Genomic DNA, 220,301 nt, shown 5'->3' with positions numbered 1-220,301 from the left:
ATCAGCTGCATGTCCCCTTGTACTTGTATTTGACACATCCATGTTCCCTGAAACATGCACTCAGATTTTTGGAGGGTAACTCTAAAGATACTACTGCGAACACTTCTGAAATTTTGTCACCAGAAACACTAACAGGTATGGGTCTGTGTGCCAGCTGCAGCCCCCTTACCAGAGCATTACAGATTACACCTAAACTGCTTCCTTGTGTGTTCACCACCTTTGTTAACAATTCCATTACTTCTAACACCTAACAGTGCCAGATGATAGGTAGAAAAAATTTCCCAGGTCAGGTAGGTTTGAGCTGAATGTACCAATCCATTGATAAAAGTATATAGTGTTGATATTTACAAAGAGATTTTGTGTGGATTTGATGAAGAAGCATAAATTTGTAAAGATATTTTAATGGAAGACTTGAGCAAGATGCCAAGGGTAGAGCAGAGGATGGACCAGGAAGCAAGGGACAGGATGGCTGTAAAAGGAATGGTTTCTTTTTACTCAATTTTAAATGGTGCCCTGAAAATTAATGCATGTTTTTGATATTTTTTTCTGGGCTTCGCCAAGGCTGAAAGCTGTAAGCAGTAGTATTCACTGACATTGATAGTGGCTTCTACAAATAGTTACTGATTCAAACTGATTTTAATAGAATCTGAAAAACATGGCTAAGAATCTGGCCTGTACTTGACCTTTTCCTTTTAGAATGATGTTGTGCCCCCTGGCTGATGTCTTCCTCAGCAGTCGTTATCTCGTCTGTTTGACTTTGGTTTTTAGCAACACGAAGAGCTCGAGAGTTGGCCGCGTTGCTCCAGCTTCTGCTTCCTCCGAGCCTGAGCGGCTGCTCGCTGCCAAATGGAGGCCCGGCAGCGCTGTGTGCGACAGGCCGCAAGATGGCGCCTGCTGCTTTGCCCGAGGTAGTGCTGAATTGGGAAGGATACACACAATACGCGATATTTTTAATAATTTCTACCCCATTATTATTATTTTTTTTATCCTGGTTTTGATATCCCATCAATAGAAAGAGAAAACCTGATTCTTGTTACCTGAAGTGGAATGGGAAGGTGATTTATACAGCAATCTTCTTACAAGTTGTGGTTAGCTGTTCCAAGCACAGTATAAAACCTCTTACAAATTTTTCAGGAGCTTAACTTTTCTGGCTAAGTTGAACTATTTGTTTCAGTGCTTAACCAGGATGACTGGTGAAATTTATTTGTGCATTAGTTATTACATTTATATAGCAACTGGTGTATCTGTATTAACTTTGTTTAGTGTTAAGCCTGAATAAATAAATGCAATGCAGACAACTAAATTATTTAGCTTAAAGTAAAACGTACAAAATGAGCTCAACTAAGAAATGCACAGGGCTTGTGGTATAAACTGATTTTAATTCAAAGGTCTACATAAGCAAGGTTTTCACTCGCTGCTGTGAGCGAGGTTTTCTTAGATTTTCAATCTATGTTAATAATTTGATTTGTATTGACTTTTGGTATTTTGGTCTTTCTCTAGAATTGTCTTTCTCTAAATTTCTCATTTCCTCTAAGGATTGTTGTATATGTGTAAATGTTTTGCGGTGTGGTGTTACAGAAATGAGGCTTTAAGTGTGAATAAGAAATATCCAACAGTAACTTAGTATTTTGGGAGGGATTTTTTTTGTATTTATTTTTTCTCCTTCAAAACTCATCTCTTTTTAGGCTAGGTTTTCGTTGTTTCAGATCTTTCCTTTTTTATCAAGTGGTATAGTTAATCAACTATAACCTCAGCATTCTTACTGCATCATGAGGCAGAACTGTGGGTTCTTAGGAGGCTAAAACAATTTATTTGAAGTGCAACTGAGGCTTCACTTGTGCTACTTGAAGGAGACGTGACTTAAAATATTTTAATACTATTAATGAGTCACGTATCTAATGTATAAACTTTTTTTTTTTTAACTAGAGACAGGGTTAAGTATATCATGCATTGAATGTAGACAAATAATTTTCCTTCTTTACCCTGTTTTTCTCCTCTCTAACTTCATTGTTAGTTCATACATTGTACGTTCATACATAAACTTACTTTGCGAACTACCAGATGCTTTGGTGTTTGATTTACTCTGTAAATCCATACCACAGTTGTGCTGTTTCACTAATTGACTGTCGTTACAAAAATCTGTGTGTGTCTCATGGAAATCCACAGAAGTCTCTGGCATACCTTCAGCATGAAACGTGACCTGGATCAGCACAGATTTCCTTTTTTCTTTTGTTCTTTTTTTTTTTTTCTCAGTGTAGCTTAAATGTTACTTAGCAAATACATGATACTTTTATCAAGTCCCCAGAGTGGAAATCACATCATTAGAATGAGAACATACTAAAACACATATGAAATATTTAAAACTGAAGATGTGTATTTTTAAATAATGTTTTCATTTTACTCATTTCTTGTGTGGTCAGAAATAGTGTAGATTGTTAAAACAGAAGACTAGTCTTTTTTTTTTCTGTCATTCTTCATACCATCTATTTGTGTTTTCCTTTCTGTTTCTTGTTAATTAGTTTGTTGTGGTGCTTGGATTCTTCACATAGGATCTTACCAAATTATTTCCTTTGTATGAGATTCTGCTTTTTGGGTGCAGTTTGTTTATTTTACCATCTCCTTTTTTAATGAACCATTTCTTTAAAGGAATCAACATGCAATTCTTATGATGTGAACTGAGAGGAGCTCGTGTATTTATCTGCAGTTAGACCACCACTAACAACAAAAAAACCATACCTCTGGTGCCATAGAAGCACCTTACTGAATTGTTTGTACATTTAAAAGGACAATACCTACTATCTTCCATTCTTATAAATGAGAGTTAAGCATTTAACTAGCTGCTGCGTTGCTCTACGTCATCACAAAATCGGCATGAGAAGCAAGCACAAGCTTTGGTACTCTTATACTAAGTCATTTTTCTTTGAAGTAGAGACTTAATTGCTTTTTCTGTGTGAAACATATATCATTAGCACACTAATCAGAATACAAACAGCTCACAAAGGGGATAATGAGGGAGAACTTCTATGTAATACTTGTTTTACATCCACGTGACTCTGTAGAAAAATGTTTTGTTTTGCTGAGCTGTCCTTAATTTGAGGTTTCTTGCTTAATGAGACTTCAAACAAATTCTGCATTGTAGGTTTCAGGTTTTTGTCCCAGAGAGAGAGGCTTGGGATTTAGGGGGGAGGGGGGAAGCAAAGTGCCTTGGAAAACCTGAACAAACATTAAGTGAGCATGCCTCTTGAGGAAAGACAGATAAGGCAGCCTTCCTAAATGTGATAGTGTAAAACTTTCAGCTCAAATATACCACAGACTAAAACATGCATCACAATTTGTGTTTCTTAAGCCCTTTTGAGTGGAAGTTTAATGGAAAATGTTTTTGTAATTGTCTGATAGCTTTTCTGATATTTTCTACAAGTTGAAATATTTCTGACTCAGATTTTTTTTTTTCAAGGGCTGCAAAGTATGACCTTTTAGAGGCTGCAGACACGCATGTCCTACTATGCACTGCTGCTTGGGAGTAAGTAAAATGCTAAAGGTTTAAATCAAATTGCCCTGAGGACTGGTTACTGACCTTTTGAATGCAAAGCTGTCAAAACCTTCAACTAGACATCAGCTAGAGAAGAACACTTAAGGCAGATCAATGCAAATAGAAAACAATGTGGTTCTGACTTTTGGTAATTCCTAGTTAGTAAGCAACAGCTACTGTGCTATAAGAGCTGTTGGAAACAAACCCGCGTTGCCTAGGAGTTGCTGGGAGTAACAAGTAACAGGGTTGTTTGTTTGTTTTCAGGGAAAGACTTCTATAATCTACTTAAGAAATTAAAAGTTTTCATTAATTGCCAAATCCTGATATAGTTATCTGAGCAGGATGCTGCACTGACTTCAAAGGGATTTTTGTCTACTTAAGGAATGCAGGGTCAGGCCCTTAACTAGTGATAACTTTCTTCATTGGGTTGTCAGATATGACAAACTATGCCACTTTAATAGAGGTTACCCTCTCCATGCCATGCCATCCCTTTGTCCTGAAAGCCTGCTTTTTTCCCTTGCTCAGGTAACTGAGTTCCTGGGTGGTTGCTATATAGAAAAGCTTGAAACTGACTCTCTGCCTGAAGCTGCAGTTTCTGTGTATGTATTTTCTTCATGTTGAATAGCTATAGCACATTATTTTCTGGTTGTGATGTACAATAAACTCAGTTGCGGAAAGTGACAGATTTATGACTCTTCAACCCCATTCTATGAATTGCTGCCCAACAATTAGTCATCCATCCTTAATAATTTAATTCCTAATTATTTTTCATGTACTATTGCTTGCTAAAATGCAAATTTTTAAATAAATGCCTTACTTTCTCTGTCAGCTTACAGAAATGGACCAAAAAAGAGGGGATGAGGAAACTGCTCATTCATATGTAGAATCTCAGTCCAATAATTGTGGGCATCCTCCTGTGTGGACAGTATTAAGCAATCATATATATCCTATGCTGAAGATTCACAGACTAATTATTTTACAGGTTAGTAAAAAATAATTCACCATGCTTAATCAGAATCTTAAAACTGCTTTTCTGTTAGTGTAATTCAGAATTAGCTATTAAAAAATAAGAGGTGCTGCTTCATCCAAGACAAAAATAATATAGTTGAGCTCAGTTAACATGGAGCTAAAAATTATGCCTTTTTTCCCAAAGTAATTAATTTTTACTGTTCTCCACAGTGAGAATTCAAAGTTTGTCAAGACTGTGAACACTTCTAAAATCTAATTCTCACTTGAAAAAATTGTAGACATTTATATAAGTGAAATAAGATGAAATTACTTAAGTACATGAAAAATTTCAGAATTAGGAAAGCAAATATCTCAGTTACATTTTTTTTTAACATTGAAAAAAGTCTAGTTATGTAATTTGATTCTTAAGGTGCAAACAGGCTGGCTCAGCTGGTCTCTCACTGTATGAAGAAATTAATCCTTGTCATGTTCTATCTAACATGATGACTGAATAGCTAAATCTGTTGATTGGGGGCTGCAGACTGGGCTGCAGCTGCAGCAGGGGCAGGATGAGGTGGGGACGAGGAGCTGAGCCACAGGGTGTGACTCAGGGCATCCCGCACTGGTGGTGCTAACAGGGATGGGGCTGTAGCTTGCTCAGGGCATCTCAGAAAGAGCATTTGTCCATTTCTGTCTCTCCTGAAATTGGCAGGAATTTCAGTACTCAGGAGAATTTGGACGGCTGTCTGCTTGGTGAGGGTTTTCTCATCTAGTTAGTCTACAGCATGATGGTTTAGTTGCTGCAACAGCATGCTGATGTTGAGTGGGATGCTAAGTTTTCCAGTCAATGACTTGCACTGGCCTGCTCCTCAGCTGAGCACATTAGGCCAGTTTCACTCACTCACCTGGCAGAAAACTATTCCACACACACTTTTCCTGGTTACCTAGGTAGGGTGAACATTTTGATGTGCATAAGGTGTGTATTTTGTATGTGCATTATTTGCCTGATGCAACAAGTTCTGCCATGTGCTAACATTTGGCCACTGTGATCTTCCAGAGATATCAGAACATGAATAACAGCAAAATGTTATTTACTATTTAGGAAACATAATCCTAGGGTAATTACTAGACACTGGATAGCAGCATGGCTGAAACTACCAGCAGCCTTAACGGCTGGCTGTTCTCCTGGTCTCCATGCTATGCAGGCGCATATGTGTGTGCCACATGCTAAACTGAACCAGGGACTTAATTTCAGCAAAAAATGCTTGTAGTTTCCCCCCCAGTGTTATTTCCATCAGGTTCGGTTGTCTGATCTGATTCCTCGCTTGGCCACGCAAGCCCTTGTGCCACCCCAGTACAGGCACAGCATGTTGCAAAGCGCTGAATTGCATCAGATGAACTAAGGTTGCCTGTGGCTGTGCTTGCAGGAGAGCCTCCCTGCACGGCAGTGCTCCTGCCTCTGATCTCCTCCTCCTGCCCTGCAGGGCACCTCGATCCAGCCATGCCTCCTGCCTTCGGCTCACCTCCCGTGCTGGGCAGATAGCTCTTCCAGAGTCTCCAGACAATGAGAAGTCGCCATGGGATCCCAAGTGATTCCAGTAGCCTAGCTGAGATAAAATCCCAGTGACTGTGGGTGATGGAGGTGGTAATTTCAGCATCAAAGAACAACCCCCTGTGCTGCCCAGCTTTTGGCTCCCCTCAGCTCACCCCCCTCCCCTTGGCTCACTCCTTGCACCTGGGTGTTGCCTTTAGCGGCTCGGCCTGAATTCTTGGTAAAGGCGTGCTGCTGTAAGTCACAGCTTCATGTGGCCCTTCAAACATCTTAGTATCCATCCCCAGAGCCACATTGTGCATGGGGGCATTTGCAGGATGAGTCTGTATGTGTGTGAGCGGGAGGAGGTGCTGGGAACATGCCTTGAAGGCTTCAAATCTGTTTATCTTCACACTCCTGAGAGGCGATCGCTCTCCCGTGACAGGGCAGCGCACTGGAGGGAGCTGTGCTGGCAGCAAGGAGATAAACCTACAGGGCACAGGCTGCTCTGGCCAAGTGGCCTCTCCCTGACCAGCAATTCCTTATGTCTCTGTGAGATGAAATGGGACAGGAGCAGCAGGAAGCCTCCTCCAATCCTTCTTTTTAATAGTTCCTCAGGATAAATAGTAGATAAGAGGAAAGGCAGCATTGTTAATAAGCTGAGAATGTTAAGACAAAGAAAAGAGCTGTGGTCTTTCACAGCAAAAATAAATAGGTATCTGTAGTGGGGTATATTCAGCATATTGTCCAACTGCTAGTTGGCCTCTGACTTGCTTTGTTTTTCATTTATTTTATTTCCAGTAATTGTTTCCTGATTGCAAACATATAGAGGAAAAAAGAAATGATTTGCATGTTTCCTGTTGTAACAGCAGAATGAAGGTAACTTACACAGGGATGAAAAGAGACCATATTTCATGCCTGTTGCTAAACAAATAGCTGCAGAACAGTGGGTTGTCATGATAAACAAGAAAGACACTGACAAAAAGGTGCCTCTCTCTAGAAGGTTTGAGAGATTCCTTTGTAGATTCAAACATAGGAAGTGGTAACCTAGGAGATAATTTCTTTCTGTTCATTTATTCTCAGTCTGAGACTTATTTTATCAACCTGGTGTATTAACGTTTTGATTTATAGAGGATTATATCAGAGTACAGTTCTGCAGCATTTTCAGGATTTTTACTTTATTTATAGGGAATAGGGTTGAGAGAGAGGCCTGTACTGTGCTATTTTTTTAGAAATATTACAAATGCAGCATATGGGGTAGCTTTCTTCCACCTGCCGGCTGTTCCTCTTCCTCCTTGCAATTCCCACATACACATAAAACCTTAATGAAGTTATTCCATGTGTTTTGGTGCACAGACACCATAGCTGCTGTTCTGTGCTATTGCTGTACCTTCGCCTGTATGGTGCAACCTTTGGTGGTTTTCCATTCATTTTATACTACAACAAGCCAGGTCAGGGAGATAAACCAGGAGGAAAGAAGTCCTACCGGGGGGGGAAAAAAAAAAGGAAGAGTTTTCTGGAAGGTTAGGTGTTTGGAGGAGCTTACTGCAGGCAGTGGAGCACTGGTTCTGGCACAAGTGCTGGGAAGAGAGAGCATGGGGCTGCGGTGCACCCAAACCCCACGCTGTTAGAGCTCTGCTGTGCGTAAGAGAAGAGTGCATCTGGGATCAGGTATGCTCTCAGGTGTGTGCTTTTTCTTTATGCAGCTGTGGCTGTGTGGTTTGTTAAAAGCACCAAGAGGAGGTCCTCTTTCTCCTGGCAAAGCTCATAGCAGACCCTATCTTCACGCTGGTGTGACAAGGACAGGGGTGAACTTCTGGAGGCTGCCTCCAGGGCACAGTGAAACAACGTGGCAGAGGCACACCCACTGATTCAGGCCAGAAGATTGGGATCACGGAGCGTGTCTGGAAGGAGAAAAAAAAAAAAAAAACACAAAACCACGCTAGTGTGGCAAATAATTGTATTTCTTCCACTTTGGTGTTTGTTGGTTTATAACCGTATGAGATCTGTGTTAAAATCTCTTTGTCGAGGAGGTGTGCTTTTCCTGTACAGGAAGGCTCCCTGGAGAGAAAGTTCATTAGCATCCCAAGGGCTCAGCCTAAGGTGTGTTTGCCCATCTGCTCGGGGAAGGAGTAAATCTCCTTTGAGAAGGCAACCAAGACGGTAACTATACACGGGTTCAAAATGAAGCAAGAAACCACTAAGTGACCAAATGTGCTGAAAATAAACATTTGTATAGTGGATCTTAATGGAGTTAGCTTAACATATTGTAAATCTGTGAATACAGTTGTAATTGGATCAGGAGTTTGGCATGAGCAGCAAGGAAGTGGCTAAGCATGCCTCTAATGACACCAGATCAAAAACACTCGGAACAAGAACTGTAAAGAAGAAAGGGGCTTCCCTGAGCAGAAGGGTTAATGATGCTGCACCAGGAGTGCCGCAGACGTGGCTGCCGTTAGCTGGATTTTCAGGACTCCACCGGCTAAAGGCAGAGCTGAACCAGTGCAAATTGCCGTAATTCCCCTGCAGTTAATAAGGCTCTGCCAATTACCACTGCTCTCAGCCTGTCCTGAAAAATGATTTCAGCTCCAATACAGCAGCAGCTGTGCTAAGGCGCTTGTGGTGGCTGTACCCTGTCCCCTGCCCTGGGTGCCTGTAGCTACACTTTCCCTTGTACCAGACAGACCCACAGCAGCTCCCGTGGGGATCTGCTGGCAGAGCCAGAGCCTGAGCTAGGACCTGGCATTGGGGAAGGGTTGGCTGAACGGGTCTGGGAGCAATGGGGATACCAAGAGTGCAGTTTGGATGATTATATGCTGGTTCGGAAATAGATTTGGGCCACAGGGCTGCAGCACTGACTCTTACAGATACTGTTCTCCACCCAGAGGTGCTCTTCCCTGTCTTTTTCTGTCCTGTGACGTTAAGGTGCTGGAGCAGTGCTGTGTGAAGCCAGAGCAGGGGACTGGCTCCCATGGAGCAAATCTACTTCCCCAGGTGTCTCAGAGCTTGTTAGGTTAGGCAGATGTGGTACTGCAGGTACACAGCTCAGGCGGTTTGTGTCCAGGCCAACCATGCCCTGTCGTGGCCTTTCCCAGACCACCAGGATGAGACAGCCAACACGATGCTATTCCTTCTTCTCTGGTTTCTGAGAAGGAAAAGGAAAACTGAGCTGAAATGCCTAGTGCAAAACTGTCCACAGAAGAACTGAACCATTTCTGGTTCAAAATAAAAGAAATGTAAATGGTTTTAAATATATATATTAAACTGGAAGAAAACCACATTCTCCATCCGTGGCCTGGACCTGGGGCCTGTTGTGGCTACAGAGATCTTGTAAATATGGAGTCCACCAAGGGGAAATGCAGTTGCAGGTGAATTTTCAATTTTTCCTTTTCCTGAGGCTGCCATTTGCCATCACACTGAAGAGTCCTGCCTATTATCTTCTGTTCCAGACCTGTTGCTAGCACTTCAGACAAAGTGTATAAACATCATGGTCATGAGACTTCATTCACCTTTGGAAAGTCCCTCTTTCATCTTGCTGGATCATGATGTGACCAAAACTTTGGATTTTAGCAACCACACACAGAGAAGAGCAGTGGAACAAAGACCTGAGCTAGTTTGGTTCATGTCAATCTGATTTTTTAAATTGTTGTTTTCAGGAAACATAAGCTGTGCTTGTTAGGGCTCGGGCTGAGAGAGAAATGCAGCATGAGGTCAATCAGGTAATTCACAGACAGCAACCTGGACAGCGTGTTGGTTTTCCAGCTGCTGGTAGCACTTTAAAGAGAGGTATTACTCGGGTCTTAAGGCATTGAAGTGGTGACTGCTGAAGTATTACAAGTTATGCATGTATATTTCAAAGAAATAATCTCCTTTGCAGACCCAAAAATGCAAGAGAAAGCATAGAAAAGGGTTTACACGGTCTGAAAAGAATCACAAAACTAGGGAAGTTTACATAGTTTCCCACATATGCCAAAAATACAGATTGAGTCAAGTGAAAAAGCCTGTGTTGGTGGGAGGAGAAAAACTGCTGCCCTGGAGCAAAGTAGGCATAGATTTGTTTGTATTGGCTGGTAATATCTTGGACTCATCCTGAACTGTCATGGTTTTCTCATGATAATGCTTCTGTGAGACTGTTAGCCAAGTAGATAATTGTATTTATTGGCTCCGTGTTTACTAACACGGTGTATTTGACAGAGCTCTAGCTGGCAGTGCCTTTAAACTGTGGCTCAATGGCTTTATCAGCTAGTGGTGAAGTATGAATTTACATATGTTATCACAAGTCTGCCCTATCTCTGATCCCATTAATTACTGGAATACGTGTTAAAATAATGATATCTGACAAATTAAGGAGGGAGAGTTTATGCGGATCTAGTTACAGCATGGCTTTATTCTAAGGAATTTATTTGTTTTGCTCAACAGAAATATGAAAATGGAAATACTGGTGTTGTAGCTGCCCAGACGCAGGCACAAGGAGTGCTCCAAAGGGACGCACTTTTCTTTACTAAGCCATTTAAGACAAACATCGTATTTGATCTCAGGAGTCAAAACCTCCTGCTGGCACAGCGTAGTCCAGGGAGATGGTAAAGCAGTTTCACTGCCACAGCTGAGTACAGCAGCCAGCACAGACACAGTTAATGGAAACCAGCCCACATGTGGGACTATGGCTTGGTCTCAGCTCCCCTTCTGAAGGCACGTTTGCTGCGTTGCCCACTAGGACCTATGCCTGCCTCAAAAAGGGCCAGTGAATGGGGATTGGGGTGAATGGGGAGTGGGACGGTGTCCTGTGCTGGGCAGTGCTGCAGCCCACCCGCAGGAAGCAGCACCCTGCCTGAGGCTGTGCAGAGCAAGGGGCTGGGGGGAAGTAACTACATCTAACAAGGGACAGTTTCACCCTACCCAGCAACTAACCAAAACACATGATATAGAAATGTTACCGGGTAACACAGAGCTGTGTTAATTTTGCTGTGTTAGTGATGCATGTTAGGTAAGTTAAAGGGGAAAATGTCGGTGCGAAGTGAGCAAAAATATCCCTTTCTAGTGTCAGAAAAAATATTATTTTGCCACAGACTATGATGCTAAACACCCATGGCACTCACTTTCTGTGTATTTCCTTCAAATCAGCATCCACTGGGGAGTTCCTGTATCCTGTCTGGAAAAGAAGCCTGTGGAAAGATCTCTCCAACGTGCACAGTGCTGGAGCAGCGCATTTGCCACAGAGTTCTAGGTGGTTTCAGGAGTCACTTGTGAAGTACTGTTCTGGGCAAGCAGAAACTCTGAGTTTTTTAAATAGGATTGCACTGGAGGACTTCAGTGGGTACTTACCCTGCCAAGGTAATCACAGTGTGGGCCTACAAAAAGCACCTCCAGGGTTCTGAAATAAAAGTACTGTCAGGAGTGGTCTCCCTTCTCTGCCTCGCTGCTGTTTGGCGACAGGGGCTACTGCTAGAAACCAGCCCCACGACTGTCTGGGAGGTCGCACACAGCCCACGTGTGAGCAGTGTCACAGGGACGCCCCAGACACAGGCAAGAAGTCTTCCAAGGGGCCCTGACTCCCACTGCATGGGGGGGCTTTGCTCTGTCACTAGTGAAGGATGTGGAGGGGAAACCCCTGGAAGCAATACATCAAATCAGAACACATCAGAAACGTATCTCAGATTACATCTGCAGTAATGGGAAATCCATATGGAAAATCAAGCTAACTGATAAATATTTGTTAGATACTCATTGAAAATGACTGCACTTTTTTTGTCACAACATAAAAATGTGGGTTTCTTGGATTTATTTGATGGCTAGGAATTGCAGTGCTGAGTGAAGGTACATATTTGTCTATTTGATCAGATTTGCCTTGGTAAGATGCTGTGGTGAAATGTTTGGCATCTCTCCAAAGAGCTTTAACAAGTGGACATGTTTTGTCCGGGCCTTGGAATGCATTTTGAATTGTTGTTTGTTTTGGAAATGTCAATGTATGAACGTCTCAAAAACATTGATTTTTATCTATTTGTTTACATTTATGCAACTTTAAATGCCTTAAATATAATATAGCCTTAGTATCGACTTTTCAAATTAAGTAAGGAGAATTGCAGAAATATTAAATACAATTTTCACATTTTATTAGCATTATTTGGAAGCGTTCTGTTTAACACACAAGTAGTTTCACACAATTCCTTGGTATGCCTGTTCTGTGAGATCCAATGCATTCCAGGAGCATCATGCTGTGTGTAACGGTCATTAACCTCTGAGGAAAAAACCCAAATCTTTAGATGTATCCCACACAGTTCAAAGATAATGCCTAATTTAGGACATAGCTAGAAGGGGAAATTGCAAATAGAAATGTATTGATTTTTTGTTGTTGGCACTGTCTCCCTGCAGCCATTGGGAGGGTGACCCTGGGACTTTATACCAGATACTTCAGATGTATTCCCCATTGGTGTGTTTGTCTTCTAGATGTGCTGAGCTCATCTAGCAAATCTTGAATTCTGGTCACTCTGATCAGTCAGAGTTTAGTAGGAGAGAATACAGTACTGGGATGAGCTGCAGATGGAAGGTGTGAATTTGCCACAGGCAAGAATGAGCTTTATTCATAAGCAATTTTTTTTAGATTATTTTTGAGTTCTAATAAATGATACTTTTTTCGTAGTTCACACTCTTATCTTTAGTGACTGGATAAAGTAAAACAGTGAGGAAATTTCAAAAATACTGTGCTAAGTGGATCCTGTTGCTGTATGTACCCCTATTTGGACACCAAAATGGTGGATGTTCAGTTCTGCTGTGCAAAGTGACTATGAAACTGTGTGGATATCTCTTGGGTAACTGTGATTTGCATGCACAGCTAATCTTTCCTAATTACCTTCCCTGAAAACTTATGCTAAGATCATAGCAATCTGAAATCTTTTGCTCATGTATTTCTGACAAGTGAGAAAGGTGATGGAGGTCAAACTATGGCTTACATTGCGTTTTTATGGCTCTGATTTTCTCCTGAACGCTTTTAGAGGAGTCGGTAACTGAGGCTGTAGCCAGTCCTGGTGATGATGCAGCAGAAGGGACGGAGTTTAGCTGCTGGCTCCTGGTTCTGTGAACTTTGCAGTGCTGGCAGGAACAAAAAGCAGTAAAAACTTGCCTGTCACTGAAGTCAGCAGCTATCACAATGAATGCAAACAGGGGGCAAATCTGCTGAGTAAGAAGATGCCTTCTCTACATCGTAACTTTAGAACTCTGAACAGACAAAAAAGAGCTTAGAAACCACATTTCCAAACTGGCTGCCAGCGTGGTGTAAAATCAGGGGTGAAGCTGAAAGCTTAAATTATAACAGCAGCTTTTGATTTGATGACATCTCTGACATCTCCCAAACAAATCATGTATGGGATGTTGATACCCTGATTCTCAAGCCATATGTTTGCAGTTTAGGTTCCATTTTGGCAAGCTACACTCTGGACTTGGGGCAGATGTAAACTCATGGCTGCCTTCCAGTGAAGCATGGCTCATCCTCGGCAGCAGCATGCTGCCCTGTGCAGCCATCTGGAAATGGTTTTATCGGTGCTGTGAAAAGGGGGCTGTGAGGACCGCTGACACAATGGCACTCCAGTCGTGCTCTGCTCCCATCCTTGCCTTCGGCGGTCGGACTCTGAGCACGGGAAGGCCATTTCCATGGGCTCACAGGGATGCTCTGCAGCACCTGGACGTCGGTGCACCTGTGTCGGGCACCGCAGGCCTGGGCCAGAGCTGCACGCGTGCCCCAGGCCCCATTTCCAACTACTCCACTCCTCACCAACCCTCTCTCGTTGCTAACAGGAGTAGAGTAGCTCAGTAGTCTCGCCCCGCTCCCCCGACGGCGGGCCCGGCCGGCAGCTCCCTCCCCGGCCCCAGGGGCTGAGGCGGCGCCCGCGGGGCACAGAACCGGCCGGGGGGCGGCCGCCCTCGGGTCCCGGCGGGGCAGCACCGGGGGTCGGCCCGGATGGCGCCGGCCGCCCCTCGCGTGCGGGGTCGGCTCCTGTCCCCGCCGCGGGCCGATCCTCCGCCCGCCCTGGGGGCATTGTCCGCCGCGGCCCGCCCCGTCCAGCGGCGTCCCTCCCCCGGCCGGCCCTGCCCCTCGCCCCCTCGCCTCCCCGAAGGCCAATGGAGACGGGATGCGGAGGGTAGGGCCGGGACGGGCGCGCCGGGGCCGCTCCGTCCGCCCCCTGTCTCCTCCCCTAGCCCGCTGACCGGGCTCTCTGGCGGCGGCCGGCGGGGCATGCCAGCCGCGTCCCGCTAAATGGCGCCGCTCCGCCGCCGGTCGCTGCTGCGGGCGCTGCTCCGGGCGCTGCTGCTCCCGCTGCCAGGTGAGTCCGCCCCATTGTCCGGGCCGCGCCGCGCCGCCGCACGTGGCTTCATTTAGCCGGCATCAGCTCCCGTGCGGCACCGGCCGGAGCGGGAGCGGCCGCACGGCCCCGCGCTTTGTTCGCGCCGCGACGGGGCGGGCGGCTGAGGGGGGACAGCGGGGGGCTGGCGGCCGCCCCGCCGGCAGGGGGCGGGAGCGGACCGCTGGGCACCGGTAACCGGCCGCTGGGCGCTGTTAGCGGACCGCGCGCCCCCGAGGGCTGGGGGCTCTGAGGGGCGCTGTGAGGGGTGCCCGGGCAGCGGGGACAGGGCGGGAGGAGGGGGGATAGAGGGTAGGCTCCGGTGGGCGGAGTAAGTGGTTTCGGTACTGATTTCTTGTAAAATTAGCCTTTTACGACGCCCCAGCTCCTTTGACAGGCTTGTAAAATTAGCGAGCGGCTCGGGCGCCTGGCGGGTGCTGGCGAAGCTCCCCCGGCGGACAGAAGTTGGCACCTGCGTCGGGGGCGGCCAGAGCCCCGCCGCCTGTGGGGGCGCGGCGGTGACCCCCAGGCACTGCTGCGTCCAGCACTCCGGCAGCTGAGCCAGGGTTGTGCTGAAGGCACCCGTTCCCCCGCTCATCCCACACTGGGATGCGTTTGAAAGCTAGGAGGCAAGAGGCTGAGCAGCCTAGAGTCTGACGACTTTACTCGGCTTGAAGTCAATAGTACAGCTTTCCCTGAGCGATCCGGGGTGCAGCTGGAAGGGCTCGGAGGTCTTGGAGCCTTTAATAACAATAATGGGTTTACCTCGTGCTGTGCAGGATTGCTCACAAGTGCTCCTGGTAACGAGCATGTCTGTACTTACAGTCAAAATCTTTTTCTCTCCCTTAGGAGTGTGGTGCTTTAGTGAACTGTTTTTTGTGAAGGAGCCTCAAGATGTTATTGTCTCAAGGAAGGATCCAGTGGTTTTAGACTGCCAGGCCCGTGGTGAAACTCCTATAACTATTACATGGCTGAAAAACGGAGGCAAAGTATCTGAAAATGAAAGGATCTACACTTTATCCAATGGCTCTTTATACATCAGTGAGGTGGAAGGAAAGAAAGGAGAGCTGTCAGATGAAGGATTTTACCAGTGCTTAGCTCTGAACAAGCATGGAGCCATTCTCAGTCAAAAAAGTCACCTTACTCTAGCAAGTAAGTTCCAGCTCTTGTTTGTTAACTTGCTGCCAAGTTTGTGGCAACAGCTCCTGAACAGCACAAAACAACCTATTGTTCTGATGTTTGTGTGCATGAAAAGACAAATTACAAAAGCAAATAGCGAGACAATTCAGCAGAACACTTGTTTCTTTGTATATGTGTAAATATTATGAGCAAAACTTGTCATGCCTCCGTTCAAGTCTGTGACATGGCCAGAGTGGCAGAGCCACCTGTGAGCCCTCGTGGACGGTGGTGCCTTATGTGGTTCGCTCACCAGAGCAAGCAGTGATGCAGAGCCATGCTGGTATAGTGGTTGCAGATGATGCAGAGCCATGCTGCTACCAACGGTCTGGGTCTTATTTCTCAAGTCCTGTTCTTGAGACTTTACAAGGGTTATCTACAAATCTATTCTTTTTTTTTGTTCAATAGCCTGATGTTGTGATGAGTAGTGTTGGGGATATCTTGGGGCAGAGTAGAATAATAATAGAGATGGCTGTCTTTGGGAGAGGAGAGAGGAAAGGTTTTTAGGGCCATCAAGAAGATTAAATCATAGAACCATTTAGGTTGGAAGAGACCTCTAAGATCATCTGGTTCAACCTTTAGCCTAGTACTGCCAGGCCCACCATTAAACCATGTCCCTAAATTACCGAGTCCTTGCTGTTCTGATGTCTACGTTCAGCCAGGCGGATGGGTACTGTCCCTTCTGGAACTGCTTCAGGGTTCTGGAACCTGCCATAAGGACCTGTACACGGTGCCACTGGGGGAGTCACGCTTGTAGGGCACTCCAGGCCCTGATGCTGCCTGAGTGGTGAGGGAAATTCTTGCATGTAAGTGCCTTTATAGCTTTAACGGTCTGACCCTGAGTGTGTGTTCCCCTTGGTTTTCCTAGCATCTTTAAACGTATTGAGCAAGAGATGTGTGTTGGGAGCTGAATGCCGTGCCTTCTTCCAGGACAGTGCAGAGTTTTGCCAGTAGGCTGGAGTCATTTCAAAGGAAGTGTAACACAGAGAGTACACAGTTTGTGTAGTCCTCTCATGTTCCCTCTCTAATAGGACTTAACTGATGAACTTAATCTAATAGGAGAAGGCTCCCTTTGACCTCTTCAACCCTGTTCTTTGTGGCAAGTTGCAGTAAACTGTGGCACTGATACCTCTGTGGAAACTAGGCTTTGGCTGTGAATTGCAAGTTTTATCAAATTCAATCTGAAATTAGTTAATACAGTTAGTACATTAACTGGCATTAAAAAAGTCTGAATGTTAATACTTTTTTTTTTTTCCCCATATGCTTCTGAACTGAATATAAAAACTATCCATAAGGTATCATAGGAAGGTGTGAAATACCTTGTTCAGTGATCTGGAGCTTCGGGCAGTTGAAGACCAGCCTGGAAGCAGGTGGCTTCAAGAAAGTTACGAGTTTTCACATGCTGCAAGAGGCTGTGAACTCTCAGTTTCTGAAAACTGGCTATTTATTCCTTTGTATCATGGCATCTTACTCACTTTAAGGATTAGAGGCTTGGTAGTTCTTAGATACTTTTGACTAAATGATGAAAAATGAAGTATTAATATTGTTTACATTTACATTCACAACGTTAGGTTTCAGAGTGTCAGCAGCATTAATAAACAAATTGAAGACAGTCTCTTAAGAGGATAGGAATCTCATTTTTTATAAATATAAAGCAAAACAGTAGATGATGGATTCTTTGTGTAGGACTGAGGAAAAATTAGGGTGATATTAAATATGAGATGTTGCAGGATGAGCTCTGTGTTCTCCATATGAGAGAACTTCTGGAATGGTACGGAGAACTGTAGTAGTGGAGCACAGTAATACATTTGTATGATCTTTTTTTTTTTTTTTTTTTTTTCTTCAGACAGGATTGACCTTCTGTAAATGTTTGTTTCTCACATACACATCATTTCACCAGAAAGATGGTTTTGCTTTGGTTTGTTTTTAAATAATGAAATTTTACCACCAGGGAAGATACACAAGCAAATAGATTGTGTGTTGTGAAGTGATACTCTTGTTTTGCAGCCTTTTTTTCTTCCCGTAAGACTATGACAAAAGGTTTCTTTTTCTTCTTTGAATACTTAAAAAGGTTTCTTACGGCTGGTGGAGAAAACTTGAAGAGATAGCGGATCTGTAATGGTCACAGTAGGTGATGTTGACTTAGTGATTAAGTGGTTAACTAGTGACCAAATGTGAAATTAACCCATGCAGCAGTTTATTCCTTTTTGTCATATGAAATGAAATTTGAAGTTGTGGGTTTTTTTTTTTTTTAGGCTTATAAGTTTTGTTTAGAATCAATTGTGGTTGCTGCAAAAGCAAATTACCTTGTGGTCGGGCTACAGAAAGAACTATACATATTAAACAGGTGGAGAATAGGCATTAAATGGGCATTCTTTCTTGGGAGGAAAAAAGCAAATGCTCTCTTAGGTCTCTGGTAGCAGCAGGGTGCAAGGATGTTCTTTTACTCTGCCTGATCAGAGATTTTGCTGGTAAGCTTATCTTTTGCTTCAGAATTGTAATGTTTAGTGTTGCATTTGGAAACCAAAAACTTTAATCTGTCCAAGAGTTTAAGATTTGAACACACAAGGAGATCAGGTCTTGGTTTCTAAAGTTAGGAACTGGAAGCTGAAGGTTGCACTCTTGGCAAGAATTCCATTATTCATGTGCAAATTAAGAATTCACAGGGTTAAAAGGTTAGAAACTGGCCAGGATGAGGTTTACCCTTGTGATAAAGAGCAGATGACCCTCATTCATTGGCCAAAGCTTTCATGTAGCTCCTCTGCAAAGTTAGTGATTGCCATGAATTGTTCTTGTGGAATGCAGAAATTCAAATGTGAGCAGGCCTTTCCTTAAGTGTCACTATGGAGCCTTATCTCCCGAGCACATCAGAGTAGGTCTGCAGGGACAGGGTTCCTCCCCAGAGGCCCCAAGGCTTTGCTTTCCTGTTGTTCATCCATGCACAAAAGAATTTGACTAATTTAGGTCTTTTTTTTCTTTTTTTTTTTTTTTTTAAGATCCCCCCACTTTTTTAAAGGAAGCTGTGGAGCTGAGGTATTGCTTAGGTAAAAATAAATATTCTTATCAGTACATGCTTATAGTTGCGTCCAAAGCTGGCTAGTTGATGTAGGGGGGAGAGAGGGAGGTCCCTGTGCTGGTCTTTGTGAGGTACCATGTGGGGGTAAAATGCTAATAGTGAAGAGTAAACGACTTACTCAAAATTCCCCTTATTGCTGCCACTGCTACTAGCAGAGATCTCTCTAAACAGAATATAAAAGTCATGTAGAACATGGAGGAAATCCAAGCACTTTTGGTACAGTTAGAGTCAGCTAAAAATAAATAAATGAGATTTTTGTATTTTTGCAATTTAAATTGTGAATGGAAGTTTAACCACAGTTGACTAAGATTCTGTCCATAAATACAGCTAGACTTGCAGTAAGGTAATGTTAAGAAAAAATGGAGAAAGGGTAATCGTGTTTTGAAGTTAGTAACACAGGCTTTGAGTAGTGATTGGATAGGATGCTCATTGTTTATTTCATTTTCACAAAAAGTGGAAATTGAAGTCTTAAATGGATGGAAGGGATGTATACAGCTGGTTGGAGTATCCCTAGAGAACCCTTTCTCCTGTTGTAACTTGGCTGAATGTCTTATGTGCGAATTACAAGAAACATTAAGCCCATTCTTCATGAACAGGTTTCTGCATTACACCAGAATGAAAGGTTATCCAAGCAGAGGATTTCTTGGAACATGCTCCTTGAGGAAGCTGTTCGCTTGCTGCGTTACAGTTTGTGAACTGCTGGGCCTAGTCGATGTGGCAGAGTACTTTGTGGAGAGTTTGTGCTTTTGCTTACCTGCTGCGGCAGTGATGTGACTTGTGGTCCCACTGCCATGTCAGTAACTGGTAATGTTTATGTTTTTATATCCTACATCTTTTGCTCTGCTTTTAAATATTTGATTACTTAAGAGTGCATCCAGCTGTGCATTATCCTCTATAGTGGCAATCACGCTTTCTTAGCAGTAAACCATGCTTGTTCCAGCTGCTTGTTCCCACTTTTGAGCTGTGCCCTTCTTCCTGTGGGCACAGCTACACGTGTGGCTAACTGATCAGGGTTAAAATAATAGAATTAAAACAAAAGATGTTTTTAACCCAAGTGAGTTGCCTGATGTGTTTTGTTATGGAGCCCATTGTACTGGTGTAACTGAGAGGAGTGATGTGAAGGCGAAAGTCTTGGTGGAGGAATGCTACTGAAGCTTAGATTGCCACAAAAATAAATGTTCTTTAAGCCTTTTTGGAACATGTACATATGCAGAAATGTTGCCCTTCTGCTATTACTTTTTTAAAAATTAATTTTAGTGTCTTGCCTTAAATGAGGAGGTCAATAGTTGTGGTCTCACACTATCATTTTCATTCAACGTGGAATCTGTCATCTCAGGTATCCTCCAAGTGTTTACAGATCTCAAAGATATGTTTAATTATGTTAAATAGTGATGGAGAGAGAAACAAATTCTGAGATGGGGGTGGGGAGTAGAAGGGCCGAAGTGTTTTCTGACTGAGATGGAATGTAGTGGCAAATGGCTGTTGTAGACAATAGTCTTGTATTAAAACAGATAGCAAGGTCTTAATGCTGTAGGACTAGTGTGGTTACAGACAATTTGAGGAAGCTCTTGTTTTAGGTTTTTACAAGTGCTGCCTTATTGCTATTGCTTTGATTAGTTGATTTGAGTGCCCTGGGAAGAGAACTGCTTCCTAAGCTGAGTGAACGTGGCTGAGTTTTTCAAGAGTTCTTCAAGAACTCCCCCAGACATTTTTTGACCTGGGCTTCTGCAACATATTTACAGAAGAAATTGTCAAGACATTACAAATTGTTACCTTTTTCCTTTTTTTTTTTTTTTTTCTTTTGCACTAGGGCATTCCCTGTTCTTTCAGCAGTGACTGGTCTGCACTTGTAACAGGTCTTCCACAGGCTAAGGAGGGGGCTTTTACATCCTTTCCGGGACAAAAAGTATATGAAACTCTACTTAGCGCATATGAACAGTGTTTCCGTTACTATGTCAGTAGAGAAGAGAGCTTTTCACAGGTTTCCTGAACGTCTCAGTTTCACATTTGTCAAGCATAATGCCAAACTGAGGCATTTTATGTGCTTGCTGTTCTTCCAAACTAGTGAGGCCAAAGCTATTATGGTTTTTACTGTTTTTTTATCACCTTATCTTTATAATGTATAAAGTTTTTACCAGCTTCTTTTTTAAAGGGAAGCTCAGTCTGACTGGCGGTGGGTTCTGTAGCTAATAAAACCCTCACCTATGTGAGAAGTGTCAAAGGGAAACGTGGTACCATGCTACAAGTTGTTCAGAGCCACGACTAGAGGTGTTCTTACCTGATGCAAATTCTCCATGTGAAGCATGTACTAAACTGTTGAGATTTCTTTTCTCCTTGCAGAGCAATGCACTGCAGCAAAGGATACTGTTCTGTTCTTGCAGTGTGGTGCTTCCCCCCACCCCTGCCTTTCTTCTCCCTCCCTCTCTCTGCATTTCTTGGTGTAGAAATTGTTGAAAGGGCATTCAGTAAGGCCCCCTTTTGTCAGCCAGCTCTGATTATCCTAAAGAAAAGGATCTCACTCTGAGCAGTTGTTTGCCTAGAGACTTGTTGTCACGTCTTCACAATTTAACAGCTGTGGCTATTGATGGTGTGCAGGACAACTTAAGACATGACAAAAGAGAATCTTGGAGGAAGAATTTATGTTACTAAGCATTTTCCTACAGATTTGTCCATCGATTGTGGAAACACAAATTTGTGTTTCATTTTTGTGTGTTGTGCTCAACATTTTGTATTTTTCCACATCTCATATCCAAAACTGTGGACATAATCTTATGTTTAGTTTTGCTTTTTTTTCTTTTTTTTGTCCCATCAATAGGCCCAGCTGTTAAATTGGGATTGATTACTTCCAGTCTTTATAACTAGTAATCACCACCTAAGTGAAAAAGTAATCAACAAAGTCAAACCTCCCCATTTTGTTGAGCAAGTGTGTGTTGTATGGTCAACATTAGTTACCGGGGTCAACCTCTACGTTGCTTTTAAGCAGCAGCATTTTAAGCAGCATCTGCATTTTTAAGTTGATTGTCTCGGCAATTGAGTTAGAGGAGAAAAAATCAAACTAGATGGTCTGTGCTGGGCACTAAGAAATCCATTGGGTAGCATTCAAAGACCTGCATCTATATTGAAAACATTTTTTGTTTGTATGGATAAAATTGCTACTGGATGGAGATAAGCATCAGACATAGGAAGGAGATGGGTATGAAACCAACAGAGTGTGGAGGATTTAACTGTGACTTAAGAGATGAAATTGTAACCTTCTCTTCTGTGTTGTTTTTTCTGTATGTAAAGATTTGGAGGGAGATGGCCTTCCTTATATTTTAGAGGAAAATGTAAATAAGTAGTACTAGACAGATTTTCTTTACTGCCTTTTTTTTTTTTATCTTGATGCTTCCTAAATCTTAACAGTAATTCTGTTTTTGTTTTTTTTTGTTTTGTTTTGTTTTTTTAAATGAAATAGGATTTTATCTTCTTGAGGGAGGAGAAGTTTTGTTCTGTTTTTAACAACGTGAACATTCGTGAAGGCAAAAAAAAAAACACCTAAGTGGCATCTGGATAATACAATTATCATCTCAAGGCCCTGCTTCTCAATTGCCTGTCTCTGTTGGGCTTCTGGAAGGAGGTTTCTGACACATCAGTGCATCTGTAACACAGGGGAATAGCATCTAGATATCAGTCCCCCCTACTCCCAGGTGCACGTACGTCTGCCATATGCTTGTGAAGTTCACTTAGGTTGTTCTCCTTATCAAACCCCCCGAAATGACAATGTACAATCTTTGTGTTTTAGAGGGTAGAAATTTCAGGGTGTCCAAGTCTTTCTGTGCCACTGTTATACTAAACAGCTCTTAACATTTCTGCTATAGTCAGGGGATTGCCCAAGTTTGGCTGATAAGAAAAATCAGTACATTTTTCAGTAGTTGTTGAGGAAGTTATGTTCACTTCTAGTTTGGACATTTCACTGTAGCAACTGTGATAGCATTTAGTGAGGACCTTCTTGTTTACTACGTGTCAGAGCAGTAGAATGCAACATGAGAGATGAAATACTGAAAAGAAACATGTTATAAAAGATAGAGGGATGCTGACGAGTTTTATATCTAAAGCTGTTGCTAGAATTTAATCATTACTTTGAGGCAAAAGTTGCAAAGTACCAGGATACTACTTCACCATCTCTGGAAGGGCTGCTAGAAATGAGTGCCTTAAGTACTGGGGAGGGAGAAAGTTGGCAAGGAGCGGAGTTTAGTCTTCTGTAGCCTTGGTTCTTGGGTTTACACTTATATAAACTAATTTCTTCTGACTAATGTACCCATATGCATATATTCCCATAAGTTATTTGAAAATGATCTTAAGACGTTGTTTCTGCACATAGACAATGCTTTGAGGAAAGAAAAGACTTCTGGAATATGAAACAAATGGAATGAGTGATGCACTGATAGAGATGTTCTAGCAACATTGAAAACGGACAAGAATGTTCATTATGGAAATAGAAAATGAGTAGGAACCTCATTAAGTGGAGTTTCCTGCAGTCATGGGCATGGAGGCTGATGAGGCTCACAGAACATGTGATGCACTCAGTTCCAGCCTCGCTCCTTTTGGAAACCTGTCCTTGACTATCTGAAAACTAATGAGCTTGTACAGAAAACAACCAGGTCATGTAATTTGACCTTGTATAACATAAATGAAGGAATTGCTTCTATACACAATGAAAAAGAAAACAAACAAACAAAAACCCCACACACAAAGCCAAACCAACCAAACAGAACATTGGAAAATTGAAAATCCGAAGAGCAGGTGGTAAAGATGAGGGTACTCTTTTTATGAAAAAAAGTGCAAAAAATGATTAGTCATCTGCAAGTGTGGAAACCCTGTGTTTAGATACCTCAGGATACACTAAGGTATGGTCATTTTTAAGGGATGTTGCTGCAGAAGAAAATACAGGTGAGCCATCTGCTCAGTCAAGTCATTAGTAAAAAAAAACAAAAACAAAAAAACTCAGCAGTCACTTCCATAGAAAGCATAGAAAGTAATGATAATCACTTTGCCTCTCAAGACCTTACAGTTCCACTTTGACTTCTATTTTATCATTTTTTTTCAGTAGTAGAATACTACTGAGCAAATTATGTCTCCAGCCTTTGACAAGTGGTGACTACCATTAAAGCCCCTGTGAAATTCTCCTGGACGGCAAGAAATAAGATTTCTGTTGTTTGTGAATTATGAATAAAATCTGTTGTGAAAAGCACAAATCTAACTGGAGGAGAGGGTCTTGATATGCCTTCTCATCTGTAAAATCTTCAGAAGAAAACTTTCTACCTACAGTCAATATAATGGGCCTGGTGGTAGGATGGGTTTTGTCTCAAAACACTGCAGTTCATCAAATCTGTATTCAGATGGGGAATGTCTTTGCCAAGCCTGTGCTTAAGTAGATGTTACCTAGTCCACTCGTCTTAGAACATGCTAAAATTGTGATTTTGAATTTGAAAATAGCAATGTTTTCCTTTATCTTAGAAGTATGTGTAATGGAAATTATTGTAGTTCCATTCTGAAGTTATTTGAATATGAAAGTCAGTTTTGAAAGAAATTATCACCAAATTTACCAGTGGTAAGGGGCTCTCAAAAGTTATTACAGGTATTAAACATGTCTTCTGGTGTTCTTTTAATACATAGCTAGGGGGCAGTTAAACTAAGTCTTTGCAGCTTGTGATTTGTATCTTGGATCCACTGATGTCTGCATGTTAGAAACTGGAGGAGATTTTGTGAACAGCAGCAACTCTAACTTCAGATTGCTTTTTTTGTTGTTGTTGTTTGTTTAAGCATCTTTAGATATGATTCCTGTTAATATTGATTGATTACATTGTCTGTTCTCATTTCATTAGGTCAGAATTTCTTTTGTGCAAAACCCACCTGTCTTTATGGTATCATAAATTAATAGAATTATAGAAAAAAAAACACTGGATTCTTAATTGATCAGTGCAATTTTACCACATATATAACAGTTAATCTGTAGATATCCTGATAGATACCTATGGCTTACTTCTGAAGTCTTACATTACACCAAAGATCTTTCTGAATTTTCTAGGTGAGGGTTTTGAGTTACTTATATAGATATATGTATAACTCCCATTTGAGCCATGTCAGGTTAAAGAGAAAAAAACACACAAGAGAATAGGATTGGAAAAAGAATCTGTTCTTCTGTATCTCCTCAACCTTTGCAGTATTAATTTCTCGCGCGAAGTAGTGATGATCAGTTGCCTTTTCTTACACCAACATCACTAAGGCCATCTATCAGCCTGTTACAGACTGGCCTGTCAGGTTTTTTTAAGCTGTATTGTGATGCACTCACTTCTGTACACCTTAACATAACTTGGACAGGAGAAGTATCAAATACAAAAGCTTTTCATTTGTTTGTTGATTGTTCTAATATTCAGATTTTTCTCTGCATTTGTGTCCTCTCCAGTGTTCCCACCCTTTTCTAATTCTCATGTCTCGTAGGCAGTTTTTGCCACATGTATCTTTTTTTTATATGCTATGTTTTTGCTTTGGACTTGCGAAACTGCTTCTGCTAATCCCCTCCTCCTCCTTATTCCTGTCTGGTGACTGGAAGGAGGTACTGTTTTCCAGTGGAGTTTATTTTCACAGCTGTGGCAGAGGAGGGAAGTGTCATAAGATACTTAAAGGTCAATTTTGACCCCAAATTTAGATGAGGTAAAAATGATTGGACAGAAGCGTAGTATCTTGTCTCACATGGTCTGGCTGTCATTTCAAAATCAGATAATAATTATGATTAAGAAAAAGCTGTTTTGATAGCCTTTACAATAGACAATAAAAAGGGCTCAGTGTTACCTGGTATTGGGTTGTGTTCCACGTTTTGTTACAACTGGAAGTTATCAAATAAGCCGTAATGTTTTCAAGGAAACTTTAAAATGAAACTCAAGGTCTTTGAACGTGCAGAAGAGTTCTAAATAATTTCTTGCTTTCTCTTGCTAGTACAATCTTGAACATATTAATAATTGTTTGGGTAATTTATCAGCAGATTAACTAGTGTAAATTGTTAAATTACCATGTCATTGTCTACACCGAGATTCTAGTAAACCTCTAATAACTCTAACATGTGCCTCAGGCAGAGCTGTGCATTATGTATGCTTTTTGTAACGAGAATTCATTGACTTTATGAAGCCATTGACAGACATTTATCATTTTGTTCATTAAACTTGTCTGTGACATCCGGCAAATTGATGTTAACTGGAAATATTCTCCAGGAGTTCTGGCATGACTCTGTCATTTTGCCTGAGGAGAGAGAAACTTTGTATGTGGTGTATCCCAAATTACAAGGGTGAAACTTCCTTCCCCTTCACCATCCCCCAAAAGCATAAATGAGCATATGACAATCTTTTTTTTTTTTTCCTTGTCTTCCTTTTAGTGCTCCTTTATGCAAACAGCCCTGTGGCCCACAGTTTGCAAGCAGATTTATCATTGATCTTCTGTAGAGGTTGAAACTGGATACTGCTTTTATTAGTTCAGCCAGTCCGTGCCATGAGGGCAGCTCAGTTTTATCACAACTGAACTGTATACAGCGTATGTGACGTAATACAAATCCTCAGTGCTCCGTGCACAGTGGCTCATGTAACCGGTACGTCTAAGCCTGTAGTCTGGTGCATCACTCTATATATTCTCAAAATTAATGTTTCGTTTATTTAAGAAGTGGAGATGGTATAAGGATTTTTTTTCTGTTTTTCATTTTTGAAACATAATTTTTGTTGTTCCTTCCAGTTAGTAAACTTTTTTCTCTTTCTTTTAAGGCCGTGAACCTTATTTCTAGCAATAATTATGTTTTCTAGTATTTGGGATTCTTGACTATGCTAAATACCAGAAGAGGTAAGCATTGATACAGTCTGCAGTGTATGGAATTTTTGGTAATATTGATTGGAGTTTGTGACATTCCCAGCACATGGCATTTAGTACTTGTTTTTAATGGTCATCATCTTCACGTGATATTGCTTATTGCTGATTCACATAAAACATGGTAGATGACCAAATGCTTTGTTGAAAAGCTTCATAATATGTGTTGTAGGGCAGTGATTCTTTTGGTCTTTTCGAAATTTCAGTGTTCAGAATGATATCTCATTCATTCTGCTCTTGAGCACCTGGTGTGAAAAATATGTGCTTTTAACACCTGCCTGTGTTTGATTCCTGTGGATAGCTATCTCCAGCAACGGTACAGGTTGTTAATAGGATATCTGCCCACCTGCTAGTGTTCCTGTTGTGCTACCTGGATCCAGTTGTATCAGGGATCTTTCAGAGCAGGAATGAATGTGCTAACAGTTTGTGACATATCAGACTAAAATGTTTATTAATGGGTTAAAGACAAGGTTCAGATTGTAAAACCTTCCAAAAATTGAACGTCCCAAAATCTGTTAGGTAAAATGCTCATTTTGTGAGAGAAAGAGTAGAGCAGTTGGCTCTTTAAAATATATTGTGTCCCACTACATAATAGTTCAGTGGATTAAATGAATTTATTGATTTCTGCTTCTTTACTGACACACATTTATGAGCAGTTTCTTTGGCACCATAGCCACATGTCAAAGGTCACAACTTTCCTTCACTGTGGAAGAATAAAAGCTTTCAAATGGTGAATCCCTGAAATCCACACGGTGCTTTATATGTTCACCCATAGCACCCGCATAGAATGATTGTGATTTCATGACTTTATGTAAAATAAATAATAAAAATATACACACTAAAAAACCCTATCCTTATGTATCATAAATTAACTGCAGGAAACTGTTTCTCTGCACAAAAGGCAAGATATCTAGTTTGCTAATAGGTATAATTAATAAGATACATGGTAGTATACTAGGCTTTTTTTAAGGTCATAGGTTATATTGAGAATAGTTCATTTTAAGAATATGATAAGCATTTCTCATGAAGAATTTCATTGCACTTTGGTTTAGAAACAGTGCTTCTTTACTTTTAGAGCTGAGTCAAAGACATATTACACTTTCTGCACCAGAGGTGATATTGGAGGTAGATCCTACTGATAGAATTAAACGCATTCAAAATCTATGTTCTGTGTTAAAAAAAAGCATTTGTAATGTTGACGTTTACTTTAATGCCCTTCATTAGTGGTAGCCTGTGGGATTTTTGGTGTGTACTGGATATGAAATTCCACTGACGACATAATCATGAAGCTACTAAAAAAGAAACTGCAATGGAATATAAAGAAGTTTAATCTGTCCAAAAGAGAAAAATCAATCATGCTTTAAACATAAGGTGGCTGATACTAGTTCTGAAGTTTTGGAAATGTAGGGATTAGGATGCAGTAAATGCCATGTCTCTTGTTCAGTCTGTGGTGCTCGTCTGATTGGTAACGTGGCAGAAAAAAACACCTTTTTTGGGCTAGATAAGTTATTGAACTAATGTAGTTAGCTGTGATGATTTGAACTGGTGTCCTCTGGGATCCAACGAGTACTAGACCTGGCTTGGATATAAGCAAGCAGGAGTAGCTGGGATTTGGGACCATCTGGGAAGGGTTGTCTTAACTTTTTTGGAGCTATCAACTGGTAGAATAGCTCAGACCATCTCAAGAAACAACTGACTAAGTCTGAGCTGCAGACAGTTTCTTGTAACTTTGTTCTGATTTAGAGTCATCAAGATGTCTGTGCTAGGTAAGGTGGAAGTTTTGAAATGTCAGCAGGGGTTGGCCCTGTAACTTTTTTTTTTCCCCTTTGGCTTTAGTCCCAATAGCAGGACTATTTCTGAAGGAATAGCAGAGCCTGGAGTTATGTCAGTGGGAAAAACATCATTTTCTGAGAAGACAAAAATATCCTTCCCATCAAGTATCCCAAGACACAGAATTGGCTGCCAAGCTTTATTTTTACATAGTACAGATGAAACCTGTTGTTGCTTTTCAGTCAGGAATGTTGCTAAAAATACCAGCAGTCACCTTTCCTGGGCTGTTGATTTGACCAAATGATGGTCTTATTCTAAGCAGACTGGTGACACTGTCTGCTGTTAAACTTACCAAACAGTAATATTACAGTAACAATAGTAATAATAATATATAGTGATATTGCAGGACTGTGGTTACTAAGTTTCTGACATGTTAACCTTTTGAATAGAAATTTGTCATGTCAATATCCATCTCTTTGTTATTAAATATCTATGTCTTTTTAATAATTATTACTACTATTTCTTTTTATACAGTAGACTTCTGCTTATCCCATTCACTGGCAAATCTAAAGTAAAACTGCTTTTTCTGTATTTTTTTTTTCGCTAGGAAAGCATGGGAATGTCTACTTAGGGAGCAGAGACATGGGATTTGTTGGGGGAGCGGTTTGGGAGTAGCTTTTTCAGTTGCTATTAAGATGTTTCCAAAGTTGGTTGTCCAGTAAATTTTGAGGAAAAATCCTGAGTTTGCACGCATTCAGCACGGTCTTACTCACCTAGAGACACAGAGGGTGCTGTTTGTGCTGAGCATGTTGTTTGGGAAGGCCAAGCTGGGCCTTCCTTCGAAGCAGTCGCAGGCAGCTGTTGACTTGCCTTTTTCTCCTGCTCTGAATTACTGAGGAGCTGAAGTGTGATCTAACAGTGCCTGGAGAAACCAGCTGGCATTGAAAGCTGAAGTCAGTGAAAACAATGGTCTAATTACCTGGGGAGGAAGTTTGGGAGAGCAAGTGGGCGAGGCGGAGGTGTGAGTGGCCTCATGTGTCTAGAGGTCAGGAAAGGGAAGAGAAACGCGTTGGTGGGAAGCGACCAGAACTGGGGAAAAGCCTGCAGAGGGAGGCCTGGGGTTGGCTCTGTGTGGAGATCACCATGGGTACAGGGTGGGACTGGGAGAGCACTAAGGGGCTACCAAAGACTGGCTCCAGAGAAATGGCAGAAAGGAGTGTGACCGTCGGAGCAACTTGCAGTGAGGACCCAGGAGTCCTGGGCTTTTCGCAGGCACTTCAGGAAGGCAAAGAATAACCTCACGGTTAGGGGAGCCCCGAAGGGTTTAAATTGCATCACAGCTTCAGCCAGGAGCTTCTGTGTTATGTGACACAACCAGGTTGGCCCTACCGTTCACAGAAAGCCTGTCATTTTGTGCTGCTTTTTTCCTCCGTGCCTGATGTGAGGCTCTGAGTTTTGGTCTCCTGGAGGTGCAACAAGCTGGGGGGAGCTGTGGTTGCAGCACATGGGGTGCTGTGAAGGATCACTGTCATATGTTGGACTCCTAAAGTTAGTGAATGTTTTGGGCCACCATCCGACTGTTTGTACCCAACAGTAAAATGAAAATAATAATAGAACCTCATCTTGAGGTGTTGTGAAAGTAAACACATTTCCATTTGTGAAGAACTGTAGTTCAGAGCCCTGCAGAAAAGGCCATAGGGAAGTTAATAACTCTGTCTTCACGGCAGGGCTTAGTAGAGCGCAATAAATAAGGAATGAGGCCACACACTGCACAGAGAAGGGAAAACAAAATATTGAATAGTTGCTCATTACACGAGCACTATTCATTTGTTGCCATGAATAGTGGGGGAAGTGTGATTGTGCAAAGTTGGATTGTTTGCTAAAGCACATATATAAACAGAGCAAACGGACTTACATGAGCAACTTCTTCAGTTTCCCAAATTCTGAGCACTTGAGTTTGCAAATTTTCATTGTGTGTGTATACACACGTATAAGAGGCAGATAAACTGAATGCTACGTTAGTTGGAAAGCTTAGTGGTTAGCTTCATTTATCTAATGTGTATGTAATGCAGCAACAAATGAAATAAATATACTTGAAAATACAATAGTTTTACATAGGCAGGGTGTCAGGAAAAGCCTTGTGATGGCAGAGTACCTGCCTCCTGTTACAGTTCTGAGACAAGTTAAGTAAGTTCATCAGAACTGTCTGATCCAACCAAAACATGGACTGGTGTGTAAGTGTGTATTTAACAATAGCTTTAATTTTATTTTAAAATATTTTGGTGAACAGTGGGTTGTTATTGGCCTGCTTTACTGACCAGTGAAAATCTGGTAGAAGTCTGTAACAAGACTTGTAAACCTGCTGGTAGTATTGTTTATCACAAAGTAAGCTGACTTAGGAAGCCATTATAACACAGAACTAACAAACCCCACATTTGATTTATACTTTTGACTACAGTTTAAGCTTGTGTGTAGACAGGACTTGTATGAGCACTGAGCTGTATAATTCTCTAGTGTTTGTCAGGGCAACTTTTATTCTCTCTGTGATCTGATTCTGAGGGGAAATAGTGTTTTTTTGTGTGTTTGCTTTGCTTGGTTGGTTTTCCTCCCCTGGTGTATGGGAGACGAGCTTTTTTTGTGGTGAGTGGTTTTAGGTCGGTGCCAGAAAGGACTGTGAACTGCAGTGCTGCGAAGAAATTAGCACCTGTGGGTTGCACCTCCTCCTCTATCTGGTCTGTCTATTACTTTCTAATTTTTTCTCCCTCAAATATTTATGTGATGCTCTGGCTTATAGCCTAGAGCACCATGTACTTGCTAGGCTGTAGATCTTATCTGGAGCCATAGGGTGCCTTTCTGAAAATGTAGCTCACAGTGTTCATGACTTTCATGACTAGAGAACAACCCACCCTTTTATTTCCCCCCCCCCTCTTCCCAACACATTTATGCAAAGAATCTCAAAAGCAGTGAAGTAATCAGCACTTTGCACTTTTGGTGCACCTGGATCCTGTTGGGAATCTGGCTCTTTGTGTGCCTCACCTTCTTTCTCTAAGGATGTTTTTCACAGGCATGTTCAGTAGCTGGAATTATGAGGAAATGTTAAGCATTGTTTTGGCTTACTTTAATTGTTCCTTACCCTATTATTTAGTTGTTGCCGTGTTTGCCATTTTCTTGCTTTTACCTAGATAATAGTTGCCTGGCCTTTCACAAACTTGTGAAGAGGAAAGATGGTGACCACCTGAAACAATAATATCTGTGGCAGAATAGCCTGAGAACTTTAAATAACCAAAGGGGACCGTTTCCAAGGCAGCTAAGTGACCTTTGGATCCCAGAAGCGGGCTATTCATAGAGGCAAAGCCTTTGTCCTGCTTTGACCAGTGGTCAGTGAACTCTGGCAGGCCCCTCGGCTCACCATCTTGGCCCTAGACTAGCAGCTGGTGATTGATTCATTTAACTGTCCAGATTCACATTCTTCTGTCAAGGACTTGTCAAGGAAGAAAAAGGTTCTGTGGAGGGCTATTCATTTTGCTAAAAGGAAAGGGATGCATTATATGATTGAGTGGATTACTTTTGGGTCAGAAGAGTTCCTGCTTTGCTCCGTTTTAATTCGGTCTTCAATCAAAGAGAGATTTAGTTTATCAGCACAGTGTGATGCTCATGAAGAGGGACAGATCATTTCAATTCCATCAGTGTGATAGGGCTTTTTTTTCCTCTTCCTTCCTGTGATTTGTTCCTTCCCACTCAGATTTTTTGCCAACAAGTAAATAGATTTTTGTGATCAGCTGATGTAACAGGGTTGAGAACATAAATTTTTATCAACCTTGCACCTAGTTTTAATGTGTAAAATATATGAATATTGTATTTCTAACCCTTCTAATACCTCTCATATAGATGGTGTTAAGCAATCCAGAAAAGACTAAAGCAAGTAAAAGAAGATTAGTGAGTTACCTCCGTTTTAGATACGGAGAAAACTGAGAAGAGGACAAGTTGTACGGGATACAACTAATAGATTACTTACCTACAGACACCTCAGGCAGCTGTAAAGATAGTAGAAGATACTATCTTCTATCTAGTTCACATTTTCACCTGAAAAACAAAAGTTTGTTGTACAAACCCAGCATTCTCCAAATGGACCAGAGGGCCACCTCTCAATTTGTCTGATGCTGTTTTTAGAATCCCCTTTGGTAAACAGAGGAAGGTGTTTCGTGCTTTATGAAATTTGAATCATGTTTTCAGTTTTGTAGTTAATGCACCCAGAAACTAACTTTTGATTTGCACTATGAAAGTGTTTTGCCAGGCCCTTCTGTCCATCTTCCCTTTAGCTGGGCCAGGTTTCCTTAGCGTTAAGATTTTTCTTTTCTTTTCCTGCTGATCCTCTACATAACGTACTGAGGAAAGTGTTGTTGCTTAGCTCCTACCACTGGAAATAACAGGCATTTAAGAGCAGATCCCACCAGTTAACCTTCTGCATCTGTTTGAATGAGCACGATGAGCTGCAGCAGATGAAATATGACCTTCAAGTTTCTTTCCCCACTCGTATAAACTATGTATTGTTTTGATTTGGCTTACTGAACGCATTACGAGGGATTTCTGATTGGCTTCAGGCCAAGGTGTTAAACTTCTGCTGATGGAAGTACAAATGCATAATGCACAAGAAAATACAGTGGGACTTCTCCTGTTTACTCTTTTCTCTTCCTCTTTTTGAGGGAAATGGGAGAATTTTGTATTTGTTGAGATAAATGAGTGGCTTAAACTGTCTTAAGAGCACAAGAGATGAACGAACTCTGAGCTAATCTAACCGTGCTTAGCTATTCTCTGTTACACTGCTCTATAGATGTGGCAGAAATCTGGGCTAAGTACAACATCTGTTGAGTAGGCCTCCTTTGCCACTTGCAGATATTATTTCATGGGGGCTTGGTGATAGTCTTTTCATGTCTGCACTTGCATTTCCCCGGGATCAGTCCCCTTTCTCAGAGCTTGGTTGTTTCAGTCTGGAGCATGATGTTTGGGATGGGGGTACCGGCTTCTCTGTGCTCCAGGTAACACAACCATGGTGCCTTGGGTAGCTTTGACTCATGGCCCTGAGCTGAAGGTAAATAATGAGCCTTTGAAAATCATGGGAATGGAAAATGGCTTGTCAGTGTGTATTAGAGCATATAAGTAATCTAATAAGCAGAGGTATTACCTACTTAGTAGAACATCGCTGTTGGCTTGTGCTGGGACCGGGCAAACTGGAAATCCAGCTCTTGCCTCCCACCCCAGCAGTTGACAGCCACAGCAAGCAGCGTAAAATAAGGGGTCGCCTTATGAGGTGACTTCATCTAAAGACATTTTTTTTTGTTTATTCTGTTTGCTTTTGATATGAGGGCTTTTATGGTAAATCCAGAATAAATTTGCAGGTTATCTTCCAGACAGATAAGAGAGTGAAATAAATATACTTAGGGAAAAATACAGGCATTTCCATGGCATTGAAGGCAACGTGATTTTCATCTGGAAGCCGTACCTCTGATTTGTTATAAGGTCCTGCCCTTCCCCACCTCCAGAAATACTGCAGATAAGCGTTTAACTAGAGGAATTAAATAGTTTTCAGTAAACATGCAGTACTGAAAATGCTTTTCGTTACTTTTTTGTTGATGTGTGAAGTTTATTTCTGTTTTTCCCTCTGCTGCTCTCAAAGACATTCTGAATTTTGCTGTTAGTTACTGTGCTTCACAGAAAGGCTGTTACTGGGGAGGTCTCTGGGCTGTGTAATGCAGTAGGGGGGCATTTGGTGACAGGAATGAGCTGAAGGCGTTTGGCCCTTGAGAGCGTAGGCATCTCTCCTTTCCCCATGGGAATGCAGCAATGTTGACATTTGGAGAGGGGGCTGAAGGGCTTGAATTCTCAACATCTCTCCCCAGCGTTTTGCAGTGAAATTTTGTGTTTTATTCCAGAACGCTGCTTCTGAAACACTATAAGCAAGAAATGCAGAGTGCTTGTACTTCTCAGGGGTAGCGTTTCTGACAGTCTGAAGACTTGCAGCACCGCCATATCAGCTTACACTCATTCATATGTGGATGGTGTCCGTTTGCCACTGTAAGAAATGGAACCTCTTCCTCTGCCTCCCCCCAGATGTGAGGGAAGGCGCAGTGGTGGGCGGCAGCAGAGGAATGTGTGGGGCCCCGCTCCTGTCCTGGGATGCGCTCTGCAGTGCTGCCCATGATTGATGAGCGGGGCAGGGTGAGGGGAAGAGTGGGTATTGCTTTCTACTTAGAGTTTTGTTTTATTTTAGCCAGGAATAGCATTTATTTATTTTTAAAGGTGTGTGACTGATAAATAGGGGTCTTACCCTCCTGGTGGCATCTGCAGTGGCATTCATTGATCAGAACAGGGCAGCTTTAGAGCTTGCAGTGTCAGAGGCTTTTGTTGCATAGTGCTGAAATTGGCTTCTCTGTGTTTCACTGAGTAATTATCACATTTTCGTTGATCTTTTTGGGGTCTGTTCTTTGAGGAACCTTTGAATCATAGCAGTCAATCTCTAATTTTCTACTTCTATTATTCTATCTGTTTTCTTTTTTCTTTTTTGCTGCCAAATGAGGATGGTTGTGAAGGGGCATGTCTTTTGTTGCACAATCCTGCTTGTATTCTGATCCTTCATGTTGTAAAGTGCAAAACTGTGCTGGATGTTCTCCGTGCAACAGTTGGATTATTAAGTAGAACTAATTCTTCACAGAATGGCAACAACTCCAAAGAAAGGCATCTGTAGGATTAAGCACAGATACTGGAAGGCAATCACTTGGCAAACTGCTGAAGGAAAGCAGTCCTTGCAAGGGAGAAAGTGGTATGTTCTTTCTCCTGAATGTATGCAACCACACAAGTTGAACGGCTTTGAAGCTGGTTAATGTGGCTTACTGTGTGCCTTTTCTGTACTATTTCCTGCATTTCTTGTCTGAAGAAAAGCAGAGGGGAATTCCTTGATAAGTGCGTTAGCATTTATTGTGCACTTCTGTGGCCACACACTATTGCCTGGATGATAGATAAAGCTGAGAAGGGAAAACCCCAGCTGGGAAGCCTTCGGAAGTTAAAAGATCAAGTCTCATGCTTGTTTACATGATTCAGTAGGGTGTATTAGTTGTACTATCAATAAACTATTGAATATACAGAACTACCTATTTCTAAACCTCAGTCTTTTATTTCTTTGAAAACAATGCTAGTGCTATAACTCCTGTGGTGATTTGCATGCCTGGCTTCATTTGGAAGGGCAGTAGTGCATATGTATCTTCTGCCATTTATTAAGTGATTGAGGTGGGGTAATGCACTATGTGTAGCCATGTGAATAGCTTATATATAGTTGCGAGAGCTGGAAAGTGCTGTTGTTGCAACATCATTAACTGCTTTGACAAGGTAAAATAGAAAGACTTGTGCGAATTGTTCCTAGACTTCCTTCCTTCAGGTTGGGAGTCTTGATGTTTGTTGTTGTATTGCAGTTCTCCTGGACCACCATCTCAGTCTGGCTCTAAGAGCACCTGATGGGCAGAATAATGAACTGGAATCTAAGGTGCTCGTGAGTTAGTAGGGTGTCAGTTAGGATCCACCTGTTGTTTTCTGTAGCACATTGGTGCTGCCTAGGATCCCGTTTATTGTCACAGTTATGTTAATATGTCATGAATAAAAAGCTCTCTCTGTTCAAATGGTCTATAGAAGGAGGAAATAGTACAGTCTAATAGTCATCCTGTCAGATTGTACTTTTCTGTTCCTGCCTGCATGTTTCTGCCTTTTAAAGAGAGCTTTTTGAAGGATGATTATCCATTTCTGAGGAGCCAAATTTCTTCAGCAGGTTTGATGTTCTTCTTAATATACAACAGACATTAATTATGAGCTCCTGCTGTTGCTAAGGCTTTCCAAAATTTATGGTGAATATATGCCACCTATGCAGCAAAAGGAAATAGTACATTTCAAAAAATCGCATATATCCTGAATTCAAATGATTGCTTCTATTCTTGGGAAAATGAATTATCTTAGAGATTCCTGGTCCATTGTGATGCTTATTATAATAATTGTGAATCCACAGGTTTTCTGTTTGTTGTTAAAAGGAGAACTTAAACAGCCAGCCACATGTTTCAATGTTGAAAGCCTGGTGTTCCATTTGATGATCTGTTCTGTGCCCAGGAAACAAATATTTACAGGACTGAATGCTTCTGAGAATAAATGGCAACATTAGGGTTTGCTTCTGCCTTCAGACATCCATGTAAGAGCAGGTTGCATTTTCAAAACTTCCTCACCGAAGGGAGGCTGTTCCAGAACCAAATGCATCTTTTTTTTTTTTTTTCCTGTTGCTTTTTCTCTGGAGCAGCCAAAGATGATGCTGTCTTTGAGGCCATCTCCAGACCTTCACTTCTATAGAGCTCTTACAGAGGGGTAGAAAGTTTTGGTTTGTTTTTAATGAGGGGAAAAAAGCAAACAAACAAACTTGAAACATCAGGAAATAGAAGGAAAAGGTGATTCTGACTTCTTTGTAGGGGGTTAAAAAAATTTCTTTTCCTTATCTGGTCAAGTTTTTTTTCTCCTTTCCTGTCAACTGTCTTCTGCATGCATCTGTTTGGGTCCTCCTCTTCTCTTGACTTTCTGCAGTGGGATGTATCTGCAGACTTGCCCTTAACACAGTTTCCATTCTGTATGTGGAGAAGTCAGCATACTTTCCTATTTTCTGAGGGTACTGTAGGAAAGAAAGAATAAACCATGAATGTATTTCCCTAAAAACCTGGTCCAGAATAGTCCACTTGACTTCTAAGTTGTCAGGAAGAGATGATATTACATGTGAAAATTCACGTAATTTGCTTCATTTTGAGAAGCTGATGGTTAAAACTGTGTTGCTGTGTGTGTGGCCAGAAACAGCTTTACAGAATCAGCCCCAGTCCGAGCGGTTGGAGAGCTTAGTTACGTTCAGTGGACATATTCAGAGTTGGTTATTCCTGTACAGAGATTTTTAAAGTGATCATTTGTCAGCCACTGAGTTAGGAGCTTTAAAGAAAGGAGCAGGGAGACATGAAAGTGTTAGGGGAAACAAATGAGATCGCAGCTGACATCTCCAAGGGAACTTTTGTTCAAGAGTGCTTAGGCTGTTGACCTCTTTGCTTCTCCATTTCATTCCTTTTAGATTATAGTATTCCTCAGTACCAGAGAAATAGTGTCTAGTTTGTGACTCTGCAAATGTTACCTTTTTTTTGGGTGGAGGGCGACAGGGTTTCCATGGGCATTGCTGTGCAAAGGTTTTAATGCACAGAGAAACCAGTTTGCATCGTGTTTTAAAACGTGTTCTTTATATATGAAGTCAATCATTTATTTCTTTATTTTTTCCCCTCTTATCAGAGGTTGGGGAGTAATCCCTACTGATCTACATCTTAGTTTGGAAATCAGTGTATAAAATTACACTACTTAAGTACCTGCTAGCAAGTTAGCAAGAGTAAGAGGGAGGAAAGGAAAAACTAAAGCATAACATTGTTTCTATCCTTTTCTGTTCCTTTCTCTATTGCACCTCCCTCTCTTTGTTTAGTTTTGGTGGTAGAACTAAGTGTATTGTGGCCTAGAAATAAATATTTTTGCAATAAGGTGACCATAAGTTTTAGCGGAGCAGACTGTTTCCTAGATGTAATTGACTGGTGGTTTGTTGGAGGTGAAACTGCAGTAAGCTCTGCAGTGGAGCTCACCCATTAGCTTAGGAATAAGGGCTTCAAGAAGATTTGACCAGAGCATGAATTGATGATAGCAGAAAAGCAGATGGCCCAAATTCTCACTCATTACCTCATCAGGGGTCTCCTTGGTATTTATTAGTGAAAGCTGTCTCTAATTATCCCTATATGTAGGACAGATTTTGGTCTCTTCAAAACTCAGAATGTGATTTTGAAAGGATCTCATAGACTAATTCATCTGAAAGATTTGCTTCTTGCCTACAACCTGCCAATATTACTCTAGGAGCTGAAACGTGAGGAGTAAGTGGTGTGAAGGATCAGTTTTGTCTATAGAAAACGTCAAATTTCATGACCAAACCTGGCTCATTCATTCTCTGTGCTTGCATGTCTTTCACACTGTAGAAATGGTGTTTCTAATCTTGTTTTTCCAATATCTGGCTTTTTTTTTTTTTTAATTGCCTATGCTTGTATTTTCTGTTGAAGATTTGGAATACTTAACGTTCATTTAAAGAAAAACAAGTTAAAAAGATTACTAAAAACGGAACAACTCCCTTTGCTCTCCCTCTGATCCTAATGGAGCAATATGTTCCAGGGGTCTGGAATAATACATACATCACCTAGAGAATTGATTAGAGGTACAGTATTTCCACAATAAAAGGTCTCTTACCTCTAAGACAAGGCCGTGACTCAAAGCCCATTGAAGTGGTGTCAGTATGGGGAGGAATATTTGTCAGCAGTCTTAAACATTCACTCTTTCTGGATTTGTCAACATATCTTGCATGGATGCTAATACACTATGCCAGTAGCTCCAAAATTTGTCATCCCATTTTGATGAGATCCATTCTTTGACTTACCAAAAAAAAAAAAAAAAGTGGTAGGAAGGGAAGAGGAACTCAAGTTGTAGCACTAAGCTAGTGGCTCCAAAGAACCCAAATGCAACTCTGGAGACTTTTGCAAAGCCTCAGAATAATTGTGATCACTGTAGAATATGGTTGTATTTTGTACAAGCTGTAATTCCAATTCACCTCCTTTAAAATGCCTGCTAGGAGATTCAAAATGTCAAATTTCAAAGAAAAAACTTTGGGATAAGCAGATTAATAGGTGTTCCATACAATTACTGATAGTGTCAAATCAATGCAGCAGTTTGTATCATTTAACCTCCCTATTACTTAATCGAATGCTCTAAGGTAATTGCTTGAGACTGGACTCCTTTTCCAATACATTTCTGAACTGTCTCCTTCAAAACTGCTGCTATGGTGTTCATACTATTGCAATCGTAAGAATTTTTTAATATCAGTAAAGTCAAAGGGGACCATTTTCTTTTCTTCTGTTTTAATTTTAGGAAGAGAAAATTGGTGTATTATCTTTACCCTGGAAATATGTTTAACTTGAGAAATATCTGCGAAAATACACAGTGTAATCTGTTTAACAAATAGTGTAGTGATAGGCTAAATGTTATCCTGCTTGCTGATATTTCCAGCATACACAGCAGCCTGTAGAGTTTTTGTTCTGCATGTTCCTCAACAATGAAGACAGAACTTATTAAAAAAGGGAACATTATTTGCACTTCTGTGACTACTTTTCATTTCAATTTGGAGTAGAGGAAACATGACTTGTTATCCGTAATTCCAGTTTTGTCTCGAGTTCATATTTTTCATGCTAAAGTGTTTATCTTAGTTCTCGAACTTGTCTTCTTCTTAAGAGTGAGTTCTTAGTGACTGGCTTGATAGAATAAAGGAGAGAGAAATTAGAGGTGAAGTATGAAAGTGGAAAACAAAACAAAGGTAAAAGGAAGTCTTTACAGGGTACTCTTTACAGGGACGAGCGCATTTCCAGGCAATTCAAGAGAATACTGCTTTAAAGTCATGTCTAACAGTTTGCTGTTAGTACGTCATTAAAATCCAGGGATTAATAGCAGCAGTCTCTTTGTTTCACATTAAAAAGGAATTAGTTTAATTTGGGATTAAAGGGTGCAAAGAGCTGTTCTAGCAAAACTATTCCCAAGGTATCAGTAAGGTAAAGTGGGATGGTTTGAAGACTGTGGCTTCTCTGACTGTCCCAGTTATACTATATATCTGTATGGATATTAAAGTTGTTATAAACTGATTCAATAATCCTTTATAATATATGTTATCTTTGGAAGTGAAATGATGTGGAAAAGCTTGTTTGAAATGCTTGGAAAGGCAATTAGATTTATAAGGCAATTGGATTTATAAGGCCATACTGCCTTTCTCGGACTGGAACTGTGGTATGACTTACGTTAGGCAAAGTATATTCAAATCTGTGGATACTGTTCTGAGGGACTGAACCTTTAAACAAGACTTTCTTGTGTTTCAGATCAGGATAATGTACGATCTTCTGCTCTTCCCTCCTGCAAGTATGCAGGGGTGTGCAGCATGTGCAAACAGATGGAACAGGGTTGGCCATTATTCCTCCTCCCTTTTGTACTCCAGGTGTTGCTAAATATGTAATCGAGGAAAAACAAACATCTTGAGAGCTCTATTGTATGAGTACATTCTGGTGATTAATTAATGTATTTGAGGAGAGGCACACGATGAGTTTATGGACACTACGTGTGTTTTCGACTGAACAACTTCAAATCTTGAATTCTTACTTATTTAAAATGTAAATAAGTAGGTTGATGTTTGTTTCTAAAAGTCAGTAAGGCTATTCTCCTCTTTCCCATGTAATTGAGCAGCTGTTGAGGCATCAAAGAGGCTACCTTCTGTAGCTATTGATTATCTTGTCACATTTTTCTCTGAAATACTTGTACTCGCTTGGCTTGAAAAGAACGTAGATGTGGACGGATGCTAACAAAGCTGCTCCAATACATTAGCTGTTGAATAGCAAGAATGTACAAAACGTTGTCCAACTGTAGGCAACCCAAGTTATGCTGAACCTGTGGCACACCTCAGCTGTCTCTTACACCTTAGGGAACCTCTGGCTGACGCTTGGGTTCTGCAGAAGGGTTCTTCAGACACTGACTCTTTCTTACATACCCTTTTGTTTATGTACTAGCTTCATTATCTTATCTCCACAGGTTTTATGGCCTATTGATGTAAAATGTACTACACTGATAAAGCTCTGAAGAGCAAAGAAAAGTGAAAGAGAAGGTGGGAGGAGGTAGAAGGATGGAAAACTTCAAGAGCCTCTTCATACTAGTCTGCTCTGAATAGTCTTTTTGCCTGGGGAAAACATACTATTAGATTCCAGAGTTTTCTGGAAAAAAAAAAAAAGTGCTTTGGGAAAGGATCTTTACTGTGGCATTTAGTGTGAGGTTACAGTAAGAGCAGTGCCACTGTCCCCTGGGTGGGCGGGTAGCAGCCCACTTTTGGTAATTGTTGTATTGCCTCCCTTGCCTGCCTGCTCCTCATGAATATTTTTCCCTTTATCAAAACTTCCCTTTATCAAACTCATCTGAACTTCCTCCACTACAGCTAAAGTCTATTTCTTCTTTTTCTGTTTTTAATGATTAATGAGAGTCATTATTCCCTGTCCTCTTTAATATCTCCTTTATATATTTGTAAGACAGCCGTTTCTCTCTTCGGTTTCCTTTCCCAGGACTAATGAGGTCCAAGCTCTTTTAATCATTCCTCATGGGTCAGGTTCTGTTTTCTCCTGAAATCTTACATTTTTATGCATTATAGTTGTAGGTCAAACAAGACTTGATCAAACTTTTAAGGGTGAATGTAAGAAATCACCGTGTTTGTGGTAGCACATACAGAATGCTTTTCACATATAGTTATAAATAACTTTACCCACAATGCTCCATTTGTGTGAAATTCACCTCTGAACTGTTCCTACTTAACAGTTTATATGCACACACACACACTTAACTGTATATACCTAACTACTTCATTTAATTTTCACTGACATCTCCTGGATAATTTGGCAAAGACCTACCCATTAGATCACTTTGTGATAGCTCCAGCTTTGTGTACTCAAACTGCTGCATCAGAAATGGGGAGGACATCTGCGTGTGTATAGGTTTGCCACATCTGGGTCTGTCAGTGTTCATGTAAGTGTTATTCCTGATCCAGACTAGAGTGGCCACCTGAATGGCAAATCATTTGGAAATATGTGTCTATATAGCCAGCCAACAGGAATGGCAAAACTCCTTTCATAATCAGTTTTAAACCTCACTCCTGCAAGGATGGAGGAATCACACTACACTCAAGGCAAATATGTGCAAGTTGGCTACAGTACTAAAATCTAATACACTATATATTTGTTGCATTTTTTACCAACTGTTTCAGGGAGAGAGCATCACAAAAATTAGATCAAGAGGAGAAAAACACATTATATTTATCACATGCTGTCCTGAAATCCATTGCTCAGGAAACAGACATAGCTTTTTCTTAACATACAAGCTTATTTTTCTCAAGTGAAACCTCTTCACCTGAGAATTAGGAAAAAAAAAAAAGTTTCATTTGCAGGTTAGGGCTATTGTTTAATTCTCAATACTATTAATACATAAGTTCTAGAAATTGCATGATGGCATTAGGCACTTTTGTTTCCACCTGAGTAGCTCATCTGTCTGAGTGGCCATTACCTGTTGAGAAACACGCAAGTGTTTGGTTTGGAGGGTTTCACAATATTTGCTGCAGTCTGGTTAGGTGAAACCCAATTCTCTGCTGCTGTTTCAGTTCAGGGGCTTCGTCTTCCATTCTTTCAATTCCTCTATTATACAATTACATTTCAGTCTTGGGCTAGTGTCAGCTGGTATGTGTGAAAAAATCAGCAAGATTTAAAAGTAATAAATACGTAGGTTGTTGGAATTTCTTTTGCCTTTCAAGAAGGCTCATTCAGAAAATCACTTAGGGACATAAAGATCATGAGGTAGCCTTGACCTGCCACAGCATCTGGTTTTAGTACCCAGGTCGAAAGTGCAGGATGTAAGGGAACATCCAAAGTCATCTGGACTTGTGTTTGCATGAGCAATCTGCCTTCATTTAATTCCATAATTTCCTTCACTTAGGAGTGAAGGAAATGACTATTATTGTTAAAAATAATAAAGGACTGCTGTATTTTAACAACAACAACAACAACAAGATAAGAGGGGTGAGCACCTCATTAAGAGTTTGACTTTATTGTAACGTAACTGTTAAATCCATGTAAACCTGAATTTAAGTACAGTTTTCTTCCGTGCATGCAGGATAGTTTTCAATACATGTATGTCACGGTAGACAGAAGCAGTGTTTCTCTAATATTTAATCATTGTATGTTGACAAGTAATCATTTGTCCTTTGAGCCTGAGGATATTTGCCTCAGTGGTAAATGAGGGAACTCATACCTGAATTGAACTCTGATTTCCTTTTGTATGGATAACTTTATTGGGCAGAACTGGGTGGTTTATGCCATCACAAATATTTGTACTCAAAAGTAACTATACAAACATCTGTTCCCTTTACATAAATTGCAATAATTTTAAAAATGAAATAAAATTTATAATAATTGTTTTCTCCCTCTATGTGCAGCATTTGGTATCCTGCAAGTTAAAAAAAGGTGGGAGCACCAGCTTCTTGGAGTAACATTATTTGTTTTGTGTTTTTTTTTTGGCTATAAACCTGGGAACAAAATGATTAAATAGACTGGAGAAGAGGGGGAAACCTCAAATAAAAAGGCACTTACATTTATTGTGTTCTGCTGGGTTGTTTTCAGGAACAACCCAAGTCTCTTGAGACTTTGTTTCTTATCCATTTTATAGAGCTCTGGCCTCTTAACAGCACTGCTTTAATGACTTGTTCTTGGGGTTCTGAGTTGGTATCAGCGTTTGCCATGAAAACAAGTCTGTTACAAAGAGGTCAGGTTTCATGAGACAGCAATAGACTTGTAAAAACAGATTTTACTGGCACAAATAAAGTCAGAGTTAAGAAGAAACCACAGATTTGCGTAAGGAAACAAGATACAGAAGGAGCAAGTATTGAGCTAAACTGATAAACAATTTATAAATTGAGAATGATTGGGAGATGAACAAAAGTTTTTTTTTGTTTGTTTCTTAAATGACGTTTAGTGATGTTAATGAGTTTTTCTGAAGATTTTGTGCAGTTCTCTGCAATTCTGACTTTTGCTGTCATTAAAGATTAAATTTCGGAGGCAATACCTCTGTCCTGCTCAGGTGGAAAAATGTTCTTTAGATATTAGCCTAAAATTTTTTAATGTATTTTCTAAATAACAGAGTTGAGTCTGTTCTTACTTGCTATTGTGACATTGTTTTGTTCCTGTATTATTAATTTTCTTGAATTTCATGGAATCCTTGAGAAGCTCTCTTCTGTCTTTAATCTTTAGCTGTAATGTACAGGGTGCATTAGAATAAAACATTATATATGTTTATGTGTATATAATATATATTATATTATAGTATTTATTATATAGGGCACACACACACACACACACATACATATATATATATATATATATATAAATAAAAGCCATATACTAGATTTGTATTCTCACACTGTTCTTTTAAATAATCTCAGTGATATAAGGAAATTTTTGGTGTGACTTTATAGTTCCTCTAGAGACAAAACTTTTAGAAGTCTGGAAGAGCTTTGCTTTGCTGAGACCTTTCTGCCTTGTCAGAACGGTCCTTTCTTACATCACGGGCTGTGTGGTGCATCTGCACTGCACACTGGCTCTGAGACTTCTGTTATGTTGATTTGTGGTGTTCTTATTATACCTTTATTACATTCCAAGAGATTTTATTTTGAAAGTTAAGCAGACTTGCTCAGCTTGCTTCATCATGCTTTCAATAAATAGGTAATGAATGCAAAGAACTATACTTTGTGTTAGAAAATCTGTTCAGAACAGCACAAGGGAAGTACTCTGACTCTCCAGATGATATGTGTTGTCTGTGCAGGCAGGGATTAGAATGGATGAGGAAGGGAGGAAGTAAGACGAGTGTGGATGCTTTTGTTTTGCTCTTCTGTGGTGGAAAGCTACAGTAGAGTTGGACAGCATCAAATTCAGCAGAAAGCAAATCCCACAAGTTAAGAGTCGTGGGAGCAATCTGGTATACATGCAGTTTGCCTTGCAGTCAATCTGAGCTCTGTGAAATTGAACTTTGGTCTGTAGAAAAGAACTATTATGTTTCTTTTTCCTTCTGATGATTTCCTAGCAACCAAAAGAAGATATCTGCTTAGGGAGAAAACTGCTTGAATGTTACCTCTCCCTGTCCCATCTCCACCCCATCCACCTGTAAGGCTTCTGTTGTAACTTTTTATGTATGATGTGGCTTTTTTTGTTTGTTTTTTAATTAAGTGGTTAATTAGGACTTAACCATGAGGTTTATGAATCTCTTACTGCTCAAAAGTGAAAGGAATAACTGAATGCACAATGTAGGGAACCGGGTTAAATTCTGCAGGTGAGTGAGTCTGGTTCTCTCTGCGGTGAGGGTGGGTAAGCAACTGCCTGTAGGCTGTGCTGGGGCTGGGGAGACCTGCTGCTAAAAGCCACAGCCAAGCACAGAGCTGATCTTAAGCACAGATACCAGAGCATCTCTGCATGTGTCCTGGCAGTCTGAATCACATTTGAGGTGCCAGACCTGGATTCCAATGGCCATGGTGTTTGCATCACGTGGTGGCAAGTGCTTTCGGGTGATTTTGCAGGAAAGGGTGGTTTGGTAGTCTTGTTAGCCAGCTTTTTTGGGAGGTATCATTAGGACTGTTCATTCCCATAGTGCTGATGGAACTACCAAAATGCAGTGCAAAAAAAAAAAAAAAAAGAGATTTATTCTGACCTGTGGTATGAAATAGCTATACTAGTAATAGGAATCTTTAACTTACATAGTTAAGTCTATGCTAGGAGTTAGTTTGTGCATGGAGGGGAAAGCAATCAAGTGATGGCATGTTTTCTTCACACTCCAAAATCTAATTTATTGATGCTGTGTAGGAGTATTAAATTGTGGGGTAGTGGTGGTGGGCTGGAGCATTCATTAAGATGCTTGGTGTGCATCAGTGCTGGACATGCACCCTATACAGCAGGGCATTATTGAGAACACCTTACAGCTAATACTATGTAAACCAAATTAAATTAATATATAAAATAGAGGAATTCTTTCAACACAAAGCTTGAAAGTTAAGAGATGGGTAACTTACTAATATTGTCAACTACATTGTGTTTTTTTAGAATTTACACAAGAGTAGAAGTTTACTCTAAATCTGATTTTAAAAACAAATCAATATCATGGAGTTTTTGCAGAGATTGTTCCCTGTGCAATTACAGGGAATGTGAATGCATGTGGAATTATTCATGTTGTGAGTTATCCAAAACGAGTTGCCACTGAATAGATGCTCTTTGTGTTAATTATGTAGTGAGCAGCAGTAAATAGAGCAATTAATTAGAGGCTTTTGTATTCCTTTCCCTTCAGCTTTTATTTTCTGATCAATTTCTTAGGTGTCTATTAGATGGAAGGTATTTATTGATCTGCCATTTCAGCTGGCTCAATTTTGCGAACTCCTGAAGTTGTAAGTGCTTGAAATTTTATAGGGAAGCAATGTGTGGTCACTTGGACTTTTGGGATGAAAGTGTTGGTTAAAATTTTGAGATCGTTGTAGGGTTTTTTGGTTTGTTTTCTTTTTTTTTCAATCAAACCAACTTGTCCAACTCTGCAAATGCTTTTACTGACGTGAGTGTTATTAAACGACTGAAGTATGACTGTTGGGATTCAAGTGTTGTTCCAGAAATTTTCTATTGCAGTCAGATTTTTTTTGATGAAGTGTAGTGGGGCCCAAGGTTCTTGCATCGATGTGAATTGCAGTAGTTTAATAACCGGTATGCTTTCTAGTTGCATGCCAGTCAATTTGTTCACCTCATTCTATTTGAGAGATTCATGTTAATTTTGGTTGATATATGTATATTTTTAAACCAAATTAAGTTAAAATAAAATTATTTTTAATATACCTGCAACCAATGAAAGCAGGCGTTGAGAAAAGTTTATAAGGTAATTAGACCAGTCTTTCTTTACCTGTACAAAAGAGGACAAATTGAAGTATTTTGGAGTATTTTTTCAAGTTGACCTGTGATCTGGAGTTTAGTTTAGCCAACGTTTTTTCCTCACTTGACTCCTTCAACTTACATGTTCTCTTATTTTTAGCCATTTCTGCATTTGAAGTCCAGCCACTTTCAGCTGAGGTTCAGGAAGGTGGAGTAGCTCGATTTGTCTGTAAAATAACAGCAAACCCTCCTGCCGTTGTGACATGGGAAGTGAATCGAACAACTTTACCTGTAGCCATGGACAGGTAAGTAAACTTGCATGTTTTAGAATGTCATTTATTCTCTGTGATAATTTTGGGCCTACTACAAGAATAAAATCTGAATACTTGCAATGACTACATTAAAAAGGTTCCATCTGTGTAGTATGTCCACGACTAATGAGACAGTAATAGTTGTGTGGTTAGAGTCATGAGCACAGGCCAGTCAGTTGCTATTGTGTATGCAATAAACATAGAATGAGATAATGTCCATTGACCTGTGAATTGTTGGGGGAATTGCTGTGGGATACAGAATAGGAGGACTTCTGCTGTGGGGACAGTTTGAACTAGTGGGATTGTTTTCACAGGTGCAACGTAGAAGAATTGATGCTGAACCTGTGGGTGTTTTTTTTCTTTCCTTTTTCTTTTTAAGGGCCTATGAAGAACTATATATGTAGAAAACTGAGTTAAAACACTTCATGCTAGGGAAATTCTGCTCAGGGAGACTTGTATTTTGAGTTCATTAACTTGAAGCATATAGCCTGTTCTGTGCTGGGTATTCTCCATGGCCAGATTGCGATCACTGAACCTACTCCCATCCTTCTCAGCATGTAACTTTTGTTGAACATGTCTAAGACACCTAGCATGCAAAGGAAGGTAAAAAGAGAAACATAAAAGTTGAAAGCATAGGTGGGTTTATTGGAATTTGTTTATTATGCTACGGTAGCAGAAATTACTGCCAAATAAACCCACCAACTTGAATAATATGGACTTGGTAGCTGGCTAAAGAAGGCTGGGATGATTGCTTTTGAGGATGAGAAAAATCTGCTGGTTAAAACAGATTCTTCTGCTCTCATGCTGATGTTAATCAGGGAATCCCGCCTGTAGTTGAGGAATGGAGAGAGGTGAGTCATGTATAGAGAGTGTTTTTTGAGTCTCCAGCCTGCTGTTCGCAGGTCAGTGTAGTAATGGCTATTTATAAACCAAATACTTCTTTCACTGGTGGAACATTTATCTGCATTTCTTTTTTGTTTCTTTGACAGAATAACTGCTCTACCTACAGGAGTTCTTCAGATCTATGGCGTTGAACAGAAGGATGCTGGGAACTATCGATGTGTTGCCACGACAATAGCCAATAGACGTAAGAGCACTGAGGCAACACTGAGTGTTATTCCAGGTACTCAACATGTGAGATTTTTCCACAATACTTTAGTTGTCTTAGTACTGTAGCAAAAACACTTACTTGCAGTGAAGGGCTGTAACTGCCCTCTAAACCACTCACCAAAGTAATAATTTTACTTATATCTCGTGGCTAAAATATTGTTCAAGATATATTTATTTTTTTACAATTACTGAAATACGGATTTGATGTATATTTAACTTTGAGCATCCTTTAAAAATATATATAATTAAGCTTTTGTTTAATTGCCCTCACTTTCTTTGTTCTTTTTTTTTTAATTATTATTTTTATTTTTCTTCAAAGCTTCAGATTTGAAGCCTTTTCACAAGCCAGCTATTATAGCTGGTCCTCAAAACATTACGGCATCTCTTCATCAAACTGTCATACTGGAGTGCGTAGCCACAGGGAATCCAAAGCCAATCATCTCATGGAGCCGGTTAGGTAGGTCTTAAAATTACAGCGTACAACATTAAGCCTGTGGAGAGGAAGTGAAACTGGAAAGAAAGGATTTCAGCAATTAGGTTACTGTTCTGAGGCTTCATGTAGTAGGCAATGATTTGTAGGTTAGGGTAGGATAAGTGGAACTCTTTGTCACATACTTCCATACTGCTGTAGAGAACCCCTGAGGTTTCGTGAGGTTTGCCTGCTTCTGTTATCAGTCCTGAACTGCCCCCAGTACATTATGGACAGGGTGCCAGGTGGGGCAGTGACCTCCAGGAACCTGTGAATCAGAACAGAATCACTGGTAAGTTAGGGCAGATTGGAGTGACTGCATCCTACAAAACAATCCTGTAAATGTTTCTTCCCCTATTCTTCTTAGAAGCAGCATGTGAATGGGATTTGGACGTTGTATTAATGGGCTGTTCAGACCCTGGATTGCCTTAGAGCGCAAGTAATCTGACTGGAAGGGGAAAAAGAACAGAGGGAATGCAATAGGAGTAAGAATGTTCATCAGTGGAACCCCTTTTTGCTATGCAAATTGCCTCTGTTTTCACGTCTTGTTATACATACCTAAATGTGAAAGTCAAGACTATACCTGTAGAAGCAAATTGTCAAAAGTTTTCCTACCTTTTATTTCTAGAAGTGGGAGAAATAACTGTGTTTCCTGGTTGATTCAGTAGTTCTTGTGGACAAACAAGTTTTATTTTTTAAAAAAATTGTGTGACAGTTAGCTTAAGGGTTTTTTCCTTAGAAAAATAAAATATATGGTAATCAAATATGTTTGTTTTATCCCCAGCATAATTCAGATGGAGGTGGATGATCCCTGTTGGTAGTGATGAACTGAATCTTAGTGCAAGACAAATGGGGAGGGTAACTGGGAAAATGGCATTAGTTTTTAGCTGTGATGGAGAGTATCAGATACATCGACTTACTAAGTGGAGTAACCTAACTGTCTGAATGGTCAGATAACTAAGAGTTAAGCTCAAAGCAAATACAAAATGGCAATCTCTGAAAACTCATCTGAGATTTTTCTTTGCATTTTTTGATCTTTAAACTCAAATCCATGCCATTACTATTTAGGCAACCTTATTCAGATTGGTTATTGGAATACACTGAGCAACTTCCTAACCATACTTCTCCCACTGTCTCAAATAGACCATAAGTCCATTGATGTCTTCAATACTCGTGTCCTTGGAAATGGGAACCTCATGATCTCTGACGTGAAGATGCAGCATGCAGGCGTGTATGTCTGTCGAGCCACTATTCCTGGCACACGAAACTTCACAGTAGCAATGGCAACTCTCACTGTGCTGGGTGAGCCTGCTTTGACTTCGGCTTTGTTTCAACGTCCTGCTTCTCTCTTGAGCTGTGCTTTGTAGGGGGTTGGATTTAGGGAGGTTGCCAAGGTGAAACGGATCACAGATCTGTGGCTGCATTCTTTTGTCACTTGACTCACATGAGATGCGCCAGGCATTCGACATTTGAGTTACAAACTAATAGTTCATTTGCACTTAGAGATAGACAGGTGCAGTGTTTCATCTGGGAAGGTTGACTTCCAAAACAAAATCTAGTGACAAAGTAAAAATATGTAATACACCTGTGTGAGTCATTAGAAGTTTGTTGTAGACTGGAGTTTGATTCATTGTTTGTATTTATAAATGCAAAATCAAAAATGTGTAGCAATGTTGCTTTTTGTGGAGGGAGTATGTGTTTTTAAACATGCTTTGTTCACATGAAATGTGCTTTCTGCATGGGTATGTTTATGCTTGAGTGGCCTGAGGAGAGGGGCTTGTGTGTGGGAAAGTTCTTTCTTAGTCTGACTGTCCTGGCATTTATGTGGGCTTGATTTTTTTTTGCTTGTTACTTACCTGTAGCTCCACCTTCATTTGTGGAATGGCCAGAAAGTTTAACAAGGCCTAGAGCTGGTACTGCTCGTTTTGCCTGTCAGGCAGAAGGAATTCCTGCCCCCAAAATTTCATGGCTGAAAAATGGAAGGAGGATACATTCCAATGGTAGAATAAAAATGTACAACAGGTAAGATGTCCATTGCTGTATGAGAGGTGTGCCTGTGAAGAATACAGTTCTTATGAAAGGATGAGATTCCAGTAACTAAATATAGCCAAACAAGATATAACTCAAGTAAACAAAATTAAGTGTAACATTATGGACACTTCACAGGCAGAAGGAATGCAAGTTAGCCGATACCTAAAATCCTCAATGAAGATTTTGTGTTCTCTGCATTACCAGGGAGGAAACTCAAGTGGTTTCACAATGGAGTTACTCTAGATTTACAGTAGTGTAGTACAGACCAGAATGTTGCAAGTTGTTTGAGGCCTGTTTCACTCCTGTGTAGCGAACAGCTCATACTAAAGAGTTGGTTAAGAAATGACAATCCTAAGGTTGTGCTATTTGCAAGGAGCAATAGATTTACAGGCTTATTTTCATTGTGCCTGGCTTTGCAGGCCTAAACACGAATACTGACATGGCAGGTTTTGAGTAACACTACAGGTTGCTAAATTTCACAACAGCACATTAATTTCTAATTGAAAAGTTTGTGAAGTACAAATCATTTAAACTCATGAAATAGAGGAAATGTAACTGTTGTTGTATTCAATAGAGCTACGTTTATTCAAGATGTAAGCTTTTCTTTTTTCCTTTTTTTCTTCCTTTTGAATTCAGTAAATTGGTGATTAACCAGATCATTCCTGAAGATGATGCCATTTATCAGTGCATGGCTGAGAACAGTCAAGGATCTGTGCTCTCCAGGGCCAGGCTTACTGTAGTTATGTCAGAAGACAGACCCAGTGCACCTTATAATGTCCATGCTGAAACAATGTCAAGCTCAGCAATCCTGCTAGCGTGGGAGAGGCCGCTGTATAATTCAGACAAAGTGATTGCATACTCTGTGCATTACATGAAAGCGGAAGGTAAGCAGTTTAATTTAATTTGTTTCCATATACTATTATATATACTTATATGTAGTAAGAACTTGAATGTCTGTCCAAGAGGTGCCGAATTTGAATGGCTGATGACCAGGGCTTCATCAGAGCATAAGAGCATAAAAATCCATATTGTAACCAACAGACATGCGTGGGCAAAAATGCTTTTGCGAACTCATCTCGTTTGTGGGACTGATTGCTCTTCCAACTCACCTTTGTCTTATCATTCCAGTGAACAGATTTTGAAGTCAGCAATGGGCTTTAAAAGTTGGGACCTCCCTACTAATGTCTGGGTTTCCCTCAATTTGTCCTCAGGGGGAAATTCTGCCTAGCTCTCTTCCATATGTTTGCTTGGTTAGGAAGGACAGAGCATATACCAGAGTCCTGGAGGCTTACAGAGTTGACATTTTCACTAGATTCAGCTCTTCTGTCTATATCCCCCAGTTCTTGTGACTTTACAGATTTCCATGTGTTCTGGAGTAGAATAATTGACATGTTATTGGCTTTAGCTATTATCTCTTAGAATATTGACTTAGTGAGAAAATTTGCACTCCTTTCACCCCTTGCTCTCCTATAATGAGAAAAATATATATTCGAACTTTCCAAATATGTGGAAATAGCCATGAACTGTTTGCTGTAGCCTCTTAAATATTATATGAATTCCTATGTAACAGGGAATGGATAATTAAAAGAAAAATGAATAACTAGACATTTATAATCACTTAGTGTTATGCGATTCCTTTAAGTTAAGGAAATCTTTAGGGTGATAGAAAACAGGGATTGTTCATAAGTAAGAGAAGTGACTGCCGAAGGACCTGAAATTTTGTTTGGTGTGTGGCTTAAACTAAGCTGTAATGCAGCTCTGTTTTCTAGGAGGACTGATTTTTTTTCATTTCTATTCAGTAACTAGTTTATTCAACGACAGGACTGCAGATGCTCAGCTCTGTGTGGAATACCAGTCTGCCATCTGCTAAGCAGAGGACAGGAAGGACAGCTTAATTACTCTAATACTGATGCAGGAATAGCTGCCTTTGCTTTTGCAAGTGGAATCTTTCAGGACACAAGAGAATTTTGTCTGAAGGAAGGAAGGAAAGAGTTTTAAAAGATAATGAGGACAAGAGGTGCGGGAAATTACCCCCTACACTTTCAGTCACTGAGGTATTGTGCTGACAACCCCCACTCAAAGCTAATATGAATAAAGTCACACTAGATAAGCTATCTGGGTAATTGTATGTCCGGTGCCAGTGTAGAGAGCAGAGACTGGGTAACTTCAAAGAAAACTGGGAAATTGTCCTTAGGGAAGCTTGTATTTGTGCAGGAAATACTCTTTCACAGTGAAAAATCTTCTAAAATTTGTATTCTGCAAAATTGTTTTGCAGTCGTTGTATCCTTTGCTTGCTTATACAAATGTTGTGTCTTGTGAAATAAAAACAAAACAAAACCCACCAAACCCCGTATTATTTGAGCTTGCTTTCTCAAATACTCATTTTGTTAATCTTTCCAGACAGCCTTGTGACATTTATTTCACGTAAGGCTGTTGTGTATCCTTTCACATTAAAAACTCCCCGGTGGGGAGTGGGAGGGGCTACGTTATGTGGAGTAATTTCAGTGCTGGGAATCAAAATGTGGGTGATTTGTGTGCATTTTTAACTGGTACCAGAAGTTCTGCATCAGGGCATAAAAACATTTTTGGCTTGTTTTGTATTGTAGAAAATGTTTGGGTTCAAAGGCTAGTGGACAGCACTCCTGTAAAAATAGCTACTTTCTAAGAGGTAGTCGGTGAACCTTTCAGAGGATGTTGCCCACATCAGAGGCATTATTAAAAATCTAGAAAGCATGCCTTTGCGAGGAAGTATCACATCAGTTGGTTCTGTAATTTCAGTTTTAGGGCAACTGTATTTGAAGAAATGCAAATTAAAGGATAATCTTTTGATTCAGTGAGATGACATTCACACCATACCTGGGCTCAGAGTTGCTAAAATTCACTGACATTGACATGCCTTGCTTACTTTGTAAGAATTCTGGATAATTATGTGTTTGTGTAAGTAGTTTGGATCAAGGTATTGCTGTCATCATTTTCTTCAGCGTGTCTTTCCTCAGTCCACCCTCACAATTTGTTTCAGACGCTAATTAATATTAAAAAGAACCTCAGATGTCTCCCACTTAACTAGAGCATATCTAACTTGCTTAAAGATTCTGATGTGTGTAACTTTTTTCTTTATGTATTGCTTGGTGGTTTATTTAGGAACCTTATTTGTCAGTGTGAGTGAGTAAGGTTTTATTACAAAAAATAACAAAATGCTTGCTAAGTCTCCTACTGATGCTTATGATTCCATAAGTCTGAAACATAAAGGAAACCTGGACAATACACTAATCATATGCAGTTCCCGAGAATTTTCCGTAGAGTTCACAGTGTGGTAGGTGCTTTGAATACAAAAGATACCATCGCTCATCGTTTAATTTCACAACTTGAGCATTCTGCTGCTTCCCTATAAAAAGACGTTCAGGTCCTCTTCCTTATTTAAATTCAAGAAAAAAAAAGGTTTTAATGAAGTTAGTTGAATAAACTAACAGGTGGTGTGGTGTCTTTTGTCGTGTTTTTTGCCTTTTTTTTTGTTGTTTCTTTTAAGCGGAATATTTTGCATTCAAATCGGGGTCATAGTAGCAAGAAGAATAAGGGTCTGATGAGCGTGCATGTTGGAGTGTGTTAATTCCTTGTTAGTGATTCAGAAAAGGCACAAAGGGAACACTGATTGTGGTGGAAGGCAAGCCTTGTTCTCTATTATGGCTGTTTCATTAGGGCCTCTGCATGAGGCCTAGCAATCCATTCAATGAGAGAACAAGTCCTTTTAATTTGAGCTCAAGGATCTTGTTTAGCAGGTCAGAAATCGTGCCTTGCAATTCGTAATTAACAAGCCATTAACTAGTCTGTTGTGAGATGCTCGTAATCTTGTCTAATTAAAATGCTATCAAGTTAATTCATAAATGTGGGAAAACTTAATGGTGGAATTTGCCTTTCGTTTTGTTTATAAATTCAGTTGTGAAGAGGAGGAGCTGGCTCTTACAGCGTTTTGATTAAGTTGACATGCATTCGGTGTGAATTGTTCGTTAGCACAGCAGCTTTCACCACACGTATTCCACTTTATAGCCTTCCTCTATAGGAATAAAGCCCCGCAAAGACAAGACTGCTGCTTGCATTGCTATGCATATTTTAATGTGAATTGCTGAGATTTTTTTTCCTGTCTCTTATTTTCTCTCCTTTTTTTTAACGACTCATTAAGGAGCAAAACACTTTTGAAGTTCTTTCTAGGCTATTCCTATTGGCCTTTTTCCAAATAAAAGAAAAAAAATGTCAATCAAATGTACTAGAATTTGAAGGGCTAAAATAAGATCCTTTCACTGAATAATTTCTTTCTGTTTGTTTGGTTTTGTTTAGGGGGGGGCGGGTTTTTTTGTTTGTTTTTTTTTGTTTGTTTTGTTTTGATGGAGTGAAGGCTTTGCATTCCTCCCAGTCTGCTATATTAAAAGCTCTGTAAATAGGTTTGAAAAAACCTCCCTGACTCTAAACAAATAGATTTAGAAGTTTGCTATGAACGATAAGGCAATTAGAGCTCATGTGTTGTGTTACTGTACATTGGGCACAGTTTGTTGTGACTGATTCTAAAAAGGGGTTTAGAGTTGCATTCAGTGTCCCTTATTCGTGAAAATCCTGAAACACCATAACATACACCACAGCAAGGCACAGTTACTCCTGTGCATAAAAGAACTCTACTTAGTAGGTTGAAAAAATAGACGTAGGCTGGGGAAGATCATGAAATAACTTGGTAAGATCTCAAATCCAAGCACCGTGATGTTTACAGATAGTGAGAAATTTTTGTTTCTTTTACCCTTGTTTTATGGCAGGTTTAAACAATGAAGAGTACCAAGTGGTCATTGGAAATGATACAACCCATTACATTATTGATGATTTGGATCCAGCAAGCAACTATACCTTCTATATTGTGGCTTATATGCCTCTGGGAGCCAGTCAGATGTCAGATCATGTGACTCAGCACACCCTCGAAGATGGTAAGACAAATACCACTCATTTTAAGTGAGCATTTTTATTTGCACTGAGTAGAAATGTGCAATCAAGTGCTAACATCTCTCGAGGATCCAGTGACATCAGTGAGACTTCTGGATACATGCAGTCTAAGACTGAGCTAGCTAATGGAAGGAATGAGAATAAGGTAACATTCTGACAGGACAACATTATATATTACTTGGTGTCTTTTTTTACATTGAAAGATGTTTCATTAAATCAGGTAATTGTTCCAGATCTTTAAGAACTTCCTCAGTGCTGAGAATGTGTTGGAAGCCTAGGATTTTGAACTGCACACCCAGTGCATCTTCTGGAAATTATGAAGGAAAATTTGGAATAACAATTTGACATACCAAAAAAATTAAGGTGGTAGTTTTTGATGTGCGTGTGGGGGTGGTGTCTGTGCTTGTTAGTGGAATCCGAATTTCATGAAAAAAACATACTGACTTATTTCTGCACAGTGGTCTAACTATCCAGAACATCATGTCAACAACAAATTGTTTAGTACATCCCACTGGAACTGATTAACAAATTCTAACAGTGTTAAGCTTCGGCAGTGTGGAACGTTGCCCATTCCAGTTATCCACCTGTCTCTTTGCCAGGAGTTACTACCCTTACAACACAGTTGGTGGAACAGAATATGCACAGAGTCTTCAGCACTGCAGGGGGGTGTCTAGACTCCTAGTTTAAGCTTCTTCATCTAACCTTGACAGTCAGTTTGGCAAAGCAGTAAAGTGCCGATTGCCATCAATTCCTGTTGGCAGCAATAAGAGATTAAAATGTTGAGGGCTTTACAGAAAGGACTATACTGTATGAAGTCTACACTGTATACTAAGTCTATACTGTATGTAGGTGAGAAGTATGAGCAGTGTCAAGCTATTCTTAAAATAAACAAGACCATACAAAACTTTTTAGATTATTTACTCTCTTATTACAAGTACCTCATCATAGGTTAAGGTGTTGGATGAGAATTTTACATCTTTTTCCTGAGCTCAATAGCTTTTGTCCTTTTCTTTTATAGTTCCCTTGAGAGCTCCTGAAATTAGTTTGACGAGCCGGAGTCCTACAGATATTCTCATCTCTTGGTTGCCAATTCCTGCAAAATACAGGAGAGGTCAGGTGGTCCTGTACCGTCTGTCTTTCCGCCTCAGCACAGAGAGCAAGATCCAAGTCTTGGAGCTTCCAGGGTCTACGGATGAATATCTCCTAGAAGGCCTGAGACCTGACAGTGTCTACTTGGTTCGTATCACTGCTGCAACAAGGATTGGCTGGGGAGAGGCATCTTTGTGGACTTCCCACCGGACTCCGAAAGCTACAAGTGTGAAAGGTAATTGTTATGTTACTGGCACCTTGGAGATGGGGTCAGTTGCAGGCTTCGTCTGAGGGCTACACATTTTTCTGACACGTAGCACAAGGATGTGAAATAGGTTTTCCCATTACATGTTCTTATTCTAGTGATCTAGAAAATAGTTCTCTATGTATGATTTTGTGGATAATCTGCACAAACTTCTGATTCCTAGAATAATAAATTAAACGCAGTTAATAGTTTTAGGATCAAATGTTGATGAGGAGCTAATCTGTTTTGTGCTTTACATGGGACAGTAGGAAGACAAGCTGTTACTATTTTTGTGCTGATCTTTGATTGTTGTCGCATGATGGTATTAACATATTTGACACAGTGGCAGGAAACTTTAAATCAAATGTTTTAGCCTGTAGCCTTGTTTCCAGTGATAACACAGTTTTCTTCTGTTCTACATGATTTTAATCAAAAAACAAACAAATTCAAAAAGCATAGTTCTTCACTGTCAAACCCTTTTCTTCATTTTGGAAATTACGCAGTGGAGAGGCTGAATTCAAAAATGTTTTTTTCCTGATTTATCATAAATTATGCTTTTAGATTAGCTATAGGGAATCAAACATATTAATAAAGAAGAATGAACTAGAATGAAGAGTGAACTTAGGAGTGAAGGATGACCAGATTTTTGCATGGATTTTTTTTTCTCAAATATCATAATAATAATAATTATATTTCTCTAAAACCAGCACCAAAGTCTCCTGAGCTGCGCTTGGAGCCAATGAACTGTACAACCATTACAGTACAGTGGCAGCAGGACTCTGAGGACACTGCAGCTATTCAAGGGTACAAGCTGTATTATAAGGAGGAGGGCCAACAGGAAAATGGACCAATTCTCTTGGATGCCAGTGATCTGCAGTATACTGTCAGTGGTTTAGGTGAGTGTATAAAATACTTCTTAACTGTTCTGGAAGACAATAAGATCAAAGGACGTCCTAGGGATCTTAAATCTTCAGACACGTAAGGCAACAATGTTAGGTATGGCCATGTATTTTCCCAGCAGTAAGTTTTGCAAGTTTGAGTTATGCTGCTGGTGGAATAATCCTATCCCTAAATATATGCTGCACAATGGTTGGATAACCAGGTCTTGTTAATCTTGTATAAGTTGGAAGAAAAAATACCAAAGATTTTTCTCTGGTGTTTCTAGCCTATGTCTGTGTTATTTGTAGCCTTTTTCACACCTACGCTGCTCTACAAGCACTGTTTGTTCACTGCAGAATTGCTGTAGGACACACTACTGTAAATCCTTGAAAATTTTACTGGGATGCTGAGTAAAAATGAACTACAATTATCTTAAAATATTAATGGGATAGTAACATGCATGGTGTGGTAGCTAGTAGTCCCTCTGCATGTTATTTCTTTTATATTTTAAGTAGTACTAGTAAATATTTGCAGGACTGAACACGAAGATTAGAGCACAGAGCTTTCTGAGTCCCATTGGAGTCTTTCCATCGATCATCAGGCTCTGTTTCCTTCTGCAGCTCTTGCCAAGTATATCAGTACAGATGTCTTGATATCACCCTTAGTTAGAAGGTGCTTCTGTATGTATATAAAAAAAACTGAGACTTTGTTCATAAAGAGATAGGATCTATAATATAATCAGCAAATGTAATATAGGACTTGACACTTAGTATTTGAAATGTGTCGAGATAGTTTATTAGGGGTAGTGTGGAGAATTAATCTTTACTAAATTAACAAAATTGACCTGTAGTCTTAACTAGGTCAAATGGCCTCTTGACCATGCTCAGATAATTCTCATCTGCTGCATACAGTCGAGATACTATTTTAGGGGAGAGCATTCTGGTCTGTTAACTGGACAACTGACCATCTGTGACCATTCCTAGCCAGAGCATCTGGCAGCAGCTGACTGTTTAACTGAGCTGTGAGACAAAAGAGCTGTGGGTTGGAAGGATGTGGTATCTGTGTCCTAGGACATAAATGCATTTTTTTTGTCTTCTCGTTATGCAGTTACTAAACAATAATTTCACACAGGCAAACTCATTAACTGTGTGGCACCCCTCCCCCCCCCCCCCCCCCCCCCCCCCCAAAAAAAAAAATAAATTACGTGAATTTTCTCAGTATACTAATTTTCCTCAGATTAGGATATAGTTTTACAGAATTCTGTATGTTTTTATTGGGTTTCCTTTCCAGTAAGCACATAGAGGAGAAAACAAAAGCAAAGTGAGTTTGGGAAACTGACTTTCACATTGGTGATTGATAGCATTGATGATGTAACTACTGTAAATGACTTTCAAATGGTTACAGGACTCCTGATGGAAAGATAAGGATGATAAATCAGAATCAGCAATGGCAGTATAAAATAGGTTTCAGTGACTGAACATTAAATATGTCAATATGAATATTATGCCACATTTTAATCTCTTGTTGGTTCCTACCTTATGTTATTGAAAACAGATCACTCTTACGCCAGTGTTATGTCTCCCCAGTTACTTCTGTGTATTTTGAAACTGGGTTATTTAGCATGATAGTCACCACGTAAATAGAATTAAATGATCTGATCAATGTCAGGGCTGCCTTTCTCAAAATAAGTATTCACAGTTTCACATATACATCTGTTTGTGTTAAAGGTCTTGGCATTTATTTTCAATAGCAGGCCATTTCCCAGACAAGTGTAAAATTCCATTATCACTTGAATTTGCCACAGGAGCAGACTACTGAGTGCATACCATGCATTTTTGCCTCTATTTTTAATTCTTCCTTTGCTTCTTCCTGCTCTATAAAGTTCTGACTCTTTACTTAGCAGAAAGTCTTTCATTATGACTTGATGAATCTGTTGTTACAGGTTCTGTTTCGGTAATGTTTCAGAATGTGTGTTCAGAAGTTGAAGCAAGTTCGGTTGGTGGAAGGGTTTGTTTGGGAACCTTCTTTCCATGGCTTTAAAAGTCAAAGGGAGTGTCCGGAGAAGGTCATTTCCCACTTTTCAATGTCTTCAGATCAGTTTTTCTTAAAGAATTTTAAGCATGTGCATATATATCCCTGCCTCAGTATCACCAGTAATCACTATTGCACTAGGTATTTATTTGCTTGCCACAGCTCACTGCGCAGCCAAATATATGATCGTTAGGAGGGTAGAGCCTATACAAGAGGAGCAGTGGCTCTGAAGAACCCATTTTAGGCTTATTTGGTTTATTGAAGCCAGGAACTCTTCATAACTATGTGGCACTACTGATGGGAACCTCATTCTGCAGCCTGCATCTATAGAGTTTAAAATCATGCAGCTTCTTGCTTATCAGACTCGAAAAAACATGATCCATGATGATGCTGCAACACAAGAACACAGTTCTTAAAGCTGCCTGGAATTAATTTTAATTAAAGAAAAATAATAGTTCTTATGCTAGTAACAGCAATATTTTTTTACTAATTAAATGGATGCTTCTGGTGATGGGGGAATGCAACGTGTTCTTGTGCCATTAGTGCCTTTTACACTTGGAGTGAGGGAGGAAAGGAAGAATTCACTCTGCAAGTTCATTCTTCTTTAGTTGCTCTCTGAGAGCCCTACCACCTTGTGTGATGGTAGTTACAGTGAGGATTTCAGAAAGTTGCTCTTAGGTGACAAAGCTAACGCAGAGTCTCACCAAATGCACACAAACCTGAAGGCAAGCAGGTTGTGGCAGAAATGTGTACACCTGAGGTGCTCTCTTGTTTCTGTTGTATACAAGATGATATCATGCAAAATAACCGTTTTCAGACAGAAACACCTTAGGGGATGGAAAAACTGGTCTGTTAGCTTTGGTGAAAACGCCTTGAGCATGGGAGCACACATACCTGGGCCTTGCCCTGGCGCAGGGCCCTTCCCAGGAGAACCTGTGGAGCGGAGCGTCCGCGCTAGGGACCGCAGCCCCCAGGAGCACCGCTGGCTCCCAGGGCTGGGGGCACTTGCAGGCTGCAGGGGCTGGCCAGGACCTGCCAGGTGACTGGAGGACCATGAAACGGAGCCCATCTGCTTTATATATGTGTGTGGGTATGTTTTTTATATATATATATATATATATATATATATATATACACACACGTATGTGTATACGCATGTATATGCGTATGTATAAATATAATAATAATAATTGTTTGGTGGTTCCTGTGAGGCTTGGAGAGCCTGCAAGTCTTCTGTCTGGGAAAGCTGCTTCTATGCTGACTGGGGTTACCTAAAGGTGTGTGACATGAGGGATGTCACAATCCCTTGCTACTTCTCCTGGTACTCCAGTTTTACATTACCTAGTGACGTCCTCCTACTCAGTCCAGTTCCTCTGGAAAAATACTTATGTAGTGACAGACTCATTTACGCAATATACTCTGTGTTATCAAAAAGTTCAGTAGTAATCAGCAGAACTTCCTTGCTTCCCTGAAATTGTTCTTTGTCCTACCCTTTTCTAGTTACAGAGAGGAGAAATGAGGAAAAGTGTATTTCACCCCTCACTTGGACAAAATATCTAAGTGCTTTTGTGAAGAATTTGTCAAAATCTATGTGATGCAAAGACATGTTTTGTGACCCTGCATGACACTCTGATCTAAAGAGGGGGTTTGTGCAGAAGAATTAACAAGCTCCCTACTACATTTAGCATTCCCCTGGAGATTTGGCCTTCAGTTGTTTAATTTCCCCTGGATCTATTTATATTGCTTTATAACTATGATTATAGCTAATTTTAATCAAGAGCAGCAAAGACAAGGTCAATCTACAACCTATAGAAATGGAATAAAGATATAAAAGAAGAGTCAGCGCAAAGAATTTCTCCAACTGAACTGTCAGATGCATGTCACCCAAGTGCCTTTTTAAGTAATTTCATAGAAGTGCTTATGAAGTTTCATAAAGCAGTTGATATAATGGTCTGATATGACATAGTGGTTTGATTCCCTCCCCCCCCCCCCCCCCAACATATTGCAGATGCATGCGTGAGAAAGTGTACATCTTAAAAACTTCAGCTTTAATGCCATCTTTCTCATTAAGAGCTGCAAATGTTGTAATATCGAGAAGGAATACTCTAAGAGCATTGTCTATTTTTTAATTTCAGATCATGACTATTGGTGTGTCAAGGTAGTTATTTCTGATAGCTAGGGCTGTAATTTCAGTTTGATCCCAGGTTTTGTTTGTGTCAAAATGTAGTCTTGCTTATTTGTATCTGAAAACTTTGGGATATCCAAAATTGCATACGTGGGAATTGATATTACTGTATGGTTATAAGTTACCGTGAAAATTTAGCTTGGGATTCACATACAAATTTCAAGGAACCAAGCATTTGAATGGTTTAGTGAAATAATGTGAAAAACCCTACAACTTCAACTTCAGCATGCTTTTTTTTTAAAATTCATTTAATTGTTCTCAAATTTAATTCGATGAAGTATTTTCTAGTATTGCAGGCCTTTATTTTTGCTTGAGATACTCTACGTCAAGTCAGACATTCATATTTTTATTTGAGCAGATTGCAGCAGTCTTTTAAAATAAATACAGAAAAATCAGAAATGACATCAGTTCTTAATAAAGAACAACTAAAAGCTCATTTTTTGTTTTGTTTTGCTTATAATAGCAGATGATAGTCCTGTGTGCTGTGTATGCTGTAGCCATTATACCTAACATGGTTGCATAGTGAAAAGTGTCTAATAGCTCAGTAGGTGACCAGGACAAATATTATCATTTATTACCACTGTTTACAGCTGGGTCAGTCCAGTGTTTACTCACACTGATTACATCCTTAAACTAAACCTCTTATCTGTCAATTCTTCTGATTGTGTGTAACAGGCTTGCTACTACAACTTATCAGCTAAAACATGAGGGATTTGCTGAGCGAGGGGAGGAGGAATTGGTTGAATTGCATAGTAATAAACCCCAAAGAAGTAGGTTGGGTGTGCTTAAAGCAGCCTTTTCCTCAGCTGTGACCTTTTACTCTTTCGCAGATGTGGCAGTTTATGTATATTTGTATTTAACAGTCCCAAACTCTTGGGCTAGTCCTGGTACGATATGCTTCTACTACACGTCAGTAAGCAAGAGGCACATTCCTTGCTTCATAGTCATGAAAGGCGGACCTGTCACCACTTTAAATGAGCCTGTCTTCCAAAGGCAGACACGGCATATCTGCATATCATTTTTTCCTTGTTCCTGTTTTCTGGGTTTAGAAGGGGTGGGGGAGAAACCCTTATGATTAAGAGACGCAAGGGAGGGGGCTTTGCTACACTGGAAGTCTTTTCTACCTGTAAAATATCAGAGCCAGTGCTGCTTTGATAAGCTTTTGTCCCTTTTATGTACAGAGCTATATTGCATTTACAGGCTGTAAGTGTAAATAGTGATCTCATATATATACATACATATATATATGTATATATATTTTTTTCCTGTTCCATGGTTGGTATTTACAAACTGGTGCATTAAATTTTGTTTCAAATGTAAGTCAGTGCTAGTAGTTTCTCTAGATAGATTTGTAGCAGGGAGTTCCTTTTGATTCAGGTTTATTCTTGGATGTGTAAAAACTAGGCTGGGTGCCAGGGGCAGGGAAGGAGTGAAACCTTTGTCTTGTGCAACATTTTTGACTAAGTAATTGTTGGTCTGTGTGCAGCGTGATGTGTGCCAGGACAGGGCAGTGGGGAGCAGCAGGAAGTTGGTTAGAACAAATTCACTGAGATGAGGTGACCAGACAAATGGATTCGCAGACTGACCCACTTCCTTAAATTTGTGCCTCTCTCATGGAAGAAAAATAAACTGCTCTGTTCAGATGAAAAATCGACTCACGCAGGTTATAAATTGAATTTTTACCAAGCAAAACTGAAGCTCGCTTTTACTGTATGTCCCTTTGTTGGAGCTTATTGGCATGGCATCCATTACAACAACTGTGTGTCTGGCTCCACTTTATTTAAGCACTCCTAGAGATGACGGAGTGGGAATCCTGGATAAATATCAGCTTGTTTTTGAGCAGATTTGCTCAAGAGAGGCCAGTTAACTATCAGCTGCTAATGCTGCATAGTTATTGTGCAGTTCAAGTGCCACATCTGTAAAAATGGAGTGCCTTCCTTCCTGTGCAGTTCTGTGGTTATATTCCTCTTGCACTGTGCTCTATCACGTTTGTCTCATAATTACATATTTTCAGCTTAATTTTTGTTCTCAGAAAAAGAGATTACTTTGATTATCACATTCTTTCTGACACTACAACCTTTATTAAATAAACTTGATTTATTGGTTCTTTTTGGTTTTTAGATGCCTGCGTTGTTTTTGAAAATAAATGTTATTTTCACACAGTTGATTTGTAATGGAAAGCTTTCATTAATGTTTAGTGTATTTGCCAATATTAAATTACACCACCAAGTCTCTCAATAGTTTACTGATTTAGCCAGCAATCAAACCTAATGGGTGCTGAAGTACTGAAATCTGTAAAATCTACATTAGCAGCATAACTGTTTAGATGTCGATTAAAATGTTACATATGACAAAACAGGGCAAACGCTCATTAAGAGAAATCTCTGGGCTTCTATGAGTTAAATGCAGAGTCATGAAATAGTTTTAAAACTGATAGAGAATTATTTGTCTGCATGGTAAGATTGATTTGGGGTCAGAAAGATGTACTCTTGCTCTCTTAGATGGTTAAGATCTTTCAGAAATGGGTAGATTCCGTGTCAGAAGGATTGCCTAGCATTTTTTTAATGTAACCTTCTCAAACGTGCTCCCTGAACTACTCTGTTTGAATCCATTTATCTGGGAAAATAGTCCTGACGTCCTCATTTGAACATGCCTTGACTTTTGCAGTGATTCATTTTAACTTCCTAAGTTAGTTGCACTTTAAAGGGGAGGGACAGGGTGAGGGAAGAAATAGCCAAGTGAAGATTGAAGACTGAATGTACTGTACTTCAAAAAACAAAAGAAAGTGTTAAGACCAGTTAAGCCTAGCTCTCTAAAGAGATAGTGGGAGCTGTCAGGATGAAGGAAGTTTCATTATTGCATGGGATGATGCCTTGCAACAATTTTATAGATTAAAAACACAAAAGCTTTATTAAGGCAACAGTAGAGATTATCTTCCATGGGCCTGCTCCAGTAGCTTGGAGGGTTATTGCCTGTATTTTGGGAAGACTTTCCCTTTATCAGCTGTCCCTGACACTGAGTTGGGTGCAGTTGTTTTCACTCAGAACATCAGACTAGTTATTTTGCACATCAGGCTAATTGTGTTGCAACTCTAAGAACTGGAATCAAGGGGGCTGGGCAAAGCACTGAAAATTGGAGGGGATGTGATTTGCAATTGGGCAAAAGAACTCGCCAGCCTCTAGTACAGCAACTGTATGTCTTCAAAGTATTTCAAAGGAAAGTTTTCTGTGGTGGTGAAGGAAAATGCTTGCAGGAAATGCTCTCTGCTGCTCTGTGTTCTTGGGCTAGAAATTCCACCATTTAAACCTAACCCTGTGTGGGAATTCAGTTGGGAAATTGTGTCATGTTGATTGAGTAACAGTTAGGATGTATGCAAATAGTGTTTCATTGTTCATTTGCTGGAGCTGAAGATTAAAATTTGCTTCACGGAAAGGACACGTTGATCACTATTTGAAGTAATTTACAATTTTCTTGATGTAAAGAAAAACTCTCAAAGTTGCTTTTGAAATGTTTCAACTATTACAACCAATATGTAATAACATATTTTTTAATAGATATATTTTTAAATGTTACCAGTAAATAAAGACTAATTTATTGGAATTGGAAAATGCAGTTTTAAAGGAAAAGAGCAAGCAGGTAAAATGGCAGGCGTGATCTGATAATTGCTTATGTTTCTTTCTTAAAAGAAACAAACAAACCACCACCAACAAAAAACCCACAAAACTATGTACATTATGTTATACAACCTATTTTTTTTAGATCTAAACGGAACTTTAAATACGGTAGTTTTTCTTTTTCTTAAGTGGGAGGATTTGTCTCTGGGAGACAGCATTATTTAATTTGCTATTTATTGGACTTCATTAGTAAAATACTTAAGTCGTGGATTGCAAAGAAACTGCTCCTTGGAGAAGGCTTAGAAAAAACTCCTGTTATAGGAAATTAAATCAACATTGTCCATTAATCATACTGCACGTCAACCCCCAGACCTTTCTTGATTGTTCTTGGTGAATGTGAGGAACCATTAGATGTGTGAGGTCCTTAAAGGTCTGAGTAAGTCAAAGGGGAAGAGTTTAAAAAAATGCCACCATTAGCACATGAAAGAGACTTCAGAGTGGACAGAAGAAAACATTTGCTGTACAAGACTAGTTACATTTCTTAATTTTTTTCCTGTGTTTTTTTTAATTATTATTTTCTTCCTTTGTTTAACAAAAATACAGATGTTGTGCTTGAAATGTTAACTTTATTTTCTCCTGATTTTTTTTCTTTAACTTTTTTTTTGGATTATGTCACTGCTTTTGATAAAGTTGTATGGGAAAGTTAACAGTGGGGTTTCTTTATGAAATCTGTGTTAGTGATAAATAAGTGCACTTCTAAAGCTGAGCTAATGTGCTTTCCGGTAACTTTCTTGCCCAGAGTAACACCTTGGTTAGAGTGTATTTGCCATGGCATTATTGCTAATCGAAGTGTTTTTCTATTTTGGGAAATGATGCAATTGTGGAAAAGCCAATGTTTTTTCAGGCTGTCTGGAGTCACGCTTTTGCGGCAAGTGAAGAGCGGGTATGTGGGAAGTGGGGAAAAAAGCAATCTTGTGTTGGAAGACGAAGCTTTTGCTCTGAAGCTTTCCTTCCAAACCTCTGATTTATTTTTTTTTCATCTAGGAAAAATGTTTAGTAGAAATAAGTTTCGCATTAAAAAGCGTATTTCAGCATTTATACCCACTTCCACAGTATTTTGCCGTTCTTATAGCTGAATATTGTACCTTGACTCAAACTGGTTATAATTACAAAATCAAGACATTTGCTACTGCACATTTTTGTAGAAGCTGTGACAAGGAAATATTTTTTCATCTAGTTTGGTAGATCAATTGAAGACTAGGATTTTCTGTCTGTTGCATGCAACCACTTACGCATGCAGTGGGTCTTTGTGCAACTGCCATATTATATATTCAGACAAGGGAGCAGACATAAAATATTGTTTAGAAATACATCTCGAAAATGTGGTCTGCACTTCAGATCCCAGAGCTTTCTAGGAAGGCGGTGGAATTGGAAATGTTGAGGAGCAGCAGGGCCGATGGTAGGAGGATGTGTACGGGGCAAGAGAGGCAGATAGGTGAGTGTTGCGCTGCTTTGCCTTGCGTCTGTTTGCCCATCAGTTCCCACCTTATCCTTCCCATGTTTAAGATGCAGGAAGAAGTGTGCTCGCACCCTGTTGCCTGACTCTGTATCTGTGTGTCTATATTTGCATGTTTATGTACAAGATGTTAGGGGAAAAATGGGATATCTCTTGGCTTCCTGACCTGGCTCCGTGTCTTAGTCTAGCCCAGCACTTGTTCATCAAAAATATACGTCCTACTGTATCAGTCTTTTTGTATTACTTTTCATTTTCGTGGTACTTGCTAATGTTGGCCTAACCTAGGCTTTGTCTTCCTTCGTGTCTTCTAGTCTTCGCCTTGCTGCTCATGTCCTGCCTTTATCTAACTTCTTTCTCCCATCGGCCATAGCACCTTAGTAGCAACAACCACATGCCTTGGAAAACCCATAGCTGTAGCATTCCCCCTCAGTTATTTGTGCTGAAACACAAGGAAGAGAAGGGCTGTTTTGGTGGAGTTGGAGCAGGTACTGATGCTTTAAACTGAATGTGGCACAATATTCGTCAAATCAGTGCCAGAACTGACCCGTACATTTCCAGATTTCTGGCTTTGCATTCAGTCTATTGTATAACAGCTCCCCCTTGAGGGAAATGTCTTTTACTGATAAATTCATGAAATGGCTGTTCTATCCATGGGAGTTTTGTGTGGACAGGTTTGGGGTTCACATTTTCTCCGAACTGCATAAGATGAAGGAGATTCCTGGTGACCACGCTGCATCCCACCTAGCTGGCCCCAGCTGGCAGTACCAAGGGGGTTCTGCCTGCTCTGCCTCCTGGGAAGTCACTTCGTTCTCTGAGCTCATCAGAATGCAGTTTGGAGCCTGACAAAGTAGCAAAAACTCTTTCGGAAGAAAATACCCCCATGTTCCTCGTGTACCTGTCTGTGCGGCCGCCCTCTGCTTGTGCTAACATTTGCGTGGTTGCACAAGGACGGGGGGGAAGTTGCCCCATGTGAAAACTCAGCAAGGGGATGTTGTGGCAGGAGTGAGTGCCCGAAGGGTGAGGGGAAGCAGGCTGGCTCCTTTCAGCAGCAGCGTTGGCTAATGTTGCTTTAAAATGCTCATCAAACTGCAGGCTCAATTTAGCCTTTATAAAACTGAATTAATGATGGGAAAACCTTTTAATTGTACAAAGGAGGATAGCTAGCTAAGAGTTAAGTAGCTTTGTGTTTATTTTACTGAAGTAATCAATCAGCCAGACTGCTTTCTATTTTCCAAGTATTGTATAAACTTCATATGCAGAGGAATTACATCAAGATCGTTTCGTTCTCCCTTTTTCAATCAAGATAGTAATAAAGCTTGGATTTAAATTGTGAACGGGTTAAGAAAAATAACAAAAACAACCCTGTTTATGAGCAGTCTCCCAGTCTTTCATTTACTACCTTTCAGCTTGTTAGTGCAGTGTTTGACATGTATTTAATACTTGTTCCTCACAAAACTAACTAATTAAAAAATATAGCAGGTATGGTGAAAGATTTAAATTACAGCTGGTCTCTGCTCAAACATTTTGACAATTACTTTGCTTCCAATGAGAAGTGATTTTGTTTGGAAAAAAAATCAAGAAAGAAAAACATTTTTAAAGCCAAATTCCTGTATATATAATTATGGAAAACACTTAAAATGTATAAAAGCATCCTTGGAAAAAGGGACACAGTCTGTGGAAATTCTGTTCCAGGTTCTGCGAGGATGCAATTTACTTTTCCATGTTGTTATTGCTATTCTGAGCATCCTTTAAAGCACAGTAATATTTACCTGTAGTAAGTAGTATTTACATTCAAACATTTTATAATCCATTTCCAAGTGGGAAAAATACATGTACTTTTTTTTTCCTTCACAAAACATCACAAAGTATAAAGAAATAGTAGGGCTATGTTTTCAGCCAGAAGAGCAAAAAAAAAATTTCAGAAGTTTCAGGAAGCCTGAAATTTTTCAGGCTACTCTTCTTGTTCAGACATTTCTTTGCACAGACAGCAAACAACATTTTGTAGGAGGGTATTAGTACTCAGAACACAGTTCAGAAAATTACTCTTTACTAAAGCATTTCAGCTTTTGAGAATATTAAGATGAAATTCACAATGTGCACGAGCATCTTGACCCTTTCTTTCTACACCACCTGCAAGGTATAGAAAGAAAGACTGGTCCAGAGGTTTGGTCTTAATTAAGTAGTCTTCAAATAAACCGCTAACATCTATTTACCTAAAAGCAGCATTAACTTGCACAACTGCTGCCACTAATATAGACTTAGTAATCCTGCTGGTGAATTATTTTAGAAGTACAGAGTTCTGGCCTGGGAAGACGTGAAAACAAGATGAGGAATTGTACCAAATTTATGCTCACTGAAATCATTCGGGAAGCAATAGAAGTGTGTAGCGTATCGGGCTTCATTGCCTGGAGATGAGCTGTCACTTACAGTATTCTTTTAATAAACTTTTCTGTGCAAATTCCCACCACAAAAGTGCTGATGAATAGCTCATGCCGTTGTGCCAATGAATATAACAGCAGTGCATGTTAGAGCCAAGGACATCGTAGGGTCTTGGATACTTTTCTGATCATTACAAATGGAAATTTTCTTTAGGGCATGTTTTAGAAGTCCAGGATGTTGCTGTATGAAAATGTGAAAGCTAAAAATAACCCTGCTGTGCCAAACCACTAGGGAGGTTGTTCAGCATAATCTAAATGTAATTAAAATGAATACCCTTGTTAAATGTCAAAGGCATGCAACCAGTGAGACGAAAAAATGAGGCAGCTAAGAAGATAGTGGGGGGAAAGTAACAGACACGTTCATACGTGGAGAGAGATACCGCAATGCATCTCGTGGCTGAGGAAACAGGGACCTGTGTCCTCGTTACTTAAGGTGAAATTACCTGCTGAGCTAAGGCACGTAAGGAGAACTCCTTACAAGCGTTATTAGCTGTCTTCCTTGCTTCCTGGTTTTATTAACATGTGTTATGGGAAAATGCAATGAATAATTTGCATTAAAAGTAGTGCATGAAGGCGGCCTGATGCCAGCCTTTTTTTTTCTTTAGCCATTCTCAATACATCTGGATATAACTTCAGCAAAGTAAATAAGAGAGCTGCCATATTAGAACCAATAAATGTGTATCAGACTGTTAGACTAGGACAAATGCATCCGTTTAGCAAATTAGCTCTAAAACTTGTTAGTCTTCAAGGTTAACTTGCCCCTCCACTCTGTATTTAGCAAATGTTCAGTTCTCACACAGCTGTGCATGCCACAGAGCCTGTGTACAAGAAGTGTAGATAAGCTCCGTCTTCATACTGCATCGCCGTATTGGTGTGTGACAAATACAAGGGAGTGCTCTGAGAGCGGGAGCATGCGTGGCCCTCAACGCCTGCAAAAACACAACTTCCCACTGAAGTTTGGACTCCAATTATATATATGTACAGCTGGTAGGGGCTATGTAGCTAATATTTGCCATAATAAAAATATAATGGTTTCACTTTTACATACTTCATGCTTAACCATTGCTTGTTTTTCTTTTAGGACTGACTTGCTTTCCATATAGCAATTTGCAAATGTTTTAGTGTAGTTCCTTGTTGCCCTTGCAAGGAAGAGCTCCAGGCTGATGGTTATTTGCCCTACCTACACAAAACCTTGCGTGTTGCAGTCATGCTTGTCACAGCACAACTCCTAAAGCTTGAGATCTGAGATGAGTCACCAGACCACAGATGTTTTCGCAATGAAACTGTGCACCTTCTAGAAAGTCGCTGTGGTGCAAGTAATGATAGATAGTGTTTTCATTTTGCTGCTCAGAAGGGTCAAAATGGCATGGGGAGTCCATGACAGATCAGTAGAAAATGTTGGTTCTGTAAGAAAATTTATTTCATAGCTTCAGGGGAAAGTGTGGGTGCTGTGAATAGATTTCCTTTGTCATTGTATAAAAATATGTCGTTTGTAAGGTGATGCTGGATGTCAGGCAGTCAGTGCGTATGTGTTATAGTGCTTGGTATCTAAACAGTTGTTAAGCCAAACTTGCCAGACTGCTCACTGTACTGTGCTTAGATGCATTTTCAGGAAGCATTCCTCTCAGTGCGAAGGTCAGACACGTTGTCCATGCTTCCTTTCCTTCTGCAACACAAAGGCCGGTCTTCACGGGGGAGATCATCTTTTTGGTCTCCTTCTTATGGAAAAGAACTATTTGTAGCACACCCCTTTCTTGAGGGTGCTTGTAGCAGGATTATAATTATTATTAAATCAGACTCTCTAACGTCTGTCTCCAATTAACTGTTCTGTCTCTCGTGTACAGGTCTTACATATAGCTGTATGTAAGGGTACCTGTTGTATGGGGTAGCACATCCTATTTGCAGCAGCGTGTGAATTCTCGGTGGACATATCTGGGTTAGTAACTGGGCATATTGGATGCTCTGCTGGCTCTTTCGGACACTCCTTCCCTCCCCCTCTCCCTCCCTTTCTTCTTCTAGCCTTCTTCTAGGGATGGCCTCTCTACATAATTCCATTAAAGTGATTGTGCTCCGAGGGGTGGACTGAGGGGCAGTGCTCTCATCTTTCAAAGCAGGACCAATGAGCTATGTGCTTTCCACTGGGCAGTAACAAAAGAAAAGGTCTCTTAGAAGAAAAGACGAGCACAAAAGATCAAAATTAGGTGTTTGTCCAGGCCTCTGGTATTGCTTTCAAGTTAGCTTTTGAGGGCTCACTTTGAAAATGGTGAGCCAGGCTAGTTAACATAAGGATGTCTGCTAGTTTTAGAGTGTGTTGTTAGAATAATATTGGAAGAGAGCGTTTTGCTTGTGTAATTTAACAGTTCCCTAAAGAGCGAGAGAAGCCCAGAGACTGATCAAAACTGGTGCAGGCACAGCAGTAATGTGACACGGCCCGTACAAAAATGGAGCCAATTTGAAGTCCTTAAGATTTGCTTAATTTCTTTTAAAAAGATTAGAGGCATTTAAATCATTCTGTCACTTTTGTGTTCTCTAAAAGGCCCAAATGCTGGATGTTGGGAATTCATCCTCTAGCCCTCCCCTCACGCTTCTTTGTATAAAGTTGCCATTGCTGATTGTGGGCAGTAGGAGAGGTGATGTTTTTACTGCAAGGGGGTGTGAGGTGTTATTTGTCCTGGGGCCCTCGAAGGGGATAGCGCAGAGCTACAAAAGGGATAGAGACCCTTTTCACATTTAGACAAATAAGCGAGATCCATCCAAAGCCGTGGAAAGCCAGACCATTTAGCTGAATCAATTCATATATGTCGTATGTTCTGGTTTCTACCAAAATAAACCTTCACAATGTTGTAAAAGGAACAAATTGCTTAGTTTCCTCTTCAGTTATTTGGTTTGCAAAGGAAAACATGAGTATCACAGACAGGCTTTGTTCTAACTGTTTAAAGTTACCTTTAAGTTGAAGAACAAGCCATATAGATGTAAAATGTTGGCAATTTGTAACTTCTCAGAAACTACTTCAATCTGATATTAAAAAGTTATTTAAAATATGTGATCAAACTAAATTGCAAGTCCTTTAAAGAAAAAAGTCATTAAATATCATTATCTGAAACTTGTAAGAATGCTTGGAAATTACATATCCAGAGCCTGGACAAGATTTTAAAAGCCATAATGTAACAGGATTGCTAAATTTGTTTATTTGCTTAATCATATGTACCTGAGCAATGTAAAAGGGCATTCTTTGAAGGGAAAAAAAAATTAAATCCAGTCCTGAAAATCTGAGAGGGAATACCTGTTTTTTTGAGGGGAAAAGACCTGAATTTGTGTCATCTTTCTACTTCCCAGCTTTATGTTACTGTTTGGCTTGATGTGCTTTTCTCTGGCCCTTTTGTCTAGTATATTTGAAATGTATTTGCTTATTTTCTTAATAAGTTTCTGCTGTATTTACATTACTTTACTTCAAAAGTACATTTTTAAGGATAGTATTTCTCAGTGTTCTTCCTTTCCCACCCTTCCCCCTTAATAATTCCCCTGGACCTCTGTTGCTTGGAGCAGACTTTGGCTAGCCCCAGATTCGATGTCAAAGGCCATGACCCGATGTCAGAGCAGCCCATGCTGCTGGCCTCTTCTTTGAATAATTATCTGGAGTTTATTGTGTTGAAGGGTTGGGCTTGGGGGCAGCGCAGTCACCCTGGAAAGCCAGACCAATGAGCTATCCAGCCGGACCACTACCCAACAATGGACCTGTGGGTTACACAAAAAATTCAGCAGCACAAAAGATTAAATTAAAAATGGACATTTGGCCACAGAAGTTTTGTCCTTAGGACAACCATTTTGTCAGCCTTCTTGGTACAGTACTGTTTTGATAATTTAAATTGAAAAGAAAGAGGTAGTATTTAAAATTTGTATGTATGCTGGACTAAGAGAAATACTTTGTTTATCCCCTTCCCCACCTGTCAGAACCACCAGGTTGAATGTGGCTGAAAAAGTTGTTTCTATCCACTGTGCTCAACTCAGGACATGAAGACACTCAACTCTTTTCCTAGAAATTTTGTGCAGTCCAAATACTTTTAGAAACAAGAACAAAGCCCCAAATACTTTTGTTTCTGTCAATATTTTGCTTTTAAAGTGCTGAGAGTGGGGATGTTCAAAACAAGTATGAAAGTATGCTCAGTATCCAGACTTAACGAGTCAACACTAAAGGGTAGTAAAATGTCCATTTTCTTTGGGCTTCCTTATCTTTTCCACTCCCCAGAAAGGACTTAAAAAGTCTGAAATCCAGGTTGAGGATTGCTGTCTCTTCTTATCAGGACAAATGAAAGGCTGCTAGAGGTGGACTCACTGTTCTGGAGGGTTGAAAAGGGGGTGGAGGTAGGGGGGGTTCTTTCATGGTCTGACCTCGGATTCTTTCTTAATTTTATCTAGCCCTGACCTGTTGGCTCTGCTCTGGCTCCTTTCAAGGCCTTTGGAGCTTCACAAACATGCAGCAGCTGAAGGAAACAATGACAGGGCTTTTAGGGGATGCAATATTACACTCTCTTGTAACCTTGACTAAGTAGCCTGTAAACAGATGCTTTCTATGAAGTGTTTACCAGAAAGCCAAAATTTTGGCTGCGTTTGTACACACCAGACACGTTTTGGGTAACTGTTCATTCAGCTGAAGCTTATATGGAATCCAAATTTATAGTTCTAAATCAAGGGTGTTACAGAGCTGTATTTGCTGATACAATATGGTGATGGAACCTGCTGTTACATGTTTTATGGCTATGTTTAATGCCGTAGATTTACTTGGAACAGAAGAATTGTGCGAAGACAAATGATCAAAATCTCAGTGGGATAAACATTGTTTGGTCTTCTGCAGAAAACTGATTTGAAGATAGTGTTAAAATGTAATCAGGACGTATGCACTTCTTTTTTATTATTTTTTTGAGGAGGGAGGATGGAATTATATATGGATTAAGATTTTTGATTGGTGTCCTTCTTCAAGCTGAGAGAGTTTTAATTATGTAACAGAACGTCTCGAGAATGGATTTTTTTGTTCCATCTTAACTATGGAAGTGACTTTGTTCTTAGTAACTTTTAGTAAAAGTTCAATCTGTGCAATCTTGATAATTTAAGAATGAGATAGTTGCATTAAAAAAGTACTTCACCAGCTGCTAAGCGATTAGAAGCACATTTTTTTTCTTTTAGATGTTTAATTGCTAATACAGGCATTTCATCTTTGATGCCTCTAGTTTTTCCAGCTGCATTCATTGGAAGTGCATGAGGACACCATCTGGCAGTAATGAGGTATAACTCTACCAGATGGAACCAAAACACATTGGTGGGAGAGAGATGTTCCTTCCTCTCTGCATGTCACCTTTGTCATTAGGGAAATGTCGTCCAAACAGAGAACCTTTTTTTTCCCCTTCCTCCAAATAATGATAGCTGCTATAGCAGTCATCCCAGAAAACCTAGATTTTCAGTGGATATATTTCAGAGGCCAGTAAGGGTCATCAGGAGCATCATTTATTCTGTTGTGGAACAATCCCAGCTTGTTTTATGTTTGTGTGTGTGTGTATTTGTCTCAGTTCTTTAGTTCTTCTAAAATATTAAGTTTGAGACACTGACTTAATGGAATTCCGTGGAATTAATACACCCACATACACTAAAACTAGATGTGGCACAGGAAGGTATAATTTCTGTTACTTGTAGTTGCTTTGCCTGCCACTGTCTATTTACTAGACCATTTATATTTTTCCAGGCTTTGGAAACTGGTCTCTGTACATTTAAAACCTGCCTAACTAAGAAATGTATATAACTGGAACTTATTACAGTTTTAAGTTTTGGAAATAAACTGAGAAAAAATGCATATGAGTACTTCTGAATGCTGCTTCTCCGCACAATAAAAGAAATGGGAGAATTACACAGAAGCAAGGCTGATGGCAGTAGTAACTGAGCTGATGCAATAAAATATAGCAGTTCCAAAGAACATCCGTTCTCTACATCTAATGTAGAGCAATAGAACTGGTAAGAAATTGTCAGTTCTTCATGATGTTTTTGCAGTTTCTGTCAGTATCTTGCATCCAGATAAATAAGCGGATCTGATTCTCCCTCCATCCTGAGAAATGAAATGATTTGTCATAAAAACAGGATTGGAACATCTGAGTTCGCTGTAGCTTTTCTTGCTGAATCTGTTTTTACAGCACTAACCTCAGTAACTGCTCTGAGCTTTCTATCTGCCAAGAAGTTAAACATAATCTCTAAAATTACACCTTAATGATGCACTAAGACAATGAAATAGAGAAGTGTTCTCATTTGAACTCTTACCAAGCTTCGGCCGCTGAAATGTTAAATGTGTTTTCCAAGTTACAATCTATGTTTTAAATGATAGTTCAATGTATTTTTAGCTCATACTTACAGTATTTAGCTTTGCCATAGTCCTACTGTGAAAAGTGTCTAAACCTATGGACTTGTAAAAGAAGGAGAAGGCTCCCCCAAGTGTCTTTCTGCTAAAAGACATATTGGGGTTGAACCTGCAGGGCTCACTGCAGATTTTTATGGGAGAGTGAATTACAGCATATGGGATGCTAGAGAAGTATCACTAGGGAGCTGTGACCTACCTACAAAAACTGTCATAAGAAAATGAGGCTGATCCTACTTTTTTTTTTTAAAGGCAAAACAGTGATGTTTGGAACAGTATCTATTCTGATCATTTTAAATTAACCATTATATTAATCATTATAAGGCATACTTAGCATCTTCCAGTGTGTATTTTATAGGATTATTATTACTAGAGGTGATATTTATGACCCTGGTTGAACTACTATTCATGTGTTTTAAATATTGCCAGGCTTTGGTTATATAAAATGGTTGTAAGAGGCAGATCCATTGCGCTGTGTGAAGCTGTGCCAGCTTATCACATCCAGTCTCTAACGTCTTCTAAAAGACAGTCTATATACTCCAGAGGCACTCCTGTAATAAAATCTATGTATTAGCTCTGTCATGTTTATATTGACATCAGTGCTGGCCTCTTGCTTTGTATGAACAGTGTAGTTTTGTGTCTTTTCCACCAGCTGATTTAAGTAATGACAATAAAAATGCCTGTAAAAAGGCTGTGGGTGCTGTGACACTTACTTAATTTTATAACAGTCTAACGTAGCCAGCAGCATTAAAACAAAATGGAACAAACAAGTGAGCAAAAACCAAACAAGCAAACAAACACATTCAACAGGAACAAAATAACTTTAACAAAATGAATCTGGTTGGTATATAGGCTAGAACATTGCTCCTGTTCACCCCTTGTCTGGGAACAAACCTTCAACCACTACACAAATGCTGACAATTGCAATCACAGCAGAATTAAATGAAATGATTCAGTGTTACCAGGCTGTTCATAAAGATTTTGAAAATGCAGAGGTGAAATCTTGATGTGAGGTGCTGTTTGTTTGTTTATTTGATTTAAATGATTTTTTTTAGTGTTTGAGTGAATCACCATGCCCATTTTGTTTCTGAATAGCAGCGATTGTCTGTGGAAAGATGTGTGTTACTTCTGGGTCTTTTATGGGCGTAAATGATGGCCTCAGTGCTCACTTCCCTGATTTCTGAGCCTCTCAGCCTCCTGTTAGTGTATAATGCGCATGGATGGCGTACACTAAATTTGAGACTGTCAGCCCCTAGGTGGCCATGCCATCCACAATCTTTTATCAGTGATTTATGTGTAAACTATTCAGGACACCTATGCGGGCTGAAGATGAGAAAGCTCCTGAAGTTCGTTTTCTAAGGATATGTCTGGCTTTGAATGTTTGATCCAGTTGATGAATTGCTAGATGAAAGTGTTTACGCCACATTTGTGTTGGGATTGCCATTTAGGAGTAAATCATACCATAAGCCTGTGGACAAAACCAACAGTTGTTCATAATGCACAGAAGAGAGGCTACTATAGACAAAAAATATTTTCCAATATTTTCCAAGCAAGTTTTATATCATTTTTTTTTTAGCTGCTTAATATACTGTCCTCTTAAAATTCTTTTGTATTCTCCTTTTTGGATTTCTGTAGTATTTAGGCTTTTCTAGGCCAGTACATAATGCAGCCCTGCTCAGTAACTGTTTCAGTTACAGATACCAGCAGATTCTGTTTCAGTCATAGAAGCAGTAAGGTATGACAGCTCAAAAATTGTGACACCCCTTTTGGATTAACCAGTCTTGCTGCTAACTGAACAGTGATGTCCTGTGTATGAAGTGGAAATAACCTTGGTTTTTAGACGGTAGAGACTAGTTGAAAGGCTTTATTTTTAAACAGGTTCTTCTATGTGAAGATAATTTTTTGAAACTTCCTGCAAGAATTTTTGAAACTTCTTACAAGAGTAAGATGAATGGTATTCAATGTTGTGCAGAATTAAGTAAAACACATTGGATCAAAAAAAGTGTTTGTCTTAGACATGTGAATTCTTTTTTTTCTGTGGGAGTTAGATTTGCCTCTTTCTTCCACATCACATTCTTTTTCTCCCCAATCAAGCATTAATGAGGAATTCAAGTTTAAAAAAAAAAAAAAAAAAAGGCAATGAGGATAAACAGACCTCACAGGCTCCTCATTCAGCTCAGCAGGGCACTAGACCTTAGCTATTCTTTATTTCACGGTGAAGGTGATCAGTTCTGGGTGACCACTTTCAAAGGGCATGGAGTTTTTGAAGGTGCTCAGCAGGGTGATAAATTGTCATGTTTGTCATCATGTGTCTTGCGGAAATGCAGCAGGGGCCTCTTCTGCAGGAACTTGTAAAGAAAAAGATGCAGACTGTGACGCTGGGCTGGTCGGATGCCACCTGTTTGTGTGGAATCATGTCAAAGGTCTGCTAAATAGTACTTGAATTCAAGTTTACTCTAAGAATGGATGAGAAAATCAAGTATAACAATCTCCAAAACATAATCCTAAAAAGATCTTGAAGATGTTTTGATGGCCTCAGTTTTTAATGTTGATTTTGTTTTCAAAGATTTCAGTTATGTGCTAAATACCTGTATTCCTACCACAGGTTAAGTAGGAAGTCTGGGGAGGTAGATACTTTTGGTTTTCTGAGACACGCATTGTAATTCACGTCAGAAAGTTACCATAACTTGATTTGGACGTGTGAAAGTCGCTTGGTACTTCTGAAGCGTAGTAGTTATCTTTTTGGTTGGGCACAGTGTTTTGAAATGCCCCTTCCCTTCAGATGAGTTTTTTTTTTTTTTTTTTTACACACTTCTAAGAGATTGTAATGATTTATATATATAATATCTTGCTATCCTTCTGAATTTTCCATGTTAAAGTTCCATATTTCCACTTACATTGTGCTTAACGTTATTCTTGGTGTTTGTGTCCATCTCCTTTTATCTGATTGCAGTTTTGTTGACTAGTAACAACTGACTTCATCTGTTGTTAAAGTGACATTGTAAAGTGAAAAAATGTTTAAAAACTCATTTTCCAACGTTTGGCTATTTATATTGTTTTCTCGTGACACTGAGGAAAACAGGAATGGGCTTTTCTAGCCTATTCTAACATTAATGCTAAATTGCTAAATATGTCAAAGAAATAACTGAAATCCAATTTTAAGAGCTCATTTTGCTCTACACCTATATTTAGATTTTGGTAAAATAATCTTAAAAATAAACCTAGATGTAAACTGTATCTAGTGGTATTAAACTAAGGCTGATGTTAGTAACTAAATCAGAAAAAGATTGTCTATTTCAAAATAAGCATGAAAACATTTTACAAAACGCATTTTTATGAAGCAACTGTGCCTCATCTATGGAAGAACAAAATCCAGCTTTAAGTTTGTATTGCTTATGCAGAGACTGCAGAGGGCGCTAACGATCTGACATAAGCCCAAGTCCAGTTTGTGGTTAGGAAATGGGTTCCTGTTTATTTCAGGAGAAAGGCCATGTCAAATCTTGGCTAAAATGAGAAAGGAGAGCTTATTTTGAAAAGAGATAACATTATGGTATTTAGTGCAAGGAAAAAGATAATCAAGTATAACACAGTCATATGACATCGGCCTAGACCTTCTTAAAACATTAATAGAAAGTAGTAGATTCATTAGCTGTCACAGTGGAAGAGGAAAATAATGTATACATCAGTGCTGCTATAAAGTTTAGCTGCGCCCGTAAGAGCTCATATGTGCGACCACTTTGCAAATCATCTATCGTATGGATGGGATTTGTTACAAATATCAAGAGAGCAGGCTGCAGAGAAGCTAGCTTTGGCAGTGCAGCCGTCCTGGTGGTTTGTACTCCATGTCATCTTCATTTGTGAAAAGCTTAAGGCCCCTCTTTTTTACTCATTTCCCTGTAGTAATTTTTTCACTTGGACCAAGGCCAGTGTATCACTAACAAAACTGAGGGAAGCAGCAAACTGCAATGTGAGAACCCACGGGCATGGCCAGAGGAGCAGCAAACTGTAATATGAGGACCCAAAGATATGGCCAGAGAAAGGGAAGCAGGGAGACCCTTCAAGCTAGGAGCAGTGACCCTCTGAGAATGCCAGAATCAGCTTTCAGGAAAACATATGGAAGCGGTAGTTTTAAGTCAAAGGTGTTATTAACCATGACTGTTGTTTCACAGTATTATATATCCTCTAGGAAGCTTGAACCAAAACATTTCCCATTTCTTTGCTGGATCCTGTCTTTCTGCATTTGCCTTACTTGCCCTGCTTCATTCCAGCCTGTTTATCCAGAAAAAAATGTTGATTTCTGTGGACCTCATGCTGTTTGTTTCAACAGATCTCTATTACAGACTGAAAGCACTTTTACTTATGCAGAATGAAACTATTAAAAAAATGTAGCTCTGTAGCTGTGAATGTGTGAGTTTGTTTCAAATAGAAATGTGATATTTATCTTATTCCTACTGATATCTGTTCCAAAAAAAGTTATTTCAGGCTACTGGAAGCAAGACTGGGAGATGTAACTGATTCCAGCGCAGCCTCGGCAAAGATTCACAGAAGTTCATAGGACTGGAGGAGAAAAGGCAGTCTTCCAAACATTTAACCCATTTATCGGTCTGCTGACAGTAGCAGACAAGTTTTGAATTGAATTTGCAGAACATTCAGGTTATCTCACTGCCTGTAGAAGTCTGAAAATCCTTATTTTTTGTCTTGATTCTAATTATTCCTTTTCTCTTTGTGCAGATCCTAGAAGAAAGTACCACGTAAGGCTGCTGGCATATAACAATATGGAAGAAGGTTACCAGGCAGACCAAACAGTCAGCACTCCAGGATGTGTCTGTAAGTGTTGTAGATGCATTAAGAGTTTAGTTTCAAGATTTCAGCAGCTCTTTTTAATCTATAAGTAACCACTTAATTCAATGTAAAATAGAGAACCAGAAAGGTTATGTGTGTGACAAATACTGTTCTAGTCAGAGACAGTCTCTTGTTTTAATAAGTTGCAGCTGAGGAAACAAGTTAGCTACCAAACGCATTTTCCTTCCCTGTTGGATTGTCTGTGTCATCTAACCGGTGACGCATCATATATCTTATCAGTTCAATGTCTTGAACCAGATTCCTGGGTCTGAATGCCAGGTAATACTGAGTGGGAGCAGATTTGAATCTAAATCTATGGGTTCAGACCTGTCTCTTAACCTTACCAGTATCTGTATATGCTTCATTAAATAATTTATGCTGCTGTTTTTTGTTTTTTAAAGCTGTCCGTGATCGCATGGTGCCACCACCCCCGCCCCCTCACCATCTCTATGCCAAAGCTAACACTTCATCTTCTATCTACCTTCACTGGGGAAAGCCTGCCTTCACATCTGCACAGGTCATTAATTACACAATCCGTTGCAACCCAGTGGGACTGCAGAATGCATCTCTGGTTCTTTACCTTCAAACGTAAGTGCAGTGCTCTTGCATCTTCATTTCCCATTTCTCGATCCAGTTTCCAGTTTTCCTGTCCTCTTTTAATCCTCTTTAAGAGGGATAAAAGTTGTTGCAGTCAAAAAGCTGTGTGTTTTATCCAGTGGCTGCTAGTTGTGTTTCTTTGGTTGTATAAGATGTGTTTGTAGAACACCTGAGTTCTCTTCCTGACATCCTGATGTTGGATCTCTGGACAAGCTCTTGAATTTTTAACAGGTTTATTAGCTAAGCTGAATTTCATGTTAAACTCTTCTTCAAACAAGCAAAAGAGTACATATTTTATAGTTAGCTTCTCTGGTCAAAAATGGGACTTGGTACAGTGTCTGATTTTAACACTGGAGGCAAAAATTATTGAGTTTTGAGGGGTTGAGTGTGTCCTTGTGGGAATGTCACGTTCCTAAGTGTGTGGCATCCTGCCAGGAGAAAGCTAAGTAGGACCTATAGCTTGCTATTCAGAGAAGCAACACATGAGCCACAGAACAGTAGGACAGGGAAGAAGTCCTGCCTGAGCTCAGCGTTCAACTCTGTGTCCTGGTCGTATGAGAGCAGAAGACTTTGCTCCGTTGTGACTGTGTACAGTGGGGGCCATGGTGCTGTTGACGGAATCCATATGTGTGTAGCTCTCTCAATATACGGGCTTACTCAAGTCTTCTAAAGAACAGAAATGCTGCGTTAGAAGATAGCTTCCATCTCTGACATTGATGGTTTTCTCTTCAAAGAGCACATCGCCTGCTGTAGGAGTTAACAAGTAAACCCAGTACAATCACCATGTACAATTCCTGGCATATAATATGGAGCATAGCAGTGAATACTGCTTTTTGTGATAGGATGAAAGTATTGCAAATATTGGTGACTGACTTTGCACTACGGAAAATGAAAACACGAAATGAGACTTAAGTAGGGAAGATTTTTATTCCACAGAGTTCCCCTAAACGTGGGGGTGATAGAGGCCATAAATGTAAGGGGGAGTTGCATGCATAGCCTATATATTGTGAACTGAGAACAGAACCAGGAATAACTGATGGAGCCAACAGTAAGTGCCTTTTCAGCAGCAGTTGTAGTTTGTGTTACTCCAGTTTAAAGCTGGAGTTTAAAGAGCTCCAGTTTAAAGTTGTCGTATGGATGAACGTGGGAAGAGCTGAGTTTGGGATACCTGCTGGCAGTCTGGGTCATGACGTTCTTGGACTTGCTTGTGCATCAGCTGTCCAACTAAGCTCTGTAAAAACCTGAGCTCAAATCAACTGAGCTACAGTTAGATAGCAAACAAAGTGTGGTCCAGAGAGCTCCAGGGTTAGTAGAATTACCTTTTTAGGTAGACAGTGCAGATGGCTCACGTGTCTGGACTTGAACTGGTTTGTCCTGTGTTGAACTGACAGCAGCAATCTACTCACCATGGCTAAGAGATATCATTTGAGTTCTGGATCTTCAAGTCAACACCTGCTGTTATATTTCTTCTTCATCTGTACAGGTCAGAGACTCACATGTTAGTTCAAGGTCTTGAACCAAAAACCATGTATGAATTTGCAGTTCGTTTGCATGTGGACCAGCTCTCTAGTCCCTGGAGTCCAGTTGTCTATCATACTACCCTTCCAGAAGGTAAGGGCACTAGGAGAAGACCACAAGGTTCTGAAAAAAATGTTCTGTAAGCCAAATAACCTAAGAAATTGCTTATTAATTTGGAGCTGTCTACAGGAGAGAGAAAGACTTTCCTCTAATATACAGATAATGCTCTTCTCAGTGGAAGATAGAAAAATGCTCTAAAGAAAATGCGTTTTTTGGAACTGTGAAATTCTTTTTTCAAAATCTACATAAAACGATCAACCATTTTTAAATAAAATGTGATATTAGCAACCACTGAAATAACTTAAAAATTGTTTATAGGAGAGGCACAGTTAATTCATAGGTATTATGAAAACATATTTTAAAATCCAAGAGTTTTAGAAACTGTAAGACAATTACATATGTACTTTCCTTTCTACTACACTAACTGCTGGTTTGTTTCTATGTCAGCTTGGTCAGTGAAAAATCAAACTTCAGTTTCACATTCTTAGCACAGCAATATTTGATGTTTGGGATGTACCTCTTCACAGGGAATTTTTATTTATTTATTTATTTATTTATTTATTTTGGCTTTGAAGGAAAAAATACAGAACTTGCTTTTACAAAATCTGAGCTATTAACCAGATCAGAGTCAACACGAGAATTTCTGTTGAAGAGCAGTGAATAATGTTTTTGTTTATGTTATCTGGGATGTAGCAATAGCCATTGGTTCTAGACAGCAGTTTGTTTTTGAGCAGTTTAATTACATGTAAATTAGGTTAGCCTAATAGTATTGTGTTACTGTTCTCACAGCACCATCTGGCCCTCCAGTAGGAGTGAAGGTGACTTTGATAGAGGATGATACAGCTTTGGTTTCCTGGAAGCCACCCGATGGTCCTGAAACAGTTGTTACACAATATACTATCCTCTATGCATCCAGGAAGTCTTGGATCGCTGGGGAATGGCAAGTGTTGCACAGAGAAGGTAAACTAAAATCATAAATGTATGAACTGGACAAACAGTGATGCTACTTATAAGATGCTTCATTATTTTCAGCTCCTTTGGAGTACAGTAAGAAAGAAATTCATATAAATGTTGACGTGAAAGTTATAATTAGTTTAGAATTACTCCCAGCTGATGAAAACATATTAAAAACCAATTAATACCTCAGAAGATGAGGGGAGAGGGGTTGTCTGTGTTGCTTTGGAGCTCAGTGTGCATGTGAACCAAAATGTTTCATAAATGCAATTACATCCATCATAGTTCTGGATAACAATGATTGTGATGGTTTTATTTTGTGAATGTGCTCTTTCAAATCTGAAGTCTCTGAGATGCCTTGCTCTTCAGAAATAAATTTACAAACGTGGCTGTGTGTTTCTATGTTTCTTTTGATCACTGCAAGTCCAGTTAGCTCAGTTTGACTTAAAGAACTTTACCCTACTCCCAGTAAATAGCTGTGCAAATTGATTTTAACTCTCTGGCTCTCTTTGACGGCTGAATCCCAGCTAGTTAATCTAACAGTCAGGTATGGTAATGCGAACTGCAGTCATATCTTTGTGGTTACATGTAGACATAGTCTACGTTTTCATAGGTGCTTTCCGGAATAATACTATGATTTGAAGAGCTGCATTAAGAATAGGTTTATATTATAGCCAGGAAAAAAAAGCAAAATACATTTATTCTTAGGTTGGTATTCAAAATACAGAGGCAGTTCAGAATAGATAATGTTCCAATAATGTATTATACTAAAGAAAGAACCTCAGTGTTACAGAGTAAAGTCATGTGCTGAGCAGCTTAATTAAGAAGATTGCCTAGGAAGACTTACATTTTGTTGTTCTGTTTTTGTTTCATGGCTGAAAGCTTATTTGCCAGCAGAGAGTGATGCCTTAAATCTTCTGTATAGGAAAATACACAATACATAATGGCTTTAGAAGTGCACTCAAAGAGGACAATTCTTTTTTTCCAGTCTCAGTGAGACAGAACTGTCTTAGTTAAAAATTGGTGGTTGTCCCTTGTGCTGCTCCTTCAGAGAGGATAAAGGACTGATAGCCACTTTGAAAGGTGGCAGTCTCACTTTGTCTTTGCTGAAGCAGAACAGTATTTTTTTTAAGGCTGACCTCTGACAGAAATTGTCAGCTGAAGAACACTGCAGAAGAACAGCAGTGAAATGACTCTTAATCTTAAGCAAAATTTATGAAAAATATCTAGTCTTTGAAATATCCGTGAGCTGTAACTATAGGGGACTGAGTCCTTTTTTTTTCTCCCCCTACTAAAAGTTTCAAAGAAACAGTAATATAAAGTTGTTACAAACTGTTCAAGGAAACAGAAAAGTTTTCATATTAAAGGACCAATCTAATATTAATTTTAATTTACTAAAATGCAGCAGATTTAATTTTAAATTTGCAGAGAGCTTATATTTGAAGAATAAATGTAATTTTAGTGATAATATACTATATTTGTTATGTGCAGCAAAGCAGCTGAGTTGCTGTTCCAGGTATATCCGTCAGCTCAGCCATGACTGTGCAACTGAACAGCATCTCAGAAAAAAAATTTTACCATAGCTAGTTGAAATGAGGGGATGGCAGTAACAATAAACACAGGCACATGTTCCTGTACCGAAAGTGTTGGATGGAATGAGCAAATGGAAAGCTATAAATCTCCGTGTTACTGTGTCCATCAATATTAGTCATGGATTTAGTAGTTGGATAGATATATTTGGGTTTGAGGTGTGGCATGGAATTCAGGACAATCTGTAATACTCCTACTTTAAAGTACATATGAGAAAACGAGTATGTAGAAGGAAGATGGGGCAAATACTGTGCCAGTCCCTTGCCAGTCCTTTCGTAGGTAATTTCAGGTAGGAGCAGGGTTTGACTTTTTTTTTTTTAATGCATTTATTCTGACAAGATCAGCTAACCCTGTACAATAGAGTATTGTTTTGTCTTGATACTAAACTTCTTCTGCAGAAGATTTATGAAATAAATCTATAAATTCCTAACATTGGCTTTAGTTTATGCATGGAAACATCTGCCAATCCACCAAGTTAAAAAACAAAAACCCAACGCTTTAATTTGACTGAGTTTGCGTTAGCCATGGCAGATGTAGGATGTAACTGCAGTTTGTTGCTGGTTTGTGGTGTGAGCTAGCTTCCAGCCACCTCCCCCCTCTTCCCTAGCTCCCTTCAAGTGGATCAGAAGCTCCAGCCCTTACACACTTGCGGTGCAGTAAATCAGTACAAAGTGCTTACTTGCTTTAGCTTTGCAACAGATTTGCAAGGGGCTGGTGGGAAAGAGCCTCTAATATTGAAACATGACCTTCCGCCCTTGCTGGTGCTAAATATTACAGCTCCTTTGGTTACAGATACCTCACATTTTACTTCAAATGCTTTCAGCTAATGGGTGTTTTTTATGGAAGAGTTGAAATAGCTTTTGAAGTAGCTTCTCTTTTGCCAGATGTATAATCTTTTCTGTCAACAAAACAACCTTATATTTTATACGCTCCCATGATGCTATAAATTCTGACTTCTGAAACTGATTTGAAAGGCTGAAATTTAGACTTAAGTCTGAGAAAGTGAATGGAATTTGTGACAGAGAGCAGGGGATAGATTTGGTCCTGTAACTGCCATTATTTTGGGAAAGGAAACCAATATATTTCTATGGTAGGAAGAAACAGAGGCATTTTAGAAAGCAATTTGAATTTTAAGCAGCAGTCTGCAGTTCCCATACAGGCAAAACTCATTGATTTTGATACGAGTTTTGCCTGTCTAAGGATGATGCAAGTGAATCCTATTTATGTTCTTAATGTATTTCTCCTGCCTTCAGGGATTTTAGGAAAAGAATCCTTAACATGTGAGAGATGCTTTATGTAATATTTTAGTAGCACAGCTTAGATGAACAGTAATCAAGGAAGCCTCCACATCTCTAAATAAGGTTTAATTTTATTTTAAAAGCATGGTATAATGTACTTTTCAAATCTGTCCTGTTCGTTTTACCAAATAGACCTGAAATGTGATAAGCCAAACCTGAATTATGTTGTTGTGACATTTTTAATTCGCATTCATGATACGGTGCCATTTCCACAGAGCGTCTAGGAGGCACCTAAATACTAGAGATGTCTCATGTTCTGCTTTCTGCGGCTGAAAGTCTGGGTAACAATTGGAGCATTGCTCATGGATAGAATCACAGCGTTAACACTGTCAGGCACCGAAATGAAGCTAGTGCTAGACTGAGGATTAGTGTGCTCTGTATTGTAGCCAATACTTGACTCTTGTTTTTGAATGGTATTGACACTTCACACTGTGCTGTGTTCAAGCAGTATGGAGCGAAAAGACAGAAGTGTTCTATACCCTGTACATGCAGGCTGGGCCATATAAAAGTGATCACAGTCCTCAGACCAGACTGGGAGGTGGCACTGGAAAGAAAGCATACGTCCTAGTGTCTAAATCTCAGTCTGTTTTCAGAGACTTTGTCTAACTGCAACTGTATATTCATCTTTTCCTAGGAGCAATGACTATGGCTTTGCTGGAAAACCTTGTAGCAGGGAATGTCTACTTGGTGAAAATAGCAGCCTCCAATGAAGTGGGAGAAGGACCCTTCTCAAATGTGGTGGAACTTGCTGTACTGCCAAAGGAGACAGAGTCTAATCAGAGGCCTAAACGTTTGGATTCAAGAGATTCCACAAGTCAGTAACAATGTTTTGATTAGTGCTGTCACAAGTACCAGAAAAAAAAGATCCCTGTTTGTTTTAACTGGTAACTGCTTTCTGGATAAACCATTCTGTTTCACATGAGGCAGTCCTAACAGTATAGCTTTTTTTTTTTTTTTTAGTGGAACCATTTTGGAATTTCTGTCTTAGTGCAACTCAGAACTGGTTTAATTCTTTTGCTCAGAAGTTGGAAGTTTGCTTTTCAACTGGGAATACATAACTATTTTGAATCGTACTATCTTGGCAGCCCCTCTGCTAAGGCATTTCCTATAAGTCCTTTATTTGGCTTGAGATACCAGTAGCACTGAGTCAGTTAGAACCAGACAGCCCAGCAGAGATGAGATGGCATCTTGAATAAATCTGTTGAAATTTGCTGGCTCCTAGAATTCCAGCAACCCAAATCAACCTGTTAGTCAGTGATATATCACCATATGTTTTCACCAAAGAATTCAGCCCCACCTGCAGCTCTTTAGGAAAAAATATGCTTTACCTTGGGGAAACCAAGGTGACTTCAGTGGTTTCTCCATCTAAGAATGGAAGAACAAATTCTGTCACAGAAAGGGATTTATCTTGGTGACTTCTCACAGATTTTAAAGTTGTTTGGGGAGACCAGATATGGTAATTATTCAGGTGTATGAACCTTTTAACCTTTCCTTGCTGCTGCACGCTTAATTGTGATTCATGCACGGATTTATCTTGTTCAGGTTTTCTCTGCTCCTGGACTCCAGCTGTATTTCAGACCAAATAACTGAAGTTGTGCTCTCAGGATTAGGTTAACAGACATTTGATGTCAATGACTAAAAACCCTCCTAGGTGACAGTGGCTGGAATTCTCCAAGCCTTTTCCCTTTGTTATTTAGCAGCACCCTGTAAGGAGTGGGTTGGAGCAGGCTCCTCTGCTCTGTGTTGTGTGTCACTGAAAAGGCTGTAGTGTGGGGCTGTCCCTTTTTCCCCTCCCACGCTATGGCTGCATACGGTCCTCTATTTGGGCTAGAAGTTTTACTTTCAAAAGTGTCAAAATATATGACGTAGAAGGTCTGGAAATCTCATTAAAAGGAAGCATTTGTATGTGTGATTGTGACTGTAACCCCATGCGGGTAACTCTTCTTATTTTCTGAGCCTTTTATTGTTCTTTTTTGCTATAGCTTATTCTGACTATTACCATCTGGACCAGAAATCAATGACTGGCATTGTTGTTGGGGTTTGCATAGCCTTGACCTGCATCCTTATCTGCGTCCTGATCTTAATTTATCGCAGTAAAGCCAGGTATGTTTTTGTTCACCAAGAGTGAGATCTTTCTCACCACTCTGTTTCTGTATGAGGACAAGTCACTTGGGACATGTTCTTTGAGAGTGCTAAGTTCTTTTAAGTGCTTTGTCTCTTCACCTGTTTCAGCCAGAAATGGAAGCAAAGTTCCTAGTTTTGTTGGCTCTTCCTACTCTATCTGAACCCCTTCTACAATGAAAAGAGGAAAGAACCTACAGAGGGGGTCAGCAGTGCTTTGACAACTAAGCATGAGGCATGTTTCCAAACAAAAAAAGCCTTTTGAGTCAGATAAACATGCTGCTTTACATCATCTGTTCCTCCTGCTTAGCCCTGCAGTCTGCCCAGACCTGGTTTGCAAGGCTTTAAACCTTTGATGTTGCTGGAAAAGAGGAACTCTGACATGAAGCAGTTCAAAGGAACTGTATCATAGCACTAGTGCAAGCCACCCTCTGTCTTCCTTGTCATCAGCTGCTAAGAGGCCAAACCTGGCCCTAGTGACTCTGCCCATAACTTTGGGATCTGAACAAATATAAGTTACTAAAAATTAATACATTTTTAAAGCTGTCTGAAAGTATATTTTAGTAACAGGCTTTTTAGCACACATGCGGGAGAAAATATGGATTGGGAGACAGTCTCTGTGTAGCATGGTAGAGAGGTCCTAATATCATTAGCAGTTACTTCCTTCAAGTAATATTAGTAATCATGAGAATTCCTGCCTGCACATACGCTTGTAGCCTACTGTGCATAATGAACTGGAAGCAGATGTTATTTTTATGACAAGCAATAACATACATTTCATGAGAATTATGTAATAAAATATAGATGCTAAGAATATACCAATATTACTTGATTAATAATAGCCTTGAAGTTTATACTTGATTCAATGTATTTTCTTCCTGTGGGTCAATTTTATTTCTGCTTAACATTGTGCAGAAAAACATCTGCCCCTAAACCTGTGCAGCAAAGTACTGACCAGCTGTCACATACCAGCATCTCATTAGCCAGCGCTAATGAGGCGGAGAAGAGTATTGAAGGAATCGCAGAGAATGCAGAATCCTTGTTGCCAATGATAGTGGGAAACAGCTTCATCGATGCCAAGGTACTGTGAGCTTTACTCACTCCCAAAACAGAAATCTTTCTTTAGAATTCGTTGTTATAACATCTGAGTCCCTATCAAAATTAAAATACGTACACTGCAAATTCACAGCAGTTTTGTTTAATGGACAAACACAAGTGTGGCAATCCAGGAACAAATTTTCAAGACTCATTTTAAAGTTCAGCTAGAGATTTGATTTAATACACTCTACTCTGTAGATTGCCAATTTTGGCAATTCTATTCTAAGAGCAGGAAATAGGCAAGAGAGTCCTTGTCAAGCACCTAGTTTAGTCAGTGCGATGCACAGTCTAGTCAAGTGTGGCACTAAAGCAAGTATTAAAGAAAATATCTTTCTTTATCTTCACTGGTAAGACACTTACATTTTATAAACTCGTATTTAATCAAATTATAAATTAATCTAGATGGCAGGATGTGTCAGTAGATGCGTAGAATCTTTTAGTATTACAAAAACACATCGGACATATTTTCAGATAGACATCCTGATTTAAGGCATGTTCTGTACATACTGCAAACTTGCATTGAACTATTCCTTCAGGACATATGGAAGAGCTGGAAAAATATGGAAATGGACCTCAGTGCAGGCACAGGCACTATGTCACATTCCAAAGGGTAGAACAGGAGCAGTGATTGAAACTGTTTGCTCTGTGTTGTGGTATTGCACCTGTTAGGTCTGGCCTGTGGGCTTGCCAGATTTTGTGGAAATGGTCTTGACTAGTCTCAAGCAGTAGATGAATACCTGACCATAAAAAACTAACTGAGCGCGAAACCTCATTTGTCTTCCTTCTCAGTATGGAGCCAATGGTTGGAATAGAAAAAAATATTTTTAAGTATCTTGGAAATCTAGTGTGTTAAAATCTCTTTCTCCCCCACTTTCTATTGTAGGGGGGGTCTGATCTAATTATTAACAGCTACGGGCCTGTCACAAAAGCTAACTGCAAGAAGAGGTGGCTGTTCTTCCAGGATACTAAGAAGGTGAAGGCTGAGGAGGTAATTGGCCTAATGGGCAGAGATGCACAATCTCTGCTGTAATACCCTGCGTTTGCAAAGGAAGATATTTAGTTTTCTATGTATGGGAAAATGTAATTAGTAGCTTAAGTTTTAATGGAATAATTTCAGTTTTGTTAGGGTTGATGGTATTCTACCTTGTAGCATAGTCACAGGAATTTTAATTCTCTGTCCCAAGTTGTCAAATAGTTTAACTCTTTACAATTAACTGATAACTTTCCTGCCTGTGCCCTTTATCTGTGAGCAAACAGATTTCTGTATACTGTCTGTGCATACCATCTACAGTGCATCTGCAGAGACTGTGTGCGCATATAAATATATATATAAATATAAATAAATATAAATATAAATAAATATAAATATATATATATATAAATATATATAAATATATAAATCAAATATAAACATCTAAGAATCCCTTGCTACCCTGACAGCTAATACCTTATGTTTGCTGAAGAGAAACCAAAAGAGGGAAATGAAATGATTTCTCCAAAGTATTGAAGAAACTTAGAATCTGAGCTAGGACTGTCATGCTTCTGAAATTGTTGCTCTGCCTGTAATTTCTATTTGGATTCAATCCAAAACTGAAATGTTAAACCGAATCCTGAACACTGTAGTACAAATTCACGTCTGTGGGGCATCTGACTAATGTTTATTGAATACTAACTTATATTGTGCTCTTGGTATGTTTAAGGAATAGGAAAGCTTGAGCAGCTGTTTATTTTTGATGCCTCTATGGGCAAAATACTTGCTACCACCCAAGGAGTAATGCTTAAAGAATATGCATGAAGGGATGGGGACAGCTCTACCAAGTATATTGTTAAAATACCATTAAGGTCTCTTTAGTGAAATCATTCTTGATTAGCCATGCTTGGCAAGAAGGGGTTGCTTTGTCTAGTATGGAAGAGAAAAGGATGCGCAAGGCTTGAGATTGATTCTTCTTAACCTGCTGTAGGAAAGCCCAGGCTGTTATTCTAAGCCAATGCTGTTGTAAGCACTCTGGCGGAATAGGAGATTGGAAATGCAGTAAAAATTCAAATTATGGCTCAGCTTTTCAGAGGCTGAACAACCTTTTCCTCTCTGCTTTTTATATAGCCTCAGAGAAGATTTGTCCAGGCAGTGTGTCTGTATCAGCCAAGTACCACTGTGCTGATCAGTGAGGATGACTCTCCCAGCTCTCCTGGCCAGCAGTCTAATTTCCAGGTGCCATTCAGTATTGCTGCCGATACAGAGCATTCGGCCAACAGTGAAGGAAGTCACGAGACTGGTGACTCTGGAAGATTTTCTCATGAGTCCAATGATGAGATACACCTCTCCTCTGTGGCAAGTGCCACCCCTCCTGCTACCAATCATTTTGTAAGCAATGACATCACGAACATGATGAGCCCTGCCATCAGCAACTGCAAAGAATCTCCTCTGCCGTTCACTACTGACCAGACTGCTACCTCACCTCTTCAGATACACTCTGCAGTGCAAAACTGACATCCCTAGGACCACACCAGACATTCTTGCAGTGTATGTCTGTTCGAAGGACAATGAACAGGAAGCCAAAGTTTTATTGTGGAAAGCCTGACTAACCCAGCAGGTGATCCCGAGTTTCTGTCGAATGTTTTATATTTGTTTATTTTAACTCACTCATTTTGAATGTTCAGTGGTCAACAAATGTGAAAGGACAGTGAAGATTTCTGACTAAAGTTAAGAATATGTCACTGGAGCAAAGGGAAGGCTTTAGGCCCTTTTGCTGACTATCTACCTCAGTTTGCCGAGAGGTGAACTCTGAATGACAACTGCTTTACCTCGTTTGTGTTCTAGTTGGTCTCAGCTATGGAACTGACGATACTTCCTAGTAGTGTTGTTTTATTTTTTATTTTTTTTATTTTTTTCAGTTGAGTGTAGAATGAGTGTGTGTGTGTGTGTGTGCGCACTCAGTGATCAGGGAGTTGTATAGGTAGATGAACAAGATTGTTTAGCTGAAGCTCTGTCTTTGAAAAGGAGGAAATCTTAGAGTATAAAATATAATGATTTAATGTGGTTGATCTAAAGGATGTTGAAAACTGCGAAAACTGGAGTTGGTGCTTCCACATGTACAGCCACATGAAATCCTTTGTACCTCTTGATTCTCATAGCCCCAGTAAGCCTAGGACAGTGCCTTTCCCCCAGAAACTTGTGCCAGCAACCACTGACCGGATGAATGCTATATCCTTAGGGCGCTGGGGCATGTTGGGCTCCCTACAGTGACAAATACTGCCCATTTATTGACAGTTGGTGCTGAAAAGCATGGCAAAATGAGGAAGCATTCAGTATTTCCAAACAGTTTGATTCTGCCTGAGAGATGTGGAATAGATAATAATGCTGAGTATTCTGGTGTTGCAGTACTTCTTAGCAATGGTGCCTTGCATTATGTATAATGAAATTACTGATTTGCCTTATGCCTTTTTAGTATTCATAAAATTGCTTTGGAGTACAGAAGGATGCCTTAAATGCTTCTTAGATGTTATAAAGGAAACTGTATCATGAGTTAATTTTTTACCCAGCTTAGAGTGCTGATAAGCAGTGCTAGCTTCACGGTATGTCTCAGAGCTGTTCTTGGATGCAGCCCTGCTCCTTGCCTTTGCCTAGTATGCTGTTAGCCAGGAATTTTAGCTCAGGGAGTGACTTTACCCACAAGCCAATCTAAAACTCTCATTAAGCTACCATGAGAAATAGAAAGTCAGAGCTTTAGTTGAAGAGTCTGTTGAAGGAGGTGAGTACTGCTACTGCCTTGAACCAATACAATTCCTGTTTTATACTACCTCCTTTAAGAGTTATTCTAGTGTGGGTTTTTTTGTTTGTTTGTTTGTTTTTCCTGTACTCAGGGAACAGTTTGTTACTTTTGAGCTGCCTCACGAAAACGTGGAGCAAACTGACAGGGTATCATGTTTTATTTCTTAATGGGGTAGGGGGTGAGGGAGAGAGAGAGGAGAGGTTGGATTCATCCAATGTTCTAAACTTGCCTATATATCCAGTCCTCTGCTCTGTTTTCCCCATTTTACTTAAAAAAAAAAAAAAAAAAAAAAAAAAAAAGGCATTTTTTTTACTTTAAAAAATGTTTAAAATGTAACGTGAGAAAGCAACCATAGAAACTCCTGGCTCTATTTAAGTCTGTCGGAACTCCCACTGAATTTAAGGTAGGCCAGGCTGGCTTTTGTATTGTTCCGTAGGTATCAAAAGGTGGTCAGAAGTCATCGACAAGCCCTACCCTTCTGTCTGTTTCATTTTGATGAATCGGCCTGTAGCTATGGTAGTTCTTTAGCTTGTAACCGTTTGCTAGTTCAGGACCAGACAGTACGTCTTCACTTTTTCATCACAGTGTTGATTTAAAGACTTTTAAAATAATCTTGTACCAAAGACTAATCTGTAGAAGAGAAGGAAGCTGCATATTTTCCAAAAATAATTGAACTAGTTAAAAGGTACAGGTCTGAACAGCTGAATACATTTTATTGTGTAAGTAGTCACTAACAAAACCAATAGGGCTTCTGTTGATTGTAGTAGTTGATTGCATAGATGAGTTGTATGCTTCTACAATTTTAACTACCTTGTTACAAGAGCCTTTAAATAAAGTTATAATTATATCAGCAGATATCTCCAAAGAATTCCAAGTGTAATTTTTTTTTCTTCAGCATGTAGCTGGATCAACAGTACAGTATTAAAAATATTTTTGAACATTTTTTTCTACTTGCTGAAGAAAAAGAAAACATTTTCACCAAAGATTTTTGATCTCATCAGGCAGAATGTTTAGTGTACAGCAGAGTACTGTTTCTAGTTAGTTAAAGCGTGAATTAACTGAACCTAGATTAAGAATGTGTAACAGTAGCATGAAGTTTCACACTTCATCTTTCAAAGTAGCCTCTCTTCTTAGTTTCATTCAGAAAGAGCTGATATGCAGGTGGTAACTATTTGCTTCTCCAAAGACTTGTTTGCTGTGAGTACTGATAATCTGATGTCATTTTATGACCTTCTTTACAAGTAAATACTTTAAATCCTAAACTTTTTCATCAAAAGACCCACTCTGTAGTTTAACCCATGGTGAATTTGAGAGAAAAGGCTTAATACAAAATTTGTCAGTCTAGTATAGAAGTTCTAACTTCAATAGCCAAAGAGATCAAAATATTCAATTTACTAGAGAACAGTGTATCCAGAATTCTATTAATCATTTAATGTTTTTTTAAATTAAGGTACTTTTTATCAGCAAATAAAGAAAACCAAAGATATTTAAGGTTACCTCAGCATATAGGCAAGCTTAGTTAGACATTAATTATTCTGTCTTTTCCTTTATTTTTATGTTAACCAAATATAATATGTTTCTCCAGAACCCAGCCTACATTCATATGCTTCCCTTTATTGTGTCACATAGTTAATTCTAGTTCTATTTACACGTTTACTGCAGAACAAACACTGCAATCTCCTCAGAAATTCATGTTTTATTATTAATATATCACCGTATTTTTGTGAGGGAATAGTTGTTTGATGATTAAAACTCCACCAATGTAGGCAGAGGAATCTCTAGAAAAAATCTGTAAAAATTGATGCCTTCTCTACTGAACTGAATAGCAGAATTCTTTGTGATTTTAACAGTGCAAAGTCAGGCTCAACGTTTAAGTGCTTCATATCCTTGAAGCCAAAGCTTCAAATTATAGATGCGGTATTAGAGACATCAACTTTCTTAAAAGTTCATACTTCTTACGATATAAGGAAATCAATTTCTCATAAATGAACTTTATTTATTCCATTTGCCTAGAAAAAAGCTGGGAGACAGAACAGGTTACAGGTTTTCCAGTATTTATTCTTGGTTTTGTCTGTAAAACTGGGTCCTGGAGAAAACACTATCAATTTTTTAATTATGAATTAAGTATGTTCTGGAAGATGAACGTAAATGTGGAATTTAGTGTTACACTATGTGAATTGATTTTGTTTAAGTGTATTAAGAAGTAAAGAGCCATGGCTGGTGTAATGAAATGTATATGCAACCTTTGTACTTTAAAAACAAAACAAAAATGTTATAGGTTGATGTGACTTGAAGAGCATCACAAATTTGCAGACAAAATCTTGACCCTGGTTTACCAGGCTGTTTCCAAGCGAGGACTGTGATTGCCCTTCTGTTGGAAGAGCAGTGCCTGCTCTGTGAGCCCTGGATCCAAACCCAAGTGCTCAATCTGCCCACAGTTATGCTTGTGTACTTTCTTCATGTTTTACAAATAACTCCTGGAAGATGAGAATACTTTCTATCTCAGAAAATTGGGAATGTGTATGCTGTGCAGAACTGTGCCTGTCAGTAGATTTCTTTTATAGCTCTGCTTTTTTAAGAAAGACTTGAAAAATCCATATATCAATATTTTCCTATATTAGCAGTTCATTTTTGGTGTAATTTATTGGATTTTAACAGAAAGGAGTTTTAAGACATTTCTCTACCTGTTTTTAATTATATTTAATAGTTCATTCCCTCTTTGGTTTTATTACCTTGCTTTAGACTATGAGCTGAATCTTGTTTGCTTTATCCACACCAGAGTCCTTACCCTGTTTCTTTTTAAGTCAATGGGAGAATTAATTTTAATTTCAGTTTGCATGGTCTTGACAGACAAATGAGCTGCTGCATTTTATTTTATTTATTTATTTTAGATCTTCACAGTATTATTACTTTTAAAGGACAGGATTCTTAGTTGGTTAAAACTCCCATTGGCAATTTGTTTTTTTTGGTAGGACAAAAAGTTGCCATATACCAGAGGTTCACTGTAACTCTCCATGCATGTAGTCTTCGCCTGTAGTGAATACTGAGTATTTTAAGTCAATTTAACTCTTTTTCACTGTGATCTAAGTCAACTTGAATGACTTAAAGTTTGCTGCAACCTGAGCATACACAAGAATAGTTACCATAGACCACCGGGTCTTAGTAACATGTTACTCTGACGTGTAAGCTGTAAGACCAGGAGTTCTCACTCATTTTATCTGTTATAGAAGGAAGTGCAGGCAGGGAAAAGTCCATCCCCTAACATGGGAAATGTTGTTCAGTTCTGTAGGGCGCTCCATGTTTAGCCCAAAAGCTCATTCACACCTAGTGAAAAGACAGCTGCACAGGTGTAACTTTGGTGATATTCCAGAGAAATCACTTTACTGGAGTCATTCTGTTAAAATTGAAAGCAGAATTACACCTAATAATTATTAAAGAGGTACTTCTTAGTTTGAACAATTGTTACATGCTTCTTAGTTGCTGGAAATGCAGCTTTGCTAATATCAAGTAATTTCTAAAGCAGATGAATTTGTCTGCAGGAATATTGAGCACCTTTCTAACAAGTTAATAATAAATTATTTTTGTAACTGCATCTTTTGGAAGCTGTGTTTACAAAAAATATAAAATAAAAACACACAAAAAAAACCCAAACCTTTTCTTCAAAATGAGTCCAAGACCAAGTTGTTTGCTGTTAATAGAAGCCAATCTGAAAAGAACACATTCAATTTGGCTCAAAGTTCGCTCTCAATTCTGCTGATAAAAATGCAGAGTAAGTTTGTTTCCTTGGAATTTCTCTAGATTTACACTGAGGCTAGTCCTAAGTGACTCAAAAGGGATATAAACACATGGTTAAAGTTCTGCTATGTTGGTCCCTCTGGAGTGCCATTGCAAGCTGAGCTCCTTGCGGAGGTTTTCAGCTGTCCACGGTTACATATACCTACATTGCATCTGCCTGGTGCGTTTTCAGTGAAGACTGACTGTATATGAAAAACTTACTTAAACAAAATGTTGCTTTTTGATTGTTTGGCTTTTTGTTATTATTTTGCTTTTTTCCAAGTTGTGAATGAATTGCCAGTGTAGGAGCCAGGTATGTATCTCAGTGTGGTGTTCTGGATCCTTTCACTCCGTGTGCCATCTTCTTCTAAGGGCAGCAATTGCTAACTGGCTAATGGAGGATGGAGCTGAATTGTATTAATTTTATACTTGTCTCAGGGGATCAGCTCTGTGAACTCCATTGCATGAGGGAAGCTAATGTTTGCCCTGATTTGAATGTAATTTTTAATGTCTTTTAAAAAATACTTTGTTTAATAATGTGGATTTGTTTTTCTTTTTCTAGCATCCTAGTACATGTTACCTAGTGTGTTGGTTCTTTTTTCCTCTCCAGGGTTGTTTATATGCTACCCCAAGGTCATGCCAAAAATTAATAGAAGTTTAAATGCCAAATGTTTATGAAACTGCTGTCTAAATACTGATTGATTGCACAGTTGAAATAAAAAATTTCCTTAGTAAAATGCTGCTTGAAAAATATTTTGTTTTCATTGTCCTCTGACTAGTGGCTCAAAACAAGGAAGATATAGATAGAGTTTTATTTGAGGCTGAGGATATGTGGCAATTTTGGTGCTTAAAGTCACAGAATGAGTTAGAGAGTAACCGGCACGTTCCTTATCACTGAACTTCATAAAAATTTCCCAAGCCTGTGCTCATATGCCATTTGTGTACCTGGAATAATTTCCTACCTAAAATCTCCATCTCTACTCCACTACTGTCAAGCAGCTATGCGAGATCTCTGTTGTAGTTCACTTGCAGTAGATGTAAAAGATGCAGTTCTAAGCACAGTCATTCTCATAGAAGTTTGGAAAGCTATTGACGAAGCTGAACTACTGAGTTTTTCTCATCACTTCTACACCTACTGACTGATGAATCCAGTATTTCAACAAATAACAGGAATATTGAAAATGCAGTTGTGGTTGGTCAAAAGACAAATTACTATTTTTACAGATGATAATATTATAGACAAGAGTCAAGTTAAGTTAGCAAGGAAATTAGGTTTGATGGGGATTAGAAGTTTTCTATTGCTAGCAGGTTGATTACTGATTGTCACTAGAAAGCAGCTGAAAAATTGGCCAGGTAGTTCAGTGAATTAGGTACAGCGTTGGAATTAGAGTAGTGCCCATACAAATCTTCCACTACTGGAAATGAAACCACACTAATTACTACTGTATGCACACACCCCATAAACACAAGCTGTTTTCTGTGTGTCCTCCAGACACAAGACATGGGCAGCCCTAAGACAGAAGGCATGCTGTGTACCCTAAGAGACAGCAGCCACAGAATTAATAGGGCCTCAGAGTTCTGGTCTTTTTAACACTGATTTTTCCTGTATCATGCAAACACTGTACCACCCCAGTGTCGCTGCAAATGGGATTTGTGTCCACCTGAGGATTCCAGCAGAGAGGGCTGTGGGAGGTGGTGACAGCACCCAAGAAAATGTCCCTAGGAAACTGATGCCTCTTAGAAGTGCCAGTGAGCAGATGTTTACCACAGAGTAGCAAGTCACCAGTGATGACTGCTTCCCAGTGGGGCAGCTGCTAACAGCTGCCTGCTGCCAGGGGCTGAGCCTTTCTGCTCTGGCAGCATCTTGTGCTGATGAGTTGGGCACTCTGGATTCTACAGTAAAGCCATGGTGTCTGTCTGTCTTTCCTTTTGACTTCTCTCGTGAGAAAGGAAATCTGAAAAGCCTCATACTGCTTTTTTATGAATCACAGCTGTTCTTACCTGCAGAGTCTGCTGATAGAACAGTTCTGCCTAGTTGGGTAGCTTATATGACATTTATCCCTGGGAGTATTAGAGCACCAGCTGTAGTGTCTATTTATAAAGCAAACTCTAATGCAAAATTCATTATTCCTTATGTTTGTATGTAGGAACACTGAAATATTGTTCTTCAGAGGTAATTAGGCCCCTGCTGAAAAGATAATAGAAGTTCAATAGAGTATTTGTTAAAATGAATAGATGTCAATTACTAATGTAAACATAATGTAAATGTAAATATATTAGATTTAAAAACACAAGACAGAATTTTTAACAGCTGGGGAGCAATCGGTTCTGGACTGTCCAGTGGTATGAAAGCTCTACCAACATAGTCCATCAGAGACGGAATTCTTTCTCTAAGTGAAAACAGAAACCATCTGCAGAGCCTTATTAAGTTACTGCTGGTTAGTACGGGTACATTTTATGCCCCAGAACCTTCATTTTTCATTACCAATAAAAAAATAAATAAAGCCCTCTGTTTCAAGGAGTTTGCAAAGGAAATCTTCAAAGCGAAACACTGGTCTGTGACTTGATGCAATGTCACCTGCCTGCTGTCTGCCACCAACCAGAACGTCTTGAGCCTCAGTCAGGTGAGCATGATGGGTCACTTACACTGAATTGAAATTACAACGTTGCTGTTTCTTTGTTTAGCTTATCAGAGATATCAATTTATTGGCTTTGCTTAGCTGTTTTTTGGATAAAAGGACAGAGCTTTGGAATACAAAACCCAACTTTCTGCCATACTTTCCAGGTTGCTCAGCCCCCACTAAGTTGGAAAGCAGAGAGTAGGGAGGGAACGGATGTTATCTGCAGCTGTGGCAACACATCAGGATTGAGGTACTTTGCACTGCAACAGTGAACAGTTCTTTACAGATGAACTCTTCTCTCTGTCCTGCTCCTTTCAGTCAGCAGGTAAAAGCGATGTCTCTGTTAAGAAGCAGGCTCTGTGCCTGTATTTGGCTGCATTATGGCTGTATTTTTCCTTCACCCGTGATCATGGTGTCAGGACTGGTGCTGGACAGTAGAGAGTGTCCTCTCTCAGTAAGAGAAGCTGCAGGTGATAATGCTGTAGCTGTCCATGTTGCAATGTCTCCCCATTCTGTAGTTAACGTACTCGAACCTGACTCCGCCTTTTCCACCCCACAGAATGAAGAGGATGGGATTTGAATCCTCCTCTCTGCACATGCCTGCATGCCAGAGCCCCAGGTAAATCAAAGCACAGATCTGACAGAAAGCTACCGTACTGTTTCTTCCTGAAAGTGAAGGGTAATGCTTCATTTAAACCCCATAATTTAAAACCTATTTACATAGGAATGCACTACTAAGACATCCAGAAAATGCAAATAATTAAGAACCTAGCTGTGCCTCGCTAAAAGATACCGTGCACAGTTGTCCCTAGTCTGTAGGACTGCTTCTGGCTGGCAATAGAAGTCCGAGGGGGCTGGCAAAAATTTGGGTACCAGTTGCTCTCTGGCAGACTTGTGTGCTCAGTGTCCTGGCAGCAACCATAGTTTTGGACACTTGCTCCTGGAACACCCTGAATCAAGCTGCCAATAGAGCATTTCAGTGAGGTGTGGTGTGAATCCCTGTCTGGCGAACAGGAACCAGCTGAGATGGTTTTTCAGCAGTGCTATGAGGTTGTCCAGGATCCTTAGGGTTTCTCTGGACAGATGGCTTGAGCATCACTGGAAGCTGATGCCAGTTCCAGGTGGCTGCAGGGGATGTTACATTTACAATTCTGAAGGATGAAAATGAATTTTTGTGGGTGACCGAGGATGTGTTTCCTATTACACTGCATTGTGGGAAGTGTGAAATCAGTGCCCAAAACACTGGATTCTCCTTTAGCTGGAAAACAAGACATAAGAGAGTGGGAACTTTACAGAGGTCTTGCTAATAGAAGGGGTGTGAATTTCCTTTTATCTGCATAGCAATATACGTAGAGAAAAGGATTTTCATGAGTAAAGCAGCAGATTTCTGGCTAGGCTGTGAGGTCGTTGCACCATATGAAAGCAGAAAAAGTGTTGCTCGCACTGCAGTTCACTACAGCCTTTAACAATTTGGATTTTGGTATGCTGGTCTAGGAAATTAACCCCTCTGGTTTGCTGAAAGCTATTGTCAAGGGATGAGTAGCAGAGCTTAATATATGCTGGCTCCTTACTTTTGCAGTTTACAGTCATATTAGCTTAAAATAATCCCACTGGACTGCTTCCACACAGACTTCCTTATATTAGGTTATGCAATTTAAGTTGCAAGTAAGACAGGTTACAGAACAGAGTGTAAAATAAAAATAATTTCTATTAAAAAATATATCATTCATGTTAGCAACCACCATGCTTTCAAATAGATCCTGGATATCTGAAAGTCGGTAACAGCTTTCTCAGTCTCTACCAGATAAAACACAAGGCCTACAAAGTCAAGGCAGAATGAATCTCTTGAGATCAAGATTTCCAACTTCAAGGGGTAAGTTAACTCTAAGCCTGAGGTTAGAATTATCTCAATTAAAATTTATCTGCACAATGTAAAGCAAGACAACCTTTTGTTTGTAAGAGGAAAGAATGCTGATACTGATTTGTACAACACTTAACAGAAAAATAGCTACATTAAAGAGGAAAGCAACGTGTTTGTTTTGTTTTGTTTTAATACTGCATCTCAAGCTTTGTGATCTATATATGATAAAATCGGTGAGGAGGGTGTGCACATTGAAAGCCACTGCAGTACAGCCAATGTCCAGGAGTCCACTTCTGGCATTGTGGCGGCTCAGAGGTTCACATGAGCATAGCCTGCCCCTGTGATTAGCTTTTCAGTGCTGGCTGCAAATGGTACAAACACACTGGAGCCCAGCAGAGTGTGGTGGTTGCATCATGTCCTGTGATTTAGAAATCTCGGCTCAGGTGATGAGGTTGCCATTTGCAGTTGACTAGAAACAGCCTTCTAATGTGAGCACTCCAGAACTTGGTTTACCATTCAACAAGGTTTTAAGGGTTTGCCATGATGTTTCTCTGCCATAGCGCAGCTAGGTCAAAACGTAAAGCCCAGCCCTGCAGTTGCAGATAACCAAATGACAGAATTCCTGCAGGAACTGATGTATAGCTCCCTAAAATGGCTGTCTGTAAATTTCAGATTTCAAATCGCACTCACTAGGCATAATACATGTCAAGTAATTTAATCCAGTCTGGTGTTTGCAGACAGATAGTGCATATATTTTAAATAATTAGTTCCACGTTCTTTTCTCAAAATCCTGGATTTCCTGTGAATTTTAGCCTGGGGATTAGGAAAGCTGCTTTCAGATGTAACGGGTGAGTACGGCATCTATGTAACTAGGTCACATCGTTCTTAGGCATATTTAGTTATCTTTTCTTGTGTTTATCCTTACTTTGGTGCACAATAACCAAAAGCGGTAACTAAGTTTGGTTCATATTCTCTTCCTAAAGGGTAGCAAAAATCTGAGATTTTTTTTTTTAACTGCATTTTCTAACAATGGTATGTTTGTCATATGTTCTCTTTCACTTTGATTTTTCTTGCTTTAGCTGCATTTTCCTTTCATAGCCTACAGACCTGCAAATTCAGACACTAGCTGGTTTCTGCTTCTTCACAGCAGATCTGCTACTACTCAGACCTTGTTACTTGTTCAAAATTGATTTCAGAGTTTTTGCTACTGTATTCCAGTAAATATTTTTCTTAAAATTTAAGACTAAATTGTAGTTGCCAATGCGAATGGCATAGCACATGCTGTCATGCAGGGGTCCTCTCGGCTGTCTTCCAACTATCCTTGTGCTCTTAATTTCTAAGAACCATAATTGTAATTGAAAAACTCAATAATGATCTGGATGGAGGGAAAGGCAGGTGATACAATTTGTCTGAGGTGGCTGTTGTTGTCGGTAGGGTTTCAATCAGCAAGGTTTAATGAGCTGGATCCATCCCAGAGACAGCACCAGTGAGAGGGTGTCCTGTGAACTGCACTCTCCAAAGCCATGAAAAGCAGAACAGCAAAACAAATGTGTTTCTGTGTGGAACCTTTTGTAAGAGATGCATCTTATCAAATGAATATGGCTTTGTATAACAAAGTTGGTAGCACTGTATAAGAGAAAAGAGACAGCATAGGCGTGAAGATTCCCTCCAGTGCAAGCAGACAGACAGACAAGGGCCAGGAGGCACTGTGCCTGCCCAAGGCTCTTGCTGCAGCCTGCTCCCAGCTAACACTGAGGCCCAGGGCTGAGATGAGTGAATACCTACACAGCTAAGCTAAGACTGGAAAGCTTTTTCTGCAAGATGCTCTGCTAGCTCTGGAGTTAGCATTACTCCTCTTCTAGCTTTATGGCAAAAATTTCACTTTGGCAATTCTACAGTGGAAATCCCAGAGGAGTCATTGCCTAAATGTAATTGCTTAAAATGCACTGATGGATAGGACAGCCTGGGATAAGGCTTTCTCATGTTTATACAGCACACAAGCTTCATAACTCCCAGCAAAGTTATTGACAGAGTCTGGCTCCAAGAATGGGTTCATATCCAATTAGTGCAAAGATCAGCGTGGCCTTTGCAGAAAACCAGAAGGGCTCTTGAGAGTGCTGTGTAAGTTCAGGAATTAAAGGCTTGCCTTTCTTTTTATCAAATCATGATAAACAGGAAAATTCAAAGGGATCAAGATGATAATCCAGAAAGAACATGAAATTGCATTTCTTTCACTTCCCCACAGAGTGTCCCCATTTCACCATTCATTGATCAAGAGAACACTTCTTTGAGTAGGGAAATAACCCATTTTGTAGAGAAACTCACAAAGGTTTGTTAAACATGTATTTATCTCTGTTTAAAATTTATTACCTTGATAACCTTAATATGGCAAACAAAATTCCATTTTACTTATCCTAGAGGAAAAGGTGAAAGAAATCCTGTATTCCTTGACAGCATACAGATCAAATGAGGTTCTATGCATATATGCATTTATATCTCCAATGAATTTCTTGACAGACTTTGGTAAATAAATACAATAATGAAACCTAGGTTCCTTAATAATCAGATGTTGTTCTTCGTATTTCAAATATTTATGTTCTGTATTTATTAACTTATATGTATGAGTTATGAAATCTTACAGTTTATAAAACTACTGAATAAATTGTAGCTTTTAATTTTATAAGTCACGTGTTGTTGGCAAGAGTATCTGAAGGCATTGGAGATTTTGTTCCTGAAATGCTTGAACATGGCTTTATTTTAACTGTAAGCTGAAAAGGTAAGTGTGCACTCAAAAACAAACAAACAAAAAACCCAACTGTTAGTCCTACTGAGTTTATGAACATTCCAAGAATGGTCATATTTTGAAAGTTAAAATTTTTGTTCCAGTATAGATGAGACACTAGACTACCCTTTGCACGTTTGACATTTTTGTTGATCAGTCCTCTAACAAATTGTCTTGGAAAGTTTAGGAAAATGTACTTTATCAGCCAGTGAGTTGCTATGTGATGAGACAAAGTCACGATCTTTTTCAAGCCTTTTACTTGACTTCAAGATACATCACGCATTGTACGGAAGAAAGCTAATGCAATGGATCAGAGAAAAAATCTTATATTCTTTCAGTGAGTAAATCGTAAAGCAATCTTCTGCTTTTTTCCTGACATTTTTCTATTAATTTCAGATTAAAGTTGAAACATGAACAGACAATTAATTAGATTTTGATTTGTACTTTATATTATGTGGATGAATGGTTAATACAGAAGTTTAGACATTCTTAGTTTTTGTTCATTAGAAGCAGAAATTAAAAAGAAGTGGGCTTATGAGACCTGGTTTACATCACCATAATGGATGAAGCATTCACCAGTAGGCCAGCAGTTTACACTTAAATAGTTTCAATGACTTGTGATCAAACTGTTTCAGTTGCAGCTGCAATCCCTGAGACTGGCAGAGAAATGCTCTACATCTTACATACCCAGAAGGGACCCGGTTAACACATCTTTCCAGTGCAATACCAAATGTATATCCAGCTAGACTAAAAAAGCATGAAAAGTGCATCTTTGTATAAACATGCATGTGTTTAGTTGTACTTCCCTGAACAAGGGAGATGAGGACAAATGATTCTGGAGGATGAGGTGTAACACTAGTGTAACAACAAAAATAGATTTTTGGGCCTGACAGAAACTCCCTCCAGCCTTGATAAATAGTCCTATTTATCACGGCAGTATTGTGAAACAAGTGTAAGAAGTGTTTGCAGAACTAACACTTAAATTTGTGTAACATGGAAATGGGCATCTTAGAAAAATGAGTTAATCCCTCCCACACACCCCTGACATAATAGGTGAGGGAATCAAGTCTACTGAAGCTGGAAGACTGTCACTAGCACAAGCTATCACAGTCCAAGTTTCCCTAAATGTGTTCCCTTTCTCCATGTCAGCATTTTCTGTCCAGGTGGAAGAGAGACTACTGTCAGTTTGCCTGATGTTTCCACGTGCCAGAATCCCCACACAGCGTGCTGCTGGGTCTTGCCATGCTCATGCCAATCCCTGATGCCATCCACACAGGCTGGACGTTCTGCGCTTCTGCCTGAGCCTGCCTGACTTCAGGTGCATGAGCTGATAAATTAGGGTAACTGGACAGAAAGCTCTGTGTTTTGTTTTATAACTTGCACGAGAGGAAAAGTTTTGTATTTGACCCTTGTACTGGAAGTGGTAGAGTTTCACAATTCAGCCAGCTTCCAGTTTTTTTCCCTTCTGATATCATGCCTTTTTTTTTACTTTTCTAATTTTATTACTATGGGATGAAGTCTTGGCCCCCATAAAGTTAAACAGAATGTTTCTTTCGCTTTTTCCTTTTTTTTTTTTTAATTCCTTAAGTGTCAGTAAACTTCTCTTTGGTGTTATTTTTTTTTTCCATTAGCACATTTGTATACGTTCATATATTGTCAAAATGGGCTTCTATGCAACTCTATTTGCTCCTGAGGTACACAGTACATACACGTGAAGGATATAGTAAAAAGCGTTTAGACATTAACACTGTTGTGGATCCACATCTCACTGAGATATTTCTCTCCTGATAATGCAGTGCAGCATTGAATATTCATATGATATGCCAATGATTAGCAAAAGAACATTCTTTACCTATTGGGAGTTTGTACAGAAGGACTCTTTTAGTACCCTTCTTTTTAAAGTGAATTCAGAAGGAAAGGAACCTAGATGTTACCAAAATGAGCTCCTCTATTTATATTCAGTAATGTTTTTAGGCTTGATGTCTCACGTGATTGAAGCTACTGCTATTTCACCAAAGCTACCCTTCTCAACAGCTGGGGTGAGTTGTAAAGTATTAAATAGTATTTGTTCACACATGAGTACTCTGGCAGTAGACAAGACCTTTTTGTTTGGTTTGTTATTGTTAAACAGAATAACGTAAATTCAGAATAACAGAATCATTCAGGCTGGAAGGGACCTGGGGAGATCTTGACCTTGACCCCAACCTCCTGCGCAAAGCAAAGTTAACACTGAACTCAGATCAAGCTGTTCTGGGCTTTGCCCAATTGGGTCTTGAAAACAATTCTACAAGTTATTTTGTTTTTAGTCCCTATGCCTGCTTAGCCTAATAATAGTATTTCCCCCCTTCACATCCTGTTGAAACCTCCCGTTTCAGTTTATTATTTTATCAGTTCAGCAGAATTGAGTCTCATTCTGCTGTTACGCACTTCAACAGAGAGCTCAGCTCTCTTTTCTTGGAAACCTGTACCTAGGTATTGGAGGTTACCTATTAGATGCCTCTGAGTTTTATTAATTAATGCCAGCCTTTGAGTGGATGAAATGGTGGAGTAATTTTAAAGACAACTAATGAGCAGCAAGGCACTTAGGTGGTCAACAGTGTGTGATCAGACTTTTCAGACTTTTGGAATGGCTGAGATGCTGGTGTAGGTACCTGAACCTGTGAATTAATTCACTTTCAGACACTCTCTCAGCCATTTTGCATGAAGGTTTAGAATTGTAAAGTTGGTCCAATAGGATTCTTACAGATTGCTCACTAAAATCCTGAGCACAAGTTAAAGATGAATTTGGATGAACAGCAAAACAGACAATTTTTTGCGACTAGAGCACTGGGTTAAAATCTGAATTCCCTGCTCACATTGCTGATGCAGACAATCATCCCCTAGGAACCTTTATAGACTCAGTGACATCAATCTGCGCATCCATAATTACAGTCTACATGCTATTATTACAAGGCAGCCTTGCACAAAAGCTCAGGCAGTCCTGGGAGAATCATCTAGGCCTACAGTGAGCTCCGTCACAGAAAATGCAAATCTCTTCACAGATAAGACATTTTCCTCCAAATATAGACTAGCTCACACTCACCTTGCTAATAACAAGCCATACTTCTCTTCAGCAAGATTACACAAAATTAACCAGAAGATCCCATGAGGCTATTGGCAATATGCTGTACTTCAAGGTACGTGCATTCTGGGATTGCTGCAAAGACTGTGGACAGATAAAAACGATGTCTATGGAAGGACAGAAACTGATGTAAAAACTGAATAACTTTAGTTAGTTAGAAATGCAAAATGTAAAAACAAGAACATCGTAAGAGTAGTAACACTGATGTGTTATCCTTTACACAAACATTGCTTCTTCCTGCGCTCCCCAAACGTGTTCCAAATACTGTAAAGTACAAACTACATGTCTAACAAGAAGCTATGTAAATAAATAGCACTGCTAGGTGTTAGGAAGTGTCATGAATGTATTAAGGTATATCAGCAAAACCCATACTTAACTGCTGGTGTCATTATCCTAATTAAGGAAAGATAAATCATTACTCAAAATTTATTTAGTGCAGTTATTCAGTAGTTTTGGTCAAGGATGAGGACTCCATCTCTAGCAGCCCTGTCACACAGCCATTTTGGAAGAGAGATGACAGTAGCAGAACACACACGATTCCCCAACGCCACAGTGACACTGGCAGGACTCACCTGGCATCTCGCCTTTCTTAGGGGTTTGGAGGGGCTGTCGACATTTTGATGGCTCCTAGGTGGGCCTAGCGAGCGGTGTCTCCTCTGTGCTACCCCGGGGCTCTGGCTGGAAGGGGCTGCCCGCGGGGGCTCCCTGCAGCAGCCCGGACCTGCCTGTCTGCCTGCGGCGTTGTATGAGTGCCCGGGAGGGCTGCGAGAAGCCGGCGCCGTGAGCCTGGAGGAGAGCAGCGAGCCTTCAGCACGCGTCGTGCGGCACGGTACGCGGCAAGCCACAAGCACCTCAGGGGCACGGCCCGGCCTGCGAGCCGGGCAGGTGACGGCAGTCAGTTACCGCACCGAGCGGGACGGCGCTGGCCGCGGGGGTCGCGCTGAGGGGGAGCCGCGCGCCCGGCCCCGGCGCTTCCAGTCAGGGCAGGAGCCCCCCGCTGTGCCCCCCCCCCCCCCCCCCGGTCCTAACGGTCCCAACGGCCGCGCGCTGGGCGCCGGCCTCGCCTCTCCTCCGCCGGCGCTGAGCCCGTCCCGGCGGCGGGCGGGCGCCCGCAGCCCCGCTCCCTGCCACGGCGGAGCCCCCCCCCACTGCCAAACTTTGCAAAGTCCGGCGGCTCCGCCGAGCGGGCGGCGGTTACGGCAGCGGCGGGAGGGGGCGGTGGCGGCGGCGGCGGAGGAGGCGGAGGCGGAGGGGGCGGGGTGCGGGCCGGCGGCGGCGGCGGAGTCAGCATCAAAGAGCCTCGATTCCTGCCGCCTGGGAGCCATGCGCCGCTGTCTGTAATGTCAGCGGAACAGGAGAAGGACCCCATTGCGCTGAAGAGATCCCGAGGTACGGCGGGGGACGCCCAGCGGGGCCTAACTCTCGTCAGGGGGACACCGGCGGTGCCGCGGGATGCGCGCCCCGGCCCCGACTGCCCGGCTCCCAGCCCCGGGCCGCACTGCCCGCGGCTCCCTCACGGGGGTGGGACCGGGACCGGGGCCGGGGCCGGGGCCGAGGCTGGGTCCGGGGCCGGGCGGGAGCCGCGCTAAGTTTGCACGGCGGCGCCCGGCCCGGCCCCGCGGGTTCCCGCAGCCTCCGGGCCTGGCAAGGCGCCGGCAGCCCCAAGCAGCGCCGCGCTGCCCCGCGGGCGGAGGCGTGCGGGCTCGCGGACGTCTTGTCTTGCTGCCCATTAGTATGCAGCGTGCGTCCCCGGAGTGCAAGGGAAGACGTCGGCGGTGCCACATGTCCGAGCGAGTGCCGATGCGGAGCCCGTAAATTGCACTCGAGTCTTCGCTCCCCTGCCCCGACCTTGCTCTTGCGTTTGGTTTTAGCTGGGGTTTTGTTTCTTCTCGTTGGGGAGCGAAGCGAGCCTCCAGTCTCTTCTTTCATTAGCAGTCCCGTTGTACGGCTCCAGCGAGGTTTGAAGTACGCGTTTCTTTGAAATGCGCAAGGAGAAGGGTGGAAACGTGGTATCTCTTCCGAGTTGGGCTGCACAACTGACTTTAAGGCAGCAGCACATCTCCTTACATAGCGGCAGTTGTATCCTTGGAGTCCTTAAAAGCAGGAATGCAGTTCTCAATGAAATCATGGGAGGTGGTGGAGTGAGGGAGTGGGGTGAAAATTACGGCAAAATGATTCTGGATGGCATTTCTTGCTTCTCTTTTCTTCCCCTCCTGCGTTGCCCCTGGAATTCTATTGTTCCTGGCGTTTTAGGCTTTATGCGGGTGAGTAAGTGGGGAAAGGTGGGGATTCTGCTATCTACGTTGTCCCTGATTTACAGGTCACTTTTCTGAAACTGCTCTAGTAACAGCTGGGTTGCAACCTTGAGAATGGGAGAATGAAAATATGCAGCAGTGTTACAAAGGGGACTGGGATTCATTAGGCTCCGCTCTCAAGCCCTGATTCTGCAAATATTTCAGCCCGTACAGTTTCATGTGCCAGAGTTACCCGCCGAGCTCCATGGGATTACTGCTTAATATCAAAACTGTTCACGGGATCAGGGCCACAGAACAGGCTCACCAAATCTGGTTGAAATTTGACTCTTTTCAGTTTTCTGTCTATAATGGAAACTATATTCAGTCATTTATAATACTTGGGAAAACCTTCTTACTTCGAGCACTATTTAAAAAGACTGTGGCACCTGTCCTGTGAAAAGCTAGGCAGAGGCTTGCCAGTGACCATGGAACTACTCCATAGTGTATTTGCAGTATGTTAAGTATGGCAGAAATTATACTTAAAAAAGCATAATCTCTGAAGGTGCAGACAAAACTGCAAGTTGCGGTTCTCCTGATTAACATTGAAAGCGTCTGTCTTGTGTGTGAAGTCAATGGGAATGTGGGATTTACTCCTCCTGCGCTGCTCAAATGCGAATACGTTGCTGAATACATACTGAAATATATTTAATCTATAACATAATAGGGAAATAGTTATCAGATGTGTATTTATGTCTCTAAATCCATTCACGTATGTGGTGTCCCAGTCAAAAGGATTGTGTTTTTTCCTGCAAAATTAGTCTCAGAAGGTGAAATAATTTTTTTTTCACCCTTAGTGCAAATATCACAATGTCCAAAATGCTCAGTATACATTTTAATGAAAAGCCTGTGTGGCAGGTACCAGAAGTGACTTTCAGGAAAGTTTATTTTGGCTGCATGAAAATGACCCTTATTCGCTCTTTTTTTGGAGGTATGCTAGGACTAACTTTCAGTTTCCTTTCATGTATAAATTAAATCATGATGAAATCCACAGGGAAAATATAAGTTTGTGGGGCTAAATTAAATCATTGGCCTCACACAGCAAGAACTGAAAATACAAAAGCTTTGTACGCTTCCAGCTGTAGGACTCAGTCCTGTAAACCTAGGCAAATGGCTGGCTTTACCCATGTGAGTAACCCATGTGGAAATCAGTGGAGCTTATTCACCAATTTCTCTTATTAGAATTCTAAGGCTTATATGCATAAGTTGTTGAAGAACGAGGTCTCGGAGAGGGAACTTGTACGCAATTTTATCAAGTTGTAGCTTCTCTAAAACAAAGCCGCGCTCTCGTATGGTGCACAGTTATCTACTTGATTGCAGACTTAGTAATTGCTGTGCTGCTACTTGTTGAAGTTAGTTAAAAGAAATCTGGATGTTTGTAACATTCTGCTATCAGCAGTTAACACTGTTTATATATTGAGAGTATGGGACCATGAACAGGAGTGTATTTTATGCAATTGTGAGGAAGGGTGGCCACAGTACAGCTTCCCACTGAAATGTATGCTAAGCATGTAAGAATGCAGGAGAAGAAGAAGCTGATGGGAAATGCAGAGACAGTTTTGAGCAAATAGTTTATCAAGAAGATGACTTATAGGATAGGAATTTAAGGGACATTTGTCATCTTTTATATAAACTTTATGCTGTGATCATTTAGTATCCACAAGTAATGCGGTTGCAGTGCTTCATAGCTTGCTAAGTGTATGCAGGATTTTATATTCTAAATCAAGGCAGTAAGGATTTTTTTTTTTCCAGAGTATTCCCCAGTTATTCTGATGGTCAGTTGTACCAGCATGTGTTCTGCTAAAGCATGAGTGTATTTTGGGAACATGATAATGACTTCATGCCCTAGTCTCTAAAATTCAGTCTTAAAATTTGCCAGTAATGATAGGTGTAGATTTGGGATGCCCAATTACCATATGAATGATAAAATGTTTTGGGAATTACATATATGAAAAAATGAGATGAAATTTCTACAGTAACAGCCAAAGCCAAAAAGAACTTATTGAAGCCCAAGTGGAATTCGATTTTTATTTGAGGTAGGACTGGTATTTTCCCTGGAACCTCTTAGGTCAAAAAAGTGCTGGGGTGGAGGGAAGGCAGGGTGTAGAAGAAAAGAAAGGAAGTGCTCCATGTGAAAAGTCATTGCAGGGGATGGTTACAGGCCTCTTTTGACTAGGAGTATTGAAATAACTGTTGGATATTTTTGTTTGTGTACAGTAGATTTAATTCTTTCCTGTGTGGGAGATTTTGTGTTACGTTACTGTACACTCCTAAAGCTGGCGTAGCTGTCTGCTGGGAATACTTGCCTAATGCGGAGCTGGTGTAATGTCACACGTTATGCTTCTTTGCATAATGCTATTCATAATTCATAGTTATCTTCAGGTTGCCTTTGGTGATAAAGGCAAACCCATGTGTTCAGCTATATGCTTGCATCTTGATTAAGTTTGACTTGTATTCTGAATTTGAGTTTTAAATAACAGCAAATTTTTCATCCTGGATTGCCCCAGTCTTACTGTTCCATGCTGTTGCTATATTTTTATTTTATTTTTATTTAAGTAAACGAGCTACTATCTTAATGAGTCTGGGAAAAAATGAAGTAGCATATAGCTTCTTAATGTAAAAATATTAAAATGTGTTGCTTTGGTGTCACCTGAAAGCAATTTCCATACTTTGGCTTGTGGTCACCTCTGCATTCCCAAATGATGGCAGATCCCTTGAACCCCAGGAAGGCAAACCTACTGGGATAATAAGGAATCTGCTAGAATCTTTTCTTTTTTGTCTATGGTCTTAATAGAGTTTTAAAAATGAAAGCCATAATTTATACAACTTTGAGAGCTTGTCCTACTCTTGAGGCAGAGATGAGTGCCAGGTAAAGTACAGATATCTCTTTGTATTGCTCAGAGTGAAATCAGGTGATCAATGAAATGAATAGTCTTTACTTCTTTTTGTGCCAGAGCAGCCGTGCTCAATTATACTATGAGATTTCTGCAGAATAAGGCAGTTTCACCTAGAGCCTCTCTCATTTTTGGCAGGTGTCTTTTTGATTAAGTCTTGCATTTAGAGAAATTCAGATCTGATAAACTGGAGATCTGTCTAAACAATACGGCAGGTTTCCAGTGGTTTTCATTCACACATCTACTGCTGTTTGCTTTTTCCTTCATGGCATATTGTAATGTACTGTTGTGTGGCGGTACAGTGAGTTTGATAAATGCCGTGTCTGTGTAAGTTAAATAGGAGGTGAATATTAGCATGGCTTTAAGCAGTTCTTGAAAAAGTTTTATGCTTTATGCAAACAAGAAATACTTCTGACTGGTGAAGCAGAGATACGAAGAACCAAGGGTCTGATAAATGTAAAATAAATGGAAAGCTTTATTCAAACTGTGATGAGCATGAATGGGATATTAGAGTGGTAATAAAGTCGGGTAGCTGTGTGCGAGGTATGCTAACTTTTACCTCCAGGTATTTGCTCCCTGAGGATTTACAATGTAGGGCACCAGAATTAATGCAAGTTCATTATTTGTGACAGATACCTCTTGCTATGGCAGGCAGAGGCATACGTCTAAGAAAACTAATGCAGAATTGCACTGATTGAAATTTTGTAGGTGGTGACAGTGGATTGGATGGGTTAGGAGGACCAGGAGTACAACTCGGAAGCCCTGATAAGAAAAAGCGCAAAGCAAATACACAGGTAAATTCCCTTTGATTCTTTTGATTTCTTAATAAGTAGCATACTCAGATGTTGTTTGCTGGAATGACTGTCCTGCTCTGTTCAGAATATCAGTCTATTCCCACAAATAGTGTTCGCATACAAAATATTTTAGTTGTACTGCAAAGCAGAAATCTTCATTCCTTTGTCCCCTTCATGAAACTTCATCATACTAGTTACTCTCACTGAAGTTACTTTAGGTCTCTGCAGGTTACTGAGGTCCTACAAAGGAAGGAGTGCAGTGAGACTGCAACGACTTGTATTTTGCCATATGGATTTGGTTCTGGGACAGGCTTTCTCTTAATGACTTTGTAGCCATTGGTAGAATCTGTACAGCACGAGTAGTTGTGATGAGACTACTTTTCTTCTTACTTTTATTCCTGTATATGTAGGTTTGTGGGCCAATGCATCAGTTTGTTAATGCTTTGACCAAACTCGTGGCATATTCCCCAAGTGGTTTTCAAGCAAAAGTTATCAGGCAGGTTCGGCTCCTTTCCAGTGAATCCTTGCAAACTGGCATTTCTATATAGTTTCTGTTTCCAGAAAAGGAAGCCTGAATACAAAACATCTAAAGCAATTAGATATCTGTAGTGCAGAATTTTTCTTTGTGTGTTTATTCAGCTTGGAGTGAGAGTATCTTTTTTTTTTTTTTTTTTTTTTTTTACTGTCCAATGAGGGTAATTGTATTTATACAGGTCAAACAATCACTTCTTGTTTGGCCTATCCAGAATTCATTGAGATGGGGATTTGTTTTCTTAATTCTTGTTTTCTTTTCAAGTAGTCATGGCAGAACCTGCTCTGAGAAATATCCAGTTAATTTCAGGGTTTCAGATCTCTCTACTCTTGGAGTTTTTTCTTGTGTTCTGGAATGGCAATAACCGCAGAGGGGAGGCAGATTAGTTTCTTCTCTTTTCTTACGAGGCTCAAAACTCACGGGACAGCAGAAATTTGGAGTGGGGGAAGGTATGTTCAGTCTTAGTTTATGAGTATGAGGCTGTGCTTTCTGAAAGCAGCTAGCACAAAGAGTTGAGGTGAGGTTGAACTAGCTAGATGTTCTCACAGGCTGGTCTAGAATGAAATTCAATTGTATAGCCACTCCGATGACATTTGAGCAGCCCCTGGGCTCTATTAGACACTTGATTTTGCTTTGTAACCAGGAATCCTTGTATTTTTTAACCTACTGACACTACTTCAGACAGTCCACAGTCACTAGATATGCTTAAGGGACTCCTCTGGTACATAAGAGTCTGTGTATAGGAATTTTCTGTATTCTCAACAACTCTACAACTCTACAGTTGTTTTATTTGTTTATTTTTTTAGGATTATAGTAACATTGGTATTTTAGGTTTGTATATTCTCCTAAAAGTGGGGTGTCTTAAAAGATGTGTATTCAGTAAACTGAACCCAAAATTAATGTAAGAAAATACTCTAAATCTGCTCTTCAGCACTTGGAACATGTTGTGCATGTGTTTAAATGAAACGTGGCTTTCTGTACTGTTGCTTTTCTTAAGTAGAAGATGAAGGGGGGAAAAAAAGTCACGCATTAAGTAGTGTTTTCAGAAGCATGGTTGTGCAACTGTACAGTTCCTGAAACAACGCTGAGATTACTATAAACCACTTTGTCATTTGGAGCCTTAAATCTTCTCTCCCCTCTCCACTGAAATTTCAGATAGCCTGGCAGGGTATAGTGGGTGGGCTGTACACAACAGCTGAACTGTTCTTTTAGCAGTAGTGCTGCTAATCCAGGACCTTGTGATTGGTCTCTCTTGCGGGGACATAGTAAAACTAATTTAAATGTTGTATTTAAAATATTTTTAGGGATCATCATTTCCACCTCCATCTGAATATGCTCCACCGCCGAATCCAAGCTCTGACCACCTTGTAGCTGCAAATCCATTTGATGACAACTATAATACTGTGTCTTATAAACCACTTCCTTCAGGAAATCCGTATTTTAGTAATCCCGGTTATCCTGGCTTTGGAGGCTATAACACTTTCAGAATGCCACCTCACATGCTGCCCAGAGTGTCCTCGCCATATAGTGGTTCTTACTCCCTCAGAAACCAACCACACCCCCTTCCTCAAAACCCGTTGGGAATGGGCTTTAGCCGACCCCACTCTTTCAGCTTTGGCCCACATGATAACCCAGGTTTTGGGAATCAACCACCGTATAGCAGTGGTCAGATAAATCAAAATGTCAGTATGCCTGGTCAGCATTTCAGACCAAATCCTGGTGAGAATTTTGGCCATTCTGGACAGATACCTCACCCTGATGTGCCATCTAACTTTGGTCCTGGAAACAATCCAAATTTCCCAAATTCTCAGCTGGAGTCGAACCATTCTTTTGTTCCTCCACCAAACACCTACAACCAGGCAAAATCATCAGCACAAAAGCAAGACTTCAGTCAGGGTGCAAGTAAAGCATCCAGCCAGAACACTGCTGCTCATCAGCATCATCACAGGACAGAGGACATTGTGACTCAAGGTAACAGTGACCTAAAAAATGTCACGCAAAACAACGTGGTAAATCAGGATAATAGCCATTCCAATAGTGCTGATAACACTAATGCTGGTCATTCAAATGGGACGCAGAGTAAGTCCCGCCAGCCTCGAGGTACCGCTGAAGGATGCAATTCTGAAAAGAGCAGCAAAACTCCCCTTCATCCCAGTCGTCATGGTCACTCATCCTCTGAGCCCGTCTATCCATGTGGAATTTGTACACATGAAGTTAACGATGACCAGGATGCCATCCTGTGTGAAGCCTCTTGTCAAAAATGGTTTCATCGAATCTGTACAGGCATGACTGAGTCAGCGTATGGCCTTCTTACAGCAGAAGCATCAGCAGTGTGGGGCTGTGATACATGTATGGCTGACAAAGACGTCCAGCTAATGCGCACTAGAGAGACTGCAGGACCACCTGCACTGAATACGGATGGCTAACAATGTCAATTGGTGGTCGTGGTTAAAATACTTGCTCCGAAGATTTGGTTGCAAATTGGGTACTTCACTTTCTGCAGACAATCGGTTGTGTTTGATTGCTATCATCTTTTTTCCCCCCAATCTGTTTTCATTCATAAAGTTCCATCTCAGCTTTTGTACTCTTACTTTTATGTGTGCAAATATTTTACAGGGTTGAATACTTTTTGTTTCTGATTAAACTGTAAAACATAACTGAGAACTGATCAGAAGTAGGATGTGCATTGACAACTTTATTGAAGGCAAAAATGTGCCTGTATGAATAGATTCTAATTTACTAGTATTAACGTGTTACCTAACACTAGCATTTAATACTTGGTTTTAATGGTACTGTGTGTGCAAGTACTCATTGCATATTTTTATTTTTTTGGTGAATGTCCATTACTGATATTCTTGCTATTTTTTCTTTGATTATAGTGGAGATGGCATGGAGGAATGTGCAGTGCTAAAAGTTTTTAATTTTAGAATAAATACAGGGGATTTCATATGTGCTTTTTCTTATTTTTGCAGTAGAGCATTAACATGATTCTAAAATCAATGATTTCATACTTAGCAACACAGTGAAACCCACTAAGTCTTACAACTTGGTATTTCCTTCAAAAGGCAATGATCTCTTTACTTCTCAGCAAATACTTGCTGAGGACTCTTACTAGGTCTTGCAGTAGCGGAAATAGTTACAAACTATCATTACATTGGAACAAGTTAGATCGAGTTTACAAAGTCCAGTGCTTTAGATCTAGAGAACACCAAAACTAGGGTTGCATATGTAAACTTAAATAATTTATCTTAAGCACATATATTAAGATATAGTCCCTGTGCAGTTGTGCACCCCTCGTTCATCCTGTCTTATTGGTGGTTCTAGTCTCCAGCCTCAGCGCTGCCTGAAGATTGAGAAGGAATGTAAGCAGGGTAAGTCCTGCCCATCTCCAAGGGCTTTCAGATAGAGCCTGCTTGGTCATCCTGAGCTTACACAGTCCTCTTGGCAAGAAGAAGGGTGGGAGGCAATGGAGTGTGCTTAGCACAGACTGAACTACAAGACAATTTCACCAGCAAAGTCATAACACTGAATTCCCACCACTGCCTTAGCCACTCTTGCAACTTCATGGGGACAGAAAATCTAGGGTGAAGACAAATACAACTCTCACGTCAGGTGAGTTTAGCTCACATCAGGAGCTAGCAAGCAGAAATTTAGCATTTTTTCTAAACTTGAGATCCTACTGATAAGTATGAATGGCACTAGAGCTTCATGTTTGATTCTAAGAATTCTCTTTTTATATGGATAATTTGATCTTACTCTTGATTTCAGAAATACCCTCACTCTTTTTCTTTTTTTTTTTTTTAAATGTGGGGAAACATCTAGCCTTGAACACTTGGGCCTTAGCAGGGTGCTAAAGTTGCATATGCAATTGAAAATGAGTGTTTCTGTAGAGAAAAATGTTATTTTAACTTAATAAAAGGTGGTACTGTAATAATAGTCTCTCTGTAATACTCACCACTGTGCTGTAAACTTAATTGGTGGTTGTTTGAAAACTAGATCATAAACCAAACATTACAAGTACTGATCAGTTTCCTTAATGTAATAGAAGGTGTTCAGATCTGTGGTGATGAATGGTGTAGGAGCCTATGTAGAATATAAGCAGCTATATTTAAAGGCTCTTTTTATGGTAAGTTATGCAAATGACTGAAAAGTAAGGCCTGTCTGCTACTTCACCATTGTGTTGATTTTTAAATGGGCTCTGCTGCAGTACTGTCCTGGGAGATACTCCACAGATGTACATAACTGTCCTTTTATTTTAATACTGAAAACATTTTTATACCTTTTTACTGGAGAAGTGTAGCATTGCTCTCCTTTTCTGCAATGCCTCTCATCAAGAAAAAGGAAATGTTCAAAGTGTAAATGACAGCTCATATCTTGAGGATTTCTTGTACTGTGATGTAAAGGAAGTGTAAGGCAGATCCAGAGCTCCTGTTTTCAGCACTACTTGTTTTATTTAGTACAGAGACTAAACTTCATCTTGTTTTGTTAGAGGTGTGATGATAAAACCAACGAAACAAGCGAATAAAAACAACAGCAAAAAACCAACCTCTGTTACAAGAGTTGTCATCTTCAGTAGATTTCGTAATGACTGACTGACTGTTACAATTTACTTTTGGTATCTAAAGTAGAAATTAAACCTAACTTTGTTTAGATAAATTGTTTCCTAGAGGAACAAATAAAATCTCTGCAACAATTTACACTGTGAAGTTTGTGGAGCTAGCTCAGACTTAGAGCAATGTAAATGAAATCAAGACTGCTCAGTGACTGAAAGTTCAACAAAAGCTCCCGTGATGATATTGTTATCCAAGTAGGCAGTTCACAATGCCCTTCCGACTGTGAGATGTTTGGGGCAGTTATTCTCAGACGCCCAGTTAATGTTTTAACATTTTGGAGCAGACATACTTAAAATAGCCATGTAATTTTTGAAATCTCTTCCCTCAATCCTGTTTTAAGTAAAGCAAGTGTTTTGTATATAAGTTAGCAAGACATTGTAAGAACACTGTATTTAAATTCTAAACTTCTACTGGAATATAATTTTATGAGTCTTTAAATCATGTATCTGTGAGACTTACTCTAACAGATTATTCCATTTTTTCTAAACTGGTACCATGGTGGGCTTGTAACCCCCTGAATTTTCTGTGTGTATTAACCTGCAAATTCAAGGTGTTAGCAAATGACAGTTTAAAAACAAAAAATAAAAACGAGCAACAAAATCAAACTTGTTATACTGATCACAGAGAGAGGACTGATTAGGATCTCAGAAAGTCATCTGGCCAATATATTTACCCTATTGATATGCTCTTGGCATACCTGGACTTTTTACCTAGAGAGAGAGAGAGAGTTATACTTTGTTTTTCTCTGCATGTATTGACTAGTAGTACTTTAAGTATGCACAGGGAAAACAACTATCATGTTTTATTAGTAAAGTACTAGGAAAATGTCAGCTGGTTAGAATTAGAAATTAGTTATAGAAGGGGGGGAGGGCTGGTTAGAATAGGTGAGCTTTTTTGTAATACTTTACATGAAACAATTTGTATTGAACTATCATGTGCTTATTTCATTATTAGGGATTTAGACTACTGGTGCTGCATACCAAAATATCACAAAGATTTTGTAAGTCTTACAAACCTTAACATTTTGTGGGAAAGGTCTGCATCCTTTTTAAATAGCTCATCACGTTCAGAAATGCAGCCTATACTGCTGAAAATGTGTTTTTTTCTTTTTTTCCCTAGGCTGAAATAACTAGGTGTAAACTGGCCTAAACTGCCCTTAATACTTAGTTTTTGCCAGAGACCAGTTTTAAATGAGAAAAAAAAATATAATATTCTCTTTCAAATACTTTATTGCTGTTACGGTGTGTATAGGCTAGAGAGTAGGTGTCATGAATCTGGTTTCTGGCTGGTTCACTGATTGCTTCGACAACTTGAGACAAACAGGTTGGCTGTTTGTGCCTGAGTCTCTTCTTTCAGAGGACTGGGCTAATGCTTATTTCTAAAGGGTGTTTAGAGGCCTAATTATTATTTGAAATCTTCAGATGAAGGAGACAAAAGTGATAAGGTTTTTCTTTGTTTAAAACAAAAATATAATGCTGGGGGCTCCTCAAAAATGAATATACTTTGACTTTTTTATTTATTTTTTGTCTAAGAACCAATTTTCTAAGTACGTTTTTCAGGCTTAGCTTCAAGTATGTGATGAAGTCAGTGGAACTGCATGCACGAAGTCAAGGATATTTCAGAGCTTTTACAGTTCTGGGCCTCTGATGTTTATAAGCGAAATGCTTTTTATGGTTTGAGATTTTTACAAAATCAATGGTGTTCAAATGTAGCACCTCTTTAACATTTGTCTTTCTTCCAACTTAATACGATAACACATCTGCGTTAAATACGTCCCTTCCATTTTATATATAAACATTGCCTGCCAGGAAGTATTGGTGTAACATTATTAAAAGAGGAAGTCATGCTTCTTATCATGTTGTATGTGACTTAAATGACTGTTTCATATTAAAACTAATCTTTCCTTATGTACTGCTTAAATATACCTGTTTTGGGAATATCAGTTCAGTACTTTTAAACAATCTTGAATGTGTTCCACATTGGTGACATGTATTTTTGCAACAACTTTTTTGTTTCAGTTTTAAATTAGAGCATGTCTGAAGTAATACATGCATTAGTGCTGTGGTGTGTGGCAAAGTTAATGTATGTAATTCAAATTGGAAAAAAGTTTCCAGACTTTGTCCAACATTAACCCTGTGGCGAGGGATTAAATTACTATGTAATACAAATTATTTCATATCATGATGTGTTTTAAGCTACTCTATGAAGTATGTGATACATTATTGTTTATGGATTGGTAGCTGGCCTGGTATCTTGCATAGAATGAGGTATGATAGATGGTAGCAGTTCATGATAATTAAAACAGACTACGTTTCACAACATGCTGCACTTAGGTGCATTGTCCTCCTGTTGCTGTAACTATTAGCATGAATTCCTTGACGGTATCCACTGACAAATGGGTGAACAAGTAGGTAATAAGCTCATGGGTGTGAAAATCCTATTCTGACGCTCTTTACTTGGATTACAAAACATGTTTTTTTTTTAATCTACTGGATTGATTAGATATATGCAGGAAGATGTAGAACTGGATGTACTTTAAAGTTATTCTGCAATGACTAAGTTTTGTCTGAAGCTTTCTATATTAGAATAGACTCTTCCTTAAAATTGGAAAATTAAGTGTACTTAGCAGAACTTTCAAGGCAATATAACTGTCCTACACTACATAATGAGTTATACACATTCACTTCTTTGTATGGAATGCCTCCAATTTCTTCTTGCTTTATATGGAAATAAAGGGTCTCTTTAGTGCCCTAGTGTTGTGTGTCATCACTTCTGAGATCATAAATTCTGAATGGTGTTCAGCCCCTTAGAGGTGCTGCCTATAGCTTAAAGTATTCAGTGTTGCCCTTAGCCATTTCTGAACCAGCGAACTTATACCAAGACCATATGGAGCGCCCATTTTTGTATTGTTTACTGTACATGATGAATTATCCTTTTCATGTTCAAACAAACTGTGTATCTCAGAATAAGTTTTGATCCAGCCCCACCTTTTTCCTCAGAGGTATGCTCACTGTATTTCAGAAATTGCTGTATTGGAGACAGTTCAGGGTTGGAGGCATGAGAGGTGTTGCCTTTATTCCTGGAGACTCTTATCTGCTAAAGGATGGTCTAAATCTGAATTTCCATGTAACTTGAGTAGGGCAGACTCTTAATATATTTGTTCTTTTCTTATTTTCTCTTTTTTTTTTTTTTCTGAAATGTGTAGTAGTTGAGGGATTTTTACTTGAAAGACAGTCTATTCTCCAAGCTTTTGTATGTGGCCTTTAGAGCAGATGCTGTGTTCTTTAGGGCCTTCTGACTTGGACTTTTTTGTCTGTATTTTCCTTTTAGAGATAATTTTTTTTTCAAAAATGAGTTGAAAAAGGCACGTTACCAATCTACTGCCATCCAAGCAGTGCAAAATATGAGCTAATTAAGAGTGTTGACATTGTTTTTTTTAATAATGATGTGGTATTTGACCCTTTAGAAGAACAATTATAAGAATCTGAATCAAGTGTTCTTGGAAAATGTGTATGGTAGATTTTTGTCCAGCACTGTGTGTAACTTTGCTTTCTGTTGTCTGGTTTCAGTTTCTTTTAAAATAAAGATTTTTTTTTTGTGCGTGTGTCTGGGGAAATTGCCTTTCGATTTATGAAGATGATGTAATGCATAAGTTAACTCTTCAAATGCTTTGCCTGTGAGAACGCATTTGGATTGGGCTTAATCCTGCAAGAAACTGTGTAAGATCAAAAAAGGCAGCTTCTGCCTCTATTAGTGAAGTCTGCTGTTCTCTAGAGGCATTAATCTGAATTAACTTCAAAGCAGATTAGAAAAGGTCTTGCACCATGAACCCTGTTATTTCTTGAAGGAAGGCTCAGGCATCATTTGCCTGAATAGATTTGATATTTTTTTGCTTTTGGGAAGAGATTATGCAAATAATTATTTACTCCAATTAATAAAATTCTTACTAAGTTACTCAATTTTTTTCTGCTGAAATGTCAGATCTAACACATCGGAAATCAGTACCTTACCAATAATCTTTAGAAGCAGTGGTGTGGATTGTCCCAAGCCACACACTGAAAACAGTTCTTTTTAAAAAATAGGGATGACAGAAATGGGAAAGAATTGGGGGGGGATTATTTAATAAATTAGATAAGAAAATGCATATTACAAAGATTTTTTTTAAGCCTCCAAAGCCATTAGGAATGAAATAACCTCTCCTGGATGATATGAATATATTAGGAATTAGAAGGTCCAGAGTAGTATTACTAAGATTTGATGGGAATACAAATCTCCATCCTTCAGAGCACAGGAAATAGGTATTTAAAGTTTTCCAGGGAACATTTAATCTCTTCCTTTCTCTCACTACAAAGCTTCTTGCACTTTTGACTGATAAATTAGTAACAGCAGAAGAAAGATCTTGAATGGACCTCTCTTCTAGCTTATTTTGCAAGTGTCACAGCAAGAGCTCAGTCATTCATCCAAGCAAGCTAGCAATGTGGAATGTCTATGACACAGGTGGTGGTTTTGTAGATACATACCAACACAACACTGGTAAGGGGGATTGGAGATTTTTTTTTAAAGGTACTGAAGCTATTTGGTGTAACTTAAGAAGATCAAATACTGGTAAACGTACCTATGGCCTATATTATAAATTGTGTATGTGTAATGTCTTATTGCTGGCAGGAATAAATAATAAGCTGCTTCATTTCAGTATATTCTCTGTGATTAAACTAAAAATGACACCTGGATGACCAAAGCAGAAGGCCAGCACTCCACAAATGTAAGACTTATCTGTGAGTGGACTCTACAAAACTGAAGAATGCATTTGGGATCACCACAGCTACGTTCTGGAGTGGTAGGGGATTTTGAATTGCTGTTACATTATAATCGTTCTATCCAATGCTGCTCTTTCAATACCATGATTTTGAAACAGCGAGCAAAGTGTTTTTTTTTTTTTTAGGTTACATGTGCCAAAAATTCCTAAAGTATTTTGACTTTCAATTAAATCTTTTTCCTCGTGTACTTTTGAATACTCTTGGAATGTGGAATTTAATTCCGATTCCTGTTGATGACACCAGATCTGAAACCAGACCCAGATGATACCGGTCTGGGTGAATGAAGTTGGAGACTGTCCTAGAGATCATATTGATTATTGTGGCTTTCTTCCTCTGAAAAAGTTTTTAAACCTTTGTGATACCTATTTGTATGTTGTAATGATGAAAAACTACAGTTATCTCTTAATAATAACTGCTACCATTTGATCGCTCCTTTGGAATATAGCGAATAAAATATGAAAGTTGAATCTTCAGTGTTACACGTCAGAAACCTGAACTAGTGCGTCTGGTTTTAAACTTGGTATTTCATGGCCCCCCGCCGGGAGGGGGGGAAATAGGGGGTGACGCGAGACTCCTTGGCCCTGAGGACCACAACTCCCAGCATGCACCGCGCCCCGCTTCCCCCGGCGTGCCATTGGCTAAGGCTGCGGCGGGCCGGCCAGCACCTCCCACGAGCGGCGAGGGAGAGCCGGAAGTGCTCTCAGAGAGCCCCGGCAGCTCTCTTCCTCCCGTAGCAACGGGCGCGGGGCGGCCCTGGCGACGGGCGGCGCCATGCCGGTGTGGCTGCGGGAGCACAGGTGGCGGCAGAGCGACTCCGCCGTCTTCCTCTCGCTGCCCGTGCCCGGCGTGCGGGTCACCGCCGCCAACATCTTCTGCACCGACCGCTACCTCAAGGTGGGGCGGCGGCAGGCGTCTGTCGTGCGACTCGCCGCCTTGAAAGCAGGCGTGTCAGTCATTTTATAGCGCTGTCGGAAAGCACAGGCTTGATATGCAGTGGCTGCACCGTCAGTTGTACGGTTTTATATAATCTTGAACCCGTAATCCCCCTTTGTGTGCTGCAGGCTGCTAAGTACCTGTCACGCTAGAGAGAATCGCTGTCCCTCTGTTCATACTTACTAATACTTTTACTACCCAGTAGCTGATAGCAGCCTTCCCTAGACGCAGCTGTTTATGCTTTCAAAATGATTACAAATTGGAGGTCTACTGCTTCTGTTTCAGTGCTGAAAAACAAACTATTTCCATCTCTTTTATTTGCTCTAATAGGAGCTAAAATCTCGGTATGGCATACTAAGCAAATTAGCATTGTCAGTAACATGTGTTTCCTGAGGTTTGCTGTATGCTTGCACTGAGTATTTCGACTATCTGGTAATTCATTACAAATTTAAGTATTAGTACATGTTCATTAATTATTTTTTTATAGGTAAGCGTTCCTCCCTTTTTATTTGAAGCCATCTTATACGCTCCTATTGATGACACAAACAGCACAGCAAAGATTGGAAATGGAATCATTTTCTTCACTTTGTATAAAAAGGAAGCGGGCACGTGGGATTCCCTAACTCTAGAGAATGGTAAGCTTTCTCTTGTGAAAAATAAGTTGTGTTTAAAGAACCCAAATTGTGCCAAAACACTAGCTTTACTGCTCTTCCAACTGTATTATTTGGTCTAGAAAAATATTACCTTTACCTTCATGGCTTTTCGTGTGTATCAGTAACTTTCAGAAAACGTATGAACTCTAACCTGTCGCTGAAAAGTACGGTGTCAGTTGGGGATATTATAATTAATTTATTCTGAATTACCTCCAGCTCCTTCATAGGAAATTGCAGGTGGTCTTTGTGGTTTTACTAGTTCCACACTGACCTTCAAAATCAACTGTTGGATTTGAAGTGCTGAAGTGGTCTGCTGAAGTACTGAAAAGAGATAAACTGCTAGAAAAGGCAGTTTTGGAGAAAAAAAATTCTCTGCTCTAACTTTACAGTTCAAGCTAAATTAAATCGTGTTGTTCATTGTCTCTTCTCTTCTACTTTCTTTTTTTAACAAGGAACATCAAAACATTGACTATAGCGAGCACAAAACAAAGTTTCTGATAAAACTTACATTGAGTGTTTAAGCAAATCTTAGATTTTCTTTTTAAGAGATGGATTTGATAAAGACTGCTTTGTGGATTTTGAGAAGTTATATTTTCTTAGATAAAGAGAAAAGAGGATTTCTGTTTTTATGAACATGGTATGTAACAGTAAAACTTTGGGCCTAAATTTCTAAAATATTTTTTGTTTGTTTTAAGCTAGTAAGGAGAAGCTGCAATATCTAAGAGAGAACGCTGTTCTAAAAGCCCATGAAAAGGCAAAAGAGGAGACAGAAGCAAAAAAAATTACAAAACAAGAACATAAAAAATATGCTTTGGAGGCCACAGTGAAGGTAAATTTGGAAAAATCTCTATCATACATGTAAACATAATTAATTGCCAATGAATCTGTCAGCTGCTTTGTTAAATGTACCTTAAAAATGTAAGAAGTACTAATTTTTATTACAGTGGTAGAGAATCTTATTTTTAATTTGCACTTAAAACATATCTACTACTGCATATGAAAATGATATAGAAAAAATACTAAGAAGTTGTCATTTTCCATTAATATTTCTCATGAAAAATATTGGTGAGGAATTCAGATTTTCGTCAGCTGAAAGGAGACAATAATAATGTGGCAAAATGTTAATCTTTTGTGGCCTCTGCAACAGCACAAGTGTTTGGTCATTTGTTGCTGACAAAAACATGGATATATAAAAACTCTTATTTATTCATTGTTGTTCTGTATCAGATGTTCACTGCGGTTGTTTTTTGTATGTGGTATTTTTGTTGTTCTGCATTTTGTGTGTATTTTAAGACACTTTTTTTTTTTCCTTAAATGTATATAAAAAGTCTGGTAATTTCATTTGTGTTTAAATGAACTTTTAAAGGTATGCAATGAACTTCTAAGATTGCATATGCAATTTCGACAAAAATAATCTGCAGTTAATAACTTTCTCAGCTGAAAGGCTGTATCTATTTCTTGTATGTAATAATTCCAAAGAGAAGTGGAGAGAGAAGAAATAATGCATTAAAATGAAGGTATATGTTTACATTTCTGTATATTCCAGAGTTGAAATATAGCTAGGATATTGAAGCAAAAGTTTGGTTAATGAACAGTGAAGTGTCATCTTCTAGAATTGCTGGTAATTAGGGCCTCATCAGAAGGCACTTCCTACCTCTCTTAATAAAGTAATCATTATCATTATTGAATCAGAGGCAGGAAGAGCTTTATCATCAAGTATAATAAAGCAGTCCAAGTAGATTTAAAAAAAAAAAAACAAAAAACAGTATTTTTTTCAGAATAAAGAAGGTATGTGAACAGCATACTTTTGTGTGGTGAACCAAAATGACCTCTGGAGACAACAGGAAAACCTACCAAATATTTATTTGTGGATTGTATTTTTCAAAATATAAATAAAACTTTATTTTTGACTGTTTTGGGACCATACACCTATGTAGTGGTAGTAAAATAGTTAAAACTTACGACTTCTTTTAAAAGCTAATTAGAAATCTTTCCTAATTATTTTTAAGTGTCTTTCATAACTCTGCTTGTGGGATCATACTAATGGTGATGATGCGCTTAGAAAATGAAACTGGGAAGATAATGGTATCTTTTACTCAGTTCTCTTATTAATGGATGCTACATAACTCAGTTTTATCTTTCAAACAGCTAGAAGAAGCAGAAAGAAAAAGAATTGAAGAGCTGAAAGAACAGGAGCGGCAGAAAGTCACTAAGGAGTTGGAGTTATGGAAAGATCAGCAGAAAGATGTTGAGAATCAAAGGAAGGTACAAAAAGAAGGGCAACTACACGAAGAAGTAGAGCAACTAAAGGAGAAGAAAAAGGAAAAAATTAACAAAACTAGCATTCCTAGTGAAGAAACTTTGAAGACCAGACTCAAACCTACAGAAGGTTGTATTATTGGGATGTGTTTTATCATTCTTCAGTGTATGGGCGTAACGTTATTCCTGGATGTTTCTAGTTCATCATTTATCTTTGTGTCCATCATACTGAATTAATTCTTTTATTTTGCAGTTATTTTTGTGTCTTTATTTTTTTGTGATTTCTTGAGCAATACCATGCGAGTTCTTAGCTCTCATTTAAGTCCTTGGAAATAAAAGGGCAAGTTTTGCAGTAGGCTTTAGGAAAGTAGAACAGGAAGTCTTTGTAATAGTGTGTTGCAAAGTTTCTGAGAGTGGAGTTCATGTTACCACTAAGGTATCCAACTACTAGTTTGCATAGAAGTAGACAGTCTGCTTTCACTCTATCCCATACCTTGGCCCTACAGAGAGACAATAGTGAACTAGATCAAGAGAAAATTGTTCATTCTTGTTTTGTTTGTATTGCACTTGCCCCAAGAGAGAGTCATGTAAGTGAAAGAGATGGTGGTGTAAGCAGAATGTACGTTCATTTGTGACAGACAATGTAGTCAGTAACAGATTGCATGATATACAGCAAGAATAAACATTGTTTGAAGCTTTTCTTCAAAAGAACAAGTCCAAACTTTTGCCATGCTATTATTAGAGATTTATTGCTAACATGCAGAATTAATAAATTAGGAATTTGGTAGAAAAACAGGAAAAAATCACTTTTGCTTCATTTTTCATTTCCAGTACTCCAATTCTCTTTGTAGGTAGTGGTTCCTATAGTATGTTTTCAGAAAATTTAAAGGAAGAGCAACTACCAGCTCCTCGATCTTCTGGTACAATTAAAATCAACTTCACGTCACGAGTTTTTCCTACAGCCCTACGAGAATCTCGTGTAGCAGAAGAGGAGGAGGTAGAGATTGTTCTCTTTTTAGTATGGTGCTTCTGTTATCTTCCAAGACGGTGAATTATTACTGTTTATTCAGGAAGTTGACAGAAATGTTACCTGTACTATGTTCTCAACAGCCAAAGAATACTGTCTTATTTAAATCTTAATTTAAATAAAATATATATTAAAGATATATGTTTTCACCAAACATGTAATTGTGGTAAATAAAGTTTCATTTCTTTTTTTTTTTTTTTTTAAAAAAAGAAAAATTTGCAATATTAATTGAATTCCATGTAGTACAAGATTTGAAATTTCTTTATACTTAATGTTTGTTAAGTTCTGTCTTCTTAAAAAGAAGCTCACAGAAGCTTACAGAGTCTCTAAAAGAGCTTTATTGAATATATATTAGTAATGTAGTAACCTTACTTACCATGTAGCAATATTTGGGGAAAATAGGAAAATCTTCCTGTCTTACATTATTAAATATTTCTCTCTGTCCAAAATACATGACAAGTAGAACTCCTTTGATAGGACTGAGTGAATAGACAAAAGCAAAACTTAAATTTTACTTCAGAAATAATACTTGTTCATTGTATATTAAAAGTGGCTACATAAACAAGCAGAAGCTCGAAGAATAATAAGTGCTGATTTGTCTGAGCTGGAAGACTTAAAAGAAGAGGAGAAGAATCCAGACTGGTTAAAGGACAAAGGAAAGTAAGTTAGGTTCTGTTTGAAGGTTTATTTAAAATGAAATAAGCAATCACAATCACATATATCACTTTAAAAATCAGTCATGTGAATGCATAGAAGTGTTCATTCACCTTTTATTGATCTTCACTGCTGTCACACTTCACAGTGTCTATTTTTGCAAAGTTGCATGTTGTTACGCTTTATTCTGAGCATTAAGTTTGACTGAACTTCACCTATGTTGTTCTCGGAATAGGTTATGACTGACCAAGCTGCTAAAATTTCAATTTAAAAAAAAATTGTTGTTAACAGTAAGTAGGTATTTATTTCATGATGCATCACCTTAATTAAATTACGTTTCACTTTTTGTTTTATACTTAGCAAAATGTTTGCAACAGGAAACTATCTTGCAGCAGTAAATGCATATAACCTTGCAGTCCGGCTAAACAATAAGCTTCCACTACTGTATCTGAATCGTGCTGCTTGCCATCTTAAACTGAGGAATTTACACAAAGCCATTGAAGATTCCTCTAAGGTATAAATATTTAAGTTCTCAGACTGTTTTCTTACACATGATTGTGATTTATTACTGTGATGCTTCTGTTTCAAGCAGATCTGTAAATAATTATTAGTGCAATTCAAAATTTTTAAATTCATAATTGATATTATGTTGCTGATTGACTCAGCACACATTTCTTTACTGGTAAAATGTTAAAGGAATACCTGCACTTGGAAAAAAAAAAAAGACAATTTTGAGCAGGAAAGGGGCAGAATATACACGAATACCCATTGTATTATGTTATGTTGTTCTTCATTTGGTGGGAAGAAAGAAAGGATGATGGTAGTGATGATGGAGACACCTTAAAAACAATACAGACATTTTAAAAGAAGGGCTGGATCATCTCTATTAGCATCTCTCTTTTTTTTTTTTTTCCTCTTGTGCAATGAGAGGGGAGTGACCTCAAATGATAGCTGACAAAATTTGGAGAAAGTTGTTCCAGAATTATTACCTTTTGAACTAATAAGTCTTGAGGCTTGAAGCCCCCCCCCTTTTTTTTTCAGAGTAACTGGTGCTGCAACATGTGATTTTTTTTTTTGTTTGTTTGTTTGTAGCATGATAGGCAATATCATTTATGAAAATAAAATAAATTATTTGAACATTTAGCATAATATGTATGAGTTTTTAGCCATGGCAATGACACTGTGTTTACCAAACTATGAGACAGCAGATAGGAATCTTAGCGATGAGATTCACAAGCTATATAATTACATTTGAATAGTTACTTAGTAAGTGAAAACAGTATGTGTAAACAGAAACAAACAAACCAGAATTATGGAAAATTATGGAAAATCTACCTCTAAATATTTTTGCTATTTTCATTTATAAAGGCACTAGAATTGCTGACACCACCTGTTCCTGATAATGAGAATGCTCGAGTAAAAGCATATGTGAGACGTGGTACAGCCTTTTGTCAGCTGGAATTATATGCTGAAGGTAAGACTTTGATTTTATGAACACACACATGGATTAATACTGACAAGCAAGTAATTCTGTTCAGCTCAATGAGACTGCACTTTTTTTTTTTTTTTTTAGGAAAGACATTAAAGGAAGTGTATGCAATCTCTCTTTTTGTTATGAACCTTTATACCTTAATTTTATTTTTTTTAAATTTGCTGGCTAATTGCAATTCCACTCTTTTTTTTTTTTTAAACACGTTTTAGGAAAATTGGTTTTACTCCTAATGTAAGCAGTACAAATTAGTTTCACCATTGAGGAAAAGGCTTTAGTCAGTTGTGTATCCTCCCTTTGGTCTGCTGGTTTTCATTCTTTTTGTGCATAATGGCTGACTCTTGACTGTGGTAACTTGGTGGCCATGGAAGGTATTATTGTAGAGTGAATGAAAGGCATTCAAATGTGGGACGCAAACTCATGTGAAACTAGATTGCACAAGTTCTTTTGCTCGTGAAGCAATGTTTTATTGGTTTTGAGATTATAGTATTAGCAACTACAGAATGTACTGACTTAAAATAACCTGAAATATTTCTAAAATATTTGCTTGTGAACTACGTAGTAACATATCTGTGTTAACCAGCAAGTTGTTTCATCAGGTATGTGTGATCTTTGTGACAGTATCTGAATTACGTGTCCCTCTCAGGTTGGCTTTTTAAGGCAAAGTTACAAGTGAAAGATTATAATAAAAACTAAAGAATATTCAAAATGTCAATGTAGAGCTTTTCCCAGTTCTTACCTTTTTCTGCCCAGGAATCTCTTTGTTGCTTCCTTTCAATTTTATTTACACTTGGAAACCTTATTAAAAAAAGATAAGTGAGGATTTTTGTAATTTATTTAATTCATTCCTCTACTTATGTGTTTTTTTGAGCTATCATATTCACAGTTCATGTATTTTTTTCTTGTTTTCATGCACATTTGTTCTGTCATTCAGTTTTTCTGTCTTCTGCAGAACACTTTTGAACACTCCCCTCCTCTGTAATTCCTCTATCCAGTATGCTTATTTTTTAATGTAGACTGATTCTGATGTAGATTGGACTGAAGTGCTCATTTGTCTATTTATTAACTGAATGGCATGTTTTCAACAACTGCAAGACTGTCTGCGGGTAGGAGCCCTAAACTACGAAAAGTCTTTACACGAAAGAAAGCAGTTAGTTGATGTGTGTATATACACATATGTATGAATGGGCGGCTCTGTTTTCATATTCTGGTATCTGAAAATATATACTAGTGATGTTTCCACTAAAATGTTTTTAAAAATAATATAAGCAAGATATAAATTTGATTTATTGACAGAAGTAAATCCTATTGTCATTCTGATCTATCTTGCTCAACAGCAAAATTCAAGAGCAATACTTTATGCAGGTGACTGGGAACGGTTACTTCCAGTTAGTTGCTAAAGAGGAAAACACTCTTGCATTTTAATGACTGACATTCTTATAAATGTGTCCGTATTAGGTCTCCAGGATTATGAAGCAGCTCTCAAGATTGATCCTAAACATAAAACTATAGAAAAAGATGCAGAGAAGATTCGACACATAATTCAAGGAACAATGCAAAATTCATAAAAAAAAATCAAAATTAAAAAGGAACTTTTTGAGAGAGGTGCCTTTTGAGGGCATCAGGAGCCTTAGTTCACGTTCTCTTTGATATGTTGTTAACTAGACGTTCTTTTGTTTCACTTGGAGCACTGACAGAATTTATAGAATTTATAGAAGATCAGATATATGAATTAATATTTTTTGCAGGTATGGTACTATAACAAATACAATTAGATATACTGTATATCCTTTTGATACAGAGTTGTCATGTTTTTGCTTTCTGTGATGTATTGGTTAGGCTGAATAATAAAACATACATTTTGTACTCGATGGCAGGTGTTGCTTCCATTTGCTTGGTGGAGAGCCTTGAGAGAAGTGTTGAGCTCAGTCGGAAATGTTTGGGGTAGTTGCTGTGCCGTCTTTCTACAGATACCTACTGCATTGCAATGCAAGGAGGTGGATACTTCATTTATGGCAGTTGAAAGGAGGGCAGTGCAGGAACTTTAGTGTCTTGGTTGATTGTAATGCTCTACTTGCCAAAATACGGCTACTGTCTTTCATATAATTACTGAGAGGAAGCAGGGGGGCTAAGGAAGAGAGTCACTGTCAAAGTGAAGAAGAAAATACAAAGCAGGCATTGATTATAAGTCCCTAATTCTCTGTTTTGGTTTTGGAGTCTGTTAGAACAATTTGTATACATCTTTATAAGATATTTGTATTGCAGTGATTCGTTATAGTTACTAAAGGCTCTTTCTGATATGGACAGGCACATTTTTCTACTGCTGTGAAATAGACACAGTGCCCTGTCTAGAGGAAAGTTAGGGAAGCAGGTGTCTTTGGTGGTATGAATAAGGCCGCCTTGTCTCATTTAATTACATTGGGAGCAAATGGATGTTAAACTTGATGATTTCAACACCTGAGCTGGTGATACATATACCATATCTAAGTCATATTTGTTATGTTGATATTAGTGTCCTGAGATGTAGGAATGTGGAGACTGACCTTAAGTTTTAAAAGCAGAAAATACTTTAATTAAAACATAAACCTTCAGGTGAAATGACTCTTGCACTTAACTCTTTCTACACGCTTGAGTTACACATTTATGATACCTGTTTCAAAAGCTTTATTTTTACAGGTTTAGGTCTGATTCAGAGAAGTATATCATCAAATGTGCTACATCCTTTTTGATGCATCTTGTTCAACCCAGCAAAACCAAGATAAATCAAACATTTCAATCATTCTGGGAATAACTGTCACTAACAAAGTCAGATTTCTTTTCTTAAAGCTCAGTGTCTAGGCTAAGTCTGAGAAAATTAAGAGCCATTTTTACAGAGTATGCTGCAAATTGGGGTAGTCATATACCCTACTTCTGTCAATGTCAGTATTCAAATAACCATCTTGAGATGACCCACAAGTGAGTAAGTGTTTTGTAAACGTTTGATCTACTGGATGGTAAGTACAGGGTAACATCTGTGAAGTAGGTGGTATAGCACCATATTCACTCGAAGTTGTTTTAAACAGTAAAACCTGAGGCTTTCTCAAAGAACTACTGGTCATCAGCGTTCTGGGGTCCAGCATACAGGAAAACACAGGATTGCCGGGATTTGCGCAGACAGGCGGATGAGAAGATTGCTTTTTCCCAGTGTTGGGACTTGAGGGCAGCTTCTCAGCAGACGTTGTCATCTTTCCCTGCTGAAGAAATAGATTTAACTCAGCCTTTCAAGTAACAGGGCAAAGCCTTTCAGATTTGTTACATGTTTGTGGGCAGAGCAAATGTTGCTCAAGGCATGCACTGAAATACACGCACAGCACAGGGCGAGGAACTTAACGCTGCTAGCTTTTGACCTTATTTAGTAAACTGTGGACAGTGATAGATGGGCTCCCGCGGAGTATGTAGTAACACCGTTTGGATTTGCATCACTTTCTGTATTGGTGGTAATCTTGAGCACAGAAGATATTTTTATTATCCTTACTGATTAGCTGTCACACAGATATGTGTAAGCTTAGCGGATGGTTTGTTTTGTTTTTGAGTTTCCCTTCGGTACTATATGGAAAGGTGGGGGCTGAAGAAGAGCCCTAACCCCCTCCCCGTGCCCGCCTTCCCTGGGGGCACGTTCATACACGTGCACATTTGTTTCCCTCTGTTTCGTTGCCAACCCGCTCCCCGCGCCTCTCGGGACCCGGCCCTTTCCCCGGGGCCGCCCCCCTCCCCCGGGGCCGCCTCCCGCCGCCCCAGCCCCGCGTCGCCCCCGGGCCCTGGCCCTCCCCGCACCGGCCGCCGGGGGCTCCGCGACCTCGGCGGCGACGCCGCGTTGCCATAGCAGCGGCAGCCCGGGGGGCGCCGGCTGGGGGCGGGGCCGGCGGCCGGCCGCGGTGCACTTCGGGTGCCGTAGTTCGCGGGGCGGCCGGGCGGCCGGGCCTCGGCGGAGCGCGGACTACACTCGCCGGCGTGCCCCGGGGCGTCACCGCCGCGCGCAGGCGCCGGCCCGGGCGGGTCGGTGTTGTTTTGTGGCGGCGTCACTGGCGGTGCGGCCGGCCCGGGCGGGCCGCGCTCAGGTAGGCGGCGGGGCCGGCACCGGCGGTGCCACAGCGAGCTCCGAGGGACGTTGGCTGCCCGCGGCCCGTCGCTCGGCGCGGTCCTCAGGCTCGGGGCGGCAGGGCCGGTTTCCAGCCGGGGGTTCGGCCGTGTGCTGGGCTGGCACCGCAGGTGCCTGCTGCTGGCGTCCGCCCGGCCGCGCGGGGGTAACCAGGACGTGGTGGTGCGGTGCCGCCCGTGTGTGTGCGGGGCACGGCTGGCTCAGCGCGCCTGGGGAGCCTCTAAACGTGGTGCCGCTGGTCTGCGCTTCGGGAGGGCTGAGGAGAAGGAGCTCGCGGCTCTGACTGTGCTTATTTGGGCTAGATGGAAACGTACAGGGTGTCAGTGCAGGAATACGACGTTTGGGGCCCTAGAACTTATGCCCCAGTTTAAGCAGGGATATAAAAAAACTTGAACTGAGACTTTGTTTTGAAAACTAGTGGCAGTAAAGGTATTTATTCTTTTCTTTTTTAATTCTTTCCTTGTGGCTCTGCCATACAGGTGTGTGGTACTCCTGTATCCACCAGCTGGCCCTGCTGTTACTGGGCTAGAGCCCATTAGCATCTTCTTGGTTTGTTAGTAATTCTGCAGGCTTTGTGTGGTTGTTTTCTGCATAAAGCTACTGGTCTATTTATTTATTTTTAATACCTGATTTCAGGAGGATAGAGCTAAGAATACTCAGTGTCTGTGCGCTTGTAGGAGAAAATGTCCTGGCTTTTACTGGCTCTTTGTCATTTGGTGACAGAATACAAGCTGGGGAGGATTTTGGGAGTAGGACGGCTAGCCATTGGGCTCAGGTCGGTTGTCAGGCCCTTAAATAAACAAATACAGCATTCGAGCTCAGATTTAGTTGTGACTATGTAAGTTTTATTCTTCTCTTACAGAACTAAGCTGTTCAGATGTCGACTAAATTTTAGGAGAAGTGTGCCTAATTATTCTTCTGTTAAAGCTTTTTAGCCTGTTTTGATCTTTTGGAAGTAAATAATTATAAGTAATAAAATGCTTTACTTTTGTGCTTGTAGGAATATAGCGACCCTAGAGATGCCTTTCAGTCTTGCATCATGTTGTCTGTCATCATTTTGATAAATACTGCAGCCATACCGATCAACTCCATGATTTTGTAATTATTATTTTTTATTCCATTCTTTTTCTTGCTTTTAAAACTTCTTGGAGATTGATCACCTGTATGCAGTTAACCGTGCAACATTAGTAAAATATTTTGGTTGAACACAGCATAAGTAACTCAAGGCCATTTACTGAGGGCAGCAAGTAGTACAGAATAACGATCGTTTGGCTGCTTGTCCCTGTGTTTGTTTTGAATATTTTTGTATTATACAGATAGCACGCGGCTGTGTCCTGAAGCTGTGGTTTGGGGGGGGGGAGACGGGTGCTGAATGACTACATGGGAACCTGAGGCCGCGGTTGTGCGTTCAGAGGAACTGGTTTTATGCAGTGCTCCATTACCTGCCAGTCTGATCTGGATGGAGAAGGAGCTCGTGATGGCATTTGGGTGGACTTAGCCAGGGCCTAGGGTGAAGCACTGAGTTGGCTAGAGGAAGACAGACATGACTATGTCCAGCACTGACTCTGCTCTTCCAAATGAGCCATTTTCAGATTTATAAATGCAGTCATGTCAACAGATACATTTTTTTTTTGTCTATGAAAGGAATTGGTATGGTTTTAACAAATAAATAAATAAATAAAGCCTGACATCCCCTAGGTGATATTCTAGGAAAAGTGCAAATGAGGGAGGGGAAAACATCTAAGGGACAATGACAGCTGTATTCAAATTAGGGCTTCAGAACGGAAATTCACTTTCTCTGAAAATTTGATACCTCCGTTGGTTAACTGATACGTTTGCTTTGTGGTCTTACCAGACATTTTTAGGTGTAAGAAATAAAGCAGATGTATCAAGTTGTCAGAATTCTCTGGAATATAGAAGCCATATTGAACCACGATCTGCTTTGCTATTTTATTACTCTGGATGCATTATGTAACACAGAAGCGATAAGCTTCCTGTACTGTTTTTAGGAAGTTTTTTTTTTTTCCCTAATGATATAGCTGTAATCAATTTTATTTAACTGCTTAACTTTTAAAAATTATTTTAAAGAACAAGAAATGCATTAAATTTCTTTTTGAAATCTTTTAAAGAACTTTAAAAAGTAATCTAAGCGTGTAACAATAATGGGTACTCTGTATTTCTCATCCAGGAGAATAAACAGGCAGCTGCTGCCAGAAAGTTGTCCTGAAAATAATTAGCGAAGTCATCCAGTAGTGTCGTAGAAAGTAAAATGTTTAGGAGTACTTGAAAAGAGTTAACAGAAACATTATTTTGCCCAGAAGTTCAAGAGAACTAGTTTCAAAAGATCCTAAATTAGTACCTCATCCAAAAAAAGCTGTTTTTCTTAAGTAAATTATAGTTCCTGCGCTTGTAACAGTTCAAAAATGACTTCACCTACTGAAACATGTCTTTAAGCAATGATGCTTCAAGCAAGTTTTAAACTTAATTATTGATTTACTGGCTAGTGTTCCATGTGTTTTAGCTAGTCTAAGAGCTTTTTGGCTGGCTAAAATAGGTGTGTAGCAAGAAAAGCTGTATTTGCTTCATGCATAAAGGATAATAGGGGATATGTGCAAAATAATATATTTTTGGTCTAAATCGTATTCTTTCTTCATTTTCCTCAATTTCAAAATAACAATGTGTGACTTAATGTGTAATGTTGTGTGATGACATGATTTTGGTTCTTCTTTTTTTCGAGAGAGCAGTGAAATTACATATCTCGCATGTTAAAAGAATCTACATTTCTTTGCAGTGTGCTTTGAAAATGTCTGAAAATTCCAGTGACAGTGATTCGTCCTGTGGCTGGACTGTCATCAATCATGAGGTACCCGATCTCAAATTAATTGAGTTCTGTTAATATAAGGCTGGCCATGGAGTAAAAAAATTGTTCCCATTTTGTAGTTGCTGTTTTTTTGTAGACCTTGCTTGTCAACAGAGGATATAGGAGAAAGTTTTATAAATAATAAAATAGAAAACTGCTGTTTCAAAATGTGTATGCTTTATTTTAGCTGTTATAAATTTTAATTGTTATTTAAAAGCATAATTATCTAAGTCTTACTTTGAACTAGAACTTTAGTGAGCTTTTCCTCTGTTCCATCTTTACTGAAAGCCTGGACTTTGTGTAAACTGTCTGTTCTTGTCAATGTGTCTATTAACTGTCCATCTGTGTGTCCTCCCCCCAAATCATTGGCAGGTAAACTATGTAATGCAGAAGGCAGTGATCCAGTGACTTCTCCAAGTCTTTTCTGCCACTAAACTATCTCATCGCAGCTTCAGCAGCTGCTGTTTAGGAATAGCCCTCTGTCCCTAGATTCCATCTGTTTTCTCGTGGAAAAAATGGTCACAAGCATGTGCTCAGTGACTAGAGTATTAGTAGGAGGAGTTTTCAAGGCTTGCAAGCATGCTGTAGCCATTGTCTTTGTATTCCTATTTGCATATAACCAATTACTTTTCTTCCTGATGGAGCTTCTCCATCTTTGAGTTGAGCCTCTGAAATGGTACGTCAGGAGTTTGGGGACTGGCATAAAGACACCTTGGGTGTGCTGTCACAAATCTTTTGTATTGCCTCACTCTGCTTGCAGAATGCTTAGCTAGTTTGGAGGAAGATGCATGTAGGTCTTTTGGGTCTTAATTGCAGGCTTTTAAGTACTTCCTTGTGAGTGGTACACAGGTTTGTGTTGAAAAGGAAAGGTTTGGAAAGTTGAGAGGATCTGGGGTCCCCAGGAATCAACAGTGTCCAAAGGACTGGTTGGAAATCCCCTGGAAAGGGCTGTGTTACAGGGGTGCGTAATTATGTATTCCATACCCTGGATGCTGAAATTTTTCTGGACTTTCTTGCCTCAAGTGGAATGTGAGGGAAGGTACAATGAGTAAGGGAATACCAGCTCTTTATTAGCTTTGTTGGGAGGTGCAGGTCACGGGAGGGCAGGGCAGCTCTCCTTACATCTGTGCTGTTGGCCCTGTTGTTCAGGCAGGAGGTAGCAAGGCATAAAATATGCAGAAATAACCTGGATGTTGGCTTCGTGTGGAGGAGGAATTTGTGTGACAGCGCGGGATTGAGCTAGTGGCAGCAACTGAGAAGATGTTTTTTTCTGTTAGGCAAACCGTCACTGAAGAGGTGCCTTCCATGAGGCCGTACACAAAAGCAATCGAATTACTGAGTAAGGAAGTTGTGATGGTAGATTGTGGGGCAGCGGATGGAAAGAGCTAACAGCGTGTGTGCGAGGCAAAAAGTGGTTCTTGGTTCAAAATACTTGTTGTCTTTTAAAACCTATTCGATTAATGTGTGGAGCTGTATGAAATTTTGTATGGCTGGTTGTGTTAGGTACTGGAAGGCTGCTATAAGGTCTCTCTGGAGCTTTCTCTCTGGGCTGAACAACCCCAACTCGCTCAGCCTGTCTTTGTAGCAGAGGTGCTCCAGCCCTTTGATCATCTTTGTGGCCCTCCTCTGGACTTGTTCTATTAGTCTTTATAGTCAAATAGGTCTGTGTCCTTCTTGTGCTGGGGCCCCAGAGCTGAACACAGCACTCCAGGTGGGGTCTCATGGGGGCAGAGCAGAGGGGGGAGAGTCACCTCCCTTGCACTGCTGGCCACGCTGCTTTTGATGCAGCCCAGGATACGATGGGCTTTCTGGGCTGTAAGCACACGTTGCCAGTTAATGTCAAGCTTCTCATCAACAAACACCCGCCAGGTCCTTCTCCTCAGGGCTGCTCTCAATCCATTATCCATCCAGCCTGTAGTTGTGCTTGGGATTGCCCTGGCCCCAGTGCAGGACCTTGCACTTGGCCCTGTTGAACCTCATGAGCCTGTCCACTCGGGCCTGCCCAGGTCCCTCTGGATGGCATCCCTTCCCTCTTGCCTGTCGACTGCACCATACGGGTTGGTGTCATCAGCAAATGTGCTGAGGGTGCACTCAGTTTCTCTGGCCGTGTCACTGACAATGATGTTATACAGCGTTGCCTGTTCTAAAACAAATTCAAGGAACAGTACCTGAAATAATTACATTCCTTGGAGGAAGATAGGAAATAATGGCAAAAGATAAGAATGATCAACTTCTTTTCTTTGTTTTGGGTTGGATGACAGGTTAGGAATCCTGTCACTAAAAGAAAAACAGAAAACCCACTCATTCCAGTCCTCAAGATCAGGATACAGAAGTGCGTAGACTTCTGGACTTCACGGATTTCTAATAAAAGTAAAAGGGTTTAGAAGTTGGCTACAACAGCTGGGTTACTCAGCAGTGAATTAATTACATGCTCTGTTTTCATACTTGTGATGGTTATTTTACAGTGCTACTGAAAATGAAATTTGCAGTCATTTGGGATAAAAGTTGTGATACTTCTGTTGTCAAAAGAAAAAATCCAGACTATTTGCCAAGTTACTCAAGAATTTAATTTGTGAAGCCTGTTTAAAACAAAGTTAACTTTGTGTTATGATGCAACTCTTTTTGAGGTATCAAATCTTCCTGAAGTACAGCTTCTTCTTAAAAACAAAAGCATGCCAACATAAACAAAAACATGTTTGCTTAAGCCCTGAAGTCAGGCATCTAGGGAAACTGACCTGGTAGTATTACTACTACTGTAATTTCATACCTGCTGTTGCAAAAATAACTAGCTCTGTTTACAAAAACAGTACAAGTTATTTATGGATCACAGTGACTTAGTATTTTTCAATTGGATTTTGTGTGCTTATGGTTTTCTAATAATCTTACTTGAGTTCCACCAATTCCTATAAACAAAAATTGTGATACGAAGATTGAATACTCAGGGTTGTCAAGTCATACTGCTGCAGTCTCTGAGTGGTGGTGTTTATCTTCAGTTCCTGTTCTGCTCTGGCAGCTGACTGATAACTGAGTCTCCTTTCTGGATTACAGACAGCAGTACAATTTAGAGATGGCATAAACATTTGTTTTCATGGTGTCAGAGACGTACTAGTAAAACAGCCATTCGGGTTTGCTGGTAATAATTGAGATGGAGTAGGGCATACGTGCTTTTCCCTGTAGTAGTGCTTATCAGAGTTCCTGTTGGTACTCGGGAAGGCCCCTTTCTTTGTGTGTGTGTTTATTTACATACAACTCATGGACAGGTGTGCAAGAATTAGTTCCCCTGTTCAAAGCTTAATTAGCAACTTCCTATGTTTTTATACATTCTGTATAATAAATGGGTCTAATAAAGCTAATAGGAAATAGTTACCCATTTAAAATACTTGGTTTAGTTATTGATGCCTAGATTACTTTTTTCCCTCTAGAATTGTATTCCATGGCCCTTTTTCAATCATGGTCATTACTTAGTATTTCTTCAGATTTCTTTTGCTTAAAATCAGTTTTAATGGTGGTTTTTCTTCTCTAGTTTTTATTATTAATGTTCTGTTTTCCTGGTAACCCTTTCTTGTTAGTCTACAGTTAATGGGGTTTTGGTCAGTAACGTTTATTTAAAACTCTTCAACTCCAGGGTTCTGACATAGAGACAGTGACTTCAGAAAATGGAAGCACAAATGATAACCACGAATTCATTTCAGAAGAATATGTTACTTTGCAAGAAGAAGAGCAACCAATCGATTTGCAAGGTAAGATATTAAAAGGGAAACAGTCTTATAAACAAATGCAAGTATTTGTTGTAGCATTGGCACAAAATTATTATTTTTAGTAGAGTACTTTGTAGGCCTCTGTTAAAATACTCAATTTATCAGTGTTATGTACGTTACCACTATGTTATTTAGTAACCAACTTTCTAAGATATTTTTCTTAAAATAAGTGTAAGCAGTGGAGTGTTTTTCATTTTGTTAGTGTTTTAAGTGTTATGGAATAATATGCTCTAGTTTATTTTATCAGATAATTTATAGTAGTACTATTGCTTAAGATGTGTTAATATATTAAATATAATAATGCTATAGATCAAATAAGAGTAATTTGGAAAGAACCGGCAATGCTTTTACACATAAAAAGTGACATTGTGCCACTCTTAGTATTTCTTGAGTTGAAACTGCAAGTCTTGTGCATATTAATATAATGAAAATCCACTTATTTTAATCACTACATGTCACTACATTTTAATCACTTATTTTAATCACTACATTACTATTGGCATGAGAACACACACAGACCTAACATACTCTAGTAGTATATGGGAATGAGGGGAATTTATAAAGCTATATGTGTTAATACCATGGTTGTTTGTTTTTTTTTTCTTATGTAGCTCAGCACAGCACTGATGGAGAGATACCAGTGGTAGATAACACTCTCTCTGCTTTTGAGGAAACTCAGACAGTTCCAGAGGTAACTTATATATAATGTTATTCAGAAGCTTCTGTAAGCCTTATTTCAAAATGCAAAGCAATACTTTAAAGGTATTAAAATGAAGATACTGATTTTTCTTTTTCAAAGCATTAGGAACTCTTGCTACTTTTTCAAGTTAATTTATATTCTGTGTATTTGAATAACTTTTTACATTATCTTCTTCCTTAGGGAAGGAAAGAAAAAGTGCATGATGATGGTTCCTGTGTTGGGACTATTAGTGATGATTCTGACATTGTTACGCTTGAAGCTCCAAAAGGGGAAGAAACTCAAAGTCAGGAGGAAGCTCCAGCTGATGGTGAAGAAGCTCGCAGTTCAGAGGATTTTAACATGGGTTCCTCCTCTAGCAGTCAATATGCATTTTCCCAACCAGAAACTGGTAAGAGCAATAAATTACTAAGTAACTGTGTGCAAAAATGAGACAGAAGAAAAAATCTGCTTAGGAAATCTTGTTTGTGGGGAGCTGGAAAAAGTAAGTCCTGTTGAGTGCATGTCCAAATGTTGGCAATATCTAGAACAACTCTTGTTACCCTGACTCTAAAACTTTGTTCAAATATGTTTCTGCATTCTTTTTATTTGGAAGTATTATGTTAAGTGAAGCGTTTGCTATTTTAAATAGAAAGTTAATTTCTAGCATAGTGCTGGTTTGCTCTTAGAATAATGTAGGCTTTCTCTTGGCTGTTCTTTTGGGCATTTGGAGAGTTGGCAATGGTTAGTTAGCTACTAGGTTAGAATGATTTTGGGGGCCATGAGGACTAGTAGTAACATAACTACAAACACTTTTTGCTTATCTTTCTACTTATGTAAATTATATTAGGATGCTCCTAGTATTTAACAGTACTGCATGATATCCAGGAGGAAGGATATGAATATTTGGACAGTTAAAAAATAATATATAAAAAAACAAACACAAAACAGCAAAACCTTACTGTTGTGTTAATATTCTCATTTCCTACTCCTTTTTAATTGTGTTTGGCTGCTTATTCGTATTCTTTTGTTTTATTCTCTCTAACAGCTTTGTGTTACTGATTTTTTTTTTTAACCTTTCAAAGTAATTTTTTTTTTCTAAAGGAGGATTTATCTTAAAACGCTGTTTTATTTTCCATAGTATTAAGCATCTTCATAGGTTCGTGTATTTGTGTAGTATCCATTGAATTTAGAAACTGACAGCATCTAATTGTGACCAGTGACACTGAGCAACAAAATTATCGCCTTCTTTAAATCTTCTAGATGACTTGATATAACTTTTCATTAAAAGTTTAGTTTGATTTTCTTTTTTCTTTTAGGGTTGAGTTCTAAAAATGTTTTTCTTTTTTTTTCCTGTTTTTTATACACAAAAGTCAGTTGGCTGGAGAAGCTGAGGAAGATTCCTGATTATGTAAGGGAATGGGGCAATGAGGTGAAAGAGCATGTGTCGCGCAGTCTTCCTTTCCAAGGTGGTGTGATTAAATTTGATCAGCTTGTGTAAAGCTGATTGCTTATAGCTTGCATGGAGTGTTCTAAAAATTATCACTACCAGTCTGACTTGATCTTGTAGTAGTGATATTCCAAACAGATGCTGAAAGCCAATCTTCACTGAAGTTTGGCTAAGCTGTCATTCTGTTACATTTTTTATTTTTTGAAAAGTGACAACTTTACATGTAGACTTGGAATGGAAATCAGTTAACTTTGTAATACTTATTAGTATGTATGCTTGACCAGAGAATGTTACTTGTTGAATTCCAAATCTGTGTGACTGACAAAAGCAATTTCTTCCTTCTAAAGCTGATTCCAGCATGGTCTCTAGTACTCTGTGTTTAATTGACCAAGCATTATAAAGAATGTCTGGAGCACTTTTGCATTCATTTTAAATGCCAAAGGTTTAGCAGTCCAAGTTTTTATGCCATTTTCTACAAATAGCAATACTTGCCATCTACTTCATGTTGAGTTTTTTATTGGTTTGGAAAAAGATGAGCTTTAGTTTTTCCTTATGTAGGTACTAAAACATCCTATGAGGATTTTATTCTACGCTTGCACTTGGAAACCATTCCTTTGTAGTTTATGCTGTCCTAACCATGCAAACAGCTTCATGAATGAAGTAAGTTAACTGAGCAAAAGCACTTGTATACTGAAATAAGTTATGTCTACGCTTGAGATGTATCTGTACAGAAATGCCAAAGAAAATCACATTGTTAACTGACATTGTCATATCATCTGTTTTCGAGTGTACATCTTGTGTTTTAAAATCGTAGCAGAAGCTAGAATTTTGGATTGCTACTGTGATCACACTTTGTTTCCTTTATACTCTTTCTCATCCTGTTGGAGTGTGGCTTTGTACTGAATTCTTACAGCAGTTGTAAGGCAATGTCATTGACAGCTTGCCAGTATCTGCTTATCAATGACTCTAAATTTCTTGTAGCTTTTTTCTTTGCTTTTCGATTGGCTTTTTTTTCCTGTTCTTTGCTCTCCACTATATATATATATATATATATATATATAAAATATAAAAAGTCCTATTTGGTTAAGAGCATCTTGTTGCTTAACCACTTTTGTATTCCATATGCGTAAGTTTCTTTGGTTGTTGGGGGGAAAAATACTTAACAACACACAAAAAAGCAATAATAACACCTGTCTTATTAAGTATGTCTATATAATCCTTTATAACTTCTGACTTCTGCATTTTTATTTAAAAAACGAACAAACAAACACTTCTCTCCTGACTGGGATCTGAATGTTTGTCTTTATTGTCCAGGATTGGGGAAGTATGCAACTGCTTAAATGAGTTATTCTAAAATAATGTACTTTCAGACAAGTTATATAAACTAATTTGAATCTGCATGTCAGGTAGCTAAGTGATTTGTCTTTATCATAACGTCTGGTTTGACTAATTGACTAATAATGTAGTAAGAAGGAAATCATCTTCCATTATCTAACATGGTGTTTGTCCATGGAGTCAGAAATTAGATATGTATTTCAGATTGGTAATCTTCTGCGAGGTTGATGTAATCACTTCTGTTAAGTTGGATTATTTTTTCAATGACAAATCTTAATTGGTAATGGTTTTAATAGATTACTGCTGGCATTGCTTGGCATTCTTGTCTGTTCAGTGATGTGTGCATGGCTTTGCTCAAAAAATTGGTTTTCAGTAGTGAAATGTTCAAGGACAGTAACTCTGTATTAATATTTCTAAATTTGATGATCTCTGATGAGGGAATGAACAACCGTGTTTCTGGAAGGGGTCTTAGCTTTGTGTAGTTGCAGGAATTAAACTGAGAACTGTCCAAGCAGGAGTGCTTTGTTACGTGCTGGAGGCTTCATTGATCACATTGAGTCTTTTTCAGGCGTGTGAACTAGGTACATGAGCATAGATATTTGGAAGCTGCTTGTTCATCCTGCCGCTGCGTCCCTTTTATATTTGTCTTATGCTTGAAGCTTATGCTTTCAAAGGAGAGAGATTAAATAATCATTTTTAGTATACTGGATTATATTTATTTACAGTACACATAGTAAGCATTTGTACCATAAATAGCAACAAGCAGTTCTGGCTCTGTTGTTGTTTTCTCAGTTAGAACATAAGGCTTTTGGGCCGTAGGAACACAAGCATACAAATGGTATCATAAATACCATTGTACAAAAAAAGCTTGAAAGATGATTTGTCTAGTTAAAACTTGTGCTTATCTCAAACCTTGGTTGATCCATCATTCTAAAACATCAGTCAGGTAATCAGTGTTGTGGACCCAGGGTGTTAGGCAGGGACAAACACAGAGGCACCTGAGGGGCTCTTTTCCTGTGCAGGATTGGTTGAAAATTTTTTTTTTTTCCTTTTCTGAAAGATGGTTAAAAAGTTACATATACAGGTAGCATATGGTAGATACTAAGAGTAAATAAATTTGCAGTTTGAAGGTGTACTTGGATATTTACAACAGCTACATGAATGGAACTTCAATGGAATTTTGTCTGCAGCTGCACGTTGATCACAGAATGAAGTTTGAGACACTATAATAAAACAATGGCTACATCTTTTTAGGAGGCTTTCTTTTAGAAACTGTTGCTCTTTTGTTATGAAATAGTTGAGTCTGAATATCTCTAAGCGAGGGAAATCTGAGTTCTTAACTTTTCTACTTCGCAAGAATTTGCAGAGGCAGTACATGTGGATATTTTAAAGAAGTGGCAATGTCTGAAAGAAATGCTTTCTATTGGGTGAATTACAAGGTATGGGCAAGTGTCAGACAGTTTTTCCTGGTAATGTTAATTAATGTTAAAAATGAATTTTTAACTTTAATTTTCTGTATATAATATCAGGTGTAAACTGTCACATAAAGAATTTTTTTTCCTTGTGAATGTTCTCTGAGATGAATGTCCAATATGTTTTTGTGTGAATAAGATGAATTTTTATACTTGAATTATTTTTAAAACACCAATTAATGCATTTTAAAGACTGTTCTATGTTGTTTTCCAGTTTTTTCATCTCAGGCTAGCAATGATGAATCAAGTAGCGATGAAACTAGCAATCAGACCAGTCCCACAGTGCGAAGACGTCGGGCTAAGAAGCGGCTGATCTCTAGCTCTGAGGCTGAGAGTGGATCCCCTGCTGACCCAGAGTCCGAACCTCCCAGAGAAGAGCAGCACAAGCGCCAGTTCAGTAGCGGTCTGAATAGATGCATCATACTAGCTTTGGTGATTGCCATCAGCATGGGCTTTGGACACTTCTATGGTGAGTTTATAGAAAGTAAAATACATAGAACCAAGAGTGTGCCTACATAACAAATACCATTTTATTTTGAATCTAATTTTTCTCATTCTATGCAAAAAATCTAAACCTGGAACCTACAACTGAGATGAATTAACAGCTAATGTGTGGAAAATAGAGAGGCCCTTCAGCAATGCAACTGTATTTAATGTAATTACATTAAAATTAAAGCAAATGAAAATAAATTGAATGTTGTTCACTCTTTCAGGTAGATCTTTCTTCATTTTCTCATACTGCAGTATCTGCACTTCATTTTTCACACCTTTTTCTTTTGAAGTAGATTTATGGTAGCGCTTATCATTCCCACTAGTGTTCAGAAAGTCATTTCAGGCTTTTGTCCCATTTGTATTTGTCTGGTAAATGTCAAAGCAAAGCATGTTTTTTTTTTACAGGAGTTCACAGTATCAATATTTTTCTCTCTCTAGTGGAGGAAAATAAGCTGTATGTGTCCTTGCAATTCTAGAGTGACTTAAGGAGTCCACAATAGCAGCAGTTTTTCTGTGTTCAGTGCTTTGCCCAAAGTTGAACATTACAGATTGTTGCTACATTTAACAAACTAGAAGAACTCATTACTGATCTAAATCTATGGAGTGCAATCCTGACCATGTAAGATGTGTGTGATATGATAAAAAGAGAGAGCGTTTATTTCTTAGTAATCATTTTTCATGAGTAGTTGTTGGTTGCGTATGAAATGTGCCTTAGTAAGAAGGCTTGTGATTCAGTTTGGGACTGGGAATATGGCTGTAACTGGATTTGATTTTGACTAATTGTTAGGAGTCTGAATTTTGACACTTACTTTGAAAGGCTAATTTTCACTTGACGCAGTTTTTTTCCTTCTTAGGTAAACCTGAAGGTAAGAGTCATGAGTGATATTGTGGGTGCCGTGCTTGCATTCAGGTTTAATTATTAAATTGTGTGCATGTATGTATGCTTACACACTCATACCTATGTATGCATAATGATATAAAACACGATAATCGAATCTTAGGAACTACTAGTGTATACAGGATTGTATGCGTGACTAATGCAGTCATGTAAAATACTTCTTATTTAGCAGTTGCAGCAAGTAATAGCAGGTATAAAAACCCACTGATAAACATTGGCATGCTAGAAGCAGAGAAGAACAGAGCGACTAGAAGGATCTCTGATAATGTTTTGCTCTGGTAACTTGAGGTTTCACTTCTGCTCATCATTTCACCAAATTTAAATTGCAGCTAATGATAAATACCATTCTTGTAAAGAATTTGCAGATGTATGAATGAGAAATATATTTTGGAAATGTACAAAGGGTGATAAATATACTAAGGAATTCAATTTAACCTGTTGAATCTTCTAAACAGAAGTTGTCATCACTGATAGTTTTTCAGCAGAGAAAGCAGCTCTGTGTGGCTTTAGTTTTTACTTCCTTGAGTGAAAGTTCTTTGGGATTATGTGGTGACTCATCTTTCTGCCACTAGAAAGGAGATCAAACCCTGCTTTCTGTTTTAGGTGTGATTTGTTTTTGTTCTTTAAAACATAGTTGCGAAGAGAAATCTATCTTCTAAAGGAGTATTCCACAGCAGTCTTTTAATGCTAGGCTAGTTGACCTGTTAAGAGGATTGTAGGGTGTTACTTTTTAAGGAATAACTTTTTTTTTTTTTTAATCAGTACCAGGATAGTGTTTTCCTTTTAGCTAGAGCTCCAGGGCTTCTTTAAGATTCATCACATCTTCTTTTTTTTTTTTTTTTGAAGATTCAGAAGACAAGTAGGATTACATTTTAATAATTGTGTTCTTATCGGTATAAAAAACTGAGTTAGCTGGCTTTGTGATGCTCTAGGAAGGAGATCTGAGAGAGGGCAAGCTTTCCAGGAACAACAGATAACTGGAAAAGCTGAAGTTAGAGAACTCTAGCCAGAAGACAGTTTCCTTGTGGACATTCAGATATTTAATTGCTTTTCTTTAATCAGAAGCCATGAAAGGAAACATTACTGTAATGCTTGAGATTTGGATAGATTACTTAAAGAATCTGAAGGATGTTGTGACTTGGAGTACCAGCTGGAGACAAACCAATCAGTGAGGGATGTTACCTCATTACATGCTTTTTCCAGTGTCTTTGCTACCATTTCCATGTTGCTGATTTGTCATTTTGCTTACTCTATCTAAATCTGTCTTGACAAGGAGAGAAATAGTTTGATTCTCGATCTGTAATTCAGGTTCCTCTTAACATGACCTCCTTACACTAAATGATGATTTTTCTTATTCTTAAAAGCCATGGACTAATTCAAACATATCTAAAAAACATAAATATGAAAAACAAATTTACTGTCAGTGTATTTAAATTCACTTATGCAAGGATCTTTGCTTCCTATGAATGTCCGTCAGGACTCTGTAAACTGAAAATCATTGCTGTAAAGAGGTTGCTTTCCTTTAGCTGTGTTGAACTATTGAGGTTCAACTTGGTTTAGAGTACTTTACTTTTTTTTTAGGTTCATACTTGACAATATCTTAAACAGAAATTAAGAGAGCACAAAAAAAACACCTCAGTGTAATAGTATTTATGGAATTTCTTCTCTTTAGTAATAATCGTCTTAAATACAGATATAGAGGAAAAACTCTGCAACTCTGCATTGGTTTTGAAAGAAATACCTGAACCTTACTGTTGCCATTTGCTGTAGCGTCAATTCAAGAGACACCTAAAAGTGAAGACCTGAAAACTACATCATGTTTACAGAACATGTGTATAGGTGTAGGGAAGCACTAGTAAAGAAGTTTTAACTAAGAGAAAATATTGATGGCTAGTGCAATAAAGGTATTTTTTTCAGAAAAAAATAAAGCCTCAGCTTTCTTCTGACAATTGAGAAGACAGGGTATTTGCTGACTCTTCAGCCTTTGCTCTTATGGATAAGAATGACAAAGACAAAACCTAGAGCTTGCTGCTTTGTGAGAAATGTTTTAAGAATTGTTTCTGCATGGAAATTTAAATACTGTGCCGATATTATCTTTTTTATGTAACTTTACTTAACAGTAAATGTTGTAGTTCTGAAACAGAATCTGTGGACTAATGTACTCCCTTCTGTCTATGTTGTCTTGCATGTTACTGAAAAACAACAAGAAACCTTACACATATTCATTCCTGCATAACTTTTGTGCTTTTTTTGCATATAGCGTTCCTAAAGTTGGTTTCTTTGTTCTCCTCAAATGAGACTAATGGAGAATTGATGGGTCTGTTTGAGAAATTGTTTGTTGTTGGAAGAAATAGAATCAGTATATTACAATCTGGTTTTAGCTGTGAGGAAAAGATTTTTAACTGTTTAGCTCTAACAAAATTATTAACTCTTACTAGTAAGTACTGGGCAGAAGTGGCAAGGTAAGAATGCTTCTGAATTTGCAGGGAATATGAAGATGATATTTAGATTTATCTGTTCATATTTTCCTTGTAACTGCTGTAAGTGAGAATATCAAAAGAAAGTTTTTATCTTTGTAGGTACAATACAGATCCAGAAACGTCAACAGCTGGTAACAAAGACACGTGAATTAAAAGATATGAAAGATGACCTTTACCAGTGCCAACAAGAGCAAGGAGATAAAGTGGGGGTAGGTATGAGTTTAGCTGGAAGTTGTGTGATTATTCATCTGTCGTTATGCATGTGTAGTTTACAGAAAGTGAAATTATCACACAAATGCATTACGTATTTATTTTTAATACGTTCTTTCTGAGAATGTCACTTTTAGTTCCTCTGAATTATTGACATATTTTGTAATTTGATGAAATTTGTTAATCGTATGTGTTTAAGCATAAAGTTTTTTATGTATGCAGTCCTAGTAGTTGTGTGGGAGTTACCTGGCTCTAGAGACCATCTTCTTCCCTGTGACATAATGCCAGGTTGTCATTTGTAAAGACAGGAGAAATAGAGCTGTGCTGGTAAAAACCTATTTTGGTTGAACTTACGGTTTTACAACTTTGCTTTTTAAATTATTCACGGTTATTCATTTTTCAAATATTCAACGACCCAGTTTTTTTGTTCAGCTTCAGATAATTCAGAGAGAAGACTAGGAAGTGCTTTGTGTGTGGAGTGTTTTTTTTTTTTTTTTTTTTATGTTGCTGATAGCAGCAGTTAAAACAATACAGGTTGTTTAATTCTAGGGTTTGTATGCTAAGAGACTGGGAGTATCCTCTTGTGTTAGCGTATAGTTACATAAAAAAAAAATTTTTTAGCAACGAAGTTGATTCAAGATCAGTTTCTCCTGCCCTAATGCCCTTGCTTCTGCTCATGTATTTGTTTTTGTATGTAAATCCTGATTGCTAGACATAAACAGCATGCACACTTTTTTTCATTTCTTTTTAAGATGTATCACTTCAAGTATCCAGTTTACTATCTTTCAGCTATTTAAATCAGTAAAACACAAGGGGTGATGACCTCTGGTTGGAAGTGGGAGCCTCTCACATGGTCTGTGTTGTCAAGAAAGTGTTTGTGTGTTTATCTCAGAGATACACACACAGAGCTCTATTTTTGTATCCTGCTGCAACATGTGTCACTTCATCCAAAATGACAAGTAAACTCTTCGGGGTTTACCTTGGTCTTTTATTTTGCTAGCTAAAATTGTAACAATTCTAATCATATTACGTTTTGCTTGTTTGCCTTAGTTGCTCAAGGGAGATCTCTCCACATGTTTGACTTCTACTGAGATGGAGAAGAAATCCTTTGAACTGCACAAAAAAAGTCTTGCTGCAGAAAATCAACACTTAAGAGAATCCCTAGAGAAGGAAGAAAAAGCTTTGGCCTCACTTCAGGAAGAATTAAGAAAACTAAGACAACAAATTAGAAACTTGGAAGATAAAGGTACTAGTACTGAGTCTATTGTCATGGAAAACCAGAAACTAAGGGAACATTTGGAAGAGGAAAAGCAAAGAAATCATAACTTTCTTAGACAAAAGGAAACACTCTTTGCTGAAGCACAGATGTTAAGGAGAGAATTGGACAAAGAACGTCGTGTTACAGAAGCTCTAAAAAAAGAACTAGAACAGCTAGGTTCTCGTCAAACGCCTGACAATGTTGCCGATGATGATACATTAAGAGAAAATCAAGAAATAGAAACTCTGCGAGGAAGACTAGCAGAACTAGAAAAAAAGCTAAATTTTGAGCAACAGCGCTCTGACCTATGGGAGAAGCTGTATGTTGAAGCAAAAGATCAAACTGAAAAACAAGAAATGAATGAAAAGGGACAAAAGAAAGGTGCTAAAGGGCAAAGTAAGTCTAAAAAGAAATCAAAAGAATCATTTTTTGGCTCAGTTAAAGAAACTTTTGATGCTATGAAAAATTCCACCAAAGAGTTTGTTAGACACCATAAAGAAAAGATTAAGCAGGCTAAAGAAGCAGTGAAAGAAAACCTGAAAAAATTCTCTGATTCTGTAAAGTCTACATTCAGACACTTTAAAGATACCACAAAAAACATCTTTGATGAAAAAGAGAAGAAGTCAAATGATAAAAGGTACGAGGCAAACAAGAAAGCTCGAACTTTTTACCGAGAGCATAACTCTTATGAGAATCTGAAGAACATGCATTACAGGGGACCTCACATGTCAAAAGATTTCAAAGATGGAAGAAAACATCAGTTTACGACATTTGAAAAAGATGCAGGTTCAGACAAATGTCTCAACGATCCTTTGTGTAACAGAAGACATCAGTTTGTCCTAAAAGGCTGTTCTGGTATTTTTGAATGTGCTCATCAAGAATTCATTAGTCTCTTTAACAGAGTATCAGATCCTATTAGGGTAGATGAATTTAATCGGCTAATGAAAAAGTATTTGCAACAAGTCGTACATAACTTTCATCACTGGAGAGAACTAGAGAATTTCATCAATAAGTTTTTTCATAATGGGCTTTTTATACATGACCAGATGTTGTTCACTGATTTCGTTAATGATGTCAAGGATTATCTGGAAGATATGAAGGAATACCAAAGTAAGAATGAAAACGTTTTTGATGATTTGGACAAATACGTCTACAGATACTACTTTCAGTATGATAATTCACCCCAATATGGACCCAGGTTTGTTTCAATGTTTCCTGAACTGTTAATGAAATGAAGTAGCCTTTGTAAAAACAACTAGTGGTGGTGTTCTAATAGATTGTTTTCTAGTCACAGATGTATATAAAGGACTCAGTGGTGGAAATACTAGAGTGTACCTCACACACTAACATTCCCCTGTTTCACTACTTAGTATAGTACTGAGTTGGTCTTTATCCCCAGATCAAGGCTGCTCAAATAGCAGACTCCAGTTGAGATCTAACCCAGACTAAAATTTGTTCAGACTTGCTTACAAATGTCCTTGGCAAGTACTGTTGCCTGCATTGCTTTCCTGTGTCTAATGGTATTCTCAGGGTTTCTGCAGAGTAGTTGTGGTAGTCCGGCCCAAAGGAGCTAGAGATGATGGACTGTTTCTACTGCATAGACTTTGGTGAAGAAAATTAAGCAAGCAGTCTTAATATATAGTGTGGAACTTGCTCTTTCTGGAATACTTAAGCCACAGAAAATATATACATTTTTAATTTCATTGCTGTTACTAAATTGCTTATGTGGTCTTTTGTGCCAATGTTTATTCTGAGCAGGTAGGAAAAAATGCCGTATGTGAACTTCTTGTGCATTATAAATTAGTTGTTGTCTTTGAAGACATAATGGAACTTTTCCCTCTGGTATTCAGCACAACACACATTGAATAGTTAGACTGAGGTGCAGTTCTTCAGTTGCGTTTATCTTTTGGATTTGTATTATTTACTATTTCATGGGTTTATTGCGGCAGGAGGTCTGAATACTATTTTGGAGTTACTAAGTGCTGTGTGAGGTTGGACCTTCTCTTAGTGAAGGCTGAACTGTCAGGATGATTCTATCAGTTACCAAGTAGCCTTTTCAAATGTGTTGTTTTGGTTGCTACATGACTTTAGTTGTTTTTATTTATAGTTCAAGTACTTTTTACTAATGTATTATTAATTTTTAATTAAGCAGTTTATTTTTAAGCACTTCAGTTTGCAGAGAAGCAAAACTTCAAATACATTTACTGATTGTGTCATACAGAATTTTGTATGATCCTGAGGATGAAAATAGCCTTAGCTCAGTTTAGCAGAAGCCTAGACTCTAGTAATAGAATAATAGCATACAGTGTAATGGCACTCTGTGCATCACAAACGGCAATAGGTGAGCAGCTGTTTTTTGTCAGCACCACTCCTCCCCATATAATTGTATTTATTATACTTGTACACTGGAGAACCTCTAAAGTACCTATTTTTAGGCATTGGGGTTTATAAAGTTTTGATTACTTTTATAGAGCAGAATATAATAGAATAGCTGAAAAACAGATTGAGATCTCCACTCAAGCATCACAGTAGGGATACTCAAACAGCTATTCACCTGGCTTTATTATACAAAGAAATATAGGAAACCAGCTGCAAAGCAGTTTCATTTTTAGAAAGAATTTCTTTTAAGTATACCATCTTAGTGATGGTTTAAAAACAAACAAAAACAGCAACAAAAAATCCTGCATGTTTTTCTTGCAAGAGAAAGGACTACTTAATACTAATTTTTTCAGCTAACCTCAGCATGCTAAAAGCTGTTCTTGATAATGTAATTGTATTTCAAAATGCTTTTCGAGAAGTGCTTTCATACGCGTTGTAATAAGTTTTTGTTTACTCCTTGCAGTCGACCTAAAAGGCCTTCTTTTACACAAAATGAAAATACCAGACATGAAAAACAAGCTCAGAAGTACCACCATCGTAATAAAAGAGAAGGTAAATGGCATAAACATGGTCGCACTAATGGAAGACACATGGCAAATCTTGAAATAGAATTGGGGCAATTACCCTTTGATCCAAAATACTAAGTAATTTATGGAAAAAAATGAGATTAGATTTAATAAATGACCTCCTCTCTGGAAACTAATTGTTTTTCAAGAAAGCAGCAAGATGCAAGTTTTTCTCTAAATAATTTGTTTCTTACAAATTGTTAAAAGGCACAAGTCAAGCTTTCTAATATGCATATTTGGTATTGTTGCTTTAACTGTTCTACGGAAGTGATGAGAGTTTGGGTGCCAGCGGTATTGTTACAGAAACTAGGCATGCAATGACTTGTATATGAAAAATATGCTTAATTGCATTGCATTAGTATAGTTCAAGCTTGAGTCATGCATAATGTATCAATAATTAACTCCAGTGTTTGATATACTAACTTCATCTCATCCTTCAAAAAAAAAAAAGTCTACATTATGGTAATGTACTTGTTAGTGTGTTGTAATCTTACACTTGCTTCTTGTCTTTGGGGGGGTGGTTCAAGAGCCTGTTGAATTGTGAAAAATTTGCTGTGCTGCATTCTAATCAGCTTGCTGATTTAAGCACTTGAAATATCTTGCATATCTGCATATTGTGGAAGAAAAATAAAGAGACGGTGTGGGTAAAAGAGTTTATTTATAAAAAAAAAAAAGCATAGCCGTACAGTTCTATAAATTGGTCCAGTCTTGTATGATTTCTTGTTTAAAGTAGTCATATGGTAGCTTTGGTCTTCCTGATGTTCTCTAGTATTGTAAGAGATCAACACCCCCACCCTGACATAGTGCCACTGAAGTTGCCTTCAGGAAGAGGTTTTTGTGTTTCAAAACAGTCAATAGTTGCCTAATCAAACCTTGCATTTTGACTTACTCAGTTACAGACTCACTACTCTCTCCTTTCTGCAGTAAAAGATCTTCTAAGCATATTATTGCTATGGAAAACTGATCTCATTAGGTCATTAGTCTAGAAACTTATCTTCAGGTATGACTCATTTCAGTCCTTTTCTGTAGACGTAGATATGGCTTCCAACTCGTCCTTGAGGTACGTGAGTGTGAAAGATGGTGGCTGTTTTCTCATAGCCCTTTAAAGCTAGAAATGATGATATTTCCTGTAAATGAACATACATTAGTTTCCACACTCAAAAACCGTATTTTAGAGCTTCAGAACAGTGTTTCAAAATCTTCTGGAAACCATCAATTCAATAATCCCCTGGAAGTTTTTTGTTCCTTATTTAAGAAAGACTGCTACAGAGGGGGAGAGAGCTATTCTGTTTGATCTTATTTGGAGTGTATCTTCATCAGATGCTGTTGTTTGAGTACATGGCCCTCATAAAAGAATTGAGGGGAAGAGGTACGCTGACTAAAGGCATTTTTATTTGTCACTGTTTCTTACTAAAAGCGTATGATTCTGGGAACAGACATTTATTTTAACATGGCATGAGGAAAATTCTTTCAGAAAACTTTACTTTATGGCATGCAGAATTCATATGGAGGGCATGTGCAAATGTTAAGTATGTATCGGCGGGATGGCATCTATACTGTATTATGGACTAGGGGGTTCAATTTTCATTTAAGTGTTTTAAAAAACTACAGACAATACTTTTAAAAAATCTCAATCATAATTCTCTCAATTTGTCCTGTAACTTGACATCAAAACTAGTTTGTTTCATCTTGCAGTTACCATACCTGTTCTAGCACACTGAAGAAAATCAAGTGACTAGGTAATAATGTATCATTGTAAAACTCCTTATTAAGCCAGCCAAGTGGATTAGAGTAAAACACATCTGCTTCATCAATATAGCTTTCGTTTCCAGTTAGGTCTGGGGGACATTGAAGGAATCTCATTTTTAGAGGACAGTGAACATGGCTAGGGAGAAAAATAAAACAAACTTCAGAATAAACTGACCAAGATGTGAAATGACTAGAATACCTCAGTCAAAACAAATTGAGTAATTAGGTTTCTTCCCCCTCCACGGCCAATGTTTTCTTCCCTTCTATACTTCATATGAAAGCAGAAGTAGAGAAAGTAGATTCAGCTCCAAGCTGCTGTGAGTGCTTTTAAGCAGTTCACAAAAAGCAGACTTTTCTCAATACAAACGTCATCTGCAAAACATCAGTTTCTTAAATGAAAGATAGTTTTCCACATCAGCTTCATGGTTTGTATCTGCTTCAATGTGTTGTTTATTTACCAGGATATATTACAAACTTTTTGAAATAGTGACTTCTGTCATTGTATGTTATCAATAATATTTATTTACCTTCTAGCAGCAGAAGTAAAGGTAAAATTAAAATGTTTTGACTATAACAGTGAGTCTAGTTTTGCTACAAAAGCTACCACAATTAAGCTATATGAAATACTGTCTTAAGTCTGCTGCATATCCTCATACAAAGCTATTCTACAAAAACTGAATAAAATTTAGATGCTGAATCTTATTCTGTGGTGTAAGCACAGTTAGCTTATTTTCTGTATTCATTTTTTATTAGTGGTATGAAAAACAAACTTCCTGCCTATATTTATCCAGCTCAGGCAGGTTTAGGAAAAAAAATCATAATTTCTGCTAAAATGTCTGGATTTTAATATAATAAACTGTTAGTTACTTTATTACCTGTAAAATGGAGTGGAGTGGCATGGCATCATGATGAAGACAAAAGCTTGTGACTGGTTAGAGTCGTTACAAAGTTCCTGCACGTGACTCATAACATCAAGAGTGCCTCTCTGGTGAATCAAGCCTGTATACAGGGCTGGGAGTAAGTTTGATACAAGCAGGAAGCTTGCTGCAGATTTCTTCCATGCTTTTAGGTGTTTTAAAGAATATCCTAGAGAAACATTTAAGTAAGTTTATGATAAGCAAAAACTTAATTCCGCACAGTACTTCTGAAAACTATTAGTTGAAAACAGTACTTTACTTTGAAGTATTTTAATATGCTGCAGTCTTTACTGTTAAAATGGAAATTCAAAGGTTAGTCTTTGAATCCCTTGCTATTGGATTTAACAGTGTAAATGTTAAATCCATATCTGTCCTTTGAATGAATGGTATACAGTGACTTACTGATGTGTTGTGATTCACACATCCAAGTAGAGCCAGAATAAATGATAACATGTGCTCTGGTATGATTGTAGTATTCTTTATCTCCAACATGCTGAAAGCTATAGCATTCCCTTTATACATTTGTTATGATCCTTACTGTTAGTTGTTCCTGAGCTACCATCCTTGGAGAAGCTTATTCTCCCATCTCCCATCCCTGCCTTCTCACTGCTCTTCGTGAAGAAGCTAATAATAGAAAGAAGACACATTTCTCCTGATGGGAGATAATGTGATTCATTCTTTTCAGTATCATGAGATAAAAATATTTTATGCAGCCTAGTTCTGTGACCACCTTTACAGAATCAAAAGAAACAAGTTAGAGTAGGCCTGTTTCAGAAGCCAGTAGCATAGCGCAAGTAATTTAAAGAAGTCTTCAGTCAGCCCATGTTCTAACAAATATGCGGATATCATAAAACAAAGTCTTATAATTAGTGTGATTTAAACGGGTGGAAACATTCTGTTACACGCATTTTTAACTGCTTTTGTGAAACAGCCTTAATTTATCTTTAGGTGTACTTAGAAAGGAATTGAAAATTCTGCTTTTATTTATAATGTTTTGAGCAATTTCAAGACCTCTTTGCAATCAAAACTTATCAATTAAAACTAATCAAAAGTTATCAAAACTATTTTGTCATTTTTTTTCTTTACAAAAGTATCCAGATCATACTTTTCTCTTGATAAATTGAGAAAGTGACCATTTTATTATAGCTATAAAAATTGAGACATTAACAAAAAAAAAAAGTGGTCTCACTGGACATTTTCCTGCATTTAAAGTAGAACTGGTTCTTCTTAAATCTGCTATTGAACTGAACACCGAACTAACCAAAGACATTATTTATTTGATCTTTGCTGGCAACAAAACTACTGAACTAAGATTTACTTCTGTTAAGACTAGCAAAATAGGTTAAAACATTACAATTTTCATTCATCTGTTTTGAACTTGTATGTTAAAGCTATCTAGCTTCGTAAGTTCTAGAAATTTGAATCTTTCCTATATAACTTTCCAGTAGATTAGGTTTTACATTATGATTTGACTGTTTGTACAGATATTACACTAGTCTAGCTAATACCTTTGTTTCTGCAAAATACCTATTAGGCTCTGTTTTGTATAAATAATAAAAAATAAGAACAGGAAAAAGATAACAAGCTTTTAAAGTATTCCTTTAAAGCATTAAAAAAATCTTAGTTATCAAAAACAATACGCTTTCCAGTTGAAACTGTGGACAAGGTTCTATGTAAGATGCAGTTGCGGTGATAGAAAAACTACAGTTGTCAGATGCCAATTCAGCAGTTTATGCAAGCTATCTTTAGTTCATTTTAAAGTTAACTGCATTAGTTTAGGGATATTGTTTGTGGTTTAACAAACTTGCTGTACTATGCCTGAAGGAAAAAGCTATCACATTAACTGTTCTTGGACTGCTGTGGGAAGTAGTCAAGAGCAGACAAAAAAACTATCATCATCTCTTAGCTGATGATGCTACTCCAGATTCAGGTCTAGAAAATAATTTTAATTTCAGAACACCTGAGTTTTTTTCATACTCAAAGGCAATTGCCTGAGCATACTTTAGAGAAGTGAGTGGAGAAATATTACAAAGAAAACAACAAAATTTGCTGTAAGGGTGGCACTGCACTAAAGTTAGGAGTCACTGAGGCAATTTTTTTTCTTGTAGGAAATACTTTTATCCATGCTAAGGTTTCTTCATGTATATTTCAGTTACTTACTGTTCTTCATCCTTTTTTCTAGGCTACTTCTAAGAATCCTTTGTCAAGTACCTACATTCAGTATTAACTGTCTGTCTTTGGGTAAAAGTTATATATACAAAAGGTTGCAAGACATTTAAAACCAAATTCTTACCGCAAAAAAACATGCAAAATGGCAGTACTGGATAGATGAACCTGAATTCTTTATGGCTCAATGTACTGTAATAAAAGAGATATGGTACTATAGAGAGAAAGCTGAAAACATCAGTTCTATTAACAAAATATGTTTAGAACATGGAGGACTATAAGAGCACTTAGACATACTTAAAAGCATGTTATCAATTTAGAGTAATCTCTTTTTAAGAATGTAAAAAGAACATTCAAATTAAGATTATTTCGTCAGTTTAAACCACACATTAATAAAAGTGCCTGGCTACTGTGATAGAGCAATGAAGTTGTCTGATTCTATGAACGATAAATACTTTACCCATTACTTTTCTGTAATAAAAGGCAAGAAAAAGAGTGGATGGTGAGCTGAGATCTAAGTACGCATTTGTATCTACCAAAGTAACATTCACCTCTGCTAATACAACTTCACTCCATTCAACTCTTTTTTTTTTTTGGTGGTGGGGGGATTACTGCAGGATTTGTGATGGGAACCAGACAGGTTCGTACAAGACTAAGGGAGTCAAGAAAGGCCTAAAGCCAGCAGACCTACATGAAGTTTGGGGCTGGACTGAAAGACAGGACAGTATTTGTGTCCTTGCTACTGTTTTGCTGTATGATGTTACTACTGTAGTTTGATACTGTTTACTACTTGGTATTTATTAACTTGCTGTATCTTTTCCTGCCTGAAAGTCTCTTGCTTAATCTACAGTTAACTGAAGCTTTAGAAACAGCTTACCTTCTTTCCTAGTTCTTCAAGTGATGTATTCAGCCCTGTGATAAATGTTCTTAAGAGGTGTGTATAAACTTGTGAATGAAGTAAGTTTTAGAAGTCAAAAAAACCCTTATTGGGGATGTATTAAAGAAGCAAATAATAGAGTATTTTCGTTAACAGACATCTAGTGAACAGTTTTCTAACCAGCTCTATTATTCTTTAAACGTTTCTTAGGTGATTCAGAGTTTTTTTTTCCATTTTGCACTGAATTTCATGCCAAATTATTTTAATATTTCAGGGTCTAACTAAACAGATGTATGCTAATGATACAAATGGTAGTATTACCTTCAATTCTAGAGACTGTTGCATAATTGACTGCCTTTTCTCAAGTATTCGAATAGTTTTAGATTTTCTATCATTTAACCTGAATACCATGCTTTGTTGTAGAGAGGACATGAGCTTTGATGAAAAGAACACAACTAGTCAAAGATTGTAATTGTACTTAAGAGAAATTACCTGTATACTAACACTGTCCAGATCACTGCCATTAGAAAGATGCGATACCTTTTTGGCGCCAGCACACAGCCATGAATAAAGAAAGGCAGATGGGTACTCAAGATAATCGGTAGTCCCTGGGTCAAGTACCAGTGCCAAGGATGAGAACCATAAAATGTTCCCAAATTCTGCAGCACGTTGAATTTCAAGAAGTTCAACTGAACCAGTACCCACTGGGATGTTCGAGGGAGGGGGGGAAAAAAAGTTTAAAATCCAAATTGAAAAATCAACATCTAAATTGAATTATACAGTCATCATTAGCCTCAAGTGACATTTTCATTCATACTCACATCTTTTCTACTATCTCTTATCACAGACTTCCTGTTTTGGCAGTTACAGACAGAAGTGTATAAAGTTTACAGTATACCATTAAAAACTACTGATTTACTGAGAGCTCATTTGAAGTAATAGTCTGTCATTTAAAATAACTAAGAAGTCAGTGTTTAAGAATTTATGACTTCAGATATACTTACAGAAGATAGGCCAGACACAGTCTAGCCACAGAAATAACAGGATTTAGAGAAGTCCACATCATCTATCTGTGTTAAAATGGTTAGAATTAATCTTTGTCTTATAAGTTGAGTTTAAAGCTACTTACCTCACCAAAAAACACACGGTCAATTATTAAAGAGATTCCCAACATGACCAATCTGAAAAAAAAAAGTTGATTGCATTGCTATTGCTTATGTATCAGATTGTACTGTTCTCCAAATTGCTGTGAAAACTTGCTGAAGTTACTCCTAAAACTCTTGTAGGATTATCCATACTCATGGCCATTTTACAGTGGCCATCTGCTATCACCCGGTATCCTTGGCATAATAGCAGGATAAGGTGGAATGATCTTAGTGTTTTTGTCCTTAGGAAATCTCTCTCTGTGACTCTACACAGCATACACATTCATTCACATTCATTTCAAAGAAGCATAACTCTCCTTTAAACTGTGTTTTTTTCTCCCCCTGTGTTTTAACAGCTTTTTTTTTTTTTTTTTTGAGTCCTCTGTCTCTGCTGCAATATGTAGTGGTAAAATCAATCTTAAGATATAGCTGCAAACAGTCAATTTAAACTCAGAAGGAACTTACCCAACTGGAATGCAGTTGTGCAGGATAAGGTCTGCTTTCCTCTGTTCTCGCAAAAAATGACTGAAGACCAAAGGTATCCATGGGATAGCAGCGGTGGGACGGATAGCAATTGCAAGTGCTATCAGTGTTAAATATTTGCAACTAGAATGAGGGAACAAAAAAAAAAGTAAACTTATCATAAGATCTGATCAATTATTTTGCAGACAGTGATGTTTCCTCAATATAAATATTGTCATGTCTCTGACCCAAAGTTCTGCATGCTCCAGATAACCGATTCTCTGAGTGCAGATACTCTGTTTTGCTTGAAAGGTTGCCTGCTACATAACTGCTTTATTAGCAATAGAGTAATTAATTAGGAGCGCATACTTGTTTTAAAATAGATAGCTGGTAAAGAAAGTTGTGACCACAAATTTATCTATGGCTGCACCCAAACAATTGTTATCTTTTCTCAAGTTACCACAACCTCCAGTCCTCTAAAGCTTAGTTTAAGGTTTTTTGTAAAGTGATACTTCAGGTAAATAACTGGAGAGTAGTCATATTGTATACCAGCTATATCACTACTTCAAAAAAAAAAAATCTAGAGGAAATACCACAGTTGCTGGTGCTACTTGCTATGTGAGTGAGGTATTTTTGGTTGCTTTAAATTCTTAGATAGAAGTCAGCATTTTAAATGGTAACTGTTGTTATCCGAAGCCAAAGATTATCAGTACTGTTAGTAGAAAGTTTCTCACCTGCTCCCCATCTTGGAACCTTTTATTGGATAGTAGTAAAGGGCAAAAATTGTAAGAAGAGTTTCCATGGTGTTTGTAAGAGTTCTGGTACAGGAATACCATGTAAACCAGGAACACAGCTGGCAGAAGTACTGAAAATAATTATGAACAAGGGGATGCACAGGGAGATGTGTTAAAACAAGTTCTGTAGCTCTAAATAACCGTGATAATTCTGAGGCTTGACTTAGCATCATTTTACCACTGTTCACACTGCAGCGGTGTTAATTAACATGCATAATTTTTTTTTTCAAGTCTGAGACTCACCACATACTTCGCTGTTTCTGCATTTTCAAGGTGTCTCACTAATAAATAAAGCTTCACATCAGCAAAAGCTGCCAAAACTGCTTGTACCAGTCTAGGAACCCATATCTATGTAAGCAAAGACAAAACTTCACTTGCAGCAATATCTGTTATATTCCAAGTTCAAAGAGTTCAAGTTCACTATTGTATTAGTCAATGACTTCTTAAACATGAAAATAGTAAGTGAATTATTGAATGTTCTCTGTAACTCCCCATGACTAAAATATAACTATATGATTCTTTGGCTAGTATTTCTGCCTCAACAAAGAGTTTTCAAAAATCTTTGTCGTTCAATAACAAAAACGCATGGAATTTAGATATGATGCTTTTATGTTACACTTTAGCAGCAGATGCGTTTTTTGGCTAAGTGATACTTACCAGCAGCTGAACGTCGTCCTTACCCAGGAGCTGCAAAGCTTTGTAGATGCTCGCGAAGAGCAGCGGGTAGGAATAGCCCCGTAGGCGCTGCGCCCACTCCCAGGTGAGGTGCCCATAGCTGTGCACGTTAAGGACGCACCGTGATGGGCCGCGGCCGCAAGCCCCCGCCCGAGCCGCGCTCCTCTCGGCCGTGCCCCGCTCCGGCCGCTCTCCCTCCCGAGCGGGGGCGGCGGGGAGAGGGCTCGGTTCGCACCGCCAAAGGATATCTGAACGCCATGCGGTGCGCCACCTCCAGCGACTGCCAGTACTCGTCCGGCACGAAGCTGGTCCGCACCAGGGCGCAGTTCAGCACCCGCACAGCCACCGCCAGCGCCGTCAGGGCCGAGGTCCCGCCGGCAGCACCTGCGGAAGCAACGCCCGCAAGTGAAGGGCCCGGGCCCCGCCGGGGGCCGCCTTGCCCGTCCCGCCCTCCCGCTTACCGGCGCCGGGCTGTGCGGCGGCTCCGCGGGCGGCCCCGTACAGCACCGACCGGCGCTTGCGGAGCCGCACCGCCTCCGGCCGCCGCGGCCGGCCCCGCGGCAGCAGCAGCCCGCCGGCAGCCTCCATCGGCGGGGGCGGCGCCAGGGCTGGGGCTGAGGCGGCGGCGCGGCGCTTGCGCGACCTCTGCGGCTGCGCTTCCTTCTTCCGCGCTGCCCAGCGGGGCTCCTCCCGTCCTTCAGGAGCGGGGCGGCGGCACCGGCTCTTCCCTCGTCCGTGCGTGTCTGTGCCCGTGCCCGTATCCCTCCCTGTCCCCGCCGGCATGGGGGGGCGGCTGCCGCAGGTGGCGCTGGCCGTGGCGCTCGGCGTGGTCAGCGGGCTCTACATCTACCGGCCCCTCTTCCAGCCGCCCGGCGCTCAGCAGACCCCTGAGCACCCGCCCGCGCCGCCGACGGACGCCGCGCCGGGGAAGAGGCCCTGAGGGAGCCGCGAGGGCCGCGCCGCCGCCTCCCGGCCCCGGGCTGCGCGCTGAGGAGACGGCGCGGAGCGAAGAGACGGCGCCGGGTGAGGAGAAAGCGTCCCCGCCGCCAGCGGGATCCGAGCCTGCGTCGCCCGCCTGCCCCCTAGCCGTGTGGGGGCTCCTCCTGCTGCCCTCCTGCTCCTGCTGGCCCCGAGAGGGCTCCACCTGCCCGGCCCAGCCCCGCAGCGATCCGCTGGCAGGAGGCGTGACTGCACGCTGCTGCGCTCGGTACCAGCCTGTAGAGGCGCGTGTGTTGAAATATCCATAAAAATCTGAATGTTTTAAGGTATGTGTGTCTAAGTGTAAATCACCATCAGGGAACTGGAAAAGAGAGTCGCCGTTGTACAGTTACGCTTTGTGCTTTTTGTGGGTTTTCTCCGAACTATAAACACTGTTTTTGTCTGCTTGTCGTGGTTGCAGACCCTAATACTTGAGTTCTGTTGGGAGCACAGTTGGGCTGTTGGCTGTTGGTTGACACGACACTCGTGACCAGAAGTGCTTCAGAGACAAAAAAAAAACCAACACATCTCCTGGGATTGTTGGGTCAAGAGTGGCTATTTAATAGGGATGGTCCTGGGGGAGTTAAGGTTGCCTGGAAGTCAGGTAGTACTTGGGGAAGTGCTTCAGCACGTAGCTCAGTAGAACAGCGTTAGCCTTGCAATAGGTGCACATCATTCTGAGACTCGAGGATGCTAGATCAGTAGCTATTTCAAGACTTTAACTCATCCAAAAAGAAACATAAACATACAGATGTGGGGACTTTGGTCCTGACACAGAAGCCTGTTTGGAAATCATGAGGGAAGAAATTTCCCTGGCTGTGCTTTCATTTGAAGTCAGGAACAATGTGATACTGAGAGACAAGTCAGTAGACTCCACAGAAGCTAAGATGGGAGTATAGCAGTAGGAGGTGGACAAGGAAGTGCAGCTGAGGAGTGCCTGATACGTGCATTTTGAACCTGAGGAAGGGTCACAAGTCACTGATGTCAACAAACACTACTGAGGTGACTCCAGCAACTCCTTTGTTTACAGTCCCATTTTATTTTGAAAAGCCCACCTAGAAAGGCATGGCTGTGTCAGTAGCTTGCTGGACATCAGTCCGTAAGGATGCCAGATGGCTTTTACCAAGTCCGTCTCAGCGGAGAGGCTGTACGAACTGATGCGGAGGGAAAGGGCTGCCGATGCAGCTGAGCTCGAGACCGTGAAGAGGCCTCGCTGGGCAGCGCGGAGCACATGGCAGGAAGGAGTTCTGGTGAGGGCAAGGGGCCAGCAGGGGGCAGGAGCTGCTCGCCCCGCCGGCACAACCGTCCGCAGCGGGTTTGCTTCCGCAGCCCCTTGTGCCTCTGATGAATTTTCTTCAGCAGCCCGTGATGTGCTTTCAGAAGGGTAAAGGGTCAGGGAGCGCAGCCGAGGAGCCGGCCTGGTTCGTGCCAAGCGCCCCGTGAGTTTGGGCAAAGCGAGGGGCCGCAGGCAGCTCCCGAGCCCCGCTGCAGCGTGGAGTGGGGCCGGGCTGAGTCCCCGGGCTGAGGCGGTGCCGGGGCGGGCCCCGCGTCAGTGAGGAGCCGCCCCTGTCCCGGCCCCGGCCCCGGCCCCGGGCCGCACGGGAAGTGATGTTGCCCTGACGGAAAAGGCGACTTGCAGCCCAAAAAACGGACGCGGCGCTGCCGGAGACGCGGGGTGGCGGGGCCGGGCAGGTAGGTGGGCAGCGGCCGCGCTGAGGGGCGGTGGGACGAGGGGCGAGAGGCCTCCGGGCGAGGGGCTGGGGCAGGGGGGGCCGCCTTTTGGGGATAGCGCGGGGCTGCCGCGGCTTCCCCTCAGCCCTCGGAGGGGCTTCGGCGCCCGGTGGGGCTTCGCCGGCCGTCGTTAGCGGGGGGGCCGCGCTTCCCCTGCGGGAGCTGGGCTGCGCTGGGGCTGGGCCGGCGCTGCTGCATCGCGGGGGAAGGTCCCTCGGGCCTGGCTGGGGAGCAGCTGCAGAACCGGCGCCGTGCCCGCAGCAGAAGGCGTGCTCTGCTCAGAGAACCGGGGAGGGGGACTGCCGGCCTGAGTTAAAAAAAAATAAAAATAGGGCTTTTGCGAATGGTGAGTTACCGAGGGAGCAATGTAAGCGCGGTTCCCCTGTCTAGTCTGAACTTGGATCTCGTGTCTGAGAGGCAGCACACCTGTTGCTGCTTTCCCAGCGCTGCGTCTGACGGTCTGCTTGCCAGAAGGGCTTGGGGGGGGGGGTGTCCTCAGCCTGATTTGCTTGGGCCAGACTAACAATTTGATGATCTTAGATCTAAGGAATGCTAAATCCATCAGGAAGACTTCTTAGTTTTTCTAATTCTAGTTACATCATTATTTACAGATATTCACATCATTATTTAATATCAGTTGTAGTTTTTGTAATACTGGTGAAGAGTAAAGGATGTGCCTAGAACTGTCAGAAACACCCAGCCTTACTTCTTGGCTCTCCTTAGAGATGCGTGAGGTGCATTTTGAGCTTGTTGATGGTGTGACTGCTTGAACAGTTTACGTATTGGTTAGCACGTACAAGTTTTTCATAGAATAACACATGCTTGGAGTTAGGAGTCCTCCTAGGCATTACTGGAAAGGTGATCTTTCTCTGTATTTACTGCTGTTATTGAAACTCTACAAAATGCCTATTGATTTCCATACGTGAAATGTGTTAGCACCACTAATCAATTTCTAAGGTCTATTCTGCATGCCTTTTCTTGGAAACTCATTCCTAGGTAGAATTGTCTTCTCAGTCCTTGTTTCTTTTCATAGACATGTAGTACTTTTGTGAATGTTCCAAAATTATTTTCCAGTCAGAAAAAAAGTGTATAATAGAATATGCATTTCAAATGTTAATACATTATTGTAGGAATAGTATTTGTGATGCTAAAGGGTTTGTCTCAAAAGTGTGTTTGAAGAGATGGAAAAAAGAACAGCACATTCCTGTGTTTCTAGTTCAGGGTTCTAACTTTACACCTGCTTAATTTGTTCCAGAAAGGAGTTCTGGGTGGGAAGCATGTGCTACAGCATACACTGTTGCATTTTTAGAGTTAATAAAATTTCTCATCTGGGACCAGATATCTAAAACCAGACTGTAAGTTTGTTTTCATCGCTATCTTTAAACGTGGTAACATTATTTTATCACTTGACTACACGTTTCCTTTTCATTCAAAGAGAAGATTGGTGAGATAAAAGAATTTTTAAGTAGCTCTTTGTGTTTACAGGAACAAATGTTACAAGCTATGTTCCTTGTATGTTGTCTTTGGATTCTCAGTTGCTCTATTACTGCTAGGTGTCTGCTGTGCTGGCACAATGGCCATTGATCGATCTGTCAGTTTTCAGTATTACCCTGGACCTGCACATCAGCACTGTTATTGAGAGCAGTCTGTCATGGCCACCAGAGGACTGGTAGGAATTTAATTTAGAAACAGGCAAAGTGGGCACTAGATATGGAATATAAAGAATGACAGCTCCTTTCTCCCTGTTATTTAATGGTTCAGGGAATAATTATAACAAGGTGCATTTAAAATGTATTAAACTTCTTATTTAAATAGTTAATTATCAGATACTCTCTTCTGTATTAAAGACTTACTTATTTACTCCACTGCACATGTGATCTGATTCTGCAGGTACTTAAGTTTGTTCTTATTTCTTATTTCAGAGGGCTACTTACGTATTTATAGCTAAGCATTTGCTGGGCTGGGCATGTGAAGTGCTCAAGAACTTGTTTTCACACCTGTCTTGCAGATGCTACCTATGCTGGAGATACAATTATGTTTACAGAACTGACTTCAAAAGTGTGGCTGAAAAGTTGTTTAAGTACAGCCTGGTTTAAGAAATAGTTATTTAAAAAGCAGCTTGTTTTTAGAGCAAAACTTTTTTTTTTTCTTCTATTTATACAAATAAGTTCTCAACCAGTTGTCTTCTGGGAATAGCATCTGGTTATGAGACTTCTTTTCCTGACTTTTATTTTTTGTCTTTCTAGTCTGAAAACTGCTTCCTTGTTGTACAAGTTAGTCCTGCCTGCTGACATTAAATCAGCTGTGATCAGACCCTTTTATCTCCCTTGGAGGTAAAGCCACGATGAATAAGGAGTTGTAGTCCTTAATTTCTTTATTGAAATATTCTTATATTGTTTTCTTTTCATAAATGATACAACAATTTACTTTTGTTTATTTTAATAAGTAGTCTCAACTTTTGTGATTTATTTTCCGATATAATAAGCTTTGAAGATTACATTTGGGCATATAGATTAAAATATAGCATATAACCAGCATAATTTCTTCTGTGATGTTGCTGTGGCTTCAGGGAGTTGAAAATAGTGTGATATATTTATGAGAGTTTTACATGGTACCAAATGTAATCTTTTTCATGTACTGGGCAGCACTTTGGAGCTGACTTGACAAGTTCTACGGTATTTGAACTACTAAAGGGAAAAAAAAAGTATCATTGCTTTTATGACTCTGAAGATAATATAAAAATGTAAGCTAATGCAATGCTATTTTCCCAAGTTTGGGAACCCATTTCCCATAGGTGCTCTGTTTCCCTGTGGCTGATATTCTCACTGAAGAGAAAGGGGTGAGTCTAAACCATAGCAGATAAAGGCACTCGGGAAGACAGTGTGAAGACTGCTAGCGAGGTAGGAAAGGGGCAGGAAACAGCAATGAAGATACGAGCTTAGGAGGAGGAGTACAGCTTTTCTAGACATCTGTGGTTTGCAGTGGAAAAAGGAGTTGGTAGATACATGAACAGTCTTTTTAAATTAGAAGTTAAATTTGTGGGCACTTGCAAGTGGTATTTTGAATCTCACTCTATACTTCTGCAACAATTATTTATGTAGAACAGGTATGTGAATTAAAGGACTGTAAGGAGTATATGTAGCTGGTATTTTTGTTAGTGCCCAAATAAAATACTGGATGGATAAGGATAACTGCTGTATCAATCAAGAAGCTGATTCTAGGTTAACTTTGGTGTTGGTGACAAACAAGGAGTTGTGCAGCTGGCCATCTTTCTGCTTGTGCATACAGCTGTCATTTGAAGCGGTGACCTGTTGGAATAACAAGCAAAATAGTTAAGTATTACTCAAGATTAAATTTTTTTTTTCCTTTGAGGTAAGATGAGGCAACACTGTGGGTAGAGGCAACACTTACTAAACTAACTTATTAATGGAAAAGGTAGATGAGATTTCAGGTACATAACCTTTCAGGTTCGAATTAGAAACAGCAGAATTCAAAATAAGTTGAGAACAGTCAATATACCCTTATTATAGTATTTCTGTTAAGCATATTAACTTGCAGGGCAGCATGTGTCATCAGCAGGCGATGAAGGTTCTCTTGCAGAAGTACTGCTGTTTTAAGGGTATCTTCCCATTTCTAATTAGATGCTTCAAAACGGCTATGCTGTCGTGCTAGCTGATCTACAACCATGAAAGTGAACAGCATGTGCTCTCCAAGTCCACCAGATTTCACTCTATCTCATTATTTTCATAACTGTTGGATATTTATTTGGTTCTCTTGCCTGCTTAGTGAAAGGGCTATAATGAAAAGGTTGCTATGTGAACTGAAAAGAAAGAAAAACAATTTTGTCCAATAACATCTTTGGGAAAGGGGAATATTTGTACTAGACTGAAGGCTGCAGTCAGCAATAAGAACTAGTAAAACATGTATGTTGAGTAGGAGGAAAAGAAAGTTGAATCATTTTATGGTTAAAAAAACAAATTTTCATTTTTTTTCTTTTGTGTCTCTGCCAGTCGTGCATATTATGAATCATATTAGTAGGTGCTGAGGAAAGATGCATTCCTGCTTTAAATCCTTGCTGACAGTCGCATGACTAACACGTAGCGTGCTGCATTTTGAAAACTTCAGAGCAACACTCAAAGCAAGCAGTTGTGGGAGTTGTTTGTGCTGTGAAACTGTTTTATGTAATGTTTGCACGAGAGATGAATTGCTGCTATGTTTACTGCCAATGGATGGTGTTTTCCAAGTCTATTTTAAAGTCTAGTTAATGTTCAAAATGCGGATTATAGCAAAAATAAGGATATATTTTTAAAAAATTCCAAATTTTAATGTTAACCATAATTCCCCTCAGCTCTTCATTTGGTTCCAAACCAAGCTTTATGCATGACTGAATGTAACTCCAAGTGTGGGTGTTTGATTAGGCTCTAGCCATGCTGCTATTATCCATTTGCAAGAAAGCGTTAGGATCTTAAAGTGCTGGATGAGAAACGGCATATGCTCTGCTGACTTTCTCCTCTAACAGTAATTCAACTTGACGAGCCTTTGCTGCTGGGGCATGAACTGTTGGACAATACTTAATTTTTCCATATTCTTTTTTGCTTCAGAATGGTGTCAGGATAGACAAGAGAATAACTGTCCAGTGACGGTGTCATCTAGATTTGAAGACAGTACTGTCCAAATCTGACAGTATTTCTTTTGAATTCAATAGCAAGCCTTTTATAATTAATTTTAGATTGGGTAAATGTAGCCCTAAGTCTGACTTGCTGAAGTAGGGTTATTGTTTATTTAGCTATGATATAGAAGAGGTGACTACGTATCTTTATTTGATAATTTTTTGAATTGTCAGTTTGGATATGGCACGTAGTGCACAGGATGGGGCCTGAGATCCTGCTATTTGTTAGTAGAAGCTGAAGAGCTGACTTTGGAAGATTTACGAAAAGAGCTTGCTGCAAAAATAGAACTGTGTGTTTTGGTAGACTTCAAAAGGAAAAAAAAAAAAAGAAGCTTGAATTGCTAACACAAGTAAACGCAACCAGATTTTATTCTATTAGCTGTTTTATTTCTACTAATAGATGTGCTTAAATTTAATTTGCTTTTAAATAGAAAATGCCTTTAAATCCAAAATGAAAGGAAAGGTGTGGTAAAATTGCAGGATTCTCAGTTTCCAGGTGTCGGTGTGTGGCAGCACGTGCTGTGGCTAGTCTGGGGCAATGTGTGTACAACATGGCCAGCCAGTTGGTGGCCCTTAGAACCTAAAAATGGTAACCGCCAGCTCTTCAGTGGAGACATGCATTCGGCTCTTTCCTTTATCCAGCTGCCAATTTTTCACAAAGTGTGTAGGAACTTCATATCTCTGTGGCTTCTTGCCCTTCTGTGAGGAAGTGCGGAAACTGATCAACAGGTTCAAATGCTGGGGAGGAAGGCAGAAATGACAGAGGGACAGAGAAACTCAGTTTCTGTCTAATAAGCTTTATTTCCTTAGGCTAAGAGGGATGTCCTCATTTCAGCTTTGTTTTTTGCATTGTAAATTTGGAGCTTTGCTTCAAGAAGTCCTTATTGCACACACAATTTCCAGTGTGACATGCTGAACCTTAGGGAAATTCTTTTCAGCCTAGCATCCTGAGTGATCTTGAGGAATGGGAGCAGTACCATTTTTTCTTAATGGAGGTTGCAGAAGGAGTAGAATAGAGCAAATAGAACTGAAAGTCCCAATTTGGCAGTTACGCCAGAATCACTACCTTTACAAACCCACCAATTCCTCTAGCACACTCTGGATTAACCAGTCAGGTCAGTCATACTTAACTTAGGGAGTCACTGAATAAATGTGGAAATCAAAGAGCTCTAATATTAATGACGTTCATGGTTTAAGAAATGATAGGGGAGAATAATAGCATTACAGGTGTCTAGTGAGGTTTCATATGCTTTATTGCATGAAAGGTCGAACGATACAGGACAAATGGAATATTTTTCTGTAGTTCTGAACTTATGCATATATAGAATATATATGCATAATGCAGAATATATATTCTATTATGCATATATAGAATATACAGCTATATTTATCAAATAGTGCAAAGTTACTCTGTACTCTGAAAGAATGCCAAAATGAGTTTAACAAATGCTTCCCAGCTAGTTATGTTCAGTAGATGTTATCTTGACAGGAGAAAAGGTGGTAGGTGTTAAGTTGGGTTTGCCTAACAATTTCTAACTAGGCAGGCTGATTGCATAAGTGTGTACATCACTTAGGCAGACTTGACATTTTTGCCCAGATCAGCCTGTCTGTGGATGGAACTATTCCTAGGTAGTTAACTAATTCTATTGTGTGTGCTTCAGGTGAGTGAGCATTGCATTTATGGTGGGAGAAACACAGTTCTGCAGGCAAGCACTAGCTAAGCCATTCAACTTTTCCTCCTGAGAGCTAATTTAATGTGGAAAAGACACTGTTGTCATTTTGTGGGGAGAATGAAGACCGCTTGTCATGTTAAATAGATTTACAAAAGATGTGAACGGGGTGTAGAGCTGGAAAGAAAACCCAGCTCTCCAAATCGGGGCTCTATTGAGATCCATCTTAAAAAGCAGTGTTGTCATCTTGGCAATGACGCACTGGATCAGGCAGTGCAAAGAACGAATGCATATTGATTAAGTGTCAGCATGTGAAAACATCAAAGCAACTTTCAAAATTGTATTAATATTATAAGACTGTAAAACACTGAAAATCCTTTCAAGGAAGCTGTAGTGCATGTTCATTTACATTGGTACGACAACTTCCTGTAAAGCTACTACATTTTTTAATTAATACACTTAGTCATCGACCCTGTTGATAGGTAGATAAAGATCATTGATCTCAAATGCGATTTGTAGCTCTTCAGGCTGAACATAGAGATACCAGATTATTACTGTGCAGTTACAGATGCATACCAAAATGCAGGGCCACTTTTGTCTGCATATGTTACTGTTCTAGGTGCTTTCTTCATGAAATCAGGCCCTCACTTCCTAAGTATTTATGACATGAGGAACCAACATAAATCTCACTTACAGAAGAGCGTGTGTAATATTTCCTCCATCTTTAGGTTAAATATTCCTCTTTTAAGCTGATGTAATTTGAACAGTGTGAATGTTGCAAGGAATATCGCTTATTGCATGGAAAAGGATCAGGTTTGCTCAGTCCAAAAATAATGTTAGTTCTTGCAAATAACTATTACATTTTATTGCTGTTTTAAATTCAGAACTTTGTATTTGCTCTTTCTTGGTGTCTTAGCACCTTGTACATAGATTCTGTATTCTTTCTAATGTGTTCTTTTTAATATTTCAGAACTTGATTGGGAAGTAAGAATGTGATTCAAGAATGAAAAAAAAATAATTTTGCATTTCTCTTTTCATTCAGATCTAGAGCAAGCACCTACACTCTTGGCATTGTCTCAGGACAAGTTGTGACTACAATGATGTTAATAGAAAGTGGAGACGGTAAATTTGTAGTTCAACAGAAATGACAAATTGATTAGATCCACTCATTTGGGATAATTTTACTAGTCTCTTCTGAGATATTCATCTGTTCTTCAAATGTAAGCAGATTTGCTTCCTGGAAGTACACTTTCAGTGTTTTTCCTGTGAAAAAGGCGGCAGAGCTTGGTGTGAGGTTTTCCGAAGTGCTGATGTTTGAGTGCCCAGTTGCTGGGAAAGATTCCTGTCTTCGGGCAGTAAGTTGTTCCATGAAAACAAAATTGATGCTTCTATCTATTATTTTAGTGTGACATTTGCTTTATTCCTGAAGAGTATCTCATAACCCTTGGAAGTTATTCACCCGGAGTCACGTTTGGAGAATATTTTTAAGAAGCTGTTACCTGTTAAAAAAGCTACTGACTTTAAACATTGATACTTTAATAGTTTATCTCTTGCAATGCTGAAAGAAAGTTCACTCACAATCGTTAGTAACTACCTAGATTGGCTCGCATGTGAAACAAAAGAACAGAAGTGTTTTACTTCAAATCGGTATTACAGAATATTTAACAGATGTGCCTTTTGGGTAGCAGAAGGGACTGCCTGACCTACTTTCATTTTAATTGCTGAAGGAGTATTTAGTGATTTGATGCTGGCAGAGTTCAGCTGCTACATTTCTGATATGAAAGTTGATCTTCTGAGTATGGGTTGCCTTTTCTTTCTTGGTGGGTTCTTGGTGTGAGGAGAGTAGTTGCTGTTCAATATAAAGGATTTTCTCCCCTCCTTTCAGGTCTGTTTAGTTCTGTCTTGGGATATTGGCCTGTTGCTGCACTTACAGACTGCTGTGGCAGTAAGTTGCAAGCTGATTCATATGACAGATGGTCAATTTTCCTCTGCAGCTCATCCTGTCAGCTCTACTAAATTTTTTCAAAGTGTCTTTTCTTGAGAAGCTGCCTTCTTCCAAGGAAACAACTGTAATTCTATTTTACAGTTGTAGGAATCTGCCTGTACCAATAAATATTCTTCCTATTTACCTCCCCCCCCTTTTTCATTTTGCACGATATTTGTCTCACTTGAAATAATTGCTGTTAGCATCTGATCAGTCTCTTCTTGAAGTTTGCCAGCATATATGTCAGTCAATTCATAGGCAGTGTGTCCCACTGGCTGTTTTCCCTCCTTTTGCATTTTTTGAGTTTCCTTTTTGATTGCCAGTAGAGGTTTTGTGGCACAGATAAGATTTGTGGATGCTAATGAATAATGTTACCCTGGGCTGCCTGCTGGTTGTTTTTCATTCCACAGTCTGGCATGTGAAGACTATGCTGTGGCTGTTGGTAAAGACAAGCTGAGGTTCTTGTCTGTGTTGGAAAAAGCCATAACTGGTCATAGTGCTGAAGAGCAGACCCCAGCAGAAATGGGTCATCGGAGGCTGGGGGCAGCTGACACTGCTGTGAGGCAAGTTCATAGCTTTCAGCTTTGGAAATAGAGAATTGTCTGTAGCATTAAGTGAGGTGGCCTGTTGCTCGATCCTTTTGCCCCTATTTCTGTCTCCAGTGGCAGATGTCCAGATTCCTGTGGGAACCACTGTCAGACAGGTAACAAGCTAACATTTTCTTCTTTTCTCAGGAGCGTAGAATATATGAAGGCAAACTTTCTGAGGCTTGGGATGAAGAATGCTACGTGCTGTCCAAATGTGTTTGACTGTCCTTAAACTTCCTCCTGAGTTCCTAGACCTACGTGGCATAGATCAGTTTTATAAGAAGGCCATGAATTCCAAGTATTCATATCATTTTTTTTCATACAGGTTGTAACCTGTTCATAAAACTTCTTCAGAAAAAACCCCTCACCAAACAGCAGGAAGATTTAATAACTGAATAACTGGCCATTCTTCTTTAGAGCTCTAGCTTCAAAACTGCTTTTCACAGTTGCAGGACTTTACTGATGCAAATTTGATCCCCTACACGTAGTTGTAAAATGTCCAGTCTCTTATAAACGCTCGAGCCTTGGATACCAGTGAGAGGAAGGCTCACCTTGGGCTGGCTGCAGTGGTTCCTGTTCCAGCTGCCACCACACCGTTTGCACGCGCTTCCTGCCACCGCAGAAGGGGTGGCTCAGCTGTTTGTGCAGCATTTGCTGACACCCTGCAAATGTGTTTGTTTAAAAGCAGAGGCTTTAAGTAACCAAACTTTGATGTCCTAGTTTGTAAATTGGCACCCTCTGTTTTGGTACTAACTGCAGTTTGAAATCAATATAACTTCACTTAGAGAAAATAATTTTAATTTCAACTGTCTTTCTATTGAAGTCTTACTGCTTTGAATAAAACTCTTTTCTGGAGAGGGAGAGTGGGAATTGGTGTTCTTCGTACCAGGTTGGTAAGAAGAAAGTTAAGCAGCCTCATTTAGTTCTGAAATCAAAAGATGAAGTTTGGAAATTATTTACGAATTCCTCTCCCCTTACAGATGGCAAAAATGTTTCTGTGTGGAACAGCTTGAACTCCTTTAATGTTGCTGGTTGAGGCTTCCAGGCAGGCAGCTTGTGTTCAGCATGTGTAGCTGCTCTGCATGGCTGTTTACAACACGGCAGAGCTGTTGCTTGGTCGCTTTGTCAACACTTCTTATCCTGTTCCTCCTTCTGCCCTCCGGAGCAGTTACCAGACATTCTCAGCACTTGTGGTCTAAGTATTTCTTCACTATGAGCTGATGTGCTGGTATTGATCAGGAAAGCAGTTAAAGACAAAAAATGTTCACTTTGCCAAAAATTGAGTGCCAACTTTGTTATTGAGTGTGGGAGCAAAAAAAGGACTTCTGTCTTCTCCTGAAGCTGAGGTGAAATTTGTTGAAGGTTGGAACGAGCCAAGAATGGGTAGACTTTTAAAGATTATCACCCGTAACAAAATGTCAAAGGAATGGATTTTAGTTAAATCTGGAAAAATACCAAGGCAGGGCATGAAAAATGTTCTGCTGCAGTTAATTATTTGCCATCTCAGCATAACAAAACTTCCATGTTCCCTGAGGAAAAGGGCAATGATCGTTGCCTTGATTTACAGGAAAGGAGGTGAGATAGTTGAGCACTGCAGCAAGTGAATTAGGAAGCTTCTGGAGTTGTCTTTGTTACTGGTGGATGAATGCATTAAGGATATGCTAAATTTTGCAGCCAGCTATCTGCAGCATTTCTTAAGTGACAAGGCTGGAGAGTAGTCTTACAAACCTTAATTTCCTTTCTTACTTGAAACGCTGTGAGAAGCAAACTGAGACAAGAAAGCGTTGTGCAAGGTAACCCATCTTCAGTTGAATCTTACACATTACTCGCTTGGTCCACATCTTTCAGCATCCATAAAGTCAGGAGTGTTTGAGAGAGAGGACGAGACCTTGTGCTGGTGGCAGCAGCCCCCCAGCTCCTCTCCCATCCCGGGGACCCAGCGCAGGGAGCGCCGGCCAGCCTTGGTGCTGGCGCCAGTGCCATAGCATGTCCTGGGCATGTGGATCCGGCCTGTTGGGGCCTGTGTTAACAGGCCCTGATGAATGGGCTCATTGTTGAGGAAGAGGTGGTTTACAAGTTAAATCAGTAATTTTATTTCCATGAAGTTAAGTGAGTAACATGTCCACGTGTCTCGGAGGATTGATGGGGACTCTCAGGTTTGGCTGCCACAGAGCGTCCCTGGCGCCATCTTACCCCTGGGGCCCTCGGGACTGGGCACAGCAGGGCTGCACGAGGGTCCCCACAGAGCCGGGGCGCTGTCTCCTGCGCCCTGCTCTTGCTTGGTGTCCTGGCATTGGTTTTGTTATAGGTGCCTTTTTCTGTCATCTGTAAAGGCATAAAGCCAGGCTGAAGACGAATTCTCCACAGGATTTTGCATACTTTTAGTGCTCACTGTGTTTTATTATTAGACTACCGCGTTTGCTGTATTTTATTTGTATCTTTAATGAAACACACTGCACCTTCCATTTCCCTATGAAGAGAAGGGAGAGGGTCCGTAGTCTAAGGAAAGGCTCAGGGTTTGTTACCTGGTTTAGGGAAAACTTGTTAATTATGTTGCTTACTTTTAAAGGGAGGAAAAGAGATCACTTGATCAGTCAGCAAGACCACATGACAAGCAGCTGAATGTAATTAGGTGGGCAGGGTGGTTGTGCAGGGCTGGCAGCTCGGCATGCCAGTGCAAATTTGAGAGATATTATTCTAAGCTACACTCTTTTGGTTTTATTTTCTTGCTCTGCTGATACTGATTGCAGATGAACAACGGCTCTTTTTGCATGACTATGGTATTCAAGACATCTGGACTGTGTGAGGAAACTCTGAGCTGAGGTACCTGTGGGAAAACTACAGATCCCTTTGCAGTTGTTAAGCTTAGGTACGTAAATGTTTTCTCTTCTTTATTTATTTTCTTAAGATCTATTACATTATTTTCTTTGAGCTGACAGTTGTCCTATACCAAGTGTTACTGTGTTAAGAGCTTTGAAACAATGTCAGTGTGCGAACAGCCTTAAATGTTTTGATTTGAGAGACCTAGTTCAGCATTGAGGAATCCTTGTGTTCTGGAGGAATATGTAAACTTAAAATAGTGAAGTATACTGATTTATGTAAAACACAGGTGTTGGGTTTAGATGCCAAAACTGTGGCTATTTAGTATATCTTTTGTCATTTCTTTTTGCTGGCTGTTTTTGGCAATCGCCAAGTGTTTTTGGCACGTGTCATTCTCGTTGAGGTTAACTGGAATGGTTGGGGAGTGCTGGTAGTAATAGTGGCAGAGGACTTGAACATGGTACAGGGAGAGGAGGGCGTTCCCACTGGGATAGTGTCAAAACTTAGAAGCAAAAAAAACCAACCAACCAAACAAAAAAACCCAAAAAAACAAATTAGTGTTTTAATTTTCTTGGATTCGGTCTTAGACAAATGACGTACAGTGAGAAGCTGCCTGTAGTTCATAACTGTATCAGTCTAGGTTAGCTGAGTTAGCAGGAACATGGGGGAAAGAAATCAGTCCGAGTTGAAGACAAACCTGGGTAAGTTTGTCAACAAGATTGAAAGAAAAAAAAAATGTAGTGACCAGTGCCAGGATTTGGTAACCATAAGATGCCCTTTCTGGTCCCAGGTTGTTACCCTGCATTTTCTACTGCGTTTGTGTCAAACTCCTTCTGTAGTCAGAGGGCAGAATTAGACCTTTGATAGTAAAGTATACTGTGCAAATAACATCTCATGATACAAAACAACCTAACTCAGTATTTGTAAATATTGTACTACTTGAACTCCACCTTCCCTCTCCCATATTTATTCCTGTGATCCCATTAATATACATAGATAAACTATTCTTAATAAAATGGTCCTTTTGTGTGGCTTTTTTTAGCTGGGTTGCACACCATTATGTTTATTCTCATGTGTAATGAATGTATTGGTGATAAAAGGAATAAAAATAGTATGTTGCACGACTGTTATTTTTACTTAAAGAAATTGGACTGCAAGGAACCATGAGAGCTCATTTAGTTCACACTCCTTGTTCAATCATACAGTAAATTATTTCAGTCTTAATTATATAAAAGGTAATGTGGGGGCGGGATATTATTACTGTGTTTTATATCTCCTCGGGAAGAAACTCAAGATGTTTGTGCCCATGTGATTAGGTCATTCCTTGCCACTCCGAGCATGAGCTTGTAATCAGGTGTCCGTTCTAGTCTAGGTGTTTGTTAGCATCTTTCCAGTTGTGGACCAAAATTCCAGTTTTTGCAGGCTCTGAATAACCAAGGAGGAGTTGTTCAGAGAACAGAAAACAGTAGTTTCCTCCACGTCTGTGGGAAGGTCACGAGACATTCCCAAGATTATAATTGATGTCTATCACAGGACTAGAAAAATCGTCTTAAGATACTCTAATCATCAGCCCTTGAATTATATTTATGGGAGAAAAGTGACAAATTCATCAATTGAGCTACGCAAATGGGTTTTCTTGCTGTTTCATTAAGACATTTGGAGTGTATGAAAAAGCTTATATAAAATAACTGGGAGCAAGGATTTTTTGTAAACATTGATGCTGGCTTAATGTTATTTCTTCCCTGTGCAGAGCTGGAGGGGTTGGTTGTCGTAGTTGCTTTATTGTAGTTTATGGTTAAATAACACTCTTCAATTATTGCATTACAAGTGTGTTTTGAATGTTTTGTCTTATAGAAACCATTTCCAGAACATCTTAGGGTAGTGGTTTCTATAAGGAGTTAGTCTAATAGTGTAAGTTGTTTGAAGACTAAATTTTGATGTTGAGATTCTGTTGTATAGAGCCAAGCAATATTCTAGCATGTGATGCTTGCCCCCCTTTTCTTCCACATGCTCCCAGTGGCTTTTTCTCTGTCTGATGTTTTCCAGCATGTCTTTTAACAGCACTCTTTTAAGCAAAACAACCTGAGTAATTAGGCCTGGTAAAGACAAACTAAGAATCAAATTCAGCAGTTTTTTTTCTAATGTAACTAAAAATGCCATCAAAGAGAAATGGTAGGTTTTTTTTTTTCCAGTACAAAAAATATGAAAAAAGAAGACCAACAGAAGTTCTAAAACTATGCAAAACTTACAGAATGAATTCAAAACACCTTATAAACTGTTCGTGGAACATATCCTGGCAGAATGAGGGAAATAAACTCCAGTGAAAGGGAAGTAGAAGTAGCTTTTTAAGGAGAAAAACTTGAAGTAATATTTCATTGGTCTAGTATGTTTGGCTTTGTAACTAGGAAATAATATAGTTCCTGCTTCTGAATTTTGTTTAAACACTGTGTAATAAATATAAAGGAATAAAGATATATAAATAAAAGGAATAAAGATTCTTTATAAAAACTCAGCTTTAATACATTATGCTGTAACCGTTGGCATAAACAGAAGCAGAATGGGGATCTTTGTGAGGTGGGAGTTCTCTGGGAGTGAGTGGGTTGCTATATGTTATTGTAGCTCCATCGTAGTCAGTGATGTTGTACTGATTAGTGCTATTTTCTTTTTCACTTGCTGAATTTGCTTGTTATTTGCCTGTTTGTTATTTTGGAGCTTTGAAGTTCCAAATACTGTAGAAGGTAAGAAATTACTAATCACTACATGAAATGGGAGCATCAGTTGGCTTGAGACTTTCTGATTCTTCGTAAGTACGCAAAATTTTATGCTTTCCTGACTGAACAGTAAGCACAATCTGAATCCACTGTGGTATGAAAATAATATATAGCTATATATTATAACTGAGTAACTGAAATGATGAGTAAGAGTAACTGAAATGATGAGTAAGGACAAGCTGTGGCATTAGACATGATTCTTTTTGCTTTCCTTGCAGGGCTCATGTATATCTCCATGACAGGAATTAGTGTGAGAAATCATGTTTTGCTGTGTTGTTTATCTGAGCAATCTTAGCTGTATATCAAGGTTTAACTATAATTCACACTGTAATATGGGATTCTGATCAGAGTAGCAAGATAAATAGTGTTGGCAACTCAGGCTGAAAAACAACAGGGTTTTTGAATGGAAGCTTTGTGTTCTGCAGTTCAGCCCACTTAATCGGTACTTCTTTTGAATTATCCCTTCCCCGAGGCTCTAGAAAAGGAGCCCTGCTAGGATCCGAACTGAAGCAAACATCTTGCCAAAGCACTGTCTGAATATTTTGGCAGATTGCAGAGCCTCAATAGAAAGATTGGACAATGTTAGTATGTGCTGTGGTTGGAGCTGTTCAAGGGGAAGATTTGATGTCTTGTTGCAAGAGCAGGCTTATTTTTCAATTCCTGCCAAACAAACAACAAAAAACACCAAAACAGCCGTATTTCTGGCTTTGCTTTTTTAGAAGAATTTGAGTGATACCTTTGAGCCACATCCATGCTCCAAAATAACTGTGTCCTGCTGTTCACAGGTCAAGATTTCTGCTTTGCTGTCTCATGCTAGTAACTTCTCGAAGAGAACAGGTAATGCCTGTTGAATACTGCCTGGGTCTATTTGAGGCAGAAGTGGCGTTTTATTATGTAAAGGACAAGTTGAATTATTCCTGGAGTATTCTCAGCAAGTTATTTCTAACCTTCTCATAGCATTTATGAAACATAGAAGCATCACACATGCTTATTATTTCCAGACGTGTTTACTAAAAAGTCCTATGCAGTGCTGAGCTGAAAATATTTCTCTAAGACTGTAGCTATTACAGACTCAGAAATCAAAGGCTCAGAACCTTTTTTAGATCTTCTATGAGCAGAATATTGATCCATCTCTTTATTTCTTTGAAGTGTCTTGCTGCCAGCCTGCAGTGCTCTGGCTGTCTCCACGTTGCAGAGGTTGCCAGCATGGTCTGGGGTAGACCCTGCGAGCTTAGCACCTGCTTAGCATCCCTATTTTTATTTTTAAATTTTGGAAGAGCCTCAGTTTTGTGAGTCTAGCTATTTTTTTCCATCCAAGTCTGCATGCACAAGTTCTCTGTTTAGCTTCTCTGGCTGCCCCTTGTTTTCAGGTCTGATCATATCAGATCTTAGATTAAGGGACAGAAGGAATAAGCATTTCTAGTTACTAGACAAGGTGTTTCTCAACTGACAGTTTGCCTGATTTTTTCACGGGTAATTAAAAGCTTACTTTGCCCCCGCCCTTTTTTGCTAGATCCATTTAAGAAACCCTTCTGATTCCATAATTCCAAAAACAATTTCTTAGTATTCTTAATGTCATGGCGCAGTATTCATAGATAATACAAATGTTCCAGCTCATTAGAAATGGGTAATAGTTAGTTGTTCAATGAATATCTTTGATAACAAGTAAGTTTTCTGAGGAACAGGTTGTCAGCATGAGACAGTATTTTCGTGATTGCTGAAAGCGTGATTTGACAGATGAGTCTTGCTCCAGAAGATTACGATGCTATGTGGTTAGCTGTTTTTATCTGGCATGTGTAGACAGACTCACTTTGGAACTTACAAGACTTTGGATATTTCTATGTCATCTAAGTAACAGGAAAACTTTTAACCTCCTGAGGAATAAAACAGTCAGAAAAGAATGTAGGAAGTCCTGTATTCTGTTTCCCTGTTATTTATTGTTGAACTAAATCAAGTTAACTTGCACCAAAACTAAGGAAAGATCACATTATAGGAAAGCAGTACTGCTAAAGAAAGGTAGCAGCTGAGGAAAAAAAAAACCAACAACTTTTGTTGCATCTTCCAATCAAAAACCTGAGTTAGCAAGGAAGAGTTAATCTCAGGAGAAATACCTGCCTCTCTTGTTTTTCCTAATTTGAAGGATGAGAAAGGTGGATTAAATTCTGTAGTGAACTTTTCCTGCCCCACCCCTTTTGTATGCTGCCCTCATCTTGTCAGGAACATGGTGCAGTTTTATAGTCAAATATATATCATATTTGAGTTTTTCCTTTATCTAATAGTGTCTAATAGGTATCTTAAGGTTATTTGTTGCCTGACCTTCTCCATATGCTCTTAATTGAACTGGTCATAATCAATTATTTTTGCCAGATTGTTTCCCTCTAATGCAGCATGTATCTTGTGTTCTTCATGAGCTTGGCAGTTTGACCTTCTGAGGAAACATTGTCTGTATTCCAGGTTTCTATCCTCCAAAACAAGGTGGGAGACACCTGGGAACTTTCCTGCCCTGGAGAAAAAAAACAATATATGTATTTTAAAAGAAGCTGCAAGTATTTTCCTCTGGCTGTTGACAGAGTATCTACTTAAACAAAAAACCTAGCCTGACTAATGTGTATTACAGCCTCCTGAATCATCCACATTGGCTGAGCATAAAATCTAATACTTTCTTCAGCATGAGTACATGCACATCTTATTCCTGAGATGTCACTCCATTCATATTCTAACTGGTCACATTAAATTGCTTTCTTTTTCAATTGTTAGATTTTTACCTCTTCTTGTCCCTTTTCCTCTGCTTTTTCCTGTTGTATGCGTATTCTAGCTATCTGCAGAAGATTTTTGTTATCTCCAGTAGAACCCAACCATTCCTTAAAGAAATGCCGAATTCCTATAATTCTTTGTGATCCTTATAATTTTCTCCTTTGTCTTTCAGTGTCTGTTTCTGAGGGCAGAAATAGGAGTACAGTCTTTCCTTACTTGCCTGGAACTGGAAGTGTTGTTCAATGGGTGGGTGGGCAAAGTTGCTCTTTCTGTGAGTAAGAGCAGCTTTGTGGGTGAAATCCTGGTGACTCCTGTGTTTCTGGCTCATGTACAGCCTGACCTGCCCGTGGAGAGGGAGCTCACCAGCAGGAGACTTGCTGAGGGTTTTGGGCTGATGTGCTGTAATGAGGCTTAGAGAAATTAATGTCTTCTGCAAAACGTAACTCAGACTGTTTGAAGGTCAGAAACAGTATCTTTGGCCACAGTAAAACTGGAAACCTTTGACCAAGACTCTTTGTTCCATGTCACTTTAAGCCTTCTGTCCTTGCTGCTCTATGAGCGTGTTTGTATTAACTGCATTTCTGGTCATGTTGCTGTGAGAGACTGTATACTTTTGCCACCTCTTAGCTGGACCTGCAAATTGAAAGAGTTGGAAACTGTGTAAATGTATGTACGACTGGCATTCCAGATTCCCTGATACTCTCAAGAGCTGATACAGCGTAGTGATGGGTTACAAATGCTAAGGTTAGGCTGTGGATAAGCCATGAGCTGGGTCCGAAAGCAGACAGAATTGTCACATCAAGGAAGGATGAAGGGCATCGCTTCACATTTCCTGGTCATAAGTTAGTGAATGAGTCTAGTACATTACCTTGTAAGGCATTATGGCATAAAGTACTTATTAGAGGAACAGTTGAATGGTTGAGGAAAGAGTAAGTATGGAGCTGTTTTAAAAATAAATAAATAAATGAAATATTTGCTTTATTTTTTTTTACTCTGGTGATTCCTCAAATGGTACAGACCTTTGCTTCACTGCTGGAAATTGAAGGCAACTGCTGATGAGAGTTCAAAGAGGTAACTTGGGTGTCAGAAGGTCTTGTTCCCAGAAGGGACACAGATCCACAAAATTCTGCAGTTCTAGCTATGCTGGCAGCTGGCAAAGTGTCCTGAACATCTTCAGCTGAGGTAGATGTGACATCAACGTTTTGAAACTACAGTTTTGCAGCTCATTTTTTTTTTCCCACATATTTGCAGACTCATATATATCCTTGGTATCCTTAAAATGACTTAGCTCTTTCCAAGAAAGAGGCAATTCATTAATCCTCCAATTCCTTAAAATTCCTCTAAAGATACCACTAAGGGAAATGTCAAGCAATTGAGGGTGACGAAAAGATAAGTGCTCAGAGCGACTGAATCTCCTCTTCTTGCTTATGAGAGGAAGGGGTGATTTCCTTCCTGTAGTTTATGTTGCATAGAAGTCCCAAAAAGTGTTACTTGGGCCAAATTAAAGGAAGTCAGGTGATGTATTTTTCTAAGGAAAAAAGTGGAGTTCAGAATACTTTAGTAGTGTCAAGTGCATATTTATTAACTCTCTTTCCTCAGCACAGCAGTTACTTGCGTATATACAAATTGTTGTCATAATTTGTTTATATTACATTTGTGCATAGTAGGAATGTTGACTAACTCCTCATCCCTTTTTTAAAGACAGATCTGACAAGTGCCTGATGGTGACCAGTTTTGAAAGCACTAAGGTGCCACTGAAGCCTTACAGCAGGGTGCGGCCAATCGCCACGCTTCACTTCTGCTAGGCAGGATTGTGGTTATTGCTTTGCTGCAGCGTGACGGCAGTGCTGGTATGACAGGATTAGTGCATGTCTTCCTTTGAGGTCCAGATCCCTTTCCCAGTGCTTCTGCTGTAACATGTCATGCGACATATAAAAAAAACAGCTATTGAAGTTAGTTTATGTCTGTGTAGTGCCCAGGTGAGAAACTACATTTTTTTTCCAGTACAAGTTGACTTGCACTTGCAGAAACCTGTACAACTACATTATTGCCCTGTGCTTTTATTTACACGTTGTTAGTTGAGAGGCCTGTGGTATTTTCCTTTTCTGTGTGGGATTTGGACTCCTCTTCTTCCAGCTTTTTCGTGGTAAGCACGAAGCCTCAAATGCTTTTTAAGAATAAAGCCATATTTAGGGAAACCTTCAATTGCAAAGCATTTCTGAACTCTAAATTGCATTAACGTTTTCACAGTATATTTACAAATATGGGTTCATTGTTTATAAATACTGGGAAGCCTTCTAAAGCAGATTGAGACTTTTTTGCCTGTTGCACTCTACACCTGCTGCGATAGATCCCCAGGCTGTAAGTTGGTCGATACACTCCCTCCTCCCATGGACAGCTGGATCTCCATTGCAGGGAGAACTTGCAGACTTTGCTGCAGCCTGGCTCCTACCTCTACGATACAGCCTAGTGAAGTGCTCACTGTTCCAGTATGGGCTGTGTCTTCCTAAACAAAGAAGGCAAGGCCAAGACATGACTTGTCTTTGTCTTTAATGTCTACCTGAAAGCTTAGAGAGGCTTGCAGAAGTTGGTCACTGTTAGAAGTTGTGTAACCCTTGCAAGTCTGATGCACACACCCCAAAGGGTAAAGTGATGAATTCCTGTGGTATGTGAAAACATGAATTAGGTATAGGTCTTATCTACATTTTCTTTTTGTTCAATTCTAATTAGTTTGTCTGTTTATGAGTATGTGGTACATCCTATCATGTTCGTCATTAGCTTTACGGCTGGCTGGACTGCAGATCTGGGATACTGGGGTAACATCTGAGTTGTGTAGTTATTTCACTTGGTATGAGAGGGAAGAGAAGGTTCAGTTAAGCAAATGGTTTTTATTTGAGTAGTTTAATACAGAATAGTATTCTTGCTCGTGGGAGTGCTGACTAGGTGCTGCAGCTTACAGAAGAACCTTTCCGTTGTTTCCTTTGTTTCCACCTTTTGTCTAAACTGGCCTCATTTACATACGCATTGCTCCTCTGTGGAATGAGGTGGTGTTGCGGGTGTGGTCTGCAGTCCTATCAGGCATAATACCTTATGTTCCAGTCTTTGCCAAAGAATAGTTTTCTCTTGGTTAGAAACCTATGGTAAAGCCAACTTTCCCCATGGGACCTGAGGGGCAATGTGCTTGAGTCTGTGTATGGGAGTGAAAGAAACAAAACAGCGGTTGGCATTAGAGACTGCCACCCGCTTTCACTGAGAGAGAAGGATGTAAAGCTGGGAGCTTGACAGAAACTGAATAGTTATGATCCATATGCTCTATCCTTAATACGTCTTTGTATGAAAACACTTGTTAGTCACAATGTATTACCATGTGTGGGTGATTTAGCAGATATTTTGTATCTGCTCCTAAGTAGGTCATGCACCAATCTCTTCTGAAATGCTATTTGCCTTTAGAAATAAATGGGACATGTGAACTGTGTAATTGCTTCCCAGCCACACTTAGACATGGAGAGGAGGCACACCTCTTTATCTCTGAGCACCCATCAACATAAATGCAAACAGGTGACACGTAAACTTCTTGGCTGTGTGCTAAAGAGGTGGTGCTAGAAAAATACTCCTGGTAGGAGTACTATCTGAAGTGTGCTCTTACTCTTCCTTTAGCAGAGTTTGGGGTAAGTGGTATACTTTACTTTAAATTGATGTGCTTTAGGACTGTCTGAATAAGAGCATTATCAGATTTCTTGAGTTTTACACTGTGTGTACACATTTTTACTTGTAGCTCAGTGCTTTTTACTTCTTTTTGCTTACGTTCTCTTATCACTTCCTGCCGTCTTCCTCCTTCCCTCCATCAGCTCTGTAACGGTGCAAGAGTCGTGTGTTTTGTGTGATGCCTGCTTGTTCAAAAAGCATATTCCCTGTCCCTGTACTGCAAAGGAGAAATCCTGCGCCAAGCCAATTTCTGTAAGTATTCAGGAACAATGCTGCCATAGTCCTAAATGTTCTATCACACAATAGGATTGTGTTATTTGAATCCCAGAGGCAAAAATATGAGCCAGTAGCCTAGGTGCCTGTTAATGTGAAACTACCTTGGACTAGGAACTCTCCTGAATGAAAGCAGCACCTGCTTTGCGGAGCATCCCTTGGCAAAGGACCATCTGGACGTGTGTGTTATGGGCAGGCTCCAGAGCAGCAGCCATACAGGCACAGGTTAAGTGATGGCAGGGGGGGTCCTGTCAGCCCCTGGAGTTTTCCCAGAATTGTTCATAACCCCTGTCTGTCTGCATGTCAGGCTAAGTGCAAAGCCAGAGCTGAGTGGGATTCAAGGAGGGCTTTACAAAAGAAGCAGCCTTTCTTGCTGTGGAGTCTAAGCTACCTCCTCCGGTGATTCCTACCCCCAGACAAGGACTTACTCTTAAAAGTGGGTTTGCGGAATGGTTATTCTACAACGATTTCAGGTGCTGCTTTTTTTTTTTTCCCTTTTCTTTTGGAGACCTGATAAATTCTGGTTGTGTCATCAGTGTTCTCTTATTCTTCCATTCCTACCTCCCACCCTCTCGATATAAGAGGTGTAGAAATGTGGAAGAAAAGACTGGAAAGTGTGATGCTATAAAGCCTAATTTCAAAGCACAGCAGAAGTGGAAGAAAGAAATGGGACGGCTTTATTGTAACAGGTCCAGGATTTTTAAAAATGCACCAGCAGTTTTTTTTTCTGTGCATATACTTTTCTGTGAATATATTCTTATTTCTATAATATGGAGCTGGATGTGTCTGAACTCTAGGACTGCAGGTCTTGGAAGTAGAGGGTGGAGACTGCTTTTTAAATATTTGTACAGGGAGGAGGACAAAGTTTGAAACTGCCCTGAAAGTAACTCTGCATGTCTCCAAGGATAGGTTAATTGTGCAGGGTTTCACAAGAACCACTCCCTGGAGGTATTTGAATAACAGATTGACATTATGGGGTGCAGTGAAAGGTGTGTGCATTTCAAAAGCCTAAGGAGAAAATTTTCTTCTGAAGCAACCCCTTTAGAAAGCATTTTTACGCCCTTCCTGTGAAGGGCTCCTTGCTTTCTACCAATCATTTACAAATTATATTTGTTATCAGCCATATGGAGAGTTGAGGTTTAAGTGGTCTGTTTGGTGTGGCCTGTTTGTCCAAACAGATGTTCCACAAATCTGATATAACAGCAGGGATACCTTAAGGTTTTTTCTCCCCAAGGCCTAAGGCTTTCCCCTAGCTCTGGCCAGTGGAAGGGTTCAGCTGTTTAACTGTAATTCATAGTAGAACTGAACCTTAACAGTTTCTTACTGTTCCAAGTGATGCTGCTGCAGTGCCTGTTCTTCCTCCATAAGATCTTGCACAGGATGAAATAAAATTTAGGTTGTGAGAGAGTTAATTTAACATTGACTAGCTAGCATTATTGTTTGTATCTGCTGCTAAAAATATGCTCTATAGGCCTACGGCTAGCTAACAAAATACCAACAAGACAAGGCAAATACTTCTGTATGAGTGCAGAAGCGTAGTAGAAGACGTGAAGCGAGCTTCTCTTTGTATAATATACTGGCTGTAAGATTTGCATTTAAGCCTCTTTTAAGCAACAGTAAATTTAGGGGTATTGAAGCTGAAAGAACATATACTTGAGTAGAGGGGATATTTACACAGCTCTTTGCCCTTGGCAGAACATGTGAGAGCAAAAGAAACACTGTATAGGAGAAGGAAGGCTAAATAAAATCTAATCTTTAGTAAAAACCTCCGTGTTTGCTTTTTAAAGCATTTTCCCTTCCTTCTAATGTGTTTGAATGAAAAGAGGCTTTGTAGAGCCACAAAGTAAATGATCTGTTTTTTTCTTCTTCCCCAAGATGGGGTAGGATTTAAAAACAAGCAAACAAACACACACACACACACACAAGCTTTTGCTGGTGTTTGTGATTGTGTTTGATGGCTCAGGCTTCTCACTTCTGCTAAAAATGTTCTTATGTCAGTGTGTGGCTGCCAGTTCCACTTGCTCACTGGACTATATCGCTGTTAGACCTGCGTGGTGGATGCAGGCCTGCAGCAGTGGTATATTTACGTAAAAATAACTTTGTTTTTGTTGTTTGTTTGTTTCAACCTCTTAATCTGTTGGAAAATGTTGCATTAAGTCACAACAGTGGAAAGTGGATTGGCTGGCTCTCGCGTCTTAGTGCCCAATTGTTAACTCTGGTAGCTTATCATAGTTAAATTCCAATCCTGCAAGGGCTTGCTGTTATTGCTGGTGTAATGTAAAGTAAGTGTTGACTGGGGATGGGGACGTTTCAGGACAGGAAAAAGCAAAAAGGTTTCAAATGCTTTCCACTGACTCTTCCGTCAGAGGTATCAGAATAAATCTGTCTGCATTTGGTCATGGTAAGCCCAGTCACAGCTAAGTTGATTGATCGGGGTTCTGTCTTGTATCCAAGAGCAGTACTAACGTAAAGCTGAAACTTCAGAGATAGTTACGGTTTTAGTTTAATGGTGGTGATTGACGCCTACATACTAGGGATACGGGGTTTGTTCCAGTCCTCAAGCTGTGAGTTGATACTCACAAAATGAATTGGTTGTGTTTTGGTATCCGTTGCCCTCCTTGGTAAGAGGCAATTGTATGCCAGTTTTCTGTTGCTTTTAGAAAGGTTATTTTAGGCTTATCTTTTCATGTTCATTTCTTTGAAAACAACATAAGGCAGCTCTCTGTTTGTTTTGGGGGAAGAGACGCTCAGTAGCTACTCAACAGGAAAGTACTAGTGCACCTGCACTAGTTTTTCTAGTATACATTACATTTTCCAGAGCTTTTTGTTATACGTTCCAGCTGGTTTTGCACTTTGATCAGAATATATCCAACATGGTATAGTTTAAAACTAGCATCATAATAAAAACTTTTGAAAATTGCCCTCTAAACTTTATTAAAAAAGCTATTTTTTATTCTGTTACGAAAATACTTTTTTAAGACTGAAAAATAGCTATTAATAGAGAAATGGTTGTCATGTAAAAGAAGACAGAACTATGGTCAACTACTCTGAGAGCCTGTTACAGTGCGTTTGCAAAAGTTGAATAAATATGTAATATTTGAAGTGTTGTGGTGCCTTTTTATTTAAATGTAGTGGGCAGTCTGGGGGGGGGGGGGGGAAGGATTTTGTGTGTGTTAATAATGTCACAATGAATGTGAAATCAGAATTGCATTGCTAATGCATTTAAGCAGCTTTTGCCAGCTTTCACACAGGTTAAAAACAGTTATGCAGTTCATTTTCCAGACACCTTGAATACTTTTCTTTGACCTTGATCTTCAGTCTTTCTTGAAGAAGCTAAAATTGTGTTACATTCACTTCGTAGTAAAAGGAGCATAATAAAAATGAATTATGCTTTTTTTTTTTTTTTTCCCATCACAGCTAAATTTTTGTTTGATACCTTGGCGTAATTGGGGGTTTAAGGTGAAAGCAGTGTAAAAGAACACAGAACTGGGCCTACTGCTGGATGCTTTGTAGTTCAAGTGGTGACTTGTATTTTAAACATCTGTCAAAAGAAGCCTTGGTGGAGTTGTTGCCTAACTAACTAACGCTTTTTGCTTTGCTTTTTAAGGTGTCTCCTGAATTCTCACTATGTCTGATGGGGACTATGATTACCTCATAAAATTTCTAGCACTCGGTGACTCTGGAGTGGGAAAGACCAGCCTTCTTTACCAATATACAGATGGCAAATTTAATTCCAAGTTTATCACAACTGTGGGCATCGACTTCCGGGAAAAGAGAGTGGTGAGTTTTCACAAGCAGTGTGCTACTTTAAAATGATAGCTGTTTTGTAGCTGGTGGCTAACATCTGTGTTTTTTTTTTTTTGTTTTTTTTTTCCCAAATCTATCCTGCTAATCCTTATGTGTAGGCATGCCATCCATAGTTACTATGTATTTACTTTTGTGACAAGGGAATCATCTTATCTGGCCAGTTTTTATTTTTTGTGTGTGTCCATTTTTCCCAAAGTTAAAATAACAAGAGTTGATTCTAAGCAACCATTTCTTACTGCTCAGGAGGGGTAGATGCGTGTATCTGCTGAGTGGGTTGTGCCCATAGAAGCTCATGTTGAACTCTCTATGTGAGGAGGGATTGAGCTGTCACAAAAATGTTTTTGTTGTTTGTGAACTGAAATGGCTTTAAAACCATTTTAATGTATGTGAAAGAAATCAGGTAATGCAATGTACAGAGCTGATCAGGCTTCCTGAGCAGTTTCCACTACGAGAGAAGAATTATGGAAGACAAAGTAGAAAGGCTTTTTTAACCCCCAAGTTGTTGTTCGAGTAGGCAAATATGCTTTTGATGGGATGGTGCGGGGCACTACATCATGATAACCAGCTGGGTGCTGGTCCTCCCTGCACAAAGAAATTGAGTTAGCACAGCTTTTTCTTTCATTCTCATGTGGAAGTATTAAATGTCTTTCAGAGTAGTGTGTTAAAATTTTGAGTGCCCCTTGAATATTGTGTTCAGTTTTGGGCCCTTCACTACTGTAATTGAGTTGCTTGAGCACATACAGAGAAAAGCAAGAAAGCTAGCTGAAAGGACTAGAAAACAAGACACATGAAGGGAACAACTGAGGGAACTGGGGCTGTTTAGTCTGGAGAAGAGGAGGCTGAGGGGAGACCTCATCACTCTGTACAACTACCTGAAGGAAGGTTGCAGTAAAGAAGGTGTCAGTTCTCGTCTCAGGTGACAAGTGACAGGGAATAGCTTCAAGCTGAGCCAGGGGAGGTTTAGATTGGAAGTTAGGAAGAATCTCTTCATGGAGGGGGGCTGGTTAAGCATTGGAATGGGCTGCCCAGGGAAGTGTCACTGTCCCTGGAGGCACTTAAGAGAGATCTGGACATGGTACTAAGGAACGTGGCTCAGTGATGGGACTTTGGAGGTCAGGTTGACAGTTGGACTTGATGATCTTGAAAGTCCTTTCCAACCTAGATGATTCTATGATTACCCAAGTGTCCAGAAGTCTGGGTGTTGTAATATTAGGACATTGTGTAGACTGGCTTTTGGTGGATGACATGCACCACAGTAGTGGAAGGAGTAAATGCCTTCATATGATGTGAAACTAGTCTCCTGAATAAGTTAGTATTCCTTTTGTGAGATGGTATGCATGGTGGATTTTCTCAGTTGGCATGTCTGATAATTTAGTTCGTTTCACAGCCTGATTCATCTAATCCACAAATTCAGTAAGCTTATGTGTCTTTAAAGATAACATTTGTAACTCCAGTAATCTTAGGTACAACAACAATTGAAGGAAAAGACAATCAAATGTGAAGTGTTCTAAACAATAAGTGAACCTATTTTTATCTGATCCTTCCAAAGCTAACAGATGCCCTTGTTTATATTTTCACGCTGAGTAAACTCTTCAGCTTTCATTATTAGCATCCAATTTCTGCTTTTATAAACTATGATAAGATCTACCCTAATCTCTTTCAGTAATTTTTTGACAACTAAAAAGATACATCATTAGCTTGGAGTATATTCTGTTTGCTAATGAGGTTCTGTTACTGGTACAAATTTATTGCCAGGTTGCATGTTGTGATCGTTGCTGTCTTATAATTACATTTTCATGTGAACAGGATAGAACATAATAGTAAAAAGTAGAAAATTGAAATACAGAAAATAAGATTGCCTAATGAAACTCAGTGGCCACTCTAAGTATTTGCTTGGAATGTGTAGTCTATTGGAAATGTTTTTTTTTTTTCCAGGTCCAGCTTATCTTTATTTTTAAATATTCAGTTAAATGCAAAATTAAAATGCAACTCATATTACTTTTGTCATAAAGTAAAGGGATTGAGTTGTAGTTGGGAATCCTTGCATTGGCAATCCTAGTTTTGCTGCATTTAACAACTTGAAATGTCAGTTATTTTGTGTTTCGTAGAGGTTGGACTGCTAACACTCAGTCTTGCAAATTTACCTTTTGAAGGTGTATAGACCAAATGGTCCAGATGGCGTTGGTGGCAGAGGACAGCGGATACATCTTCAGCTCTGGGATACTGCAGGGCAGGAAAGGTATGTTTCCTTCCCTGCCCCTCCAATCTAGAAAGTGAAGCAGGTGCTATCAAGGTAGATGCAAATGGAACCAAGTACGTGACTTCTCCTTATTGATTGTTACATTTTATTGGTATGACTCAAGATGGTTAAATGTATTTACTATGGTGTTGGACAGTGATGACAATTTCTCATGAGTACCCCTTAAATCACAACTGTATTAAATTAGAACCTTAAAACTGTAATTGTTGCTTTTTGTCTTCTGGAAACTTTCAGTTTTTTTTCATGGCCAATGCAAATAGATGTTTTTAAGGTTTTTCTTTTTATGTTTTTCTTAAACTTCTGTGAATATGCCAAGGTGTTGGAAAAGTCGGACTGGTGAAATCACATCATGGGTTCTTTCCTATTTGTCCATTGAAAGACAAACATCTTAATGGTTGATTGTCTGAAAATCAAGAACCGATGTGTGTAGTAACAAATTTCAGTTCAAAGTTTGTTTTTTGTTCTCATTTTAATTTCTGAATCTTGATGAAGGCATGCTGTATAATGCAAGACTTTATTTAAAGCTCTCAGGCTTGAGTGAAATGTCTCCTTGACTTCCTTAGGCCTGGGTTAGGCCATAGTAATGTTAGCAACTCCTGTTATCCATTCCTTACATCAGCAAAATAATTATTATGAATATTTCATTCTAGTTAATCCAGTCTTTAGATACCTCAGTTTCATGACTATATGTAATTATATTTTCAAAGTAACTTATCAGATGTGCTGAACAATTTCACTTTGCTGTTCTAGGTTTCGTAGCTTGACAACGGCTTTCTTCAGAGATGCCATGGGGTTTCTTCTACTCTTTGATCTGACAAATGAGCAAAGCTTCCTCAATGTCAGGAACTGGATAAGTACGGCATTCTTTCTTCTTTCTTTTCTTTTCTCTCTTTGTATTTCTGCAGCAGTGGATGGGGGCTGTTTTTGCAAATGTCTCACTGAGAAATAGAACTGAAAATACTAGTTTTTGAAGATTTCTCGGGAAGAAGAAAGTAAATGTTGCATTTGTAATTGTAATAGCTGTTAGTGCTTACCTGAAATTCAGCTTTGCCTACTTAACGTTGAATTTTAACCTATATAAAAGCAAACTCAGAGAGCATCATATCCCTGACTCGGGTGATATTCAGTAATTTAAGTCTGTGGAAAGCCTATTTGACTCACCTGAAGCTTTGTCAGCAAAGCTTAACGGAAGGCAAATGTTACCAGGCTGCCGTGTCTAGAGGAAGCCTTTCTCAAACCTGTTGCATCATCCATCAGGAGAAGGAAGTAGTTGTACTTTTTTTCTGTCAGCTCAGTGAAGATGCTTGTTGAGCATAATCCCTTAAGCTACAAATATGCAGCTTCTCTGCTAGCCTTGACGGGCTTCTGCTCCCTCGACTTGTTCACTGAGCGTGCGATAGTGGGCATCCACCTGTTCTCTGCCTCCTCAGTACAGCTGCAAAAGTCTTGAGAGAGAACAGATAACACAATTGTTTCTCTTTCAAAAAGTCATTTCTCCTGAAAGTCTTTGTGTCTCCTGAAACACAGTAATATTCTTGATGAGCTTTATGTGACAGTAAGTCATGACTTCTATTCATATTATTTCTGTTAGGTCAACTACAAATGCATGCGTATTGTGAAAACCCTGACATTGTATTATGTGGAAATAAGAGTGATCTGGAAGACCAAAGAATGGTGAAAGAAGAAGAGGCTAAGGAACTTGCAGAAAAATATGGGTAAGTAACTTCCTTCCAGTTACTGCTGTGTTTAAAGCAAAGTGAAATGCTTTCTGTAATGCCTTTTCTGAATAATGGAAGGTTATTGTGCAAAGTATTTTAGAATGCTGAACTGAGCTATACAATGCCCCCCCCCTGTTTTTTTGCTGTCGGAGATTAATGTTTTCTGCATCGTCTAAAAAATTGCACTTAATCTCGCGCTGGAGATTAGTTAATCTTCTTTCCTTGGTAGTAAGCAAAATAAAAAGAAAGTAAACGGTTTCACAAACATTTTGGTGAACACGTGGACTTTAGCTGTAAAAGCAGGTGAATTATGGTGGTCTAATTATTAGGCTCTTGCCTGTGCTGAAGCTTTCTATGAGGCATGGAAAACCTGTGTCTCTTGCAAAGCAAAATCTGAAAGCTTTTGGTGAGGTGATGACCATCACATGAGATTTTAGGGGGGAGGAAGTAATGCTAAGCAATGACATCCTAATTTACAAGTTGAGTTTTGTTACAACAGTTTGTTGTAGAGCAGCTCTTGCCACTGGCATGGCAGCTGAAACCTGCTGCCTCAGTTTCTTTGAGAGCCTCGGGACTCATTCACAGGCATTTGGAGAGTAATTACTGAATGCTGGCTTCCCACAGAAGAAAGTAATGGTCTGGATCACTGTTCCCCTGTTCTCTGTCCCCCTGCCCGTACTGTCAGCCTGTTCAGTCTTTCCTCGGTTGTTCAAGCAATTTTGTGCTTAACTGGGTTCTAGGTCACTTAGCCTCAAAAGGTTCAGCTGTGTCTTCTGGCAGGCACCTGCACTCTCACAGACTAGAGGGAGCCTGAAAACCAAACATCAAACAGATCAGCAGAAAGACAGGGTAGCCTTCTGTTTCTCCATTCCTACAGGCAAGGGTCATGTGTCCCTAAAGGAAAGACGGCAAAGTTTTTCTTCCTATCATATACTAATTAATCCCGTAGTAAGTACTCTTATAACTCATGAAACTATTCCATGGCTTTCTTCTCTGCACTACATTTGTGTTTCAGTGTGGATCAGAGGTATGTTTTTTGAAGCAAATCGTCTGACCCATTTGATTCACATAGTGGAGCAGCCTTCTAGCATGTGAACTGGATTCCTTCTCACTTAAAAACTAAACTAGATAATGTGCTCCAACCAGTAATCTGTATTCAGAATAGTGGGGGGGATTCTGGGGGACTAGACGTGATTTTGGACCAGCTCTAAACCACAAAACACATGTAGTGTGAACACCGAGTCCTAAATGGTAATTGTGTTCTGTAAGTCTGGTCCAGTTGTGCCATGCTGTTTTCTATCACAGATGTAGACACAAACTAGCTTTCCTTGACCTTGAAGACCAATAAAAAGCAAACTGTCTATTAGAAATAAATGCATTTAGTGCACTGTGGCATTGAGATAGAATAGGTGCTAGGATTCACATACTTTCCCAAATGCTTGTGAGAAGAAGCAAACTAAATCCTAATGTAGCAAACAGTTGTCTGTTGATTAAAGTATGAGATACTCAATGTCCTCTTTCTGTGGAAAGATCTTGTACTGGTAAGTGATGTGTTTTGAAAATGGTTATAGGAGACCTAGACATTTAGATTAGTCATTGGATCTTGCAAATTAAATAAGAAATATTTAAAATTATGAAGTGTTTAATTTCAGTCGTTGGGGTGGTAACACTTACGTCACTGCTCTGGCACCATCCTGTGGTGAACACTGAGCACTGAAGGTCAAAGCCTACAGTCCCACCATTGAAACACCCTCAGCAATAATGGAAAGTAGCAGTATGTGTTCAATACCCAGGTGTCCAGAAACTTTTTCTAGCAAAGACAGAAGGGGGTATGAGTGTGCTGAAATGAACCTTTTACCAAAAAATAAATAAACAAGCAAACATAAAAACTGCTGCCTAAACTTTGTCAAGATATTTCAGAAGTCTACTAGAAAAAGGAGTGGTGTTCAGGAGAATTAGGAAGCCACCTACTTGTAGCAGTTCCAAAATATAGAGGGACTGGATGGGTAAAAGTACATATGCAATTGCTTGAAAATTCACCTGCTGGGTCTGACACAAGACTGGCCAAAGCTTACTCTTTAATGAGGTGTGAATGTTGTGAGTCTTGAATATCTTACTGTCTGTAAAAATCGGTAAAGATAAGAGTCATATGCTAGGTTAGGGTGCAGTGTAAAGTACTACAGCAAGAAGGTGCCCACAATTATGACAGTCTGAATTTTCTTCAGGTAGAAGTCGGAATTAAATTTGGTTAACCTAACGGTTTCTCTCAGGACAGACATTCTACATTAATTTACTGTTTATTACTGCTTGTAGTTCTATTTCTGTAGCCATCTTCCAATGATGAGCTTCGAATTGGGTGAACATCAATGTCCACTAGTTTTTTTTAACATTTGCTTTCCTTCATAATTTTCCACTGGAAATAATTATCCCTATCTTCCTATTCCAGTGTCCTACTTTTTCTTTTCTCCTTTTTTTTCCTATGAGTTTTCTTTTTAGTCATCTGTACTACTATCATTTTCATTTTACTCAGACTTCCTTTTCATTGAGCATCTCTTTGCTTTCTTTATTTCCAGCTTTGTTCCTTTTATTATCTTGCTTGTGCTTTCATTCTACTGTTCTTGCTCTTTCTTCTGTGTCCGTTTACCCTGACACATATGATATCAACTCATATCTTTTGTCCATTCCCCTATTTCTATTTCATGTTCTTCTTTATCTCTTTAGCCAGCTGTATCTGCTGCTTTCCTGTCTTGCTAGGAATGGGGTGTTCAGGGCAATAAGGAGAGAGGAGAAAATACCCTACGTACACTCTCCATTGCAACATGGATGCACTTCTTCCCTCAAAATCTGGATTCCCAAGCAGTGCGTGTACATGTCTTTATATTTGTCTATAGTTATTTGCTTTGGATAGGGATGTGTACCGAGCTGGACTGCTCAATAAAGGAGCAGTGGCTGCTGAATTTAGTACGAGGAAGAATATTTTATCCCTGACTTTTCTCTGCTGGAGACAGATTTCCGCAGGAAGTTGAGCCCCTGCTGGGGCTGCTGACATAAACTGTAAAACAAGTTATTGCTCCAGTTCAGTGACACCTTTTGTAGTGATGATAATAGCACCTCAGTAGAAGTCTTTGCTGCCCTGCCTGTGTGGGAACTGCATGTTGGCACTCCCTCTCTTGCGATGACACCCTAGCTTATGTAGACAGAAATCAGTAAAGAACACATTGGCAGGCAAGGCTATATAGAATAGTTGCAACTGTTACAGGTGAACAGATCTGAAAAACAGACCTCAGGAACATGACTCTGGGAATTTGTACTGACCAGTGCCTCTGTAAAATAATGTAACTTAATGCTTATCCTGTTGCTGTACCAACAAAGTGAGACAATTTATTTGTTTCTTTTGCATTTCAGTCCACTGACCACTTATTGTCTCTCAGTCGTGGTGTAACAATAACAGTGTTAGTGTGATTTTTAAGTATACAGCAGTATTTATGTATTGGTTTTGCTCCTCTCCTGTGAATATGAACTGTGATTTAAGTTTCTGTTTTTTGCCTTCTGCAGAATACCATATTTTGAAACCAGTGCAGCTAATGGGAATAACGTAAGCAAAGCCATTGATACTCTGCTTGACCTTATCATGAAGCGCATGGAGCGGTGTGTGGATAAGTCCTGGATCCCAGAAGGGGTAGTGCGTTCCAATGGGCACAGCTCTACAGAACAACTGAATGAAGAGCAAGAAAAAGGCAGATGTGGCTGTTAACTCAGTTACAATTAAATTTAATGTATATGCTAAAGTATAGTACAGTTGTAGCTTAACTGTTTAACTTACAGACAAATCACATTGAGTAGTTATTTAATGAGCTATATTAACTCTTAATATTAATTCTTGGGTTTTCCTCTCAAACAACATAGACCTTTGCTTGCAAGGTATGCAGCTTATTAGTCATGGGACAGAAATTCATCAGTTTGGTGTAGCACTGCATATTTCCCAAATTCTTTACTTTGGAGGGAAGGAGAGAATAGTTTTCATTAACAAAGGTAGAAGCATCTCTCGGTATGGGCAGTGAGAGAAGGTAGGTTTCTGAATTGAAGAGTGGGTAGGCTTTTAGATTAGATACTGTGACAACTCTTAGTTTTTACAAACAGCAAGCTTACCAACAAGAAATACGTTCTTGATTTTTAGTAGAACAGTTCTTGATTCTATTTTAACAGAAACATTTAATCATTTCATGAATCAATGACAATCATAAAGAGCAAATCCTGTATTCAGCAAAACCCTGCAAGTAGCTTTTCATTGTTTTTCAAACCATCGGTATTTAGTGGCGATGGCCAAAAGAAAGCTATTTTACATGGAGTGTAAAACTTTATAGAGAAGCATGTGGGTGCATACGTAGAGCACTTTAGGTATGTCATGAAACTGAACATTTAAACTACAACTGTACTATGTAAAATATAGCCAACACAGCCTATGAGACCTCCTGACATCATTTGAATTTCCAGAACATGCATATACATATAAATATATGTGTAAATGGCATACGTGTACGTCTGTTATGTTTCTTTTATATTACCAGTCATGTTTTAACAGGAATGTAGGGTAACCTAGATGTCAGCAAAATTTCGTCAGAACTAATGCTTTGTACTGAATTTGTTTTACCAAACACAGATTTGGAATATTTCTTCAGATTTGGATTGAAAAATGAATAATGATTCTCCTATGGTGAAATGCAGCTAAGATACCAGTTCTGTCTAAATCAGTATTTCTATAAATTTATGATGCTTATTTTCTGCAGCCAAGTTTTGTGTCATGTACATCTTGGTTATCATATATTCATTTATGACTTGTTTGTTTCCTTTAGGTTGTGTTTAAAAATGAATAGAGTTACTTTCCCTCCCCGCCCCCGGTAGATCAACTGAATGTCAATTTTGGTTTTGGTGGATCATCATCATATATTGTTGATCATTTTTATTTATTCTTGAAGCAACCTAAGGAACAATCAGTATTTTAGGTCTTTTTTTTTTTTTTTCCAGACTGATTTATAAGATGTGCCTACCAAGCTGTTTTCTACCCTGGCAGAGGTTGTATAACTCTAAAGTATTGCCAATTAAAGTCATAACATACCAAATTGAGTCTTCTTACAGACTTTCCACAGCAGCTTGTTTACAAACTCCAAAGCTATTACTTCTTTAGAAATTACATATTTATTTATTTAAATATTCTGTCTGTTTGGCTACTGCAGTTTCAGGCAAATGTTTTTATCGGTTGTGAACATGAATTGCAATGTAACACATCTTTTGAAGGACCAAAAATGTTTCTACAACAGGAGGTAATCAAAAGATTATATACATGATGTAGCCTCTGGCTATATTAAGAATGCAAGAGTAAGTGTTAAAATTTGGTTCTTAAAATATTTTTGCAAAATAATGTATTCTTCTCTAACAAACACAACATGTAAATATTAAATTTTTATCACAACGTACACAGAGTATTTTGAAAGTGCAATATAATTTGACTGCTCTGAGGCTAAGACAGAGATTAAAGCAATTTATATTGAATAAATACATTTTTTTCTACTGCATCACAATATCAAGGTTCTGAAATGCTTGTGGACCGGAGTTACTGTAGTTTAATTCAGAGTGCCTTTTGAAGTTACAGTCATGTTTCTGACCAGTAAAGTATCAAACTTGACTGTAGGACACAATGTGTTTCAATGTACTTTGGTGTCTGAATTTATTTTAATGTAACTCTTTGCTTTTCAGAGGGTTGCAGTGGAACTTTGTCAGGCATTGACTTTAATGGAAGTTCTTGTGTTTATAGCTCCATCCAGTTCCTGAAAACAGTAAATATTGCAACCAACTACTGAGCTAAGTAACTACTGAAATGGTGTAAAAAATATTTCCTTTTGGATACTTATGTTTAGATTGGATATTAAATATTAAATACTGAAACTGTCATATTTTTGTCATTCATATTATATGTAACTACTGTATAGAGTCTACATAAAATTGCTTTGATGTAAGCCTTAAATCTTATGGCACTTTTCAATCTGTTTTAATTATTTGGTGATAAAACTTTTGTTGCCTTTTTAGCTCTCATGAGAAATTATGCTAAATGTTTCTTGACAGTGAATTGCAGTGTTTTTACTAGTCTACTGCTAGTTTAAAAACAAAACACAAAAATAACTTTCATGCAATGAGAAACTGGTATTTCAAAATGTGTTTTTTTTTTTTTTTTTTCCCCCTCCCGTGTCAGATGAAAATGTTGAGATCTGTAATGGAATAGAAAGTTGTGGAAACCCTTTCTATTAAGATGTTTTGTCCCAGGATTTCTTACCAAGTAATTAAATATTCCTGATCTCAACTTTGTCAGCATTTGTTGAACTGAATTGTAACATTACCCATTGTCTCAGTTCAATAACAGTCTGTGTCCTTCTTCACTGTCCCCATGCCTTATGGCTTTTTTAGTTCAAATGCATGTAAATTCCCTTCTCTAGCTTCAGTGTCACCATTCTTGTTCTCCTCTGGCACTGACTGAACCGGTCAGACGTGGGGGCCTGGTGCATCCTGGGTGATGCCAGAAGGAACCCAAACCCATAGAATAAAATAGAGGCGACACTTCCGTATCTATAAGACATTCAGAAAGTTGCTGACGTGAGCATATAGCCACAAGAAATCAGAAGTTGGAACAGGTGCCCTGAGAAGTTACTGAGTCACCATCCTTGATGATAATGAAAATTCAGCTGGACGGGGCCCTGAGCTACTTGGTGTAATTTGTCCTGCTTTGAACAGGAGTTTAGATGACCTCTAGCAGTCTCATCTAACCAAATTATACTCTCTATGAGCCCAATCCTGCAGGCACATGCACTTGTATATGGTAGTTCTTATTTCCGTTATGATACTTGGACAAGTATGTAAGTTTAGCAGTACATACTATTTTCTGATAATTCATCTGGATTCTGGCTTCAGCAGCCTTCAATCTGTATTGCATTTTTAGATCAGGAATAAGCAGTCCAAATCCACAACGTAATGACATGTATTTGAAGAGGAGGTTAGCACATTGATATGAAAAAGGCAGTGAGAGGAAGAAAAATCCTTGTAAATGCTTGTAGTATCACTGTGCTTTCACATCCCGTCTGTCTGTTGGGGGTGTTGGTGATGGTCTGTAATTCACCGTGTTTAAATCGTAGAAGCCACCAAAAACTTCACACTGTATAGTACTCTGCCAGGAGTAAGCTTTCTTTAGTGAAATAAATACAGCTGGGGCAGGGTTAGGGCAGTCACAGCGGCAGGAAACTCAAACTAATCAAACTGAAAACAATTGACTGTATTTGCATATGCCAAAGAATTGCAGCCCTAGGCCTAGGCAATCTTGTTTACTGCTTTTTGGTTTTGCCTCTAGCTGTGAACTTGGTGTCTTTATAGCTTCCCTCATACAACTGCTTTGCATATGTGTCTCTACCTTCTTCCTATCAGCTGGGTTGCCGTCTGCTGTCACAGCCACTGAGCCTTCACTCGGGTGTGCAGTGTGCGACTATCTGCTATCTTACACAGTCCTGGCCTGCTCACGGTCTGAGAGGCAGGGCTAAGCTGTTGTTCCTGAGGGCTGGGGGTTGAGTACCAGTCACAAGTCATATGCTCCAGCCTGCGCCTCCTGCAATAGGATGTGGCTGAGGTCAGCTTTTCAGAAAGATTGGAGACAAGTTCTGTGCTGATAAGGTTAGTGTCTCTACTGCTCTAAATCGATTTTTATTCCTTCTATCTTTTTTAATACAACCCCAAGCTGACTTACTTTTTTGTTGCCCTAGAAACCAGAAAACAACATCTGCCCTACAGGCATGTGCAATTCAATACATGAATTTTTCACCAAATGTTCGGATAGTTTATTTTAAAGGGAGAAGCAGGAATTGTGGTGCTGGAGCTTTACATAATGAAAAGATTTCAGATGCTAAGCTGGGATAGCATCCTAGGGCTGAAGGTGAGAGAGGAGGCCCGGTCTAGGTTTAAACGATACAGGAATGTACAGGACCAAGCTTCTTCATGAACAATTAACTGCACAGGAGGGATAACAGAAAGTGTAATGGGTTATTTCCATTCTAAAAGGGGAATGCATGTTTCAGCAAGTGGGAAGTCACCTGGGAAAGTGAAAAGACAGCTTATTTTAAAAGACAAAGTAAAGTGAAGTGCTAATAGTTTATCACAACTTATTTTTTTAATGGGTTCGTTATTGTGAGTATCTCGGCTTTCCCCAGGCTTCTTTCTCTGGTGAAATCGCAGCGGTGACCCTGCTCTCGATGCGATGGCTCGCAGTTAGCAACAGGGGGTTGATGTGTGCGTATGCAGGGGGTGAGCGTCGTGTGTCGGCGGCTCTGTGCCGTGTCACGGCTCTCCGAGGCGCCCCTGTCGCCTTTCTCCCCCCGGCCCGTTGGTGCAGTCGCCCCGAAGCGGGGCCGGGGGCCTGGCCGCGGGCGCTGCGCCCCGCCTGCCCACCGGGGGGCGCTGGCGTCACGGCGCGGCGCGGCGGCCGCGGCCTTCCGGCGAGCTCAGAGCGCGCTTCCGGCGGGGCCTGCGGGGCGGCGCGCGGCGGGGCGGCGGCGATGCGCATCGAGAAGTGCTACTTCTGCTCCGGGCCCATCTACCCGGGGCACGGCGTCATGTTCGTGCGCAACGACTGCAAGGTACCGCGGGGGGGGGCGGCCGGGGCCTCCGCGGGTACCGGCCGGGCCGTGCCGCCGGGGCCGCTGCTGCAGCGCGGCTGAGCCCGGTGCGGGGTGAGGCTCGCACGAGTCGCCTGCTGCCGGTGCCAGGGCCCGGCCCGTGCTGCCCCGAGTCACGGCTCTTGGGGGTTGGGTGTAAAGAGGATGTAAAAAAAGTAATTGAAGACGATTACTGAAGACTTTATGTTTTCCATTCGTTTTCTTTAGAAGCGATTATCAGAGGGGGATGAGTTTAAGGTTGCAAAAAAGTAGGGTTTTCACAAGCTCGTGGATAACGAGTGTAATTTTATGTGCCTTTAAGTGAAGTTTTAGCTCTGGTCTGGATGGTAGGTAGCCCAGGATACTTCAAGCGATGCACAGATTTATGGACGCTGAAGGACTCTAGATGATGATATGGTTATGTATTTTTTCTTTCCCTTTCTTATTTCATTGTCATCTTGCTACTTACTCTTTTTGACTGGAAAATGACAGCTGGATGTGGGACTATTTCCAGTAGTTTGGGACTGGATTATTCATAGCTCAACAGTTTACTACGTAATTTCAGTACTAGTTTAAGTGAAATTTCAAGTATGAATAGTAAAGTTTCTTTTATGCATCTTTGACAGGCCTGAAAACACCACCTGGATGAACATAAGTGGCTTCCATGGCTAGTAGGGGCAGATGCCTCAAACGAGTCTAGCACAACGTAGCTATAAAATTAAATGCAGCGTTTTGTTTTATAGTTACCTTTAGAAAGCTGGGGGTGGCCGTGGGATCCAGATATAAACAACGGAATGAACTAAGTGATAGTTGTTCATGGGTGAAATACATACAAACAATTTAATGACAAAAATGTTTTGTTACAGATTAGTTCTTGTGACCCTATGATGGTCATAGCCATTGGTAACTGGTAAAGACTTCGTAACAACTTTAGAATTAAATAAGTTATGCCTGTATACGTAATGAGGAGAACTAGCAGATGACAGTGACTATTTCATGAGCAGAATAAAAGTGATATTTTCTCAGTGGCAACTTCCTTGTGTACTTTATTTCATGATGTAATCGTGCAGTTAGCTAAACAGTATTGGGAACCCACTTGATAAGTAGCTGTCTGGTTGTTGTTTGCTTTTCTGTCGTTTACAGAGGATGAGATTGATGCTACCAGCTTGCATCAAATATTTAATGTTGTCCTTTTTCTTACAAACCTTGATTTAAAGTATTCAAAATGAACTAGGTAGGCTATTTAAATAAAATACAGCAGCAATTTTGAAAATATCAGTCATTTGCAATTTAAGATCACTGTGTGGAATGAATGATTTTAAAGATTTTTCATTAAACACGAATCTGTTAATTAATAGTATTTAAGCACTGGAAATTTAAAGGTCTTTCCAATGGGACTTAACATTAAAGACTAATTTCTTATCATTTACTTTGAAAATGAATATTCAACCATTTTCTTCTGGTTGTTTTTCAGTCCAGTACCCAGTGGGAAACTAGGGTTATGCTATCATGCATCATTAACTTGAAGAACACAGTTTAATTTGAATGAACTTTGGCAATTCTTCTTTATGTGTTGGATTTTGCAGATTATATTTGGAGTAGTAGAGCAAAAAGCCAAAGCATTCTCAATTATTTTTGTAGATGAGTGGAATAATTGTACATCGCAGGACGTAGAAATCTGTAGAATGTATGGAAAAAAAGGAGCAAGGAAAAAAAAGGAAAAATGGTCGGTTGGAATATTTTGGTTTGCGCTTTAATTGCTTTCAGTGAATTCAGTCCAAGACATTATAATATGCGTAGCACTCCTCTTGAGTGGTGATCTTTAAGGTTTAAAACTGTGATCCAAACAACAGGTGTGTGTAATACACACAGTGTGTGTATTACATTGAAAAATATTATATGAGAGGTATGAGGATTTCTTCTTGTCAGGATGGCACTGTATCTAAAAAACGCTGACAGGTATAGAAAATTATTTATTCACAGTGCATGTTTGGTTTTATAGTTATTTTGGCAGATGATAAATAAAACCCAGCCAAGTTGTGAGGATTTTAATCAGCTTATCTGTATGTTGTGTATGTCACTGACAGCTGTGAAAATGACTTTATAAAGAAGAAACAAGAACAGTGCTTGAAATTGTTTGTTTTATAAGTAAAAACTTTATCAAAGAAACAAAACTAGTCATGTAATTATGGGAGATTCTTTTTATATATCGTCTCTGTGCTATTCTCTTCTCTTTCTAAATTGTAAGTGGTTTCCAACTTTTTTTGTAGTCAGTTTTCACTTGGGAGGATGACTAAGGCTTCGGACATTGGGGGATCTAGCATCTTCCTTACATCTTGCTTCTGCCCCCATTGCTTTTTCACCATGTCACTTCTTGCATCATTATGCTTTATTATTTGGGAGCTGCTGATGAGGATACCAATCTGGTTCTTAGATGCCAAATTGTACTGAGTGTCTTAGCTTGCCGAACTTAATTGCAGCAGTCCTTCATGTAATGAAACTTGCTGTAGCTGAATGTTGCACTGAGAGTGAAATAAATTAATAAATATATAACATAAAGCAAGTGTGTTTAGTTTTCCTGTACAGGGTTCTGTTGAAATGTAACACAAATACTAACTTTTGGAAGAGTGTTCTTTTTGTGTGCTGTAACAAGATTTGTGCATGTTTATTTCATTAAGACTCTGAGTTTAGTCTGAGTGGGCTCCAGAGACCCCATAGGTAGTGTATGCATGCCTTAGTGTGTAGTAATAGCAACATGAACTCTGGAAGAATGAATGCATCATGGCTGAACTTTAACTACTCCACCAAAAGCTTAGTGTGTTAGGGTAAGCACTATGTATATGAGCAATTACTGCTCGCCCAGCTGCAGTCCCTCACAGAACACATTTTTTCCCATTTCTGCATCATAGTTATTACAGACAAAAATCTGCAAAATAGAAATAATACTTGTCTGTAAGCTGGTAATTTGCTAAAATGTAGTATCACTGAGAATGATTAAAAAAACAACCCCCAAAGCAGCCACCATCCCTTATAGTTGCTTAATAGCGACATTTGAAATAAGAAGACTGAAATTTAAAAGATCAGCGTCATTTTCAATGAGCTGTATTGTTAGAGAAATGCCACTGTTTGATACCCTGTTTGCAATTGGGTGGGAATAACATGATTTGACTCTTTTTTTTTTTTTTTCCCAAGATATTTAGATTCTGCAAATCAAAATGTCACAAAAACTTCAAAAAGAAGCGGAATCCAAGAAAGATCAGATGGACCAAAGCATTCCGGAAAGCAGCTGGCAAAGAATTGACAGTGGTAAGGAGATGAACATCTTACGTTACACTTTACACTAACTCATCAAAACGGCAGTAAGCTAGCCTTTTCCACTTCTAAACACATTAGGTTAACTAGCTGAATGTTTTATTGTTTAGTTAGATGAGCACCAGGTATGGAGTTAGTGTAGAAAAGAGGGATTGTGGGAGAGTATGTGAATTTCCTTGAGGGTGAGCTATTCATTCGGTTTGACTATAACATTGAAGTTCACATTTCAGCTTCTGTGTGAGAGCCAGTTGCATATATCCACAATACATGCAAAATCCAAGACGTGCTTTTTCCATCTGTAAATCTTCTGCTCTGTGAACATAGACCTTTGGTAATTGTATTTCTGCACAATCAGATAATCTGGCTTACAGGGTGCCTATAAGAAGTCTCTCTATATAAACACCTAAGTTACCTTTGGAAATCTCCTTAAAGCCTACAGTATATAGGGAAAGTCTTTGCATAGATAGGAATGTTTCAAAAAGAGTGTATGAGAACTTACGATGGTTAAGAAGAAAAGACAAAGTTACTTCAGTGGTAAAAATACTAAGTACTCATATTTTACAGGACAGTCCTTAAGTAATAAATGTTGTCAGGTGGTTGTTCACAAAGTATTTCTGAAGGACTGGCTTATTCTTCCCCTTAGAGTGACTGAGGACACTGGCATTATGTCCTGTTACGCTTGGAATTTAGAGCATTTTTTGGCCAGTGTTTTTTTTTTTTTAATACGTTTTGATGCTATGCCATGGTGAAGACTAGTATTTGTTTCATAATGGAGCAAAGTTTGTGAGTCTATGTGTGCCATTTCTTGCTACTACATATTGTAGCTCTCATTGGAGCTGTCTTTACATGAAGTGAAGATTAAAACTCTGCTTTACTGTTACAAGAAAAAAAGCCTGTGGGTAAGGAAAAATCTTCAGACAAAATTGGTGCAAAAATAATTATGTCTAGCAGAAAAAAAACAACACCTCCCATCAGCTGACCCCAAACCCTACAGTGTCATCAATTGAAATATTTCACCATTTCAAATGATTTTATATTGTTACGATATTCTTAAAATGAAATAATGTTTCTTGAACTTTTTCAAAATTCTGGACTGTTGAATAATGACTACACATTTTAAGTTTTGCCTTCTACCTGTCTAGTCTACTCTGTAGTGCCTACTTCACTTCAGAACTTTTCTGTTCCCTTTGTCTTGTTAAAAAAAAAAAATAGTCAAAGGAGATGGTTTGGTAAATAGTTCTTTTCAGGCAAATCACTGTGGCATGTGACACTTTGAGGTCAAACACTAATATATTCCCTTCTAGTCTAGTAATCTCTAAATGTATTTAAAATATAGGAATTGAGAATATTAATAGTTGAGTGCTACAGTAAGAATGTATTGATCTAAATATGCTTCTGTATGTAATCTGTATTTACTTTTTCTTAATACAGGATAATTCATTTGAATTTGAAAAACGTAGAAATGAGCCAGTGAAATACCAGAGAGAGTTGTGGAACAAGACTGGTGAGTCATGTTAGAAAAAGAACAAAAGAGTAACTGTGAGGAGTGAACTTTTACTTTACATGCACATGTTTTCAGGAGACTACTTAGAATAGTTACGCTCTTTAATGATTGTTCTTGGAAATTACCGGAGTCATGACTGGAGTCTTAGGTGTGGGGCTGTTGTGAATGGGTATGGGGTTTTGCTTGATTTTATTCTATTTATTTATTTATTTATTTTCAGAAACTGTTTAGAAAACCAGGTGTAGCATTACTGTATTTTGAACTGTTATCTTTGAAAAAGCCTTGGTTGTTCTCCAGAATTTTAAGAGGCTCCCAGTGTAAGCCTCTTATACTAATGCCATTGTTTGTTCCCATTCATTCTGCTTTAGTTTGTTTCATAAATAATATAAATGATATAAAATGGAAGAGTTACTTTGTAAGTTAGGAGTGAATGCCAGAAAGGGGAAGATGGTAACTTGCATCTGATTTCAAATAGAGTAAGAGTCTTTTCTTGTGATGCTTAACTGTAGAAAATGTACGTAGGCATAAAAGTGAAACCATTAATAAGTTTTAAAATATAATTCATCATTATACAAAAAATTATCTCCTCTTTGAAGAAGGAAGAATTCTATGCAATATGAGTTCCGTCTGATGTAGAGGTTTCATATTATGGAGTACTGGTAGTGTTGCTCTGTAAAATAGCATGTATTTTCAACTGTATCTATGTAAGCACTTTTACAGCAACTTCTGCTTTGTTTCAGTTGATGCAATGAAGAGAGTGGAGGAAATCAAGCAAAAACGCCAAGCTAGATTTATTATGAACAGGTGAGGAGAAGTATTTGTATTACAGGAGCTCTTGCAAATCTGTACTAGACAGTCAGTCTTTCCAGAAAAATGACAATTAGGAGTTTTAAATGGTTATTTGCTTTGTTACGTATACAGTAATCCAAGCAATGAGGTAAAATAGTTTGAGTGGAGTCTGCTGTGCTACCTAACTACTATGCTACGTTGGCTGTCAAAGAAAATGTAGCTTTTACACATGCAATTGTAATAGCGGTATTTCATTATTTGTAGCTTGGATTTCCAGATTCAAGCACATTTCCGATAAGAGTTGATAGTACTGGCTTTCTGATTTTGAATCCAGTATGTACTTAAATAGGTTTTCAAATAGTTTTTACGTTTATTTGCTTACAGTCAGAGTTACTTAACACTTATATACCTTTAGCTAAATATGTGTGTCATGGATTAAACAGAAAACATCCACCACCTGTTTAAAGGTAATTTAATTTAATATCCCCCATCCTCCAGATTAAAGAAGAGCAAAGAATTGCAGAAGGCAGAAGATATCAAAGAAGTCAAACAGAATATCCACCTTCTTCGTGCTCCACATGCAGGTAAGAACTTGATTTACCTGGTTTGTGTATACTCTTAAAGTATATAATTTTGTGATGAATATTGATCTTTTTTTAGTATGACTTACCCTACTCATCAATAATCATATGCTTTTTTTTTTTTTAAACAATTTATTTGACTATTGAATGTGAAGTATAGCTCTTGTCATGAAATGTGAGCAATATCCTTGTTCTGAATCAAACATACCTTTTTGTTTATTTGGTCCTGCATTCATCCCTTCTTACTGCAGTGTTTTAATTTTATTGCACTTAATACCTGGTACTTTCAGAACTGCAAGTCTCTTAATCAGTGTATTTATATAAGTCTTCCCTTTGAGTTGAATCATTTGAACTCAACAGCCAGTCACATTAATTAATATAAAATACAGGATTTTTTTTTTGTTAGCTAATAATGTAACTTTTTTTTTTGTAGTTCACTGTGTGAACTTACATGAGAATACTGTTTCTGCAGTGTAATGCTAACTTTTTTGATATAATGGTAATTTTGCTAATTTTGACTAAAACCTCTGTATAGTACAGATAAAATATTGTGTATTCTTTGTCAGTGAACTGAGTTTTTAAGTTGGCTTTGAGTTGCAGATACCTATTCCTCCTAAATAATTTTCTGTTTTCCAAACACCTTATTGAAAGTGCTATTTTGTGTTAGATGATGTTGATAAAAACAGATTATAAAGATTATTTATTTTTAAAAATACAGCTAATGGAACACAGTGATAGAGAGAATTTAAAAAAAAAAAAGAACCAACACTAATATCCATTAGTTCTTGTTCTATAAAAATTACTAATGACCTTGTCTCAGTTGGAGGTAGGTTACTTTATTAGTTGTTAACTAGAAATCTGTTATGTTTTTTCCATTTCTGTTTGTGTTACATACAAATCTTAAGACTGTAGCTATGTGAAACAGGCTTTTGTTAGGATATATTTATAGTTAATTTTTTGTTTGTTTTTTAGCTTTGCTTATGTTAAGGGAATGATGCACAATAATGTGCATTTGTTTCTCAGACAACAAAAGTTTCCTTTTCAGTGTTTTGGATTAAAGAGCAGAAACAAATGTCAGTCCTGGATTTTTTTTCATTTTGGTAGCATTATTAAGAGGTAACATTATTGCCATCCAACACACCATTAAGGACAGCTTAAATCTTTTTGCTAGCTATACAAATGGAAAAATATGTTGACTGCATTTTAGACTTTTGCATAAAAACTGTATCAGCTTTTCTATTACAACAATTCTATAATTTTAGGTGGTGATGGAGGTTAACAATAAATAATATTCAGCTTGGTGGGTTTACTGTTAAACAGCTGCTTAGTATATTCAGGTTGTTTTGCCTGTTGAGATATCTTGAATTTAATATTTCTTTGTTTTGAAGGCAAACCAAAACAGCTGGAAGACAAAATGGTGCAGAAGCTACAAGAGGATGTGGATATGGAAGAAGTCTCTTAAAATGCTTCTATCTTTTATTGTCATCTCTTCAGCAGTTAACAATTGCTTACTGCTTCACCTGGCATCGTTCAGAGCTATGCTTACAGTTGAAGAAAAATACATTTTAATAAACAGTGGCTGTTACAGTTTGAATGATTTTTATTGTTATAAAAAAAATAATATGAATAATGGTTTGGGCAGTACTTCGGTTATCTAAGTGGAGAAAACCTTGTCAGCAGGATGAAAAATAAAACATATTATTTGAGATAGTGTGTTCTTTCTTACCCAGAAAGAAAATGTACTTTCCCTTTTCCCTGATAACTCAAGGAGTAAAAGATGTTGGCACTAGACTTATTTTGCCTATTCTTCTGTAGCACTGAAAGCAGATAAAAATGTATTTTAATGGTTATGAGGTTGGGCGGGATGTATTATTTTTATTCAGTGCAATGCAGAAATTTGTTTTCACCCTGGTCATTGAGAACATTTTTCAGTTTGTTATTAATGCAGATTATTTTTGTTTCATCCCCTCTTTAAGTCAACTTCCCCCAAATTACAGTGCAATTGACATTAAACCTGGCAAAGCTAGCATTGATGTAGGACTGGCTGCTATTTGGAAAATAGTAGTGGTGATAGCATCTGGTGTGAAGTTTGAACCACCATTCTCCTAAGCTACTGAAATTCAAATCTGACATGTAATCAAGCTGATTAAGATGCTGAATAAATCATGCTTTTGACTGTTTTTACCTAGCGCTCAAGATTATTTTGATAGAAAGGAAGCTCATGTTAAGCGTAGGTATTTTGCATATTGTGATGGTATTTATTCAGTGTGTCATCAGTACTGAGATAAATTCACTGCTTTTTTTAAACTGCATACAGTTTTATCTACAACACTGTGATAAGAGAAGCTTTCTGAAAACATCTAAAATAGCATTTACTTCTCTGTCAGTGATAATTTCCCTGAAAAATAATTATTAGTTTATTCCAGGTTTGAATATGCGCTATATCAACTCATAAACTTCTTCATATCTATTGTCTACTTTTTTTTTATGATGTGGCCTGTTTTACCAAAATATTTGATGTTGTTAATCCTTGAAGTGGGATACTAAAATCTTGTTACAGATTTTTTTTAAAACTGAATTTAAAGAGCTAAAGTTCAGTGTGTGCTAAGTTTTAATTTTCTCCAAAAATAGTAATTAAATTTGTGCTAAGCAGAGAGATCAGATGGGATTCCTCACCTGTTTTGCACTATGTATAAAAAAAAATCTCTTACTTCGTATGAGGACTTTTTTATATTAAAAGACTTATACTACATAGTATCTGTATTTTTTTCTGTCCACTTATCTTTAAATGCACTGCACTACTTAGGACACCTGTTTGTTCACCTGTGGGATTGATTGTTAACTCTTTTCTATGAATGTCTGTTAGTGAAGTGGTCATTGTACAGTAGCTGAGAAGAACCTTTTGGGGAGCACACTACAACATAGATCCTAAGCATTCTGCTAGTTGAATGAGTTTAATCTGTGTGCCTCTTTCTATCCAACTGTGTAACAATACATTGCAAGCAAGGGCTAGTTGAAAGTTAATACTGCAGTTGTCCATTGTGCAGGTATGCCATTTCCCTCAGGAGTGGAGACTGGAAGCCTGCTGCGAACACCATGTGAGTATGTAGAATGTAAGTGAATAGTTAGAAAATAAAATTGTCTTGGGTAATGGTTTTCTATTTCAATTGTTTAGCTTTGAAGCTGGCTTGTGGAGGTGTGCAGTCATGTGGAGTCTGGGAGCTCTCACCTGACTCCTGCCTATGGGGGTCCAGAGAGCCCTGGGGCTAGTTATAGCACTGTCTTAAGTGCAGAGATGCCTTTGTAGATCTGTTAGCAAGTTTTACTCTTTTTTTTATGTGTGTGGCTATTGTCTGAAGCCTTGCTGGTCAGCAGTTCTTTGTGGGGCACCATTTCTGCCACGCCTGGTAAGCCCGTGGCCTGCACTGAGTGACACCTTCTTAGAAATAATAACTTTAGTTTTTGTGGAATGCTAAATTACTGGGAGATGGGTATAAGTGTTCATTTCAGTGTATTAGGCTGTTTATCAAATGTGGGTCTGCTGCCAAAGATGGCGGAATGGCGCTGTGGTACCTGTGCCAGGTGGGTGGGGCAAGCTCCTGAGGTAAAACTGCCCCGAAACTGCTGCCATGTGCCCACAGAGGGTGCAGGCCTGCTCCTCTGATCTGCGTTTTGCCAGAGGTTGTCTCAATCTTTTTGCAAGAAGTAAGATCTGGAGACGCTTCTTTTTACTCATGGTCTTTGATTGGTTTGGTGATTCATCGATTCTTGCTTCAGTTGTTTGTGGAATCTCTTGGGTTTTGGTGAAATTTTGATTCCAAGTCAGAGAACTACAAAAAACCTAAGTGGTGGGTGATGGGGGAGGTTTCTGCTTTGCTTGTTTTGCTTGCTTTTATTTTCAGGCCTACCTGTCAGTCTTTCCTTTGCAAGTACTGACTAAAAGTGTAAAAAAACAAAAACCAAACAAAACCTGGTTTTCTGTATAATCAAATTGTGCTGACCATGTCTTTCCACGTTTTTGGAAAATCTGACTTTTTAGTACTTAATAAGGGAAAAGTTTGTGGCTAACGGCACAAACGGCAGTTTTGCAAACTAGTTGAGAAACAAAAGGTGTTAGATATAGTAAACATGTTGAAAATACAGCTTTTTTCCTGTAACTGTACACAAAAGCTTACAGCTTATAGGCCTTGTTCAACCTTTTTTTTTAAAATTTAATTTATTTTATTTTTTTTTAACCTCCTAAATATTAGATTTGTTTGGATGCCTTTTAAATACTGAAAAGTAGTTCCTGAGAGAAGCTTGATGGTGTCTGGAAACTTTCATTTTGGAATAAAATGTGGGTGTGTATATATTGTAATCTATGTAGCTAACTGACTCTAGATGTTTGCAGTAACAGAGTGATGGAGCCCCAAACACATACAAGGTCTGTCCTTTTGCAACACAAAGAAACATAAATTATTTCAATATGTTGACATGGTCATATGTGTCGATGGCTGGAACAGCAATATAGACAGCTGCTAATAGGTCCAAAGGCTTATATCCCAAGAGAAGATATTTCAACCTCCAGGCTGTTGAATTCCTCATTTACTGCTCTGGTCTCAAAAATTCAATCTCCTTCACCAGCCTAACTTATTTATGGGTTTCACTGAACTGCGACCAGAGAGAGCAGAAAGCAGAAATAAATCAACCACTGATGAAATTAAGTCTGCTTGTTATCTGTTTTTAGATCCAAATTTTAAAAGGCCTTATGCAAAGAAATACAGAAGGTATTTTTAAATTGTTATCGGTAACAGTCCAAATTCCGTGATCAGTTATTTTGATATTATTTCAAGGTGCCTAAACAAAAAGCATTGAACACTTTGGTGTTATTTGCTAAATACTGGAAGTTTTTTTTGTCTGTGACCTGATGACATGATTATAGTCATGATGTTTAGAACAAGCAGCATTACTCAAGAACAGGTAGGGGCAGAGTGGATTTGTGGAGACAGCTGAGTTTGAAGATGTTCTTTGGTGGTGGTGGTTCTTTTCCTCTCACTTAGATCTTTCATTTTCTGTTTTGTTAGGTAAAGTCACTCTTGTTCATTAAAATGTTCTCTGAGTAATTTTTCAAGGTGAAGCAACAGCAGTTTATCTTATTTTTATACATATATATATATATATATATATATATGGCAGTGAAGGTATGTTACTGAATAAAGGAGGATATTGGCTCTAGCTCTACAAGCGGAATTATTTACTAGTGAAATTGTTTTGGTACTGGAAACAGTCCTGAACAGAAATAGATGTGTTATTTATAAGGCATTAATATTGTGCTTTCATGACTTATCACCTGGAATTGAGGTGGGGGTCTATGCATAATTGAGAGGAACTTCTTGTTTACTGTTTATGTAAGCTGTTTTCTGTAAAGCTCCGCTCTGTGCTAAACTTGCTGATTAAGAGAATTGCTTCTGTAATCCACTTTGACTGAAGTGATTCTTGAGTTGAGAATTTGAGAGCTTTGTTAGTTCTTGTCAAAATAAAAAGCTGTCAAAAATTCCCACTGTGTTGAGGCTAGCAATGGTTACATTATTGCTGTTTTATGCAAGATGTTGCCAAGTGTAAGGCTTCCAGCTTTTAAGCCTCACTACTGAAATTCACCCTAAAAAGCAGCACCCGGTAAGGTGAGTGGTGGAAAGATCAGATGTTTTTCTCTCTCACAATGACCATTGCCCGTTATTTACAGCACTCAGCAAGCTTAAATTGCACTTCAAATCCCCGTGTATTCAGATTCAGGTTTTATGTACTCCCTGACACAAAACCTGGGGACAGAGTAGTACAGGCCATACAGGTTTAGCTCTCTTCTTAAAGGTGCCAAACTTGCACTCAGTAGTCTCAGAACTTAGCTGTGAAGACAACTTTTTCTTCTAACAATCCTAACAAACTGATGCTTGGTTTGAAAGTCAGAAAGAGCCAACCAGACTGGCACTCAGGGTGCTCCAGACTTCTCTGTTAGGTTTGTTGTGTCTGGGTACAGAGGAGAAGACATTTGGGTTTAATTTGATTAGGTCTGCTGAGGATGAGAATAGCCTCAGGGGGTATATTTTTTTTTTTGAAATAGAAGATACAAATATCATAATGTGATGCTAGTTCATGTGTGATATTTACAAAGAAGTAGCAGTTACCCTTGAGCAAGGAATAAATTCATAATGATCTATTCATGAAGCACATTTACCAGGGTCCCTTAGGGCTGGCCTTGCTGCTGCTTGGGTTGTCTCATATAGAAGATCCCCCATGGTATCTGTGATGCTGCTTTTAAAAGACTTGTGCTTTTTCTCCATGGATGCTTACCTGTGTGTCTGGTGTTAACCTGGTAGGTGATGTTGTCACTGGCACTGACAGAAAGCTGTGATATAAAGGTGACAGGAAGCATTCTTCACTTTCCACAGCTGGTGTAGATTAATTTGTTTCCAAAGAGAAGGAGATGGCTCTCTGAGAATTGCTTTTAGAAGGCTTTCTACAGCAGACCTGGAGAATTCAGGTTCTGCTAAAAAACATACAGCTGTGAACACAGGAGCTATTCTTAGGTCAAACTAAAGGTGCTTGAGCAGGGCAAAAACCTCTGTCTCATAACAAATTTAACCACATTCTCTGTTGGTAGGAAAAAAAGTGTCTGCAGGTAGCAATATTGCAAGCAAGCATTTCCAGTGGTCATAAGGGTCTGCACTTCCCTCGGTTCAATTGGTTTTGTTATTGTACCATATATAATGATCTACATTAACTTGGTCATACAAGGAACATCTAAACCATACTGTCTCCTGATGTGCTGATGTGCTAAATTTTGCTGAACTATCTACTATTACCATTTCTTTGAACAGTCATTTGAATCTGCCTTAAGTTCATGAGATTCATTTGAGATCAATGAGATTCATTTATTTGACCAATTCTCGCTAATAGTTTTTCATTTTCCATGGTGATTGAGTTTAATTTTGGAAACTTTTATAGTTTTTAGGCTGAAAATACAGGAACTTTCATGATGGTTCATGTCCAAAGTCCCTTTAACCTAGTACTAATGATGGTGGCCAGTATGACAGATCTTTTCAGAAAAGTACAACAAAGCATGCATCATCTGAGTGATATTTTTTTTGTGTGTTATCATCCCAAACTCAAGCAGTCAGTAATTTAGGGATTTCTTTGGAAATTGCTGGTGAACCATTGTAATTTTGAAACTCGTTATACTTTTATCTCTCAAATGTAATGTTGTAATGAATAGTACTCTTTAATTGCTTATTATGGGAAATATTTGTGTTTCAGATTTGATACTATCAGGTTTTCTGTAGTTCTGGTGTCATGCTCTTGTCACCTTCTCTGCAGCATTTGTTGGATTGTGGACCTCCAGTTACCTATTTTACAAACCAAAGGTTTCTAATTTATTACCCTGTTCTGCAGAAAACCATACTCTGAGCATTGTTGCTCTTTTCTACATATAAAGTGCTTTTCTCGTTTATAGGATGGAATGATGAGAAATTCTTACAATGTGCAAGACATGGAGAGGCCCTGGATGTCTACACTGTTTTCTTTTATTATTTTTTTCTTGTGTATCTAACTGTCTTTTTGACCAATACCTGCTACCTTTTTCCTGCGCATGTTGCAGAAAGAAGATAAGTTTCCCTTTGTTCACATTTCTTCTGATTTAAAACTTGCCAGGTCATTCAATGTTTTCTCTTTCTAAATGTCTTTAGTGAACAGACAAGTCTATGACAACCTGCATGCATCAGACATCATGTTTAGGATTTTGCTTTTAAGAGAAGTGAGATATACAACATTATAAAAAAAATAAACAGACACACAAAGAAGAACTGCAAAGGGATTAAATTCTGTCAAAACAAATCTCAACAGATGGGCATGTGCTGCTCTTAACAAGCCAAGAATATCACCTTGAATGCTCTTTGCTCATGAGAACTGTGACTTGGAAGTGAGCAATACAGTTGTGTTAAATGCTTGAGCAACTACATGGTTGTAGATGCAGGGAAGTGTTCACCAGCATGAAGTTTTATGAATCATTTACCTTTTTAAAAGTAATTTCTGCCATCCTAAGTACAGTATGCTATTTCCCTTCCCACGTGTTTCTTGTAATAGCTGGGAGGTAAGTAGACAGCTTCAGGTCAACAGAGCTGAATTTTATTCCTGGTTCTGCTTTCCTCAGTAATTGTATTCAAATTGCTTAGCATTTCCTAGTACTATCTAAAATGGTCTACCTAATCCCAAGGAGTACATTCCGTCTCTTTCATCTGAAAGTGGGACTTTCCCAGCAATTAATCTTAATTTTATCATAGAAGCCTACAGGACATCTTTGTGTCATTTCAATCTTTCTTACTTTACCAGCTCTGAAAGTGGTTAAGTTTTCATTCATCCTTTCCATTTTTTTTGATAGATTTGGGTCACCAGCTGAGGATTTTAGGGACAGTTTTACTGGTTACGGTGGAAGTCAGATGGGACTGTTAACGTGCTCGCATGATACAGGTCCGTATAACGCACCAGATGCAGTGCCATTCAGTAATGACTCCATTGATATGACCCCATACACCTGACTGGGAATAAAGACACTCCCATGAGAACAAGAAGTTGGCTGCTGTTTTGCTATGCCTAGGGTGTGGGACATCTAGCTTATTTCTGCTCGAGTTAAATAGAAATTCTAGTAGTTCTTAGATTTTGTAACATTTTGTGTTCTATGTGATTTTCCTTTAAGCCATGTTTCAGAAGCGCTCTCTGCTTATGCAATTTAGAAATCCTAATAGACCAGCATAAGTCTAGTAGCAATCAAATGTAGCACTGAAATCTGTATTTATTATCTCTAGGGAGACAGGGCAAAAGAGCTGAAATATTCCCAAAGTATTCACTCAAGATGTAGTCATATGTATTTTGTGATTCCAAGGTTGCAGACTTTGATTTATAGCCTGAAATGTAATCCAGCATTTTAAAAGATAATTTAAAACCTTTTTTCCTTAGCCTTCAAGCTTATGAAGAATGAGTCTCAGCCAAGTGTTAATACCTTAAAGAAGTGATGTCTTACTCTGCAGATAAGCAAAATGGTGAGACACATTTGCACTATACTAAGTCCAGTTTTAGTTCTGACTTGTGTTAATCAAAATTAAAACTATTGACTCTTCAGTTTTTTTCAATACAACAACACTTGATTTAATCTTACAGTCCCAAAATCTCTCTTACTACCTGACAGTCCTGAAGGTTTTTAAGCTGAAGTTGTTATTGATGATAAAATTTTTCTGGTTTACGGAAAATTCAGAGGAAAGGTGAATTCAAATCCAAATAAACAGTATGCGGCTTGCTATACTAAATGTATTGTGTGTTTTCACAGATAATTCTTAAATAGCTTTATTTTCTCTTTGAAACAAAGCAAAGACAACCCAGGTAATTGGTGCTGGAAAATCATGAATAAAAATTATGAAGGAGAATAAAGCCCTTGGCTAACATCAGATTTGTATGACCTATGGTTTAGAAACTTGATCCGATTGAGCCATTGTAGCCCGAAGGAAATGAGTATCTTTCTTGAAAACTTCGTGATGGGATCCCAGATAATCAGTAACCTAGGGCGTACTTCTAAGGATGCAGAAAATGCAGTCAGGAAAGATTTCCTTTCTTGGACTAAAAAATAAAGTCTTGGAATGAGTCTTAACATCCAGTCATTAACGTTAGAAACTCTAATCAATCACTGAAATGTCTTTTGCTCTTCTTTCCCCAACGTTCTATTTATCAGATGGTAAGAATTTGATACAGAAGCCAGCCGGATAAGGTATTTAGTGTGTTGTGATTCAGCTGCTTGGCAAAAGACCCTGCTTTGGCAGTT

General features: G+C 39.2%; 8 protein-coding genes across 18 annotated transcripts; 6 read left to right on the top strand and 2 right to left on the bottom strand.

The window, feature by feature from the left end:
* The first annotated feature begins 14,235 nt into the window (after positions 1 to 14,235).
* Positions 14,236 to 92,706, top strand: PRTG (protogenin). Its single transcript, XM_035553748.1, is given in 20 exon segments — positions 14,236 to 14,323; positions 15,191 to 15,493; positions 47,010 to 47,154; positions 48,150 to 48,283; positions 48,590 to 48,727; positions 49,883 to 50,041; positions 50,602 to 50,761; positions 51,407 to 51,654; positions 55,570 to 55,734; positions 56,769 to 57,074; positions 57,791 to 57,979; positions 80,872 to 80,967; positions 81,384 to 81,570; positions 83,063 to 83,190; positions 83,947 to 84,117; positions 87,634 to 87,813; positions 88,982 to 89,102; positions 90,036 to 90,201; positions 91,102 to 91,206; positions 92,320 to 92,706. Coding segments are annotated over 20 exon segments (3,576 nt in total).
* Positions 92,707 to 109,395: 16,689 nt separating this feature from the next.
* On the top strand, positions 109,396 to 122,875 carry PYGO1 (pygopus family PHD finger 1). The gene is made up of 3 exons (XM_035553744.2): positions 109,396 to 109,536; positions 114,041 to 114,126; positions 115,963 to 122,875. The coding sequence occupies exons 1-3, from the start codon at positions 109,488 to 109,490 to the stop codon at positions 117,082 to 117,084; spliced, it is 1,257 nt and encodes a 418-aa protein (XP_035409637.1). The 5' UTR covers positions 109,396 to 109,487; the 3' UTR covers positions 117,085 to 122,875.
* DNAAF4 (dynein axonemal assembly factor 4) lies at positions 118,178 to 132,974 on the top strand. 2 transcript variants are annotated; one of them, XM_035553743.2, is made up of 10 exons: positions 118,178 to 118,270; positions 123,965 to 124,108; positions 125,509 to 125,656; positions 126,370 to 126,503; positions 127,823 to 128,063; positions 128,785 to 128,930; positions 129,511 to 129,620; positions 129,975 to 130,128; positions 130,983 to 131,088; positions 132,562 to 132,974. In XM_035553743.2, the coding sequence occupies exons 2-10, from the start codon at positions 124,073 to 124,075 to the stop codon at positions 132,669 to 132,671; spliced, it is 1,185 nt and encodes a 394-aa protein (XP_035409636.1). In that variant the 5' UTR covers positions 118,178 to 118,270; positions 123,965 to 124,072; the 3' UTR covers positions 132,672 to 132,974. The 2 variants fall into 2 exon arrangements, with proteins under 2 accessions (XP_035409636.1, XP_035409635.1); XM_035553742.2 differs by lacking the exons at positions 118,178 to 118,270; positions 123,965 to 124,108 and adding an exon at positions 124,765 to 124,982.
* A 769-nt stretch (positions 132,975 to 133,743) lies between these two features.
* Positions 133,744 to 135,004, bottom strand: PIERCE2 (piercer of microtubule wall 2). Its single transcript, XM_035553741.2, has 2 exons — positions 134,917 to 135,004; positions 133,744 to 134,333 (listed from the first exon to the last, which is right to left on the bottom strand). Exon 2 carries the CDS (start codon positions 134,325 to 134,327, stop codon positions 133,971 to 133,973), a length of 357 nt encoding a protein of 118 aa, XP_035409634.1. The 5' UTR covers positions 134,328 to 134,333; positions 134,917 to 135,004; the 3' UTR covers positions 133,744 to 133,970.
* Positions 135,005 to 135,032: 28 nt separating this feature from the next.
* Positions 135,033 to 155,545, top strand: CCPG1 (cell cycle progression 1). Of its 5 annotated transcripts, none has more exons than XM_035553733.2 (10): positions 135,106 to 135,200; positions 138,033 to 138,104; positions 141,727 to 141,841; positions 142,471 to 142,550; positions 142,740 to 142,947; positions 143,909 to 144,004; positions 147,007 to 147,261; positions 150,762 to 150,871; positions 151,923 to 153,328; positions 154,973 to 155,545. In XM_035553733.2, the coding sequence occupies exons 2-10, from the start codon at positions 138,045 to 138,047 to the stop codon at positions 155,151 to 155,153; spliced, it is 2,511 nt and encodes an 836-aa protein (XP_035409626.1). In that variant the 5' UTR covers positions 135,106 to 135,200; positions 138,033 to 138,044; the 3' UTR covers positions 155,154 to 155,545. The 5 variants fall into 5 exon arrangements, with proteins under 5 accessions (XP_035409629.1, XP_035409626.1, XP_035409630.1 ...); XM_035553737.2 differs by lacking the exon at positions 143,909 to 144,004 and adding an exon at positions 136,242 to 136,339 and having other exon boundaries at positions 135,197 to 135,351; XM_035553738.2 differs by lacking the exons at positions 135,106 to 135,200; positions 143,909 to 144,004 and adding exons at positions 135,207 to 135,670; positions 136,242 to 136,339.
* Positions 155,546 to 155,714: 169 nt separating this feature from the next.
* Positions 155,715 to 164,643, bottom strand: PIGB (phosphatidylinositol glycan anchor biosynthesis class B). Its single transcript, XM_050713086.1, has 12 exons — positions 164,322 to 164,643; positions 164,112 to 164,244; positions 163,843 to 163,963; positions 163,429 to 163,533; positions 163,126 to 163,256; positions 162,395 to 162,535; positions 161,914 to 161,965; positions 161,277 to 161,488; positions 160,035 to 160,099; positions 157,700 to 157,910; positions 156,780 to 156,960; positions 155,715 to 156,202 (listed from the first exon to the last, which is right to left on the bottom strand). Exons 1-12 carry the CDS (start codon positions 164,641 to 164,643, stop codon positions 156,083 to 156,085), a joined length of 1,794 nt encoding a protein of 597 aa, XP_050569043.1. The 3' UTR covers positions 155,715 to 156,082.
* Positions 164,544 to 201,534, top strand: RAB27A (RAB27A, member RAS oncogene family). 6 transcript variants are annotated; one of them, XM_035553889.2, is made up of 8 exons: positions 166,404 to 166,530; positions 178,230 to 178,348; positions 187,673 to 187,781; positions 191,410 to 191,582; positions 193,763 to 193,848; positions 194,620 to 194,723; positions 195,461 to 195,584; positions 199,143 to 201,534. In XM_035553889.2, the coding sequence occupies exons 4-8, from the start codon at positions 191,430 to 191,432 to the stop codon at positions 199,339 to 199,341; spliced, it is 666 nt and encodes a 221-aa protein (XP_035409782.1). In that variant the 5' UTR covers positions 166,404 to 166,530; positions 178,230 to 178,348; positions 187,673 to 187,781; positions 191,410 to 191,429; the 3' UTR covers positions 199,342 to 201,534. The 6 variants fall into 6 exon arrangements, with proteins under 6 accessions (XP_050569045.1, XP_035409781.1, XP_035409782.1 ...); XM_050713088.1 differs by lacking the exons at positions 166,404 to 166,530; positions 178,230 to 178,348 and adding an exon at positions 164,544 to 165,125; XM_035553885.2 differs by lacking the exon at positions 187,673 to 187,781.
* Positions 201,535 to 204,105: 2,571 nt separating this feature from the next.
* On the top strand, positions 204,106 to 212,640 carry RSL24D1 (ribosomal L24 domain containing 1). The gene is made up of 6 exons (XM_035553884.2): positions 204,106 to 204,256; positions 207,467 to 207,580; positions 209,018 to 209,090; positions 209,831 to 209,894; positions 210,378 to 210,463; positions 211,849 to 212,640. Exons 1-6 carry the CDS (start codon positions 204,176 to 204,178, stop codon positions 211,920 to 211,922), a joined length of 492 nt encoding a protein of 163 aa, XP_035409777.1. The 5' UTR covers positions 204,106 to 204,175; the 3' UTR covers positions 211,923 to 212,640.
* The last annotated feature ends 7,661 nt before the right edge of the window (positions 212,641 to 220,301 follow it).

This window comes from Cygnus atratus, chromosome 11 (assembly GCF_013377495.2).
Source record: "Cygnus atratus isolate AKBS03 ecotype Queensland, Australia chromosome 11, CAtr_DNAZoo_HiC_assembly, whole genome shotgun sequence".
Lineage (NCBI taxonomy): Eukaryota > Metazoa > Chordata > Aves > Anseriformes > Anatidae > Cygnus > Cygnus atratus.
This window is presented reverse-complemented; position numbering and strand designations above follow the sequence as displayed.

What these genes read in the sequence shown, in the direction of transcription:
- RSL24D1 (XM_035553884.2), top strand. Translation starts at nt 204,176, where the DNA reads ATGCGCATCGAGAAGTGCTACTTCTGCTCCGGGCCCATCTACCCGGGG. An exon ending in CTGGCAAAGAATTGACAGTG is followed by an intron (nt 207,581 to 209,017) that starts GTAAGGAGATGA and finishes TTCTTAATACAG; the next exon opens with GATAATTCATTTGAATTTGA. An exon ending in AGAGTTGTGGAACAAGACTG is followed by an intron (nt 209,091 to 209,830) that starts GTGAGTCATGTT and finishes GCTTTGTTTCAG; the next exon opens with TTGATGCAATGAAGAGAGTG.
- DNAAF4 (XM_035553742.2), top strand. Translation starts at nt 124,860, where the DNA reads ATGCCGGTGTGGCTGCGGGAGCACAGGTGGCGGCAGAGCGACTCCGCC. An exon ending in CTTTGGAGGCCACAGTGAAG is followed by an intron (nt 126,504 to 127,822) that starts GTAAATTTGGAA and finishes TCTTTCAAACAG; the next exon opens with CTAGAAGAAGCAGAAAGAAA. An exon ending in TGGTTAAAGGACAAAGGAAA is followed by an intron (nt 129,621 to 129,974) that starts GTAAGTTAGGTT and finishes TTTTATACTTAG; the next exon opens with CAAAATGTTTGCAACAGGAA.
- PIGB (XM_050713086.1), bottom strand. Translation starts at nt 164,643, where the DNA reads ATGCCGGCGGGGACAGGGAGGGATACGGGCACGGGCACAGACACGCAC. An exon ending in CGCCGCACAGCCCGGCGCCG is followed by an intron (nt 164,245 to 164,321) that starts GTAAGCGGGAGG and finishes TTGCTTCCGCAG; the next exon opens with GTGCTGCCGGCGGGACCTCG. An exon ending in TGGACAGTGTTAGTATACAG is followed by an intron (nt 160,100 to 161,276) that starts GTAATTTCTCTT and finishes CTTTTATTACAG; the next exon opens with TACATTGAGCCATAAAGAAT.
- CCPG1 (XM_035553733.2), top strand. Translation starts at nt 138,045, where the DNA reads ATGTCTGAAAATTCCAGTGACAGTGATTCGTCCTGTGGCTGGACTGTC. An exon ending in GCAACCAATCGATTTGCAAG is followed by an intron (nt 141,842 to 142,470) that starts GTAAGATATTAA and finishes TTTCTTATGTAG; the next exon opens with CTCAGCACAGCACTGATGGA. An exon ending in AGCAAGGAGATAAAGTGGGG is followed by an intron (nt 150,872 to 151,922) that starts GTAGGTATGAGT and finishes TGTTTGCCTTAG; the next exon opens with TTGCTCAAGGGAGATCTCTC.
- PIERCE2 (XM_035553741.2), bottom strand. Translation starts at nt 134,327, where the DNA reads ATGACAACGTCTGCTGAGAAGCTGCCCTCAAGTCCCAACACTGGGAAA.
- RAB27A (XM_050713088.1), top strand. Translation starts at nt 191,430, where the DNA reads ATGTCTGATGGGGACTATGATTACCTCATAAAATTTCTAGCACTCGGT. An exon ending in CAATGTCAGGAACTGGATAA is followed by an intron (nt 194,724 to 195,460) that starts GTACGGCATTCT and finishes TATTTCTGTTAG; the next exon opens with GTCAACTACAAATGCATGCG. An exon ending in GAACTTGCAGAAAAATATGG is followed by an intron (nt 195,585 to 199,142) that starts GTAAGTAACTTC and finishes TGCCTTCTGCAG; the next exon opens with AATACCATATTTTGAAACCA.
- PYGO1 (XM_035553744.2), top strand. Translation starts at nt 109,488, where the DNA reads ATGTCAGCGGAACAGGAGAAGGACCCCATTGCGCTGAAGAGATCCCGA. An exon ending in TGCGCTGAAGAGATCCCGAG is followed by an intron (nt 109,537 to 114,040) that starts GTACGGCGGGGG and finishes GAAATTTTGTAG; the next exon opens with GTGGTGACAGTGGATTGGAT. An exon ending in AGCGCAAAGCAAATACACAG is followed by an intron (nt 114,127 to 115,962) that starts GTAAATTCCCTT and finishes AAATATTTTTAG; the next exon opens with GGATCATCATTTCCACCTCC.